Consider the following 288,358-nt stretch of genomic DNA (forward strand, 5'->3'; position numbering starts at 1 on the left):
AAATGTGGGAACAACAATAACAGGGAGAAGAGGTCGGATACAAAGCATCAGGAAAGAGCCTGGTGTGATGAGGCTTCCCAGCAGCAACACTGGAAGCCAAGGGACATGGGAGACATTCTGTTCAAAATTCTGGGAGAAAATTATTTCTAATCTTGAATTATATTCCCAGACATTATTAATTGAGTATGAGACACAATCAAGACATTTTGGATATAACTTTTTTTTTTTTTGAGATGGAGTCTCGCTTTGTCACCTGGTGGTGCAATCTCAGCTCACTGCAACCTCCACCTCCTGGGTTTGAGCAATTCTTGTGCCTTAGCCTTCCAAGTAGCTGGAATTACAGGAGTGTGTCACCATGCCTGGCTAATTTTTGTATTTTTAGTAGAGATGGGGTTTCACCATATTGGCCAGGCTGATCTTGAACTCCTGACCTCAAGTGATCTACCCGCCTCTGCCTCCCAAAGTCCTGGGATCACAGGCATGAGCCATTGCGGCTGGCCATGAAAAATATTTTTAAAAATTCATCTCCTGCAGTAGTTATTAGTGCTATTCAATAAGTATTTTTATTCTCTTTTTGGGAACTTCTTTTTCTTCTTTGACTTGGTTGGCCATATCAAATATAAGCAGAAATGATGTATAATACCTCCAGGTGGAAGCTTCACTGTGCTATTTCCTTCCATCCATCGCAGTGACCTGCAATGCTTCTGATGATGACTCTTCGAGTAGCTTAGATCCTGTAGTGAGGAGATGTGGAACATTGCTTCCAGCTGGTAATCCCTAGTGATCATGTCACAGAATGGAAATAAACCTTTAGTGTTAAAGTAGCTAAGATCTTGAGGTTGCGTGTTACTGAAGCATAAACCATTCCATCCTGATACACCTCCACATACTCTTTCAGGAGGCTCTTGATGGATAGTTCATCAAAATTAGAAAGTATAATAAAGCAGATGTGATCCAATAAACTTGGGATCCAGCTCCAGAGAGAGAAAAATGGTGAAGGTGTGAGTGATAAGAGTATAGTCGGTCTAGGGAGTCAGGAATGTTGGTTCCGAGTGGACCAGAGAATAGGGAGCTCTGGGAGGGAAACTCAAGGGGAAAATGGAACTGACAGATCACTTGACAGGTTGACAGTATATAAGTTTTGATTGAAAGATATTTTACAGAGCTGTTGGAGGTTGTGGGAAATCTTAAAACCATAAGTTTGAGAAAATGGTGGACAATTATTAACTCCAGGAAAAATAAACTATAAGAAAGGAAATGTAATCAGAGAACATTACTTAGCTCAATAATAAACATAGAATGATAGATTCTAATGTGCGTGTGCGGTTTTTTTTTTTTTTTTTTTTGATGGAGTCTCACTCTGTGGCCAGGCTGGACTGCAGTGGTGCGATCTTGGCTCACAGCAACCTCTGCCTCCCAGGTTCAAATGATTCTCCTCCCTCAGACTCCCAAGTAGCTGGGATTACAGGCGTGTGCCACCACACCTAGCTAATTTTTTGTGTTTTTAGTAGAGATGGGATTTCACCATGTTAGACAGGCTGGTCTTGAACTCCTGACCTCAGGTGGTCTGCTCGTCTTGGCCTCCCAAAGTGCTGGGATTACAGGTGCGAGCCACTGTGCCCAGCCCAGATTCTAAATACAGACTTAATTCAAAGTCATAACTTCATTACGATGGAAGGAGCAGAAAGGGATGTGGGTAAGACCTCCAATTTTTATGTCTGTGATAAGAAGTCAATAGATGATGTGTAAAGTTGTTAAACCAAGAGAAATCACTGGAGCTGTATTAGACAGTAGATGGACAGTATATGGTTAGTGGTGTTACTGTTATGGTTCTTTTCCCATTCACTAAGTGCAGGTCACAAGAAGGAATGCAGGGCCTCAAATAGGAAAAAGACAGGAAGGTCTTCTTCACACTCCTCCCTGAGTGTGTGGTTAGGTTGTGACGCACAGGGGTGTGACTTTTTGTGGTATTTCCCAAGCTGTAGGGGGTGGAAACCTATTCCATTTCAAAAACTTGAGATGTTCTTTGAACAGAATGAAATTCCTTAGGGGTTACATTTGTTGGGCAGAATTGAAACTGCGGGGTGAACTTAATGTCATTTAATAGTGCCCTGTTCTGACATTTGTGGGCCACAGGGATGTGTCAGTTAACCTAGATAGCAGAACAAAGGCTGTGACAGTGAAACTCTTATAAAGAATGCATGAAAAGGTTGTGCACAGTGGCTCATACCTATAATCCCAGAGCTTTAAGAGGCCAAGGCAAGCAGATCATTTGAGGTCAGGAGTTCAAGACCAGCCTTGCCAACATGGTGAAACCCTGTTTCTACCAAAAAAATTAAAAATTAGCTAGGAGTGGTGGTGTGTGCCTGTAGTCCCAGCTACTAGGGTGGCTGAAGCAGGAGAATTGCTTAAACCTGGGAGGTGGAGGTTGCAGTGAGCCAAGATCACGCCATTGCACTCTAGCTTGGGCAACCGAAAGAGACTCCATCTCAAAAAAAAAAAAAAGAAAGAAACATTGTAACTCCTACAGTGTCTAGCAAGTAACTTGAATGATTCCTGAAAGCAGATAATGCATTAGCCTTTCTCTGAGTTCATTTAGGCTTCTCTAACAAAATTTCTTAGACTGAGTAATTTATAAGCAACAGGAATTTATTGCTCACAGTTCTGGAGTCTAAAAAGTCCATGATCAATGTGCAAACAGATTCAGTGTCTTGTGAGGGTCCTGGTCTTCATAGATGACATCTGCTGTGTCCTCACATGATAGAAGGGGTAAACACACACACACACACACACACACACACACACACACACAGGCACGCACATGCAAACAAAAACAAAAACAAAAGACAAACAAAAACAAAAACAAAACAAAAAAATCCCAACTCCCTTGGACTTCTTTTATTCAGAGCATTAATCCCACTCATGAGGATAGAGCTCTCACCTTCTAAAGGCTGCACCTCTTAATATCATCACCTTGGGATTAGATTTCAACATATGAATTAGAGGGGATAAAACATTCAGATTATAGCAGCCTTGAGCCCATGTCTGGTTATCAGTAGCACATCCAAAGGAGAGCAGAAGGAAATTTTAGGTGTGCCAGAACAAGCAGAATTAGGATATGATAGGAAGGGGGCAGTTCTATTGGGTTCAGAACTGCTACCGCAAGTGGGAAGGGTTGGGAATAGGGTACCTTGGGTAGCCTGAGAGCTGTACTTCCCTATTGGGAGGTAAGTTGAGTGCTACCTGACTTGAAAGTCCTGGAGGACCTCTGGTTGGTTCAGGGGATGAAGCCCAGGTGCTCTGAGAAGCCTCCAGAACCAACTAGATTGGTAGATGGTCTGTGCCAGACCCAAGAATACGGTTCTCATTCCCAAGCCACAGAGAACTCCCAATCCAGCCTCTTTGCCTCCAGATAGCCCTTGCAGGGAGGGGCTGTGGGCTTCATGCACTGGCAAGGCAGGATGGGAAAAGATGAGGCAAATGACTGAGTAGGGGGAACAGAAAGCCCCCAGGGAGAAGCAGCAGCTCCCCTCCACCCCACTGTACTTTCATCTGTATCCATTTGTTTGTTTAGACCCTGCCTTGTTTCAAAGAAATCAAGATGGGTTATTCGTCTTCATTGACCAGTTTATAGCTCAGTTCCCACCCTCCTCCATCTAGCCCCAGCATTTCTCTGTAGGTTTTCTGTGTCTTGCAAGCGCCCACTTTTTGTCCCTGCTTGCTTTTTTTTGTTTGTTCGTTTAAAGACAGGGTCTCATCTTGTCACCTAGACTAGAGCTCAGTGGTGCGATGTTGGCTCACTGCAACCTCTGCCTCCTGGGCGCAAGTGATTCTCCCACCTCAACCTTCCAAGTAGTTGGGACTACAGTTGTGTGCCACCACACCTGCATGATTTTTGTATTTTATGTAGAGACAAGCTCTCAATGTGTTGTCCAGGCTGGTCTTGAATTCCTGAGCCCAAGTAATCAGCCCACCTTGGCCTCCTAAAGTGCTGGGGTTACAGGCGTGAACCACTGTGCGCGGCCCCTCTGCTTGATCTTTTGACTAGTTTGGATTCAGAAACTAAGAGGTGCTTTGTATTTTGCTGTTGAAGAATAAAGTAGAGGATGGGAGGCCTTCTCCAGCAGTTCTGCAGTGCAGGCAGTACTTTGGTTGGATGGCCAGATGGGACAGCCCAGATAATTCACACTCATTTAGCAGTCGTTTGCACCACTCAGTCGGAATCTAACATGTAGCTTCTTTGCCTCATTGCTTCCCAAGACCACAGAGGGGAGTCTTTGGTGAAAAGTGTTCTAGAAGCATGGAGCGTTCTGATTCATTTATTATCACTTATTTGGATATAATTCATGTTTTCCTCTTAATATGAAAAAGGCTGGAATGTGTAATGTTTGCCAAGGATCCACTGATTTTCTTTAAGGGGTTTTAATTATGCAATGGAAGGATCAGCCTTCTCTGTTCATTGCTTATTTTTCACCTGCAAATTTCTTATGGCAACAGCGAAAGTGATTGTCCACCCCATATATCTTTATGAAGTTGATCTCTCTCTTGTCATTCATGAGACCTTAGAAGTTCTGACTATTAAGCCAGATAAAGCCAGGGAGAGCTGCAGAATCCAAGCAAATGTATTTTGATGGATTCAAATGGATTCATAGATTGTAGGGAGTACATGAAGAGAATTCATAGTAGCATCAAGTACATAGGTAGTCAAATCCCATCAGATGTCTGCCATGCTGGTTTTGGGTTAGGTACACAATCATTAGACTTAAGAATGAGGTAATGTATAACTTGAATTCAAGCGACTTCATCATCTGTCAAATGATCTGAATTCAGGATCATCTCTCAAATGTACTTAAGGTTAATCTGTTAGTACTACTTTACTAATAAATGCATATTGCAAAAGAAATATTCCTTTATGTTCCTAATGTTAAGAAAGCTAGTTTGTTCATTTTATATGAGTTGAGTTAATTTGAGCCAGACAAGTGATGTCACAGTGAGTTAATGTGTCACCAAGATTGTTAGGAAAAATCAACTTCCTATGACAAACGTAGCTTAGAACTTCAAGTGAACAAACTCTGTTATGTACAAGAGACATCCTCTGTAATACATTTATATAAAGCAAACATATTAGTCTTAAGATTATAAGCCAAAATCTTTGGAACTACAAAAATAAAACTTTCAATATTACAGCAAAGATCATTGGCCTTTTCTAGCAAACTAGATGAGATTTCAACTCTGATGACAAGATACAGCCCGTGGGTAGAATTAGCTTACATGTTTTTGTTCACAGTTGTGTAAATATACACTTTTATTTTCCTTTTCTACCTAATGAGATTTAATGGCTACGTCAGGACTTATTTTTTCAGAGCACCTGTATCAACAATCTCTCATTTTTTTAGGGCTGTTCCTGAGCAGTTGCTAATAAGGTCTTGGAAACTCTGCTTTCCCCTACATTTTCTAACCAAAGCTAATTCAAGATTTTGTAGTTTGTAATCTGTTTCCACAATTCCATTGGAAGGCATGAACTTAGATTCCCATTGGTGTGGTAACTGCAGAAGATGGCTCTGTCACAGTTTTTCTTTTCTTTTCCTTCTTTTTTTCTTTTTTTTTTTTTAACGAGATAAGAGTCTTGCTTTGTTTCCAAGGCTGGAGTGCAGTGGCACGATCATAGCTCACGGCAGTCTCGAACTCCTGTGCTCAAAGGGTCCTTCCACCTCACCCTCCTGAGTAGCTGGGAGTACAGATCCATGCTACTGTGCCCAGCTAGTTTTTCTTTTTTGTTTTTTTGTTTTTGAGATAGGCTCTTACCATCTTGCCTAGGCTGGTCTCCAACTCTAGGGCTCAAGCAATCCTGTCCTCCCTCTTCAGCCTCCGAAAATGTTGGGATCGTAGGTGTGAGCCACGGTGCCTGGCCTTTCATAATTTCTGATCTCAAATCCTACCAAAACCTCTAGTCAATTTGCAAAATGGCCCAGCTGACAGAAACCTGAAAGTTTGCTTGAAATCCCTATAATTGATTAGAATTACTTGATTGTTTCCGTAGTAGGCACTGTGGCATTATGTGTCTTCCCCCGAAAAGAGATAAATTGAGGTCCTCATCACTAGCACTGCAGAATGTGACCTTATTTGGAAATAAAGTCTTTGCAGAGCAAGAAGTCAAGATGAAGTCATTAGAGTGGGCTCCAATCCAGTATGCGTGGTATCCTTATAAAAATGGGAAATTTGGACGCAGACATACACAGAAGGAAGTTGATGTGAAGATGCACATAGGGAGAAAGCCATGTGAAGACGGAGGCAGAGACTGAAGTGATGCAGCTGCAAGCCAAGGGAAGCTGAAGATTGTGGGCCACCACAGAGCCAGGGCAGGACAAGGAAGCATTCTACCCAGAGTCTCAAGGGAGCAGGGCTCTGCTAATACCTTGATTTAAGACTTCCAGCCTCTAGAACTCTCAGAGAATAAATTCCAGTTGTTTTAAGCCACCCAGGTGTGGCTCTTTGTTATGGCAATTCTGGTGAATATTTTAACCCTGGGGAGATTTAGAACTGAGAACAGAGATTATGAAGCATATGAAACCTCTAGTATGACTATTGTGTAAAATCAGGGAATAATTTGTGTGTATTAGCATTTGCCTTAGCCAGCATTCACCCTGGAAAGGAGAGCTGAGAGGAAGCTCAGGGGCAGGTAGCTTATCCAGTAAGGGATATAGAAAACAGGAATAAAAAAATAAAACTGGGTGCATAATTGACTTGGTCATTGCTACGGGCAACTGAGGCTCCATCCTTCTGGGCACTTCTGAGGAAACGTGGAATGAGCCTCAGAAAATTTGTCTGCCAGAAAAATGGAAGAGGAGAGCCTTTATCCTCTGGCTTTATTCCCTCACTGGATTTCCCCTACAGGGTGTCATATCCCGCACACTTCTGAGGTCTCTATCTTTCTCCCTCGCTCCCTCCTCTCTCTCTCTCTCTTTCCCCCACCTCCTCTCTCACTGCCTTGCTCCCTCCTCTCTCTCTCTCCCTCCCCACCCCCCTCTGTATGTATGAATGTAGAGCAGTTCCCAAGGAGCTCTTTGCCATGGCATCTGAGTGTCTGAGAATTACACAGGTACAAAGCAAAAGACTGAAGCTGAGAGGTGCTGTCAGGCCTCACCTTACCACAGGAGTGATTAAAGCAAAAGGTAGGTTGTGAGGGTGTGAGGGTTTGAGGTAGGACACAAGTGGTGTTGTATTAATTCATTTTCACGCTGCTGATAAAGACATACCCCAGACTGGGTAATTTACAAAAGAAAGAGGTTTAATTGCACTTACAGTTCCACATGGCTGGGGAAGCCTCACAAACATGACGGAAGGCAAGGAGGAGCAAGTCACATCTTATGTGGATGGCAGCAGGGAAAGAAAGGATGAGCTTGTGCAGGGAAATTCCTCTTTTTAAAACCATAAGATCTCATGAATCTTACTCACTATGATGAGAACAGCACGGGAGAGACTTGCCCCCATGATTCAATTACCTCCCACCGGTCCCTCCCACAACATGTGGGAATTTAAGATGAGATTTGGGTGGGGACACAGTCAAACCATATCAAGTGTCCAAAAATATTTGGAGAATTTGGCTAGAGTCCTAAGCAATCAATTTAAATTTTAAGCTGAAAACTGCAAGAGACTTAGTCTGTGAATAGCATTGGCACATTTACAAGAACTTCATCATTGTATTTATAAACTTGATCTAGTAGATTTGCAAGAATCACTTTAGTACTTGGGAAAGTTGGTTAGCTAGATGAATGAATTACTTTAAAAAGGGAATTTATTATGGGGGGTTTATACACACAGAAAAAATAGTCCAAGGATTTTAAGTTATAAAAATCTTCTTAAAATTATTGTAAAATTTGAAAGATTTATAAGTAGAATATTATTCTAAATTGAACTTAAAAACATAGGGAAAACTAAACCTCTGAATTTGTTTCTGTAATAATGAGAATATTAGCTTTAAATACCAAAGCAGATTCTGAAGATTATTTTTCATGCACAAAAAAGCCATCCCTAAAGACTAAAAAAAAATATGGTTGTATCTTTGAATAAAATTACCCTTTCCTACACTGTTCATATGAAAGTGGGTTCTTAAAAAGGGGGTCAAATACAATAGCCCCTCTCTTATTCAAGGCAGATATGTTCCAAGATGTTTCATGGGAGCCTGAAACTTTGAATGATACTGAACCCTATATATTCTATGTTTTTTCTATTCATACATATGGATGATTTAATATATTAGGCACTGTAAGAGATTAACAACTGTAACATAATAAAATAGAACAATTTATAATAATATACTATAATAAGAGTTTTTTAAAACTTATGAATTGTTTATTTCTGAAATTTTCTATTTACTCTTTTCAGACCATGGTTGATCCTGGGTAACTGAAACCACAAAAGGTGAAACTAAATAAGGGGAGACTATTAGGTAAGATATTCACTTAATTAGCAACTTAAATTTTGTATCAGTTAGAGTTCTTTGGTTTCAAACAAAGAAATCAATTTTGGCAAAGCAAAGAAAATTTACTAGAAGGATTCTAGTAAATTTCACAGATACTCAGTGAAAAGGATAAGAGTCAGTCTCTGAAATGGAGAGGAATCAAGTCTGCTCCAGGAGTATAAGCAAGGTATTTGGGCTCTGTATTAGGTAGGTTCAGTTGCAGGTATGAGAAGCTACTCTGGCTCTTGTCAGCAGAGAAGGATTTAATACAGGGAGTTGGGTGCTTACAAAATCCATTCAAAGGCTGCAGAGCAGGCTGTAGACCATTAGAAGACTGACCTGCTGAGGGTATGCTAACTCTGCCACTGCCAGAAAGACTGAGGTTGAGGAAACTGCTTTCCCATGAGCTGTCCTCCTTCTCCCACTACCCTCACCTCTTATGGTAACATGCAGTAGAGTCAGTCTTGTGAACTGGGGCCAGCCCAGCATCCTCAGCTGGAGCTTTGATTTTGTCCTGGTGCTTCTACTGCTGCACAACTGCCCCAATGCCCAGTCATATAAAACAACAGCCCCATTATGATGTAATAGATTCTGTGGGTCAGGAGTTCAGATAGTGTTTGGGTGGAAATGGGTTTCTCTGCTTCATGGTGTCTGGGAATACTTGAACAAAGAGGGCTGGAGTCATAGGCAACTTCTTTGCTTACAATTCTAGTGTGGGTCTGAAGGCTGGGCTTAGCTGGAGCTGTCAACCAGAGCATGTATGCATAGTCTCTCTGTGATGGTGTCTTAGGGTACTGAAACCTTTTACGTGGAGGCTCAGTTCTCCAAGTGCACAGGTTCCAGTCAACAAAGTGGAAACTGCCTGGTTTTTTTTTTTTTTTTTAATGACCCAGCCTTGAAAGTCACACAGCATCACTTCTGCTGTACTCTATTGGTCAAAGCAGTCACAAGCCCACTTAGTGGAGGGGACTTGGACACCATCTCTTCATGGGAGGGGTGTTAAGAATTTGCAGCCATGGTTTAAAACTACCATGGTTTTATTCTTCCAAGGTGTAACATTCCCAGGTTATAGTACCCTTGTCTCCATTAATCTCGACTGCCCCAGTAGCTACAAATCGAAACCCACCTATAACCATGTAGCTGGAGGTTCTTAGCTAGGGTGAGTGGCTTATTATGATATTGATCCTTTCAGCCCTTGGGACTGAGGGGATTGTGGGGTCCTGGGTCATCTGGATGATCTGGGCTGGTCCCATCTAGCCAGAGTGATCTCATCAGTCACTCTGATAGGTGATATGCATTTTATCATTTTCTTCATATATCTCAAGGTGAAAAAAGTTTGGGTGCACTGTGCTAGACCATTAGATTCTTGCAGGTAGGAACCTTATTTGCTTTTCTCCATTACTATATCCCTAGGGTTCCTGACACATAGCAGGATTCAACAAACTGAATGAATGAATGAATTTGTTCCAATATTCATAGGGTGGAAGCAGCCGTTGTGTCTCTGCCTGTCTTTGTCTGTTAGGGAAGGACCATCTACAGGAGTTACCAGGAATGTTCTAAAATAGTGGGCCACTCTCCCCACCCTAAGTCCTTGGTTCCAGGGAGCAAGTTTCCTTTGTCCCTTTATTCGAGGGTTCAGGGTTCTCATAGTTGCTTGGAGTTCCACTAGCCAATTGGTGCCTCCTTAGGCTCTGATCAGCTGAGAAAGCAGAAAAAAAGGGAGTTTGGAGGGGAAGAGAGACAAAGTCGAAGCACCGCAGCCGAAAAGGCTCTTCCTGCCTCCCCCCACCCTGCTGTAGGCTTCCCCCAAGCCTCTGAGCCAAGGCCTCCAACCCTGGGGTTGGGCTCTAAAGCCCAGCCCAGCCACGGACCAGCTATCTGGTTGTAGAGAGAGCACCGAAACTCCTGCCCTCAGAGTTCTCTTCTGGAGCCTGCCTCCCTCATAGGGCTATGTTGAGGTCACAGTGGTGCCTACTCTGCAGGCTCTGAAGTCCTCAACAGGAAAGAAGGTGCAGTTGTCTTTAGTTGCTCTATGGCTATATATTTATCTCTGTTTCCCCAGCTAGGCCCTGGGGGACAGTAGACCTTCACTCCATATTTGTTCATTGAGAAAATAACTGAACTGATTTTTTTTTATTGAGATGAAGTCTTGCTGTGTCGCCAGAGCAATCTCTGTTCACTGTAACCTCTGCTTCCCAGGTTCAAGCGATTCTCCTGTCTCAGCCTCCCAAGTAGCTGGGATTACAGGCATGTATCAGCATGCCCAGCTAATTTTTGTATTTTTAGTAGAGACGGGGTTTTACCATATTGGCCAGGATGGTCTTGATCTCTTGACCTTATGATCTGCCCACCTTGGCCTCCCAAAGTGCTGGGATTACAGGCATGAGCCACCGTGCCCGGCCTGAAGTGACTTTTTAATTGTCCTGGTTTTATAGGCCAGAAAACAAAGGCATAGGAATAGAGTGGTCTGACTTGAGCTCAGAGTGACGGGAACAGTTTCAGACTGACACTTAGTGAATTGCCAGCTGTCTTCTGGCCTCCAGACATCCTCATTTCTTTCTTTTTTTTTTTGAGACAGATTCTCGCTCTGTCGCCCAGACTGGAGTGCAGTGTTGCGATCTCAGCTCACTGCAAACTCTGCCTCCCAGGTTCAAGCAATTCTTCTGGTTCAGTCTCCCAACTAGCTGGGATTACAGGTGCATGCCACCACACCCGGCTATTTTTTGTATTTTTAATAGAGATGGGGTTTTACCACATTGGCCAGGCTGGTCTCGAACACCTGACCTCAAGTGATGTGCCTGCCTTGGCCTCTCAAAGTGCTGGGATTACAGGCGTGAGCCACCACGCCTGGCCCAGATGTCCTCATTTCTTATTGTCCATGTCAGCTGGAACAATGAGTCCCAAGGATCAGATTCCAACCATGGCTGGCACGGAATGCAATCTTTAGAAATTCAGCCTCCTCTTCTCCTAAACTCAATCTGTTCCTGCTCATACAGTTTCTTCCCTGATTCTGATGGAAGTTTGTCTTCATGGGCCAAGTCCACAAGTCAGGGTGTTGGAGGCAAGAGTGGATGTTTCTGAACTAATTGTGCAGGGAAGAGGTGAGCCCACACTGCTGGAGAGTGAGATGGCTAACACAGACTTCTCCCCGCAGGTGCATAACCCCAAGGGTTCGTTATCTCTCCCCATCCCAGCATCTCCAGTTGTCCCACTTGGTGGGTACATTCTTCATATGTCCATATATATACATATATATATATATATAAATATATATATATATATATATGTATATATATATATATTTTTTTCTTGGCTCCTAGAAGGGGATTGTCAGGAAGCTGGTGGGGAGTGTGCTGTTAGAGATGCTCATTAGGACAAATAACTCATGGGGGTAAGTAAGCAGAAACCAATTTGAGTAACATTCTAATTCATAGGAAAACAAGCCCCTAGGTAGCTTGTGGCTGATTAGGTAAGTGGCAAGCATGATGCCACTGTTCCGGACATAAGTCTCCACCTCTCTGGTGTCCCCACTCCCTCTCCCCTTCTCTTCTTTTCCTTTTTCATCCTCCTCCATTGCCTCCCTCCCTTCCCCTCCCCCACCCCCTGCCCCTTTACTCTCAGAGTAAGCTGCATTCCTTGCTTTCTCTCCATCACTCTTGGGGGCATCTTCTCTGGTTTCCAAGGCCACCTTTTGACAGGTGACAAGCATCTCACAGGGGAAAGAGTCTCTAGTGGTAGAACCTCCTTCCCCACCTTGTGGGTGGGTTTTTTTTTTTTTTTTTTTTTAATGTTTGGGGTCATTTTGCAGTCCTCAAGTCATATCCTGGAGAACCTACCTATTAGGCTGGCAGTTCAGAATTCAGCTGGGTAGACGATGTGGGGAGGTGGGAAATGATGAGATGAGGTTAGCTTGGTTCAGAAGCAAGTCTGGTCTGTGTTATGAGCCTGAGGGGACCGACCACTGCTCCTTCCAGCTTGGACCACATGGTCAGCAGACATGAGACAGGATGCTCCTCCCGCTGGCTCCTCTGGAGCCTGATCTCATTATCCTCTCCTCTGGCCTTTGCAGCAGCTGCTGGCTGCATTCTCTGCAACTCCTGCCTCTCTCCCTGCCTCCCCCAGCCTATTAGTCCTTATACTTCCTGGTAATTCTATCTCCAAGCATTTGATCCAATTTGGGGGTTCATGGCTTCTAAGAAGTGGCAGATGGAAGGCATCAGAATCCCCGCGAGTGATGAATTGGCTTGGAACTTTGCCTGTGTCAGACTGGCGATGCTCAAAGCATACTAGTAGCCATGGTGGGTAAGTTGCAGCCGGCCATCCAGGGGTATGTCAACTGTCGGGGGCCGGTGAGAACGGCACGTCTGCCGGGGTCTCTCGACCTGCAAGAGGGTCCCAATACCTGGAAGAGAGAGTGCGCGGAAGAAAAGAAAAGACAGGACAGCTGGAGTCTGGAGGGCTGGCCCTAAAACCAGCAACTTTATTGTACACTGAGTTAGTATATATATCTTTTCCTACCTCATTTTACAGGAACATTCTTTGGCCCACTTCATTTACATAAGCATTCTTAGTCCCATCTCAATTATCAGAACAGATGCCATTATCTTGATAAAGGGAAGAGAAAGCCATCCGGCTACAAGCTTAGGCAGCGGAAAACACACAATGGGTACAATCAAGTCGCATAATGGGTACAATCAAGTCACGGAGGTGGGTCTCATTATCAGGGTGAGGAAACCTATAGTTAAAATGTTAATGATCTATGCAAGTCATCAGAGAGGCGATAGACCCATTAACTTTGCAAATAGCAGTCACAGGAACAAGCATGGGACCCAACAATAGAGGGTAAACAAAGTCATAAAACTAGCCCAGAGCAGGTACTTCAAGAAACAATGCCTAGTAAAACCACACAGCCTTCACCTAGCCTTTTAGGTCAGTGGACCAGAAATAGGCTTCTGCAAACTCAAACTTCTATTAAATCTCTCTTTCACTGGTCTCGACTGCTTCCAGGGGGTGAGAAACATGTCCGGGCTCAAGCTCCATTATGGCGGGGACACCGAGTGGTCTCAACGCTGGAGCGATCCCCACAGTCAACCTTAACTCTCCTTTTTGAGTAATCCTGCACACTGTGTATGCGTTTAGGACTTTATAATGTGTTGCACTTCTAGACCTGCCATCCCAATGGATCAGCTCAATCATGAGATGCAGACGAGGCAGGGTTCCCACTTCCTGATGACATGCATGGACAGGCAAAGGCTCAGAGAGGTGAAGGACTGGCCCATGGTCAGAGACTAAGACCTGGATCTCACGTCTCTTGGACTAGTGATCTTGCTGCCACACACACGTACTCCAAACCTTTGTCTTAGTCCGTCTGGGCTGCTGTAACAGACTAGGTGGCTTGTAAACAACAGAAATTGATTTCTCACAGTTCAGACGCTGGAAAGTCCAAGATCGAGGCAGGTTTGCTGTCTGGTGAGGGTCTGCTTTCTAGCTCATAGACAGTGCCTTCTCAGTGTGTCCTCACATGGTAGAAGGGGCTAGGGGTCTCTCTGAGGCCTCTATGATGAAGGCACTAATCTCATGTATGAGGCCTCTGCCTCCATGATGTAGTCATCTTTTATAGACCTCACTTCCTAACACTATCACCTTGGGGGTTAGAAATTCACCATAAACAGGACATCAACATTCGGACCATAGCAGCCTTCCATGCCATGTGTCTGCTTCCCCAAAGGCCGCTCTCCAGGACAGTGAGTCCACTCTCCTTTCCTCAATCCCAACCAGGTGTCACTGTGGGCCTCCCATGCTGTGTCCCCCAACCTGAAGACCAAGCCCCTGCTTCCCTTCAGGCCACTGTGGATTTCAAGAGTGCTGGCCAGGGACCCTCTGGTTATCTGCTTTGCAGCCATACAGTCCCAGAGTCTCCAGTTCTGTGCTCACCTCCCCCTCAGCAGAGTAGAGGCCATTTTCTGACCTGTCCTGAGACTTGGCCCTCTCCCTGGCCCTCCCCTTGACACTAGTTCAGTGGGTATTTTCCAACATCCTTTTAGCTTCATGATGTATCCAAAAATAATACACCTCCTCCTGTGATTTCCAACCATGACCCTCTCTGCTCAGTGTGCTGGGGTTTGCATTTCAAAGCCCTAATTAAAATTGCTTAACTTCTCATAGTTTACACTCCCTGCTGTCCTCCCCAAGGCTGGTTCGGAACAACAGCAGCACCAAGGTAGTGGCTCGTGGTTCCTTTAACAGCTGGTTGTTTCTTCTGCTTGCCCCGCTTCCCCCATTCCCACACCCCAGAAGGGAGGAGCCAGGGGGATGGGTTACAAGATCAAGGAAGCTCTGGGCAGGTGACACACAGTCGGGCAGTGTGCTCCTGGTGGAAATCTAGAGTGACTTCTCTCTGAGCGGCTTTGTCCTGCGGTGTTTCTCAGTGGGATGTCATGATATGAGGAGTGACAGTGGCAGCCTGGACTTTGGTGCAGCTATCAGCCCTCAGGGCTGCAGTGAGAATCCTCTCCCTACCCTCTACCTTCCTGATGGGACACCTCATTCACCTTCTCTGGATTTCTGCAGTTAGTTTTAGCTTAGAAGAATAGAGTTTTACTTTGTGCATTGTTTCAGCCCCCAAAGTGAATGTATTTAGCCTTTGTCTTGGGTAGTTTACATGGGTGAATTTATAGATGATGTGAGAAACCTTTCTGCTGTGTAATACACGATTCTTACATTATTAGCAGGGCATCCCTGAACTGAAAGTACAGCTATTAACACCATGACCTCTGACAAGTGAGGGTTTGTTGCCAAGTCCCTGTCTGATTGTTATTAACCTATTATATTTTGGTTCCCAAACCTCTAGTGCTGCAAGTCATGTAAACAACCATTGAAAATGACATCAGACCTTCCAGGAAAGGTCAAAGGCTGCCCCACATTGGTGGGGTGCGTAGTAGCCATAGGGAAGGTGGACCATTTCTGTCTCCCAACTCTTTCTTGCCATCGCTCTCACTTTGATCCAAGTGAAGCAGGAGCGGCCTTGAGAAAGATTTTTCGGACACCGAACTAGAAAGGAAGGGGTTTTATTAATACGGCCCAGGAGCAAGGCTTTATGTGTTGTCCAAATGGCCAAGCTCCCCAAAGAGCAGCTCTGCCTTTATATAGGCTTACACTCTAGATATTACACGTGAAAGGAGGGATCTTAGGTTTACAGTTTTAGAAATTATAAGTGAAAGGGTCTTGGATTTACAGTTTTAGAAATTACCTATGAAAGGGTCTTGAGTTTACAGTTTTAGGAATTACATGTGAAAGGTTTCTGGTCTCCGGATGGAGGAGTGGGGTGGGGGTTTGATCTTATTTAAGTAAAAACAGAGTCTTCCAGAGAGATTTCCTCACACCACGCCTGCTATCTTATAGGAAGGTGATTTAGGAGGCGCCAGTCAGCCAGCCTTTTCTTCTATTGAAATGCAGTGTGAAGTCAAGGGGGAGGTGAACCTAGATGCCTGGGTCTCCTTCCTCACCAGGGGTGGGGCTCTGGAGGTTTCCAGCCTGGCCCTTGGCAGTGTGGCACCTCCTCAGGGTGACTTTAGGGCACTCGGGAACAGCCATTTAATAGTTACCTAATATGCACATTTCCTCAGATGGAAATCACTGCAGGGTCCTGGATTCCGATCTGTATCTGCATATGCAAACATCCCGTGGTAACCCTCCTTGGGCCTTCCTCTTGTTAGTAACCTGCTGCTGATTCTGATGGTGAAAGCCTGGCCCTCTTGGGCTAGTCAGCAGCACCTGATCACTGGCCAGTATTTACGGTGGTGCTGAGACCCATTTGACAGCAGATGGGCCCGAGCTGGCTAGAGAATTCACAGCTTGATTTAGATCTGTCAGCCCAGCCTACTCCCACATGCCCAGAGAGTCCATTCCTGGGATTCCAGGTCATGAATACTAATGGCAGGTCTGTCATCTTGCTGGTCTATGCAAATGAAATGCCTCCTCCAGGCTGGGCTGACCCAGGTGAGAGAATTAGCCATACAAAGACCCTGAGGTGATTGATTTTGGCCAGGGACTACCACAGAGAGGTGTGAAAAGAGAAGAGGAAAAAATTACACAAAGCAGCTTGGAGGTTTTCCCAGCAAGCAGCCAGAGGTGTTAACAGCAATCTGCTCAGATCTGCTCTGGCCATTGAGGCGGGATTTCTGCGTTGCCTTATTCTTGCATTGCCTTCTGAAGCAGAGCTGTGTGTTGGGGCTGGAGAACAGCAGGAGAGCTGCAGGATAATCACCCTCACAGCTAGGCTGGGGCTCATAAAACTTCAACAGCAGCTTCACAGAGCCTAATCCTATAACCCCAGCAGGCTCTCCCACCCTTCCTCTAGAGAAAAGCCACTGAGTGACCTCTTTCTTACTTGCACAGCAGGGACTCTGGCCTGAGCCCAAGGAGAGGGAGGCAGGTCTAGGTTTGCTTGGGGCCTGGTGGAGAAGGCCCTGCTAGGAGTCCATTTGCCCCAGGAGACCAAGCCCCTCCTCCCTTTGCTTAAGGGAAGCGAGCCTTCAAGCAAAAGGAGGAGGCAGGAAAAGGGAAAATCGCAGTATTTATAGAACTTAGAGCTTCGGCAGCCACAGGAAGGGGCTCTGAGTATGGCTTCTCTCTTATGCCCCTGCAGTCACAGCAGCTGCCATGAGAACATCAGGTCCCTGTGGCCTCCACTGCAAGAATGACCTCTCTGAGCCGGAGCTTAAAGGGGGACTTGGAGTGGCCAAGATGGCTTCTCTGCTACACAGGTAAGGTGTCCCTTGGTGACTTTAGAAATTATTGGAGAAGAAACTGGCTAGGGCTGAAAGTCTTGTAACATCAGGAGTTCAAACAAAAACTTTAGACAAATTAAATTTAGCAGAATTATAGGCTGAAAGCAGAGGGAAATAATTATTTGATTGGCTGCAGGCAGGTATTTGTCTTGTTTGGGTATGATCTGGTGGCAAGTCCCCCAGTTAGAGGTTAGTTGTCAGTTTCTGATTGATCACGCTTAAGTTTCATTTTGTTGTTGACATTAGCCTTTGTTTGTTTATGTAGGAACCACGGTGCCAGAGTCGTCTAAGCCTGATGGCCTCCCACTCCCAGTTAAATTTTTCTTAACATAGTCTAGAGAAGAGGCAAAGACATGCTGTCCACATTACTCTTGATACCAAGGCTAGCTTACCTCTCAGGTTATTTGGTCTGGGAAACCAAATGGCAATGTAGGTTTTTGTTTGTTTGTTTAATCATCCAGCCCAAAATGTCAAGCAACATAGTTTTTAAAAGGAGAAATTATCAACATGAATTTCACCTTCAAGGAAAGATCCGCTAACGGGCTTCTGGTTAGTGAATAGGCCAGCCCAGGGAGGTCACACCTGAAAGACTAAATGCTTGCAGTATTTGCACAAGTTATGAAGCCATGGACAGGTACAGATGACTCCTCCTTGTTCACCAGGCCTTGTTCTCACTCTCCTGCAAGTTTCTGCCCCAGAGCCGGGCTTACTCCTGGCTTTCAGGAGAAAGAGCTGGGCTTACTCCTGGCCCTCAAGAGAGGGATTTCAGATTCTCTGTCTAGGAAAAACAAAAACAACAAAAAACCTCAACGCATCCCAGAGGGCCTTTTCCCAACTCTCTCTGTGGAAATTCACTTCTTTATTCTTACTCCAGTTTAACTTCCAGCTCCTTTACCAAATGGTCAGTGGTTCTTCCACCTGCTTTTTAGTTTCTATTTCTTGAAAAGAGATTCCGTTGCAGACTCATGCTTTTCCTGTTCATCTCATCAAAACCAGCCTGATCTCTATCCCTTTCTCTGCAACCTGTTCCAAATCTAGCTGAGCTGATGAAGGAACTCAGGCTAGTGAAATGCGTTGTTTCTTCTGGGTAGCATGGTTGCACGTGATCTCAATGGTATGGCTGTGATAGGCTACAGGTTGGCATCCTGGAACAGACTGCAGGGGGAAAGAAGGTCTGGGGATCTTCTCTGCAGAGTTTTGATCACTACATTTGGGGAGACATCTGCCACTCTTATAAGAGATTTAGGCCTGGCTCTCTGACCAAGTCTCATTAGTTGTTTAAGGGATGAAGTTTGATTTCCACCATCCTCCCTATATGCAAATCTTCATAATTATGAGTTATCATGAGAGTGTTCTCTTTTCACCTAATTTTCCAAGCCAAAAGGCGAGTTTTATGAGAGTCAAAAGGCTTACCCCATCCCCCCAACATTAAATCAGTGAACATCTTGGCAGCAGCATCTTCCACTTTCAGAATTAAACTGAAATTTTCTCTGCATGCACAAGGCAGACTGATGTCATTGTGAAGTCTAATAAATCACAGCCTAGCGTCTTGGGACTCAAATGTAAAATGCAATGTCTGGCACCACTGGAGATAAAATAAATGACCTGTAATCTGGTAAGCAGGTCATCTTGAGTCTCCAGTCTGTCCTGGTGACTTTAGAGATTGATTCTGCTAAACTCAGATGAAGCAGAAGGACATACAGGTTCAGGGCTTGAAGTGAAATGAAAGCATTTGGGCCAAGAGATGAGGAAATAAAATGCTTTGCTCTGGGAGGTGGAGAAAAGAACCTTGACCTTGGCTTCCCAGGGGCTTAAGGGTAGTTCCTTATGAGACCCAATTCAGCCTCTTGCCCTCCGATTTCAAGAGATACTATTCTGTCTAATAAACATCACTTACGGCCAAGTGCTATGGCGCACACCTGTAATCCCAGCACTTTGGGAGGCTGAGAGGGGTGGATCATTTGAGGTCAGGAGTTTGAAACCAGCCTGGCCAACATAGTGAAACCCCGTCTGTACTAAAAATGCAAAAATTAGCCAGATGTGCTGGTGGGCATCTCTAATCTCAGCGACTCGGGAGGCTGAGGCAGGAGAATTGCTTGAACTTGGGAGGCGGAGGTTGCAGTGAGCAGAGATTGTATTATTGCAGTCCAGCCTGGGCAACAGAGCAAAACCTCATCTCAAAACAAAAAGCAAAAAACAAAACCACTTTTGTTGTTGTTTACGGCTATTTGAGTTTGCAAACAATCTTTATAACAAGAGGCCAACACTTTTATGATTGATTTGAAGGAGGCCTGACCCACAAAGGATACGTGGGGCCTGAAGCTCAACGAGGAGAGTCACTCCTTTAGTTCCAGAAGATAAAGACCCCACTGAGGTGAAATATTATGGTAAACGGATTATGGCTGTAGTCAGCTCATAGCATTCTAGAACTGTGCTGTCCAATAGCAGTCTAAGGGTGCCACGTGAGTGATTTAAAATTGGTGTATTAGCCTGCCACATTAAAAAGAGACAGGGGAAGTCAGTTTTCATATATTTTATTTAATATATAAAAAATATTATTATTTGAACATGTAATATAAAAAAATTACGAATGAGATTTTATTTTTGGGGGGTGTGCTAAGTCTTTGAAATTTGGTGTCTATTTTATACTTGCAGCTGAAGGGGATCAGAATATACTACCCTAAAATATGCCACTTTGGCATAAGGATTATTTTGAGCTGAAGACAGTTGAGGAATAGCAGATGCTAGGATGAAAAACGAATCCCTGCCCTCTCCCCCATTTGCCTAAAAGTAGACAGGGATACCTTTAGACTCTTATCAACTCAGAAATAGCAACAAGAGGACTCTGCATAAAAACCTTACTGACCAGGCATGGTGGCTCACACCTGTAATCCCAGCACTTTGGGAGGCCAAGGCAGGCAAATCCCCTGAGGTCAGGAGCCTGACCAACATGGAGAAACCCTGTCTCTACTAAAAATGCAAAATTAGCTGGGCGTGGTGGTGCATGACTGTAATCCCAGGTACTTGGGAGGCTGAGGCAGGAGAATCACTTGAACTTGGGAGGCAGAGATTGTGGTGAGCCAAGAATTGCACTCCAGCCTGGGGAACAAGAGTGAAACTTCATCTCAAAACAAAACAACAACAACAACAACAACAACAACAAACAACCTTACTAAACTAAATTTTTTTTTCTTTTTGAAATGGGATCTTGCTCCATCACCCAGGCTGGAGTGCAGTGGTTTGATCTTGGCTTACTGTAACCTCTGCCTCCTGGGCTCAAGCAATCCTATCTCAGCCTCCCAAGTAGCTGGTACTGCAGGTGTATGCCACCACACTTGGCTAATGTTTGTATTTTTAGTAGAGACAGGGTTTTGCTATGTTGCCCAGGCTGATCTCGGACTCCTGAACTCAAGTTATCCACCCACCTTGGCCTCTCAAAGTGCTGGAATTAAAGGCATGAGACACTGCACCCAGCCTTAGAATAACTTTTCTCTTCCGTTAGTTTCCCTGTTATATATTTACCTTCCCACAGCTTGCCACCCCTAAAGCCTAAATCCCTTTTCCTTTGTCTTCTTTTCTACAGTTTTATTGTTCTTTGTTAAAGTACTACATAAGCCTCAAGTTCTAACTACGCTTTTGAGTTAGTCATCACTGAGTTTTTTCTGAGTGTGTGCATGCTGGACATGTTAATAACTGTTTTTCTCTGGTTAATCTATCTTTCGTCAATTTAATTTCTAAGGCCCCAGCCAGAGAATCAAGAACAGTAGAGGAAAAGTGTTTTTCCTCCCTAAATAGCACATCTTAATTTGGATTAATCACATTTCAAGTGCTCAGTGGCCACATGTGAGCCACTGAAATGTGATTAGTCCAAATCGGACACACTGAAATCAACTTGCCCTACCCTTTTGAAATCCTGGTTGCTACAAGTTCCTGGATTGGACAGGAACTTCCAGCAACCAGGATTTCAAAAGGGTAGGGGAGTCGATTTCAACCTAGCGGGTAGAGAAAGGCTTCAGATTCTTCATCTCATGCAGTTATTCTAAGCCATGACTGCCCTGAAAGGGGATGGCTCGGGGAAGGAGCAGGAGACAGTGTGTGGTTTTGTGGGCCTCTGGGCTGAGCCTGCAACATATCCTCACGTTCTCCTCTTTTACCAGAGACGCTCCTCGTACCTCAGGCTGAGGGAGAAATAGGATTGAAAATCATGCAGAAATGGGGCTTGCAGATAGGAGTTTCTCTGTATAAATGTCTGTCTTCCCTGAGCAGATGCAAAGGTAGGAGGCACGGGCAGATATTAATTCCAGGAGGAGGACTTGAAAAATGGGGAATGGATCGTTCCTGAAAGGGGCTAAGTGTCCAGTAAATGTCTCAAAATATAGGCTGGATGGACGGCTAGAGAGATGGACGGCTAGAGAGATACAGGTTAAAAATGCAATAAATCAAGAAAGTTTCTTTGGGTGGCAGGAGGAGGTAAGAGGACCTGTGGCTGTATATAGTGTCTTCAGCAGCACAAATACTGATTTGAAAGCTTTGCTCCTCTGGCTCTAAAAAAAAGCCAGTTTTTTGGCAATAAGAGACATGATGCTGGGCAAAATATGCCCCTAAGAGCAGCCAGGTGGTCCCAGGCATGTAACAAATTTCACCAACTCTAGGTGTTAGAAAGCAGGATAAGTCTACATAGTCTACCAAGCTGCAAGGTTCTCAGACTGCAAAGGGGCAGCAATGAAGCGGAACATGATCTTGGAGGAACCAGGTGCCTTCAAATTCACTCTGTAATCACTGGGTTGCCTTCAGCTGTAAGCAAAGGAAAACTTGTGACTGAAGACGAATTGCCTAATCACAAGGATATTTATTGCTCTCTTAACGAAAGACTGAAAGTCGGCAGCTCTAGGGCTGATTCAGCAGCTTGATTTTGTCATTGTGGACTCTTTCCGTCCCTCTTTTACACTCCCTCAGTCTGTTGGGCCTTTGTTCCTTTGTCCTGTTGCCTCTCAATCTCAAGGGGGCTGCTGAGGTTCCAGCATTGCGTCCACATTTAAAAGCAAAAAGCAGAGGGAAAAGGTTTGCTTCTCATGTGGCCCTTTGAACTTGAGTATCGAGAAGCTTCTCAGGAAACATCCTTTATATCTTATTGAACTGGGTAACTGGCTGTGAGTTGCTCTCAGGAAGGCAAGGAAAGCAACTTTTTCAGCCTCTAGGGAAGGAGAGAAACAAGAGAAAAGAATATTGGAATTTTTGAATAGCCAATCCCAGTGAATGCACAAATCCTGAGTATCATGCTGTAGAAGGAAGAGCACTAGCTTATGAGCCAGGAGCCACCTGCTTGCTGTATGAACTTGGAGTTGTCACCTAGCCACTCTGGGCCTGCGACCTTCTTTCTAGGGTGAGTACTTGGATTCACTACATGGCCTCTTCCTGCTCAAACATCCCTGATTTTTTAAAAACTCCTTGAGGAATGAGCTGTCTGGTGGTAAGGTAATTAATGTAATGAGCTCCAGTTGGTAAAAACAGCTGTGGCCTGGCTCCTTCCCATGGTCAGGGGACATTTGTTGGCTGAATCAACTTTCCTATTCGTAAATTCTTATGGAAGTTTAATTACGCCAACAACCTTGTGTCTTTGGTCCTTAGATGTCTTTTCCCAATGAGACATCAGCTCAAGAAGGTGTTGAAAAGACCCTACATATGTGCTAAACCAAAGAGACTTCGCTTGTCATTGACCGATCTCTGCCGTGCCAAGGCAGGGTCAGCCTAATATGGTTTGGATGTTTGTCCGCTCCAAATCTCATGTTGAAATGTAATCCCCAGTGCTGGAGGTGGGGCTTGGTGGGAGCCTTTGGCTCACGGGGGCGGATCCCTCATGAATGGCTGAGCACCACCCCTTGGTGATGAGTGAGTCCATGCAAGATCTGGTTGCTTGAAAATGTGTGGCACCTCCCTCTCTCTCTTGCTCCCGCTCTTGCCATGTGAGATGTCTGCTTGCTTCCGCTTCGTTTTCTGCCATGATTGCAAGCTTCCTGAGGCCCTCCTCAGAAGCAGATGCTGGCACTTTTTACATAGCCTGCAGAACTGTGAGTCAATTAAACCTCTTTTTTTAATAAATTACCCAGCATCAGGTTGTTTTTTGAGACTGAGTTTCGCTCATCACCCAGGTTGGAGTGCAGTGGCACAGTCTCGGCTCACTGCAGCCTCTGCCTCCTGGTTTCAAGCAATTCTGCCTCAGCCTCCTGAGTAGGTGGGATTACAGGCACCAACCACCACATCCAGCTAATTTTTTTTTTTTTTTTAGTAGAGATGGGGTTTCACCATGTTGGCCAGGCTGGTCTCTAACTTTTGACCTTAGTATGCTGTAAGATAGATAACATTATTATCCCCATTTTACTGATGAGGGAACTGAGGCACAGAAAGGTTAAGTGACTTGCCCCAGGACTCACAGCTAGCAACTGGTAGAGCTGGTATTCTAGTCTAGCCTGTCTGATTTTATTGCCCTTGCTCCAAACTCCTATGTTTGCTGACCTTGAACAAATAACTCCTCTGTTTCTCAAGTTTGTCATTTGTAAAATGGGTATAATAACTTCTCTCTTCAGTTGTGGGAATGAAAATGGAATGGGACACATGAAGCCCTGGAACCCCTGGTCCGGGTTCTCCAGAGAAACAGAATCGATAGATTTATGTGTTTATGTATATGCATACAAATATATACACACATATATATACACACATCTTTTTAATTTAAATTTTAAGTCCCAGGGTACATGTGCAGGATGTGCAGGTTTGTTACGTAGGTAAACGTGTGCCCTGGTGGTTTGCTGCACCTATCAACTCATCACCTAGGTGTTAAGAGGAGCATGCGTTAGCCATTTATCCTAGTACCCTCCCTCCCCCCACGCAGCCCCCGACAGGCCCCAGTGTGTGTTGTTCCCCTCCTGTGTACATATGTTCTCATTGTTCAGTTCCCGCTTACAAGTGAGAACATGCCGTATACACACATATCTTAATTCCTTAAAATATACATCCTTAAAATATAATTCCTTAGAATATACTTCTCTCTCTCTCTCTGTGGATATATATTCCTAATAATCATACATAATTCCTTAGAATATATTTCTCTCTCTCTCTCTCTCTCTCTCTGTGGAGAGAAATATTTATACATAATTTCCCTCTGTGAAGAGAAATAATTATGGAGGCTGGCAAGTCTGAAGTCTTCGGTGTGTGCCAGCAGCTGGAGATCAAGGGAAGAGCCAATGGTGCTTGGAAGTTTAAGTCAGAAGGCTGTCTGCAGGCGGAGTCCCTTTGTGCTTGGGAGAGGTCATTTTTTGTTTTATTTAGGCCTTCTACTGATTAGGAAGGGCCCATTGATGTTAGATAGGGCAATCTGATTTATGTAAAGTCTCACTGATTTAAATATTAATTTCATCCAAAAACATCCTCACAAAAATATTCAGAATAATGTTTGCCTGTGCATGATGGCCCATAAAATCACACCCTCTAATCATACCCAGGGGGAGCCTGACCTTTTCCTTCCTTCCTACCCCCAGAGCCCCCAGGAACCTGCCTCCACATGTTTCTTGGAACCTTCCAAGGTCTGGAGGTGTGACATTTAGCCTGGCTGTTGACAACTTCATCTCTCTCTCTCTCTTTTTTTTTTTTGGAGACAGTCTCTCTCTGTCACCCAGGCTGGAGTGCAGCGTCATGATCTCGGCTCACTGTATCCTCCACCTCCTGGGTTCAAGCAATTCTCCTGCCTCAGCCTCCTAAGTGGCTGGGATTATAGCCATGGGCCACCAGGCCTGGCTAATTTTGCATTTTTAGTAGGTACAGAGTTTCACCATGTTGGCCAGGCTGGTCTCAAGTAATCTCCCCACTGGCCTCCCAAAGTGCTGGGATTACAGGCGTGAGCCACTGTGCCCAACCAACATCCTCATCTCTCTTTTTTTTTTAATTTTTTTACATAAGTATTTTTTGCTTATTCTTCCAAGTTTCTTCTAGCTTTGAACTTTTGGACTATAAAAATTGAAAAGACAGGACTTCAGTAGAGAGCACAGAACCCATACTTGCTCATTTAGAAACAATTCCACGTAGACATTTACATTGTTCATTTTGCTTCTCTCAGTTTTTATAACTATGCATTTGTCTGTCTTCTTTTTTCAAATTTTTTTTTAAGCAAAATACTTTTTATAAGTAACATTACATTTTAAAATATTGGAAACTGAGTTTCTGTGATTTGTATTTTGACTTAATGGAACAAGAAGAAAACAACATTCAACTAGGGAGGGTTATACTGATAATAAAGCTCTTAAAATTCGAAATGTCTTCCTCTCCCTTTGTACTTACCACAGGCTACACAATGTCCTGAGAGGATTCATTATGAGAAAAATGTCAATCACAGCTTTAATAACTTACTTTGGGAAAAAACTAATGAGAAAGCAAATTGGAAGGTGAGACTTCATCTTTGTTTTCAAATAAGTGGTCTTAATTTTTCTTCTTACAGAAAAAGGTTAAATCAGTTTATTATAAATATATCTAAACCATTAATTTTTGCAGCTTTCAGGTAAAGTCCAGCGCTTCATTTATACAAAGTCTATGAGAAGCTGTCAGTAGAAATCATCTAATCTTAAGTCATGACATCATCCATTCAAGTCCTTGGCACAATCCCTTGCCAGTTAGAGCACAGCATGCCTGGATATGCCACTGGTGATCTGTAATAGATGTTAGCTTCAAAAACTGGGAGATTTCTGCTACAGTCATGCATTCTTTAACATCTTGTTTATTAGCAAAAATCAGCAATCCAGCTTTTCATAGGTCCTCATGTGCTAACATTTTATAGAGTTCTTCTCTAGTTACAGAAATCCTCCCTCTGTCTGTACTGTCCACAGCAACTATTACAAACTCTGTTAGTATAAGTGTTCCAGGAAGAACCAAGAGATTCTTGGCCACCAATATCCCACATTAGGAAACATGTATTATTAATCACTATCTCTTCTATGTTACTTCCTATTGTAGGAGATGTGTGTACAACTTCACTCATAGAAAATTGGTAAAGGATGGTAGTTTTCCCTGCATTATCCAATCCAACAATGATAACTTTGTGCTCCTGGTGATTGAACAGTCTCCATATTCTGGTGAAGAGAATTCCCATTCTCGGGCAGCGGACCCCCTTCCAGACGCCTGGACCGCCTGGCCTCCACTGGCTCAGGCTGAGGGGGAGGAGGGAGACGCATTGGACCCTCCGCCTCTGCTGCTGCTCCCGCGCTGGCCGCGGGCCCGCTTCCAGGGAACCGGAGGGAGGCTGAAGCCCAGGCCGCCCTGCCGCGTGCAAGGCCCCGCCGCTACCGCCGCGGCACTCGCCTGGCTCGCGGACATCACTGTCGTGTTGTCTGTGACGAGCCTCGCGGGCCACCGTCCTCCCCCAGCTTCTCTCGGGCGGCAGCCCTTTTTAAAAGTTTTATAATTTTTAAATTATATAATATATATTTTATTGCACTTTAGGTTCTGGGTTATATGTGCCGAACATGCAGGATTGTTGCATAGGTACATACGTGCCAATGTGGTTTGCTGCCTCCATTTCCCCCTCGCCTATATGTGGCATTTCTCCCCGTGTTATCCCTCCCCAACCCCCTCCCCGCCGCTGTCCCTCCCCTATTCCCCTGCAACAGACCCCACTGTGTGATGCTCCCCTCCCTGTGTCCATGTGTTCTCATTGTTCAACACCCACCTATGAGGGAGAACGTGTGGTGTTTGATTTTCTGTTCTAGTGTCAGTTTGCTGAGAATGATGGTCTCCAGATTCATCCATGTCCCTACAAAGGACCATGAGCTCATCGTTTTTGATGGCTGCATAATATTCCATGATGTATATGGGCCACATTTTCCCTGTCCAGTCTATCATCTATGGGCATTTGGGTTGGTTCCAGGTCTTTGCTATTGTAAACAGTGCTGCAATGAACATTCATGTGCATGTGTCCTTATAGCAGAACGATTTATAATCCTTTGGATATATACCCAGTAATGGGATTGCTGGGTCAAATGGAATTTCTATTTCTAGGTCCTTGAGGAATCGCCACACAGTCTTCCACAATGGTTGAACTAATTTACACTCTCACCAACAGTGTAAAAGTGTTCCTATTTCTCCACATCCTTTCCAGCATCTGTTGTCTCCAGATTTTTTAATGATCACCATTCTAACTGGCGTGAGATGGTATCTCAATGTAGTTTTTATTTGCATTTCTCTAATGACCAGTGATGATGAGCATTTTTTCATATGTTTGTTGGCCTCATATATGTTTTCTTTTGAAAAGTGTCTGTTCATGCCTTCACCCACTTTTGAATGGGTTTGTTTTTCTTGTAAATCTGTTTTAGTTCTTTATAAATTCTGGATATCAGCCCTTTGTCAGATGGGTAAGCTGCAAAAATGTTTTCCCATTCTGTTGGTTGCCGGTTCACTCTAATGATTGTTTCTTCTGCTGTACAGAAGCTCTGGAGTTTAATTAGATCTTATTTGTCTATTTTGGTTTTTGTTGCCAGTGCTTTCGGTGTTTTAGTCATGAAGTCCTTGCCTATGCCTATGTCCTGGATGGTTTTGTCTAGGTTTTCTTCTAGGGTTTTTATGGTGTTAGGTCTTATGTTTAAGTCTTTAATCCATCTGGAGTTAATTTTAGTGTAAGGTGTCAGGAAAGGGTCCAATTTCTGCTTTCTGCACATGGCTAGCCAGTTTTCCCAACACCATTTATTAAACAGGGAATCCTTTCCCCATTGCTTGTTTTTGTCAGGTTTGTCAAAGATCAGATGGTTGTAGATGTGTGGTATTGCCTCTGAGGCCTCTGTTCTGTTCTCTTGGTCTATATCTCTGTTTTGGTACCATGCTGTTTTGATTACTATAGCCTTGTAGTATAGTTTGAAGTCAGGTGGTGTGAGGCCTCCAGCTTTGTTCTTTTTGCTTAGGATTGTCTTGCCTATGTGGGCTCACTTTTGGTTCCATATGAAGTTTAAGGTGGTTTTTTCCAGTTCTCTGAAGAGGATCATAGGTAGCTTGATGGGGATAGCATTGAATCTGACTTTGGGCAGTATGGGCATTTTCACAATATTGATTCTTCCTAACCATGAACATGGAATGTTTCTCCATCTGTTTGTGTCCTTATTTCATTGAGCAGTGGTTTGTAGTTCTCCTTGAAGAGGTCCTTTACATCCTTTGTTAATTGTATTACTAGGTATTTTATTCTCTTTGTAGCAATTGTGAATGGCAGTTCATTCTTGATTTGGTTCTCTTTAAGTCTGTTATTGGTGTATAGGAATGCTTGGGATTTCTGCACATTGATTTTGTATCCTGAGACTTTGCTGAAGTTGCTTATCAGTTTCAGGAGATTTTGGGCTGGGACGATGGGGTCTTCTAAATATACAATCATGTCATCTGCAAATAGAGACAGTTTGACTTCCTCCTTTCTTAATTGAATACCCTTTATTTCTTTTTCTTGCCTGATTTCTCTGGCTAGAACTTCCAGTACTATACTGAATAGGAGTGGTGAGAGAGGGCATCCTTGTCTAGTGCCAGATTTCAAAGGGAATGCTTCCAGTTTTTGCCCATTCAGTATGATATTGGCTGTTGGTTTGTCATAAATTGCTCTTCTTATTTTGTGATACATTTCATTGATATCTAGTTTATTGAGGGTTTTTAGCATAAAGAGCTGTTGAATTTTGTCAAAGGCCTTCTCTACATCTATTGAGATAATCATGTGGTTTTTGTCTTTGGTTCTGTTTATGTAGTGAATTACATACATAGACTTGTGTATGTTCAACCAGCTTTGCATCCCTGGGATGAAGCCTACTTGATCATGATGGATAAGCTTTTTGATGTGCTGTTGCAATCGGTTTGCCAGTATTTTATTGAAGATTTTTGCATCTATGTTCATCATGGATATTGGCCTGAAGTTCTCTTTTTTTGGTGAGGATTGGTATCAGGATGATGTTTGTCTCATAAAATGATTTGGGAAGGATTCCCTCTTTTTGGATTGTTTGAAATAGTTTCAGAAGGAGTGGTACCAGCTCCTCTTTGTATGTCTGGTAGAATTTGGCTGTGAACCCGTCTGGACCTGGGCTTTTTTGGTTGGTAGGCTCTTATTTGCTGCCTCAACTTCAGCCCTTGTTATTGGTCTATTTAGGGTTTTGCCTTCTTCCTGGTTTAGGCCTGGGAGGATGCAAGTGTCCAGCAATTTACCCATTTCTTCCAGGTTTACTGGTTTATGTGCATAGAGTGGTTTGTAGTAATCTCTGATGGTAGTTTGTATTTCTGTGGGATCAGTGGTGATATCCCCTTTATCGTTTTTTATTGCATCTATTTGATTCTTCTCTCTTTTCTTTTCTATTAATCTGGCTAGCCATCTATTTCATTGATATTTTCAAAAAACCAGCTCCTGGATTAATATTTTCAAGGGTTTTTTTGTGTCTCTTACCTCCTTCAGTTCTGCTTTGATCCTTGTCTTCTGCTAGATTTTGAGGGTTTTTTTTTTTTTTATTGCATTTTAGATTTTGGGATACATGTGAAGAACATGCAAGATTGTTGCATAGGTGCATACGTGGCAGTGTGATTTGCTGCCTTCCTCCCCTTCACCTATATGTGGCATTTCTCCCCATGCTATCTCTCCCCAACTCCCCACACCACGCTGTCCCTCCCGTATTTCCCTCCAACAGACCTCAGTGTGTAGTGCTCCCCTCCCTGTGTCCATGTGTTCTCATTGTTCAACACCCGCCTATGAGTGAGAACTTGTGTTGTTTGATTTTGTGTTCTTGTGTCAGTTTGCTGAGAATGATGGTTTCCAGGTTCATCCATGTCCCTACAAAGGACGTGAACTCATCGTTTTTGATGGCTGCATAATATTCCATGATGTATATGGGCCACATTTTCCCTGTCCAGTCTATCATCGATGGGCATTTGGGTTGGTTCCAGGTCTTTGCTATTGTAAACTGTGCTGCAATGAACATTTGTATGCATGTGTCCTTATAGTAGAATGATTTATAATCCTTTGGATATATACCCAGTAATAGGATTGCTGGGTGAAATGGAATTTCTATTTCTAGGTCCTTGAGGAATCGCCACACTGTCTTCCACAATGGTTGAACTAATTTACACTCCCACCGACAGTATAAAAGTGTTCCTATTTCTCCACATCCTCTCCAGCATCTGTTGTCTCCAGATTTTTTAACGATCGCCATTCTAACTGGCATGAGATGGTATCTCAATGTAGTTTTCATTTGCATTTCTCTAATGACCAGTGATGATGTGCATTTTTTCATATGTTTGTTGTCCTCATGTATGTCTTCTTTTGTAAAGTGTCTGTTCATATCCTTCGCCCACTTTTGAATGCGCTTGTTTGTTTTTTTTCTTGTCAATCTGTTTTAGTTCTTTATAAATTCTGGATATCAGCCCTTTGTCAGATGGGTAGACTGCAAAAAATTTTTTCCATTCTGTTGGTTGCCGATTCACTCTAATCACTGTTTCTTTTGTTGTGCAGAAGCTGTGGAGTTTGATTAGGTCCCGTTTGTCTATTTTGGCTTTTGTTGCCAATGCTGTTGGTGTTTTGGTCATGAAGTCCTTGCCTACGCCTATGTCCTGAATGGTTTTGCCTAGGTTTTCTTCCAGGGTTTTTATGGTGTTAGGTCTTATGTTTAAGTCTTTAATCCATCTGGAGTTAATTTTAGTGTAAGGTGTCAGGAAGGGGTCCAGTTTCTGCTTTCTGCACATGGCTAGCCAGTTTTCCCAACACCATTTATTAAACAGGGACTCCTTTCCCCGTCGCTTGTTTTTGTCAGGTTTGTCAAAGATCAGATGGTTGTAGGTGTGTGATGTTGCCTCTGAGGCCTCTGTTCTGTTCCATTGGTCTCTATCTCTGTTTTGGTACCAGTACCATGCTGTTTGGATTACTGTAGCCTTGTAGTATAGTTTGAAGTCTGGTAGTGTGATGCCTCCTGCTTTGTTTTTTTTTGCTTAGAATTGACTTGGCTATGCGGGCTCTCTTTTGGTTCCATATGAAGTTTAAGGTGTTTTTTTCCAGTTCTGTGAAGAAGGTCATTGGTAGCTTGATGGGGATAGTGTTGAATCTGTAAATTACTTTGGGCAGCATGGCCATTTTCACGATATTAATTCTTCCTAACCATGAACATGGAATGTTTCTCCATCTGTTTATGTCCTCTCTTATTTCATTGAGCAGTGGTTTGTAGTTCTCCTTGAAGAGGTCCTTTACATTCCTTGTTAGTTGTATTCCTAGGTATTTTATTCTCTTTGTAGCAATTGTGAATGGCAGTTTGTTCTTGATTTGGCTGTCTTTAAGTCTGTCATTGGTGTGTAGGAATGCTTGTGATTTTTGCACATTGATTTTGTATCCTGAGATTTTGCTGAAGTTGCTTATCAGTTTCAGGAGATTTTGGGCTGAGACGATGGGGTCTTCTAGATATACAATCATGTCGTCTGCAAATAGAGACAATTTGACTTCCTCCTTTCCTATTTGAATACCATTTATTTCTTTTTCTTGCCTGATTGCTCTGGCTAGAATTTCCAGTACTATACTGAATAGGAGTGGTGAGAGAGGGCATCCTTGTCTAGTGCCAGATTTCAAAGGGAATGCTTCTGGTTTTTGCCCATTCAGTATGATATTGGCTGTTGGTTTGTCGTAAATAGCTTTTATTATTTTGAGATACGTTCCGTCAATACCTAGTTTATTGAGGGTTTTTAGCATAAAGGGCTGTTGAATTTTGTCAAAGGCCTTCTCTGCATCGATTGAGATAATCATGTGGTTTTTGTCTTTGGTTCTGTTTATGTGGTGAATTACGTTTATAGACTTGCGTATGTTGAACCAGCCTTGCATCCCCGGGATGAAGCCTACTTGATCATGGTGGATAAGCTTTTTGATATGCTGTTGCAATCGGCTTGCCAGTATTTTATTGAAGATTTTTGCATCTATGTTCATCATGGATATTGGCCTGTAGTTTTCTTTTCTTGTTGAGTCTCTGCCGGGTTTTGAAATCAGGATGATGTTGGTCTCATAAAATGATTTGGGAAGGATTCCCTCTTTTTGGATTGTTTGGAATAGATTCAGAAGGAATGGCACCAGCTCCTCTTTGTATGTCTGGTAGAATTTGGCTGTGAACCCGTCTGGACCTGGGCTTTTTTTGGGTGGCAGGCTCTTAATTGCTGTCTCGAATTCAGCCCTTGTTATTGGTCTATTCAGGATTTCGACTTCTTCCTGGTTTAGGCTTGGGAGGAGGCACGTTTCCAGGAATTTATCCATTTCCTTCAGGTTTTCCAGTTTATTTGCATAGAGTTGTTTGTAATAATCTCTGATGGTGGTTTGAATTTCTGTGCAATCTGTGGTGATATCCCCTTTCTCGTTTTTTATTGCATCTATTTGGCTATTCTTTCTTTTCTTTTTTATTAATCTGGCTAGTGGTCTATTTTGTTGATGTTTTCAAAAAACCAGCTCCTGGATTTACTGATTTTTTGAAGGGTTTTTCGTGTCTCTATCTCCTTCAGTTCTGCTCTGATCTTAGTTATTTCTTGTCTTCTGCTAGATTTTGAGTTTTTTTGATCTTGCTCCTCTAGCTCTTTCAATTTTGACGATAGGGTGTCAATTTTAGATCTCTCCTTGCTTTTCATGTGGGCACTTATTGCTATATATTTTCCTCTGGAGACTGCTTTAAATATGTCCCAGAGATTCTGGTCTGTGGTGTCTTTGTTCTCGTTGGTTTCGAAGAACATCTTTATTTCTGCCTTCATTTCATTGTTTATCCAGTCAACATTCAAGAGAAAGTTCTTCAGTTTCCATGAAGCTGTGCAGTTCTGGGTTGGTTTCTGAATTCTGAGTTCTAACTTGGTTGCACTGTGGTCTGAAAGACTGTTTGTTATGGTTTCTGTTCTTTTGCATTTGCTGAGGAGTGATTTACTTCCAATTATGTGGTCAATTTTAGAGTAGGTGTGATGTGGTGCTGAGAAGAATGTATATTCTGTGGATTTGGGGTGGAGAGTTCTGTAAATGTCTATTAGGTTTGCTTGTTCCAGGTCTGAGTTCAAGTCCTGGATATCCTTGTTAATTTTCTGTCTCGTTGATCTAATATTGACAATGGGGTGTTGAAGTCTCCCACTATTATTGTGTGGGAGTCTAAGTCTCTTTGTAAGTCATTAAGAACTTGCCTTATGTATCTGGGTACTCCTGTATTGGGTGCATATATATTTAGGATCATTAGCTCTTCTTGTTGCATTGATCCTTTTACCATTATGTAATGTCCTTCTTTGTCTCTTTTGATCTTTGTTGCTTTAAAGTCTATTTTATCAGAGATGAGAATTGCCACTCCTGCTTTTTCTTTGCTCTCCATTTGCTTGGTAAATCTTCCTCCATCCCTTTATTTTGAGCCTTTGTGTATCCTTGCATGTGAGATGGGTTTCCTGGATAGAGCACACCGATGGGTTTTGGCTTTTTATCCAATTTGCCAGTCTGTGTCTTTTGATTGGGGCATTTAGTCCATTTACGTTTAGGGTTAATATTGTTATGTGTGAATTTGATCGTGCCATTTTGATGCTAGCTGGCTGTTTTGACCGTTAGTTGATGCGGATTCTTCATTGTGTTGATGCTCTTTACCATTTGGTATGTTTTTGGAGTGGCTGATACTGGTTGTTCTTTTCTATGTGTAGTGCCTCTTTCAGGAACTCTTGTTAAGCAGTCCTGGCGGTGATGAAATCTCTGAGTACTTGCTTGTTTGCAAAGGATTTTATTTTTCCTTCACTTATAAAGCTTAGTTTGGCTGGATATGAAATTCTGGGTTGACAGTTCTTTTCTTTAAGGATGTTGAATATTGGCCCCCAATCTCTTCTGGCTTGTAGGGTTTCTGCTGAGAGATCTGCTGTGATTCTGATGGGCTTCCCTTTGTGGGTAACCTGACCTTTCTCTCTGGCTGCCCTTAGCATTTTCTCCTTCATTTCAACCCTGGTGAATCTGAGGATTATGTGCCTTGGGGTTGCTCGTCTTGCAGAATATCTTTGTGCTGTTCTCTGTGTTTCCTGGACTTGAATATTGGCCTGCCTTGCGAGGTTGGGGAAGTTTTCCTGGATAATATCCTGAAGAGTATTTTCCAGCTTGGATTCATTCTCTTCATCACATTCAGGTACACCTATCAAATGTAGATTAGGTCTTTTCACATAGTCCCATGTTTCTTGTTGACTTCGTTCATTCCTTTTTACCCTGTTTTCTCTAATCTTGCCTTGTCATTTTATATCATTGAGTTGATCTTTGACCTCTATCCTTTCTTCTGCTTGGTCAGTTCGGCTGTTGAAACTTGTGCATAGTTCGCAAAATTCTCATGTTGTGTTTTTCAGCTCCATCAATTCACTTATATTCCTCTCTAAGTTGTCCATTCTCATTAGCATTTCATCAAATCTTTTTTCAAGGTTTTTAGTTTCTTTGCATTGGGTTAGAACATGTTCTTTTAGCTCATGGAAGTTTCTTATTACCCACCTTCTGAAGCCTGATTCTGTCATTTCATCACACTCATTCTCCATCCAGTCTTGTTCCCTTGCTGGTGAGGAGTTGTGATCCCTTGTAGGAGGGAAGGTGTTCTGGTTTCCGGTGTTTTCATCCTTTTTGCGCTGGTTTCTTCCCATCTTTGTGGTTTTATCCATCTGTCATCTTTGTGGTTGCTGACTTTTTGATTGGGTCTCTGAGTGGACGTCCTGTTTGTTGATGATGAAGTTATTTCTGTTTCTTAGTTTTCCTTCTAACAGTCTGGCCCCTCTGCTGTAGGACCGCTGAGGTCCACTCCAGGCCCTGCTTGCCTGGGGATCACCTGCAGCAGCTGCAGAACAGTAAAGGTTGCTGTCAGTTTCTTCTGCTATATCTGTCCCTGAAGGATACCCACCAGATGTCAGTCTGAGCTCTCCTTTATGAGGTGACTCTGGATATAGGGGGTTTAGGGAGCTGCTTGAGGAGACAGTCTGTCCTTTATCATAGCTCAAGTGCTGAGCTGTGAGCTCTTTGTTCATTCAGAGCTGCTGGGCAGGTACGTTTTAGTCTGCTGCAGCAGAACTCATAAACCCCTTTTTTTCCCCAGGTGTTCTGTCCTAGGGAGTTACGGCTTTATTTATGAGTTTCCGCTGTGCTGCTGCCTTTTTTTTTCTTTCAGGGCTGCACTGCCCGGCAAGGAGGCAGCCTAGTCACTGTCTGCCTGCAGAGGCTTCGCTGAGCTGCTGTGGGCTCCCCACAGCTGGCGTGTGAACTTCCCTGCAGTCCTGTTTATATGGGTGTAGTTAGAACTGCCTCGGCAATGGTGGCCCGCCTCTGTAATGATGGACTCTGTAATGGCGGGTTGCCTTGGCAGTGGCGGGTTGCCTTGGCAATGGCAGGCTGCCTCAGGAATCGCAGACTGCCTCCGTAGTGGTGGAGTGCCTCGGTAATGGCGGACACCCCTCCCCCACAGAGCTGGACCATCCTGGGTTCAGCTGTGCTTGCTGTGAAACTCTCAACCCAGAGCATTTCCAATTGCTGTTTTTTTGTTTTTGTTTTTGTTTTTGTGGGGGTGGGACCAGCCGGGCCTGATCACCTGGCTCCCTGCCTCAGAGTCTTTTGTTTTTTAGTTGAATAGTCAGCTGTCTCCCAGGTGTTCTGGTCGCCTGTTGAAAAGGCGCTGGGATCTGTATGATTTCCTGTGCGGCGACCCACTGCGCCAGCTGAAACAGCAGCTCTGAGATTCGTGGTGCTTTTTTGCCCGGGAATCTCCTGGCCTGGTCCCTGTTTCAGTCCTCCTTTTTTTTAAATCAGATGAATGAGCGACTCTGCCTTCCTGGAGCTTCCCGGAGCTCCCCTTGCTGGCTAAGAGGGGACCCTGTCCCATTTACTCTGCATCAGGAACTGCCGCGCCGGGGCGCCGGCAAAACAGCCGTGCCAGCCAAAACAGCCACGCTGGTGACCCGTGGGGCTCCTCCGCCTGGGAATCTCCTGGTCTGTGGGCAATAAAAATCCATCTGGAAATGCGGCATCCACTCACCCTCTGCACTTTCACTGGGAACTGCAATCCTGAGCTGCTCCTAACTGGCCATCTTGGATTTTCCTCTTGAGTTTTTTTTTTTTTATCTTGCTCCCCTAGCTCTTTCAATTTTGATGATAGTTTGTCAATTTTAGATATTTGCTTGCTTCTCATGTGGGCATTTGTTGCTATAAATTTCCCTCTAGATACTGCTTTAAATGGCTCCCAGAGATTCTGGTACATAATTATGTCTTCATTCTTGTTGGTTTCAAAGAACATCTTTATTTCTGCCTTCATTTCATTGTTTATCCAGTCAAAATTCAGGAGCCAGTTGTTCAGTTTCCATGAAGTTGTGCAATTCTGAGTTAGTTTCTTAATCCTGAGTTCTAATTTGATTGCACTGTGGTCTGAGAGACTGTTTGTTATGATGTCCATTTTTTTGCATTTGCTGAGGAGTGATTTACTTCAATTATGTGGTCAGTTTTAGAGTAGGTGTGATGTGGTGCTGAGAAAAATGTATATTCTGTGGATTTGGGGTGGAGAGTTCTGTAGATGTCTGTTAGGTTTGCTTGGTCCAGATCCGATTTCAAGTCCTGCATATTCTTGTTAATTTTCTGTCTTGTTGATCTGTCTAATATTGACAGTGGAGTGTTAAAGTCTCCCACTATTACTGTGTGGGAGTCTAAGTCTCTTTGTAGGTCATTAAAAATTTGCTTTATGTATCTGGGTGCTCCTGTATTGGGTGCATACATATTTAGGATCATTAGCTCTTCTTGTTGCATTGATCCTTTTACCATTATGTAATGCCCTTCTTTGTCTCTTTTGATCTTTGTTGGTTTAAAGTCTATTTTATCAGAGACTAGGATTGAAACTCCTGCTTTTTTTTTGGTGTCCATTTGCTTGGTAAATCTTCCTCCATCCCTTTATTTTGAGCCTGTGTGTATCCTTGCATGTGAGATGGGTTTCCTGGATACAGCAGTCCGATGGGTTTTGACTTTTTATCCAATTTGCCAGTCTGTGTCTTTTGATTGGGGCATTTAGCCCATTTACATTTAAGGTTAATATTGTTATGTGTGAATTTGATCCTGCCATTTTGATCCTAGCTGGTCGTTTTGCCTGTTAGTTGACGCAGTTTCTTCATTGTGTTGATGCTCTTTACCATTTGGTACATTTTTGCAGTGGCTGGTACTGGTTCCTTTCTATGTTTAGTGCTTCTTTCAGGAGCTCTTGTAAGGCAGGCCTGGTGGTGATGAAATCTCTCAGCAATTGCTTGTTCGTAAAGGTTTTTATTTCTCCTTTGTTTATGAAGCTTAGTTTGGCTGGATATGAAATTCTAGGTTGGAAGGTCTTTTCTTTAAGGATGTTGAATATTGGTTCCCACTCTGTTCTGGCTTGTAGGGTTTCTGCTTAGAGATTCACCGTCTGATAAGTTTCCCTTTGTGGGTAACCCAATCTTTCTCTCTAGCTGTCCTTAGCATTTTTTCCTTTGTTTCAACCCTGGTGAATCTGTCGATTATATGCCTTGGGGTTGCTCTTCCTGAGGAATATCTTTGTGATGTTCTCTGCATTTCCTGGACTTGAATATTGGCCTGCCTTGCTAGGTTGGGGAAGTTCTCCTGGATAATATCCTGAGGATTGTTTTCCAGCTTGGATTCATTCTCTCCATCACATTCAGGGGCACCTATCAAACGTAGATTAGGTCTTTTGACATAATCCCATATTTCTTGGAGGCTTTGTTCATTTCTTTTTACTCTTTTTTCTCTAATCTTGCCTTCTTGTTTTATTTCATTGGATTGATCTTCAATCTCTTATATCCTTTCTTCTGCTTGGTTGATTTAGCTGTTGAAACTTGTGTATGCTTTGCGAAGTTCTTGTGTTCTGTTTTTCAGCTCCATTAAGTCATTTATGTTCTCTAAGCTGTTTATTCTCATTAGCATTTCATCAAACCTTTTTTAAAAGTCTTAGTTTCTTTGCATTGGGTTAGAACATGTTCTTTTAGCTTAGGATGTTTGTTATTACCCACCTTCTGAAGCCCATTTCCGTCAATTCATCAGACTCATTCTCCATCCAGCCTTGTTCCCTTGCTGGTGAGGAGTTGTGATCCCTTGGAGGAGGAAAGGTGTTCTGGTTTCGGGTGTTTTAATCCTTTTTGTGCTGTTTTCTTCCCATCTTTGTGGATTTATCCACCTGTCATCTTTGTAGTTGTTGGCTTTCAGATTGGGTCTCTGAGTGGACATCCAGTTTGTTGATAATGAAGTTATTTCTTTCTGTTTCTTAGTTTTCCTTCTAACAGTCTTGCCCCTCTGCTGTAGGACTGCTGGAGGTCCACTCCAGGCCCTGCTTGCCTGGGGATCACCTGCAGCAGCTGCAGAACAGTAAGGGTTGCTGCAAGTTACTTCTTCTGTTATCTTTTTCCCAGAAGGATATCTGCCAGATGTCAGCCTGAGCTCTCCTTTCTGAGGTGTCTCTTTGGATATACATGAGTTGGTGAGCTGCTTGAGGAAACAGTCTGTCCCTTATAGGAGCTCAAGTGCTGAGCTCTGAGCTCCGTTGTTCTGTTTAGAGTTGCTGGGCAGGTATGTTTAAGTGTGCTGCAGTGGAACTCATAACTGCCTTTTTTCCCAGGTTCTCTGTCCTAGGAAGTTGGGGTTTTATTTATAAGTTTCTGATATGCTGGTGCCTTTTTTCAGATATGCCCTGCCCAGCAAGGAGGTAGCCTAGTCACAGTCTGCCAGCAGAAATATCGCAGAGCTGCCGTGGGCCCTGCCCAGTTACTGTGTGAACTTCCTTGTGGTTTTGTTTACAGAGTTATAGTTAGAACTGCCTCGGTAATGGTGATCTGCCTCAGTAGTGGTGGTCTGCCTCTGTGACGGTGGATGCCCTTCCCCCGACAGAGCTGGATCGTCCTGGGTCCAGCTGTGCTTGCTGTGAAACTCTCAATCCAGAGCATTTCCAATTGCTGGTCTTTGTGGGGGTGGGACCTGCTGAGCCAGACCACCTGGCTCCCTGTTTCAGCCCCCTTTTTTTCAGCTGAATGGTTGGTTCTGTCTCCTGGGTGTTCCAGGTGCCAGTTGAGACAGCCGCCCAGATTTGTGTGTTTTTGTGTGGAGACCTGCTGCACCGGCTGAAACAGCTGTGCTGGAAACTTGTAGTGCTTTTCAGCCTGGGAATCTCCTGGTCTGTGGGCAGTAATAACTTGTTTAGAAATGTGATCACTCACCCTCTGCATTGTTCTCGCTGGGAACTGCACTCCAGGCCTGTTCCTATTTGGCCATCTTGGATCCTACCTCCCATCCTCATCTCTTAACCATTCTTCTTGGTGCAGCCATTCCTCAGGCAGCTGCACAGCCACAGAGCTCCCTTGGCCTCAGAACTCCAAAGCCCTCAGTTCCATGTTACAGTTCAGCTCTGAGGTAGTTGGAGATGATTGCTTTTCACAGCAATCCATCATGCATGTAGCACTATGCCCCCATGGTAATAACCATGCTGACAGAATGAGTAGTGAGCCAGCTTGCACATTTGTTGACATATTCAGCTTTCATAAGCAGACCATGATTTCATAAGAAATGGAATCTCAGGTGTTCTGCTGTGTCTCAGCATGCATCCTTTTATTATTGATATGTTTTAATAATGCTACACATTCTTGAAAGTATGTAGGCATGTGAACCAAATCAGATCTCTATTATAAACAGCCGTGTTGCCCCAGTTTTGGTGTAATGCTCACATAAGATAAACTCACATGACTTCAGAATTGCAAAAAACACAAATGTATTCAAAGTCACTATGCAGTAAAGGGTTAATCTGGTGGGCCCTGCTTGTTCAAACCCTGCACATTTCAAAGACAGGACTGTGTTTAGGAAAACAGGTCCTTGACTGGCCTCTGGGAGATAACCTCTGAGACCTTGGAATAGATGGCCTGATAGCATTTTTTGTGTGCCTGAGTTTGGGCCATGCAGTGGCAGTGTGGGGGCCAGAGACGGAGCAGGTCACATGGGCACTACATGACTGTCTTTGACCATCCCCATAGAAACCCTGGACTCCAAGGCTCCAGTGACATTTTCTAGTTTGACAATACTACCCACATCGTTGCTGGGAGAATTAAGCACATCTTCTCAGTTCTGTTGGGAGAGGACACCTGGAAGCTTAGATGTGGCTTCTCCTGGACGATGCTCACATGGCTTTTCCCCTTGCTGATTCTAATCTCTTTTCACAGTAATGAATCTTTACCGTGAATATACCAGCTTTTCTGTCTTGTGAGTCCTTCTAGTAAATCATGAAGCCTAAGGGGGATCCTCAACACAGTCACTGGGCTGAGGGTTCTGAAGTGGGGAGCAGTGGTGGAGAGGCAACTTTTGGGAATGTCAACAGCTGGAAATCAATAATGACGGGCCGTGGAGGGCTCACCAAGTGGGGAATGTTGAAGGTCTCCTAGTTGCACCTCAGAGATCTTATATATTTGCCCTATTTTCCTGCTTGAATGATAAAATCCTCTAGGGGAGGGCCCTTCTCCTTTTTTAAATTTTTTTATTTTTTGAGACTGAATCTTGCTCTTATTGCCCAGGCTGGAGTGCAATGGTGCAATCTCAGCTCACCGCAACCTCCGCCTCCCAGATTCAAGGGAGGACTGTCCCAGGTCCAGCTGTGCTTGCTGCGAAAGCCTCAGCCTCCTGCCTCAGCCTCCTGAGTAGCTGGGACTGCAGGTGCCTGCCACCACTCCTGGCTAATTTTTTTTTTTTTTTTCGTATTTTCAGTAGAGACTGGGTTTCACCATGTTGGCCAGGCTGGTCTTGAACTCCTGACCTTGTGATCCTCCCACTTCGGCCTCCCAAAGTGCTGGGATTACAGGCGTGAGCCATCAGGCCCGGCCTCTCCTACTTCTTTATCCCCCATAGTGCCTAGTGCAGTGCCCTGCAATGCAGGTGGTACCTGCCCAGATCCCCTGCAGCAGGGAGTGTACCCATCGCCCAGCTGCTGTGGGTTGTGGCTGCTAAATGGCTCCCAGCTGCCTCTAGAGTTGCTCTTGGAGGAATGAGTTCTCTTCCCTTGCCCCACCCTCCCCAGCTGGCAGCCATGACTGGATGACATAGAGGCAAGGCACCAAAGGCCATCCTCTTTCCTCAAGGTGGCTCCACTCTATGGTACGGTTCAGGCTCCAGAACTCTTGATAAGACCAGGTTGGAGCTGGTCTCTAGACTGGACCACGTGCCTGCTGAGATCCCCCTGCTCTAGTAAGGGGAAATACAGGAACTGATACTCTGTTGGTCTCCTGTATCCTCTCCTTCCTAGAGCATTCCTGCAGTGAATCACTGGCCCCCGGATGCCCATCTCAGGCACTGATTTTAAGGAACCAACTCGACAATGATAGCCAAACTCTGATGGCCATCACAACCCCACAGCCATATTTTGGCCTTATCAATGGGGTGGAAAACTCACAGCATGGCTCACAGCATCCTTGTTTCTGAATTTCTCAGTCTTTTAAGGCTCTGTCTTAGTATTGAACCCTTGAATTACAGGAGAGAAGATGTAAACCATTTTTGTGTACCTGTGAGCAGTTCTGGGAGACAGGATGAAGCAATTGTTGAAGACACAGTCTTGCTCACAGCCACACACTTGCGTCATTCCTGTGCTCCCTGTTTCCTGCCACAGAGCCTATATGTTGGGGAGGTGCACTGAAGGCCAACGTGAACCCATTGCAAGGGCCTTGAGACTAGTCTCACTCCAATTTTTAGATGGCTCTTTTTGGTTTCTGTTGGAAACAGAGCCATTCACTACTAATGAAATGGAGTGTGGCTCAGAGTTTAGTAGACCTAAGGTAGCCTGGCGGGAGCACTGTGTCTTGGAGCCTTGAGCCATGGGGTCAGCCCCCTGGTGGGTTGGGCTTGATTATGGATTGGACTCAGCTCTGCCACATTGTCACTCTTAGGTGTGCCACTGGGCACTAACAGGCATCAAGGAATAGCAGTGTTCACATCCTGGTGAGTCAAGAATGTGCAGAGCAAGAGAGAACATCAGTGCAGGCTAAGCAACTTCAGTTCTGAGATCTCAGGTGTCAACAGCTAGAAGGGTTCTCAGTGGTCTCAGTGAAGTTCTTAATGTAATTGAGTGAGGTGAAACTTACATCTCAAGGACCAAAATGACCCTCGAGTCAGGCAAAAACACACAACTCTTTCACTTAAGCCCCAGCCTGTTAGCAGGCTCTGACACAAAGATCCCACTGGTTTGACACCAACACTTCTCAACCATGGCTGGAATTGCGGATCCCAAAATTAATTAGTGGGTCTATTGGGTAGGAAACTGATGGCACACTTGGGATGTGTGGGAGACTGAAAAGTCATGTGTCGCGGAAAGCCAGTTTTTATTCTTACAGGAAAGAAGGGAGGGCCAGGAAGAGTTGCGAAAACCCAAGCCAGAGTGTGTTGCCAGCACTAAGCAGCTGTTCTCTGCCTGGGTCCTGGACCTGCTTCCTGTTAAATCCCACTGTTGACACCTGTTGGTGCTGTCGGTGCTCTACCAATATCCATTTTGCCCTCACCTTTCTGTGTGTGCCAGCCCGGCTCCCACCTGTCAGCACCTGCGGCCTTTTCCTTTTTTTTTGAGACAGAGTCCCACTCTGTTGTCCAGGCTGGAGTGCAGTGGCACAATCTCGGCTCACTGCAACCCCCGCCTCCTAGGTTCAAGTGACTCTCCTGCCTTCCTCTGGAGTAGCTGGGATTACAGGTACATGCCACCATGCCTGGCTTTTTTTTTTTTGTATTTTTAGTAAAGACAGGGTTTTGCCATGTTGGCTAGGCTGGTCTCCACCTCCTGACCTCAGGTGATCCACCCGCCTTGGCCTCCCAAAGTGCTGGGATTACAAGCATGAGCCACTGCGCCCAGCCCTGTGGCCTTTTTCTAACCGCTGGAGCCCATTCTGCTGCAGTGCGGTACAGGCCAGAGGTGCTGGGGAGGTAGCATCCCAGGAGAGCAGTCCTCAACCCAGGCCTGGCTGCAGTGGGAAGTCTCGCAGGTACATGTTCCTTTCTGCCTCCTGGAGCTCCCCGCCAGGACACAGCTACAGGTCCCCACAGCGGGAACTTGCACTGTTTATTGCTTCCTTCTCTTTCCTGTCACCTCCCCACTGCCCTCTCAGTGTTTCGTCACCCACAGCCTTGAACTTGAATCCATATTTCAGAGTTTGCTGATGAAGGAAATCAAACTAAGCCAGTGCCCTGTTCTCCTTTCTTTTGTTTGCTTACGACACAGATCAGGCCCCCAGCTAGGCAGGTGCTGTCTGGAGAGGCAGAAAGCCATGACTAAGGGCATCCCTGGGGCTCCAGCACCCAGGCAAAGAGGTGAGCAGAGCATGGGTCCTATGAGGGGCTGGTTCCTGCTTTTGTGGTCTGTTCTTATCCTCAGGGCTGATTTTGTTCCCCAAGTCTCAATCCCAGCATCTGTATCCCAGTAAGGTTGAATGACACGAGTTTATTCTGGAAAGACTCTTTGGGCTCTAGTTCTTGCTCTGTCACTAACTGTGTGGCTTTGGGCAAATTACTTTGCTGCTCTGAGTTTCAGTTTACTCATCAGCAAAATGAGGGGGTTGGATTAGATGATCTGTAAATGCCCATCTACTGTCAATGTTTATATTTGCTGAATAATGAATGAAGGCAGGACTATTACCCAGGCAGGTACTCCTGGGCTTTCTCAGTGATTCAGTCTTAATGAAGACAGGGTGCTCTTCAACATACCCTTGCTACAGTTTGACTCAAAACCATGCAGTTGGGGAATCAGACATGTCCCCTCTCCATGTGGAGCTTGCTAGTTCAATCGAGGACCATAGCTTTCGAGTCGGGCTTCCCTTTTTGCCTGTTCTAACCATCACAGCAAAAAGCCTGGGTTCTAATCATGGTAGTAACCTCTGGCATAATGTCCTCTCAGCCTCAGCTCAAGTAGAACGGTTCCCACACTTTTAGAAACTGCTCACTAGCAAATGAAGACATTTCCCTAAAGAATGGAAAGTAAAAGAGGATGTAATGAGAAAATCATGTCATGAAAATATGATGTGAAAATAGGATGTGTAATAGGAAAACGTCATGGAAATGTGGCATTTCTGAATTGGAATGTCAGTGGCTAGAAAGACAAGGCAAGCTGTGTACTTATTCACAAGGACATGGAGACCACACAGCATCTTACTCAAGGGGTCAGCAAAGTTTTTCTGTAGAGGGCCAGGTAATAAATGTCTCAGGCTTTGTGGGCCATGAGGTTTCTGTTGCAACTGCTCATCTCTGTAGGATGGAGGCAGCCATAGCCCAGGGTCAAGATGAGGCTGTGGGCCAGTGAGGCACACCTGCCTTGGGCACAAAATTTAAGGGTGCCAAAAACCTCAGTAGCCAAGATAAATATTTGAATGGAATGTTTAAAAATTTATTGCAAAAAATACATGATATAAAATGTCACAATTTAAAGACAGAGGCCGGGAGTGGTGGCTCTCATGCCTGTAACCCCAGCACTTTGGGAGGCTGGGATCACTTGAGGTCAGGAGTTCAACACCATCCTGGCCAACATGGTAAAACCCCATCTCTACTAAAAATACAAAAATCAGTTGGGCATGGTGGCAGGTGCCTGTAAGGCCAGCTACTCGGGAGGCTGAGGCAGGAGAATCGCTTGAACCCGGGAGGCAGGTTGTAGTGAGCTGAGATTGTGCCATTGCACTCCAGCTTGGGAGACAGAGCAAGCAAGACTCCATCTCAAAAAATAAATATAAATACAGACAGGATCAGGAAGTATGTAAATGAATGAGTGCAGCTATGTTCTAGTACAACCACTTGGCCTGGGGGCCATAGTTTGCTGATCCCTATGTGAATCACCTGGGACCCTCCCAACAGAAGTTTACATCTTAGAATCAGAGGTGGCTGGACGAGGTTGTGCACTGTTTACTTTGGGGTGCCCTCTTTCCTTGTCTTTTGGTCCTCCTTCCTTTTTGGTGCTGTTTGCTGTTAGTGCTTCTCAGCGTCTTCTCTCCACACCCCATTTCCTACGTTCCAGCAGCCCAGGCCTCACATTAGGCTTCAAGTCTTCTCCAATATAACATTTCAACCAGGTCTCTGGCCTGGCTCGCGCCTCCCTTCACCTGCATCCACTCAGCGGGGAGATGGCCACTCTCCGCACTTTGGAAATAATCTGATAATTGGCTTAACAGGCCGCTCCTCTTGGCTCAGGTGCATTTCAGTAGTAGAAAGTTCTTTTAGCCAAAAGACCTGTGTTGTTCAAGAGTCAACTGTATTTGTTGAATTACGAATGAAGTTAAGACTAACAGTTTAATATTACAAAGGGGTCGACTTCAGATGGGTGGGATCTCAGGCATCTGTGAAGGGTAGCTCAGGTGGGTATTCTTAGGTGTTTGGTTCCCCTCAACCTCATGATGTTGGCACGATTTGTGACTAGAGGAGAGCACCAGCCCTGGTCAGACGGTTTAGAGTTAGCTCCAAGATGGAGTTTTGAAATCCACAGTATGGACCCCGGGCCTCACCAGATGATTCTGGAATTACCTCCTGATTACCAGTCTCTGTAGATTCTCCCCTTCCCAATCCTTCCCTCACCCCCAAACACAGTGGCCTTCATGGGCACAGAAAGAAGCCGGCTAGGCTCTTAGCACTCTCAAAGACAGGATCAGATAATACGTAAATGAATAAGACATAAGTAAATCTGTGTTCCAATAAAACTTTATTTGGCCTGTCCTGATCAAGTTTAATAATGTTTAATAGATTTTTTTAAAAACATGAGTAGTTGTAACAATTCCTCTGTAATAACAGTTATATATGAACTCCTGCTCAAGGCCAGCAGCTTGTTCCTTTACCAAAAAAGTAAAGCCGCCCTCTGAGGACAAAATGGCGCATGAGGAGTGGTGTATATTTTTCTTAAAGAAAAAAACCAAAACCCAAACACTTCCTATTTACATATTTTCCATTTAAAAATTGGTCAGTGTGATTAATTCTGTTTTTAAATATAAGTTTCTAATGTGTTGCAGGTTTCAATGTACAAATTATAGTTTGCTGATTAGATTTAAGGTGCTGTGATGGGAGGATGACTGCAGCCCAAGACCAAGACTGGGGGATCGTCTACCTACAGCCTGGCCGGACTTACTGTGAGTATCTTTGGGAGTGTTGGGGGAAGAGAAGGAGCTGAAGACCAGTGGCAGAAATGGCAGAGTGTTCCTGGGGACCACATAGGGGCTGTCAGTATTCCCACCCCACGCTTCTGCAGAGGGCCTGTGTCTACACACCACCCCATGCTCAGCGTGTGAGCACACGGGATTGCACACACCAGACTCACCTTAGCCTACACTATGAGGGGCGCTGCTGCTTTGAGTTCCTTCCTTTGTTGTGAAGTCTTCATGCTGGTGCCTGATCCCTGAGCGCCCTCACTGTTGACACCCTTCCTTTCATACCTTCCCACGTTTCTGGATTCCTTGCCCCCAAGGTCACATGCTCTCCAACACATTCCTGTAGGGTTTGCTCTTTGCAAACCTAAAGGTTAAATGGATGATCAAAATAAGGAAAGGTATTGATGAGGGATGGTGGGTCCCATGTGAAACCTTCTCTCCTAACACATTTGCTCTATGGCAGGACCTCACTGCTGTCCTCCAAATGAGCAGTTCGTGCAGAGAACATTAGGTCCCGAGGTAGGTCTGGAGAGGAGCTGTGGGTGGGTTGGGCGTGGGGTGGGGGTGCTGGCAGAGAGGTTGGAGGGATTCTTGGAATTGCTGCCTTCAATCTCACTGGGGGAGGACGCCCACTGGGGAATGAGGGCTGTGTCTTTGCGTCAGGAAAGTGCATAGGGAGTGCTGAGGGGGTGTACGCACAGGCCTGGGAGAAGGGCTGATTTTACCCACAGACCCCAGACTGTTCTGACCTGAAATGAAGATTTCAGACCATGCAGGGGTGAGGCAAATACAGGGGTGCGACAGATGAGAACATTTAAGTACTTGGGGAGCCAGAAAAAGTATGCTTGGTGACAAGGAGAGACAAACTGGTTCAGTTTCCAGTTGCAGAAAACAAGAAACACTGCTCTCAATGAAAGAACACTGAATGGTAATGGACAGGGAAGAAACAGCTCAGACCAAGGTTTCTAAGCAAAAAGCCAGAACCACCCCAGTAGAGGAAGACATTCTATAGTGGACATACTGTGGCCTGGGGGCCGGGAGAAGATTTAAAGCTTTCCTGACACTAAGCCTGTGATCTTAAGCAAGTATCTCTGCTTTTCTGTGCCTAATTGTCTTTCCTCAGCTGTCAATTGAGGCTAGTTGGGCCAGATGGTTTTTGGAGCTACCTCTGCAAGATTTCTCGGCATCCTGCCACCCAGGTGGGGCCCGCAGACTGCTGTCTAAGGCTGTTTCTTCCCTGTACACCACATGTGGTCTCCCCTTTGCTGGGAAAGTGATCAACCCCCAAGCCAGGCTCCTGTTCAAACCCGCTCCCAGAGGTTAAAGGCTAGTTATTAAGGCAGTTTAAGAAATGGACATTCCTCTGGCTCCTCGGATCCTTCACATGTTCTGCTAACCCCAAGGCAGCAGAGAGGGTTGGGAAGGGCGGCCTCCTCCCAACAGGCCCGGCTTTCTCTGGGGGCCTCCTGCTCTGCGGGGCCTGCAGCAGCCACTCCACCCTCACCATCTTTCTTTGGAGAAGGCCTCGGTCTGCACGAGGTCGCCAGGGTGCTCGGGGATGCATGCACCATTGAGGTCTCCCAGTTTATTGTCCGGCAGGTCCTCAGGCTTGGTGCAGAGCTTCAGGGCGCGGGAGATGAACACGTCCAGGTCGAACTGAGGGCTGGCGCCGCCGTCCACGGGGGCCGGGCAGCCAGGGGGCGAGGCAGACCCGCGGCACTCGGGGTCGTCGGCGGGTGGGCTGGCGTGCTCGGGTCCGCCCTGCGTGCTCTTGACCCACTGCGCGATCTCCAGGAAGAGGCTGGCCGGCTCGTCCTCGCGCGCCCCCGGGTCTGTCAGTCCTGTGGCCGTGGGGGGTGCGCCGGCCGCCTGCTTCCAGTGCGACAGGTCCAGGATGAGCTTGGGCTCCGAGTAGTGGTGCGGCTTGTTGTCGCGCCACAGCAGCTTGTCCAGGTAGGACGGAGACCCCACCTTGTAGTCGCAGGAGCGCCCGTAGTCAGCCTCGAAGGCGCGCTCCATGGACGAGTGCGACTGCTCCAGGAAGCGCTCGGAGCTGCTGTGCGAGTCCTTGCGCGGGTCCACCTGCACGTCCTCGGCCAGTGGCGCCGAACCCGCGCGCGGGTCGCGCTGCACCTCGCTGGTGTCCTGGCACCGGTCGGGCCGCCACTCCAGGTCCGACGACAGGCTTACAGGGTACCTGTGGGGATACAAGCAGAGTGGTGATGGGACGCCTGAGCTGGGTGGCTTCCTCCCGGAAGCTAAGCCCTCTAATCCCTGTTTGCCGCTCACACACCTGCCTTCTATTCCTTCCGATCCCCCCGCCCCTACCCCGACCCCTCAAGGTGGAAGGGTGATGAGACAGGTAATGGCGAGCCTTGAGGGCTTAGCTGGGGGCATGGATTGTTTGGCTGAACGCTGTGTTCTTTTGTACGCATTCAAAACCCTGCAGATACTTCCTGTGCACTCACTATGCACCAAACACTCACTGTTCTAGACATTACTGGACACAGCAGTGAACAAAACAATCTCCCTGTTCTCATGGAACTTTCCAGTGGATCCACCTATGTAATGCTCCTGAAAGGGTGATGGATGCACGAATCACCTGCGGATCTTGCTAAAATGCAGATTTGGATTCTGTAGATCTGAGATGGGACCTGAGAGTCTAACAAGCTCCCAGCTGCTCTGATGCTGCTAGGCCTTGGACCACATTTAGGAGCAAGGCCCCAGCAAGCACTTCTCAACCCTGGATCCCATTAGAACCACACAAGGGATACCATGCCTGCCTCACTGCTTCCCCACGCCAATTCTGATTGAGTATGTCTAGGGTGGGACCCTGCATCAGCATGTTCTTAAGACCTCCCAGGTGATTCTCAGGTACAGCCAGGGCTGAGAAGCCCTGCCCTGGTGGATCTGGTTGGGGACCCCACAGCACCTTGCATTGATGCAGGGCAGGTGGGGCCTACGGAAAGATTACAGACACCCTCCGGAGAAGTAGAAGATCTTTGGCATTCTCCCCCATGTCAACTGCCCAGAATCCGTGGAGAGTGAAGTCAGCTAGCCAAGAGCAAATGAAGGGCAGACAGGCAGACAGGCAGACCATCAGCTCTGGCCAAGCCCTCCCTTCCTTGTGCGGGTGCTCTATGGAGAACCCTGGGGTTATGGGGGCAGGCAGGGAACACAGGGGAGACATCAGCCTGCAGCCAGCTGCTCCCTGAGCAGACCCAACAGACAGACCAAGGACAGGGGGTTCAGCTGTGAGGGGCAGACCTGGCGGCTGCAGCCCACAAAGTGTGGCTGGAGAGGCATAGGAAGGCCTCAGCACCATCCACCTCCCGGTGATGCCACTAGGAGAGGAATCGCTCCTAGAGCTGAACCCGGCCTCTTCCCTTGAGTGGCTTTGGGCAGAAATTTCCAGGAGGAAGGGTGTGTGAAGACTCTGACTCTTGGCTGCTCTATTCCAAGTGCCAGACATACATTATCTGTAGTCTTCATAGCAACCCTGCGGACTTCGTGTTATCACCCCCACTTTACAGCTGGGAAACTAGCATTCCAAGAGGGTAAGTAGCCTGCCCGCAGCAGAAGCCTTTGTCATCCTCCTCCCTCGGGCCGATGTGATGGGAAAGGTCGGGAGCACAGGTGCACCAGGTTTAGGGGTGGTCAGAGTGGACGGGCAGCAACAAAGAAATCCTGTGACAGTTTTTCCTGGCATAACCCTATGCCACAGTCGCAGAAAGTCTAGGCTGACTCTCACTGAGCCAATGCTGTTTGCCCCCAGGCTCTCTGGAGGAAGAGGCTACAGAGACCATAGTCAAGGGCAGGCCTGCCATGGGGGGTGGCAGAAGACAGAGTCTTCATTAATCACTATTTGCTGGCAATGCTTAAAAACAATTGACAACAACAAGCCAGCAAGCCTGTCCAAAAATAGCAGCTTGCCCTGGCCCTCCCTCAGTGCCTCCTTAATCTGAAACCCGTCATCTGTCAAATGACTAAAAAGGAGAAATTGCTCATCTGTCACTTATGTAACTAGCTGTCACATTCCCACGGCAGTGGGACTCCCAGTTAGTTAGGCCCCCTCGGAGTCCTAGCTGTTGAGCCCTCGACTGCTGTTTCTAAACTGAGCAGCTACCAGCTCTCCCTCTCAGAATTACCAGATGGCGATGCCCAAATGTTTAGCTGCCTGATCTAAGAACGTCAGACAGGAAAAGATCTAAGAGATCATTACGTGGCTAGGCAGAAATTGTTTAAAAATACATCTTCTACCCAACGCTGATTCATTGGTAGTGGCTTCCAGGGACACTTGTTGAGGATTCTGTAGCCAAGCCCAGTTTAGCAGGAAATGGTCCCATAATTGCTCAGCAGTGTCTGACATGGATGCAGACTGTGGAGCGCTCCACCAGGCCGAGTATCAACTGCGCAAGACGATGCCAGTCTCTTAACCTTGGAGCTGTAGCTTCCTTGCATGTCAATGGGCAATAATAATGTAGCCCCTGTTAATGGCATTCTTTTTTCTTTTTTTGACAGGGTCTCATTCTGCAACCTCAAACTTCTGGGCTCAAGGGATTCCCCAGCCTTAACCTTTCTAGTGTCTGGGACTACAGCCATGTGCCACCATGCCTGGGTAATTAAAAAAAAAATTGTAGAGATGGGGTCTTGCTTTGTTTCCCAGGCTGGTCTGGAACTCCTGGCCTCAAGTGATCCTCCCACCTTGGCCTCCTCAAGTGCCGGGATTACAGGTATGAGCCACCGTACCTGGCCTTTAATGGCATTTTTTTTTTTTTTTTGAGATGGAGTCTCGCTCTGTCACCAGGCTGGAGTGCAGTGGCATGATCTCAGCTCACTGCAACCTCTGCTTCCTGGGTTCAAGTGATTCTCCTGCCTCAGCCTCCTGAGTAGCTGGAACTACAAGTATGCGCCATCATGCCTGGCTAATTTTTGTATTTTTAGTAGAGACAGGGTTTCACCATATTAACCAGGCTGGTCTTGAACTCCTGACCTGGTGATCTGCCTGCCTTGGCCTCCCAAAGTTCTGGGATTACGGGCATGAGCCACTGTGCCCGGACTTTAATGGCATTTTTAAAAAGTGCCAACATGTAACTGAGAAAGTATTTTGTAATGGTAATTTCTGCTTTTTTTTTTTTTTTTTTTTTTTGCCTTGCATTGTTGCAGTTTACTTTTCAAGGGCAGATTCCCAAACTGCTAGAAGTGAGCTCCTCCCATGGTGCTCACTAGGTCCTTGGGGAGCACTGTATTGAACCCTGTGTTCACTAGACTCACGGTGGTGAGGGAAGCTGGGGGTGTTGCACAAGGAAGGCCCCTGACCCACACATGCAGCCCACGCTGGTCATTTACTGGCAGTGTCGGGACAAGAGGAAGGTGAAGCTAAGTTGGAGAAGCCGTCCAGTGAGCTACGCAACTCGGAAGACAGAGGGAAAGGTCATGGAGGATTAGAGGCTACATAGAAACAGGAGGCTAGGGAAATGTGGGCTCTGGAACCCAGGGCGGCCAGTACCTGGAACTGCACCTGTCCCAGTTGGAGAGCTGGCTCTGGTTAGCGGCCATCAGCACGATGTCGTCAATCTCATCCTCAATGCGGAAAGGGTGTTGCGAGGTGGGCTCATCCTCGGGGCACGAGTATGGGCTCATATAAGGGTGCTGCAGCCCCATCTCAGCTGTTAGGCGATCCATGGGGTTAAAGGTCAGGATCTTCTCCAGAAAGTCGATGGCTGCAGGGAGCAAAGCCGGACATGAAGGTCATTTGTTGCCCTTGTCAAGCTCAGAAGGAGACTCCTCAGCATGGTGACATTCTGTGCTGGTGTCTGTGCTTCTGCATTTGTTAAAAGGTTTTTAGCCATTTTCTTTCTCAAGACCCTTGTCACAATCCAGTGACAAAGGCAAAGCAGATTCTGCCTTTTAAACAGACTCAGAGGGTTAAGTGACTTCCTCAAGGTCCAGCCTCAGTTTGGGTTTCTCCAGAGATAGAACCAGAGACAAGGCTTGGGGTTGTAGCTAGTTTATGTGGTGGGGGATCCCAGCAAGCACAGGTCGGGGAGTGAGAGGGAACCAGAACAAGGCACACGCATGACAGGTTATTCATGTGGGCCACACTCGGAGGTGGTTCCACGTGCAGGGCGGGGAAGCTGGAATATTTATACACCCACTCCCCTTTGTCATGGCTTAACGGCTGCTGGAGTGGGATGGAGGAGCCTGCTCCTGAGGAAGCCCTGAGGCTGGAGTGCCAGGTGCAACAGTAAAAAGCCTTAGTGAGAAAGATGAATGTGGAGGTCTAGGGGTGGGGGAGGGTCTCCACAGTCCAGAACTCCTGGGTCCGAATCCAGAGCTCTTCCTACCATATGCTGCCCCTGAAGTTGAACAGACAAAGGCAGGCAGCCTTCGTGGATGGATAGATACTACAGATACTGAATGACCAGGCTGAATTCCCCTGCTCTGCCAAGCATTAGTCCTTTCATGGCTGGATCAAGGGGAAGTTCTGGGCAGTGGGAACCTGGGGACGGGAAGGGATGCTCAGAAGCCTTGTGCAAGAGGCTATTTGCTAGCCAGCGTGAATGCATACCAAAATTCAGCAGAGAGCAGCTCTGCACACAGGCACTGGTGGCCCTTCCCTTGAGCAGCGGTGGCTGCCCTGGGAGCTCTGCTCTGGGTTATCTCAGGGCAAGGTCTAGCCTAGCAGTTTGGATTCCTTCTCAGCACTGGTGTCTCTGGAGGTCTGCTTAAATCATGACTTGGCTCCTCATGTTACAGCCCACGTGGAGCGGGTGAAATGGAGCTGAGCTCAAGGCCCAGGCTGCCCACCCCTCCAAGGGGCTCCCTAGTGGGCCTCCGCCTGCACCATTAACCTGCTCCTCACACCAGCCCTGGATCTCTTTGCAAAAAAATTCATCAATGATTCAGGAAATCCATGGGTTCAGAAGGTCACCGGCCTCCTAGGAGGACGCAGTGCTGCAGTGTAACCCTAGACCCCCAAATTAGTTAAGCAGCAGTAACTCTGATCACCCCGACAGTCTGATGCTCAGAAGTTGTTTCTGGGTCTGGAGTTGCAGACTTAAAAGAGGATCTGCCTCACAAATTCCTAGGACTGGAAGAAGTGGGTACTTTACTGCAGGGCCCAGCTTCAAGTCTGGCCAGGTCTTTCTCTCTTTGGGTCCCCCGCCACTTTTTTGGCCCCAGCCAAGACTTGACCTTTTGACAAGGAAATGAGAGAATTAAAGCTCTAAAGGTTGAGGCAGGCAGTATCATCTTTAAAAAAAGATGAGGGCCGGGCACGGTGGCTCACGCCTGTAATCCCAGCACTTTGGGAGGCCGAGGCGGGTGGATCACGAGGTCAACAGATCGAGACCATCCTGGTCAACATGGTGAAACCCCGTCTCTACTAAAAATACAAAAAATTAGCTGGGCATGGTGGCGCGTGCCTGTAATCCCAGCTACTCAGGAGGCTGAGGCAGGAGAATTACCTGAACCCAGGAGGCGGAGGTTGCGGTGAGCCGAGATCGCGCCATTGCACTCCAGCCTGGGTAACAAGAGCGAAACTCTGTCTCAAAAAAAAAGACGAGTACCACCACTGGGGTAGTGGCTCACATCTGTAATCCCAACGCTTTGGGAGGCCAAGTCAGGAGGATTGCTTGAGCCTAGGAGTTCGAGATCAGCCTGGGCTTGTCTCTCGCAAGACTAGTAGTGGCCCAGGTCAGCCAGTAATGGGTTGTCTCTACAAAAAAATTGAAAATTAGCCAGCCAAGGTGGCACATGCCTGTGGTCCCAGCTACTCGGGAGGCTGAGGTGGGAGGATCGCTTGAGCCCTTGAGGCTGAGGTTGTAGTGAGCCCTGCTTACAGCATTGTACTCCAGCCTGGGTGACAACTGAGATCCTGTCTCAGAAGAAAAAAGTCAAGTACCAACCCAGAGCTGCCCCACAGACTCCATCAAGAATGAAAACCTGCTCTTGCCTCTTCCTGACAGCTGGTCCTCCTGCAGGTCCCAGATACTTCTGGGAAGCTCAAACGCTAGGAAATTCTTCATTTGTTTTTTGAGGCAGGGTCTCATTCCTGCCGCCCAGACTAGAGGGCAGAGGCGTGAATATAGCTCACTGCAGCCTCAACTTCCCAGGTGCAGGTGATCCTCCTACCTCAACCTCCCTAGTAGCTGAGACCAGAGGCATGTGCCACCATACCCAACTAATTTTTTTTTGTATTTTTTGTGGAGACAGGGACTCCCTATGTTGCCCTGGCTGGCCTGAAACTCCTGGGCTCAAGAGATCCACCCACCTCTACCTCCCCAGAGTGCTATGATTACAGGTATTAGCCATCACACATAGCCTAGAAAATTCTTCCTTTTATCAAACTTAAATCTGCCCCCTTTAACTTCTACCCTGGGGCCTACCTCTGCCTTCGGTGGTTCCCCCAAATCAGCATGTCCTCTCTGTCCCATGATTTCCCCTCTCATGTTTCAAGGCAGCAGTCATGTCCCATGTGACACCCTTATCCTGGCACCCTGCTGGCCTGCCTTTCCCTGCCCCTCCTGCAGTGAGAGATGGCTGTGTGCCTGGGGCTGACGGAATGCAGGTGGAAGTACTGTGTGTACCCCACTTCCAGGCCTGACCCAGAAAAACCTCCTGCAAGAGTCTCTGCTCTCTCCTCCCCTGGCTTTGGCTGGAAGTGAATGGCCAAGGTGACCTTGACAGCCACCTGCTGAAGATGGTAGAGCTGATGGCCTGGGTTCCGGGCACAGCCACTCATCCTCCCCTGCCCGTCCATGCTCCCAACTCTGCCTAGATATGAGGTAAACAATGAATAGCTGGGTGCGGTGGCTCACGCCTGTAATCCCAGCACTTTGGGAGACTGAGGCGGGCGGATCATGAGATTGAGATTGAGACCATCCTGGCCAACATGGTGAAAGCCCATCTCTACTAAAAAATTAGCTGGGCATGGTGGCACATGCCTGTAGTCCCGGCTACTTGGGAGGCTGAGGCAGGAGAATTGCTTGAACCTGGGAGGCGGAGGTTGCAATGAGACGAGATAGTGCCACTGCACTCCAGCCTGGTGACAGAGCGACACTCTGTCTCAAAAAAACCAAAAACAAACAATGAATAAACTGTAAGTGGGTTAAGCCATGGAGATTTCAGCTACCACACAAGCTTCACCTGAACTCATCAGCCACCGCCCCTCGGAAACTCCTCCTCCCTAGGCTCAACTTCCCCAGATGTTTTTAAGGCATTTCTTAGATTATGAGGCTTCTGTACAATCTTGTTAACTTCCTCTGGCCCAGTGGATTCCAAACAGCTGCTCAGAGCCCCAGGGGTTCTGGAAGGGTTCTCAGGAGCATGTCTGGAAACTGAGAGGCGGCTGAACAGGACACTGAGCCCCTCAACCCTGCTTCATCTGGAGCCCATCTTTCACCTGTGCTGCACCTGAGTTTATGTCACCAGATTCATCACTTCTGGTCCATTTCTGTCCTGTAATAAATGGAGCTCAGAACTCAATGCCCCCAGTGTGGTCTTAGGGCCTGCCTCCCTTGTTCTGCACCTGTCACGAGATGGACATTTCAGCTGCTGGGTGATGCTGTCACCTAGACTGAGTCTCTTGAGCCTCTGGCCTCTTCCCAGCCCTGCCGGGCCTTGAGTATACAGCAGGGGGAGTGAGACTGAGGAGTTGAGGACCTTGCCTGAGGCCACACAGCTCATCACTGGTGGAATGGGGCCTGGGTGTTGCCCTCAGACTGAGGAAGCTCCTGTTCTTTGCACACGCCATACCTTCCAGGACAAAAATGTAAGGGAGGATGAAGGAGAGAGAGGGAGGAAGGTGAGCGAGGAAGTGAGAAGGAAGAGGAAGGAGAAACAAGGGTAGAACACTAATGACTGCCCCAAGGGTTGCCTAGTGGACTCCAGAGGCCCAGCATCCACAGATCGGAAGTAGTTGGGGCAAATGCCGACTGGCAGGGGAGCCTTGATTTTGATATCCAAGGACCATGCTTTGCCCTTTTGGAGGGAGACCTGCCTGCCCTCTACCCCGCAAGGTGGAGCCTACCAGCTCATCCTCCCAGGACACTTGGCCTGGCTGCCAGGTTCAGGTACCTTCGCTGTTCACTTCGGGGAGCAGCTTGCGCAGAGGCCTCTTCACTTCCCAGGTGCTGCTGACGAAGGAAGGCATCACCCTGAGCAGCTCGTCCTTGTCTTCCTCCCGGATCACAGGGATGGTCTCCAGGATGAGTTGCATCTGCTCCAGCTCATGGGCCCCTGGAGAGGCAACGCCAGATGGTAAGTGTGCTGCCCAAGAGGCTGTGGTGTGCAGTAGCCTGAAAGCGGTGCCAGGTGTTCTGGAAGGAACAACACAGGGCAGTGGGGCAGCACTGGGCTGGGGCCGGGGTTCTAGTCTTCACTTGCTACACAACTCTGGGCAGGTGGCTGCCATCTCTGGGGCTTGGCTTTGTGAAATGTAGAAAGAACGGGTTGTATCTGGTAATCTGCAAGGCCCCATATATGCCCCTAGCATTCTGTGTCTCAGACCACTTGGATATAAGTCAGCACTAAAGAATGGGAACAGCCTGGCCCAAGGCCTTCCAAGTGCAACTTCCCATAGGCCTCTCTGCATAATCTTTACTAGGATGGGGAAGGAAACAGTTTTAAGGCTAGGAATGAGCCATACCTTTTGGTTTCCAATTAAGAGGATTCCATGTAGGAAACTCTCAAGAGAAAAAACATCAGGTTTGGGATGTGTCTTGAGCACACGGGTTCTGTGCTCCTTGGGGGAAGGAAGACAGGCTATGCCAGGTTTGCAGGGGAACTTTGGTGGGACAGGATAGACCCAAGCATTCATTTATTCACTCCCTCATTCATTCCATAAATAGTTATTTATTGAGCACTGTCTCCATGCCAGGCCTCATGCTGGATGCTGGGAATGGATGAGGCATAGTTCTCATTCATAAGAAACTCAACTCATCTCCCACACCCAGGCAACCACTGGCCATTGTATGGCATTTCTGGCACGGACAGATGGGTGTCCTTGCTGTCCTTCTCCAACCTCCAGGCCGTTCTTCTGTTACTCCCATTTTCTCTTTTTTGATTGAGTTGCCTTTCCACTTAGCTCTACTAGGTTAAAACCTCAGCCATACCTCTCCCTCCTCCATCCAGCTGCACAGAGGGCCCTCCCCTTGCCATGAATTCCCATGAGATTCCAGTCTTCCAGATGTTGGTGGCCTAGGATGAGGGCTTTCCCACGTCCCTCTACGATTCCCTGTGTGGCACTAACACGTGAATACTGACAGAGGAAGTGCCTGCAACCTCAGGGTCTCTCCTGAAGAGGTCCTTTTGGCCTCTCCCCGCAGTGGACTCACTGGGTCAGTTCAGGGCTCTGGAAGCCCCTTGTGGGGTCCTCCCTCCAAATGTGTACTACACACCACTCACCCAGGGACCATGAGGTCAATGGGTGACCAAGCTGCAGACAGAGATGGTGGGACTTTGCTTCCAAGCCCCTGACCCCTCTCCTGTGTGACACACAAACCAGTAATACACAGCCTTGTGCTTGGAGTAGCTTCTTTAGCCACAGGGCGCAGTGGCAGAAAATGAGCCTCCCTCACTTGTCTGCTCTTGCCTGAGATCAAAGGTGTTATATGGGAGGCAGCCAGTGGGGCCTCCCTGGCAATCCATGGCCTGGGGCAGAAAGCAGGAGCTTTGGTGGCAGACAGTCCTGGAGGCAGACCTAGCTCTCCCCACATTCTCCCTAGCCACCCCTTGTGGAATGAGGATTATTTATACTTGGAATGAGTATTATAAGGAGTTGAGTGTGTTGGCAGATGCAGGCTCCTGGGGAAACACCTGTGTAGTAGATGTTTAATAATTATTGACGGCCGGGCACAGTGGCTCACGCCTATAATCCCAGCACTTTGGGAGGCCAAGGCGGGTGGATCACGAGGTCAAGGGATCGAGAACATCCTGGTTAACATGGTGAAACCCCATCTCTACTAAACATACAAACAATTAGCTGAGCATGGTGGGGTGCGCCTGTAGTCCCAGCTACTCGGGAGGCTGAGGCAGGAGAATTGCTTGAACCCAGGAGGCGGAGGTTGCGGTGAGCCGAGATCGTGCCATTGCACTCCAGCCTGGGTAACAAGAGCGAAACTCTGTCTCAAAAAAAAAATAATAATAATAATTATTGACTTCCTTTGCTTCTAGGAGCTGGGGAAGAGCAACTTTGAGAGAAGCTGATGAACTAAGTCCACGTTGGGGATTTATGTCCTAATCATCCCTGAGTGATTCTTTGTGACAGATGTCACTTGGGGGAGGCATCTTAACACTAAGTCTACTAAGCCACCACTGAAAATGGGAGAAGGTATGAAGCATGGTCAATGTCCCTTTCCTACTGAAAGAATGTCCTTTCCATGTCACACTAGCTGTTGCCTTCCCTGCCTCTCTTGCAACAAGCGGAGGCCATGTGACTCAAACAGGGACAGAGATCTCCTGGAAGGACTCTCGGGGAAGATGATCCTCCCTGGAAAGAGAGAAATGCAAGGAGAGCTGTCTGGCTACCCTGGCTGACCCCTCCCTACCTTTCTTCATTGGACACTTCCGTGTGCAAACCTGAAAGCTACTGCAACCATCTCGTGACCACAGACGGTGAGCCGGACAATGAGAAGTCAGTAGACTGTGGATTAAACAGTCTTGTCTGGGCTCTCCGTGAGTCACCTGCCTGCTGTGGCACGGAGAAGACCAGATCTCCTCCGTCTGGCCTGAAAGTTGTCAGCTTGATAGCAGGGCGAGTGGAGCAGAGCCCTGTGAGCTGAGGGTTCAAGGCCAGGAAAACAGGGGCAGCCAGGCACCCAGATCACGGTGGCAGGGCCAGAGATGTTGAGCCATCTAGGGTTTAGTGACTATGGCTAGAGCAGAAAGAGTCTTTGAGTCAGAATCCAGGGCGAGACCTCTCTCCCTCCTGTTCCTTTCTCTCCTTCCTCGAATTGGATAGAAAATATGGAATGGGGAGGTCTTTGCAATTTCACTTGGAAAAATAAGATAGCAGGATGGCTCACCCTGGGCACAGATAGGTTCACTGTGTATTGTTTTTTTTAACCCCTTGTGTCCCCCGCTGGACCATCAGACCTTAGGGAACAGAGACTATGTCTTACTCAGTCTTGCATCCCCAGCACGTGGTCAAGGATACACCCAAAGCACAAAATCCACTAGAGGGAAAGCTGTTAGGGGCTCCTGACAGTCCAGGGGGCACATGAAGACATTTGTACTCAGGGCCTAAATGCTTGGACACAAGCCCTGACTTCTGCTTCATCTGACTTTCCTGCCATTGTTTTTATTTTACCTTTTTTGTTGACTCTGTCTCAAAATAAAGACTTTCTTAGCTCTTCAGACATGGCTTTGTCTTAAAGCCCTGCCAGCATTCCCTTAGAAAGGTCACGCTCAGCCATCTCTTCTTCTCTGAGCTCAGTTCCCAACCCTGCATTACTTGAAACCAAGTAACTCGTTAAATAAGAGGTGGGATGTCCTGGGCCCCTTCTCAGGCTGGCATCTAGAACTCTGTGTCAGGATCCTAAGTTCCCTGGAGAGGACTTTGTCTGACTTTCCCCTGCTTCCTCACTGTCCCCTTGCCCCACAGCAGTGCCTCTCCCCATCCTTAGCACTATGTTCTGTGCACACAGCAGATGAGCAGCTGTCAGAGCGAGCGACTCTGATAGGTGAGTGAGCAGCTCTCTTTCACCTGTGGGCTTAGGCGGTCTGCAGTGCCCCTGAGCTAATTACTACACCAGCCGCCCATATGTAGTCACTCTACAGTGAGTAAGAACAACAGGCCAGCAACTGAGAATTGTCAGCCCCTCGTGGGGCTGCAGGGGATCTCACGTAGCCCGGCCACTTGCAGGCTCACATTGGTAGACAGGGAGAAAGTCAGGATTTCAGGGTGGAGAGTGCCCACTAAGGACATGCCTTTGCTCTCAGGGGATACCAGAAGGGCCACTGCTGTCTTATTTTTTGTGGGGCTCAGGGACTTTGGTGGGGGGAATCTTACTAGGTCTTGGGGTTCTGAAATGGGGCTGGGGTAACGCTATCCTATCCCCTCCGTCTCCCCTTCCTTCCCAACACCAGCAGGGCGGGGTAGCTCCAGGAGCCCAGGCCTGCCAATGCAGGCTGTGAATGCTGGCCATGCCGCCTGTGAGCTGATGCCCAGAGAGAAAACACACTCCCCCTGGGCCACACTGCAGTCATCAATCAAGCAAGGGGATGGGGTGGGGCCTTCCAGCTTTCACGTCCTTTTCCCTTCCCCGACACTCAGCTTCCCAGCGCCTGCCACTCTGATGCTGGCTTCAGATCTCGCCTCCCCTGAGCGACTCTGGGTGACGACATAAAGTCGGATATGGGGAGGACAGGCTGACAACAAGGGCAGCGAGTGTCCCAGGAACTGAGGAGGTGGGGCTGCTTGGCCAGGACAAGATATGAGTGAGCCACATCAGCCTCACAGCCGGAATGACGTGAGACCAACTGTGGGGAAGGAGGCTGTGACGTAGGTGCCGACAGCCTCAGCGTGGGGATGACGGAGATGAGATGAGGTGCTGGCATGGGAGGACAAGGTAGAGAAGAGGAGCGGCCATCAGGTGGGCCACAGAGGAGGGCCGCTTTGTTAACAGCAGGGAAGCAATGGTGAGCAAGGATGCAGAGGCTCTATCCCACTCTGTGTGGTGCATGGGAGAGAGGATGGCCTTCATTCCAAAGAGTTGAGGGGAGATGGTGTCCCACGAGGAGAAGCAGGGCGGGCCGAGGAGGCTGGGAGAGCTCTCCGCAGGGAGGCTGAGGCTGAGACAGCATGGTTGTGGGGAGGGGCAGAGCTGTGAGCACGGAGGAGAGAGGTCAGGCAGGAGGACCGGGTATGAGAAGGTCCAGAGGTCTTTTAGGGGTTTAGAATCCAGGCAGAGGACAGGTGGCAAGGGGGTGGGCCCTCAGGGCTCTGTCTGCCACGCTGCGGCCATAGCCTGTGGAGACTGGCCTCACTGCGGTCCTCTACCAGGGGTGGTCTGGAATATTTCTGGGCTTCCAGCCTCTGCAAAGTTAGCCTGGGTGGAGGGGGTGGATGAAAATTCTTTGGGTAAGTGACAGCGGCACTTAGGGCTGAGGGTGGAAACTTGGGAAGGGCTGAAGGACACAGTGTGGAGGAAGAAGAGCCCGTGTGGGGTGAGAAGCAACTGCGGGGGACTTGCCAGAGAGGGAGGAGGAAGCCGCCAGCCCGGGGAGCAGAGGGTTTCAAGAAGGAGGGGACGATTATCGCTGACTACTGCTACAGGATGAGGCTGAAATGGATTCCCCTGGATTAAGAACATGGCAGTTTGGGTGGGAACAGCGTCAGACAGATGAAGAGGGAGTGAGCCACACTGCACGGTGAGGAGAGAATGGAAGGGAGGGAGTGAAGAGAGCAAGTGCTCTTCCAAGCAAAGAGGGAGAGAGCGAGAATGAGTGTGAAGTGCAAAGGGAGTGCCAAACGGCATGACTCATGCCCTGGGGAGTTAGGAGAGACATCATGGAGGACAAGACCTAAGCTGGGTTTTGAAGGTTCAGCAGTTTTCTGAGCAGAGAAGAGGGTGTTTGTGCCAAGATGAATACAACATGATGATGGATTAGGAAAACAGTGGGTCACCTGGTGTGGCTGAAGGATGGAGCAGTGGCAGGGAGTGGGGAGGGAGGGGCTAAAAATGTAGGGTGGGTGTATTTTCAGCCATCAGGCTCAAGATGTTTGAGTAGAAGTATGTCTTAGTCTATTCAGGCTGCCGTAACAAAATACCACAGTCTAGCAAAATACCACAGCCTCGGTGGCATACAAACATTATTTCTCACAGTTCTAGAGGCTGGAAAATACAAGATTAAGGAGCTGGCAGATTCGTGTCTGGTGAGGGGCCCATTCCTCCATAGATGGTGCCGTCTCAGTGTCTCCTTACACAGTGGAAGGGGCAAACAAGCTCCCTCCGGCCTCTTTTACAAGGGCACTAATCCCATTTATGAGAGCTCCATCCTCATGACCTAATCACCTTCTAAAGGCTCCACCTCCTAATAGCCTCACCCTGGGGGTTAGGATTTCAACCTGTGAATGTTAGCGGAACACAAGCATTTAGGCCATAGCAAAGTAGTTACTTGATTGCAAAAACTCCTGTGCTCAAAGCCTATTATTTTTTTAGCCTCGCCAGTATTTTTGCCTGATAATATGACAAGGTGCCTCCCTATAGTGCCATAAAAGCCACAGAAGTAATGTCAGCAAAAGATGAGCATGTTTTGTGACTGCATGTCTTTTGCACTCAGTTCTCCTTTCTATGGATCAACGCCAGATGAGAAGGAAGGTGGCACAGTTAGTAACTCACCAGCAAAGAGCATTCTCCCTGTAAGCATCTCGGCCAGGATGCAGCCGGCGGCCCACATGTCGATGGCTTTGGTGTAGTTATTGGGGGAGAGGAGCAGTCGTGGGGAGCGATACCACTTCGTTACCAACCCTTCTGACAGATAACCCTGAAAGACAAAATTTCAGGCCCCACTGATCAGTCATTTCCAATACCCTCCACCCATGCCTCTTCCAGTTTCCCCTCCCACGAAGCAGGCCTCTTTCAGAATCCCTTTCATTCTTGCCCCTTTCCTGTTGATCTTGAAGGAGCATGAGTAAACAGAGGTCTGGTTAGAGGGCTGGACCTGGTTTGTGGGGTTCAAATCTTTTGATGAGAGAATTTTTTTTTTTTTTTTTTGAGATGGAGTTTCACTCTTGTTGCCCAGACTGGAGTGCAATGGCACAATCTCAGCTCACTGCAACCTCTGCCTCCCAGGTTCAAGCGATTCTCCTGCCTCAGCCTACTGATTACAGGCATGTGTCACCATGCCCGGTTAATTTTGTATTTTTAGTAGAGACAGGGTTCCTCCATGTTGGTCAGGCTGGTCTCAAACTCCTGACCTCAGACGATCTGCCCACCTCAGCCTCCCAAAATGCTGGAATTACAGGCGTGAGCCACCGCACCCAGCTGAGAATCTTATGAGATCCGAGGGTTCTCCTTTGTAGAAAGGAATCCCGGTTATCAACATTTTAGAAGAAATGATTTCCCACCCCCACTTAACTCTGCTTAACAAGTCTGTCCTCCTCTAATAAGAAGATGGATAAACAGGAGCCCTGCTCAAGTTCATTACTGCCAGCAACAGAGTAACCATGAGACACTGGCGTTCCCTTTATCCAGAGGCTGACTCTCAGAAAGGGCCATACGCTTGAATTCAAGCTGGTTGCTTTGACACTGAAGATTAGAATTAATGCTGCCACAAAGCCAGGCAGCAGGGTCCTGCTGAGAACAGACAAGGCCAGCTTCATAACGGATGCAGGGAAACGCTTTGCGGAAGTAGTCCTGAACAACAAGGTGGACACAGCTTTTGTTGGCCCATGAGATTCTGGGAGTTTTACCTGGTGTCGTTTTGGAGGAATAAATGTTCTAGCTGATTTTGCCCATGGCTCAGTGATTTGTGGTCTGAGATGGACTCCCTCCTTATACAGCGAGGACGTATACCCACATATGATTTAGGAACATATACTCGGGGAATTTAGAAATTGTTTTCTACATAATTCAGAAAGCTGGGCCAAGAGTGACATCTGGAAAATGTCCATTTGGATTCCCTAGAACAGTCTTTCTAAAGTAAGAAAAACCAGTATAGACCCACTGGGGGTTAAGACGAGACAGGACTGAGGGGATCCGATGGGAGATTCCAGGGATGGTCTCGCTGCAGTTTCCAGTTTCGCATCTGCAATTCCCTTTCTATGGATGTGGAAGTATCACAGTCTCAGGTTAAAGCAGATGAAAAGCTAAGAAGCTCAGGACCCATGAGCTTCTGACCTATTGATCTGAAATCCCTTCATTTGTTCAGCAAAGATTTATTAAATGTGTAAAACGTTTGCAAAGCCCTGAATTAGGACAGCAGTTTTCTCCCCTCTGTGGCACATATTTCCTCTGAGTAGAGCCTCAAACTGGTAGAAGGAAGGAGGAAAAGTGGAAGCCACCCTTCAGCTGGAAATCACTAGCGCATCCCATGCCCTGGCCTTGATACTCTCACCCAAATGAAATCCTTAGAATTTGGAGAATGTGCCCTCTTCCTCTGTCCTTTGTGCATTTGCCTATGTACATTCCATGAAGGACGTCATCATACTCACTGTGCTACCAGCTGACACACTCAGGTCAACTTCCTCTCAGAAGCTTTCTTGTTTTGTTGCTGTTTCTTTACTTCTCTGCATCCCCACCCCTCCAAGGACCACTAGACTGTGCACCTGTCCTGGGCAGCAGCTGTATCTTGTTCTGCAGCTACTGTGCATTCCCCAGCCCCATGCCTCCTGAGAAGTGTTCAATAAACACTGCTGAACTGCTGAATGAATGAATGAAAAAGGAACATCTCATATGCTCTGAACCGCCTCCAAAATTTAGGCACCTTCTGCAGGGAAGAAGAGTAGAACCTGGACCTCCTTGTAGTCAAGGGTATAAAAGAAGAGGATCAGTGGATGAGATCCGAGTGTTCGCCTTTGTAGAACGGAGTTAAGGACCAGGATCAGTGGATCCTCTTCTATACACTTGACTATACGGAGGTCCATGTTCCACTTTGCAAGGCGGGTGAGGAATTTACATAAGTTGACAGCCACTTATGCCTTGTCTTGTTCCAAAAAGGGATTGGCCAATGTAATTTTTATAGGAGTTTAATTGCTTTAAAAGTCAAGTTTATTGAGGTAGAATTTACACAGGGTAAAATTCACTAGTTCTATGAGTTTTGACAAACACAGAGTCATGCCACCACAATCACAATCAAGATACGTAATAATTCCATTATCTCAAACAATTCCCTCCTGCCCTCTTCTGGTCACCACTAGTCTCAGCCCCTAGCAACTGCTCCTTTCTGTCTCTCTAGTTTTACTTCTATGTAAATGGAAAGACAGTACATAGCCTTTTGAGTCAGAATTCCTTCACTTAGCACAATGCATCTGAGACTCATCCACCGAGTGTACTGTGTCTACAGTAGAGTGTTAGGAATTTAAGTTTGATTCTAAAAGTTACAGAAACAAGCCAAATACTGTCTGTAGAAGTTCATTTCTGGGTGGGTGGGTTCTAAAAGAATAGTCTGGTTTTATTTTCAGTCAGAGGGTGAGATGGTCAGGGAAAGACTAAAGGAAGAGTACCCAGTGGGAGGTAGCTTCAGGGAAGTTTTCTCTGATATGTAAATGCACAGTCTTTTATGAAACAGAATGGTCTGAAATTGACATCTGCCTCTCCTCAGAGTCTAGGGCTAAAGAAAAGTGGGCACAGGGGGCTTTTTTCCTGAAACACTTGCCCTGAAAGTGAAAGAAAGATGTTGATATGGGTAAGGCTGCTCTTGGGCCAGGATTACGGACCAAGTCATGACAGGAGCTAAGCAAGTTCCTCTCCAGCAATTCCTTATTTTTGTTTTCTTTTTTTTGGAGTCTTGCTCTATCGCCAGGCTGGAGTGCAGTGGTGCAATCTCGGCTCACTGCAACCTCCATCTCCTGGGTTCAAGCGAATTCTTCTGCCTCAGCCTCCCGAGTAGCTGGGACCACAGGCACGTGCCACTACGCCCAGCTAATTTTTTTGTACTTTTAGTAGAGACGAGGTTTCACCATGTTGGTCAGGATGGTCTTGATCTCTTGACCTCGTGATCTGCCCTCCTCTGCCTCCCAAAGTGCTGGGATTACAGGTGTGAGCCACTGTGCCCGGCCCTTTCTTATTTTTCAATGAAAAACAAGAACCTGCTGAATTTTTAACTGGTAGCTATAAATAAATCACCACTTCCTTCCCAGTTTGGTGTTCGAGAGGTTTGTTTTGCGGCCTTTCCTGCTTCACTTTGAGACAGGTTCTCGCATTCTGTCGCCCAGGCTGGCATGCAGTGGCGCAATAGTGGCTCACTACAACCTCTGCCTCCCAGGCCCAAGGGATCCTCCCATCTCAGCCTCCAAGGAGCTGGGACCCCAGGTGCACACCACCACATCCGGCTAATTTTTGTATGTTTTGTAGAGATGGGGTTTCGTCATGTTGCCCAAGCTAGTCTCAAACTCCTGAGCTCATGTGATCTGCCTGCCTTGGCCTTTTGAAGTGCTGAGATTACAGGCATGAACCACTGTGCTCGACCCTTAAAGGGGATTTGTTGATATGTTTCAGAAGTCACAGGGCTGAGAAGAATTTGGAAAGGTACAGCATCTTATGTCAAGCTGGTGCAAGAGAAGCTCCAGGAAGGGAGCTCCATTCCCAGATCTGGGGGCAGACACAGTGGACCAGCGTCTGGCTGTCAGCTGAGCTGAGCCCTGTGTGTCTGAATGGGAAAGGCTCTGGGGCCCACAACATGGTACTGGTGATCTGAATTTAAGAGAGTGAATGGGGTGAAATTCAGAATTTTCTACAAAAAAAAAAAAAAAAATCTTGCTTTTCTGTGTCGATAGCACTCACGCAAACATGGTGAACGTTCCTAAAACCTGCTGGACTTTCTGTAAGAATGTGGCAAACACCAACCCCACAAAGTGACACAGTACAAGAAGGGCAAGGATTCTCTGTATGCCCAGGGAAAGCGGCGTTAGGACAGGAAGCAGAGTGTACGGTCGGCAAACTAAGCCGATTTTCCGGAAAAAGGCTAAAACTACAAAGAAGATCGTGCTAAGGCTTGAGTACATTGAGCCCAATGGCAGATCTAAGAGAACGCTGGCTATTAAAAGATGCAAGCATTTTGAACTGGGAGGAGATAAGAAAAGACCAAGTGATCCAGTTCTAAGTGTCTTCTTTTATGAAGACAATAAAATCTTGAGTTTATGTTAAAAAAAATCTTTAAAGAATATCCAGAAGTGGAGACCCAATTTTATTAAAAGAGCTCATAAATCAGTAAGTATATTGGCTCAAAAAAAAATCCTCAAGTAGACTTCTGCCCAAGCCTGTGGGGTGAGGACAGTTTCAGCTCCATTTGGATGTAGAGAGATGCATTCCTCTGTGATCGGACCTAGTCTTCCCTGCCGGGGTAGGCCCATGCACAGGGTGGCCGAGGAGGGAGTGGGCCGAACAGCAGGCACACTCGGTGCACGGGTGGGCGCGTCTGCATGCGGCTGTTGCAGGCCAGCTGGGGCCGGCCTCTGGCGTGAGGCTTCTCTGACATCACTGCTCTGAAGCGCACACTCCCACAATTCTCTGTGACCACCGCTTGGAGCACAAGAAACAAGACTGGAGTGGCCTCTTCCTCATCATCTTTCCTCCTGCCACATGTTCCCACCGGGAGGCAGATGAACGTGGTTTCCTTTCTAGACTCTTTTAAGGGACATTGGGGCCTTCATCAGCTATTGTTCCCACCCACCCATTTTGCTGTCACTTTAGAGTCATGGACAGCCCATGGGAGGCTCTGGCTTTGAAAGCTTCAAAGGTGTTTGGGAAATAATCTAGCAGCAGCTGCCCTGTGAAGAGCGTAATTAGGGGCCCCTGACGGATCTAGAGAGAAGGTATAATTAAAGCTCTGAGCATTCTCTTTGCAGAGGGGGCAGGGAAGCTGCCCTTGGTCCCAGCTCCCTGCTGGGGAATTCAGAACAGCCTGATCAAAGTCGCTCCAGAAGGGTGGGCACTCTGAACTGCTCCGGCGAGCCCACGCTGGGTGGGCACCAGTTCTGATCTCCTGTGCCTGCCCTTGCTGTGCTCTCACTGCCTGGTCTCTTGTGTCTGGGAGCTAGAAGGTTGGGGAAGAAGGCTCAATCCAATAAACCTTCTACTACACCCTTTAATGATAATGTGCCCACTAATCCCTCATGGGCGTAATGAATGAATGAATGAATGAATGAATGAATGAATTTATTTATTTGTGACAGGGTCTCGCTCTGTTGCCCAGGCTGGAGTACAGTGGTGCCATCTCTGTTCTCTGCAACCTCTGCCTCCTGGGTTCAAGTGATCCTCCCACCTCAGCCTCCCAAGTAGCTGGGACTACAGGCGCATGCCACCATACCTAGCCAATTTTTGTATTCTTTGTAGAGATGAGGTTTTGCCATGTTGCCCAGGCTGGTTTCAAACTCCTGAGCTCAAGTGATCCTCCCACCTCAGTTTTCCAAAGTTCTGGGATTACAGTCATGAGCCACTGTGCCTGGCCTGGTATGGTGAATTTAGATGAGACAACATTCTCCAAGAATAAAACCCCAGTCAACTTTAGCTCTGGGGTGGGGGTGAAGACAGGGTGAGAAGGATTGCTTTTCCTTTCATGCTGAATCAATATTTAGGGCTGCCCCTGTTTCCAGGCTAGGATGATGAGAGTCTCTGACAGCATTTCACGTGGTTAGAGAGATGAAATGTTGAGATGAAATGTTAATATTAAAAAAAAAAATGCAAGGACCAGGAAGTAATCATGGCCAACATTTCTGTGGGACTTACCCTGTGCCCAGCATGGTGTTGGTATTTTACATGAATTTGATGCAGGCCCTACACAGAGTAGTAAAATGATGGCACCAAGGTGCTGTAACTGAGAAGTGGTCAGGAGTGTCTGACTTCCGCACCCATCACTTACACACTGCACGGCCTTCCCCCATCCCTAATGACATGCTTGTGAATTCACAAGTACTTCGAGAGAAGTGCCAGTGAATGTGCAGACCACTCAGAGCTGCCGACTTGGAGTCCTCCAATCCCCATCTTGAATGAGCTCCCCAGGGGAGGCGAATGCCCCCTCCTAGTGTGGAAGGAGTTTCAGTGTAGGTTGCATGAGGGCCATGTGTGTCTCCGCTTTTCTAATTAGCCCTGGGCAGGCCTGCGCCCTGTAGTGGGCCCCTTCCAAGTCTTACTAGTGGGTGGGCACTCATGGAGCAAGGTGGCTGCAGGCTCTGTGCTTCCCCTCCACCCCTGTCATGCTTTCCCCCATTCCCTGGGCTGTCTGGAGAGCAGGGCTCAGGATTAACGGGCTCAGGAAGGACCCTGGCACTGTACTTCCTTGGAAGAGGTGGAAATGCACAGAGCGCCCCGGTCTGATCCAGGAGAAACTAGTTCAAGCCAAAAAGAAACCAGGCTGCAGAGAGGAAAAACTTAGCTTAGGGGAAAAGTGAGGCTGTGGCCTGGAGACTGTGATTCTTTCAGGGGACTGGGTTCCCAGGAGGAGCAGTGGACATCAAAGGCCTGTCACATAAGAACCTGGTAGTTTTAGTCTGGAGCACGTGGAAGGGGCGGGCGTGAGAGCTGCCTGCAGACATTGAAAGGCTGTCATGTAGAAGAGGAGCTAACCTTGTTCTCTGAGCCTCTGGGGACAGCCGAGAGCCAATGTGTGAGACAGAAATCTATGCGACATGATAATACCAGCTAACATTTATTGAGCTCCTCAGACTGTTTTATCTGCTTTACATGGATTAACTCATTTCATCCTCCCAGCAATCCCATGGGGGTAGGGACTCTCATGATAGTCATTTTACAGGGAGGAAACTGAGGCACAGAGAAGGTAAGCAGCCTGTCCATACTCACACCGGCTATAAGTGGCACAGGTGGAATTCAACCCCAGGCTGTGCAGATGTAGCTCCTTTGATCTGAATAGAGGCTTCCACTGCCTCTCACATAAGAGAAACCGACCTCTAAGGCTGCCAGGGCTATCTGTGGGGGTTTGGGCTGTCTAGACAGGCAGAGGGTCCAAGCACAGAACAGACAGTCTTGAGGAGACATGTGCCAACACCATCTTCCTGGTGGAGGCCCTAAAGCATGGCTTCTCAAACTTTGGGGTGCTCTCAGATCCCTCAAGGACCTTGACTGGTTAAGTGCAGATTCCATTTCTCACAAGGCGATGATGATGCTGCAGTTCAGAGGACCACACTTGGACCAGCAAGTCCCTAGATGGTCTTTATGATGCTGGCCTGCTCTGGGAAATTATGATTTGCTTTACTTAAAGGCCAGGCAGATTTCTCAAACCGAGCAGCAGACTGACCTATAATAGGGGTTAATTCTTTGAGTTACAGACACTCATCAAAAGATCATTTAGAAGACCAACATCCTCCCAGAGGTCCTGCTAAAGCAGACATATACAGCCGCTCTTCTGCAGTCTTCTCCCTCTGAAGACATAATTCTTATTTGTGCCAATGTACATATGAAGCACAGGAGAAACGTTTTTAAAAAGGAATAATACCACAGCCAAATAGCAAACTCATTCCATTAAACTCATTTCCAGCAAAACATGCAGCAGGGACTCTCTCAAATGGAGGGAGGGAACACATCACAAAGCTTGGCTCACATCGCAATCGCTGGTAAATCATCTGGCACGTTCTGTTATGCAGCTAAAGTAAATATGGGTGAAGAAATTGTATGGCTAAATCAGCTGCACTGAATTTTCATGAACTTCTGAGATGCCCTAAACGCCGATCCCCTTTCAGGACTGTCCCTCCCCCACTCCACCCTCTGGGGATCCTGGCCAGATCCAGAAATTCATCATCTCTTCCCAGGTTTCCATGGAAATCAACCAAAAGCTCATATAAACTCCCACAGGCCTGCAGGCCCTTGTTGGACACTCCAGACCCCGTGCACACACTTCCTTTTACTTAAAAAAATCATAATAAAATTGCCGTAAAAAATGTAATTGTGATAAAATACACATACCATAAAATTCACCATTTTAACCGTTAAGCATACAGTTCAGTGGCATTAAGTACATTCGCAGTGCTGTTCAACCATCACCACCATCCACCACCAGAACTATTTTCTTTTCTTTTTTTTTGAGACAGAGTCTCACTTTGTTGCCGAGTCTGGAGTGCGGTGGCATGATCATGACTTACTGCAGTCTCGACCCCTTCGGGAAGCTAAAGCGATCTTTGTGCTTTAGCCCCCTGAAGTAGCTGGACTACAGGTGTGCGCCACCCTGTCTGGCTAATTTGTATTTTTTGTAGAGATGGAGTTTTGCCATTTTGCTGAGGCAGTTCTTGTATTGCTGAGCTCAAGTCATCCACCTGCCTCCTCGGCCTCTCAAAGTGCTGGGATTATAGGCAAGAGCCACTGCACCCGGCCAAGAACTCTTTTCATCTTGCAAAACTGAAAGTCTGTCCCCCTTAAACAATAACTTTACCCTTACCCCCTGCCTCTGGCAACCACCATGCTACTTTCTATCTGTATGAGTTTGACTGCTCTAGGGAACTCACAGAAGTAGAATCGTACAGGCTTTGTCCTTTTGCATCTGGCTTATTTCACTTAGCATAATGTACTTCTCCTTACTTTTAAATAGGAAAGTGGGAGCAACGGAGTTGGGCTTCTTTTTAAAAAGCACTTTGTTGAAATGTGGTTGTCTTCTAATTCAGCTAGAGCTCACCATCTGATAAAAGCTTTGGACATTATCCTCATGGCGTCCAAATCATGAACTCTGAATGCTATTACAGTTTAAAAACTTAATAACATGTTCTCTTTGTTCAGTGATGTACCAGGACTTGCAGCTCCATTACCACCATCCTCACCAGGACCAGTGGCTGGGCTGGGTTGAGAGGTGGGTGGAGGGATGATTTGGTTGGGCTGCTTCTGCCTCAGTTTCCCCATCTGCTTTTGCTGTTGGAGGGGCTACAAGTTCTCCTCTGTTGGGCATTAGCATCCTGGGTGCTGCATGACAACTGACAGCAGTCTTTAAGTGAGGAACCCTGCTAGGCCAAAGTGATTAATTTTTAATAGGCTGGTCTGTGTGCTTTCAGTAAGATGCATTAACTGTCAAGCCATAAAGACATCTGTCATGCTGGCTTTCAAGGGGAAATCTGGTGGCACTCTGGAGCAGTGGCTCTCAGACCTGCTACAGGCTGGACATACCTGGGGAACTTAAAAAAAATCCAGACATTCAGGCCACCTGCTGTGCCAGTCACTTCAGAGTCTCGTGGGGTGGGACCCAGGCATCAGTGAGTTTTTTTGCAACTCCCCAAGTGATTCCAAAGTGTAGCTGTATTTGAGAACCAGCATCCCCTGAGGTCTTGAGTTCGCCTGCTTTGGAAAGGTAAGTAGTATTTTTATGGTTCCTGGATGAGTACAGGTTTCTATTTCTACCTCCCCTCAGGATGAGATAAATCCTTGAGTAGCTACAGAGGTTTTCCCCAGATGGCTGAACCATAGGAAGTAAACATTTACTGAAAAATCACTGATCACAATAATAGCTGTCGTTTATTGAGAAATTACGATGAGCCAGGCACTGTGCCAAGTACTGCTTTATGAATAGTGCATTTAATTATCAAAATGACCCTGTGAAACAGGTAGAGAGAGGGAGCTAAATTGAGCAAGGTCAAATTAACGAATAATTGGCAGAGCTGAGATCCGATCCCAGCAGTGAGTAAAACAAAGTCCCTGTAATCATGGAGTGCACATTTTGGTAGGAAAGACAGCTGAACAAACAAATGTGTGATACGTCTAGTGGAGACAAGGACAAGGAATGGAAATAAGGCAGGCTAAGGAGGTAGAGAGTGATGGGGTGGGTGGTCCAGAAAGGGCTCTCGGATAAGGAGACATTTGAGCAGAGACCAGAGTGAGTCAAAGGTGAGCCATGTGGCCATGTGGTAGAAGACATCAGAGACGTCGATCTCCGAGCCCCAGGCCTCCCCTTTCTGTCCCCCACCTCTTCCCCTGAGGAGGGTAGAACCTTTCTCCTCCCTCCTAGCAAACTTTCCTCTCAGCTCACTTATACAGCCAGGTATATAACTGAGAGCACATTAGAGATGGGAGGGAATATCTGTTGATATCCACTCTGTACAAGGGATTTTGCCAGCAGTAGCTCAGCTCACCTCCTGAGAACGCTGCTGAAGGTAAGTGTTTCTTTTTCATTTTACATTTGCAGATATTATTTCAGGACTCTCCTGCTTGACTTAGCTGGCAAGGCTTTGTGATCATACAGCATCCTGGACCCCTTCATCTCTAACTTCATAACTTGATAGCAGGGGTAGCCGTGAGGGCTCCTGAAGGCAAGAGCCAGCTGTTTTCTGTCTGCAGAGCACCCCTGCACAGGTTAGGTGCCCACTTACAATCGGGTGAATGAATGGAGTACAAACTTTGAGCTAAAGGAATGATTGACATGCCATGAAATTCAGGAACTGACCACCAGTCAGGAGAAAATTAGTTCGAAGTTTAATTGCTGTGTAAAAATCTCAGGACAAAGGTAGTGTCTGTGTTCAAGTCGAGCTCCTGCCGGGTGGGGTATGGGTGCGGCTTTCTATTAAACATGCTCTTCATGCTACGGTGTGGAAGCCAGACCCCTTGGGCTGCTAATCTTGCCTGGGACCAACCTGAAGGTCCGACTCAGAGCTTTACTGCACCCCTCCACACCTCCACCCTCAAAAAGAAAATGTGAGTCCAAAAGCACTTTTGAAAATGGGTAATAATAATGACCACCTGCCAGGTGCTGACCATGAGCTCGGGGCGCTCCTCACCCTCTCTGTCTCCTTCCATTCGGTCATCATGATGCTCTCCCAGAATGGCTGCTGTCATTGTCCCTACTCCACAGAAGAGAATGCAGAGGCAGGGAGGGTAACGACACAGCATAGTCCAACAGCACAGAGTCCTCCATCAGCCCTCCAGGCCCCAAAGTCCCCCTCCAACTTCAGCCTCTTCACAGCTGCTCCCACTCCACAGGACTGAAACTCTTCCCAGTTTGACTTGCAGAGCACGCTCAGAACAAAAGGAACTTTTCAGAAGGCTCTGGAATATGACCCACAACTCTTGTGATGCAATCAGTAGAGTAAGAGAAATCAGAGAGAGATATACATCTTTTTTTTGGAGACAGGATCTCACTTTGAGTGGCTTGATCTCCTGGGTTCAAGCGATCCTCCTCCTGCCTCAGCCTCCCAAGTAGCTGGGACTACAGGCACATGCCACCAAGCCTGGCTAATTTTTGTACTTTTTGTAGAGACAGGGTTTCACCATGTTGGCCAGCTAGTCTCAAACTTCTGAGCTCAACTGTTGCACCCACCTCAGCCTCCCAAAGTGCTAGGATTACAGGCATGAGACACCGTGCCTGGCCTGTCTTGCTTTTTTCTATTGATGCAAGATGAGGGAGAACTTAGATGGGTCTGGAGAGCATGACAGATTTTGGAGTCTCTGGGTAGACTCATTATACAGATGGTGTGGGAGGGAATGAAATGGGCCTTAGAGAGCTTACCTGAAGTTTTAAAAGTCTCTCTGTCACAGGGTCTGCCTGGGAAGGGCAGGTCTGGGGAAGGAGGAGGCTCCTGCTGGCCCAGCCTAAATGTAGGCAGGAAGCAACTCCCTGCAGAACATGGGGGATGCCCATGCTCCTCCTGAACTTGACCACCTGCCTGTCCTGGTACAGAAGTCTCACCTACAGAGTCGCTGCTTTTAGTTAAGGTAGTGTTTCCTGAAATGAGTTCACATTCGGAAGGTGTTGATAGCTAGCAGGGGAGATAGGATGTGTGCCCAAACACTCTTCGGACAGGCTGGCAACAACCAATGAGGTTTATTTACAAAGTCTCAGAATCTTCTAGATGGGGATTTAGTGTGTGGCTCTTGTCAAACCTCTTTGACCCCTTCTCCACTTTTTTCTAGGTGCATCATGGGGACCAATCTTAGGACAGGCTGTGAGGAGTGCTGGGTAAGGTCAGCGTTAATGTCAACACATCAATTCAATACCTGGGAGAGGAAACATATTGACCTGCTAAGCCCACTGTCTTCCGTTAGCAAGACGAATGTTATGGCACCTGCTGAATGCTGTGTGAATGGAGGTGCACGGCCTCCCCCACTTATCCTGAGAGCCCCTGAGTGCTGGGACCTCTTAGTATGGCCGGTGCCTGCAGATGGAAGATGCTGAAGGCAGGTGGCTGCATGTTACAAAAACCATTAGAAATGCCAGCTACTTTCGTTCCACAGAGGCTGTGTCCCCTAGGGAAGCAGGGATGGATGTTTTGGCTAGGAAAGGGAGGCCGGGCAAGGTGGGGAGTGCGGGTTACTGGAGGAAGGAGGTGCCTGCTGGATGAGCAGCACTGAGGCCACTGCCCAGGCTGGCCAGGCAGGGAAGAAGCACACGCAGCGGCGATGGAAGAGGGGAGTGAGCATGGGGAGGGCAGGAAAAAGGCCCTGAGATCAACTCAAGAGGGGTCTCCAGAGTTGCTTCTATTAGGGTCCAAATCCAACTCTTGGCTCGGTAACCCTGTCTGACCCTGACCTTGGGAAGCGTCTTTTTGCCCTGGTGACCCAAGGTCTCACCTTGGTGACCCAGGCAGCCTGCCTGGATCATACTATTAATAGGGGACCACATCATTTCTGCAGAAACTCTTCTGGGAAAACCTGCAAGTTACAGGCAGGTACACCACTTTCGAAGTGCCCACATGCTGGGAGGCAGCTCCCAGGTCACCTGTTCCAGAGAATTACAGTCTCATTTCAGATGCTCTTTTAACAGGCCTTTACCAAGTGTTTCCCGTGGGTCCGGCCCTGTGTGTGGTACTCTGAATCAGGGGACTTGTCTTCAGGGAGCTTACACTCCAGCTCTGGGCAGTAAGCTGGTTCAACTGCAAAGACTATTACGAAACCAGGGCACAGTCAACACTGGGTGAGGGCAGGGGGATGGGGCAGTCACTATATGAAGAAGGAAACAGAAAAGCGGCCAGGTTGGATCTAGGTTTGGGGAGCCTCTTAAAAATACAAAATCATGAACACACAATTAGATATAAAAGTGAATATTTATGTTTAATCAGAAAAGTAACTGCAGCAAATTTAAAATTATAAAAAGCTGGTAAATACTACCAACAGCACGCAATTCATAAAAATAACATTTTTACTAATTAGCTGCTTGGCAAACTGCAGGGAGCAAATGTAAACATGCTGCATGATCTCTGATCTTCTCTTCTGTGACAATTTTGTAATATGATTCTTTTGTTTTTTAAGAGATAGGGTCTTGCTATGTTGCCCAGGCTAGATTCAAACTTCTGGGCTCAAGTGAACCTCTGACCTCAGCCTCTTGAGTAGCTGGGACTACAGGCATGCATGCACCACCATGCCCAGCTTGAAAGATAACTCCGTTTTTGAAAGATAGTTAAAAAGATAACTGTCTTTCTTCTAGTGTGGTTGATACTTTAGTATAGTTTTTTTTTTTTTTTTTAGGACAGAGTCTCTCTCCATCACCCAGGCTGGAGTGCAGTGGCATGATCTCGGCTCACTGCAACATCCACCTCCTGGGCTCCAGCAATCCTCCCACCTCAGCCTTTCCAGTAGCTGGGAAAACAGGGGTGTACCACCATGCCCAGCTATTTTTTTCTAGTTTTAGAAGAGATGGGGTTTCACTACGTTGCCCAGGCTGGTCTCAAACTCCTGAGCTTAAGCGATTCGATCCACCTGCCTCAGCCTCCCAAAGTGGATTACAGGCATGAGCCACCACGCCTGGCCTAGTATGGTTGATATTTATAAGTTCTTTTACATTATACATTTTCTGATTATTATCAAATTTGGGAATTATCCTATTTAGTGTTCTTTTGTACATGACCTATAAGATTTGGGGAGCATTTCCAATATTCTTACGTGGTGACTCAACTTCTATTCTCTTTGAATTAATGACATTCATTCAGTTGTTGATGATGTCCTAGTTGCAGTCACATGTTATGAGTTATGAGTGTAGGCGTTTGCGTGAGGACCCCGTGAGTTGATTCTGCGGGCATTAGCAGGATTTCTAGAAGTTATTCCTACACCACAATGCTGACGATAACCTAACTGCACATATGGATGTAACTGCAAACCATGTAAACAGAGCGTACTAAAACTAAATGCATCTCCAGTGCTACCTCCCCTAAGTCAGCCCCACCAAATGCCCAGCCAGGCAAGCGCTGCCCAGCAGGAGGGAAAGTCTGAGTGGCAACAGCCCATTTTCTAACAAATTGCTCTCTAAATAACTTGCTTTGTGAATATTATAAAAACATGTGACCATGTGAACACAAGGTTAGGGTCCCTCCCAGGGCCCTGGTCAGTGTTGTGCAAAAGAGACGCCTTGGGGTTAAGTTTCACGAACTCCATGGTAAATCTGGCCCTGACCAGAGTAAAACAGGCAAAAGAAGAGGATAATGGCCAAGGAGGATCGGGGTGGGGGTAGGGGTGTCTCGTTAGAATTTGAACTAGGAAAGCAGAAACATATTCTAGGAACCCTCTTTGAAGTAATCCATGATAGGGCCCATGTTCTCATAGGCGGAGGCAAATCATCTCAAGGGCCGGTCATCCTGGAGAGTTTGCAAAGAGGCCCCAGGTATTCTCTCGAGAAGGGAACGTGTGAGGGGCATGGCTGCAGGGGAAGCTAGCGTGGTTTTAAAAAGTGTTTCTTTCCTTCACACAAACAAGCTGGTGAGAATTTCAGCTGCCAGAAAAGGTTTGATTTCCTCCCCTTCCACCTTACTTTCTTAAATTCCTTTACCACAGGCCAAAACCCACAGTTGCAACTTTGAGTGGAATATCTAGAGAGGCAAATTCCCTTTCTCCCGCCCCCAACTCCCGCCTAGAGAATCTGCAGGGATTTTTCTCCTTCACACTCAGCAATGCATCCGAGAGGGTTCTGAAGAGCTGAGGAAGGAAGGAGAATGCAAATGTCCCAGACACTTGGAGGGAGGCAAGGCTCTGAGGAGGGGAAGAGGCACAGGTGGTGGGTGTGGGTTCTGAAGATAAAGTCTGCCTTCTTCACAGTTTTCCACAACCCTGCTTGGTGGGTCCTGCCCACCCTCAGCAGATGGGTCCACAGAAGAGTGCTGATGTTTGCGTCACTGTTAATCACACAGAGCTGCCAGTGAATTTGGTTTGCAAAACTGAAATACATGCAACAGCTGATCTGGCACCTGTAGCTAATTCCCTTTCACAGCTGTACAGATTTCCAGTGTATATATATGGAGAGTTTGTCAAGAGGGACTAGGTATTTTTTGTTGTTTCTGTTAGATTTACTTCTAATTGCCTGACATATCATAAAGCATTTGGCTGGTCTTTATTCTCAGTTCTGGAGGAAGCTTCTAAATCCTTGGAATTTCCTGAGTGATAGAAGTGTCTGTTACTCATGGTGGGCCCCTGAAACCATATCTGACTTGATGCTAATGAGGCAACTCATGGTTGGTCCCTAGATGGCTTCAGGATGGGGATGACTGTGATTAGAGGGCTGGAGCTTTGAGCCACATGATATCAGCCCAACTTCCAGGGGTGGAGAGGGGCTCGAGGTTGAGTTCAGTTAGGTGGCCAATGATTACATCATTGGCCTAGGTAATGAACCCAACTCCTACCCTCCCCAAAAAACTCTGGGCACTGAAGCTCAAGTGAGCTTCCCTCGTTGGTGATACATAGTCAAGTGCCAAGAAGGTGACATGTCCTGGGAACACAGAAACCTCACATTTGGGAGCTTCCCAGACCTCATCCTCTAGTTCTCTTCTTTTGGCTGGTCCTGACTTGAATCCTTCATAATAAAACTATAATCATAAATACAGGGCTTTCCTGAGTTCTGGGAATCAGTCAAGTGAATGATCAAATCCAAGGGAAGATGAGAATCTCCAAATTTGTAGCTATTGGGTCAGATGTGCAGGTGACCTAGGGACCCCTGGGCTTGTGGCAACTAACTGAGGTGAAAGCACCCTTGTGTGGGACTGCTGTTAACCTGCAAAGTTTGCCCTAACTCTGAGTCAGAACTTAATTGACAAATTGACAAATATTATTTGGTTGCTATTATAAATGGCATACTATTTATGTTTTCTGCTTTTAGCCAGTGTACAGAAATGAAATTGATTTTTGTATATTAATCTTGTATTCAGCAACATTGCTAAAGTGTTTATCTAAGTCATTAATTTGATTGGATTTTATTTAAACAATCAAATCATCTGTGAATAACAACAGCCTTATTTTATTTTGCTTGCTAGGACCACTAGTGCAATGATGCACTGAGAAATAGTGAACACCTTTATGTGTTCCTGGTTTAAAGAAAAAGCTTTTAACATTTCATCGTTAAACATGATACTACAGAAGGTTTTTGGTAGAAACCATTTTTTTTGGATGAAGGTAGTTCTTTTATTCCTAGTTATATCATTCACAGATACTGAATTTGCTAGAATGCTTTTTCTGTATCTATTGAGATGATCATGGGGTCTTTTTTTTCCCCTCCTTTGTTTCTGGTAAGTCAAAAGAATATATTTTTCTAATGTTTGTTATAGTAAACTCCAAGTTTCTCTTCAAAGAATCAGTATGTCAGTATGTTCAGCTCTCTTATAATTCTCTATTTTAAAGTTTAACTTCCTTGTAGTTCCAGTAAACAACCTTCTCCACTGGTTCTAATCAGTAGTTCACATCTGTTCCCCCAGCCCCTGGCTCCATCCTGACTCATCCCAGTCACCTGTTCCAGTCACCTGCTCCAGTCACCTTCTTTGACCTAGGTCTCCCCTGGCTACCTGCTCTGACCCGCCCGTAACTGTCTGTCTCGCCAAAACACCAACCCTGCCACTCCAGCTCAGACATCAGCTCTCCTTAAAATAGCCAATTGGGATTAGTCTAGCTTGTGCAGTCTAACCCTAGCCAATAGGGTAATGACACAGCAGTAGGGACGACCCTGGTCAGGCATAAGTGCCCCTTCCCCCCTTGTCCAAGCATGCGGCCACCATTGCTCCATCCATAGGCTGCACCCTTCTATAGAAGTAAACTGCCCTGCTGAGAGGATTTATCTTCGAGTGCTGTTTCCTTTGCGGTATTGAAATTTTACTTATAACATGTTAAACCAACTTTGCATTTCTAATATGAGTTCAATTTGGATATATTTTATATATTACTCAATTTTTATTTCTGAGATGGAGTCTTGCTCTCTTGCCCAGGCTGGAGTGCAGTGGCACGATCTCGGCTCACTGCAGCCTCCGCCTCTTGGGTTCAAGTGATTCTCCTGCCTCAGCCTCTCAGGTAGCTGGGATTAGAGATGCGTGCCACCACACCTAGCTAATTTTTGTATTTAGTAGAGATGAGGTTTTACCATGTTGGCTAGGCTGGTCTCCAACTCCTGGCCTCAGGCCATCTTCCCGCCTCAGCCTCCCAAAGTGCTGGGATTACAGCCATGAGCCACTGTGCCTGGCTATATTGCTGAATTTTGTTTGTTAATATTGTTTTGAGGGCTTTCGCAACTATGTTCTCATAAGTGAGACTGGCTTGCAATTTTCCTTTTTCATATTACACTTGTCTGGTTTTGGTACTAAGGTTATAATGTAGGAAAATAGAAGCTTTTAATCTATTTTCTATTATTTGTTATTGAAAAGTTTGGTTGGAGTTGGTAAAACTATTGGACATGAGGTTTCCTTTCGGAGAAGATTTAACTACTGATTCAATTTTAGTAGTGACTGCATTATTTAGGTGATCTATTTCTTTCTTAGTCAATTTGATGATATATGTTTCTAAGAATTTGTTTCATGTATTTAACAAAAAATACAAGGACATATTTATTTTATATACTTAGAAATGTTTGATAAATATGTATTTAACACATGAATATTTATGAGCATGGAGTTCATGGTATTCCCATAGTTTTGAGTCTCTGTTGTGTCTGTAGTTATGTTCCTTGATAATTTAGGGCTGTTTGAATGCCTTTGGTTCTAGAGACCCCCTGGCCACTCAGTGGAAGGCCTGATACTCTGAAGCTTGTTGAATTGTAGCCCAATTTGATTTTATTTGATATTGATCAAAGATTATAATAAATAGGAGTGTTTGGGGGCAGGGATGAGAAATGTAATCTAGTCCCTGATTAGGCTTCTTCATTTATTCCTTCAGTAGAATGAAAGCAGCTGGTAGGAGCACTTGGGCCAGTGAAACATCCCAGCTACTTGGGAACCCTTGAGCACCTCTATCTTCAGATGGCTGAGCACGGCTTTGTAATGGCAGGCCCAGGCTCAGGGGTGACTGATGTTATTCTGTTTCCTACCGTCCCCTCTGTGGCTCAAGTGACAGCTTATCCCCTGTCCCCTGCCCATTTAGACATTTTAGTGTATGGTTAGAAACCTCAGAGGCTGTAGACCTGCTCTTCTGTCTCCTTCTCCAAAAGAGACATTATAGGTCATTTCAGTCAAGTCTCTCATTTTGCTGTTGAGAAACTGATCATCCCCATCACCATCACCAATAACAGCAGTGATGACTAAAAGCTCTTACAATATGCCTGCAAAACACTGTGTTAACACTTTACATAAAAAATCTCAATGAATACGTTTATTGAATTATTAATATACCCTATATCTATTGAGCTTCTACTCTGCTCCACTACTCAGCTTCTACTCTACTTTTTTGGGTGCTGGGACAGAGCAGTGAACCAAGCAGAGAAGCTCCTATCCCGTGGCACCCAGATGCTACCCCGGTAGGTTTGGTGTTCTTATTCCTATTTTACAGATGAGTAAAGTCAGACTTGGGAAAGAGAAGGTGAGAGTAGCTAGTTATGTGTTAAAGCTGTGAATAAACCCAGGTTTTGTTTTGAACAGCTATGCTATTCTCTACATCAGCAATTCTCAGCCTTAAGCATGCATCAGAACCCCTTGGGGAGTTTGCTAAAACTCATTGCTGGCCCCACCCGCAGAGTTTCTGACTCAGCAAGTCTCAGGTGTGGCCAGACAATCTGCATATGTAATGAGTTCCCAGGTGATGCTGATGCTGCTGGTCTGGGTCCCACACTTTGAGAACTGCTGTCCTATGCCACAGAACCAAGTCTCTGCGCCTTCCCTCCTGCCTCTTTCAGGCCCCACTTTTTTCTTTCTCCAGGGGCTCAAGTGCTGTGTCTCTCCTCCAAATGTGTGCAAGGGACCCCATACTAGGAAGACTACCTATATGTCCCGGGACGTCTACCCCACTGCCATCAGCTGATGTTGGTATGTGCTGCCATCACCATCTGACTATGTGCATAATTGCCTTAATTAAATAGGTTCTCATGTGCAATCTGTGTAAACAAGTTACGCTGCTAGAAAGAGCTATTCCTGCACCTGATTTCTTAGGCTGTATTATGGGCAACACACATCAATCACAGCAGCTGAGGCTCTAGCTTTCAGCCAGAAGACCAAGGGGTTTTCTGGGTTTTCGCTTTCAGGGTGAGTGCTGTGCAGATCCTCTCAGACCTGCAGGTTCTGCTGCATTTTTTCATTTGCCTCTTTCCAAGGAAGCCCATACTACTTGCTCCCCAGGCAATTGTGTCTCAGGCATAGGAGCTGCTGCCCACCTTAAAATTGGGATGTCACTGGCTGTATCCCCAACAGTGCTCAGCTCAGGGGGTCCCTAGAGCAAAGCAGCTGTTTTGAGGGGTCCCTAGAGCAGAGCAGCTGTTTTGAGGCACTCAGGACTGAGGCAGTTACGGTCGCTCTGTCCTGTATGTAATTCAAGTAAAAGCAATACAAACCATGAAATAAGTGTAAGGGAGTCCAACAAAGGTCAAATGTTTTTCCCACAATGACTATTTGATTTTTTAAAAAAATAGTACATATCAAATTCTTTACAAATCCTTCTTGGATGTTCTGGCTCTGCTGGTGCCCTCTCAGGTGCTCCAGCACAGAATAAGTGTATATACAGTGCAGGGTAAATAGTTTCATTTGCTTTTTTTTTTTTTTAAATCAGGGGAGCAGCCTGGCTCTCATCTCACCCACTGCATCTTGGGGACTCCTCAGATGCTGTGCTGTAAACACAAACTCTGGAGCCGGGTTCAAATCCTGAGCCAACAACTTATTTGCTGGTGACTTAAAGCAAATTTCTTAACCTCTCTGATTCTCAGTTTCCTCATCTGCATAATGGAGCCAATATTTACTTCATAGGGTTGTTGTCAGGATGAAACAGAAAATGTAGGAGAAGCTCCTACACAACTCCAAATAGATGTGACTCTGCCTTCTCTTTAAGAATCTACCTTTTGATGGAGACTTGGATGGTCCCCTCTTGCTTATCATATTTTGTCCAAACCCTGCAGCCTCATTTCTCAGGTGCTCCCCCTGCCTCCCTCCCCATCCTATGCAGCCTTCTCACTTTCTGCTCCCCAGGCGCCCTCTCTACTGCACGCATGACGTCCACCACCTTCTCTCTTGCCACCACCCTCACCTGAAGTGCCTCCTCCTCCCTCCCTTCCTCTTTAAATCTTGACAACCCAGCAGGCTCACATCAAGTGCATCCTCAGAATGGACCTCTTACATAGGGGGAGAATAGGACTAGAAAAATAGGAAGGCAAAGGAAAGGGTTCCATACAAGACCCAGTCTGTATCACTTGCTTCACACAGGCTATACATGCCACTTTCTCTGATGTGCTAAGATTTCAGTCTATGTTTTGTTTGCTTGTTTGTTTTGAGATGGAGCCTTGCTCTGTCACCCAGACTACAGTGCAGTGGCATGATCTTGGTTTACGGCAATCTCTGCCTCCCATGTTCAAACGATTCTTCTGCCTCAGTCTCTTGGATAGCTGGGATTACAGACATGTGCCACCACACCCTGCTGATTTTTGTATTTTTAGTAGAGACGGGGTTTCATCATGTTGGCCAGGCTGGTCTCAAACTCCTGACCTCTAGTGATCTGCCCACCTCAGCCTCCCAAGTGCTGGGAATATAGGCGTGAGCCACTGGGCCCAGCCTGAGTCTGTTCTTGTCTTTCTGGTTGAATCACCAGCTTCTGATAGGCAGGGAGCAACAGTTATAATAACAAACAGTGCCAGTTATCAGACACTTACCATTTAGGCTTATTTAATGCTTAGAGTGGCCAGGTGAAGAAGTAATAATATAATTTCCCTCCTGCAATACCCAGCACAGACCTTTTGCAGTCAGTAAACATCTGTTGATGGTGACAATGGTGACTTCTTTGCTCTTTCCTCTGTTACTGGGGCTGGTGTGGATGTAGAGTAAGGGAGTGAGGAGAGCTGTGGGTTGGCAAAGAGACGAGCAGGACCCGATCTTCCTGGATGAATAAGTGGCCACCTCTATGGGGTCACCAAAGGCCTCTCTACTCAAACAACTTCCTGGGGGCCTGTCATGGGCCGGATATTCCCATATTAAGAATAAATTATTTGGGTTAATATTCTGGGTGTGACATCTGTCATTCATTAAGTATTAATTACTCACAGTTGGGAGATACAGCCATGAGCCCACCATAAATAGCTTAACATAGCAGGGCTCCAGTGAGAAGATACAAGATAAAATAAACATGCTTTTTAGTGGAGTTTATTTGGGAGTTTGCCATTCGTCTCTCAGCAGGACTTTGAGGGAACAGCACACCAGCCAGGGGACTTTTGAGGTGAGGGGGACATGTTTGGCCCATGGGACAGGGACTGTAAAGGGGAGTAATGGCCCTGGGTGGCCTGAGGAACCAAGTGCATGGAGGAGGGAGGATAGAGGCTGAGAGTCACCTGGGGCTGTCCTCAGAGAATCTGTGTCCAGCAAGATTGTGGCATCCTTGCGGGAGGTCGTTCTGATGGCCGAGTTTTTCAGAGAGCAGCAGTTTTACTGCAGTATGCACAAAGCCCTATGACTTTCTTTGGATTTTAGTCATTTTGTATAGAAATGTTCTCAGAATAGGACCTTTCTGATTTTCCCCATCCCAAATCTCTTTCAGATAAATGCTGAATGCTTCTCACTGAATCAGAGGCAGGAAGACACAGCCCTGTGCATGAGCCTCCTCTGAGTCCCGCAGCAGCTCCTGCAGCCCTCCTGTGGCCCCGGGACAGAACCAAGGAACGGGTTTGAAAATGTGTGTAGTGGAATATGCGTTGAGCCTCAAGTCAGAAGTCCTGGAGTCAGGCCCAGATCTACAACTCACTGGTTTTATAAGCCCAGGCAAGTCTCTTAACCATCTAGGCTTTAGTTTTTCTCTCTATAAAATCATACGCACCCTTCCTATACCATAGCGTTACGGCGGGAATCCAGTGGTAGTCAAACACGTGGAAACAAACCATGGAAAGCACATGCACGCTTGAAAGCACTACTCCACCCAGCGGCTACTGTCATTCACACAACTGGCTGCTCAACTTTGACTGGAATTTAATATCCTCCTACAGGGTCAAGATTCGAACACCGGTTCTGATTTGGGTCATCACACACTGCAGCACTCAGAAGTCAAAGGGCGGAAGAAACCCCTCTAAAGAGCCAGAGAGCTGTGATTCTTGTGAATTCTTAGTCTGCCTTTGTATTTTTTTTCTGTCTCCTTACTGGTCAGACTATCAGCTGTTACTTCCTTCTGCTCGAAGTGTGCCTGTTGAGTCCCTAGTTTGCTGCTTGTAGTCCGTTGTGGATTTGACAACCACAGGATGAAGTTTATTACAGTTGTGTATAAAGTGAGAGCACACAGGCACAGGTAAAACATATTCACTTCGTGTGTGGACTGTGCACTATCTTTTTTTTTTTTGAGATGGAGTCTCGCTCTGTTGCCCAGGCTGGAGTGCAGTGGCACTATTGTGGCTCACCACAACCTCCGCCTCCCAGGTGCAAGCAATTCTCCTGCCTCAGCCTCCTGAGTAGCCGGGACTATAGGCATGCACCACCATGCTACTTTTTGTATTTTTTAGTAGAGACAGCGTTTCACCATGCTGGCCAAGCTGCTTTCCAACTCCTGGTCTCAAGTGATCCACCCATCTCAGCCTCCCAAAGTGCTGGGATTACCGGCGTGAGCCACCGTGCCTAGCCTGGGCTGTCTATTTAACCCCTTAGGATCTTTTCAACTTCTGCCTTGCTTGTGGTTCAGATGGATGCCGCTGCAAAATGGAGGAGCTGCCGTCCTTACTCATGAGTTCAAAACCCGGACTCTACTGGGAAGCCAGCCACGATCCCTAACTCAGTTCTCTCCTGCCTGGGGACCCCATAAGAGGACACATCAAAGCTGGAGCTGATGGAAACAGGTATCGGTATTCCTAGTTCTCCAACCCCAGCTTCTAGTCCACTCTGGCCCTTTTGTTTTCTTTCCTCCCACAGGCCCCTGGCTCCGTCCCACCAAGTAATAAGGGCTGCAAACAGCTCGTGTCTATTGAGGGCCTCTCCCCGCCTGGCACTGTGCTAAGTACTTCACATTCTTTATCTCATTTAGTCCTTAGAACAACTCTACAAAATCAATGCTGTTTTTTCTTTTTACAAGTCAGAAAACTGAGCATAGAGAGGGCATAACCTGCCTGAGGCCACACAATTCTTAAGGAACAGGGTTGAGGAACAGGTTCTCTGCCTGCTGCTCTCCAGCATTATTTCCCCTGGGCTTTCAACAGTGAATCTGAGGTCCTGCTCAATCCTGAATGTCAAAAATTCTGTCCTACAAAGTGTGCAGTGACCTGCAGCAGAGATCTCCCATGCATCATTTGGTCCATGGAGAATAAGGGCCAGTTTCCTCCAGAGGGCGGGGAGAGGCCCTGCATGGAGCCTGAGGGTGAGACTGCCCAGGACCTAGGCTACAGGCTGACAGCAGTGAGGCAGTGTGACTTCTGGAGCAACAGCAGAAGGGTTGTTCAAAAAACACTGCCTCTGGCTGGACGCTGTGGCTCATGCCTGTAATCCCAGCACTTTGGGAGGCTGAGGCAGGCAGATCGCAAGGTCAGGAGATCGAGACTACCTCAGTCAATATGGTGAAACCCTGTCTCTACAAAAATACAAAAAATAAGCCAAGTGGCATGCGCCTGTAGTCCCAGCTACCTGGGAAGCTGAGGCAGGATAATCGCTTGAACCCAAGAGGCGGAGGTTACAGTGAGCCAAGATTGTACCACTGCACTCCAGTCTGGGAGATGGAGTGAGACTCTTGTCTCCAAAAAACACCAAATGAAGAAACAAAAAAACACTGCCTCCACCTGCTAGCTGATGACTGAAGATTCTTTTACCCGGAAAGGAATTCAACCTCCCCTTTCATAATAAAAAATAAAAGCTAAAATGTAGACATTCTAAGCTATGTGACCCTGAGTTACATTCATGCTAAAGTGTAAAGGCTGACACCAGCTCCCTTTTAAAGATCTATCGAAGAAGATGGCCGATTAGGAGCAGCTCAGGATTGCAGCTCCCAGTGAAAGCGCAGAGGGTGAGTGGATGCCGCATTTCCAGAAGGATTTTTATTGCCCACAGACCAGGAGATTCCCAGGTGGAGGAGCCCCACGGGTCACCAGCACGGCTGTTTTGGCTGGCGCTGCTGTTTTGGCCAGCACCCTGGCGCGGCAGTTCTCCGTACAAAATACACGGGTCTGGGCACTATTTTAGCTGGCGATTGGAGCTCAGGGTAGACAGAGTTGCCCATTCAACTGATAGAAAAGGGGACTGAAACAGGGAGCCAGACCAGGAGATTCCCAGGCAAAAAAGTGCCATGAATCTCAGCGTGGCTGTTTCAGCTGGTGCAGTGAGTCACTGCATGGGAAATCACACAGATCCTAGCACCTTTTCAACAGGTGACTGGAATACATGGGAGACAAAAAAAAAGGCTCTGAGGCAGGGAGCCAGGTGATCGGGCTCGGCTGGTCCTACCCCCACAAAAAAATAGCAATCGGAAACGCTCTGGGTTGAGAGTTTCACAGCAAGCACAGCTGAACCCAGGATGGTCCAGCTCTGTGGGGGAGGGGAGTCCGCCATTACCGAGGCACTCCACCACTACGGAGGCAGTCTGCCATTGCTGAGGCAGCCTGCCATTGCCAAGGCAGTCCACCATTACAGAGAGAGTCCGCCATTGCTGAGGCAGTTCTAACTACACCCGTATAAACAGGACTGCAGGGAAGTTTACATGGCAGCTGGGCGGACCCCACAGCAGCTCAGCAAAGCCTCTGCAGGCAGACAGTGACTAGGCTGCCTCCTTGCTGGGCAGGGCAACCCTGAAAAAAGCCAGCAGCACAACAGAAACTCATAAATAAAGCCCTAACTCCCCAGGACAGAGCACCTGGGAAAAAAAGGGGGATTTATGAGTTGAGCTGCAGCAGACTTAAACGTACCTGCCCAGCAACTCTGAATGAACAACGGAGCTCACAGGTCAGCACTTGAGCTCCTATAAAGGACAGACTGTCTCCTCAAGCAGCTCCCTGACCCCCCCTATATCCAAAGAGTCACCTCATAAAGGAGAGCTCAGACTGACATCTGGCGGGTATCCTTCAGGGACAAAGATAGCAGAAGAAACTGGCAGCAACCCTTATTGTTCTGCAGCTGCTGCAGGTGATCCCCAGGCAAGCAGGGCCTGGAGTGGACCTCAGTAGTCCTACAGCAGAGGGGCCTGACTTACAGAAGGAAAACTAAGAAACAGAAAGAAATAACTTCATCATCAACAAACTGGACATCCACTCAGAGACCCAATCTGAAAGTCAACAACTACAAAGATGGTGGATAAATACACAAAGATGAGAAGAAACCAGCGCAAAAAGGATGAAAACACCCGAAATCAGAACACCTCTCCTCCTAAAAGGGATCACAACTCCTCACCAGCAAGGGAACAAGACTGGATGGAGAATGAGTGTGATGAAATGATAGAATCAGGCTTCAGAAGGTGGGTAATAAGAAACTTCCAAGAGCTAAAAGAACATGTTCTAACCCAATGCAAAGAAACTAAGAACCTTAAAAAAAGATTTGACGAAACGCTAACGAGAATAAACAACTTAGAGAGGAATATAAGTGAATTGATGGAGCTGAAAAACACAACACAAGAACTTCGCGAAGCATACACAAGTTTCAACAGCCGAATTGATCGAGCAGAAGAAAGGATATCAGAGGTCGAAGATCAACTCAATGAAATAAAACGAGAAGGCAAGATTAGAGAAAAAAGGGTAAAAAGGAATGAACAAAGTCTCCAGGAAATACGGGACTATGTGAAAAGACCTAATCTACATTTGATAGGTGTACCTGAATGTGACAGAGAGAATGAATCCAAGCTGGAAAATACTCTTCAGGATATTATCCAGGAAAACTTCCACAACCTCACAAGGCAGGCCAATATTCAAGTCCAGGAAATACAGAGAACACCACAAAGATATTCCTCTAGAAGAGCAACCCCAAGGCACATAATCGTCAGATTCACCAGGGTTGAAATGAAGGAGAAAATGCTAAGGGCAGCCAGAGAGAAAAGTGAGGTTACCAACAAAGGGAAGCCCATCAGACTCACAGCAGATCTCTCAGCAGAAACCCTACCAGCCAGAAGAGAGTGGGGGCCAATATTCAACATCCTTAAAGAAAAGAACTTTCAACCCAGAATTTCACATCCAGCCAAACTAAGCTTCATAAGTGAAGGAAAAATAAAATCCTTTGCGAACAAGTAAGTACTCAGAGATTTCATCACTGCCAGGCCTGCTTTACAAGAGCTCCTGAAAGAGGCACTAAACGTAGAAAGGAACAACCAGTACCAGCTACTCCAAAAACATACCAAATGATAAAGAGCATCAACACAATGAAGAAACTGCATCAACTAATGGGCAAAACAGCCAGCTAGCATCAAAATGGCAGGATCAAATTCACACATAACAATATTAACCCTAAATGTAAATGGGCTAAATGCCCCAATCAAAAGACACAGACTGGCAAATTGGATAAAAAGCCAAAATCCATCGGTGTGCTGTATTCAGGAAACCCATCTCACATGCAAGGATACACAAAGGCTCAAAATAAGGAGTGGAGGAAGATTTACCAAGCAAATGGAGAGCAAAAAAGAGCAGGACTTGCAATTCTCTTCTCAGATAAAATATACTTTAAACCAGCAAAGACAAAAAGAGACAAAGGACGTTACATAATGGTAAAATGATCAATGGAACAAGAAGAGATAACGATCCTAAATATATACACACCCAATACAGGAGCACCTAGATACATAAAGCAAGTTCTTAATGACTTACAAGGAGACTTAGACTCCCACACAATAATAGTGGGAGATTTCAACACTCCATTGTCAATATTAGACAGATCAATGAGACAGAAAATTAACAAGGATATCCAGGACTTGAACTCAGACCTGGAACAAGCAAACCTAACAGACATTTACAGAAGTCTCCACCCCAAATCCACAGAATATACATTCTTCTCAGCACCACATCACACCTACTCTAAAATTGACCACATAATGGGAAGTAAATCACTCCTCAGCAAATGCAAAAGAACAGAAATCATAACAAACACTCTCTCAGACCACAGTGCAATCAAGTTAGAACTCAGAATTCAGAAACTAACTCAGAACCGCACAGCTTCATGGAAACTGAACAACTGGCTCTTGAATGCTGACTGGATAAACAATGAAATGAAGGCAGAAATAAAGATGTTCTTTGAAACCAACAAGAACGAAGACACAACATACCAGAATCTCTGGGACACATTTAAAGCAGTGTCTAGAGGAAAATATATAGCAATAAATGCCCACATGAGAAGCAAGCAAAGATCTAAAATTGATACCCTATCATCAAAATTGAAAGAGCTAGAGGAGCAAGACCAAAAAAACTCAAAACCTAGCAGAAGACAAGAAATAACTAAGATCAGAGCAGAACTGAAGGAGATAGAAACATAAAAAACCCTTCAAAAAATCAATAAATCCAGGAGCTGGTTTTTTGAAAAGATCAACAAAATAGACAGACCACTAGCCAGATTAATAAAAAAGAAAAGAGACAATAATCAAATGAGGCAATAAAAAACGATGAAGGGGATGTCACTACAGATTCCACAGAAATACAAACCATCATCAGATATTATTAGAAACAACTCTATGCACATAAACTAGTAAACCTGGAAGAAATGGATAAATTCCTGGACACTTGCATCCTCCCAAGCCTAAACCAGGAAGAAGCCGAAACCCTGAATAGACCAATAACAAGGGCTGAAGTTGAGGCAGCAGTTAAGAGCCTACCACCCAAAAAAAGCCCAGGTCCAGACGGGTTCACAGCCAAATTCTACCAGACATACAAAGAGGAGCTGGTGCCATTCCTTCTGAATCTATTCCAAACAATCCAAAAAGAGGGAATCCTTCCCAAATCATTTTATGAGACCAACATCATCCTGATTTCAAAACCCGGCAGAGACTCAACAAGAAAAGAAAACTTCAGGCCAATATCCAGGATGAACATAGATGCAAAAATCTTCAATAAAATACTGGCAAACCAATTGCAACAGCACATCAAAAAGCTTATCCACCATGATCAAGTAGGTTTCATCCCGGGGATGCAAGGCTGGTTCAACATACGCAAGTCTATAAACATAATTCACCATATAAGCAAAACCAAAGACAAAAACCTCATGATTATCTCAATTGATGCAGAGAAGGCCTCTGAGAAAATTCAACATCCCTTTATGCTAAAAACTCTCAATAAACTAGGTATTGATGGAACATATCTCAAAATCATAAAAGCTATTTATGACAAACCAACAGCAAATATACTGAATGGGCAAAAACTGGAAGCATTCCCTTTGAAATCTGGCACTAGACAAGGATGCCCTCTCTCACCACTGCTATTCAATATAGTATTGGAAGTTCTAGCCAGAATAATCAGGCAAGAAAAAAAAAATAAAGGATATTCAAATAGGAAAGGAGGAAGTCAAATTGTCTCTATTTGCAGACGATATGATTGTATGTCTAGAAGACCCCATCGTCTCAGCCCAAAATCTCCTGAAACTGATAAGCATTTTCAGCAAAGTCTCAGGATACAAAATTGCAAGCATTCCTATGAACAAATAACAGACTTAAAGAGAGCCACATCAAGAAAGAACTCCCATTCACAATTGCTACAAAGAGAATATAATACCTAGGAATACAAATAACAAAGGATGTAAAGGACCACTTCAAGGAGAACTACAAACCACTGCTCAAAGAAATAAGAGAGGACACAAACAGATGGAGAAACATTCCATGTTCATAGTTAGGAAGAATCAATATTGTGAAAATGGCCATAGTGCCCAAAGTAATTTACAGATTCAATGCTATCCCCATCAAGCTACCAATGAACTTCTTCACAGAACTGGAAAAAACCACCTTAAACTTCATATGGAACCAAAAGAGAGCCCGCATAGCCAAGTCAATTCTAAGCAAAAAAAACAAAGCAGGAGGCATCACACTACCAGACTTCAAACTATACTACAAGGCTACAGTAATCCAAACAGCATGGTACTGGTACCAAAACAGAGATAGAGACCAATGGAACAGAACAGAGGCCTCAGAGGCAACATCACACACCTACAACCATCTGATCTTTGACAAACCTGACAAAAACAAGCGACGGGGAAAGGAGTCCCTGTTTAATAAATGGTGTTGGGAAAACTGGCTAGCCATGTGCAGAAAGCAGAAACTGGACCCCTTCCTGACACCTTACACTAAAATTAACTCCACATGGATTAAAGACTTAAACATAAGACCTAACACCATAAAAACCCTGGAAGAAAACCTAGGCAAAACCATTCAGGACATAGGCGTAGGCAAGGACTTCATGACCAAAACACCAACAGCATTGGCAACAAAAGCCAAAATAGACAAACGGGACCTAATCAAACTCCACAGCTTCTGCACAACAAAAGAAACAGTGATTAGAGTGAATCGGCAACCAACAGAATGGAAAAAAATTTTCGCAGTCTACCCATCTGACAAAGGGCTGATATCCAGAATTTACAAAGAACTAAAACAGATGTACAAGAACAAAACAAACAAGCGCATTCAAAAGTGGGCGAAGGATATGAACAGACACTTTACAAAAGAAGACATACATGAGGACAACAAACATATGAAGAAATGCTCACCATCACTGGTCATTAGAGAAATGCAAATCAAAACTACATTGAGATACCATCTCACGCCAGTTAGAATGGCGATCGTTAAAAAATCTGGAGACAACAGATGCTGGAGAGGATGTGGAGAAATAGGAACACTTTTATACTGTCGGTGGGAGTGTAAATTAGTTCAACCATTGTGGAAGACAGTGTGGCGATTCCTCAAGGACCTAGAAATAGAAATACCATTTGACCCAGCAATCCCATTACTGGGTATATATCCAAAGGATTATAAATCGTTCTACTATAAGGACACATGCACACGAATGTTCACTGCAGCACAGTTTACAATAGCAAAGATCTGGAACCAACCCAAATGCCCATCGATGATAGACTGGACAGGGAAAATGTGGCACATATACACCATAGAATACTATGCAGCCATAAAAAACGATGAGTTCGTGTCCTTTGTAGGGACATGGATGAACCTGGAAACCATCATTCTCGCAAACTGACACAAGAACACAAAATCAAACATCGCATTTTCTCACTCACAGACGGGTATTGAACAATGAGAACACATGGCTACAGGTAGGGGAGCGTCACACACTGGGGTCTGTTGGGGGGAAACAGGGGAGAGACAGTGGGGGGTGAGGAGTTGGGGAGAGAGAGCATGGGAAGGAATGCCAGATATAGGTGATGAGGAGGAAGGCAGCAAATCACACTGCCATGTGTGTAACTATGCAACAATCTTGCACGTTCTTCACATGTACCCTAAAACCTAAAATGCAATTAAAAAAAAAGATCTATCGAAGAGTTTTGAAAGAAGGTGGGTATGTGGGGTGATGGGAAAGGAGATGAGGGTAACCAAAGTGTAGATCTGAGTGCTAAGGCAGGGAAGGGGTAGAGAGATGGGAGACCGGGAGATGACAAGAAAAAGACTCCACCATCTCTGCAGTTTTGGCTACAACCTGGTTGCAGATACTCTCATTCTCTTGACAAACTACTGGAGCTGCTCCCTTGACAAAGGTGCACTGGGCCAGAGCCTGCTGAAAATCTTTAGGCAAAACCTGAAAATGAGAAGCTACTTTACAAAGGAATTCTCCAGGCTAAATGTCTCTTTTCTGTATGCCCTGATTTGAGAATGGCTAGTTCTGGACAACTGCCTCAACTTGGATGTCACATGGGCATTGAAACGACCACAGGTGTATGTGTAGGAAGTGTATCGACACAGACTAGGCACAAAAAATATGCCCCAGGATTTGTTAAGTTGGATGGCAGGTCTTCATGATCTTTATGTTTTCTTATCAAACATCAAAACATGTCAATTTCAACTGCGCATGAATCGTTCCTTTGTTGCTCCAGTTAAGTCAGGCTTTAGTCCCTCCTCTTTGGTCCCTGCCTTCCCAGCATAGGCTTTGCCTTCCTGGCCAGTTCATTTCTGGAGTTTTCATTTTGCCATTTAGCAAGGCAGATTTGTATTTAGATTTGTACTTTTTGGCCAGGGGCAGTGGCTCACACCTGTAATCCCAGCACTCTGGGAGGCCAAGGGAGGATTGCCTGCGATCAAGAGATTTTGAGACCATCCTGGACAACACGGTGAAACCCCTGTCTCTACCTAAAAATACAAAATTTAGCCAGGCTTGGTGGCACATGCCTGTATTCCAAGCTACTTGGGAGGCTGAGGTGGGAGGATCGCTTGAGCCCAGGCGGCGGAGGTTGCAGTGAGCCACGATTGAGCTACTGCATTCCAACCTGGGTGACAAAGCAAGACCCTGTCTCAAAAAAAGAAAAAAAAAGAGTCGAATTTCAACCGAGCATGAATCTTTCCTTTGTGCCCCCAGTTAAGACAGACTCCTGTTCCTTCCTTCCCACCTTTTTGGTACCTGCCCTTCCCAGGACACACCATACCTTCCTGGCCAGTCCATTTCTCGAGGTTTCATTTTGCCATCTAGCAAGGCAGATTTGTATTTTTTAATTGCAAAAGTAGTACAGGTTCATTTAAAAATTGCCATAATTAAAGAAGTACACTTCAGAGTAAATGTCACTCCTCAATTCTCAAGATACTCCCCACCTCCATTCCCTAAGGGGAGTGACAAGGAGGTATCATTCCCATCTTTCCTTCCCCCTCTCCACCTACAAACACATAGACTTTCTTTTTCCAAATTGAAATGATTCTATTGTACTTTACTGGAACCTGCTTTTTCCCCTTCATCTATTACAGATGACTTCTCATAAGAGTGTTAAAAGAGCTTTTTAAATGGTTGCACAGGACAGAATCCCTTTGTCATTTAAGATCTGTTCAAAGCTCTTTACATTTTTGTCCTGAATATCTTGCTCTCCATATGAGTTTGGGTTCTCTAAAACATTTCAGCCAGTGCTAACTCATGGTGTCGAGCTATTAGTGGTCAGACGCTCTTCAGGGAAAGAAATTGGCATAGTTTGCATTTAAACTCACAGCTGGATCTGAAAGAGTAGGTTTTGGAGATTAGAAATATAAAAGCTCAACCTGAACGTATCACATTCAAATAAGGAGTGCAGCTACCATTTTCCTTTTCTACTATTTGTAAAGCAAAAGCCCTGGAGGGAACCAAGCCAGAGCTGCTGGCCAGCGAGGTCACTTCAGTGACCTGCTGAGGCAGGTAAAGGGAGTCCTGCCACCTGGCAGGACAGCCAGCCTGGGAGTGGCAAGCCTTCTGGCACTCTAGCTCAGGTGAGGGGGAGAGGCCAGCCCCTTCCCCAGACTCTTCCTGCCTGCCTGCCTGCCTGCACTGTCCAGATGGGCCCCTGGAGTCCTGATATGAGACCTCAAGGACTCCTTTCTAATAAGGATGACCAGATTCTAGGGCCACGGTATTAATTCCTAAGACAACATTTACAGTAAGAGGTTGCACTAGCTCAGTCTTCCTAAAGTGTTGTCATTATTATTAGATGTTACCTGGTGAATAGGCTTCATGTCAAATTTGGAGATATCTGAGTTATAGTTAAACTGGTTTTTTTAATTGCAGGACTTATCAGAGCCTTTATTAGCTTATGTACTTGAGTCTTCAAGAATAGCCCCTATTTTTAAACATTTTGTCAAGGTGGGGTCTCGCTATGTTGCCCAACCAAGGCTGGTCTTGAACTCCTGGGCTCAAGCGTTTCTCCTGTGTCAGCTCTCAAAGTGTTGGGATTACAGGCATGAGCTACTGTGCCTGGCTGGACAACATCATTTTTAACCTAGAGGCCCTTGAAGAAAAAGTCGGCAAATACGTGCAGTGTTGTTAACTTGAGGATTCTATGACTTTGTCCTCAGTGCTATTCTCTAAAACATCTACTCCCCCTGCCCTTCTCCTCGAAGTTGAAACACCAGCACACGGGAAGTCAGCATTCCAGGCAGCAAGATTTTTTTTTTTTTTTTTTTTTAATTTTTGAGACAGAGTTTCATTCTTGTTGCACAGGCTGGAGTGCAATGGCACAACCTCAGCTCACTGCAACCTCCATCTCCCAGGTTCAAGTGATTCTCCTGCCTCAGCCTCCCAAGTAGCTGGGGTTACAGGCATGCACCACCACATTCAGCTAATTTTTTGTATTTTTAGTAGAAACGGGTTTCACCATGTTGGCCAGGCTGGTCTCAAACTCCTGACTTTAAGTGATTCATCTGCCTCAGCCTCCCAAAGTGCTGGGATTACAGGCGTGAGCCACCGCACCCGGCCAGCAGCATAGCTTTATGGGAGCCTCTTTTGCTCTGAGTCCTAGAAGGGATATGCACGTACCTACCTACCTACCTACCTACCTACCTTCCTTCCTTCCTTCCTTCCTTCCCTCCTTCCTTCTTTCTTTCCTTCCCTCCTTCCTTCCTTCTCTCCCTCCCTCCTTCCTTCTTTCCTTCCTTCCATCCCTCCCTCCCTCCTTCCCTTTCCCTTCCCCTTCCCTCCTTTCCCTTCCTTCCTCCCTTCCTTCCTATAGGTTTTGGGGAACAGGTGGTGTTTGGTTACATGAGTAAGTTCTTTAGTGGTGATTTCTGAGATTTTGGTGCACCCATCACCTGAGCAGTACACACTGAACCCAATGTGTAGTCTTTTATCCCTCACCCCCCTCCCACCCTTTCCCTGGAGTCCCCAACGTCCACTGTATCGTTCTTATGCCTTTGCAGCCTCATAGCTTAGCTCCAACATATGAGTGAGAGCAAACAATGTTTGGTTTTCTGTTCCTGAGTTACTTCACTTAGAATAATCATCTCCAGTTCCATCCAGGTTGGGGTAGGCACTGTCTTTCACGAGCAGAATTTACCCACAGAGTCTCTGTCATCTTGGAATTCTGTGGGAAGCCTCTTGATTCTATTTGCCTTTCTTGAAGAGTCAGAAGCCAGGCAGGTACTTTCATGAGAGGTCAACTCATGTCATGTTCCCCAGTGGGACTTCCACATGCCTTTTCTGACCTCAGCTTTTTAGAGATAGGCTTACTGCTGTTTGGGGCCCTGGGGAGGGGTCTGGAGCCCAGACATTTCCAGTCTGAAGCAGCCTTCTCGGCCATCTGTGCCTGGAACACTCGCCTCCAGAATCCAGCACCTCCAAACTCCATCTTTCTTCAGGCGCACTGGCTCCTGCCTCCCTGGTCACCCCAGGCCAGCCTCGTCTCTTCAGAGAGCTTATGCAATCTCCATTTCCTTTCTGTAAGCCTTGCCACCCTGCCACGTCCTCCACCAGACTGTAGCCTCTCAAGGGCAGGGCACAGTCATTAGATGTCTATACCCCAGAGAAGTGCTAGTAACCAAGCTGGGGACGAGGGGGAGGTAGCTGCCAGTCATTGCCCATGATCACCTTTGAGCAGAATCCCTGACCCTGAGGGCAGGGAATGGGTTTAGTCACCTGTTCAGTACCCAGTCTCATGCCTGGTCAGTACTGACCTCACTAAAAGTTAAAGCAGGGCTTCCTCTTTTATTCCTAGCACCCAGGAGACAAGTGGAATGAGTCCCTGCCTCCAGTCCCTCCATTAAATCTCCCAATGGAGCAGCTGATGGCATTCTAGTGGCAACACAGGGCCCTCAAGACCACAAGCAAGCAGACACCCCGCCCAGAAGGATTTCTGCGGGGCTTTGCTGGTCCTGCTCGAGTGTTTATCCAGCAGGCTGCTCTTCCTGAGGAGCCAGGAGAGCTCACGGGATCCACTGCAGAGCCTCACTCAGAGTGGGCACTTCAGATCTGACTGCTGATTCAGCTGGAATGGAAGCATCCCGCAGGTGTGTACCAGGGAAACAGCAGAGCAGGCCCCTGGGAACTTGCTAGGTGGCACAGAGAGGTCAGGCTGGGCTTTAAAATTTCCACAAAAACTCACAAACTGAGTGAGCTACATGTGGATAACATAATTGTTTTCAACTGGGGGCAATTTGGGCCCCCAAGGATATTTGGCAATGTCTAGAGGTATTTTTAGTTGTCATAACTTGGCGGGTGGAGCTACTGGCTTCTAGTAAGCAGAGGCCAAGGATGCTTCCAAATATCCTACCCTTGGCCAGGCATGGTGGCTCACATCTGTAATCCCAACACTTTGGGAGGCCGAGGTGATAAGATCGCTTGAGCCCAGGAGTTCAAGGCCAGCCTAGGCTGCGTAGTCAGACCCTGTCTCTATAAAAATATGGAAAAAAAATTAGCCAGGCATGGTGGTGCATGCCTATAGTCCCAGGTACTCAGGAGGCTGAGGTGAGAGGATCACTAGAGCCCAGGAAGTCGAGGCTCCAGTGAGCTGTGATTGTGCCAACTGCACTCCAGGCTGAGTGACAGAGTGAGACCCTGTCTATAAATAAATAATAAATTAAAAATAATAAATATTCTACAGTGGACAGAACAGCACCACAACACAGAATTATCTGGCCCCAGATGTCAAGAGTGCTAAAATGCTGGGAATCTCTGGGATCACGGAGGGCTGACTGGAAGAGGAGGAGGAAGAAGGATTTAGTGACCTACAGAATTTGGGCTGGAGGTGCAGCTTGTCACATGCCACTAACCGTCCTGACTCTCCAATGGCTCCTCCAGCATTGGGATTAAAATCCAGCCTCTCTGAAGGCTTCTGCCTGCCTCCCTCTGGGTCTTTCTCTGCCTTGCTGTGGCCCTGCAGACACACCGGCCTTCTTGTGGTTCCTCTGACATGCCACCCTCTTGCCAGCCCAGGACTTGCTATTTCCCTGGTCCCTCTGCCCATGATACTCCCCTCTTCTCCTGCCCAGCAGCTCCCTTGCAGCCTTCAGATGGAGGCCTTCCCTGGGCACCCCTTTGAAGCTGGCACTGCCCTACGGGTATCCACCCATGGACTCTGAGATCCAGGAGGGTGAGGATCCAGGAGGGTGAATATTTTTGGTAGAGACGGAGTTTCACCATGTTGATCAGGCTGGTCTCGAACTCCTGACCTCAGGTGATCTGCCTGTCTTGGCCTCCCAAAGTGCTGGGATTACAGGCATTAGCCACCATGCCCGGCCTAAGCTCTTTGGAGAACTGTCTATTTAGATCCTTTGTTCATTTTTAATTAGATTTTTTAAATTATTGAATTATAAAAGTTTTTTAAATATTCCAAAGGTAAGTCCCTTATCCAGTGGATTCCATACCTAGCACAGTAAAACCAATGAAAGAAAGAACCATTTGTGAGTGTGTAGAAGAGAAAGCAGAGACTATTAAGAGCTGTTTTAAGAATGCAGGAAGAAGGGCTGGATGCGGTAGCTCATACCTGTAATCCCAGCACTTTGGGAAGCCGAGGCAGGTGGACTGCTTGAGCTCAGGAGTCCAAGACCAGCCTGGGCAACATGGCGAAACCCTATCTCCATAAAAAATACAAAAAATAGTGGGTGTAGTGGCATGTGCCTTTAGTCCCAGCTGCTTGGGAGGCTGAGGTGGGAGGATGGCTTGAGCCCAAGAGGTAGAGGTTACAGTGAGCTGAGATTGCACCATTGTACTCCAGCCTGGGTGACAGAGCTAGATCCTGTCTAAAAAAAATAAAACAAAACAAAACAAACAAACAAAAAAAACCCCAATGAATAAGGAATTCAGGAAGAAAAAGGTCATATTTTAAACCCAATTCATTTATCTAATCAATTGCTATCTGTTGCATACCCTTTAGGTGCTTATATTTTACTTATTTTATTTTTGGAGATGGAGTTTCACCCTGTCACCCAGGCTGGAGTGCAGTGGTGTGATCTCGGCTCACTGCAACCTTTCCCTCCCAGGTTCAAGTGATTCTCCTGCCTCAGCCTCCTGAGTTGCTGGGATTACAGGTGCCTGTCATCATGCCTGGCTAATTTTTGTATTTTTAGTAGAGACAGGATTTCACCATATTGCTCAGGTTGGTCTTGAACTCCTGACCTCAGGTGATCCACCCACGTGGGCCTCCCAAAGTGCTGGGATTACAGGTGTGAGCCACTGTACCTGGCCACTTATATTTTATTAAAAGGATTGTTGGAGGAGTAGATCAAGGAAATGCAGGGCATTTCAGCAAGGCATTCTACAAAATTCACACAAAAACCTGTCCATGGATGTTCACAGCAGCACTATTCATAATAGCCATAAAGTAGAAACAAACCGAATGTCTATCAATGGATGGATAAACAAACACAATCTGGTATATCCATACAATGGAATATTATTTGGCCATAAAGGAATGAAATATTGATACAGGCTGCAAGGTGGATGAACCTTAAAACCACTATGCCAAGTGAAAGAAGACATCCCCAGAGGGCAAATATGATTCCACTTATATGAGATGTCCAGATTAGAGCCATCTATAGATAAAGCAGATTAGTGCTTGCTTAGGGCTGCAGCTGGGGTTGATTCAGAGGTAAACAGGGCATGATTGTTAACAGGTATGATGTTTCCTTTTGGGATGATGAAAATGTTCTGGAATTGGTATGGCAAGAAGGAACAACTCTGGGAATATACTAAAAGACACTGAATTATACAATGTAGATGGGCAAAAGGTGTGTGAATTATATCTCAATAAAGCTGTTTTTATCTGTGTTTATATGTGTTTGTGAATTATATATCATTAAAGCTGTTACATATTTAGAGATGCATAATGTATAAAACACACACACAATCCTTGGCTGTCTCCATTGGCCTTTGTGGAAAACATGAGTGGCAGAGTATAAGGCAGAGAATTTGCCAGGGACCTCAGCTGCATTCGGTCTTGCCTCCTTGGTCTCACTGCTCAGAATCTGTGACCTCTGTCCAATCTCTGCTTTCTTCTCTTCCAATCAGTCAAAGTTGAGCTGAAGGAGGCAATACTCTACTTCTGGATGGCTGTGAGTACCATGTAGGTAAATAACTGACATGGATTTCAGGAAAGTCTCACTTCACATAGCAGATGTGTCCATTGGGCTCACGTTGGATTCAGGAAAATCTTGATCTGTTTAAAGGAAGCTACAGGAAGCCAACTGGCAAGATGAGTGTTGCAATGTGAGCAGTCATCCCTTAGCCATCCAGCAGGTATGAAGTTGTGTCGATTTGGTTTGCATAAATTGGGAGCCACATTTGAGAAGAAAATCCACCGTTCAGAAAGGAGGCACCGCTGTAAAGAATATCATGTGGACAAAGTTTCGGTGGTTTTTAGAAAGCAGGTTGGTGCTCTGGCTAAATAAGGGTTAAGCAGAAAAGACATTTTGTTTCAACTTCTGTTGCTGGAAATCTCTCCAAAGAGTTCCCAATCAATCTCCTGCCTTGGTACATAGCAGCCAGGGAACAGAATTTAATATTTGATGGCTGAGTGACTTCCTTAGCTTTCAGTCTTTCTGAATTTTAGTTCACTACGGTGCGAGGCTATAGGCAGAAGTGTGGAAAGCTGGAGTTACGTTTGGCAGCTTGGTCTGCAGAAGGTTCAGAAGAGAAACTATTTTAAAGTTAAAAACCAAAGAGCAACAAAACTCCTAACAAGACTTATTTTTGTTTTGCTGTTCTTTGGTTTACTCCAGAAAGCCAAATCCAGTCTCTACCATCACCTCAGGTGAGTTGCTTTTTGGAGCCCTTTCTGGGGGCTAGCTGATTTCTATGTCTTTACCTGGCTCTCGCATTGTGTGTCTGAGAACCATGGTCCTCTGGTCCCTTGATATTTTGCTCTTTGCGCATGCCATGATCCTATCAGAACTCCCTGTGAAGGCAGCAGATCAGTGCCACTGAGAAAACAGCATGCTCCAGAGAGCTGGGCGTGCCGAGTGTCAGTATCTGGTGCCACTCGAAAAGATGGCAGGCTTTACACTGGATTCTCTTCCCAAAGGTGTGAAGTAAACAGCACTGGCCTCCCTTGAGAAGGCGGAGGATGCAGGTCATTCTGGGGTGATGGCTGGCTTGATCTCACAGAGCTTCACGTGTGGAATTTGGGGTCTTGGTCTCCAGGCAGGCGGCAAGGGAAGATGCCGGGACAGGAGGCCTGCCTGGCTGCATAAGCAATCCCACGGCTGGCTTTATGCCATCCCAGTGCCTCACACACATGCACTGCACATTCATTTCTCTATGTGTTCTTATAGATTTCAGGGAAGTCTCACTTGTTACAGCAGACGTGTCCATTGGGCCGCCATTGGATGAAGGAAATTCTCCCTCTGCTTAAAGTGCACAGCTTAAAGGGAACTGCAGGCTCTTCCCCACGGCCATGTGTGGGATGCAGGCCATGTTCGCTCTCATTGGACAGTGAGTGAGGAAGCCAAGTCTCACTGGGCTGGGCAACTCGCTTGAGGTGGCGCAGGTAACACTTGGGAGGCAGGGCTGGAACCCAGGCCCCTGATGCCAGCCAACTGGTCTTTCTTCCACATTGCTTTAAGTTCTTAACACTGCTTCTGTGCCTTTAGAAGAAAGTTTCCAGGTGGGGAAATCCAAGGCACAGGCAGTAATGTTTGCTCTAGCAACAGGACACCCTTCTGTCTCTACTCCGACTTCCCTTCGTTCCTTAGCATCCTCCATCTGCACAACACAACCTGGCTTTCTCTGGCTCAGCAGGTCTCTGTGGTATCATCTGGTCTGTTCTCAGACAGGAGGGACCACAAGGGTCTGTTCTCAGACCTGACCCACTTCCTGCTGGTCAGGAGTGGGAGCATGGATAGTGATTGGACAGACCCCTAAAGGGGGTCGTCCAGAGAGAAGTGAGAAAATCTAACCACTGTTAGTCTATGGCTGGGCTCCAGCTTCGTGCTACCCTATGCCTAGCTCCATGTCACCCTACACCCAGCTGTGCTGCCAGTTCTCCTGCAGCTCTGGGAGGGAGGAAACTTCTCCTTTTGGGGCTGGAAGAGCTGTGAGTAAATTCCAGGACTGTTAAAAATAATCTGGTCTATATAAGTTTTCTGCTTAAATGTAAACTCCATGAAGGCAGGGACCTTGTCTAGAGTCTTGTACTTCAGCTTTGTATCTCCAACACCTAGACTATAGCTGGCACTCAAATATTTGTTAATTGGATAAATATCTTTATTTTAAAACAGCTTCATTGAGGTATAACTGAAATACAACAACTGCATATATTTAGTGTGCTATTTTGGTAAGTTTTGAGACACACACACACACCTGTGAAACCATCACCAATAAAAATAATGAACATATTAGGCCACGAGGCTCATGCTTGTAATCCCAGTACTTTGGGAAGCTGAGGCAGGCGGATCACTTGAGGTCAGGGGTTTGAGACCAGCCTGGCCAACATGGTGAGACCCCTGTTTTTTTAAAAAATACAAAAATTAGCTGGGCATGGTGGTGCTTGCCTGTAAGCCCAGCTACTTGGGAGGCTGAGGCAGGAGAGTCGCTTGAACCCAGGAGGTGGAGGAGGTTGCAGTGAGCTAAGATCGCGCCACTGCGCTCCAGCCTGGGCAATAAAGCAAGAGTATGTCTCAAAAGAAAAAAAAATGAACATATTCATCATCCTCAAAACATTCCGCATTCCTCTTTGTAATCCCTTGCTATCCCTAGGTGACCACTCACTTGTTTTCCATCACTGTAGATTAGTTTGCATTTTCTAGAATTTTACATAAATGGAACCACACAGAATTTACTTCATTTATTTCCGTCATCTTTCACTCAGCACAACTATCTTGAGATGCATCTGTACTGTTGTGAATGGTTTATTCCCTTTATTGCCGAGTGGTGACTCCATTGTATGGATAGACCAGTGTTTTCATTTGAATGTTGATGGACATTTGGGTAGCTTCTATGTTTTGGTTATGGAAAAGCTGTGATGAACATTTGTATACAAGTCTTTCTATGAACATATGCTTTCATTTCTTTTGGGTAAATACATAGAAGTGAAATGTCTGGATCATATGACAGATGTAAGTGTTACTTTTAAAGAAACTGCCAAATCATTTTCCAAAATGGTTAGAACATTGATTTTCAAATATTAAATGAAATTTTCATTTCTGAGATAAAACACTCTTGGTCAATATGTATTATCCTTTTTACATATTGTTGGCTTCAATTTGCTAAAATTAATCTGTTGCTTGCTTTTCTTATACAGGTTTTTCTCATGTTTTGCTATCACAATAAGGCTAGAATGAGTTGGGAAGTACTCTCTTTTCTTTAATTTTTGGGAGAGTTTTTAGAATTGATATTATTTCTTTCCTAAATAGTTGGTAGAATTCACCCATGAAGCCCTTTGGGCCTGGAGGGTATTTTTTTCTTTGTGGGAAGATTTTAAACTACATATACAATGTTTTTTGTAGATATAAGGATATTCAAATAATCTCTTACAATTTTTTAAAAATATAATTCACATCTCATAAAATTCACCATTTTAAAGTGTACCATTTAGTGGGTTTTGGTATATTCATAAGGTGATGCAATCATCACTACTATCTAATTCCAGAACGTTTTCATTGCCCTAACAAAAACCCCCATACGCCTTAGCAGTCATGCCCCATTTTCTCCCATTCCTTCGCCCTGAGCACCACTAATCTATTTTCTGTCTCTACGGGTTTGCCTATTCTGTACACTTCATATAAATGGAATCCTATAACATGTGGCCTTTGTGTGACTGCTTCTTTCACTTAGGATAATGGTTTCAAGGTTCACCCATTATAGCATGTATCAGCCTTTTATTCCTTTCTAAGGCCTGAATAGTCAAAACAATCTTGAAAAGAACAAAGTTGGAGGATTCACACTTCCTGATTTCAAAACTGACTACAAACTGCGGTAGTCAAGATAGTGTAGTACTGACATAAGAGGGATATATAGAGCAACAAAAAAATGGAGTCTAGAAATAACCCTTACATTTATAGTTAAGTGATATTTGCAAAGGTTCCAAGACAATTCAATGGGAAAAAAATCGTGTTTTCAAGAGATGGTGCTGGGATCATTATCCACATGCAAAAGAATGAAGCTGGACCCCACTATCTCATACCATGTATAAAAATCAGCTAAAAATGGATCAAAGACCTAAATGGAAGAGCTAAAACTATAAAACTGGGAGAAATCATAGGCATAAATCTTCACGACCTTGGATTAGGCAGTGGTTTCCTAGCTATGACACCATAAACAAATTAACAAAAGAAAAAGGAGATAAACTAGATATCACCAAAATGAAAAACTTTTGTGCTTCAAAGGACATCAGGGGAGTAAAAAAGGCAACCCCAAAGAACTTGAGTTGAAAATTTGAATTGAAATTTTTTTTTGCAAATTATCCATTTGATAAGGGACTTACCTTTGGAATATTTAAAAAACTTTTATAATTCAATAATTTAAAAAATCTAATTAAAAATGAACAAAGGATCTAAATAGACAGTTCTCCAAAGAGCTTAGGCCGGGCATGGTGGCTAATGCCTGTAATCCCAGAACTTTGGGAGGCCAAGGCAGGCAGATCACCTGAGGTCAGGAGTTCGAGACCAGCCTGACCAACATGGTGAAACTCCGTCTCTACCAAAAATACAAAAATTAGCTGGGCGTGGTGGCAGGCGCCTGTAATCCCAGCTACTCAGTAGGCTGAGGCAGGAGAATTGCTTGAACCTGGGAGGCAGAGGTTGCAGTGAGCCGAGATCGCACCACCGCATTCCAGTCTGGGTGACAAGAGTGAAAGTCCATTAAAAAAAAAAAAAAAAAAGAGAAAGCAAGTTTAAAAGCAAATATAAAAGCACTGTTCTACTGAAAGGAATACTCTGGATGCTGACCTTTTCCTAATCCACTGTGTGTGGGGCAAGGAGTGCTGGGTCCCTTCGCAGGAATCTACGTTGCCAATTAGCAGGTCTTGGGCCTCAGTGAGTCTCTATTGAGTAGAGATGGGAGGGGAGGACCGTGTGAGAGCACTGGGAGAGGCCAGCAGCAAGGACAACGGAAGGAGGGCAGGGAGAAGACTTTCCTGTCCTGGCCCCATATCTGCTCATGGTGGGGCCCAGGGAGGTCACAGAATGGCTGTGTTCTTTAAGCTTCTACCTGGGAAAAGCAGAAGCCAGCACCCCCATGTCATGACTCCTCCCCTCTTCTCATCATAGAGGATACCAGGAAAGTTCTCAAATTCTGGAACCAAGCCTGACTGCATCAGCTGCTGTTCCAGGTTCCCAGAGGCAGGTCTGGTCCCAGCTCTGTATCTCATTAGCAGGGGGGCCTTAGATGAGCTTTTGAACTCTAGAGGCTCCCTTGTCCTCATCTATCAAAGGAGGATAATAATTAAGCTAACTCGCTTCCCTCAGAGGGCTGGTAGGAGGCTCCAGAGTTATGGGTGGAAAAGAACTCCCCAGGGTGCATTATCGTGAGTGAGCACCTCTTCCAGCTACAGAAGCCATTGGCTGATCACTCCCTCCCCAGCTTCCGACCCAAATCATTTGCAAATTGTTTGGAGTCAGGCTTGGAAGGGCAGCTGGGGACAAGAAAATGTGGCTAAGACAAAAGACCTACACAGAAGCACACCCACGACTCAGTCCTGCTGGCCCTGGGCTCCACCGAGCTCGGCATGTGGGCTACTGTAAACCACCTTCACGCACTGTGATACCTCAGGCCTGTGAAACCAGGCCAGGCAGGCCGTTCAGTGCTCCCGGGCTTGCTCCTTAATGAGAAACTCAGACTCCAATTCTATAATAAAAGGCACAGGGATTGACAATGGGGAAAATTCAACCCCAAGAAGACCTCAGATGAGTCCTGCAGATCACAACGGTTTTATTAAGCTTACTGCTGAGTTTGCATGGTTCCTACAGATGGTAGTAGTTGTATGCAGAAGACATTGCAAAAAAAAAAAAGAAAAAATCTTCATGACCATACCCTGAAATCTCCCACACCCCAGAACACCTGCTGGCTGTGTCATATGAAAGTGAGAGGTGGGGCCGCCATGCCACAAAATGAAGAGCAAGAAATGGCTCCCCCTTTCCTGCTGCCTGTACCCAGAAAACAAGGGGATCCTGCCACGTGCGTGACGGACAGCAGGGGGCAAATGTGATACCCTGGAAGAGAAGGAAGCAAGAATAAGAGTGTGGGGGCAGCTGTGGGACCAAGGCCTGTTCATTTTATACATTTTTGGGAATTATTGAAGCGATGTATTCTTCCCAAAGTGACTATGCCAGGCCAGGCCTCTCAGTTGCTGCTCCGAGTGCCAGGACAGGGAAGTCGCTGGTGAACGCTTGAGTGAGTGAGCACCTCTGGAAAGCCAGGCCCTGCTCTCCAGTCTGTGCAGGGAGGAGGGGTAAACTTTTGCAGCAGACTTTCCCGACTTCCCACCTGAAAAGTTTACTGTGACAAAACCATGAGTGTTCATTTTATATATTTTGGGGAATTATTAAAAAAAGAAAAAAAAAAGCTATGCATTGTCCAACCATTGTAAGCATTTTGGAGTCTTTACTTCTAGTCCGGCGGTCCCCAACCTTTTTGGCACCAAGGACGAGTTTTGTGGAAAACCATTTATCCACAGACTGGGAAGAGGGGCGGGGGGATGGTTTTGGGATGAAATTGTTACACTCAGATCATCAGGCATTAGATTCTCACAAGGAGTGTGCATCCTAGTTTCCTTGCATGCACAGTTCACAACAGGGTTTGAGCTCCTATGGGACTCTAATGCCACCGCTGATCTGGCAGGAGGCAGACCTCAGGCGGTGATGCTCCCTCACCAGCTGCCCACCTCCTGCTGTGCGGCCTGGTTCCTAACAGGCCTACAGACAGTCCTGGTCCTCCACCCAGGGGCTGGGGATGCCTATCCCCTATTCAAGTCTATTTTTAAAAAATGTATAGTTATTTTCTCCTTGTTTTAAACTATTATGATCATACCATCTTCATAATTCTGTATCTTGCTTTTCAAACTTACCATTATTACACAGAATTCTTCTAGGTTACTGCAAACTCTTCAAAAACATCATAGAACATACTTGTATAACAATTCTATTTAGTGGATGAACCACAGTTTACCTAAGCACACCCTAGCCTCCAATACAAGTTTGTAAGTTTAGATTTTCATGCATTGGGTTTTCTTTAAGTAAAGTGGTGATGTTTGCCAACATCTGTGCTCTGTGTATCTGGGAATTAAAACTGTTACAGCTGGTCATGCAGCTTGAATGTCACTTTTTAACTTTAGGATGAGTTTCAAATTGTATTGAGATAGAATGAAAGGATACCAGTGTCCCTGAGTCTCAAAAGGCAATTACAAAACCTCTGAGGGTATCTTTGTGGACAATGAAAAAAATTGGGTCAGAAAAGTATCTAACTATGTAAATTGGTAACTGGTTTGATAGCTAACCCCAAAGAATGTCAGTGTCACCCTGGAGGGGCGTGTCTAGTGGCCAGGCCTTTGGTCTAATCTCTTTATGCATATTTTAACCAGTAATATGAGTGACGTCCTAGAAGACAGGCTTATAAGTTATGAAGCTATAAGGGATAAGATTATGTGGTAGAACAAAGATCCAGAAGGATCTCATCAGGTTACAAGATTTGCAGGAAGCCAAGAAGATGAAATCTACAAGGAATGAGAGTAAAGAAAGTCCTGTACTTGGGCTAAAAAAAATCAACCATATTCATGTAAAATAGAGAATATGGAGCTAACAGAAATTAGTGGTCTACAAGCTCAAAGAGCCAACAGCACAACCCGGCTACCGAAAGACCACAGGCTGCATGAACAGCGTGACGTGTACGGAGCAGCGATATCACATCCCCACTGATGCTGTGCTGGCTAAATCACATAGCACCTGTTCTGGAAGATACATTTTTAAGAAAGGGTCTGCCACGCCTATAATCCTAGCACTTTGGGAGGCTGAGGCAGGAGGATCATCTGGGGTCAGGAGTTCGAGACCAGCCTGGCCAACATGGTGAAACCCCATCTCTACTAAAAATACAAAAAAATTAGCCAGGCATGGTGGCAGGTGTCTGTAATCCCAGCTACTTGGGAGGCTCAGGCAGAAGAATCGCTTGAACCGTGGAGGCAGAAGTTGCAGTGAGCCGAGACTGTGCCATTGCACTGGATTCTGGGCTACAAGAGTGAATTCCGTCTCAAAAAAAAAAAAGAAAAAAGAAAGCAAGTCTGCCAAGAAGGAGCAGGTCAATGAAAGGGCAGGCAGGATAGCATGAGCTCTGGAAACGCAGTCACCTGAATGGCCATCAAAGCAGCTGAGCTCGGTGGCTGAGAGCATGGTCTCTGAGCTGCTGCTGGCTGTTCAGTCCAACTCTGCCACTGACTAGGTGGGTGACCCTATTCAAGCTGCTCTCTGTGCCTCAGTGTCTTCATCTAGAAAATGGGGACAACAATAGCACCTGTTACATTAGGTTGTTATGAAGATTTAGTAGGTTAACACCCATTAAGCACTTAGAAGAGTGCCTGAATATTATTGTGGAGGAGGGTTTCTGGCCTGTTGAGATACAGAGGGACATGGTAGATGACTTCAAATCCTTGAACGCTGCCCTGAGGAAGAGAAATTATGCTTGAGGACCATGCTTGATTCAATAGAAAGGCAGAGGCTTGGCTTGTTCATTAGTCAATTAGCATTTAATGAACATGTACAATGGGTCAGACACTATGCCAGGTGCAAAGAATATAGAGATGAAAGAGATACTTATGCTTTTCTAGGGGCCCTGCTGGGTCTGTCTGGGAAGAGGCATGTATACGGATCATCACAGTAATGTGGGGATAATGGCTTGTGCAGCAGCCAGAGGAAGGTGTGATTAACTCTCCCCTGGGGAGCCTGGTGAAGCTTCAAAGAGGTGGGACATTTGAGCAGGGTCTGCACAGGTATGTAGGAGTTTACGTGGGAGCAGAGGGAAGAGTGTGTGGGACCAGAGCTGTCAGTGGGTATGGTATTTTCCAGGGAATGTTGGCAAGTCAGTTACAACACAAGGGAGTGGCGTGGCAGCAGATGAAGCGAGGATAAGGGCTGGTCTCTCCCAGCTCACGGATGTGTGAGACTGAAATAGAAGGTAACCACAAAAGGCAGGATCATCACAGCAATGCGATACCCACCCCCCAGCCTTCTATTTCTATACTACTGTCTTCCTAACAGGCAACCGCAGCAAAGCTAAATAAAGAAACCACATTTCAGGAGAAAACAGAAAAGGATTTGATTCAATTTTCTAATTATCCTTCTTCAATATAAACCAAAGAATATCTGCCTACAGAAAGACAGTCGTCCTGTTCCTGAGACGTTTACAACTGGGGGTACCCAAGCAGAGAGACTGGAGCAATGACCGAAGGCAGGTCCTTTGCACCAGCGCGGAAAACACCCTCTGACAGGGAGTGAGTTTTCTTGCCAGCAAATCTCAGGTATAAAAGGAAAGAGGAGTTCATTATTCAATACTTATTCCCTGAGGCCCTCCCACTTCGTTCCATTTAGTAATATTCACTAATCAGCTGCAGCAAAAAAGACACATTACATACAGGGGAACAATCCATAAATGAAGACCAACTACTCTTTAGAAACGAGAGGGACAAGAAGTAAAGCAATGACATTTGAAGTACTGAAAAAAACAGTAAATTCAGTATTTTATACCCAGGAAAATAAACTTTAAAAATGAGAGTAAAAAATATACTTTCTAGGTAAACAAAGGATTTGTCACTGGCAAGCCTGCACTGCATGAAACACTAGCTCCGCTCCAGCGTCCCTAGCGGGCTGCAGACTTTCTGCCTGTTGAATTCTTTGGGAGCTTTGGCACTTGCCACAGGAGGTGGCAGCTCTAGTGGTGAGGGGACTACCAGGTGAGTGAGCAGGCTGGGCTTCCAAAAAGGGGGCCATTGATCCCTTTGAGCCATTGATTGATTGATTGATTGATTGATTGCAGAGTTTCACTCTTTTGCCTAGGCTGGAGAAAAGTGGCGCAATCTTGGCACACGGCAACTTCCACCTCCAAAGTAGCTGGGATTACAGGCGCCCACCACCACACTCAGCTAATTTTTGTATTTTTAGTAGTAGAGATGGGGTTTCGCCATGCTGGCCAGGCTGGTCTCAAACTCCTGACCTCAAGTGATCAACCTGCTTCGGCCTCCCAAAGTGTTGGGATTACAGGCGAGAGACACTGCGCCCGGCCCTTTGAGCCATGTAATCAACTGCTCACCCCTAGTGGACAGCCAGACCCACAGGCACATTGGAAAGGGGGAACTTGGATATGACGGAAGCGGCAAAACGTGGCTGATGTGCACTGAGATGTCTGGGCCAGTTGGTGAGTAACGAAATACCTACAAGCTGACTGGTAAATAGCCACTACTCCAAGCCCCTGACTCCTTTGCTCCTCTCCTTGATCCAGCAATAGAGGGTGAACTGGTGGCAAGCAGGGCGCTTCTAGGATCCTGCTTCAGGACCTTGGCTGGCTTCCTTTCTGACTAGTCATCTCCCGGGCCAGGCTTGTGCTTAAAGATTTATAATATTGCCCTGAGCTCAGTGGGGCGGCTATCCTGGAGTGAGGTCTAGGTGTGGTACTTTTCTGAGAGTGGGTAGAAGAGGACCCCAGAGGCCCAGGGACAGAGGGAAGAGCCTCTCCCTAGAGCCCTCTTCTGCCATGGGAAGGGGACAGGGAGGCACTGAACGCCAACACGATGAGCTTTCCAAGTCTGCCTGGGTGTCCAGGGACACCTGACTCTCAAGTACAGCCTCCGTTCTAATCCCCTTGGTCATATTTTTCCCTTTAAAAAAAGGATATTTCATAGCCTTTTAAATAAATCTTTTCAGCTCCACTGATTTGGAATAACATGCTTAGTGGCTTAAGAAGAAAGTGACCTTTCCTGCTAGCTGGGCCCTCAGAAAGTGCCCTTCCACAGGCTCATTTTCCCATGAAATTCAGCCTCTGTGGACGGCTGCGTTCTACTCTCAGCACCAGCCCTGTGGACCCCATTCCTACTCTGGGGTCCTGGGCAAGTCCTTCCCCACTCCCTGTACCCTGGGGGTCGCCGTCTGCACTATGGAGACCAGAATATAAGACACCAAAGGGGCATTCTCTTGATCACCAGTATAGACCCCATTTCAGCCACAGAATGAACATTTTTCCTCCTAGTTTCAGCTTCGAGACAATTTGTGCTTTAGGAGAGCTTTCTGTGTGTTTTCTCAGGTGGACAGGGGGAGGTTATCTCAGCCTAAGAGGGCATCAAAGGGAGGCAGAGTGGCCAGGAGAGGGAGGTATTAAGTTGATCAACATGATTTATTTTTTTCTTATTGAGTCAGGGTCTCTGTGGCCCAGGCTGAAGTGCAGTGGTACAATCATAGCCCACTGCAACCTTGAACTCCTGGGCTCAAGTGAACCTCCCATCTCAGCCTCCTGAATGGCTGGGACTATAGGTGTGTACCATTACACCTGGCTAATTTTTTCTTACTTGTTGTAGACATGGGGGTCTCACCACGTTGCCCAGGCTGGTCTCAAACTTCTTGCCTTATGCAGTCCTCCTGCCTTGGCCTCCCAAAGCTCCAGGACTACAGGCATGAGCCACCGCGTCTGGCCTCAGCATGATTAAACCCACGTAAACCCTGCTGACCAGAGCTCCCACTGCAAAGTCACTGGAAGCTGGCCGCATGTGTTCAACATCACGTCCCTCTTTTCCTCCTCAGATTGAACCGCAAGCTTTAACAAACTGCAGTAATTTGCTGAGCCCCCAATCAGACATTCCATCTTGCTGAACTGTGAAACCAGTGTTTTTGCTTTTAAGTAACATCTAGTGAAGTAGTTTACACCGGAATGAAAAGTCTGTGTTTTCTAAAATTATTGTTCATATCACCTAATTGTTAGAAACGAAACCTAAACAGAAACAGTAGTCCTATGGATTTAGGTCCCTGATGTGTGTAGCTTTCCAGTAAACTCCTGCCACAGGGGAGCAGGTAGTTTCCAAGGTCATGTGAGTGAGGCCTTCCAAAGGCATCCTGCTTAAAACAGTCCACATCACTCCCTGTCACAGTGCCTGAGGTTCCCACCCTTAGCAGCCCTTCTAGTTAAGGCACCTGCTTCAGACACACCTATGTTCTCTGGAGGTGTTCTTAGTCTCTTTCATTGTGCTGAAGTTTGAGAACCACAGCTCCAAGCATCAGCAAACATTTCAGGAGCATCAGCTTTCTGTCCTCAGATAAGCGATCCCATTTCTTTGGGTCAATCGTTCTTAAAAGTTCAGGAGCATCAGAATCCCTTGGAGGCTTGTGAAAACACAGATTGCTGGGCCTCACCCTCAGAGCTGCTATTTGAGTAGGTCCGAGATGAAACCTGGGAATCCGTATCTCTAGTAAATTCCTAGGTGAAGCTGATACTGCTGGTCTGGGACCTCACTTTGAGAATCACTATGCTAGTTGATTTTCTTGGTTTTTTTTTGGAGACAGTCTCACTCTGTTGCCAGACTGGAGTGCAGTGGCATGATCTTGGCTCACAGCAACCACCCCTCCCAGTAGCTGGGACTACAGGCACGTGCCACCACACCTGGCTAATTTTTCTATTTTTTAGTAGAGACCGGGTTTCACCATATTGTCCAGGCTGGAAACTGCTAACCTCAAGTGATTCACCCGCCTTGGCTTCCTAGAGCACTGGGATTACAGGCATGAGCCACCAAGCCCAGCCTGCTAATTTTTAAGGCATCCTAATAAGATATGGAGGTAACATGGAAGTATTCTGATTGTGAATGAGGAAAGAAGACAGAGGGCTATGAAGTAGAAAGGCTCAAAGGCAGACCAGCCCAGCAGGAAACAGACTTGCTCAAATGATCCATCAAAACACAAGGGCCTTTGCCCACATTCCGACGGGCCCCTCCTCTGCCTTTCTTTCTTAGGTATTTTCTGCTAACTGGCCCTTTGAAAGGCAGATACGCGTATGTGGCTTATGAAAGAATAGGCAATGAATGATTTTAGGTCAGTCTGTCAGAAGCAAATAGAATTGCTATAATTATCCCTTAGAGGGATAGCATGAGGAATGGATATGCTATAAATTCTGCCAGGGGATTAGAATTAAAGTAATTCGTATGACACCATACCCACCTAATTTTAGAAGTACTCCTGCAAGAACAATAGACCTGGTAATGGGGCTTCTATATGTGCCTTTGGCAGTCAGAGGTGTGAGCCATAAAGGGCTAACTTTACCGTACATGCCATGATGCACGCTGGTCACAGAAGGTTACTGGATCAGGAGCTTGACAGTTCTTGAATTCTGTAGTGAGATGAGCAGGTTTAGTGAGCCTGGGGTAAAATAAGTGCTATGAGTGAGGGTAGTGGGTGGTCCCCCCAGCAGCCCCAGCAAGGACTCTGTGGTAGGAGGAGAGGTGGCCCTTCCTGGAGGGACGCACTCCCACCGTGATTCAGGCTGCTGTCATGCTTTTCAGGACCTCTGCGCACTCCTGAGGTGGTTCCTGACATTTCTTAGGCTTCTCTCAGTGCTCAGTGAAGTCTTAATGACATTTTTTTTCTCTTTTGAGATCGTCTACTTCCTAATAGGATAAATTCAGAGGAAAGCACGCTCCAGTCCTTCAGCTGCCTCTTCTCAACACAAACAATGAAGAATTCATTAGCAGGCCTGCAGAGGAGGTGGTGGGAAGGGCTTGTCACAGGCCTACGAGCTGAGAAGCCACCCGAAGGTAGGATCGCATGACTCGCCCCAAGGCCACTGGGTCAGGAGTGGGGTCTGTATCTCAGTGAAGGGGAAATTGATGTCTGGTGTTTGCCTGGCATTGCTGTGGCATCTCTTTGGGCAAAATTTGGCTAGTGATTTAGCCCTGCATACATCTGAATGCATGTTGACAGCCACGCTTTTTCATTTGACTCTAACAGGAATCCTACGAAACAAGCATAAGTCAGCCATTGCCTGACTCCCAATTTGGCAGAAAAGACAATTGGGAAGTGAAGCTCTGAGAAACAGTAGACACGGAGTCTTGTGTGACCTTGAGTGAGGCTCCTCCCCTTTCAGCTCTGTCATCTGTGAAATGTCAGGGATGGACGACTTTTACAGATCTCTTATTCTAGGAATAAACTACATGAGCAAAAGAACTTGTCCAAGGTCGTGCAATCGGCGAGGTGAGCAAGAATAACACAGAGGACAGTGTTTTCCAGACTGTCCCTGTTGAAAGGGAACATCCTCCATTGCCACCCACTGCCATCTCCCCAAGTGTGGGCTGCAGGGGACTCTACCTGCCCCCTAGACCTTGCAAAGACCAAGACCTGGGGGGGAGGTGCAACAGGCAGGCACATACCCTGCATGCATCCTGACTGCAACTGGAGACCCCGATGCGGCCAGTTGCTCATTAGAGAAGAGAAGGCCATTTCCTCTGGCATTGCTTCACTAAACGAACCTAATGAGCACCTGCCTGGTGTCAGGCCCTGTGCTAGAAGAGGGGATGTGGAAGCAAATGAGACATGCTGTCCACCCATGAGAAAGATGAGGGGAGTGGGGACCAGGCTGCTGTGTACTGCTGGTGGGTGAATAAGAATTCATCCGTGTGCCAGGAGGGCGGTGCGCCCCCACTCTCTGGGGACAGATGCTCCTGTGTTCAGAACCCTTCCAGACTGCGCCCTGTGTATCTTTTCAAAACCTGCTGTTTATTTGTATCCTTTAAAATGTCCTTTATAATAAATGTAAGTGTGACCTTAACCTAACCCTAATCCTTACAGTAAATGTTAATAGGTTTTTCCCTGAGTCCTGTGAGCTCCTTTAGCATTAATTAAACCCAAAGAGGGGATCGTGGGAACCCCAACTTGAAGCCAGTCCATCAGAACTTCTTAAGGTGTGGACTTATTAATATGACAGGTGGGAAGGAGGGGCCGGTCTTGTGTCCCTCAACCTGTGGGATCTGACGCTATCTCCAGGTAAATAGTGTTGGAATTGAATTGGGGGACTCCCAGCTGATGTCTACTGCAAAACTGATTGCTAGCTTGCTGGTAGAGAGAAATCCCCCCATATTTTGAGGTCACAGAAGTCTTCTGTGTTTATTGTTTTGGTGTGAGAGCAGAGGAAAAATGGTCTGAGAGTTTTTCCAAACACGGTTCCAGTTGGATCACTAAGCCTATCACTGGCCCTGGGCTGTCTCAGCCAGGTCAAAGGAGCATTATTCTGTGACCCGCACAAAAGCACTCACTGCAGCCCAGGTGAGCATGGTCTTCTTCAGAGACCCGAGATCCATAAAACTTTAGAAGGGGCTACGTTTAGAGACGTTTGTGTGCAGACAGCATCCTCCAAGCACACTGGAGAGAGCAGATGCATGCAGCAAATGTGCACATCTGACCACAACCAACCTACTGTCTGGAAGAAGTATGTGCTCTTGTTTTTTGAGCATCAACCCTTCCAACCACACAGAATCAATGAACCCAATAGCTTCCTTTCTGCAATGTGCTGGTAGATGACTGTCCTTCCATCTGTTCAACACAAATCAATTGAGGGCCATGTCTTAGGCACAGTGATCAGACTCCATGGAGGGGAACCACGAAGGAGAGACAGCATTCGAGGGGCCAAGGGACTCTCAGCTTGGGAGAGTACAAAGAGACAGACGCAAATACCCCTAGGACAGAGCAGAGAGTGATCAGTGTTTGAAGATACCCATGAAGGGATGGGGAAAGTGCCATGGAATTCAGAGGAAGGAATGATTAATTTCAACCCAGAATCCGGAAAGACTTCCTGAAGGAGACGGTGCTCAGAAAGACCCTCTACCAGGAGAGGAAGAGGCCTCAGTCCCTGTGTCCTTTGGCCACAACAGCTGTGTAAGCTTGAGAAAGCCATTTCTGTTTTAAAATGAACCATTTGCCGTAAGTGCTTCGCGGCATTGTGGGGATTAAATGAGAACTGATTTAAATGCACATTGGATAAATAAAAGCACCAAATATAAAGCCTTTCATCATCAGAGGGGGTGGGTGGTGTCTGCCAAACACGGGGGTACAGGGATGATGTGAGCGCCTACTGGGCTCCTAACGGCCTCTAGTGATTTCTTTAACAGCCCACAGCGAGTTTTATTAAAGAGAACCCGATAAGAGCAAGTCAGAACATCGAAATTCCTCCACATTGGAAAAATGAAAGTCTCAACCAGGGAAGTGGCTTCCAGTCCCAAGTGACAGGATCACACTCAGCCCAGCCCTCAGGGTTGCTGGGGGATCGTGTGAGCCTCGGTCTCTCCAGCTCCCAGCATGGAGCTTGGGTTTGATGTTGGCTCAGCAAATACCCATTAAATGAATGGATGCAGTCTGGACTGCTTTGCAAGGAATTTTACATTCATGGACCATTTTGATTGTTAACCATAAGCCAGAGGAGCAGATAGGACAGTTATTATCCCTGTGAAAGATGGAGAAACGGACGCTCCCAGGGGGCAAGTGACCATCTGTGTCTAAGCTAGCACTGTCAGAAGGAACCCAGGCCCCTGACTCCTCCTAAAGGGTCTTTTGCTCACACCATGTTACCCCCAAAGAATTATTACAATAGCCAGTTTACACCACAATAAACCATCTTCTTGGACCTTACTAAAGGCCTACTATGTGCTGTCTTAAGCTCTTTCCTTGTAACAGATCACGTAATCAGGTCCTTTCATCATACGATACTCAAATATACTGGTTTATTCCAATTCAGAAGGTAGTTTTTGTGCATCCCAGATATAAGAGTCTTGTGGATATTCTAGGTCTTTTACCAAGTAAGAACCGATTTGGACTACAACCTTTGGTTTGATGGAGTCACTGCTCCTTAAAAGAAAGAGAAGGAAGAATCAGCTCAAGGTATTATAAAGAGATACAAGGGCATTGTTTCTCCCTGCCTCCCCCGGCCCCATCCCATGGACTTTCCTTCCTAGAGTTGGCTGTCAGTTTTGACAGATGGCTTGGCTGCAGGAGTGGGGCAAAGGGCAGGTTCATGCTTAAGGTCACTAAGTAATTTGTGGCACCAAGGAGCCAGAGCCAGCTAGGCTGATCTGGGGTCTGAAATCTGGGCTGGAGCCCAAGTTCCAGCCAGGGAGGGTAGGATGGGGAACCCTGCTCCCTGCCCCCTGTGATACCCTCCACTGCAGCTGTAGCAGGCAGACCAGTGCCCTTCTATGTAGCGTGCTGAGGGAGGGCAGAGGAATGGGGCTCAGGGAGACAGCCAAAGCACGTTCAAGGTCAGAGCCACCTTTCCCTTTCATGACCCACCCCAGCCCCTTGGATAATAGACTACTGTATACCTACTCCCAAGGAGATGTTTTATTCTAATAACATTTTTTGTAGCACCAAAGTTTGGGCAGGAGGTTGGAAGCCACACCCAGCCCCCAGCTCTGCTGCAGGGTACATGGTGACATGCTCATGCCGAGGGGCTCAGAGGCACCCCTACAGTGGCAGGGGAAGAAAGAGAATGTCAGAGGACTTTGAGCTTCTGAAGAAGGGAGGCAAGAGGAGGTCTGGGGCCTTGAGAACAACTCAGTGTGACATTTGTCTCCAGCAGTGTGGCCGGGTCAGCTCTGATCCCTGCAGTTGGTGGAGCATTTAGCACTCACCATGGGGGATCTCAATTGTACCATCCACCACCCGTGGCTTTCGCATCACACCGAGGGGCAAGAGCATCATGGGACCTGGGAGAACAGAGTCATTAGCTGGATCAGGTACAGTGAAAGATTAGCTCATCAGATCAACCATTTGTGCCTGCTGTCCACTGACTGAGAGAAGTAGATGCCGAGCGGGTCAGCTTGGATGGGATGAGGGAGGTGAGACCAACCAGAGCATGAGGCTCACAGGGTGGGAAGGCTCGGGGGGTGTCCTGAGCACACAGGAAGGACATGGGATGGTTAGGTGGACAGCAGGGATAAGAGGATACGAGAGGCAAATTCACCAACATAGTTTTCAAGCCACAGAATTTAGGGCTGGAAGAAATTTTGAAGATTGTCTAGTCCAGCTTCTACTGGCACAGCTTAGTGATCAAAGCCCATGGCAGAGCCAAGACCAAGAACCAGATCTCCCTCCACGCCTCCAACAACTTTTCAGGCTAGTGATCTGCCTAGCATCCTCCAGCCTCCCCTAATTACCAACCCCAGTCCCCTGACTACCGTGGAGCTAGGAATACCTTGGGAGTGCTGCAAGTATTCTTGGGGAGTCTATAGACCACCAGCATCCGTCATTCCAGCCAGACATACCTTGTGGGAGTAATGCTGATCCACGATCCTTGCCAACCCGAAATCCCCAATCTTGAGCACGAGGTCTTCTGTGCTGATGAAGATGTTGGCGGGCTTCAGGTCCCTGTGCAGCACGTTGGCGGAGTGGATGTACTTGAGCCCGCGGAGCAGCTGGTACATGAACAGCTTGGCATGCTCTTCCGCCAGCGTGCCCTGCTCCAGCAGGCGTGCCAGGTCAGTCTCCATGTACTCCTGGACGATGTAGGCCACGCTGAACTTGAACAGCTCACCCTGCAGGTCGGTGCCCTTGGGCCCGAGCACCTCATACACTTTGACGATGTTGTCGTGGTCCAGGCGCCGGATGATCTTGATCTCTCGGAGCGCGTGCTTCATGCTGCGGGCGTCGCTCAGGGCAATCTTCTTCACGGCGACCTTCCGGCAGGCCCGGCTGTCCACGGCCGACAACACCAGACCATTGACACCGAAGCCCAGGGGTCGGAAGTCAACAAAGCGCCCACCGAGGTCATACCCGTAGACACTGGCGATGCAGTCACCCTTCTCAGCCATTGTGGGGTCAGTGATCAGGGGCTGCCCAGGTAACACAGGGGCAGTCAGGAAAGGCCAAGTCTCGGCTAGTGGCCTCCCTTGCACACCTCATTCTGTCAAGTCCCACGGCTGAGGGATGCGTTTTCTCCTGGTGAGGTCACTGCCACCAGCTCTCTGGAGACAAGAATGACATACGGCCACACTCATTGAGCTGTGTTAGTTGGGGGCTCAGGCTATTGTTTTAACCTGCATCAGGAGGGCTGTCCACTAATTCCGGTGTTTCCTGAACCCTCCTTGAAGCTTAGAATGGCTCATATTTCTTTTAAATCTGGCATCTTGAAAAGAAACTCCAGTATCAATATCTATAGGAATGGCAAGTTTTCTACCATAGTGGACTACAAAGTAAAAATGCAGAATATCTTTCCTTTAAATACTTTGTTACAAGAGGCTCTTTCTGGCTGAAATGCAAGAGTTGTTTGCAGAGCTGAGCTCCTTTACTTAAGATGGTCCAAAGCTCAGCTGAGTCACAGCCTCTCTCTGTGTTCCGAGCAGTATGCAGGGATCCCATCAATGAATTTTGGAGGCATCCAGGGGCTTCTTTCTACCTCTTCCACTTCTACCAGCTCACCTTATATTCCAAAACCTGAGCCAATCTGGTAAGCGCTGGTGGAAAAAGCTGGAGAAACCCAAGCACCTTTCATGAGCTCTACACCAAGTTACACCTGAGGTTTCAAATGCAGGGGAGCTCAGCTGCCAGGCCAGGATCCTCTGGAGCCTTTGGATGTGGGCAGCATCCTCTTTCACCAGCTCACCCACGCCACTTCGCCGAAGACTGTATTCCACTGCACCCAGAGAGGCTGCAGGAATGTGGCATCTTTCAGATCAAGTCTCCTTCCCTGTCAAAGAAATAACGCTGGGTAAATTTCCACACTCTGGCTTCCAACACCTTCCCACTTGCGTCTTTTGTTAACCAGCCCAAGTGTTATTTGATCTGTCCAGCCAGCTGAAACACTGCTTGCTCAGGGGATTCCGGGCTTTGCACTGCCCAGCCACCCTCCTGCTGTGCGTTGCACTCCCCTGGAAGAGAGACAAGATGGATTGATTTGATAAGACCATCAGATGTCGTGCCTCTTATGTCAGTGCCAGCTCCCCCAAGGTTAACACATGCAAATTAGGGGGGAGAATTATCCCATCTGACCTTTGCAAAATTAATTTGTTTTATGGTCTCCAAACACACACCAGCGCTAGCTAGGAAGGGTGAGTATAGAAAGTAACGAGTTGCAGACAGAAAACAAAGGATGGATACTCTTGTTTTTGCACTTGGGTTTCTTTTCTTCCTTCTTTTACAAATGCCTTTGAACATTTATTTATTTATTTATTTTTGAGACAGAGTCTCACTCCATCACCAGGCGCCAGGCTGGAGTGCAGTGGCGCGACCTCGGCTCACTGCAACCTCCGCCTCCTGGGTTCAAGCAATTCTCCTGCCTCAGCCTCCCGAGTAGCTGGGACTACAGGCATGTGCCACCACGCCCAGCTAATTTTTTTGTATTTTTAGTAGAGACAGCTTTCACCATGTTGGCCAGGATGGTCTCGATCTCTTGACCTTGTGATCCCGCCTTTGAACATTTTAAGAGACTTTCACAGGGACTAAGATTTGATGACATTTGTATCTCTTGCTTTCCACATAAGTGGAAGAAGCTCATGTACCAAATATTACAAGCAAATCACATTGCACCCTCCCCATAATTAAAGGATTCTCTTTGACCAGAAACCAGGGTGCAGACTTCCTAGTGCTATACCAAGACAGGCATGGTGAGCTGTATTCTTTTTGACGATGGGGATCTCACTGTTCAAAGCAACGGGTCAAATCTAAACTCCACTGTCCCCGCCCTCTGGTGGCTGTTGATTCAAATTCCAGGTATAGGAGCTAAGTAGGGGGAAAAAACCCTGCAAAACCAGAAATGTAAATTCAGATCTTTGAAGTAAGGTAATATCATAGCTTCTAAGAGAATGGCAGGTTTTCTAAGTTCATAAAGACCACAGACACACAAATCTGGCCAGACTGCTGCTTTATTCTCATCATACCTCAGGGCCTCCTGTAGAGACACTTTCCTATCTGAACTCTGCACACCTCTGCAAACGATAAATGAAGCAAAAACAATAGGCAACTCAATGTTCTGGAATTAAGGGGGCAAATTAGGGGACACAGATGATCTGAAATAGTAAACAATCAGATCCCCTGTAAAGACTTCTAATGAAAGAAATTGCCAAGGGTCTAGAACACGGTAATTGCTTAGCAGATGTTACCTATTGTTGCTGTTTAGTTAAACATTCCCTTACATTTGAGTAAGATGTACTCAATATTCTGATAATTTGTCACATCTTTGGTAATTCTATTCTGCATGTTTTCACTGGGTCCAGGAACAAAACAACCACAGACTTACAGAAATTCAGATTTGGAAGCAATCTAAGCAAACAAGCCCCACGGTCCTTATCTGGAGGTGGTACTGCCCTCGCCTTATTTGACTGGGAGTCAGCACTGGTCCCTAATGGGCAGGGCTGGGTTTGCTAACCATTCTCCTGAGCATCCCCGCTTCCATGCCCAAATGCCAACAGCGCTTCCCCTGAGAAACATCGATTCTGATCCCAGTTCTCACTTTGCAGGTGAGGACACCAAGGCTTGGCGAGCACCAGCTTAGTGCTTTCAGCATAGAGAGGGTCAATATCCACCTGATGAATGGATAAATGAATACCATTCACTCTGCTTGAGGATGCCTAGCCACTAAGAGTGAACCAGATTCTATGGCCTGTGCTAGTGAAGTCTACCTGGATATCTAACTCAGGGGACTCAAAGAGCCACTGCAGCTCCCCCTTCTCTCCCTCCTTGAATCCTGCTGCCCAAGTCACATAATGGCATCTCCACTGAAGCTTCTCTGACTTTCTCTCCACAAGCCTGGTCTGGCTCCCAAGGGCACAGCAAAGAGAAGTAACTGCGTGTGTGTGTGTGTACTTATGAAGAGAACTGCTTAAGCCTTCTTCCCTTTCCAGCTCCTGCTGGGTTATAAACAGAGAGAGAAATGAGCACCTAAGCAGAGAGGGGATGACATCATAAGCAAGCTGAATGCAGGCTTTGCTTGAGATCAGCTGCAGTGCAGATAATCTGTGAATAATTAAGAGGTGCTTTATTTATTTTTCAAACTCTCCCTCTCACGCGTGGGAGGGCCGTCTCCCCTGTGTGTGGTTCTGCTTTTCAGTGGTTTTCCCAACATGCTGTCAGTTTTAGGGGGCAGGTACCATCTCAACGTGGCAAGCCTCGATTCCAGCCACTCCACCTTTCTTGTGGGTCACTACATATCCTCTTTCAATTCCTGCCTGGCTTCTCTGCTTGTGCCTTCCCAGTCCCTGAAATATTCTCCTGCTTCCCCGCCACCCTCATTTGTTGAAATCTTACCATTCAGAATCCAAAGTCTCACTTTTTTCCCTAAGGCGTCCATCCTGGTTCTCAATGCCATGTCTCCCTTTTCTTTTTTTTTTTTTTTGAGATGGAGTTTCGCTCTTATTACCCAGGCTGGAGTGCAATGGCGCGATCTCGGCTCACCGCAACCTCCGCCTCCTGGGTTCAGGCAATTCTCCTGCCTCAGCCTCCTGAGTAGCTGGGATTACAGGCGTGCGCCACCATGCCCAGCTAATTTTTTTTGGATTAGTAGAGACGGGGTTTCACCATGTTGACCAGGATGGTCTCGATCTCTTGACCTCGTGATCCACCCTCCTTGGCCTCCCAAAGTGCTGGGATTACAGGCTTGAGCCATATCTCCCTTTTCTAAAGTCCTGTGACATTTGTGTGTATGCTGTATATGGCATTTACCATATATTAGCCTGGGCTGTTATTTAACTTTTGATACATAGCCATCTTCCAACTAGACTGTAAGCTTCACAAGTAGCTTACAGGGAACAAAGCAGAGCATAGGAAATATCCACGGACTGGAAGGAGCTGAGTACCATTCATTGTGTCTACAAAGTGGTGATGCCCATGTTTCCTGGGGGGTCACTGTCCTTTGTGATACTTGCCATGCAACTTGTTCAAAGAGAGCATCTCACAATAAGCCCTAACCACTCAGACTAACTAATATTTCTGAACTTCCATCCTCTTAGTAACGTCTTCTGTGTAGATGCTGCCTCTTAGAATTTCCGTGCTCTAATCAGGCAGCCTCTCGTCTGACCATTTCTCTGTTCCCATTTGAGTTTATTATTATGCCTCTCTTCCGAAGCCTCTTCATTTTGTTTCTTTCCCCAATTCCTCTGTAATTTGTATTGTAAACCCTTTGCCTTCCTCCCTAGAGGACTGATCACAAGGCATCCACTATCTAAGACATCTCAGGTTAGTGGTGCATTTCTTGCATGATATGCTGAGAGGGGTGGGCCCATCAGCCCTGGGCAGGAGCAGACTGGCATCTGGATGTGTCCACCTGGGCGGGGGGTGGTTATGGCAGCTCTTGGTGTGATGCAGCTTCTCAGGGCAAAGCCCAAGCATTCTCAATTCAAAGGTGGTGGCTCAGAGCCGCTCCAAATCACAGGTGTGATTTCAAACCCAGGGAGGTGGCATTCACTGTCTGAGATGGAAAGGTCACCCATTCAGTTGTGCTTGAATGACACCCAGCAAGAGGAATGCAGGAACTCTTGCAAGGGCAGCCAAGGTGCCCATGATTCCATGGCTAGGCATCGTAATAAAACACAGGAGTAAAAATTTCTACCCTCAGGACTCTGAACAATGGAGTTTCAGCTCTTAACTGTTTTCTCACTGACCTGGGCAACAGCTTATTTGAGGCCAATTAATTGTTCTCTCACTCATCCAGCCTTTTAACAAGCGGAGGCAAACCAGAGATGAGACGGTGTGTGCCAACTGTCCCTTTCTGGGATTCCTGGGGCTCTGGTTTACAAATCGGCTTTGGAAAGTCTAAATTTAGACTCACCTCCCCGTCTGCTCAGATCCTCCCAAACCTCATGCTGTCGACTTTCCACAGGAACTAGCTCCCCAGCAAGGGGCTGACATTTCACAGACGCTGCTTTCTTCCCTCTCCTGAACACTCTGAAACTTGGAGGAAGCCCTTCCCCCGTGGAGCCGATGTTCCCAGCTGAGTAGGCTATGCACTGCACAATTCTAGGTATCACCATTCATATCATAGTCAGTCTGACTCCAAGGCTTGTGATCCTAGTGAGTCACTGTAGTCTATATGAATGAAGTTCTCTAGACCAGGGATTGGCAAACTTTGTCTATAAGGAGCCGGAAAATGAATATTTTCATGTTTGTAGGACATACAACCTCTGTTGAAACCACTCAACACAACTTAAATCTGCCTTTATAGCACAAAAGCAGCCAAAGACAATACCCAAACAAGTGAGCATGGCTGCATTTCAGTAAAACTTTATTTACAAAAATACGTGCTGGGCCAGATTAGGGCTGTGGGCTGCAGCTCGTGGACCTCTGCTCTAGACTCCACGGGAACATCCTCTAGTTCACTCACAAGCAGGCCCTGAAGTGTGTTGGGACCCGGGCCCGTTTCTGGCTCCTCCCGCACTGTACTGTCTCCTTCCTCTTGGACTCAGTCTTCCTGTTGCCCCTCATGCTGACACAATCTCAGGCCTGCCCTCCTAGGGAGCTACCCTCAAGGTGAGGCTTAGTTCAGTTCATCTGCAAATTTGATGCATTCAGAGCCCAGCTCTCAGCTTTCCAAATGCTACCTAATCTGGCCTAAAGGTCCCTTCTAGTTCTGCAATTCTATGGGTTGGCTGATGTGTCTCACCTCTCAACCCCACTTGCATTTTAACAGAAGCCTTCTGGAGAGATGGCAAAGGGGACATGATGAAGGTGGCGAAACTGCATGTACTGAGGGTTTATCGCAGGTCAAGGGCTTCACCTGATTATTTCCACTGGGTCTCACAACCACCCTGTGAGGTTGATATCATTCTCCATGGAGCTCCAAGAGGGAAGTGATTTGCCCAGAGTCATCCTCTGGCAGGTAAAGAATCTAGGATGTCAACTCAGGTGGGTCTGAGTCCAAAGCTCACGCTCTAATCACCATAATATCTCAGCCCCAGCGAGTGACTCTTACCACAAACCATCTAGGCTCGGTGTGAGTTTTCGGGCCCAGTGAGGGAAAAATGTGGGGTAGGCACACCTTGGGGTTTGGTCTCAAAGCAAGAGGCAGCCACCTTTTCAGCCTGTGTTCAACCCAGTATAAAGGCCACAGTAAGCCCATTCTATGAAAAGAGAAACTGAGAAATAGAACGTTGAAATAATATTAAAAGTAGAGTAAGAAAAATCTTGAGTTTAAGCAACTACGCCCCCACTTTCCATCAAGTTCTTGACCTCTAACTGTGAACCTCAGCCATGCTGGAACCCATGGCACTGGGACTGGTCATCCTTGGGATGAGCTGGCTGACTCGCAAGCATCCTGAGTAGCACGACTTGTAGCCAACACTGACGGTGGCCACCTACCCAGGAAACATTTCTGCTTCCTCCTTACGAACAAACCAGGTCTGGTTCAGCCATCAGGAGGCTGAGCCCAACCCAGGAATGACTCACAGTGGGTCTACACCAGGGTTTCTCAGCTTCAGCACCGTCAGCACTTGAGCCACGTAATCCTTAGCCGTGGGAGTGTCCTGTGCACGCCTGCGTGTTTAGCAGCATCCCTGGCCTTGGCCTCCTAAATGCCAGCCACACCCCCAAGTTGTGTCAACTGAAAGTGTCTCCAAACAAACACTGACAAACAAATCACCTGTTGCGGAGGCAGAAAATCACCTCTGGTTGAAGATCACTTGTCTAAATCAGCAGTTTTCAACAGGGTTGGTGTTGGCATTTGAGCGGGGTGCCTCTGACTCAAGATCAAGCTGTTGGCCAGGGCTGCAGTTATTTCAAGGCTCAAATGGGGGGAGATCTGCTTCCAGGCTCACTTAGGTGATTACACAATGACTCCGGGCTTGGCTTCCGCAGTTCTCCCCATGTTTTGTGGGACTGTGCCACACATGATTGCTGGAAGTTTAACAACTCTGGTCCCAACCCACTAAATGCCAATAGCGCTCCCTCGTCCCTGGATCAGACTCACATTTCCCAGAGTCCCAGGAGGCGATGTCATCTCCCAAACCCACCTCTGTTGAGAACCATGAATCTAAACCAACTGTGGTAATACAATTCCCTCTTGGCAGTGATTGCTTTAGGGGTGGTCATATGATCCTGTCCTGGACAAGCCTTAAGGGAAAGTCTGCCGAGGGGGGTCCTAAGGGACAAGGTTTCCTTCTTAAGCAAGAAGAAACCCTACTTCCTGTTTGCAGATGTGGTTGTAGAGGAAATGGTGTTGGTACTGCAGCAGGTGCCTTGAGGCCACGTGGGGAGGTGGCGGAGGAGCGTGGGACCTCGCTGGCATCGTTGAGGAGCTGAGCCACACCTGCAACTACCCACCTCCCGCTTTCTTGCCAAGAGAGACTGTGAAGCCCTACTGCTGTTGAAGACATTTTTGCTTTGGACTTTTACATTTTTTTTTTTTCACTTGAGGGGCTGAGATGATCTAACGACAGTAACTTGCCCTTTGGGAAGGAGGGAACTCCCCACCCAGCATCTGATGTTCCTTCTGTAAATATCTCCCTCAATTCTTTCCTCTAAACAGCCCACCTCAGAGAGATGAAGCGCTCCCTAGTCCCTGGGTGAGGCACATGGTTGGTCTAAACGCAAAGCAAAGAGATGTAGAACACATAGCTTCTGACCTCAAGAAGCTTATATTCATATCGGGGGAGTGGAATCACAGCAATCATTATGGAAGCAATGCAGGAACATTCAGGGACTGCGTGATTGCTACTGTAAGTGCAGCAGGAAGCGGGGTGAGTCTGATCAGAGAGGGTCCTGGAGGATGTGGAAGGCAGCTTCCCAGATGGCCCAGTGATCCTGGTTTTCAGGCCCTGTGCCATCCCCTCCCCTTAAGTGGGTGCTGGACTCACTGACTCATTTCTAAGGAATAGAATTTGGTAGCAGGAATGGGATGCCACTTTGGAGACCAGGTTATAAAGAGCCGGTAGCTTCCATCTCAGGTAATCACTCTCTCCTGTTTGCTCTTAGAGAAGCTGCTGCTCCTTCCTGAGGCAGCCCTGTTGGGAGACTCCTGGGAATTCTCAGAAATGGATCCGCTGGCCACTGCGTGAGTGAGCTTGGAGGCAGCCCTTCCCCGAGTTGAGCCCTGAGTGAACTACAGCCCTGCCAACAACTCGACTTACACCTCAGGAGACACCTCGAGTCAGAGGCACCCAACTAAGCTGTGCCCAGATTCCTGACTCTCAGGAGCTGCATGGTAATTAATGTTGTTTTTAAGCCAATAAATGTTGGGACATTTGTTATGCAGCAATAGCTAACTAATGGAGAGGAAGCGCCTGGAGATCTGCATTTCTTGACTTTCTAAAATGGAGAAGAAGCCTTGGAAAGTCCCCTTGGGTCTGGGGTCCTGGGTCTCACCTGGCATGGATCTCATTTGATTCCAGAGCCAGATAGAACTGTGGAGAGGAGGGGAACCTTATCTTTCTGTTTTCACTGATGTAACCCAGGATCCAGGGCAGCGTCTGGCACACAGAGAGGGATTCAATAAATAAATATCAGTGGACACAGCAATGGCTCCATGTTTGCAGTAAGATTTTGGTCATGACAAAGTACAACCCACATGGAAAGATAAATTTAAAAAGCATCCCTGAGGCCCAGAAAAGAAAGCTTTTTAAATCCCTTTAGAGTGAGCAGGGGCTGAAGGCAGGAGTTCAAGGGAGGAGGCCACACAGGCCCCAAAAGCACGATGACCAGAGGCATTTCCTCACCGAAGAAGGAACTGCTGTGTGGTCACTGATCTTTCCCATTGAGACTCAGCTGGGTCTCACTATCAGCGGCAGCAGGGGGACCCCCAGGAATCAGGAGAAACAACTTCCCCTGGCCTTCCTGCTTTTGAAACTAAGCGCTGCTCCCTCCACCCCGGAGGTGTGCAGGCTGCAGTGGTTCATATAAAGTGACCTGTGCATGCTCAGGAACTCGTTTTCCTTTGCAGAAACCCTGATGCATGGGCAGATGGCTGCTCCTAATGGTGCTGCCCATGATGCCAACCTCGGGCTGCATCCCCTATGCCAGGGCCTCTCTCATGCCCAGCACCACTCCCAGCCCAGGACCTGGGATGACCCTTCACACACACCAGCCAGCAGGACACCAACCGACCGGAGCCAAAGCCCAGCTTAGTCTCAAATAAACAGGTCTCAAGCAGAGGAGCCACTGACAGGCTCTGCTGCCCAGGACGGGCTCCAGGTGAGCCTTCTCCCCCTGGGATGCGTGAGCCTGGGGTGACTGCACACAACTTAACGTCCCTTGGAGGCAGTGATGCCACCCACCCTGGATTGTGTTTCCCTTACATGGTTTTTTAAAGAACACACCTGTGGGGACACTGCCGAGAAAGAAACAGGAGGGGACCCTGTTGTCTTCATCTCTCTGAGTGGGGTAGTTAGAGGAAAGAATTGAGGGAGAAATTTACAGAAGGAACATCAGATGCTGGATGGGGAGTTCCCTCCTCCCCAAAGAACAAACTCTAGGAGCATTTGGGCTTTGCTGTTTTTCCTTTTGAAAATTACGTAACCAGCCAGGGAGAACAAAGTCTTCCCATGCCTCTCAGTGATACTAAAATAGCACGGAGAGAAATTCCGGCTGCCTCATCGGAACTCCAGCTCCATATCAGCAAAGCTGGGGAAGGGGAGCATCTGGGTCCCTGTGTGGGAAGTCTGGGTGCTGGTGGCTACAGGCACAGTGCCAGCTGCAGAGTCCCCTGCCCAGGATGGAGGCTGAGAGTCCAGCTTCTGGTCCACAAGTGTACAAGGGAGCGTGTGCATGCACGTGTGTAAATCCTTCTGATTTTAAATGACTCCTACAACATTTAACATTTGCAGATTCAAGGAGAAACTTCTTGTTCTCGTTTTTAAGGAAGGAGATCTGAGCTAGCAGAAGATGGTGGCCTCTTTCAAAATCTAAATCAGTGCAATTATGACTTCAGTGGCTAAATAAGGTGAGGCCCTATTTGGGGCTGGCTTTGTTTGGGCTGTGCTCTGAAGGGAAGTGATCCCAGCCAGGTGTGAGCTTCTCGGAGGCAGAGCCTGCATCTTCAATTCTCCCACACTTGCCTCAGTACTTATTGAACAGTGCCTGCAGGCCGCTGTGCCTTCCCTGCATTGGGAGATACCGCTGTGAGCCCCCATTTAATAAGCCATCATGGGAATGCAAAAAGTCCCATGGCAGCTCAGTGTTCAGACCTGTGCTTTCTTGCCAAATTTTGGGGCCCATTCATGGGACCACTTACTTTCTACCTGCAGGGTTAGCCCATGGCAGGAATGCTCAAACATCCTTGGCTTGTAGCTACACGAGTCTGTATCATCTTGCTTTAGACCAGAAATGGCAAATGTGTGCTGTATATACTAGTATTACTCCATTGTATGCCTATGGCAGACATTGATAATCAGTCATGACTCTCTCCTGATGAGCCAGGAGAATCAAAAAGTCCTAAAACAGCCCTCCTGAGAGCCTCTGCCAAGCACCCAGAGCTGGCACTTGGGCGGAGCCTGTCTGCATTGGTGGCCTTGACTCTGACCTCATGCTCCCATTGCTAACCGGGCTCTTTCTTTGTCTGGCACCAAGCTCTGCCTTGTTCCCCTGGCACACAGTCCAACTCAGCTGGCATATATTGAGAGCCTCCTAGGTGCTAGGGATAGTCACACACATTCAACAATGTTTAAATTGAAGTTTCATTAGTTACACTGTGAGGTAGGTATAAATCTTCTTAGTAGATTAATCAACTCAGCACAGTGCGTGGTGCACAGTAGGTACCCTGCAGGTGCCCGTTCTCCTCCCCTTCCATTTTGCAGAGAGTTGAAATGACTTTCTCAAGGTCACACACTACAGGGCAGAGTCTGGGTTCTAATCCAGGCTTGGTTCCAACACCAGCGAACTCTGTCATCTCCCATGCGGCTTCCTGTTACGGAGCATTCTCGGGCATCCTTGAGTTCCTGCTTCCGTTTCTCCATTTTCCCCAGTTCCTCGGGGAAGGACTGACCTTGCTTCCTTAACTCATCTTGGTAACCGACAGCCTTCTCACTGTCTCCAGCCTCTGATCTCGTCTCCCTGAACTCTACTCACCAGCCATAAAAGACATCAGTTCAGCCCACAGATAATATCCTGTTTCCCTTGCCTCTGGGCCTTCACACTTGCTGTTCCTTTTGTCAGGAAAACCTGTTCTTTTTGTTAGAGAAACTGCCCCCCTTCCCTTCATCTGGTTCTTTTTTTTTTTTGAGACTAGGGTCTCGCTCTGTCACCCAGGCTGGTGTGCAGTGAGTCATAGCTCACTGCAGCCTCAAAGTCCTGGGCTTAGGAGATCCTCCTGCCTTAGTCTCCTGAGTAGTCAGGACTACAGGTACATGCCACCATGTCCAGCTAGGTTTTTCTTTTTTTAAACTTTTGTAGACATAGGGTTTTACCATGTTACCCAGGCTGGTCTAGAACTCCTGGGCTCAAGCAATCTTCCTGCCTCAACCTCCCAAAGTGCTGGGATTACAGGTGTAATCCACACCGAGCCACTAATTCTTATTCATCCTTTAGATCTAAGTTTAAATGTCCCTTCCTCCGGGAAGCCTTCCCTGATGTTTCCTTTCCCTTCCCAGACTAGCTTATCTGTTCAGGCTGTGTCCGCCTCTCAGCCCTTTTGTGTCACTTTTCTCTGTTTCAGTTTTAACTGCTGTGTATGGTGTTTGACTGGAAGTGCAGGGAGGACAGGGGCTTCATCGTGTGCACCCTCTCTGGTGTTTGACTGGAAGTGCAGGGAGGACAGGGGCTTCATCGTGTGCACCCTCTATTCTCAGCACCTAATTCCTAACCTATTGCATCAATAATAACATCTGAGCAGTGCAAATGCATTCTCAGAAGCTCCATACTCCAGACCGTCATTTACAAATTCAAATTTGTAATACTCACTTCTTTCTACCCCCTGAGGGATACCAACCAGACACGAGAATTTCACAAGTCTTATCTGATTTAAATCCTGGATTCAGTCCCTTTACATTTCATAGAGTTCTTGACTTCCTTCCACCCAGCCCAGCCTGCCTCTCACCCAGGCATGCTGGCTCCTTATCCAGCTGACGCATGTGTATGGCTACCTCCTACTATTCCCGAGGAGGCTAATCATTTGCAGGGGTTATGCTCAGAGGCAACAAGAAATCATTCCTAAAGCAGAAAAAAAAGCAATTCTTCTCCCAGAGATTGCACCTCCCTGTTTTCCAGTGACAGAAATCACATTTTGACAGCTCAGGTCAACAATCCCCAGACCATAAGGGGCTATCACAGTCCAGGAAAGCCAGGAGGCCTGGATTCTGGTCCTGCCGCTGCCTATGAGCACTGCAGCAAGGAGTCTCCTCTCTGTGAGGTAGGAATAACCACACTGCCCATTACTCATGGGAGAAGAACAAACGGGCTGGCAATACTGACATGCTTCCAAAAGTAAGTACAGTCATGACCACAACCCAGTTATCCCAAAATGAACAGCACCCATCGTGACATTAAGTGGGCCATAGGGGCTGGAAGCGTGAGTCCTTCTCATGCCTTGGGCGAGTCTCAGCATGCCTCCAGTACTGGGGTGGCCTTCACATAGAAGAGCTGAAACCACCGCACATGTGTTTTGAGTTTCTTTTCTGTGAGAGTTGGGAATGAAGACTGGGGGGATCAGGCTACATTATCCCTCTCTTTTCTTCCAGCACACACAGAGACATCCAGCCTGGGGTGTGGGGTACTGAGGAATGAATCTACAGTGAACTGCCACCCGGCTAACCAAGTCCATTACAGCGACACCATTCGCTCGGTTCTGACTTCCAGACTCTGCTGCACGTGTTCACTGCCCTCCCTTCAGCCCTCCTCTGTGAGTGCCTCCTTCATAGAAAGGTTATAAAACCCTGAGAGTCAGACCCACATGCCACAGAGATCACATGGCAGGGATGTGAGCGCTAGAGAGGGAACGTGTGGCTGTACACTTGTTTTTGCACTTTGCTCCCTGCTCTAGCCGGAGAGACACCAGGGAGCACTTTGGTGTCCCAGGAACAAAGAATCCCCTGCAGGCCTGTAACGCATTCCACATACCGACAAGCCTCATAACTGTGATAGTCAGGGCCCGTGGGAGGCCATCGGACCCCAGTGCACGCGGTGAGGGAGGGAAAGAAGTGGTCAGCCTCCAGGTGAAGAGCTCCCTGGAGGGAGAAGATGACAAGGCATGAAGCTCCACTGCCTGGGTGGGGAGTAGACAAGAAAGCAATGGAGCTCACGGAACCAGGGCGATGGGCAGTGGGGAACCCACTCTGAGCTCTCAGATAGGCGAGGCAAAGAACAGGAGCCTTGACGGGGACGTGGCTTCCCAAGCAGCACCTGCGTTCCTTGCTGGTTTGATTTCATGCTGAAAAAGGTGACCATCCAGCCTTCAGGCATTAGTCAGTTCATATAAATTAAGAGCAGGAACCCAGGCAAGTGAAGCGCAGAAAAGGGAAAGGACTCTTCCAAGGTCACTCCTGTTTTTGGAGCAGGCCCATTCCATTTTGGCATTTCTTGCGCTTCAGGCTGATCTTATGGGGCGTCCTCCCTCAGGTGAGGAAGGGGAACCTGACCCAGCCAGCAAAGGCTCATGCATGGCCAGGACTGGCCAACTGCAAAGGACCAGCTCCTCTTCCTCAAATAACTAAGTCAGAACTTTCTATGAGGAGACAAAGAGTCACATATGGTCCATATGGCAGCGGCTACCAGCATTCCAAACCAGAATCCTCTCCCTTCACTAGACCAGAGCTGGAGCCAGGCTGCCCTCAGGGAGTGATGGCAGGAGGGGACTGGGAATTAGCCCTGTTGTGCTGAGGATGTGCAGGGCTGGTGCCTAGTACAGCACCTGACCTCCACTGGGGCCCAGCCAGTGTTTGTTGGGTGGGGAGAGCATCAATTCATTCTAGCGTGAGATTGGAGAGCCAAGACCCCTTAAGGTCAGGTACAAAAGATACCTCTGTTTAGGTATAATCAAAACAGTGAATTAATCATGGGAATGTGGATGGTCTCATGCCCACATGCATCAGTGGGAAATAAAACACTCGGGATCCTGTGATACGATCCATGGGGTCCAGGCTAGGGGAGCAGAGCTGGTGGAGGAGCTAGGGAGAGGAAAAGAGAGAGAGAGAAAGGGAGGGGGTAGTGGAAGGGGGGCAATGGGTAGAAAGAGGTCAAGAGTGAGGAACACGGCAGGACCTTACTTCCAGCGCCAGAGGCAGCTGCCCACCTTCTTTCTGAGTTGCTTGGCTGTCATTAACACTCGGGACACACAGACAGATTATTCTCACTGCCCGGGAGCCTTGGATATACACATATGATACAGTCCTCAGTGCAGAAAATGCTGCAACCTTGACAACAGCAGCAGCACATTAGCTTGACAAATGCAATCCTGCTGGCAGCCAAGAACCCCACAGTTCTCCCAGGTACTGGGAGTCCCGGGCAGGAACCGGATTTAACCTGCACAGTGTAGTTACTTCACTGGGAACCCAGATCAGGGCTGGCACCCCAGCCAACGCACTTGGACGTTTGGCCTGATCCAAAGCGGGCTGGATGCTGACGCACTAAAGCATTCCTTTGCTTCTACACACTCCAGATAAATGAACCTCAGGGTTTTATGAGTTCTCAAGAACGAGCAGAAACCAGGCTCTGTCTTCCTGGGGTCCTTTTGTGCTGGGAACAAGAGGAAGTCAATGGGTTTGGGGAGGGGGCTGCCTGGGGAGGGTCTCAGCTGCCTTCCCAGCTTATGTATAGTCCTACATCCAAGCTACCCATTGGGAGGAAGAGTACTTGATAATATTGCCTTAAACCCAATGCCATGGGCCAGGAGCAACTTGGGGCTCAGAAAAGTACTTAAGGTGGTCAGCTTATACGCATCATGCACAGAGCTTCCTCAAGGAACACACCTGAAGAGGTAAAGGCTGGACGGGGAAGGAGGGGCTGGATCAGGTCAGCATAGGCAGGAGGAGCTGTCTCTCCCGTGCTGGTCACTTCCCACCTGGAGGAAGCCAGGTGAGGCTGCTGTCACCGAGCATGGCAGGAGGGGACAGAACCCTCACCTTTCCAGCACAAGCCTTCTGGGTGGGAAGCAGACTGCTTTTAGAACTAGGCTTTATTATACTGCCAATGACAAAATCATTTTCTTTTTTCAAGGAGTGATGTCAATTGTTTTTTGTTCTGAATTAGTTTCAACCACCTGAATTGCAAATTAGGATCCCGAGTGTGGGCAGACAGAGGGTCTGAGGACACCTCAAGAGGCCTAGCCTCAGAAAGCCTGAAGAGCAACCCAACGTGGGTCTCACACGGGACTGAGCCGGGGACTCCGAGGGGGTCAGATCACCGGGGCTGAGGTGGAGGACTGGCACTCAGGGCCTACCCCGTCCCTAGGTTTAGTTTTATATAAGGCGAGTGTTTCTCTGACATAAAACAAAAAGCAAAACAAATCACTGACTCTGAGAGTGATCCTTTTCGCCCTGTGGATTATTCTGTTCTTTCTTTGACATAAATGTAGAGAGGCGTGGAGTCGCAGCTTCAACTCTACCCTCACCCAGGCTCCAAGGAAATAAGGTTCCCTTTGCCTTCCTTTGAGTTGTCAGCAAAGGTGGCTGGGAGTAAGGCCTGGGACAGTCTTGCTGACCTTCCCCCATGAGGCCACCTCCCAGAGCAAGTGTGTGAGGGCTGTGAACAGGGTAAGGTCACAGTCAAGCAGGGAGGTGAAGCCTTGTCGGGGAGATACTACAGCCTGTCCTCTTCCATCCACAGGCCCAGGACATCTCTAAATACCTAGATTCTACATCATGCCACCTCTAGCTTTTGCCCCCTGCAGGAGCTGGGTGTGAGAGCCATTCACTTTTGCTTTCCTGCAGCAGAGAGCACTGCAGGCTGTGGCATCCCTCAATGAATGTGTTCAGGAGAAGCCCTGCAGTGCTCTCTCTGCCACCCTCCTGCATCCCCTGCAGTCCCTTCTCCTTGCCTCAGTGATTCTAAAAACATATCTGTTCATTTCATTCTGTGGAGGTTTATTGAAGAGCTCTCCATTGCCCCACAGTTCTTCACATGCAAACTCCTCACAGCCCCAGGCTGTCTCCCACACCACAGCCACACAGAACGGGGTGATCTTCCCTGACTCACCACATTCTCCACACATGTAGGGCCACCTGCTTGTGACCCTGTCCTCTCTGCTTGCTTGGAGCAACGCTGCTCATGCTGTGCTGAAATGTCACCCTCACGCCTTCACAGTTAACATCCTTCCAGTTCAGAGCACAACACACACGCCCAGAGTGCCTCTCTCTCTCTCTCTCTCTCTCTCTCTCTCTCTCTCTCTCTGGATCTTTCTTTCCACCACACTGGGAATCCGAAGAGCAAAAGTGTGCTTTCTAGATTTACCCTTATACCCCCAACCATGTGTGGTTCCTGGCATGTAGTAGATGCTCAATAAAAAGTTGATGAAAAAAAGATGATGCAGGGGTGGGAATGGGTCTAGGGGCTTGAAAGCAGCAAGTGTTTGGAAGAGGTGCTTGGGGGAAGTGAGTCATAAAGGTGCCCTTCCCTGGAAGGTGTGACTTGCTGGGGGAACCATGGGTCAGCTCTCTAGAATGACAGCAGGGGTCTAAGAGGACATGAGGGAACAGTGAAATGAATGGTGGAACACTGCAGACCAGGCGGGGCTTATAGAATACGATGGCGCAGCAGGCAGGAAATGTGGCAAAGGATGGAGGATGGGGAGGTCAGGGAGGAGCTGGGCGAAGTGTGGAAAGAGGAGTAAACTCAGTAGGGGTGTGAGAGTTCAGTGGAACCCAAAGAAGCTGGGAGCAGAGAAGGGACTGGGCTGAAGGTGGAATCCTGGTAACAGCACGCACTCTCTCAGGCATCCCACACAGGCAAGGCTTCAAACCACACAGGAGGACAACCAGCTTAAAACAAAGCCTGGACAGCAACTGCACGCCACTCCCTCGGGTGTTCGTTTCCTTTTCTTCTCCAGTCTTTCGGATCATCACAGGGACAAGCTCAAGATGCTGGATCCGGGTCGTTCACCCAAACCGAGTGCCAGTTACATCCTCAGGCTCGTTTCTCAGCCTCCCTCCCTCAGGAGCAGCCGCACCACACAACATTGTGTAGCTCACAGACCATCTTCAATAAATTCTCCTTATGAATCATTTTGCCTGATTCTTCCGGAAGCCTCAGCTGCCATAGACAGTTTTTTATTGTTTGGTAACCCCATGGGTAGCAATAAAATTGAGATGAAAACACATTTGCAGAGCAACTTTCACTGTCCAAAGCACTTGCATGTAGCATTACTGAATATTTAATACTTTCATGTAATATTTATCGAGCATCACCCTGTACCAGGCAGTGAGGATCCAGTCTTGGGCCCCATGGAACTTACAGTCTGGGGGTGGAGGGGCAGCTGTGATGCAAATAATGGCAAGAATTGCAGATGATTGCAACTGTGATAAGTGTATGATGGGAAAGTACAGGACGGAGGTAGCGAGGAGACGACGACTTTGGGGGAAACAGCAGCCTCCCTGAAGAAGTGACGTTTAAATTGAAGAGTGAGTAGAGGGTGACCAGGAGGTGGGCAAAGGTCCATACCATGACACTGAGAAGTCTGTTGCTAGGGGAACAGAGAGATGGCTAGAGGGATAGGTCCTGCGGGGCCACGGGAGGCCACAGGTAGAAAAACGAGGTTCAGGAGAGAAGTGGGACTGGAGGGGGCGACCCATGTGCTCCCCTCTGAGAAAGCTTGAGCACGGGGCATCATCATTATCTGTCCTGTGAGGACACAGATGCTTCCTGGTTGGGTTCGCTGGAGCCCTGGGGAAGAGATCATTGCAGGCCCTGCTGAAAGTCTTTGCAGTCCCATCTTGTCTATGCTCGGTGCCGCTCTGCTCCATTCCACGCTCCCAATGGGACCCCTCACTCGGGATGGCCAGCTCCAGGGTGCTTCCCGGGTACAGAGTACCCAGGGACAGAGTAGAATGAAGTCACTCTGACCACCACTTACAGCCAAGGGTAAGTGACCCTTGCAGTGCCTCATTTAAAAAAAATAAAGATGCCCATGCGAGTTGCTGGCACATGATATGGGAGAAGGCAAAGCCCCATGGAGGAAGAGCTTCAGTAACAGCTGTGGCTGGAGAGGGGAAGGGGAATCTCTGAGGGGAGGCGACTCCAGGGGCAGTACAGCTGAGAACCTCTGGCTTAAAAAAGACAACACTGGGCTCAAGTCTGACCTCTGCCACTTACAGACGCTGTGATGCTGAGCCTCAGTGTCCTCACCGGTTAGCTGGAATCGATGCCTTCCATTTTTATCCCACAGGGTTTTTGTAAGAGTTAAAAGCAACAGCTATGAAGTCAGTGTGAAAATTAAAAATATCACACAAAAGACGGCATTTTGGCCATCTATATCTATCATATAGCTATCATTTACCTTCTAAACCAGACAGTAATAACAGGAAGCAATGGGCTTCGTCTCATTTAACTTCAAAATGACACTCCTAGGAACATGCCATTATCACCTCCACCTTACACCTGGGGAAACTGAGGTATGTACAGGTTTAGAAACGCCCGAGCACACCCATCTGGAAGGTGAAGGAGCTGGGCCCCGAACCCCAGCCTTCCACCCTCTGATGCCATGTCCTCAGCCATCAGGCTCTGCTGCCTGAGGGAATTCAATGCCCAGGACACCTACTAAGAGCTGTCCTGACCATGGGCCGGTGTGCTGACAGACGCAGTTAAATTCCCATTAGTTTGCCATGGGCCCCTTGACAAGGGACCGCCCTTCTCCCGCTCTGCTTCCTTTTGAGGTAAGAACAGTAATCCCATAAGTGGGCTCGTTGTAGAAAAAAAAAATTAAAACAAGGTAACTGTGTCTCCCACTGCTGATGTGAAATGGCTGTGACGGTACATGGTGTTTAATAATCACGCGTGTTCATGCATTCATTCTCATATACCCATCTCTCCTTCAACCCAAACACAGCAAAATCATCTCTGCCAGCGTTGAGAGCTCATGGTGCTGTCATTTCTGAGGCCACTATGGATGGCACATTGGCATTCATCTCTCTTTAATCCCATTGCTGTATATGTTCAGTAGAAAGCTCCCTCGCCTCTGAGCCCTTCTTTTGCCATATCCTGCCTTCCACCAGTCCTCCCTGCCACTCTTTCCCAGCCACCCACTCCCTGGCCTGCAGGCCTCTCTTTCTACCTCTCTCCCTCACCTTCCCTCGAGATGGCACTCCCCTGAGAATCCCCATCCCATCCCTTATCCTCCACTGCAAGTTTGAGCAGTGTCCCCTCAGAACAGCCACCCTGGAGTTTCTAGAAGAGGATGGGGGTGGGAGTGGGTGGGATGATGGGGGAATAGCACATCTTATGCAAATGGTGAAAACAACGCCTATTGGCCTGATTCCAAGGTCGCTTGCTGTTCCTTTTCTTTCTCTGCGATGCCCTCTCTTCCTCCTTTTCAAACATGCATACTCTTCCTGTTAGCACCCACACTGAGGATTTGAGCTCAGCCATCTCTACTAAGATAACGAGTTCCCTTTCCCAGGGGATCCGTATGTTACGCTTTAGCTCTATGGAATGAAAATCTATGTCCTGGTTATAAATGTTAGGCATCACCTTGGCTATTTTGGCAATGGGGGAATGGCTTTTGGCACATTAAAAATGACATTGTAGAGGCTATTTCCTGGACTTGGAGAGAAAGAAAGAGGGAGGGTTAAGGAGCCCTTCGGAGCAGCGGGTAAAGGACAAGGTAAGGAGAGCGGTTCCCACCTTGGGAAGCACTGTGACTGTTTTCCCTGCTCTAGGAACTCCCGAGGCTTTTGCCTGCATGACTGAATAGGTTTGGGGTCCTCCAGATACCAATGGCAAGCGTGACTTTGTCCCAGCCAGCTAGTGGATCCTAGCCACTCAGTGGTTCCAATTTGGCGATTACCCTTCCACCCCCCCGACCGTCAGTCTTCCTGTCTCCTGCTCCCCTGTTTCCCTCAACCTCCCCAGGTGTTATTTACAGGGGGAGGCTGCTACCAAGGCAACCAAAGTGAACATTATTTTACCTATCATGTTCTGTTCCCCTCTTCCCTCTCCTGACCAAATGAAAAGTTATCTAATAAGCAAGGTCTCCTCTTCGGTGCAGAAATCTAAATCTTCTGGGAAGCAGCTGCAAAGAGAGGGGAAGGCAACTCAGATTTGTAGTAAGATGGGGACCCGTGGGCATTCATCTCCCTTTCCACGGAGAGGGCATTAAAGTTGATGTTAAGGTGGTCTTTTCATCAGTATAAACCCGTAATGATGAAGAGAACAGGACGGAACAGTCAGAGGACAAGGGAGGTTAAGACATCTCTGAAAGGCAAAGAATTCAGTTGTCTTGGCCCAGACTGCACAGTGAGGAGAGGGTAGTGGCCGGGGGCAGCCATGGAGGATGCCATCAGCCCCATGGACATCTAGAGAGGCCCTAGACTGAGGTCAATGAGAACCAAGGCCAGAAGGTGGGAGGGGCTGAAACTGTGGGATTACTTGAGGCTTGCATGAAACCACTGAAGCCCCCTTCCTCACCACCCAGACTTCTGTATGTAACTAAATACACAACATAATAGCAAATTATTTGATAGGAAGGCAAGTAGGTCTGAAGCATTTCATAATTACTCCTAAGGGCTTTTTTTCTTAAACAACAACAATAAACTGCCAAAAAACAAACAAACAAAAAAGACAGGTAATGTATATCATTTAGAGATATGGAAATAACCAGTAAAACAACTAAATAAACACTTGAAAGTTCAGGGTCAGGGATGGGACAGGGGACAGCAGCAGCTTTCCATTATAAGCTTCTTTTGAGCTTCTTAAAAAACACCATGGCTTGCTCTGATTAAAGTTAGAAAGTTACAAAGAACTAGGAATCACCCACTTACTGTCAACCTCATGGTCATCACGGCAACAGGGAAGGGTACTCCAAAGATGGGAGGCTGTCTCTGTCCAGTGGGACAAGATGCCGGGAGGGACTCCCCCTCAGTCTTGCAGGAGAGGAGAGAGGGCACCCTCTGACCACTGCCTGGAGGGCTGGCTTTGAAGAAGCTCCGCCTTTTGTCAGGGACTGTTGGCCTAGCTCATCCTCACCCTCACCTTATTCAAGTGCCTTGACACTGTAACTCCGTGATTTTCAAACTTAGTTACATATTAGAACCACCTGGGAAATTTAAAAACCTGATGCCTGAGCTGCACTATGACCAGTGAACTGGCATTTCTGGGCGTGGGATCTCCAGGTGATTCCAATGTGCAGTTAAGTTGAGGCGCATAGCCAAGATGAAGATGAGCTTACCATACTGGCTACTCTCCCAAATAACACACAGGCGAGAGGAGCTAATTTTTCCACTATTATAGACAGTCACAGAGAGCCCTGGTAGATGCACTCTGGGACGTGTGTGTGTGTGTGTGTGTGTGTGTGTGTGTGTGTGTGTGTGTTAAGACCAATGGAAGGGATGAAAGCAGCCACAATTCATATTCCTTTGGCAAGATCATCCATATCAATTTTGTAAGCAAGAGACTGGAACGAGAGCCAATTGATGTTAGGGTCTAAGCCCAAGCCTCCTCACAGGACAGCTGGCAAGACATCAACAAGAAGGTCCCAGACATGGTCCCTGAAAAACCACTCTGCCCATGTGGGCCATGACCTAAAGCAGCCGTGCTCAAACTTGAGTGTCAGAATCATCTGGAGGCTCATTAAAGCACAGATGGCTGGGCCCACCCCAAGGTTCCTGATTCAGTAGCGGTTAGGGGATGAACTTTCTAACAAGTTCTTAGGTGATACTCATGCTACTTGTCTCCAGACCAGACTCTGAAAAACCACTGACCCAGAAAGACTTGGAAGGAGGGAGGAAGGGTACATGGGTTCATAGTAGGTGTAGACACCCGCTTTCCCAAGTAAAAAAAAAAAATAAGGCAACCATCAAGAGGATGATGGACACAAGACCCTCCTAGTTTAACTCTGAAGGCTCAAGACCGACTGTGATTACCGACAACCCCTGCAGGCTGTTAACCACAAGGGGACTATCTGGGCTTTGAACACTGCATGTGGAACCTGATAGAATGTTCTTTGTTCAGATATGCCACAGGTCAGACCTCATGGCCCAGCATCACTGAACCCCTGCAAAAAATACAGGTAAACAAATGAGGAACGGTCATTCTATCCAGGGACACCAGTATCACCAAAAGTTTCAACTCATGCTTCCCTGTGTTTATATCATAGGGGAAAGTTGCTCCTGAAAACAACCACCTCACAGGCAGGATTACTTGAGTTTAGGCAATTTCTCAGAGTTTTTCTTCACTAACTATATTGGAGTGGTTGTTTCATAAAATAAGATAAAGGAAGAAAGGCAAAATGCACACACCAGCAGTTTTTCCAAACCAAATTTAAAGCATACTTAGTAATTTAATTTAGAATGATCAATTGAACCATCACCCAAAACCCATTTCCTAAAATCCCCTGGGGTGGAATTCTTCAGCTCTGGAGCCTGGGCTGGCCTTCCAAATCTTCAAGTCAATTTCCTCTTCCCAAATATACAATAATATGTTTCAACTGACAAGCAAACAGCAGCCAAAGTGTGGGGAAAACAATTTGCCCAAAATTATTAATTAGAATTCATTTAGGGGAATTTCATTAATTGGGATATTGCTTAGACTTCTTTTAAAGTGGTTATTATTGACTTATTTTAATTTCAATCCCCTGACTTTTACTAAAACCATTAATGATTATGAGTATATACCGTTATATTTGCAGGGCCACAGATATATTTTGTTTTACATGTAAAAATCTAATTTATATGGAATGTCAAGTCTAAAGAGCTTCTGGAAATAACGTTGCCACAGAAAGCTTTTGTAAAAAACAAAACCTTATAGGGAACCAAGTATATATAAAAACTGCTAACAGTTATTGAACACTCATAAAACAGATACAGAATTATGCATTTAGCATAAATTTGCTCTACTTTTAGTACAAGTTTTAACTATTTACTTATAAAGACAATGCAAACATTGAACCTGATCCTTATGTAATATTTATCTAGTTTATTTCTAAATGTTGTTTACTAGCATTTTATTGAGAAATCCTGATCCACAGAGATAAGTTACAGCAAATGGTATAATAACTTTGCTAAAACAGTTCATATTGATAATTTCAAGTTATTTTTAAGTTAAAAAAGAGATGGCAGAATAAACGGTAGATAGCTAAAAATCAAAGTAGCATATTGAGGGTTTCAGTATGTTGAAATTTGATAAATAACACATTTGAGTGTGTTATTTTGGTTACAATTTTTAAGAAGATAAAAGTAGATTTTTTTTAAAGTTTGAATCAAACATCTGTAGAGCAGAGTGTGTTATTTGGGTTATAATTTTTTAAAAGTTCAAATCAAATATCTATAAAACACCAAAGCACCTTTTAAACACAATTTAAAATCTACAAACCTATATGAACTTCCCTACAGATAAGAAAACTGAGACCCAAGAAAGATAGAGAGACTTGTCCAAATCCCATCAGGATTTAGTGACAGGCTAAGATTAGAACTAACTTCTGATAATCACCCAGCCCTCGTCTTATATTCTGTGTTTCAGAGAGAACGCTTTATGGGGATTTCTATGTGGAATGTGGCTCCTTCAGATCTTCAGTGAGCCAATGAGAAAACAAAGAATGGAGCCTGGCTTCATGGGTCACAAAGAAGACTTCTCACTCAACTTCCCTCTTTTTGTTCCAGGTGACAGCTGATATGGATCATCTGAAATTGACAAATAATCATCTTCGGCAACAGCAGATTTAAAAGACAACAAACACTGATTTGTGAATTTGCAAATAATCTTTGTTTGCTATAGGACATCAGTCTTTTCTTATTTTTCTAGGTACCTTCATGGAAGCCTGCTCCATCAGTCTCCTGTTCCTTCCTCTCCTTCCCTGACTAACTCAGGCACTAACACACCAGTGTATGGGTGTGTGTATGTATGAAAGCCAACAGAAGGGATGAAAGATGAAAATAGCCACAATCAGACAGGCGTGGTAGCTCATGCCTGTAATCCCAGCACTTTGGGAGGCTGAGGCAGGTGGATCACCTGAGGTCAGCAGTTTCACACCAGCCTGGCCAACATGGTGAAACTCTGTCTCTACTAAAAATACAAAAATTAGCCAGGCATGGTGGTGCACACCTGTAAACTCAGCTACTTGGGAAGTTAAAGCAGGAGAATCACCTGAACTCGGGAGGCAGAGGTCGCAGTAAGCTTAGACTGTGCCACTGTACTCCAGCTTGAGTGACAAGGGGAGACTCTGTTTCAAAAAAAAAGGAAATAGCCACAATTCCTGCTTCTTTGGTAAAGGCATCTATATCTATATCTATATATCTATATATCTATATATGTAAACAAGAAGAATGTCCTAGGGACTAGAGCTAATTAAGATCTGTGTATAAGTCCAAATTTATTTGGTGTGACCTCAAGGTGACAGAGCATGGCCCCTGAACAGCCACACCGCTGATATGGCCCCCAAGGGGGCAAAAAGCCTATTTATTGTATGCCTCTGATTGTCAATTTCCTTCCAAATGCCTCATTGTTGACAGGAAGGAACTCTTCTACTGCTAGTGTGGTTGTTTTTGCTGTGTGCCCTTTTGCTCCTGTCTGTCTATATAAAGATTACACTGGTCTATACCACAGTTCCCACGATGAAAATCTTGCTCTAATGTGCCTTTCTAGAATAAAGGGTTTGTGACATATTTCAACTGATTCCATTAAGAGAATAAAAGAATGTGAGGTGGCTATAAATATCAGATGCTAGTTGGGACCTCTGGTCCCAACAGAGATAATCATTAACAGAGTGAAGAGTGTATAAACAGCATAGACTGCCCAAGATAGACACCTGCCCCACTGTTCCAGGTTCCTGATGGGATGTTCTACCAGGTGAGCTAATCAAGGGAACAAACTCTTAATCAGCCCAATATCCAACAAGGAAGGACTAATTAAATTATGATCTATCACCTGATGGGAAAGAAAAGTTATGTTTGAAAAGGCCATTTAAAGACATCAGAAAACGTGCATGATGTGGCACTAAGTGATAAAAGGTTACTAAATGGTGCATAGTATAATCCCTTTTTTGTTTTAAAGTTGTATGGAAAAAAGACTAGAAGTATCATCTTTCAACATTTTGCTTATTATCTGTAAGTGGTAGATTACAGAATGTTTTTCCTCTGTAATTTTCTGCATTTTCTCCTAAATTTTCTACAATGACCATATATAATTTTGCAATATTTATATTGAACCATAAAAGTGGTTCAACACTAAGATTACAGCTTTTTCTCATTTACCCCCACCTCCCTTAACAAAATACCAAGCTCTCAGAGCCCACTCAGTGAACAAGCACACAAAAGGGTTTTCTCAGGATGCAAACTACATAGAGAAAAGGCAGATGACAGATTTCTGTCTCAGAACATCCCTAATTTGGCTCAGGTTTAAAGATTTCTGCTTTCTTGGTTCACTCCCATTTCCAGTCATCCAGCTTGGCATCAACCTTAGGGAATTACTTTAGTGTCTTCAAGGCTGCTCACTTCTACCCACAGGCCAAGGTTTAGCTGTGTTTTTCTCCACTCCCCAGGTTTCTGAAACAGCAAGGTCACTTTGAGCCTGGGTGCCAGCTGACTTAGGAGGCAGCTGCTGTCCCCCACCTGCCTGGTCACCTACATGACGTTCCCAGGTTGTGCCCATGGGAGCCCCTACAAGGCCTTCCTCCTCTGTGGAGGGCTGCAGATAAGCAGACCTGGCTCAGAACCCTGGCTCTCCTGTTTCCTAGCATAGCAGCTTGGGCAGTGGTTTAGTATTGCTGAGCCTCAGTTCCCTGTCTGAAGAACGAGATCATCAAATCCACTTCTCAGGGCAATATAGAGCCTGGAGATAATGTATACAAGGACACTGCTTAGGTGCCTGGCAGGGAGCAGCCACTCGGTCAACCACAGCTGCTAATAGGATTAGGATGCTGCTGCTGCTGCTACTGACTCTCAGTTCTTCCTTCCAGAACTTGATCTCTCTCTGAAAAGGCCCCCACATTTCTTTTCATGTTCATTTCACCATGCTAGAACAACTGCATCAATGCAACAGTGCTGACTTAGGTTTCAGCTCCCCTGGCTCCTCTTGGGTTGTTCGCCTCTAACCTGCTGTGACATTGGATAGGTGGTCTCCCAGAAGGGAAAGTGACACCCAGCAGTAAACACAGGAACTTTCAGGGTGCAGCGGCTCTTGGCAACTCCAGGATGCCTGTTGTTGTTTGTATTAAAAGTGCTGATGCCTCAGCTATTCAGCTGCAAGGGGAAGGAGGTGTTGCCTTACTCAGGCAGAAGGATAAATTCACTTTTGAAAGGCAAGCTCACGTCCTTGGATAAAATATGTCATGCTTGTTTGAAGGATTGTGATTTATCATAATATTTTTCTAAGACTTCAAGGACTCCAATGTTAATTCTAGGACTGTAAACCATGCCGTAAGCAATCTGAAATGAGGCAGAGATTTTTTCCACTCTAGAAATAGCTGCGAAATAGACAGGTTCCACCCAATGCTCACTCACATGTTGCCAACCTAGCATCCCATCTCATCATTAGCCAGGAATAGAGCAATAGATATGAAGTTAGAACCAGTGGAGAGAGGGGAAGGATCCAGGATTAACCAAGTCAGCCATTTTACATGCACAATGCCCCGAAGTTGCACAAACCCACTTATTACAGACTGACTTGTATCCTCCAAATTCATATGCTGAAGCCCTAACCCCCAGTAACTCAGAATGTGATTGTATTTGGAGATCGGCTCTTTGAAGAGGTTCTTAAGATAAAATGACATCATCGGGATAGGCCCTGATCTAATATGACAAATGAACTTATAAGAAGAGGAGGTTAGGATGTAGGCCACACACAGACTGAGAGGCAACCACGTGAGGATGCAGTGAGAAGTTGGGCGTGTGGACTCCAGGGAGAGAGTCCTCCAGTGAGAAGGTGGGCGTGTGTAAGCCAGGGAGAGAGGCCTCCAGTGAGAAGGTGGGTGTGTGTAAGCCAGGGAGAGAGGCTTCCAGGGAACCAATCCACCAACACTTTGATCTTGGACTTCCAGCCTCCAGAACTGTGAGAAAATCCGTGTCTGTTGGTTAACCCACCCAGACTGTGGTATGCTGTCACAGCAGCCCCAGCACACAAACACACGCCTGCTGCAGGCATTATTCCTATTTTACACGCGGGGAAACAGATGTGTAGAAGTAGCCTGGCTGGGGCCACGCCACAGACAAGCGGCAGAGTCAGGCCTCAAACCACATCTGTCTGACTCTAAGCCCGTCCCCTGATCTTTGCTCTAGCTGGTTAAGAGTGAGGGGTTCTGAGTCAGGGTTCTTAGGTTCAAATCCTGGCTCTGCCATTTCCTGGCTCAGTGGCTTTGGGCAGGTTGCTGAACCTCACTGTACCTGACTTTCAACATGTGTCAAATGGGGCCACAAAGATCTCTACTTTGTTTGCTTGTAGAGGGGATTAAAGAATTCAAAAATGAACTAATATATGTAAATTACTTACTGTTTGACCCATGCTATGCACCGAATAAATGTTAGCTAATATTATAACCATTATTACCATGTTTATTATCACTGTTATTACTGAGGAATCCTCAACAATACTAGTCGAAACTTCTCATTTGGCAAAGTCAGTAAAATTAGGCCCAGAGATGGGAGATGTCTTAGAAGGGCATGAAACCAGGTAATTGAGCTCCCGTCCAATGTTCTCACCAGTGCTCTGGGAGGACTCAGAGAAACTGATGTTTGGATGCAGGGTTTTGTTTCTAAGTGGTTTCAAGATCAGGGAACAGAAGCAAGCAGGAGGCTGTGACGGGAGTTGGGAGACTGATTCTGGGCCTTATGTTCTCATTGTGAGCAGATATGATCTCACATACTCTACCCAGCCACCCCCGAGATTACCGTGAGGCCACAAACACTTATACATAAAAGCATCCGAGTGACATAAGACACTATGATGTGGGCTCCAAAATGAATAAGAGCAACTCCTGAAGATCCTTGGGGGCCAGGAGGAATCAAGGATACATCAAGACCCTAAAAATTCAGCTTTAGGAAAGTTCTGGGGAGATTAAGAAACACTGAAAGTTTCCCACAGAAGAGCAAATGATGGATATGGATATTAATAGATCTTTAGGAGGTTGCTGAAAACAGGGCAAAGCAGACATGTCATGTCATGTGGAGTGTTTTATGTAATGGGGCTGTGAGGAGCCACTCCACGGGTCTCAAGCAGGAGAGGCAGCCCCTGCCTAAGAGAATAGGGGTCAGGAGGAGTCACTTGGTTACAGAGCAGCAAGACCAAAGAGGTTTGGAACTGTTTTGCAAAACATTCAGGCATTCAGTCCACAAACACTTACCAAGCACTTCCTAGCTGCCCTGCCCTTTGCTCAGAACTGGAGATAAAATGAACAGTCAGACATAGCCCCTGCCCTCTTGGGGCTTCAGTTAGATGGGACAGAGAGATATTGACCAAATAATCACAGAAACGGAAGTTGAGCTGCAAATGGAGGTAAGAATGTACAGGGAAGTGAGCCTGATACCGTGAGAGCACGTAATGAAGGGATTTGGGGCCAGGACCCGAGAAGGTGTCACTGACTTAGGGGTTCTTAAGCTGAGAACTGAAGGATTAGCAGAAATTAACTAGGCAAGGAGGGAGAGGGAGACAGTGCTTCAGACAGAAGGAAATGGGTATGCAAAGGCCCCAAGGCTGAAAGTAGCATGGAATGCAAAGAAGTATAAGAGCTAGAGTGGCTGGAGTGCAAAGAATAAGGCAGAGAGTGGAGTGAATTGAGTCTGAGAGAGCAGATTAGATTATGTGACCATGTGCACCAGGCCATTGAGGCCGAGTGGACCACGCCATGGACTACAGTGAATCAGGCCATGGGGCTTTGGGGGTCAGATCCCGGAGCCCTTGTGAACTGGACCATAGAATCTTGTGGACCAAACCATGGGACCTGGAGGACCAAGCCATAGGGACCTTATGAACTAGACCATCTGCACCTGTGGACCAGATCATGGGGGTCTGTAGACCAGACTGCAGGGCCTTGTGGAATAAACCATGAGGGTCTTACGGACCAGGCATGGGGGCATGTGGATCAGACTACCAGGGCCTAGTGAACCAGACCATGGAGTCCTGCAGATCACATTAAGGAGTTTGCTCTCCTAACAGCAACAGAAAGTCACTGAGGTTTTAATCAGTAGATCACAAGATCATATTTGCATTTTTTTAGGGATGATTCTGACTACAGTGTGGAGAATGGATTGGTTGGAGTGGGCTACAAAGATAGCCCAGCCTGGGAGCTTTTAAGGTAGTTGAGGGGATTGATGGTAGTATCTTGAATTTGGATACTTGGATAGTATTTGGATGGCACTGGTGGGTATAGAAATGAATGTATAGATACGAGAGAGATTCAGTATGTCAAATCACCAAGCACAGTGAAGGGCCAGAATGTTGGGGGATGTGGGGGGCATCAAAGCTAAATTCTAAATTTCTAGTTCACACTACTAGATATATGGGGATGCAAATGCTGAGAAGGGAAGCTTAGAAGAGAGACAGTCTCTGGGTTTGGTTTCAGAATCCTGTTGGTTGAAGTCATTTGACATCCACGAGGAGATACTGACAGGAGGCACTGACATTAACTGAAAACCCACTCTGTGCCAAGCACCATAAGAAGCCCTGGAGATACAGTGATTAGTAAGACAGATACCCTGCCCTCAAACAGCTCATGCTTAGCCTTGGCCACACTCTGAAATCACCTGGGGAGTTTGACAAATATGGATGCCAGGATCCCACCCCTGGAGAGTCTCAGTTGATTGGTCTGGAGAGCCAACTGGGCACAGGGATGTCTGAGAGCTCCCTGCTGACTCTAACGTGCAGTCAGGATTGCATGCCCCTGCTGTGGAGTGTGCAAGACCTGGTCTGGCTTGAGTCTAATTACACAGAAAGAGGAGATAGCAAAACGATCCATGATTGTAGGCCTTAAGAATTTAGAACAGAAATACTGAAGCACATTGGTATAATGGGAATAATATTATTTGGATATGAAACCAATATATTTTCATCCTTGGTAACTCCTGGTTCCTAGTTGTTCCCTGACTCCCTAATTAAAAACTGAGCTTGGCTGTTTGAAATCATAGAATTTCTTCCATGATCTACAGAAACACCTCTTACGCCTATGGGGAAATTTAAAAATGGATGACAGATGATCCCTACTCTAAAAGAGGTAATGCTCTAATAAAAGATATAAGTCAAATATGACAGAAGGCAGGATGTGATCCACACCAATGATCAAGGAACAAAATAAATATGCCAAAGGGATTTCAGAAAAGCAGGAGTCTACTCCTGTTCGGCTGCTGTTTCCCAGTCCCGACAGGGGAACACTCAGAGTTTTCACTCCTGGAACTGACCTCACCTTGTTCTTGAACCCAGTCTGAGAGCAGACTTTCCTCAATTTTCCTGAAAAGAAAAAAAAAAAAAAACAACCTGACAGCCATGCCGAAAAAACGTTGCACATGCCAGGCAAATAACACCTGAATTAACGCACCAGGTGCTGACATCCTGCCCCTTTCAGGAGCAGAGCCAAGAATTGCTCAGAACGCCCCCGCTCAGCTCTGCGCCAGTCCCGATGGGAAGGGAGGCACTGGTTTTCATTGAGCATATTTGGAAAAGAGAGAAATAGTGCACCTGGGAGTTATAAAAAGGTTTCTCTTTCTGGGAACCACAGGGAGCTGGAAAAAAACAAATTCTGAATTTCCACCTCCTACAAAACTACTGTTCTCTTGCACCCCCTCCCTGCTCCCCAAATCCAAACCTATTGCACAATGTTCCTGGAATTCTTCCTAAGGCCCCCATCTACTTATAAGCAAAAGCAACACACCACAATGGAAGCAGACGATGCTTCCTACCTTAGATGCAGAATTTGTCAGCGGACCGAAAATCCCATAGTCTCACAATTCTCCAGAAGTGACCACAGATAAAATCAAACCAACACATGGCAGCTCATCACTGACCCTATCAACCCTCAGGAGGAGACTACAGAGGAGTATCAGATGGAGTCCCCGCCCTCCAGGACTTTATAGTAAGATTTCAGGGGTTTAGGTTTTATCCCTTAGGCAATGCAAAGCCACTTAAGGCTTCTGAGCCTTAGATCAAAGTGTTTTAGGGAGATTAATCTGGCAGCAGCAAGCCCAAGTGGCTGGGATGGGAAGCCACTGAGCAAAGAGAGGTCTTCTGAGAAGAATCAAGCCCTGAGAGTCCACGGTGTTGTCAAATATGCTAGGGATTAATGCACTAGAACAGTCTCTGAGCCAGGACTTGTTATGACGTATACATCAACTGGGGTGAATGCTCACTGCTACAGGACGTGGGACCTCCTCAAACCCTTCTGCCACGACAGGCCAGAGCCCAGATGTTCTGACTGGGTCCAGTGAGGGTGGGATGGGTCCACAAGGGTGGATGGCCACAGCGGCTCACCCAGGCAGACTTGTTTCCAGGCAACCATTCCAGACAGACACATGTCACTCTTGCCTAAAGATTTCTAGCAAAAGGGATTTCCCAGTGCCCTCACAAAGTCTCTAGACTCTACAGGGAGACCTGGTGTCCTTTTCATCTCTCATGCCACAGACCAGCCGTTCTCAAGAGCTGCACTGATTCTTCCCTGCCACACAGAGACATCACGACTGGAGTAGTGTGACCTGGGCACACCCATTTCCTTATTGCTCTGGGAATCCAGACAGTAAATTACTCCACCAGTCCAAGAGACAGTAACAATAATAAAATAGCATTGTGCTAGGCACAGCGGTGTATATAAAAACATCAGGCCAGGCGTGGTGGCTCACACCTGTAATCCCAGCACTTTGGGAGGCTGAGGTGGGTGGATCACCTGAGGTCAGGAGTTTGAGATCAGCCTGGCCAACACAGTGAAACCCTGTCTCTACTAAACATACAAAAATTAACTGGGCTTGGTGGCGCATGCCTGTAATATCAGCTACTCAGGGGGCTGACGCAGGAGAATTTCTTGAACCTGGAAGACTGAGGTTGCAGTGAGCTGAGATCACACCACTGCACTCCAGCCTGGGCAACAGAGTAAGACTCTGTCTCAAAAAAAACAAAACAAAAAAAACCAGACTCAGTCTCTGTCCTTAAGGAATGATTAAATTCCAGAGGTGTATAGTATAACTCACAAAATTCCATAATGAGAGACAGAACATGAAAGAACATGAAAGAACGTAAGGTGGAGGGAAATACTACAGGCAGAGGGGATGCTGGATGACTCATTTGGAAGGGAAAGACTGGAAGAGTGTCTCGATAGACGTGACATTTGAGTTGGGCACTGGAATGACAGATTCTGACAAAACACCAAAGAGCTTTGCGAATCAAATTATTTGGAAATGAAACAGCAACAAGAAGAAAATTGGCTTCCCCTAACTGAAAAGAAGAAACACAGAGTTTATAATCCACAGAATGCCCACAGCAACTCCCAGTCATGTGAAGGTTGGAGAGAAACATGTGGCTTCTGCCAGCAAGGAGGAGGCCACCACCCTAGGGGACCTAACCCAAGGTCCCTGAAATGCCACCTTCTCCCCTCAACAGCATGAAATGCTTGGTAGGTTTGACATTCTGGGGCCCCACTGGAAGCCTCTAACCACAATAGGGCCCACACCCAGGAGACCAAGCCTGCAGCTCCCCCATTATGCCTTTCTCAAGGCCACCCACACGTGCCAACAGCAACGGACACCTAACACTTACATGGCACTTTCCAAGTTCACTTTGTGTTTTTATAAACATCTCTGATTCTCACGATCACCCTAAGGAGGGAGGTACTCTGAAGTCTTCTTGCTGATAAAGATTCTGTTGTATTATTTCCTACTGTGTTTAGTATCTGTCTGAAAACACATTTAATCAGACAACTTTCCACGTTTGGCTTCAGCACATCTCTCCAGGAAGGACACCCTGTGAGGCCAGCAGGCTTTTGCTCTAAGAGGACTGACCGTCCATCTGGGGCCACACCAGGAGAGTTAAAATAACAATTCAAGGGCATCAGAAGTCAGAGTCTGAGTATAAATACAATGGGAAGATGCTGGTACAAAATGAGTTTGCAAGACAGAGGAAGCACATGGGCCTGAACTGAGCAGAAAGCCACAAAGCCACAAAGTTCAGGAATGGTTTGAATGATGCCTGACACTTAGGAGATGCTAAGTTGACCCTCTTTATTCATGGTAGTAACATTCCAATAGGGTCAGATTCTTGCCAGCCTCTGGTGGCAACAATGGAGTGGTCTCATGGACATTGTTAGTGAATTTCCTCTTCCTTTTTCTGGATGTACCAGAATATTGTTGATTCATTAATACTGAACTCATGGCCAATCACATGTCTGATCCAAGCTTATCTAACACACACGTTTTCTCTGTGACACACATCACAGCCTCCCTGGGCTTAGGAACTAGACAGCACCTCAGAGCTATGCTTAGGGAGCCATTTCAGAACTGTAATAGCACCACCAACAAAAAGCACAAAAATGCAAAAAAAAAAAAAAAAAAAAAAAAAAAAAGTGGCATTAAATAGACTGCGAGGACACTTGTTTGCAGCATGAGAGCTGAAACCAGAAGGCAGAGTGTCACCCTGGCTGACCTCAGCTGGGAATGTGCATGTCGGGCAAGTCGGATTTTCCACCACTCTCTGCACATCAGTGAATCATGGTGGAAGGACTATACGTGCTGGTTTGGGGTTACAAATAAACATTAGCGAGTAGCAAAATTGGCAAATGAGGAATCTATGGGTAATGAAGATCTACTGTACTTTGGTCCAGAAAGGCTGAAACAGAGGCATTCAGTTAACTGTCTGTGGAACTGAACTGAAGTTGCAAAGACAGGTGAGGCTCCCAGCTGGGGAAAAACAAATGTGGAGGCTGATTCAGGGAGAGAGGTTGGTTCTGTGTACTGGAGGGATGGCAGCAGGACAGCCAGAAAGGCAGGCATGGTCAGACTGGGGAGGGCTGTGAATATTAGGATGAGGAGCTAACCCTAATATTGGTTTACCCAGCAGACCACTAAGCACCTGGCAGGTGCAGGCAGAGGAGTGCAGAATTTTAGTTAGAACCTTGAAGGATGTGTGAGAAGAGGATGACACTGTGGACAGAGGAGCTGGGTCAGGTCAGAATCTATATCCTGAGTACCCCTGGATGGCCAGAATGGCTATGGAAGGTTGGTCTAGAGAGAAGGAAACAGGCCAGGTGCAATGGCTTATGCATGTAATCCCAGCACTTTGGAAGGCAAAGGAGGGCAGATCATTTGATGTCAGGAGTTCAAGACCAGCCTGGTCAACATGGTAAAACCTGGTCTCTCTTAAAAATAAAAGAATTAGCCAGGCATGGTGGTGTGCATCTGTAATCCCAGCTACTTAGGAAGCTGAGGCAGGAGAATTGCTTGAACCCAGGAGGTAGAGGTTGCAGCGAGCAGAGCTTGTGCCGTGCACTCCAGCCTGGGCGACAGAGAGAGATTCTGTCTAAAAAATGAACAAACAAAAAAGAAGGGGAAACAACTTTGGGGCATGAAAACCCCAAGTCTCAGTGTCTATCCAAAAGACAGTGTCCCTAAGGGTTAGGGTCCCTAAGGGTTAGGCAGTTCCCTCCCCCGTCTCCCAGCACACAAGCTTCCTTCGGGTTCTTCATCACACATTCACCTGCTGCTCGCCTGTCTAAAGCTAATGTTCATTAAAGCCCTTAACATGCCCAGATACAGGCACATGCTTAATAACATGCTTGGTCCTACAACAGTGATGGGCATCATTATTATGAAGCCCAGGTCCAGACAAGACCGTCAGCTTTCCCTACTCACAACAGCCCTTGCTTGCTCACTGCTGGATCCCTAATGCCTTGGAGCAGAGCCTGGGCCTCTAGGTGATTTCTTAAATGTAAGTTAAATGATTTCCATCTCTGATCTTCCAGCTGAGTGACATCTGGTTAACACAGACCCTCTGAGCCCCAGGCTCAACTCCCTCCACCCTGCCCTTCTACTGGCTTCCAAGGTGGTCCAGCCTCAAAGATGGATAGCCCATGGAGTCACACAATGCCCACGATGCTCCAAAGGACCATGCGTTTAGCTGATGCTCTGCTGTCGCTGTCTTGAATTTCTTAATCATTTTTGAACAAGGAGCCTGCATTTTCATCTTGCACGTGTGCCCTGAGAATTATGTTCCTGGACCTGCCTCCAACTCCCCAATTTCCTCTCCCACAGAGTGTTTCACTGTCCGCCAAACTTGAGGACCAGAGACAAGTCTGTGCAAGTAGCAAGTGCTTTGCTGAAAACTTTCCATCCTAAATTAAAACATACATTTCTATTCTGGTTATGGAACCAACTAATACGTGTAACTTAATCACACTGTTGTTTGCTCAGTCTGGTTGCAAACCATGTAAACGCCGGCCTCCTGGGAGCTTTTTGCTACCGCTTGGGGAATTAACAACACACGTCAAGCTTGTTATGTGATTCTCTCAGGGTTCTCCTCCGGTTTCTGCTCTCAGAATTTCTAAGCCTGAATACACTGCAATTCCAGCCCTGAGCAGTGCCCTCCCTCATCTTAGTGAATGCGAGCACTTCCTCTTGAGAAAGGCCCCACAAAGCAGAAAGCACAAAGCCAAGCAATGAAACTCTAATCACATATCGCTTCGACCCTTCCGCATTAGGTATGCTTCAGCCCTGAAATCTCTTTCTATAATGTGCTTCCAGAAGGACAAAGAAAATAAATACTTTTCTCCCCAGTCTAATCTGGATATAAAATGAAATGGAAAATTGACAAATCACTAAATGTGCCTGGGTCTTAGTTTATCAATCAAACAAATGGGTTGAACAACTTACCTAAATGTAATATACCATGGCCAGAGAGAACAGTAGCTGAGAGAATTGTGATACGCAAATGCCTGGCACTGCTGAGAGATGGCAGCAGAGCGCACAGGAGGAATGTGGGTGGGAGCGGACAGGTCGGAGAGGTTATCAGGGGATCCTGGCTCTAGCCCTAGTTCTGCTCCTCACTGGCTCTTAAAATCGAGTTGATGTCACTTCACTCTCTGGGCCTTGCTTCCCTCCTCCGAAAAACACTGATATAAAAATATTTGGTGATAGTGAGTGATTAAATAAGAACATGGATCCAAAAAACACTTTGCGAAATCTTAACAGCATTATTCTAAAATATTAGATGCTACTTGGATAAGGTGCTGTGTGTGCTTAACGGGCCCCCAAAAGGCCAACATTTGATTTTAGCAAGTCCCATGGAAACTGCCAGAACCCCGTAAGGATTTCAAGGGAACCCAGGCCCCAGGGAGGCGAGATCAGATGGCAATGGAAAGAATTTCTACTCCCTGTGGCCTGCCAGCCCTTGGCCTCCTAAAGCGATCAGATGTTGGATTTGGAAACAGCCAACCCTATAGAATTCTTCACACTTCTAATTACTTCATGATTTGTACACATTTTGGCGGTTGCTTCAAGGCTGTTTTATTAATTCGCAGATTTTCACTATTTTTGCTTCTCCTTTTCTTGCCAATTAGCTGAACTAGCTGCAACTCAGCATCTAGGGGGGGCTACAATGGGAAGGGGCCTCCCGCCTCCCCAGCCCCCACTGCCCGGGAACCCTACCTCGGAGCTAGGGTCAAGAGTCTACACAGGGACTGATGGGTGGGGTGGCATGATGGGAGCTTATTCCCTGATGACAAAATCTGTTTCCTCTGCTTTGCAAGAACACCTTGAGTCACCTCTCCCAGTCTGTCTAACGCTTGACTGAGCCCTGTGGACTCACATGAGAATCTAAGACATTAGGGAGAATGCTGCTGTCGCCAGACTTGCCTCACAAACCCCATGAGAAAATTCGGAGAGGCCCCTATGCAGCCAGGCCTCAGATATGGCCTAATCAACACCATCCGAACTCACAGGCATGGGAGACCCTGCTTTCTGTGTCATACCCCAGGCGGGCAGTACCAGGCAAGGGATTTGTCTCAATTTCTGGGCCTCGCCTCCGCTCTCTCAAATGGGATCGTAACATAGGCTCTGCCCTCCTTGCCAGGTTACTGTGAGGAAGTGTGTTCAGTGCTGTAAGAGCTAAATGCAGGCAAGAGGCCCTTATAAGTGACGACTTTGGTTTGAAGACAACATAGTGGCAGGGTGTCCAGCTCTGTTTCAAGTCAGAAGGATCTCAAGGCTGGGTTTGGCCTGCAGTGGGAAACACAGCTGCAGCCTCTCCTTCCTCTGGAGCTCAGGCAACCCCTGAAGCTGGTGGTGGTCATCAGGAAGGAAGGTTCCAGATGGGAGTGTCTGTGGCCTCATGGAACCATTGCTATCCATTGCACCCTCTTCAGATGATTGCTGTCAGTTTCTTGCTTTCAGAACCTCCCCCCAAGGGAACTCCTTCATTCAGAATCTTTCCCACCTCCAATGAGGCCATGGGACAGACTCCCTGGTCCACCCTGAAGCCCAATGTGCAAGGACAGCAGATGCCATGAAGCCCAAGCCATCCCCCAAGGCTGGTCTAAGTCCGCCTCTCCCAGGAAGCCTCCTCTGACCATGTAGTCCACAGGATGTCCGGGCAGGAGCCGGCTGAGGAAAAACAGCAGGAGCTGAAATGGAGGCCACGTGGCCAAGATGAGTGGGTGGAGGGTGGGGTGGTAAGAGGGACAAAAATGCCAGGCTGGAATGGTGACACTCTCCCTTCCCTTCACAGCAACAAGGCCTAATGACAACACCCATTTGTCTTGCAGATTAACCAGAGATAGCCAGGAGGCTGCTTTTCCTGCGCTGCAAGCAGAGGGGCTCCCTTGACAGAGTACACTTGTGTAATAAATGATACCATGTGCCAATTAACATTTGCAAAGAGTCACTCTGGCACAGGGTTGGGGAACACACAAGAGCCCCCCGAACTTCTCGAGGATCTGGGCATGGGACCGAGCTGTGTTCATTCTGAGGATTTGGACAAAGTACATCTGCTGGAGACCCCTTGTAACTTCCTGGGAGACTGAAGGGCCTGGTCTCATTCCAGGTTTAACCTCAGGGAGGAGGGCAAAGATGGTAAGAAAGGGTGATGAAGAATGGGAGGGGAGAGGGACGAGAAAAAGAAAACGCAGGTTCCCAGAGGTGGACAGTGTGGGAACAAGTGGGCCACAGGTGACACCTTGATGACCCCTTGGGCCAAAGTTTACCACCCCCTCCAGCCATCCCAGAATCCTTTCCACCTCCAACAAGGCCAGGGGACAGACTCCTTGGTCCATGCTGAGGCTCAGTATGCAAGGACAGCAGAAGCCATGAAGGTCAAGCCATCCCACAAGGCTAGTTCAAGTCCACCTCTCCCAGGAAGCCTCCTCTGACCATCTGGTCCACAGCACTTCTTCCCTCTGCAGACCTCACATTCAAAGGTGGATTTGCCAGGTGAGAAGTTTAATTTTATGTCAACTTGGCTGACCATGGTGCCCAGATATTTGGTCAAACATTATTCTGGATGTTTCTGTGAGGATGTTTTTGGGTGAAATTTACATTTAAACTAGCGAACTCTGAGTAAAGCAGATGACCCTTCGTAATGTGGGTGGCCTTCTTCCAGTCAGTTGAAGGCCTTAACAGAACAAAAGAAGGACCTCCCCTGAGCAAGAAGGAATTCTGCCAGTGGATGGCCTTCAGGCTTCAACGTAACCTCAGCTTGTCCTGAGTCTCCAGCCTGCCACCCTGCAGATTTTGGACTTGTCAGTCTCCATAATCATATGAGCTGAGTCCTTAAAATAAATGTCATTATAAATATATGTGTGCGTACACATACTTTATTGATTTTATTTCTCTCGAGAACCCTGAATAATACACCAGGAAACTAACAAAGCTTAAGCCAAGAGTTCCTCACTAGCAAGAGCCCCTTCCAGAGACCTGGGAGGGGCTCTAGCTATTTTCTCTCTCTTCTTTCTGGGAGGGCCTCCCAATACTGCATAAGCTCCAGCCCTCACCAATCCTGGATCCAGCCTGGTTTTGATACGGGCATGTACTGCCCAAGTCTACTCTGCTATTCAGACCTTATACTTTGTTTTGCCCACAGAGCAAGTCTTCCCTCTCTAATTCACCTGGAAGCTCCGTGAAGGAAGGGGCTGTAGCTTCTACTCCTTGGCCTCCTCTGCCATCTGTGTCACAGCCCTTGAAGGTGCTAAGAGCCCAATACACATTTGCTCACAGAATGGGGGTTCATGACTCATGTGGGTCTTTGGAGGAAGGAAGCCAGAAAAGGGCTCTCAAAGAACGATGCTGAGGACCCAGGAAAGGAGAAAAACAAAGTGTAAGGATGAAGTGAGGAAGGAGAAAAGTCTTGCCATATTTCATGCCCAGCACCTTTGCTGTCTCTCAGCACCCTAAGATTCTGGTCATGGAGGCTCGGTCTCCTGGCGTGACGGAGGCCATCCATCCCTGATGCAACCTTGCATTTTCTAGGACCAGCTTTGGTTCCTCCTCAACTCGTTCTCTCCCCCACGCCTCCCCCTGTGCCCTGAGAAAGCTCAGCAAAGCACAAAGCTGGCTGAGTTTTCAGGTTGCCTGGGCCTCAGCTTCTCCGTGCCAGTGTCCTGGGGCAAGTGCCAGTCAGCCAGGATGTGTTTCATTTCCAGATAGTCCTCATCTTCCAGGTACCCCAGAGAGTGAATGGAATTCAGTGCCACAGGCTGAGGGACAAGACAGGCTCTCTTGGTTGGGCCCTATGTTTTGACAAAGCGTACAGCTGACTCAACACTCTTTAAGCTTGCTGCTGGGTGCTCTCAGGTGTCACTTTCTGAACACAACAAGTTCTCTAGACCCCAGGCAGCCAAAGCTTCCCAGGCAGCTGCACCAGGAAGGCATACCAGGCAGGGCCCTCCAGGAAGAGCACCTGTGTATCTTAGAAGAGGTCTGTCTTAAAACAGTATGTTTGCCAGTGACACCATCACCACCACGAAAGGATTCACCACTGGTACTATTTTTTAAAAAGTTACACTTTTAAAAAATTATAAATTCATCAGATAAACATCAGATAATAAAGAAAAGAAAAACAAAACAGAAAGAGTAACCTAACATCCAGGGAAAGCCTGGCCAACACTTTGGTAACACCCTTTTAGCCTTTTCTGCTTATAATAACATTTTTAAAAGAAAAATAGGACCCTACAGTACATATTATTTTGTAAGTTACATACTATTAAAAATAGTCAGTGAACGGGAAGACTGTGACATCACGGAACAGCTCCACAGCACCACCGTCTACAGCACTACACTGCTCATGTGTTGATTTCCTTTACTCTCTGGAACCTAAAATAAAATATTTGCAAATTATAACTTATTGTACAAATATCTAGGAATAAAACTGGGAAATCATAATTTGGCTGGTACTCTTGTATTCTGCTTCCCTCTGTGCGATGGGCCACACAAAGCCCGTATACTCATATATCCATTCATACTTTCACCAGATGCGGATTACATCCTACTCTGTCCCCAGCATCGTGTCAGCCATAAACTAGTAAGCACGTCCTTGCTCTGGTGGAATTTATACTGCAGAGAGAAGACAAATACCAAGATAAGAAAACAGAGATAAAATAAAATCAGCAGGAATAAATAGGGACAGGTGATGTGATTGCATATGTCAGGGGAGAAGATTATTTTGGCCAGAAGGTGTCTCTGAAAAAAAATCATGTGGCATGAGAAAGGTAAGAAGGGGCCATCCATGTAACCACTTGAGGAAGAGCAATCCAGGCAGCGAACACAGCGAGTGCAAAGGCCCTGGGGCAGAAGATACTTGGTGTATTCAGGAAAGAGACTAGTGGGGCTGAAGCCAGAAGGGCAGGGTTGGGGATTAGGCTGAAGAGGTGGGCAGAGCAGGACCCTGTATGTTAAAACGGCAAGACGTTTTGACTTTATCCCAAGTGCAATGGGAAACAGCGAAATGTTCCAAGCAGGGAAATGATATGGTCTGATTTGCGTGTTTACAAGTTCTCTCTGGCTGATTCCTGAAATGCAAAGAATGTATTGCAGTTCCCTACCATAATGGGAACAGGGAGATGAGTAAGGAGGCCACCTGAGGTGTCCAGCCAGGAGATGACGGTGGCTTAGACTTCAGTGTCAGGGATGGGGTCGGGGGTTCAGAGAGATGTGAGGTGCATTCTGGAAGTGGGACTAATGGGACGTGCTGACAGATTCACTGTGAAGACCGACTGGGTGTCGAAGGTCCCATTTACACAGAAAGGAAAGTGGGGACAGGCTGATCGGTGATGAATCCAAATGAATTTGTAGAAGAATCTACGCTGCTGCACAATGTTTATAATTCTTTAGACACCAGCCTCTCCTGGTTCCCAGGAGCTTGGTGCATCAAGCACCGAGACCCGACTGGGACCAGGTTTTAGTTCTGAATTAACCACTCCCTGCCTGAGACTTCAGGGAATTTACCTCACTCCATGGAGTTTCCCCCATCTCTGCCAAAACAGATAGATTAAATACTCCCTTCTGAACTCCTACAGCTCTCTTACAGCCTGATAAATGATACCCAGAGAGCTACTTCAGCTCCTGGAAGGGAGGTACACTATAAATTATTTTGTTTCCTTAGCTGTCTGCTGAATTAGCTAACAGTTGCATCCACATATGTACACAAGAGATAGTTCTCTAAGTGCTCTGTTCCTGAAAAATAAAAATCTTTCGGGGACAGTATGTGAAATGAGACTATTTGTCTGACTGTACCAGTCACTAATCTCTCCCCAGCAGTCACTAATCGGCTTGGGAGCACTGGCTTCCACTCTCATTACAGATGATGCTGTTATGCTAAAGTCTGAGACCCATACATTTAGCAGTTTGTGGTGGCTGCTATACAATCATTCACAAAATGGTTTTTCGCAGGCTGGTACATAATTATTCTTTAAACAAATGCTGCAGTTCCAAATCTATTCTGCCCGCATTCAAGTCACAAATCAGGTACCCTGTGCCATGACGGAGAGAGGTGTTCTCGGTCGATGTGTCAAAGTTTATTGAGTGCCTCTCTGAGGGTAGTACATGAGGCCCAAATCCCCCTTGAGAAATGAAGGCCTCTTTGCCCTGGCTGCTGGGAGTCTGCAGCAGACTCAGTGGCAGCCACCTCTAAGGACTGGCTTGGCTGAGTGAAGTCACCTGGCCAGGACTCACACCTTCTTCCCGGGGCAGCCCACAGCCAAGGCAGGAAAGTACAAAGGGCCTCCAACTTGGGGCAGCTCTGAAGGACCATTTGAGTCGCAGAAGTCCCACACATTAAGAGGAGGCTAACACTGTGCCTGAAGCCCAGCCACCCTTCAACCCTTCAACCCTGCTTCCCTCTTCCCCCTTTCCCAAGGCTTCACCCCAGAAGTACCCCCTGGAGAAAAAATACCCTTCAAGCTAATATTGGCGCAGACTCTGCTTCCCAGGGAACCCACCAGTACATATGATGCCCCCGGCAGGCCCCCGAGAAAGACATGGTTGAATATCCCCCGATACACCACCTCGGGGATTCATTCTCCCTCCTCTGCCTTTCTGGCCCACTTTTGATCTGTCCTCTCAATGGTTGGCCTACATCCTGCTTCACCTTATAATAAAGTCTACTGAGATCACAGTGACCTGTAAGGTCTGTTAATAGGCATCAAGATGTGCCCTGTCTACCCAGAAAGGCCGTACATACCCGGTGGCAGAGACTTAACGATGTCTTCTGTGCCTGGCACAGTGCCGTGCACAGGTGGTAAGTGTCATGGAGCGACAGTGACAGTGATGGGCAGCACATGGAATGATGGCATTTGCTGATGCTAAGTGCCAAATGCATGGTGAGGACAGAAAGCATCGCAGATACTTGGACATGAGACACCCTTGAGAAACTCCAGGGAAATCATAAGAAAAGCTTTTAGAACTCGAACTCTCTAGCAACAACGGAGGTTTCATTTCTGGAAAAAAATTTTGCTCCCCGTGGCATCTGCACTCTTAGTTACTCAGAGCTTCATTCTCTAACTTGTTGCCCCTCTTTCCTACCATCTGGGGTCCTGTCTGTGCTGATTATCAGCTCTGGAGAGAAAGAGTCAAATCTGGAATGTTTAGTGGCTCTGGCCAAGGGTCTGTTTGAAGAGTCAGCTAAAATGAATGGCTTCGGGGTGAATAGGGGCTCTCCGTGACTTTTCATTTCACCGAGTCATTCTGCTGCCCCAAACCTATAATAGCAGCCTCTGCCATTAGGATTGCGTCCCACTTTTTTCCCTTGTATTTAAGGCTTCCTGCTCACATAGATATTGCCCCGCTCTCACTCCCTGCAGCACTATGTATCTTTAGGGTACATTTCAGTGCTTAAGTACAGCTGCTATTTTTGTCCTTTCATTGTTTCCTGTTTAGGTCTCCTTTCTTCATGGGGATGAAGAGCCGCAGGCCAGACATCTTCTGTCTGTTGTCTGCTGTCTAGAAGGCAGTTTGGAGTCAGAAGATTTATAATTTGATACAAGCTATTAATCCTTTCTAAGCCTCAGTTTCCTCATCTGGAAAATGGGGATACTAGGACCTTCATAAGGCTGATGGGATTAAATGAGTGAATGTATATAAAACCCTGAGCACGGTGCCCAGTCATGTAGCAAATGCTCGATAAAATTGAGCACTGCTTTTCTTCTTTAACAGCATTCGAGGGCCCTGTTTCTTAGCCAGTCAAATAATAAAGAGGACACTTGGCCAAAAGAAGTAAAAATAAGATAAAATAATGATTAGGTTGATAGTTATCTAAATACAAGGATAACCTCTCGAAACATGGAAGGGAAAATAGATGGTTTGATGGAGCTCTGGGCCATGGGTGGATTTTTTTCTTTCTGCAAGTTTAATGTTTTTATAATGTTCTTTATGTGTACACACTCTCTCTCTCTCTATGTGTATATATTTTATATATATATATATATTTTTTTTTTTTTAATTTTTATAGAGATACTGTCTCACTATGTTGTCCAAGCTGGTCTTGAACTCCTGGCCTCAAGCAATCCTCCTGCCTCAGCCTCCCAAAATGTTAGGATTATAGGCACAAGTCACTGCACCTGGCCTGTGCTATAATTTTTTTTTAAATAAGACGATATGATGATCTTCATATTTAACTGTGTGGCAACACTCCCCTCCCTGGGTGAATATGAGCAGAAAGTAAACGTTGATGGGCTGGAGTGATCTCATGCATAGAGATGGTATCTCAGATCACAGCCACATGAAGATACACATTAACAGGCAGATTCTGTGTCAGAATTTCTAATGAAGAGAATGAAAAATGTGCATTTTATGAGATAAGTTCCTCATGTAATAATATGCTCCTGAAAGTTTGAGAGATTCTGGCCTCCTGGAAAGAACACTGGACTTGGAGATCCAAGTTCTAGTCAGCTCTGCTGCTGTCTTCACAAGTCAGGGGTCCTCTGGAGTCCCATTTTGCTCTCCTCCTATAACACTTTCAGCTCGATGGTCATTAAGGCCCCTTCTGAAGGGAGAAAGGATCAGTCACATTCCCCACTGGGAAGCCATGCCAGAGGAGAACACTTGGCCAGAAAGCCTGGATTCCTGAGGATAGCTAAATAATCTTTGGGACAAATAAATATTCAACAAGTGATCAGGCCTCAGCAAAAGTAAAGTGCATGCCTATTGTTGCCAACCCAAACAAAGAAGCTGTACAGCCTGCATTTCCTTGGGGGAGCCAATATCCTATTTCAGTTTCGTGGCTGGCAGCTCTGCAATGCAGTCCAGCGTCCCTGCTCGCGCCAGCCTCCTGTGGACCCGCGTGAGGCTGTGCCTCCTCTCTCACTAGCAGTGCAGAGAGAAAGGACTGCAGAGGGGAAAGGAGAGAAACATCAGTCGATTTGGCTTAGCTTTGGTAAAAGAATGAAATGGTTAAAAATAATGTCTAAAAGGAGGTTTAGCATTATGAGTAGGCTTCCATGGAGTATGAGTGTGCTCACTGCATTGAGAAAGTCTCACTGAAAAGACACAGGAAGAAAGAGGCAGTCATCAATGACATTGAAATTTGCTTGTCTCATTGGGTGAAGGTCCAGTTGGGTCCAGGCCCAGTGAGGTGGCTCACGTCTGTAATCCCAGCACTTTGGGAGGCTGAGGTGGGAGGACTGCTTGAGGCCAGGAGTTCGAGACCAGCCTGGGCAACATAATGAGATCCTGCCTTTATTTTAAAAAAATTAAAATTAAAAAATTAGTTAGGTGTGGTGGCACACACCTGTAGTCCTAGCTACTTGGGAGGCTGAGGTGGGAGGATCACTTGGGTCCAGGAGGTCAAGGTTACAGTGAGCTATGTGGTGCCACTACACTCCAGCCTGGGCAACAGTGGGAGACCTTATCTCAAAAACAAATGATTCTGGGTCCAGTTTAATTTAAACTGAGCTTTGATATACTGGGTAAACGTAATAATGACTCACAGAAAAACAAATCATGGCTGATTAATTTTTCCTGATGAAAAGTCTCCTAATTGCAGACTAGTCAGTATACAATATCAGGACTTCCTATATCTTTAGCTAGGAATCTGTGGTTGGCACATGGTAATCCAAGTTCATAGAAATTTGAGTCTTCACAAAAGATACTTCACATAGTTTTCTTTTTGGAGGGAGACAGCCTAATTAAAATGATATATTTGACCAATTCTCAGTTTACATTCACCTTCTTACACAAGTAACAGATAATGACTTTAACCAATCTGGGTCATAGAAAGATATTCTATAGAAGGCAGTTATCCAGGCCAGGCACCTGCATCTTGGAGGGGTTGAGTGTTTACCATACTGACTTTCAGAGAGTGTTCTGAGAGGCACGGTCTGTATTTTCTCTTTAGATTTGGGATGCTTTTACTTGTCCTGATCCATCCCTTCAAACACCTGCCCCACTCCATTATAATGATCACGCCTTTACCAATGAAGCCAACGGTTTCTCATTAGGCTGCTAGATGGTGCCTAATTGCATGTGGTCTCCAACATTTCTAAAGATAGAAATCAACATTACCTTCATGCATTTTAGAGGGAATGCAAAAACACACACATTCTCAAAGCCAAGGGAAAGGGAGTAAGGACAAATAAAAGATGCAGCATTTACCCATAATTTATCTGAAATATAGAAACAGTCACTGGAAAGGGCCTGAAGGTCTTGGTGAACCCCAGGTTTTATATATAAATTTTTATGGCGGAACTGTTTTTTTAAAAGCTTTGTTGATACAAAAATGGATAAAGAGCCATAGAACTTAGCCTGTATATATTCTTCCTCTTTTCTCCAACATTAGTCAAACAATTATTTGGGGGTATCAAGCAGAGCTTTACAAGCAAAATGGGGAGAAATAGAAAAACAGGAATGAACATAGGTATAGGGTGTGTCAACTAGTTGGGGTGAACTGACTTTAACAAGCATGCTTTCAACAATACTGGGGAAGCCCAGAGGTTGATGAGCAGGCAGGGGAGGGTCATCATGAGAGATCAGAGATGATGGGAGAGCTCAGGAGCTTAAGCCTGGAGATGGAGGGGCTTAGCTTCAAATATTTGCCAGGCAGCCTGGGGAAGGGGGCTAAACTTTATGTAGCCTTGATCCAGATGGTTAAAAAAAAGCTAAGTGTATACATACACATATGATAGATATACATTAGAAAATGGGTTTTGGGGCAAAAGAATAAATTTTCAAATAACTTGGAGCTCTTCTTCAAAAGAACAGATGACTCCTAATAAAGCAGTGAGTTCCCTATCATGGGATGTGTTCAAGAAGAAGAACTGATCATCTGTCAAGAACAACATGGAGAAGATTCTGGCTCTAGATAAACTCTGAGCATCACTTCAGCACTAAGGCTGAAGACTTTTATAAGCAAGAACAGTCACAGAGATAGAAAATGAGATTGAAGAGGGGTGGCTTAAGGTCTTGTTACAAGCATGAGTAAAGATGTAACAAGAATGTTCTAGAGAAGATTTTAAATCATGAGTGGGAGGTTCAGAAGCCTGTCACATTTCTCCCCTTTGATTCTTCGTATAACATCTGATAGGCTCACGAAGAGAGTTGTAATCAATGTTGTCCAGGTCTCAGCTCTGGTATCCTACAGGTCGGTACAACCACATCATCAGCTCTGCAGCTGAGATGGTAATGTGACCCTCTCCTGTGGGTGGAACAGACTGGAATTTGTCAAGGGTTTATCAAGCTGGAATGAACAAGGGTCTAAAATCAAAGTCTGGTTTAGTCCCTGGAAAGTCATGTTTGACAAAACAGAATACCATAGGGTTTTCCTTCTCATCCTTCTCTTTAACTATTTCAAGTGCTATAAACTTTGCACTTTATTTTACTGCCACATGCAGCATTAAAATGAAATAATATTCCTCCTTGATTTAAAAGATTGTTTTCTCTGTTAAGAAAAATGTTATTTCAATAATGCCTTTGAAATTATAGACCATGACGTCTTCTGTTCAAATTGTTTTACCCGCAATGGGCTGGCTCTACCATGCCTTATTTTGAGAAAATCTGCAAAAATCCAAGAGCAAAGGGGAAAATCCAGTAATAATTATTCCCTCATCAATGAGTCTTCCATCTTGCACAATAATTCAAAGAAACTCAAAGCCTTAGAGACAAAAGTTGGAGACTTAAAGTTGATGGCGGTGGTAATGGTAACAGTCATTGCCATTTATTCAACATGTCCTTTATGCTAGGATATGAGTTAAGCCCTGTGATGGTTAATATTTAATGTCAACGTCATTGGCTTGAAGGATGCAAAGTATTGTTCCTGGGTATGTCTGTGAGGATGTTGCCAGAGGAGATTAACATTTGAGTCAGTGGACTGGGAGAGGCAGACCCACCCTCAGTCTGGGTGGGCACCATCTAATCAGCTGCCAGCATAAAAGCAGACATGAAAAAAGCAGACTTGCTGAGTGATCTGGCCTTCATCTTTCTCCCATGCTGGATGCTTCCTGCCCTTGAACATCAGACTCCACGTTCTTCAGCTGTTGGATTCCTGGGCTTACACCAGTGATCTGCTAGGGGCTCTTGGGCCTTTGGCCACAGACCAAAGGTTGCACTGTTGGCTTCTCTAGTTTTGAGGTTTTGGGACTTGGACTGGCTTCCTGGCTCCTTAGCCTGTAGACGGCCTATTGTGGGACTTCACCTTGTGATCGTGTGAGTCAATACTCCCAGCAAACTCCCCCTCATGTATTTACCTCTCCTACTAGTTCTGTCGCTTTAGAGAACCCTGACTAATACAAGCCCTCTTAAATATATTATCTCATTTAAGCTCCAGGACAATCCTGAGAAGTAAATAACAATAACCATATTTTGTAGATAAGGAAATCCTATTCTAGAGGCTGAGTACTTCAGCCTGAGGTGCCACAGAAGCTAGGCACCAGAGCTGGGATTTAAATCCAGGCAAGCTGACTTGATGCCAAGTTGCTTCCACTATGTATCACACTGCCCAGGCATTTTCAACTTTCTTTATAGCAGTAGAAAGCCCACCTTGTTTTCCCCAAAGGGTTTATACAGTCTTAAGACATATAACCAATAAAAATGGAGTGTCTTTGGCTAATAAATACACAGGGAAGAAGTGTTCAAAGCCAGCCCCCGATACCTGAAGCAACACTGAGGCAACCTAGTTTGTAAACCAGAAAGTCTAGTCCAAATCCCTCCTTTTATGGAAAAAAAGAACTAAGGCCAAGAGCAGTACTGTAACTGACTCAGTCACGTTACTAGTTTGTGGCTGGTTGTAGATCTGAACACAGTTTTTCCCCAAAGTGTCAGGAAAGAGTTAGGAACCTTGGCTTCACCTTTCAGGTAGCCTCTGGTCTGCAATGTGCTTAAAACCATTCAAAGCTCTTTCTAATCTGTCTGTTGTTTTGGAAAAGCAGAACTGAACTTGGGCAACCTTGTATCCTTGAATCTAAATGATCATGATCCCTCCCAAATTCGTATTTTAAAAATACACTGTGGCAGAGATTACCAGTTGTCACCCAAATGGTGTTCTCCTCTTGTTCCACTGAAGCATGATTTTTAGTTGGACACTAAGACACCCATGGAAAACTCCATCTCTCAGCTGTTTATGACCAGCAGGATGTGTGTAGAATTGATGTGTGCACCTGCAGGATCAGATCTGGAAAAAAAGGGGCATGCCCTGCCTTTCATCCTTTTTTCCTTCCTTCTGGCTAAACTGCAGGCATGATGGGAGCCATTCTGAGTCATGCAGATGAGGGAAATATCTCAGGAAAAGAGAACAATAAGATAGAAGGAGCCTGGGTCCCTGAGGCTGTGAACTGCTGTGCCATGGTGGACTGCTTGTCCTGCACTGTTATATGAGAAGAAAGTAAATTTCTGGATTGTTTAAACAACTAATACTTGGGGCTGCAGCTTCCACCACAACTTAGACAGAAGAGGGGCATGTGTATTGAACCCCATTCATCAGGAAGCCCTGGATCTCTCACCTACACAATTATGAAAGAACCCATGGCCACCCCAGTCGCTCAGGACCCAGTCCTGGGCACCGACACAGCACGAGCGAGTGGCACCTGAACATCCACTTATGTGACTAATGTTCAGCCTCCAGGGAAACATTTCTCTGCATCTCTTGCCCTAGTCCTCAAAACAAAAGGCTACTGTGTACAAATGTTGTGAAAGATTGGGGATTGGGACATCGCCAGCATCAGGGACAGACTCCGAGTACAGGGAGAACCTGAGCAGTGCCAGCCCTTAAGTATTGACTCATCAAATCCTCCCTCAGAGACCAGCAATGCAACAGATTCCTGAATAACCAGAAGTATTGCTTCCCAGAAGGGAAGAATGCTTATTTTCTTGATTCTATTTATCTTCCAATTCTTGGTTCTACCAGTACCATTGAAGTAGTGTGATATCCACAAGAGTTACATTATGAAAGTTATGGAATAGTTTGCAATATTAAACAATTGGTAACCTTTAGATATATACACATCTAGATAGGTCTACAGGTAATATGTGCGACATGTGAAACTGATTCTAATTTTTAATTTTTGTGGGTATGTAGTAGGTGTATATATTTATGAGGTATATGGGATATTTTGATACAGGTGAAATTGATCCTTTACATTGGCAACTACATGGACTTGAAAGGCTAGAATTAAAAACAGTTTTATTTTATAAAAATAATGATTCAAATAAGTGTTTTAAAAATTAAGTAACAATTTCAATCTTATTTAAATGTAAATTTAAAATATGATATTATTCATGTGTTTTGATCTTAAATTTTAGATATTTTAAATATTGTTTAAAACTTTTTAAAAACATTAATTTAGAATGCTTTAATTTTGACTAGTTTCAATTTACATTTTGATGGTACTTTATTCAAATTTGACACACATTTTTTAGTCTTTTAGGTCCTTGCTGACAATTGAATACTAGTTATGTTAAAAAACATTAATTAAGGATTATTTTGAAATGAAGGCAAAAATATTTGTTATAGAATATATAATTTATGAATTATATATATATCTTATTTCATCCAAACATTGTCCATCAGCAGAATACTCAACAGGCATAATACTAAATTCCATTACCTTTAATATTTTGCCAACTTTCAATGATATCAAGACCATAGCTTTCCACATATATTGTCATTATAAAGGTATATTGTCAATATAGTTGAATAGAATATATTAAACAGTCGTTTATAACTTTTAATTATTTAGGCATGATATTTCATTCATCTTCTTGCTCTGAGCTCTACAAATGTTAGAAAAGAGGCTGATTTAGGGTCTCTCTTAGAGCAACCAAACTTATGTCCTAAACAATGCAGTGTCCTTGTTTACTTCTTAGATAAATCAGAGCCCACAACAGTATTAAAGTAAAATGCTAATTGAAATCATAAAAATAGTTCATTGGTTATTATTCTACATCCTGTGTATGGGGTATATAAGACTTATAGTCTCTGCAGAACTATGTGTCACACAAGGGTATTTCTGACACAATCAGTGTTTGCAGATAAGTGCAGTATTAGTTACCTATTGCTTCGTAACAAATCACTATAAATTTAGCAGCTTAAAACAACACATATGAATGATATCCCAGTTTCTGTGGGTAAGAAGTGTAGACATAATTTAGTTGGGTCCTCAGCTCAGGGGTCACAAGGCTTCAATCAAAGTGTCAAATGGGCTGCATTCTCATCTGGAGGCTTGACTGGGGAAGAATCCAAGCTCATTCCACCTGTTGGCAGAATTTATTTCCTGGCAGCTGTAGGATTTAGGGACCCCCTTCTTACTGGCTACTGGCTGGAGGATACTCAGGTCCTAGAGGCCACACACAGCTTCCTGCCACGTGGCTCTCTTCACAGGCCCTCCACACATGGCTGAATACTTTCTCAAAGCCAACAAGAAACACTCTCTTCAGTCTGCTAAGGCAGAGTTTTCCATAACATAACATGATCGCCCCGTGGTCAAATCTGCTTTAAAACTGCCCTGGTTCCACTCTCCAGTGGCATGAAACCAGGAGCCTGAGGGTCCTACCAGAGCTGGGAGAGTGGTCAGTGATGGCAGATCCCTCTCTTGGGACCCATGTAATATGCTTGAGTGCCTTGTATAGCTGCCATACCTGTGCCTACAGGGTAAGAGGCATGTGAATTCTTATTTATGTAAGGCAAAAAAAAAAAAAAAAAAAAAAAAGCTGAGATATTGAAGGAGCCAAGATCCCTAGGGCAATAAGCCAGCTAGCACATCTACCCTATTGTGATTTGAAAACCCAGCCTCTCAGGTAGGCAAGGCCTAATGTATGCCAGTCTGATTTGATTGAGTTCTTTTTGGTTAAAAAGATTGTGATGACAAAAATTAGAGGCAAAAAATACATAAACTCTCTATCCTTCCAGGCTTTACCCAAAACCGTTGGACTCCTTATATACTAACACTTCCACTTCCTGCTTTTTTAACTCACTACTTTGCCACCCTGCTACACAGGCCTCAGTAAACACAAGTTGCTCGATCATCAAAAACAAAACAAAACAAAACAAAACAAAACAAAACAACAAACATAACATGATCATGGGAGTGACATCCCATTACTTTTGCCATATTCTATTGGTTAGATGCACAGGATCTGCCATGATCAAGGGAGAGGATTATACAGGGAGGTTAGAAAGGGGTTACATTCATTGTGGGTCACTTTAGGATGTGCTTGCCACAATGTGTTTTCTAATGTCCTGTAAGGATGAAAAAGTCTTGAAAAAGTTCCCCACTACCTAGAGAAGTAAGTTGGGAGACATGATTTTCAGAAATTCATCCAGAGCCTTATACTTCTCTGGCTACAGGGTTCCACACCAGGAACTCTGCAGAAACTGGCATTGCTGTTTGCCAAAGATCTTTATAGCCTTTCTAGGTATCTAATCAAATCACTAAGGTGGTAACCTGTCACTCTCTGCTTTCTGTCTAGTTAGAAGGTTCTAGGTGTAGTACTCATGCCCTTAGAGAAGACATTTCACAATGTTTAAAGGTTGTAGGCCATGAATTCAGCAATAATTTCCTGCTAGCTCCCTGACTGCAAGGTGCTATAGGATATATACAGAAGATGACCCCAATCCTGTCTTCTTAGAGTTTGCATCCCTGTTGACAAGAAAAAACAAGAAAAATGTCCAAGATGCAATTCTGCTCTAATATCATCGCTTCTACACTGAGCCCTCCAGTCACAGACTCCTCCTCTAAGCATGCACATAAATATACAGCCTCTTGTTCTATGCCCTCACAAGTCCTGTTTGATTATCCACCTGAGATCTTTCTCTCCCACTATACTGGGATCTCCCTGAGGGTAGGGATGACATACTCATACCTATATGTCCAAGACCTAGAATCATCCCTGACACAAAGCTGTTGCTCATGGTAGGTTTAGACAAATGGATGTATGGATGGTTGGATAAAATATCATAGGACTGCAGGTGTAAAACCTTGTTCAGGCCCTAACACTTCTCTGAACTTATATCCAGTTTCTCTATTAGTAAAAATAAAATTGGGCAGGGCGCAGTGGCTCACGCCTGGAATCCCAGCACTTTGGGAGGCTGAGGCAGGTGGATCACGAGGTCAAGAGATCGAGACCATCCTGGTCAACATGGTGAAACCCCGTCTCTACTAAAAATACAAAAAATTAGCTGGGCATGGTGGTGCGTGCCTGTAATCCCAGCTACTCAGGAGGCTGAGGCAGGAGAATTGCCTGAACCCAGGAGGTGGAGGTTGCGGTGAGCCGAGATTGCGCCATTGCACTCCAGCCTGAGTAACAAGAGTGAAACTCTGTCTCAAAAAAAATAATAATAAATAAAATTGTACAATATTCAGCAAAAGATCCAGAAATAAATGAGTATTGTCTTCTAAAATCCATGTAATATCAAGTTCAAGATCAGAAAAAACTAATCTAATGGGAGGGTGAAGAGAGCTTACTAGGAGGAAGCCTAAAGAAATCTTCCAGGGTACTGGAAAGTCTATAACCTTATCTGGTCACATAGTGTAAACACGTGAAAAATCTGTCAAGCTATGCATTTCAGGTTCATGGGGTTTGCTTTATGTAACTCACACTTTGATCTTAAATAATGATGGAGTGTGCCTGAGGACTCTATGTAAAGAACATAGCCCCATTCCTGCATAAAGAGTCAGTATTCTGGTCAGGGAAAGCGATGTCAGCGGTGTGATCATCTCAAAGAATCCAGCATCAGAGTACTTCTCAGTCATTTAATCCCGTGTTCCTGCACCTTGCTGACGTGGGCAGGTGACTCCAGAGGAATGTTTTCATTTCCTCTGGGCCACTTTATCTTTCTCTGCAAACCCTGAAGATCAAATGCTATGTCATTAAATGACTCCCCGAAGCCTTCCTTGAGGCCAGGGAACAATGTCCCCACTGTCAGAGAGATGGGTGGCTCTCCCGTGGGGTCATATCTGCAAGGTTACATTCCGGCCCAGGCCTAGATAAGGAGCTCAGTGACACCTTCTAGCAAAAGGTCAGCTGTGCTCATTCACTGGGTGGAGGCCTGTGAAGATGCACCCAGGGCTGCTCCTAAGGTGATTTCTCTGTTGCAGATTTTCTGCAGCAGAGTACTTCTGCAGAAGAACTATGAACAAGTAACTTCTGAATGTTCCTTTGATATCTCCACCTTAATTTTTTAAAACGTGAGAAACTGCACATTATTGGACTCATGATGGGAAAAAGATGCCAAGGAAGGGCACGACACTGGAAGCCTCTAGAGATGACAGAATAAAATGGCTTTTTCCAAGCACACACACTTTTGGAGAAATGGTGTCTCCAAGTGAGTATATTGGAGGTTGGTAAGAAACAATTACTCCAAGTCATGTGATCACTCTCCCTTTCCTGAACTCAAACTCTACCTGAACCTACTCAGATCTGAGACATTTTATCATGTAAGCAAGAACCTGCTCTTTGCTTGTTGAGTTCATGTCACTCACATAAGAAGACTGTCAGTTCATTCACAGCCAGTCCATGCCTCAAGCATGTCCTTCTTCTCCACAGCTGGGCGCACCCTCTGTGGTCATTAAATAGTTGGTGATTTAAGTACATGTCCAAATCTGGTAGTTATATAGTTCAAGCATAGACTAGCAGCCCTCACCAGGAACTGTCCTTTGCACTAGACAAATATTGGGAGAAAACATATTAGGCCTCATGATCCTCACTGTCAAGTGGAGAGAGGGGAGGAGGAGAGGTGAACTTGATAAGTTGTATCTTTTTGCTGTGATCAAAGCCCAGGAGAGGGGGTAAATGGAGTATCATTTGCTCCCTGCACACCATCTGTCCAATCTCATCGCTTTATCAATAAAGAAATGGTGGCAGAAGAATGTGCACCATTTATGAAGCTCTTGTGTCTCAGCCCTCAACACCCCCTGCTAGTCTCTGTTCAGTTATACTGGGCAGGAAATCAGAAAATCTGCAAATCACAATGCTCCTTGACAGCTGGCTCTCTGTTAATTTCTGCCAACAGGGGGCACTAGAGGGAGGCTGCAAGGCAGGAGGAGGGCTGCTGCAGCTCACCCAGCCATGGCTCTTCACTTTGACATTTGACCTTGGTTTCCCATTTTCCCACACTCCCAGAACCTGCCTCACCATACCCCTCAGAGGTACCAGCAGCCTCTGGGCAGGGCCCAATTCTTCAAGGTCTGCCACTGGGAGGCCCTCCTCCAAGGACCTAAGATAGCTACACCAGCCAAGTGATGGTCCTTCCTCTGAAGGCTGAGCTGTAGTTCTAAGAGCCCACTTCTCCAAGCTTCTGTCCTCTTTCCCCTTGGCCTTGGGGGTGGTGGCTGCTTCCTGTGGTTATATCTCTATGTTACCTCAAGGTAGGCCTCCCATGCCTGTTTAACCAATTCCCTCCTTCAACTCTGCTAAAGTCAATGGTGTGGTTCTGGTCTTCTAACCATGGTCCTGGTTGGTACAGACAGGAAGTGATGAGCTCATAGGCAAGTTAATTCACCTCTTGAAAAATTCAATTTTTCTGCAAAAATGGGCATAATAACAGCACCCGTGTCATATGGTTGTGAGAAGGAATTATTGAAGCGATGTTGGTAAAGTCCTCCCTGTACTATTTGGCACATAGTATTTGGCAGAATGGGAACCAGGATCCCGGCTTCATGACCCAAGATCTTAATTTTTCTATCTGATATATCTACCATATCTATAGACCAAAATGACCAAAGAGAGTACAGCATAGCAAACAAGTGGGCTTTAGAGCCAAACTGTCTAGATTCAAATCCTCCCTCCACCATTTACTGTGTGACCAATGGCAAGTTACTTAACCTCTCTGTGCCTTGGTTTCCCCATTGGTAAAATGGTGGTAGTAGAACCTATCATAGGGACATTAACACTATCAAGCACTTAGAATAGTACCTAGCATGTAGCAGAATAGTACCTGACACCATCATCATCATCGAGAATCGACTGTGGCAAAGTAGAAGGAGTGCAGTTCTTGTCACAAACACCTGTGTTTAAATCTTGGTTCTGCTTCTCCTTGACTGTGCGTCCTGGCAAGTCACTTTACCTACACGAGCCTCAGTTTCCCCAGCCCAATAAGAAGACATATCTCACAGGCTGGAGGGGTAAACAATACATCATGCAAGATGAGCAGTATAACGTCTGGCAAGCAAGTGCTTGATAAAAGGCATCTGCTGCTGTGACTAATTTCATCAAATCTGATGGCCCCAAAACTTCTTTTCTGGATCATTGGTTCATGCACGAAGTGAGTTTAGAACAATGATACCTTGAATTATCATTGTAAACAAAGGAAGTGGATCTGTACCTTCGAAGTATCCCACACTGAGGGACGACACTCTTAGATGATATACAACAAGAGCTCTCAACTAGGAAGAGGCAAGCAGGAGCTCAGAATATTAACTCTGTGCTACTCACTGACTTGCTATCACACGGCCTGGTGCAGTTATAAATTATAATTGACAGCTTATCTACTTCCAAGAAGGATTTTCAGTGACCTACAATAACATGTTATACCTTTAAAACTTAACGTCAGAAACAGCTCTCTGAACCGACGGAGGTGAAGGAGGAGCAGGGGGAGAATGAGTGAAGATTATCTACCAAGATCCTCAGTCAAAACAGTTATATTTTCAAGTATCAAGTAACTCCTGGTTTCCAACAGGCAAGGTAAAAAGGGAAATGTAATTGCTTATGTAATGCTCATTTTTGATTTGGGAAAGGTATAATTTTATTGAAAAAAATTCCATGATACTAAATAGAAAAATTAATTAAATGAGACTTTAAGTAAGGAACATTGAATAGGATAATGGATAGTATCTTCAATGATAGCTCTTGAGAATTATAAGAACTCATTATGTGACTTCTTATTATAGGGTCCAATAGAGGAAGGCTGTTGCAATACAAGATTGGTAAATGGTCTTTAAACCCATCAGACAGTCATAGCTTGTTCAGGCCAGGAAGGGGCCTGTCAATTTCTTAAGACAGTTCCAGAATGTAAATTATTCTTTCCTTTCAAAGAAAGACATGAACATGACTGAGAATGGAGAGATGACAACTGGCCTTGGATGACTGATGGAAACACGTGGGTACATGATTAAGAACAGTTCTTAAGGATCTGCCAATCTCCACGTGGTCCTCTTACTGTGTGTCAGAACTGCCAACCCAATTCATCCCTCTGGGCGATTTCCTCTCACCTCCACTGCTCAGAGCAGCGCTTTTCTGGAAGCAAGACTCTTCATTCTTGCCCTGACAGGGCCACTGTGGATCATGTCAAAATGACACACGCAGCCAAAAACAGTGATCAAAGTAGCAAAGGGGCCACGAGATAAAATAAAAAAATCCACAGGCCTGGACCTGAGGCAAGATACGCAGAGCTGAAGAACTTCAGATTTCAAGTGAGATCTGGGCTCACATCCCACTTCCTCCACCACTTAACCATTTGTGAGAAAACAGGCAAGTTCATTCACCTCTTGAAAATTCCATTTTCTTTTTCTGCAAAAATGGGTATAATCACAGTACTCGTGTCATAAGGTTACGAGAAGGAATTACTGAAACGATGTTGGTGAAGTCCTCCCCATAGTATTTGGCACACAGTAAGTGTTTAGTGAATGTCAGCTGTAATGATGAGGACTAAGAGAATGGTGATGTGATGCTTTGCATACAGAGATGATACTGTATCATTCTGCAGAGAGAGGTTATGCTGCAGTAAGAAACAGCATCAAAATCGCACTGGCCTAACACTGCCAGGTTTACCTCTTAATCACGCTACCTGTGCAACATACATTGACAGCGACTTGGCTCATGTGGTCACCTGGGGAGGAACTGGTCCCAGCCTGACAGAGGCTTTGAACCTCCACATGTGCCTCCAGGATTACAGCAGTGGCAGTGAACTGGGCACCAGCTCTTAGAGCTTCTGTCCAAAAGTGTGACTTCTGCTCACAAGCATTGGAGAGCTCCCTGTTTTTCTACATGAAGTCTGACTTCCGCACAGCTATGCCTGCTCCATTGCAGAATAGTGGCAGCCAGGTAAGCTGGATGGAGGAGCGAGCTCAGGCACTCTGCTAGTGAACTCTGCTAGGGAACTCCTCTGCTAGGGAACTCCTCTGCTAGGGAAGGCCTGCCCCAGAAGGAAGTTGGGCCATGGGTCCGCCTCCCCTCTACCTCCTGCTTCTTCTTCCCTGGGAGAAATGACAGCCCAGCTGCCCCCTGAGAGACCCCAAATGAAAACAATCTCAGGCCTGAACTGAATATCTAAGGAGATGAGCAATCAAACTGCCTACTTAGAAGTGACCCTGGAAAAGCTTTTGAGGACAGACACACTGGCCAGAGGAGCAGATGTGTAAAGAGTTTCCCTTGCAAGGTGGAAGCAGCTCCCATTGCTGACTGGTTTTATTCTGGGCCCTAGAGCAGAGGACCCACCTCTGCAAGAAGTAATATAACCAATGTTTCCTCAAGGTCCCTTCCAAATGGATCCAACTCTTTGTCCCTGGCATCTCTCCCTTGGAGCAGTGTCAGCATACTCCTGGGAGCCCTCTGTTGGCTCTTTCTTCTGTACAAAGACAAAGGCTGAGCTGGTCCCAGAGAAAAGATGTTTTCCCAGTGCCCATCCAGTGGTTAAAAGCATGGCCCCAGGAGGCAGACAGATCTGGATTTCATTCAATTTGATCTCCTCTAGACTTAGCTGTGTGACTTTAGATAAGTCACTTAACATCTTTGAGCCTCAGTTTCCTCATCATGTAAAGCATCTGCCTTGTAGGGTTGATGGCATCTGCGTCAAAGCATTGATGTATGCACAGGGCCTGGTACATAGTGAGAGCTCAGTAGATGGCAGCGGCTATGGCAGTAATTCCAGGCTATAATTAACCATCCTCTTGCACCCTCTCCTCTTTAATGGAGAAACATATTCAATATTTGAAGGTTCTGTCTCTTGCACTATCGTTTGTTACAGACTCTCGAATCCCTTACCTATTGACGAATTTATGTGTCTCTGCACAAGACAAGTCAGAGTCCAGACTGGATCACATCCTAGTTACCAGTGGGGCAAAGCCCCCTGCTCCAGCCCATTGCACTCTTGAGACTGGCAGCTCTTAACGGCCAAGGGAAACTTGAGCACAGCAACACAGTGAAATACCCACGCCCTTTCCCTCATACTAAAATATATCAGCTCCAAACTTAGCAAAACCTAACAGTGGATAAGGTTTTCCAGGCCAAGACAAAAAGCAGAAGTTAAACATAGAAAAGGGGCTGCTTTATTTACAAGTATCAGTCTCTTTCTTAGATCGATTATTCTACACACTTATTTCTTACATGTATCTACAAAACTCTTTAGGATTTAGCAAGAGTCAGATTTGGGAGTTGTTTTTCTAACAGAGTAAGTGAGTTTATACCTTGTGGATTAGCGGGTATTTTGCAATTACTAACTGCTAATAACTAGCCATGGAAAGTGATGCCTCATTTATCTGGATGAACTGAGAACTGGGCATGTCATATAAACTGATTTAACAAATAAGAAGAAGATGATGGATCACTCTCAGCATCAAAACTTTAACACTCGCCACTTTGTTGGAAGTTCTAAAGCATATCACATACTTTCCTGCCCCATCAAACAAAGCATGCTATAAATCAGTTAATCAACTCTCAATAACTCAAGACTGCCACTATAAACATCAACCATTACACTAGGCTTTAAAACAATGACACTGTTTGAGAAGTACTGAGCTATGGGGCTATTTGTTCCTAGCTAAATAATCCCAAAATTTGAGGTTCTTTTGTCTGGTCTTTATACTTCTATGACTCTTTCTTCACTATCAGCAGTCACTCCTTGGTGCTTTGGGTATGCCTGCCTCAAATTCCTTCTGATTCGCTTTTTGTCTTCTGCGAAGTAAGGAAGCAAATCAAGCTCATTAGAACTATTTGTAAACCAAGAGCAAATAAGCTCCAAGTAAGGGACCCAAGTAAAGAAGTGAACCTTAGCGTACGGTCTTTGTGACATCTACCTTGGTTAACAGAAGCCTGTTACAATCTCCTGAATTTGTCAATTTCACACCAGGTAGGCAATAAGCCTACCTGTTAAGACAAAGCTTTGGTGATTTTTTTTTAAGAAGAAAGAAAGATAAAAGGAATAATGAATACTTAACAAGTGCTTATAAGATGCCAGGCAGTGTTCCAGACTTTGTATATACAAACTAGTTTGAATATACAGGGCCATGAGGAGATAGAGCTATTATTCCCATTCTGCAGATGTGGACTCTTGAGGCAGAGAGAGGAATGACCACATTGGGTTAGTGTGGAAAATCAGGTTCCAGAGAAATTAGAGTCACATTTGCTGATACAGGCATGGCTCCTGCAGGAACTACAATAATGTGTGTGTGTAGACGTAGGGGAGTTTAGGAGGATGAGGAGGGCAGGACACATGCAGGAAATTGGCTCTCTTTGTTGTGGTCACAGGGTGAGAGGAGATGTGGAGGTCCCTTAACCAAGTACCTTAGTGAGGGACTTCCCTTCCCAGGTGCGCCAGGGGCATGGTTTCAAAGGCAGGAGTTTCCCAGTCTCCACGCCTCCATACGGGAACCAGAGGGGTTTAAAATGTAAAGTTCTTTGTCTGGGTTTCCCCCACACAGGCTAGGTAGAGAAAGCAAGCCAGGAGAGGTTCCTTTGTCCCAAAAAACCCGCAGAAAGCTGTGGAAGGAGGGTGCTCCCTAACTCAGAGTCGTGGACCAAGCAGCCAATCTGGTATCAGAGTCAAAGATCAATCACTCCAGAGGCAGTTTGAAAGAACTCCTCTCATTGGACAAGAACATAAATGGGGCGGGAATAACTCAAGAGTTAAAACTCCGGCTGCTCCTTACCTATATGGATTCCTTCTCTGGGTCACCTCCCACAACAGCATGGGAGCTGTCTTTCTTTCCCTCTCTCTCTGTCTAAGAAATTGCTTTTCTGCAAAACTCTTTGGGTCCACAATATTTAATTGAACTGCAAACTCACCGTGCCTCTGGGGCCCCTTTCCCCATTCTTCAGCATTAGTGAGGCTAAGAACCTCTTTGGAATGAGGAGCTGAGTACGCTCCCCCGGTTACATTAGTGGCTTAGAGGTCCCTAATGTGGCCACTTTGACTCTGTGGGACAGAGAACACACCAGGGAGATGGAAGCTGGTGGAGCTGGCTGAATTCTGGGGTGGCTGATGACTCCTCACCCTGGTCAGCATCACCCTGAGAACAGAAATGACCAGGGAGGGGCCTGGGCCAGTGGTCATGGCCCATGGGGGATTGACTGTCTACTGACCGGCCACATCTGCTTGCCAGGTTCTTGTAGTAACTATGTGTAACCTCTGGATTAGCTGAGGGTGACACAGCCCCTCTCCACTACATCCTTACCAGGAGGTAACATACAATTTAAGCAGGTCTTGGATGAAATTTATTAGTAAGCCTGCACAATCACTTAAGCAGTTTTGTAGCTCAGGGAAGTTCCCATCTTGGTCCTCTGACACCTCAGCCTGCACTCAACATCTGAGAAAGCTGCAACATTCCAAGATTGGAGGGGACTCAGGCACCAGAAGTGTTTCTTCCATGAAACAGAGTCCCTGAGACCCTCGGGTAGTTGGCCTAGAGCACAGTAGTGAACCCAGGGAATGGGGCTGCTGATTCTTATATCTCCTTCATACAGGAGGCATGGCCTAGATAGTCTTTCTAACCAATCACTGATCTTGAACACTACTCCTCACACCAATGAAAATTCACCTCTCACATACCTTATGCTAATTTACAAGCATAAGGTATGTGAGATTTCGAACATATTTAGAATGCTGAATAACTACCTCTGGAATGTTGATTCCTAACTAGGATATTTCAAATGCTAAGCACTTACCCCTAGGGTGTAGACTGGAGTTCAGTTATGCCCAAACCACTGCTGCACTTTTTAATACGGAAATATTTTAAAGTAAAGAATCACACAGTCACCATCTGAGCTAGGCTCAGGGGCAGGGCTGGTCATTCTGATAGACAAAGATAGTCAGGGAAGATCTTCCAAGTAAGGGACCCCAAAAGCAAAGGCTTAAAAGCAACAAAGTCCAAATGGGTTCAGAGAATTGTAAATTCTACTAGGTGAGTTCCATAGGCTATTGAATAGACCTTGTTGGGAGGAGGCAAGGGGGAAGCAGAGGTGGAGAGCATTATAGCTAAATAAGTTAAACAGTTGTCTTTATACAGGGTTTATCGGGACCTATGATGTACTTACTAACATGCATGGTGACTCTCTGGGAAGATCTGTGGCACTTCTCAAATTATGTTGTCTATGGAATCATATTTCTACAGAATATCTTAAGGGACTATATTCTGAGAAATATAATTTAAGAAATGCACTATAAAATGTGTGAGAAAAAGCTGGATCATACAAGCTAGGAAATACTGGGCTGTTGACTGGAGAGAAAAAATAAATTTACTTACTGAGCTAAGTTTATGATATCAAAAGAATGGGTCCTTCCCACAGGATGGAGGGAACACAAGCATGAAGCGTCCACTAGACATGAGAAAAGAAAGCTATTCTCATAAAGCCCTTGCAATGAGCTACTGTGGCAGGCAAGAGGCATGACAAAGGAAGAAGACTAAGTGTATGGAACGTGTCCAGTGACCCACAACAAGCAAAAGATGGGAAATGGTGAGAAACAACCTTCCAGGGCTCAAATACCTATGGATTTACACGCAGAGTCTCAATAAGAAGTAAAATAGTCATAAATTAATACCATAAAGCAGCAAATAGGATGTCCAAGAAAGAGCCGGGTGAAGATCAAGGTTGACTGCAGTACTGGAGGGGTGCATCCTATTCAAAAGACACAGGTGGAGCTGACGGCACATCTGGGAAGACCCAGCTCAGTGGACAACCACCTGCAGGAGGACGCCCAAAAGAGAAAGAGGAAGAGAAGTGGTGCAGCCGTGGAAGGAGGGGTGGAAGAGATTGAGACAAAATAACTCTGGGTAGAGAAAGTTGCATGTGTTTCAGAGGAGGCTACAAGCTATACTCTTTCATGGTTTCCAGAAGCCAGGCAATTTTCACACTAGAACAAAACAGACCAATCAACTGTACCCTAACTTTTTTTTTTTTTTTTTTTGAGATAGAGTCTCGCTCTTGCCCAGGCTGGAGTGCAATGGTACAATCTCGGCTCACTGCAACCTCTGCCTCTCAGGCTCCAGTGATTTTCCCATCTCAGCCTCCCATGAAACTGAGACCACAGGAATGTGCCACCACACCCAGCTAATTTTTGTATTTTTAAAAATAAATACAGGGTCTCAAGATCTCTCTCTCTCTCTTTTTTTTTAAAAGAGACAGGGTCTCACTATATTCAAAACCAGAATGGTTGAGAACCCCTTGGCTCAAGTGATCTGCCCACTTTGGCTTCCCAAAGTGTTGGGTTTACAGGCATGAGCCAATGAACTAACCACTTTTTTATTTTATCTTCAAATCATGAATAATACTAAAGTTTAAAATAACATTTAATGTACAAGTTTATGAATAATAAATAAACAGGAATAAAAAACACACATTCTTAAAATATTTCTAGCTAGGATGAAATTCCTTTCCTAATCAAAGTGAACTAGTGATTTTTTTTCATTTTTTAAAAAACATCTTTCTAAGAGGTCCTTGGACACTAAAATCAATCAAATAAAGATACTCCTTGATAAACGTATATCATCAAGGATGTCTTTGACTGCAAGTAATAGGAAACTGAACTTAAAACAGAAAGTACATTTATTATAGTTTCATAAAACGGGAAGCCTCAGCTTAGCACAGGTCCATGGTTCCCTTGAGATTCTCCTGGTTTTGTGCCCTGACTGGAGGTGGGCAGCTCTGGCAGTTCTGATGGTCATGGCTATGCATGATAGTGTCTACAGGTAGAGAAGCCTATGCTGTATACCTCAACATTCCCTGTCATTTTGTCTTAAGATGGAGAAAAATTTCTCAGAAGCCCTCAGCAAGCTCCTTACATGGGCTGTTTGGGGCCATGTGCCCCTTCCTAGGCTAATCATGAGTGAGGAGGAAGAATGGCTTCAATCAATCAGACCTGCCCCTGAAGCTACGTGTGGGTCAGTTTCCCCTGAGATGCCTGGTTAGGGAGAGGGGAGAAGTTCCTGAATAAATTGGGATTCTGTTGGATAGAAGGAAAGGCACACATGAACGTTGGATAAACAACCAATAACTCTACAGATGCCAAAGGCTAGTCACTGGGAGACAAAGGTAGAAGTCACAGACTGCTCTCTCCAAATATTCAGTGCGGTTGGGCAAAGCATAGATGCACATACATATGGGAAAATGATTAGAATACACAAACCATATCAAATACAGTGGCTTCTACTGGGCAGAATTGAAGATAAATTCATCTGAAGCTAAACTCTGTTCTACTAGAAACCAAGTCATAAAGAGACTGGAGTTTTTTGAGAATGCAGATACTACCTAATTCTATATAATAATTGGCTTTGCACCCCTCAGAGTAAGATGCTCCATTTAGAGGTTGTAATATAACACATATATTAAAATCCAAGCTATTTTCACAAATACATTTCTCTATAAATGATTTAAATGCTCTTCAGGAAAGCAGAAAACACAAAGTAAAACATTTGTGGAAAATTAGCCAGGCTGAGGCTCCACAGATAAGCTCTTTTAAATACATTTATAGTATATAATTATAATGTGACTATTAAAAATAATAAAAGCAGGCTGGGCACGGTGGCTCCCACCTGTAAACCCAGCACTTTGGGAGGCCAAGGCAGGCGGATCGCTTGAGCCCAGGGGTTTGAGACCAGCCTGGGCAACATGGCAAAACCCCGTCTCTACCAAAAACACAAAAAATTAGCCGGGTGTGGTGGTGTATGCCTATAGTCCCAGCTACTCGAAGGCTGAGGCATGAGAATTGCTTGAACCCAAGAGGTGAAGGTTGCAAAGAGCTGAGATCGTGCCACTGTACTCCAACCTGGGTGACAGCAGGACTCTGTATCAATAATAATAAAAGTAAAAAATGAAATATGTTCGTAAACATAGATTTCATTGATTAAGCGCATACTGACACTTTTAGTATATAAATCTCAGCTTAGACGTGAGCTAAAAGGACTGATAGGTTTTTAAAAAAATCTGTTCTATTTACAGATCAGTGAAGTAAGAGTTAGTGAGAGTCTGTTATAATTTCTAATTAGGATTAATTAGCTAATATTCTCAAGTTACACAATGGGAATGACCTGTAGTGTGAAGTTCAGTGGTGCTGTATAGAGAGGCTGAATATTCTGTTCAAATCATATTAAACCAAATAATACACGCGACACACCCTGCTTCAGGGAGGTAAAACTTAAGGTGTGCCAGACTTAGTGACTCTTTTCCAAAGAACAAAGTACGGAAAGAGAAAAATAACTTCAGAGGAGAGAACCCTAGCAAACCAAGTGATCAAGGTTAACATCACCAGTCATGGGGATACCATATTATCTCCCGATACGACACTACAAGAAGGGCATTTCACCTCTGTGGTGTTCTTTCCCCCCCAAACCCACTAACCCCAATATAATTATCAGAAAAATAATCAGACAAACCTAGATTCAGGGTCAGTCTATGGGATATCTGACCAGTGCTCCTCAAGACTGCTAAAGTCATGAAAGAACAAGGGAAGACCAAGAAACTCAGAGCAGAGGAGCCATGACAAGTAAGTGAGATACCAAACTCTGGACTGAATCCTGGAATAGAAAGGAGATGTTAATGAAAAAGTTAGTGAAAGCCAAATAAACTGTGAAGTTTAGTTGTAAAGAAGGGACAGCCTAAGGCATGAATGATGAAGATAAAGGCAGATGGACATGTTTTAAACCAAAGCTATCCATAAACTGAGAACACAGAATCACAGTTTACTTACGACTCCTTCAAAAGACACAGTAATTTTTTTTTTTCTTAGAAGTTCATGAGAGGATTCTTTTTTCCTGGCCAGGCCATTGCTCATTGTAGAGAGAAAACTTCAGAATTAATTATTTAATGTGTGAAAAGGCAGGGGCTAAAACAGATCAAGAGAGACTGGTAAGAAGACCAGTAGTATTGGTCGTTAACGAAATGGGAGGACTGTTTGTCTGGGATTCTTCTCCTGTTAAGTGATGTGATCGAGTTAGAAATTCCTGGAGGGCAGCAGCTATTTCTTGCTTATTGTTATCACCTTCACAGTGTGTCGCATGCAGTAGGTAACTAATATTAAACCCAGTTGACTCCATTTAGAAGATCAAGTTTTAAAATCTAACATTTCATAGGAGGTTTTAGCTGGGAAGAAAGGGGTGTTCTGGTTGTGGTGGTTGGAGGGGCCGTGAAGGCCCAGGAAGCTTTTAAAACCCAAAAGGATGAACATATAAGGGTGAATTTTTAAACACAGAGGGACTAAAAAAGTTGTTTCATGGTCCCAAATCTCACTATTTGTTTTTCCCAAAAGCTCAGCTTCTTCAGCAGATAGAGATGCTTTAATAGGTGATGCTTCCTAATGCCATGCCACTTCTATATATTTTTAGAGCTCTAACTACTTAATATCTCATTTAACTTTCTCCATCATCTTGCGATAGAGAAACGGCATTAATCTCAATTTTCAAAGGAGTATTTTGCAGCCCAAAGAAGTATCTATACACAGCTGAACTATGATAGAGCCCCAGGGATAACCTAGGTATGGCTTTTCAAACAAGCACATATATTAGACATTTCCCTCCCATCAACACTGTGCTATGTCCTGGGGGTGCCTCCTGGTCCAACATGATCCATGTGTTCTTTCGGTACCACTTAAAGCAACACAAAGGTAGCACCAAAGCCAATTTGACACAGGCCATTCAGAAAGCAGATCATTGTAAAGGTTTAAGTAAGACTTGGAACCAATCCAAATGCCCATTGATAATAGACTGGACAAGAAAATGTGATACATGTACACCATGGAATACTATGCAGCCATAAAAAATGATGAGTTTGTGTCCTTTGTAGGGACATGGATGAATCTGGAAACCATCATTCTCAGTAAACTGATACCAGAACAGAAAATCAGACACCGCATGTTCTCACTCATAGGCAGGTGTTGAACAATGAGAACACATGGACACAGGGAGGGGAGCATCACACACTGGGGTCTGTTGCAGGGGGCCAAGGGAGGGATAGCAGCGGGGTGGAGAGGTTTGGGAGGGATAACATGGGGAGAAATGCCAGATATAGGTGATAGGGGGTTGGAGGCAACAAACCACATTGTCCTGTAAGTACCTATTCAACAATCCTGCATGATCTGCACATGTACCCCAGAACCTAAAGTACAGTAAAAATAGTAATAAAAATAAAAATAAAAAAAGTTGTGGTAAAATCACACACACACACACACACACACACAAAGACTTATAAATCATCATCTAGAACTTTCTAGTTAATTACATGCTGATGGCAGCTTTCTTTGGGATGTAAAACCAAAAATCTATGTTTTGATCTATCAAGACTCCTTAGGGCCATTAGTCTAGAAACAAGATGAGCAGGGCAGTCATGATTTTAGAGACAGGTGAACATCATCCAGGACTAACTGCTGGGAGTGGAGATTAGCTTTTAGTGTCTCTAGTTGGTAACACCTCTGGATCTGCCTCTGCAATAAGCTGTCTCCAGCCTATGCCACCCACTTCCAAGGGACCTTTCCTGTGAGTTTGTGACATGTGCAAAGTGCTTAGTAAAGGTTAGGAAAGAAAAATCCCAATCTGGTCCAGAAGACTTCTTTTCTCTCAGGATCAACATATACTTTTCATTGATGTGGATGGGAATTGACTGAAAGGGGGCATGAGAAAACTTTTAGGGGTAACAGAAACATTCTGTCTTACCTAGGGTACATATAACATGGTTATACGGGTAAATGCAATGGTCACAACACTTAAGATCTGATACCAAAATCTGTGCTTTTAAATTGAACACTTATAAGATCTGTGCAAGTTCTAACTATAGGTTAAATAATAATAATGACATCTGAAATTGAACATATTAAGATTTACTCTAAACAGTAATGAGTGCAGTAGTGCTGTTTACTCCCACAATTTGAACTTTCTACTTCTATTAAAGTAGCCCGAGACTGTGTCAAGTTTTGTTTGGTTTTGATTTTGTGTTTAACAGCTTCATCACACTCTTGTCATTTATAGAATCAGTGGCCAATCATAATTGCCAAGTTTCTCTTCCTTTTGGGCATGAATTGCTACCAAGCAGTGCTTCCCTTATCTGACGTTATACCACTGATGTTGATTTTGTTGGATACGTAGAATAGCATCATGCACCTTATGGCCAGTGGATGCTATTTAAGGAATTCTTTCCACTTAGGTGTGTGAAGAGAGACTGCAGAGAGGACCATGCTGGACCTGCTATGGGCCACTCATCTAATGCACCCAGCTGTTCCTTCATAAACAGGTTCTCCCACAAGAGAATTCTCATAAAGGATTCTTAAAGTGCTCTGGGTATGATGTTCCTTAAGGGAGTCATCTAGGCTCATGCTATTGTAAGAGGATTAACCAGAGACAGATCAAATCCCAGGTCAATTACAGTCAACACATCAAACAGAAGAAACAAACAAGGGGCCAGACATAATGGAGCATAGGCAGTAGAAGCCCAGATGTTGACATTGGAGCTGCCAGGACTTGAACTCCAGCTCCACCCGCACCACTTACTGGCCATATAACCTTGGACTAGTCATTCAACCTCACTGTACCTCAAGTCAACCCATAGAGAAAATGGGGATGACAATAGGACCTATCCATGGAGTTGTGAGAACTGAAGGGGTGAACATGTGTGAAGCCCTAGAAGAGCTCCCAGCACTGAGTACTATTTAATGGGAATCTGTTCTTACTATTTACAGCATTACTCCTTTTAGAAATCCCACCTTTGTTTATCTGAGTTTTATTCATTCTTCAAGGGCTGCATATAGACACTCATTTAGATAAACAAGGCAGGTATTTCAGAAAAGAGCCCTGCTTGGTAGCAATTCATGCCTAAAAAGAAGAGAGACTTGGCAGTTACCATTAGCCACAAATTAAATTAATGGAAAGAGTGTGATAAGGCTGCCAAAAAAGAAAAAAGAAGCTAACATAATATCGGTCCACATTAATAGAAGCAGAAAGTTCAAATCATGAGAATAAAAATCCACTGCGGTCACTGCTCATAGTGTCATAATATCTTCTATTTCAGTTGTTACCATTTATCTCTTAAGATGTAGGTAGAATTTTCTGAGATCTTAAGTGTTCATTTTAATGAGTTTTGAAGACTGTGCCTACCCACATGACCATCACTGCAATCAAGATATAGAATGTGTCTGTTACCCCAGAAAGTTTCCTCATGCCCTCTTCCAGTCAATTCCCACCCACCCTTGCCAAAGGCAATGACGGTTCTGATTTCTATCACTCTGTATTAGTTTTGTTTGTTCTTGAACTTCTTGTAAATAGAATCATTTGGAAGGTACTGTTTTTTTCTCCTGGATTTTCATTTGTTATTATGTTTTGGAGGTTATTTTGCATATCCTGGGATATTCTTCCTTTTTATTGCTGAGTATTATTCCAGTTTCCACAATCATACCACAGTGTGTTTATCTATTCCCCTTTGACGGGCCTTTGGGTTGACTCCAACTTGGGATTAGTATGAATAAGCTGCTATAAACATTCTCATATGAGTCATTTTATGGACACATGTTTTCATTTCTCTTGTGTATCTAAGAGTAAATTGGTTGGGTCACAGAGTATGTATGTTTAACTTTGTAAGAACTGCCAAACAGTTCTCTAAGATAATTGTATCACTTTATACTCCCACCAGCACTGTAGAAGCGTTCCAGCTATTCCATATCCTTGCCAACATCCGGCGCTGCCAGTCTTTCTGATTTTAGCTATTCTGGTGGTTGTGAATAGTATCCCATTGTGGTTTTACATTTACATTTCCCTTATGACAAAGGATGTGAAATCCCTGACTGGCCATTTGTAGATCAAATGTCTTTTCAAGTCTTTTCAAGTTTTTCACTGAGGGGTTCATCTTTTTATTACTGATTAGGAGTTCTTAAAATATTTCATTTTAAAGCCTGATTTTTACATATTACAAATATTTCCTCCTAGCCTACGGATTGCCTATTAATTTTCTTAAAACTATCTCTTCATGAAAAGACATATCTGGTTTTGATAAATTCTAATTTATCTTTTCTTTTATGATTAGTATTTTTTGTACCCTAAGCTCTGACTAATCAAAAATCTTAAGAATATTCTCCTTTGTTTTCTTCAAGTTTTTGTTTCACTTTTACATTAAGCTTATGATCTATCTCAAATTAGTTTTCATGATAGAGCTAGGTAGGATTAAGGATTGTTTTATTTGCAGATTAATATCCTTTTTTTTTCTAGCACCAGCTGATAAAAGGCCTTTCCTGTCGAATCAACTGTGTCTGTCAAAAATCAATTGACTGTAGATGTATGGGTCTGTTTCTAGACCCTCTTTTCTGTTTCAGTGATCTGTTTATATTTATGCCAGTATCATACAATCTTTATTACCGCAGCTGTGATGGTTATTATTAGGTGTCAACTTGATTGAAGGATGCCTAGATAGCTGGTAATGTATTGTTTCTGGGTGTGTTTGTGAGGGTGTTGCCAGAGGAGACTGACATTTGAGTCAGTGGACTGGGAGAGGAAGACGCACACTTAGTGTGGGTGGGCACCATCCAATCAGCTGCCAGCGTGGCTCGAACAAAGCAGGCAGAAGAAGGTGGGATAAGCTGGCTTGCTGACTCTTCCAGCGTTCATCTTTCTCTCGTGCTGGATGCTTCCTTCTGTTCCTCCTGCCCTTGGACATTAGACTCCAGGTTCCTTGGCATTTGGACTTTTGGAGTTACACTAGTGGTTTGTCAGGGGCTCTTGGGCCTTTGGCCACAGACTAAAGGCCGTCCTGTCAGCTTCACCGCTTTTGACTGGACTCAGACTGAGCCACTACTGACTTCTTTCTTCCCCACCGTGAAGAGAGTTTGTTGTGGAACTTCACCTTGTGATCACATGAGCCAGTTCTCCCTAATAAACTCCCTTTCATATATACATCTATCCTATTAATTCTGTCCTTCTGGAGAACCCTGACTCAGGTAGTGTGAGTCTGCTAACATTATTCTTTTTCAATGCTGTTTTGCTATTTTAGATCCTGTGCATTTTCATATAAATTTTAGGATCAGCTTGTCAATTTCTTCAAATTAGCCTGCCAGGGTTTTTACTGGAATTGCATGAATCTATAGATCCTTTTGGGGGAGTGGATATAGTTGTCATTGCTTTTCACAACAACAGTAATAATTCCCTTTTATGGAGCTCACACTATGAGTCCTGTCCTTTGCTTATTCTTCACAATGAGCCAGGGAGTTTAGGATTCATTTCATTTCGCAAATAGAGGACTCTCTGCTCAGAAAGACTGGGGGTTATCTGCTCAAGCATATACAGCTAGGAAGAAGGAAAGCTGGGACTCCAGCCCAAGTAGGGCTGACGATAAATCTCAGGTGCTTTTCACAGCCAGAGGAAGCACCTGGAGGACGGAAATCATGCCACATGAGAAACTGCTGGGAGAAAAGGATTGCTAGCCTGCAGAAGGAAAGATAATAGGAGGACATAATGATGTGTCTGACAATAATGGAAGAATCATGACAGGAAAGACTCTAGGGTAGAAATTGCAAGGGGCCAATTTTGACGACGCAAAATAAGAAAGGGGAAAAAATCTTAATCACTAGAGATGTCTTATCAGAGAGACAGCAAAGCTGGTAATTAAGTGCATAGTTTGGAGACTGGCTGCCTGTGTTCCAGTCCCATCTCTGTCGCTTACTAGCTGTGTGGCCTCAGGCAAGTCACTTAGCCTCTCTGTTTCTCAATTTTTTCATCTGTAAAATAGGGATAAAATTAGTGTTGGATGAATCACTTAGTGATTGTAAAGGACTCACACCAGTGCCCAGTACACAGTAGGTGCTATATTAGGGTTAACAGGTAAAGAGTTTAGAAACTGAATGGACAATCCTGTGAGACAGTAAGTCTCTGACTGTTCCAAAAATGTCTGAATTGTTCTCTATTCGGGCACCTACCTGCATTAGATGAAAAGTTGAACTACACTGTCCCTAAGGTTCCTTTTTCCAATTCTAAGATCCAATGATTCTAAGTCAACTTCTTTAAAAGTCATGAACAAAACAACAGACATGACAGTCTTTGCCCTTCCATCGGTCAATACATTCTTACTTTGGTCAATCAATAAATTCCCATATCGCTTGGCAACACAAGCCTCTAATTGGGTTAAGGAAATCTACATCAGTCTGTGCCTTTAATCACACAAGGTTGATAGAAGATAAGCCAGAAAGGAAGAAGACAGACACCAGGGGGATTGTAATTAATTGGTTCATGTGAGTCGGCAGCCTTCACAGGGCTGAGGGCCAGTCTTCGAGTCTCTTATTGAGATCTATTAAAGATCCTGGTGAGGGGGAATGGCTTTGCTCTAACAGAGAGAAAGTGAGTATTTTTGTGTCCTTATTCCCACATCGGTGACTGTTTCTCCTCCAGCCCCATTCTTTATCAATTTTTATTTGTCAAAAACTCCTTGTCCCTCAAGTACCGCCTGCCTCAAATAAGGAACCAATACCGTTTCCCAATAGAAGATTTGGCATGTCCTTGAACCCTCTTCTGGACATTTCTTTATCTGTAACCTCTGTAAGCCTCTAGAGTTTTCAATCCCATTTCTTACTCATGACAGGCAAGGTCTGCAAGCTTTCAAAACACTTCCATTCCTAAGTCCTTTGCCTTACTCTAATTGCCTTCTGCAGGTTTGGCTCCATTTGAAAATGAGCTCCTTAATTTACTTCCCAGGACTTTTTGGTCGTTCTGGCCATTAAAATAGCCCATGCCATGTACAAAGCTGCTTCATTTTTAACCACTGCAGCAGTCAGAGACCATACTAGTCCTCCTTCATATAGAGGAGTCAGCTCAGCACTTCATGGGGTGCTTATTGTGAACCCTACTGGCCCTAGAATCAAATTTCACAGCATGGTGGAGAAGCCCCTTGAAATCAGGAATGAGGACCCCTTAGAGGACCAGATATCAGAAGTACTTGGCCTTTAGCCATGTCCTTCCATTTACTAAATATGCGACCTTGAGCAATTCACTTAATCTTCCTGAGCCTCTTTCCTCCTCTGTCAGGGAAAGAATGGTGATAGCAAGACCTCTACTGCTTATCTGTGCCTTCCACTCCCAATGGATCAAGCAGGTGCCACAAACAGACACTGCAAAGAAAATACTTTGTAAACCATAAATGCACTAAACAAATAGAAGGCTTGTTTCATGAGGTTGCCCCTTGGCCACACTAGATGAATAAACCAGCAACAATGCATGTTTTAGAGTAAGCCAATTCTAAACCATCATCTCAGACAACATGCTGATCCTTCATCAATTTTACTGGTGCTAAAAAAAAAAAATCTTAAGTCAACATAGATACTGCACAATACAGCTGCCAGGAACATTGACAGGAGGCAAGATTGAGGGAAAAACATAAAACTGAAAGGTGTGAGGCCCAGGTCCCAGTTTCAGGGATATTCTCTTGTTGTGGATCTTAAGCCCATTGTTAAACTTCTGTTACATCTCCAGTTCCTGAGACTCTCCCATTTAATAGGGTTGCTGTGAGAGAAAATAAAAAGGTACTAGAAGAAATAATTTACTGTTCAAGATAGTATTAGTGATGATGATTTTACTGACTTATACATAAAGAACCAGAGACCCCTTTCCCCATTTGCTCAACTGAATCCAAAGCCTGAAGAAGTCAGGCCAATTATTGTGCCAATATGAATTTGAATAAGCATTATCACGAAGACCTTCATCATGTAAAATGTCCTGATTTCAACTTCTAGTGTCAAGAAGAATAGCTTCCTTAAAGGCACAAAACACACAGTTTGTGTGGCTATTTCCCAGCAGATATTATTGGCTTGTCAAGGAAGAGAACTCACCTTTCCTAAACGCCTGTGATATGCTGAGCTCTGTGCTTTGGGAGACCGTATGATTTACTAGCCAAGCAGAACATTTATGAGAGTGAAAAGGGACATAGTAATTATGTAAGGATGACAAGCTGCATTGAGACTGTCCCTGGCGAAGCAGAATGCATTGTCCCTCTGTGTCTGCACAGCTCCTCTCAGGGCTTTGATGAACTCCAAGGACAACAGAATTGCTAATGCACACTCAAATTTTTGCATATATATATTATTATTATTCCATTCCAGTGATATAGCTGTGTTTACATTTCAGCTCTAATTTTAGCATAGCAGTAAAGCTCATTAATTGCTATTGAGAAAGTTTCCTCATTAACTTGTATAAGGTGTTGTGAGCTGGACTGACAGGTCCACCTTCTGATCAGCTCTAAGTGCTTCCAGTGATGGAAGTGCTTCAACAGCTGAGCTCCTGCTGGATTTTTCTCTCTCCTACATGATGTTCAGGTTCAGGAGCGAATGAGCTCAAATCCTCCTCCAAGGAGAAAGTCACTATCGGAGTTGGGTAAAAACATATTTCCTAGGTAGTCACTCAACTGGCTAGAAATAGCACGTTTTTACACCATTAACTGAAATTCAAGTTAAAAATGTGTATCTGCATCTTCACTTCATGACCAAGACCATTATTAACTTACTAACAGAGGCTTTACTCCCAAGAACTGCTCCTTCCTCATCACAGCTAGTCAGCCTGCCCTGGGCATCAAGATAGGCCTATGATAGGCCGAAAGACAGAAGACAGGCGGTAAACACTGAAATAGAGGACCTGAGCCTGGCTTTGCCACTTCCCAATCAAGTTCTTAACATCCTAGACTTCAGTTTCCTTTTTGCAGGGAAGCAATCTTATGCAGTGTTATCTTATGGAGTTGCCATGAAAATTAAATATAACAAGGCATCTGAAACTTCTCTGGAAATGACAAAGAGCTACACAAATATATTGGCAATGCAAATTTGCAGGTGAGAGGACTAACTAAATGCACAGGACAATGGAAGCTCCAGCTGTGAATTTTCTGTTAATTGCAATTTGAACTCTTGTACCCAATTCTCTCAACGCAATTAAGAGCTAACAAAAGCATGCTCAGGAAGTAAGAATGTGGTTGGATGGATGGACTGAAACTGAAAGAGAACCATTTCTAGCTACAGGCAATTGGCGAAGTACTTGTTTGACCAGATTATTTAGATTTAAACCATAATTTGGCTTCAGAACTTTCTAGGTACAGTACAGTCATGCATTTAGAGTTAATATTTTTCTACCATCTAATGGGCTAATTTTTTGGTCATTTCTCCATTTTTTTCCTGTATCCATAAATGCCTGTATAAATTGAGTTCAGGTTAGATACATCAAATAATCTTTAGGACCAGGGCTATGATGAGCAGTCCCAGAAAGGAGCCCAGATGTGGACCTAGACTGTCAACAGCCAAGGACCTATGTATCAGAACTGTTTCTCCTTGGATTGAACTTGGATTCCTGAATTTTTAAAAATGCATCATGCACGCTTGATGGATTTAACAGGATTTTCTTTTACCTGTGGATGCTACATGCTAGTAAAAATGTTTGAGTTTCCCTTAGCAAGTGGACACATGAATGTTATTGTGGTAGACAGACTCCTAACATGGCTGCCAACAGTACTTCCCATTATTGTATGTCCATGTCCCCATTCACATCAAGAGGTGGAGTCTAATGGCCAGGCGCAGTGGCTCACATCTGTAATCCCAGCACTTTGGGAGGCTGAAGCAGGTGGATCTCTTGAGCTCAGGAGTTCAAGACCAGCCTGGGCAACAAGGTGAAACTACATCTGTACTGAAAATACAAAAAATTAGCTGGGTGTGGTGGTGTATGCCTGTAGTACCAGCTACTTGGGAGGCTGAGGTGAGAGAATCACCTGAGCCTGGGAAGTTGAGGCTCCAGTGAGCTGAGATAGCACCACTGCTCAGCTTGGACAAGCAGAGTGAGACCCTGTCTCAAAAAAAAACACAAAAAATCAAAACAAAAGCGGAGTCTATTTCTCCTTCCTGTGAATCTGTGCTGGTCTTGTAACTTGCTTTGACCAACAGAAGGTTCTAGAAATGATGCGCATTCTGGGGCTTTTGAGCCCAGGGTCTTAAGAAAACTAGTAATACCTCCTTCTGCCCTCTGAAGCTAGTCCCTATGAAAGATATCCAGCTACCCAGAGACCACCATGCTGTGAGGAAGCCCAAGCTAGACACAGATAGGTCAAAAGGGGAAGCACAGAGCTGTAAGACATGAGAGCAAAGACTTCTTAGTCCTTCTGCCCCAGCCCAGCCCAACCCAGCCAGCAGCTGAGAGCAGCCAAATGAGCAACCCCATTTGATACCACATGGAGCGGAAGAATCGCCCTGCCAAGCACTGTCCAAATTACAAAATTATAAGAAATAATAAATCATTGGTATTTTAAGACACCACGTTTTGGGGTGGTTTGTTAGATATCAATGCCTCTTCATTCTACCACGACAAAAGAAAGACACTGAGAAATACTGGCATAAACAACATCATCGAGGCCAGGTATGGTGGCTCATGCCTGTAATCCCAGCACTTTGTGAAGCTGAGGTGATTGGATCACTTGAGGTCAAGAGTTCAAGAACAGCCTGGCCAACATGGAAAAAACCTGTTGCTACTTAAAAAATACAAAAATTAGCTGGGCGTGGTGGTGGGCACCTGTAATCCCAGCTACTTGGGAGGCTGAGGCGGGAGAATCACCTGAACCTGGAAGGTAGAGGTTGCAGTGAGCCAAGATTGCACCACTGCACTTAAGCCTGGGCGACAGAGTGAGAGAAAAGAAAGAAAAGAGAGAAAGAGAGAGAGAGAGAAGAAAGAACATCATCAATCATCTAGACAGAGAATTCCAGAAATAAAGAAAGAGAGAGAGAAAGAAAAGAACATCATTGGTCATCTAGACAGAGAATTCCAAACCCTGCTGTGAAGTAATTAGCTAAAATCTCTTATCCAGCAGCAGTCTTAAAGTTAGTCTTTTATGTGCTCCTACTGAAGCACCTACCACACCTTCATGTAGGGGCTGCCCCTTGTGGGATGTCAGAAAAGCACTTCTGGTGGAGACCTAGGAGGCCTAGGCTCCAGCTCTGACTCTTGCCCTTTTGACTCACCCCAAACTTTGGACAAGACATTTAATTCCTGTCTTAATCCTTGTCTTACTCCATTTGGGCTGCTATAACAAAACACTTTAGGAAGCTTATAAACAACATCAATTTATTTCCCACCATTCTGGAGGCTGGGAGCTCTGAAATCAAGGCACTGACAAATTTGGTGTCTGGTGATGGTTCTCTTCCTTGCAGATGGCGCATTCTAGCTGTGTGTCCTTTCATGGTGGAAGGAGCAAACAAGCTACCTTAGGCCTTTTTTTATAAGAGCACTAATGCCATTCAAGACCTAATATCTCCCAAAGGCCCCATGTCTTAATTCTATCACACTGGGGATTAGGCTTCAACATACGAATTTGGAGGGGACACATTCAGACCACAGCAATCTCTTCTGTCTGCTTCTCATTTATATGAAAGAGATAATAACACTTACTGTACAGACTTCTTGTAGTAATCAAATAAGGTAAAGTATGTTAATGAGCTTTGAAAAATGTGAAATTGTTTTTTACCAGCTGTCATTTCATAATTTTATTTTCTCAGATCGCAACCTTAAAAAAAAATCATCCCTCAGTTCATGTTCTTTGCAGGAACATGGATAAAGCCGGAAACTGTCATTCTCAGCAAAGTAACATAGGAACAGAAAACCAACCAACATCACATGTTCTCACTCATAAGTAGGAGTTGAACAATGAGAACATATGGACACAGAGAGGGGAACATCACACACTGGGGCCTGTCAGGGGATGGGGGGCTAGGGGAGGGACAGCATTAGGAGAAATACCTAATGTAGATGATGGGTTGATGGGGTGCAGCAAACCGCCATGGCATGTGTATACACATGTACTCCAGAACTTAGTATAATTAAAAGAGAAAAAAGAAAAAAAAATCATCCCTCTAAAAAACCCTACAATTTGAAGGTGTTGCCACAAGATGGCAATGGTATATAAATCAGAGCCCCCAAAATCCTGAAAATAAAGATTAAATGAAAATTGAAGAATGTCTTTAATATTACCAAGCATATATGAAAGTACTTGCCTGGAGTGACTCTTTTTTTCCTACTGATCCAGGGCAAGACTTCAAAATGTTTCTAACACAGAACCAAACAACAGACAACAAACATTTATAAAGGAACAAAACAAAGACATGTCCTTCAGTTACGAAAGGCTGTGGGTATCATCAGCTCCCTGAAGAGGAGAGTCCAGAGTTAAGGCTACTGATATTTGTAGTTTGTGGTCAATATTCACACTTTATGTTGACTAGCATTTTGTGTGCAGGTCAGTCTCTTGGTTTCATGCTAGTCATTGCCATCCAATTCTTTTGTTATCCTTGTAAGCTCCTGAATTAAATGAACTCCTTCAGTGATTAATAAAGATAAACACAAGGAATAGATGCTTCCAATAGACAAGTACAGTCAAGATTCTTCTGTTATGGGCAGTAGAGAGAGCTAGTACTCAACTAAGGCTCGTTCCCAACTGAGTTCGTAACACATACGACAAGGACAAAGACTGCAAGGTGGCTGGCCAGAGTTGGGTACACAGTCTGTAGCCAGGGAACAATCCACAATTCATACATCGGGTAGAGTTCAGACACTCTCTCATATTTTCACTATCTTCAAATGAAGAGGCTGCATTGCTAAAGTTATAAAAAGAGGGTTTGTTGTTTGGGTTTTTTTTTTTAAGAAGGTGAGACATGGCCTAGAGGCTTAGTTCTGCAGTTCATCTAGCCTCATGTCCGGTCACTGTCAGGGGTACATGAAGTGGATGGGAGATTAGGATTTGCACTCTCTGATTTGATTCCTCTACCATAACACAAGAACATCCCATAGGTCTGTGTGATTCTTCTTTAACAGAGAAGAGACATAAAGAGCTTGGACAGACTCCCTGGCTGTAGTAAGCAGCAGCTAAGACACGCTGTAAAGTAGCAAACAGTATCTAGATGCTTAAGGACAATAAACTCGTTGGTTTTCATCCAGAAATCTCTCCCAGTTGAACTCCCTACAAGCCAAAGACAGTTTAAAGCCAGAAAACTGAGCTGCCAGTTCCGGACAGAGTCCACAACTAGAGTGAGAACTTCTATCCCCATCCTACCCTCCCTTTCTCTTGATTGGTTCCTTGTTTTTGTGTTTTCGGAGACAGAGTCCAATTTCAGTTCACCGCAATCTCCACCTCCTGGGTTCAAACAATTTTCATACCTCAGCCTCCCAAGTACCTGAGACTACAGGTGCATATCACCATGCTCCACTATTTTTTTGCATTTTCAGTCAAGATGGGGTTTCACCATGTTGCCCAGGCTGCCTGAGCTCAGGCAATCTACCCACCTTGGCCTCCCAAAATGCTAGGATTACAGGCGTGAGCCACCATGCCTGGCTGATGAGTTCCTTTTGAATGATGCCTTTTAACCAATTGAATAGTAGTTTTTCCAAAGACCACCCATGGACCAATAAGCATGCATTCTCTCATTCTAAGCCCATGAAACCCCTGAACTCAGCCTCACAGACAGAACCTGCTTTCAGTGTCCCCTCTTTCAGTTAAGAGCTTTCCTTCTGTTGCTCAATAAAATTCTTCTCTTCCTTCCTTACTCCCTGGTTTCCACATATCTTATTCCTCTTGGTCACAGGACAAGAACCCAGAACTCACTGAGCTGTGGACAGCAGGAATGAAAAGAGCTGTGACATGCTCCCACTCACCAGACTATGGTAGGAAGAGAGCTGTACTATGCTCCCACTTGCTGAGCTATGGGAGTAAAGAGCTGTGACTTTTCTTGGAGACTCAAATCTTGGGACTTTCTGAGCAGAGCTGTAACACCCATTGGGGCTCCATGATTGCTGGCATCTCTGAGTTTGAGGGTGCCACTGCGTTCCCCTCATCTATACACTGGTGCCCAACATGGAAGCTGCTCATGGCATGCCCAGTCCAGCCACGAGCTGAGCACAGAGCAGTGGCAGGCACGGGATCTGGGCCAGGGCACAAGCCAAGCACAACCTGCCAGGCCAGCAGGTGGAGTGAGCCCACTGGGCCAGAGTGAGGCCCCAGGCAGAGGCAGCAGAAGTTACAGAGATTTCTGGCTGGTGAAGCAGCACTGAAGGAATTCTGTAACAGAATGAGCCCTGCTAAAAAGGCTTCTAGGTGATGCTGCTGATGCTGCTCTATACAGTTTGAGAACCACCAGCCAGTCTACCCACCTGCCCAGTACAGGAATTCTTTGCACAACAACCATAACATCTCTGTGATATGGTCCCAGGCTGAGCCATTCTAACATCAGGAAGCTCATTAATTCACAAGTAGCTCAGCACTTTCTCAGGCCACTCTGGGTGACAAGGGTGGGGGTAGGCGGTAGAGTCAGGATTCAGCTTTGTCAGTAAGGGCACCTGCACCTGGGCATCCTGTTTCTACCGCAGAACAAGAGAGCTTGCCACTAGGAGCCACCGAGTGTCAAAGTCTGTAAGATCCTCATAATCAGCCAGCCCAGTGGTTCTCGTCTGAGGAGCTCCTATACCCAGACCTCACCTCAGACTGAGTGAATCAGAACTGCTAGAGTATTTTAAGTTCTGGGTTATTCCAACAAGCAGCCAGGGTACAGACCCACTGAATGGGTCCCTCTCCTTCAATTTACATATGAGAAATCTGAAGCCTAGAGGAAGGAAAGGGCTCTGAATCCTCCAGCAGATTAAGTCCACCTCTTCTTTAAGCTGCCCTATTCTTCATAATTCTAGAAATAGCAGAAGTCTCATCAATAGATAATGTTTTCAAAAGGACAATGGTAATTGTATGGTGCTTATTATTAAAGGTTTCATTTGCCTGTGAGCTCTGTGACAGCAAAATTTTACATGTAACTTTCCTATATCCCCAAACTCCTAGAACATGTCACGTATTCCAGTCAGTAACTCTTGTCAGACTAACCCTCCCCACATTCTACCCACAGGTGCATGGAGTTCCCCAGAGCAGCTCCGAAGCCACCCACATGGGAAAATAAGTTGCTGGCAGAGGACGAACTCAACTCTTCTGCTCACCTGCTTAATGTGTAGTCTAAAATATGTTCAAAAATTATTTGATACTCTCTTCACAAAGTTGAGCATAATTCCCCTTCCTTTGTATGTGGGCTAGACTCAGTGGCTCACTTCTAATGAAGGGAAAGAAAAGGGAAACGACCATGCCATTTCAGAGTTCAGGTTGTAAAGGTACTGTAACTGCTCGGCTGCTCTCTTGGATCACGTACGTGCCCTGGAGGGAGGCAGCTGCTGTGTGATAAGCCCCTGCGGAAAGACCTACAGAGAGGAACCAATGCCTCCAATCACATGAATGATCTTTGAAGCTGATCCTCCAGCCTAAGACAAGCTTCCAGACATCTGCAGCCCTCACCAACACCATGACTGCAGCCTCATGAGAGACCCTGAACTAGAACCATTCAGCTACGCAGCTTCCAAATGCCTAACACAAAGAATCTATAAGCAAATAAACCTTGGCCACTTTAAGCTTCTGAATCATGGGGTGGTTTGTTCAGCCACAGATAATGAATACATCTTGCTACCTCGCTTTTTAAGCAAACGCATGCGTGCATTGTAGGATGTTGAGTGTCCAGGATGAACAGGTAAACTCCTCCTCCTCCAGTGCTCACAGAGTGAGGATGAATACATTCATCAAGCAGTCCTACTGAGTAAACAGAAGGTGAAAGGCCCCCGGAGCAGTATTGATGGACACTGGAAAGGCAGATATGTTTGGATTTCCAAGGGAAATTCAGGCATCTCAGTCAATCATCCAGCTACTACCTGATGCCAGGCAGAGCAGGGAGCAAGGGAGGGGTATAAAAGAAGATCTGTAATAGATTTTAAGTTTCTGCCCTAAGGTTTACTAGTATCAGGGGAGACAAGACTCATACAATTGACATCATTAGAGAATATGGCAGTTTATATTCTAGTGCTGTTCCATGGGCAGGTCCAAAAGTAAACACCACGAAAGAGAGAGAGAAGGCAGAACACCCTTAAGTGACTCAAGGAACAGACTTGTAGGATGGTTCCCACAGGGCAAGCTTCATTCCGAGACGAATAGCAGGTGGAAGCAGAAAAAAGCAGCTTGGCCTTAGCCAGCCAAAGGTTGATGGAAGTCCCCTTGGGCATTTGGCCAAACATTTTTGGCAACCACCTAGTAAGAGCATGGGCGTGTTTTTAGCAAAATGTCTGGGACAGCTCTCAGGGAGGTATTCAGGCCATATGCCTTCCCCTGACCCGGGTGAACTTTGCCCTTGGTCACACCCATTACTCCCTGCGCTTACCTGCCCTTCTCACCCTTCTCACCCAAGGTGGCTGCTGGCTCCCAATCCAGTCCATTCCCACATCTACTGTGTTGGTTTTGAGCAGCAAAGCCACCTCCACAAAGGCAACCTATGAATCTTGATGCCCCTACTGCTGAGAACAGACTATGCTTGCCAACACTGGTCATCAATCCCTTTGGTGTGACCCCTGCCTTCTCCTCCTCCAGCCCACTCAGGGCTTCTGATGGAACCCCACAGCTTGAAGGAGGAAGGGGCATGACAGGGGAGGTGGAGCCTGCTGAGATCCCTGCTAGGCTCTCTGGGTGCTGATATGACCTGTTGAAATGGATTTCCTCAAGAGCTACTTGGAGATGTATCAACTACTGTGTGATGAAGAGCCCCGTGAGTTCAAGGAAACCACAAATCAAATTTTCATCACCAAATTGAAGTGAGAAGTACCACAAGTAAAATCCATCACTGTCACTTTCTTTTAAGATGGGCCAGGAATGGATGAGAACTCACTCCCCTCCCAAACACCTTTTGTACTTGTCCCTAGCCAGCAATTAGCCCATTGTCACCCTCTTCTCGATTTTCTTCATGCACACCTGATTTGCAACTGTGATGGGCATGGAGTGGGTCTCACCTATTTTGGACAGCCCTACTCTCTCTATAATGCCCAGCAATGGCACCATCCTGATACCTGGGAGACTTCCCTGGATAAGCCCCCAAATTGAAGGGGAATAGGCCTGGAAGGTGGGGAGATGTAGCTGCCAGCAGGTGGCTGGGCTATGACTCAGGGCTTGTAATCTGCTCTCAAGGTAGAAGCGTGACTCCCAGCTAGTACCAAAAAAGAAACATAACAGGCAGAGAACAGTTCCTCCCCAAACTCATCTAGGCTAAGGAGGTGGGACTGCCCCACTCCTTTCCACACGTACCTCTCATGTGGTTGCATTTTTGTAACTCACCTGCTTCAAAGTTGCCCCTGACATTCATTTAAACTTCATTTTCCTTGAAAAATAATATTCATGTAGGGGGAAGCACAGGAGTAGTTGCCTGGTGCCACTCTAAAAGCACACACAGAATTTAAAGTCCTGAGCAGAGGCCGAGACTGATGCAAGGACAAGATGATGCACAGGCCGTGCACCCTGTGGCCTCCTCACTTCCCATGGGAACTCATGTGACAGTCTCCTGTGTCTCCTGCACGCGCGTGTTCTCTCCAGACCATTTTCCAACTTGCAGGCAGCGAGCAAGCAAATCTGATCACCATCCTCTCCTGCTTACAGCCCTCAAAGACTTCCCTTGCCTTCGGATCAGCTCCGGCTACTGTGCTCCAGCAGATGTGATCAATTTATGACATCAATAGTAATATTAACCCCCAAATAAACACTATTTATTGTAGATACAACAAAATGGTTGTCTTGCTCTTTCTTCCTGTGTCTCATTTTTCTCTTTCTCCATGGTCCATTGTAATCTTGCCTTTCACATAAATTGCATAAATGCCTGCCTGTCCAGACGAAGCTCCCCATCTCCATCAAATTCTTTACTCCTGTCATGGATGGTTCCCCATGTCAGGCTTGCTCATGTTCTCTCTCACCTCTGGCCATGCTGCTCCTGGGATACTGCCCTACTTTCCTCTAGCAAACACCAGGTCATCTTCCAAGATTCCTCCCAGACATCATGTGCTCCCGGAAGCCTCCTCTGAGCCACGCTCCCTCCTGCCCATGTGTCCCCTGGAAGCCCCAGGTGCTTCCTCTGTAGAGCATTATGGAAGCAGTCCTTTTAGTAGTCCATACTCACCCCAAGACTGACCACTTCGTGTAGTAATGGCATCTTCCTCTTCCTTATAGCAGCAAAGCTTGCACAATACCTAGCATGCAGTAGGTGTTTCATAATTTAAAAAAATCAATCTATCAATCTTATACTTGGCTAATAGGTCATTCTGATTCCTGATCTTGTAACCACTAGGTAGATTTGCAGCAATCATATAATTTCCTTTTCTTTGACCAAACAGGCACCATCTGTCATCACCATATCCTTCCTCCTAGACCAGTGGTTCTTAAATGGTAGTCCCCAGACTAGCAGCACCAGCATCATTAGAAATGCATATTCCTGGACCCTATCCTATACCTACTGAATCAGAAACTCTGAGGGGTGCCCCAGCAATCTGTAGTTTAACAAGTGCTCCAGGTGATTCAGATGCACATTCAGGTTTGAAAACCACTGGCCTTCAAAGACCATTAGAAGCAGCTCAGATTCCACTCAATGAGCAGCTTCAGTGAACTCTCTGGTCACTTCCCCTCTTCCAGGATAGCTGAGCCTCTCCAGTTAAAAACTGTTGCATTCACCTGGGGGCCAGATGCAGCAATAAGGCCCCTCCCCTTACTCCTTGGACTAAACAAGAATCACCAAGGGAACAAAGAAAACCAGGCAACACATGCACTCTGTGCTCCAGGGAGCTCTCTCTCTGTTGAATCCTGGGCAGCAGGGAGGCTCTCAGCCAATGTTTGCTGAACTAGACAGAGTTCGCCTAAGGGTAAATCTATGGCTGGGGTACCTTGATGTTACAGAAGCCAGTTTTTGGTTATTTTTCTCCAAATAACAATGTTAGACACGTGAGGAATGACAGGCAGATGTGCCACTCCTATCACTGCAGGTACAAGGAACAGGGCAATTAGGAAGATCTTGGCTGTCAGTTTCAGCTCAAAGTTCCACTGGTAGCCACAATGAAGGCTGTGGTTGTGAGCTGAATTTGTTAAGTTTTGCTGCCTACTCTTCATCCAAATCACAGCATAACATATTCAGGCCTACGGAAATGTCCAAAGAACCAGAAGTGCACCGCTTTTTAGCACTAACATTTTTATAAATCCTTCTATTGTTTCATATGTTCTCATTTTTATTGAGCACCTACCTATGCACAAGGTAACCCTGGCATTGTTGCTGGTTAACCCAGGGAATGGCAATCTTGGCTGTATATCTGAATCACCTAAGCAGCTTCACAAAAAATCTGATTCCCAGACTAGACTCCAACCAATTAAACCCTAGTCTCTGGAGTGAGACCCAGACATCAGTATTTTTAAAATGCCCCAGATGATTCTAACATGTACCTAATTTGGGGTTTTAAATAAAACTGATGTACAGACCCCACGCCACATAAATCAGAATCTCTGGGGCTGGAGCCTGGGCACGAATGTATGACACATGCCTCACACACACATGCATGTGGTGTGTAGGTAATGTATGCAAACAGACACATACACTCTCCAGGAGATTCTGATGCAGCCAAAGTTGAGAACGGCAACATATACCATTAGTTCCCAAACTTGTCTGCACTTGAGGATCATCTTTTTAAAATTCCAAACATCATGCCAGACCCCAGAACCATTAGATCACAAGCTCTAAGGTGGTGGGCTGGGCACAGATATCAATATTTTTTAGGGTCCCCAGGTGATTCCAATGTGCAAACAAGTTTGGAAAGCAAAGCACGGGCTCCAAGCTCCAGGAGAGCAGGGTCTGTCTTGTAATTTTTACTGTAACTCTCCTACAGCACCTACTGAAATATTTGTTAAACTAGATTGAATTCGTAGAGACCTCCATTCTCATGAGGTCCTTTCCAACTATGCCTACTTGTGTTGGTGCCATCTGGGACCCTATGAATCAAGCAGGGCTTGGCATAAAAGGTATATGCCTCATACAAACTACACTATACAGCTTCATTGGTAAATCCTGTCCTAGGGACTTCCACAGACCTGACACATTGTTATTTCATTATGTAATTAAAAATGAAATCTATTATACCTTTCTATTTAACATTAGATGTTAGAATTTATTTTTTTTAACTTTTAGGTTCAGGGGCACATGTGCAGGTTATATTAATAAATTACGTGTCACAGGAGTTTGTGTGCAGATTATTTTGCAACTCACATAATGAGAATAGTATCTGATAGGTAGTTTTTGAATCCTCACCCTTTTGCCACCTTCCATCTTCAAGAAGGCCCCAATGTCTGTTGTTCCTTTGTGTCCATATGTACTTAATGTTCAGCCCCTACTTTTATGTGTGAATATGCAGTATTTGATTTTCTGTTCGTATTTTAGTTTTCTTAGGATATTGGCCTCCAGCTCCAACCACCTTGCTGCAAAGGACATGATCTCCTCGTTCTTTCTATGGCTGCATAGTATTCCACAGTGTACATGTGCCATGTTTTCTTTATCTAGTCCATTGTTGATGGGCATTTAGGTTGATCCCATTTCTTGCTATTGTGAATCATGCTGTGATGAACATACGCATGCATGTGTCTTTATGGTAGAATGATTTAAATTCCTTTGGGTTTATATCCAAAAAAAGGATTGCCGGGTCAAATGGTAATTCTGCTCTGAATTCTTTGAGAAATCACCCAACTGCCTCCCATAATGGCTGAACTAATTTAAATTCCCACCAGCAGTGCATGCATGATCATTCCCTTTTCTCCACAACCTCGCCAGCATCTGTTATTTTTTGACTTTTTAGTAATAGCCACTCTGACTGGTGTGAGATGGTATTTCACTGTGCTTTGGACTTGCATTTCCTAATGATTAGTGATGTTAGCATTTTATTCATATGCTTGTTTGCCACGTGTATGTCTTCTTTTGCAAAGTATCTGTTCATCTCCTCTGCAAACTTGTTAATGGGGCTGTTTTTTGCTTGCTGATTCATTTAAGTTCCCAATAGATTCTGGATATTTTTAACAGACCTTTGTCAGATGCATAGTTTACAAATATTTTCTCCCATTTTGTAGATTGTCTGTTTACCCTTGATAGTTTCTTTTGCTGTGCAGAGAGCTCTTTAGTTTAATTAGGTCCCATTTGTCAATTTTTGTTTTTGTTGCAATTGCTTTTGGCATCTTCCTCATGAAATCTTTGCCTTACACTTTGTGATAGTGTCTCCCTCTTTAGAATTCTTTTGCTGTTTCTCCTTTGGGTGGCTTCAGCAAAACAAACAAATAAACAAACTAAAAAACTGGGAATAGCATTTGAGCACTCACGTGCCCAGAAGTGAATTTAAGATCTGGGGTATTGTCTTAGTCCATTTGTGCTGCTAAGACAGAATACCTGAGATTGGGTCATTTATAAAGAACAGAAATTTATTTCTCCCAGTTCTGGAAGCCCAAGATGAAGGAACTGGCAGGTTCAGTGTCTATTGAGGGTCCAATCTCTTCTTCCAAGATGATAATTTGAACACTGCATCCTCCAGATATGGCAGAAGGCAGAAAGGCAAGAAAGGAACCAAACTTCCTCCATTAAGTCATTTTATGACAGCATTAATCTATTCATGAGGACAGAGCCCTCATGACCTAAACACCTCCCCGAAGGCTCCACCTCCCAACACTGTTGCATGAGGAATTAGGTTTCCACCCCATGAATATGTGGCCTCTGCTCCCTGATGAAGGAGTTCACTAACCATGTCAGAAACAACTCCTATTTTAAGAAGGCTGCAGGTAAGATAAAAATTACTATTAATCCCTCCTTTCACACTGATGCTGTGCACCTGGATTTACCCAACAAGTGAAGGTGATTTTCCTCTGTTGCAAATGCACCTGGTGTAGGTACTTATCTCAAGGATTCCTACTGTGAATTCCTTTGTGGAAATGCTGATGTTTAGGTAGCAAGTTTGCTTTAAAAGAAGGTAGAGCTGCAAAATCATTCATTAAAACTTGGAAAAATAAGCTCGGTACAGCCTTTTCTTTTTCAGTATCAAAACTCTTCACATTTGTAGTATTAATGTAGCATGACCTGATTTTTGCCAGCATTGACCATTCATCTAAAGCTTGATGGCCAATCTCTGTAATAACTGTTGCAGCAGCAGGATGGCTGGGCTAGAAGTGAGAACCGGACTCTGCATACCATGTCACCTCTAATTCCCTGTGGGATCTTCAGCAAGTTATTTGATCTTCAGGTTCTTCATTTATAAAACAAGAGAGTAAACAGTCTTGATGATTGTCTTCCAGCTCAAACAGCATGTGATTCCAATTCTCTTGTGAACAATGACACTAGTCTTGTAGAAATGGCTCCCTTTATTCCTTTTGTTTTCCTAGAAATGTATAATTATTTGGGAAAAAATACCTTAAATCCAATTCCATAAAAGACTAAGTAATGAATATATGTGCCATAATATACTAGACACAGGTTACAAAAAGAGAGACAGCCTACATTGCTGAAATCAACGAGGAAAACAATTACACATCTAATCATGATTCAAGACAGAATGAAATAGATGCAATGGCACAAAACCAGAGAGGAGGCAGCTTGGAGTATTTAAAAAAAGAACGTCCAGAATAAAGAACAAAGTTCTTTTTACCAGGGATAAAAAAACACCGATGTGGAATCAAATGCGGCTTCTAGTCCTGGACTACCAGGGAACCAGGTAGTAACTATATCATCTAAGATAAGCCACACATCTTCCCCGAGCTTCAGTTTTCCCCGCTGTAAAATGGAAATCATATAATCCTGGCTCGAAATACCAGACAGTGCCACTAGGAGGCTCAAAGAAGACATCGGTATGAGAAGACTTTAAAAAATGCTGCAGAATGTGTTCCACAAAACCATGGAGGATATATGTGACCTCTATTGACCATATGTTCCTATAGATTTTGGTCTGATGATAAATACAAAACAGAATTTCTAATGAGAAAGTAGTCTAGGGCAGTGGTCTCCAACCTTTTTGGCATCAGGAACCAGTTACAAGGAAGACAATTTTTCTGGTTACAGGGGTGGGTGTGGGAGATGGATACAACTCTCCATGATATAGAATCAGTGGGAGCCCTGCTTGTTTTCCTATAACTAGACAGTCCCAACTGGAGGTGATGGGAGACACTAACAGATTATCAGACATTAGATTCTTATAAGGAGTATACAACCTAGATCCCTGGCATGTACAGTTCACAATAGGGTTTGTGCTCCTATGAGAATTGAATGCCACCACTGATCTGACAGGAGGCAGACTCAGGCAGTAATGCAAGCAATGGAGAGCGGCTGTAAATAGAGATGAAGCTTTGCTCGCTTGCGCACTGCTCATCTCCTGCTGCGCAGCCCAGTTCCTAACATACCATAGACCTGGTACTAGTCCTGTGGCCGAGGGGTTGGGGACTCCTGGTCTAGAGGTTAAATTCACAACAGGATCTTGTAAACAGTGGCTGGCTTCTTTATTGTCCATCTTCTTAATTTTCTCCTTATTTACTTATTAAGTATGCTTACTTAAAACATTAAATAATAAAATATAAACTAACAAATCCCTTCCCTCACACCGATTCTCAATCACTTCCTGCTTTATTACTACTAACAATGTTTTGTGTGTTCTTCTAGGAAAAAAGCTTATGACTGCCCAATAATCATAACTGTGTACACTCCTGCATGTGTCCCCCATATCAACAGCTATACACCTGCTTTTCTAGGTATCCATTACTGGAAAGGAAAGATCTTATTTCAAATAATCTAAGTTTAAGGCAATATAGTTTTAGATTACTGAAATCTGACATTGCTTTTGGTGGTGATAATTAAATAATAATTCTATTGTTATTTCTTATCAATGACAGAGGTGGAAGAGAAAACTAGAAGGTTACTTAATATATTATGAAAGCCAAATTCTGAACTCAAATTGTAGAGCAAAACACTGTGTCGTCTGTTGGTTAATGAGGGGAGAAAATTAAGCAGGTAAAGGATGGATAGATTTTTGATTCTGGGGATCTGCTTCTGAATAAACTGGAAAGAAAAGCCAACAGAATTTTTTTTACTGCCTCTAATTCAGAAATGCATTTCAGGCTCACTTTCAAAGACTGCTCATAAGAAAGGAAGGGTTTCAGGATTAACAAATTCACTGAAAAACTTTTGAAAAATAAAAGCAGGCATAAAAATTTGGAAACAAGACTTTGAGCTTTTAGCTAAAGTACTTCAATTGAGAGCATTATCATTTTGGAATCATGCAGAGACCCAACAAACTTAACAACCTGAGTCTTTTTTTGTTTGTTCTTAGTCTCCATGCAGCTCAAGAAAATAGTAAAGTATAGAAAAGCGGACAGTTATTCAGGCCACAACATACCTAGAACTACTTACTAGATATATTCTCACTCACAGTGTAAGACCCTCTCTCCTACTCTGTATACCCTAATGTTCTTCTCTGTGTCACTTTGATGGCACATATTTCACTGGCTTTATTACACAGCAGATGGCTGGGTTGTTAAAGCCCTCTTCAAGTCCCACACTGCAGGTATTGAAACTTTATAATAATTCATAAGAAATTTTTCATTTTCTCACCTCTGATCTGGAAAGCTCAAAGCAGTCCACCATAGTTACACTATTGTTACATATTTCTCACCTCCTCTTCCTATGTGATTTATGATAATCATCTTCCGTAGTCTCCTCTTACAAATAAAATCATTTCAGATTTCTGAACCTCTCTGTTCCTTTTTTCTATTGAATGAGCTATAATACTTTACCATTCTGAGTTCTTTAAAAGTTCTGGACACTTGGTAAAAAGCCCACCGTATACTGAAGGTGATGTCTTGGTCTCTGATAAGTCGCGAAATTTGCTCAGCTAACTCTATCTGAACTCCCTGCGGCTTTCACATATGATATTGAAAAGGCAGCACATTATCTCTTATTAGCAGACAAATGGTCTCAAAATAACTGGAAAAAAAACTGAAATCCACATAAATTGAAAATTTGACAAAAGAAATACAGAAAATGGCCCTGATGGGTCTCAAATAACTATACTTCTTTAGAAAAATCACCTTAAGAGCCCAAGTTACTGATAAAAGAAATTTGGACTTGTACCTAAAGTGAATCATGCTGGAGGAATTAATTTCCTTCATCTCAGGCTGAAAGTTTTCAAATGTCATGGTTCAGAGAGTCTTATGGCTGGTAGGGCTTTCTGGCCATTCTGCCTCCAAAAATAATCATGGAAGGGTACATTTTCCAGCAGAACAGAAAATTTGCCTCTTCAAAATTAATTAAGTCATTTATCATTTCTTCCAAAGGATCAGTCACAATCTAGAATTACCTGGGAGAGGGGTTACAGATCTGTTCTTTTATGGACAGTTACTGATATCTAATGGGAAGATTTCTATTTCTAGCAATATGGTAGACCAATTTATCTATAGTCCTTCCTATGTGTGAAGTATTGTAAAATTAAAAATCAGCAGGGTAAATTATTGTGGAATACATAAAAGGCTCCATGGTATGGGGTGGTCTCCAGAAAGTTGGTGGGGATACCTCCCCACAAGACAGAGCCCTTTCCAGAGGGGCACATCCACACCTTCCTTCTCTTCACCCAATGACTCCACACCTGAAGGGTGGAGGAGGAGGCTGTGGTTTCCTGGGCAGATAGCAATCTCTGAGAGGATAGCTCAGCTCTTAAGGTTTCCAGGGGAAAAGGTAGTCAAAAATAAAAATAAAAGCCACCACCACCCTACTCCCACACCCCAAAAACCAATGGAGTTTCTGGTAAGGTGGATGATGAGGAGTTCCCACCACTCAGGCTCCCTTTGTCCAACCTTTTCAAACTCAGGAAATATACTTTCCTTTTTGTAAACTTCTCTGGCTTCTTGAAAGTTGGGGGAAGAGTTGGAGCAGGGTAAGAGGAAAATAGATGTGGCTGCTGATCCCAAGAACACGTGGCTGAGCATGTGGCTTCTAAAAGCCATAAACTATCATAATGCTCCAAGCCTTAGCATCAAGCAGAGTAATCTGGAAAGGCTATCTTGAGTCCTGAGCCTGGACCTGATGGTTCAGGCTCCACAAGGAATAGCCTGGGCCACGGAAGAGAAGCTCTGCCTTCTACATGAAAATGTTGGGGTCTAGTTTGAATGGAAGGAACCTTGCCCAGCTAAATACAGCCTACATTTTTTACTTCTTAACAGTTGCTGAATTAGAAAGCATCTTCCTCCCTCAACACTTCCCTGGGTCCTAAATTCCCATCTTTTGCAGGAGAGTATAGGTGAGAAAAAGAAGCAGGTTGGAGATATGGCTGCAGGTAGCACTCCTGTGATTGCCTTCTCAGTCAGGTCACTTGCCTTATTAGGAACGGCCTGAGAGATTAGTCTCATCTATGCAGGCAAATATATCTACACGTGGCTATGTCCAGTCAGTGGAAATTTAGCCATCCCAACTTCCTTTCCAGATGCAACCAGGGTGTTGTGTTGGGAGCAGATAGAGAAAGTTCTCTGGTCACAGTCAGGCAAAGACCAGCTGATCACTTGCGCCTCTCTCCTGTCAGTCTCTAAGATGGATCCGATTGGATCCCACCACCTGCCAGCCGTGATGAACTGGATGATTTGAGCCAAACTTCCCAGTGAACACAACAAAGAAACCTGGATGAGGTTAACAACAAACAAACAACAAAAAAAAATGTCCTAAAAGCACCAAAAAGCTAACAAGATAGTGAGGAATTTCAAATTTAAGACGTGAGAAAAGAAATAGATCTAGACACGTGGACCTCAGTACTAGGGGCCACTTTTACCTGGTTGGAGGGGTTTGTTGATCCAAAACAGTGAGCTATGAAGCTGAGCAGTGCATTGACGGCCTCATGGAATCAAGAGGCCAGGGCCTCCCTAAGGCCTGGTAAACCACTTTACACTTACAGTAGGACCCCAAAGAGCTCCAAGTGTCCAACCCACCTTATTTTGTTGTTGTTGTTCTGTTTTGTTTTGTTTTAGGCTTTGAGCAGCCTGAAGCCAAGGTTCTTAGTTTTTGTCTCTAGTGATAAGTGGAAAAGAGGGATGAGGAAGGGGCTTTACTGGCCCAACCAGAAACAGAAACTAGGAATCCACGACTGTATTCTCTCTCGGACACCCCCCGATATACCCTAGAAGTAAGAGAGAACAAAAAGTAAACTACTCTGGCTTCCTGTCATCTGGGTGATCCGGAAAATCTCAAACCCCAGAATCGACCCACTATTGCTGGTACCCCAGAAACCTTCAGAAGTTAATTAAAATTATCTCTTGGACTCTGGTCATCTTTATTATGACTATCCAAAGCCTCAAATTATCATATGTCCTGAAATGTTAAATATCACTAATTATATGAAGCACTGTTATTTTATATACCAATGAAAAAGAAAAAATGCTGTCAACTATAGTTATAATAATTCATGACATAAAACACATACTGACTTCAGAGACTAAAATATAAAAACACCGTCATCTTAAAATGACACATGCTGTTTGTAAGGCTGGTTGCCTCACCGGGAGCTCGGATGCACACCCCTCCCACTTTTTTCTTTTCCAAAAGTCTGGACATGCTCAGACATGCCCGGACAAGCTCGGACAAGCTCAGACAAGCTTGGACATGCTCGGGCATGTTCCCTCCTCCCCTTCTCGCACAGCCTGGCCTTCAAACAAAGGCTTGTAACCATACCCAATAGTAGTCCTGCTTTGCCCACACCCTGCTCTCCCAAACCAATCGAGCTATTTCACTCCCTATAAAACCCCATGTCTGAGAGGAGTCTGTGTGACTTCTCCGGCCCCTCCTGTCGGACCGCAGACCCTCACCCGGGAGCCTGAATAAACCCTTTGCATTGGATCTTCTTGTGCTGGCCTCAGTTTCTTCGTTTTAAATTCGGCGAGAACAAACCTTACACTGTTCATGCATATATTTTTTCAAGACAATATCCAGAACACATTTAAAGATAATAAGGCACACAAGGAGACATGAAAACATAAATATGAACCAGCAGGAGAACCAGAACAAACAAAAGATAGGAAAAAAAAGGATGCTTGGGTATTCCAGATAGAAAAATTACCAGATACAGAATGTAAAATACCTATGCTTACTATGCTCATGCAGCTAAATGCTCAACATAAAAATGACAATAAAGAGCCTAGAACCATATAAAGTAACATTGCAGATTTGAAAAATAACTAGAATTCTAGATTGGAAATTCAGTAATCAAAATTGAGACTGCAATAAACAAATGGATTTAACCACAGATTAGATACAGCTGAAGAGATATATTGTGACTTGAAAGACAGGTCAGAAGAAACTATTCAAAATGTATCTTGGAGAGATTTTTTTAAAAAGGATGGAAAACACAGGGGAGGATAAGACATATCCTTTCCTTATCTTCTGATAAGGAAATTTAAGACAGTAAAATTACCTTATAGCACAAAGTCTCCCAGAAATAGGCAGTAGAGTTCAAAGTTGCTAATATTCCTAAGCCTAACTCCCCCGAAGACCAAGTACACAATGGAGGCAGGACATGTTAGCAAAGATCCAGAGGTAGTTAGCAGTTATTAAAAGTGTATGTGACTGTGTTTATGTTATTTTACTTTTCTGTGCAACACTCTCCTCCTGTCTAAATGGAGAGAAGTGACAGAACCCACTTCAGAGAGTGCTGTAAGAATTAAGAATTAAGGCCTGTGACGCACTTAGCAAATGCTCAAGGTAATTTGGCATCCACTAAGAGGATAAAGCACTCTATCTCTCCATCTAAGCTTGCTTCAGGAACTAACAGGCAGCTCTACTACTATGAACAAAATGTTTAGCCTGAAAGATGGCACTGGAGGTGTTGGAATCATGGAACATGAGTTGGATGGAATTCTTTATAAAACAGCCATTATGCCTATGACATCAGAGGTTATTGTTTTTCCTTTTGACAAATGACTTTCTATATACAGGTCATTTTTTTATTAAAAAAAACCACTACCCTCAAATAGATAATTCACCAAAACAAAAACAACAACAACAAAATACAACACACAGACACACACACACAGACACACACACACACACACACACACACACACACACAGTCCTATAAAAAATCCTATAGAAAAATGTTTAGCTGTATTGGTAAACAAAATGTAAATGAAAGCAATAAAGACGCCTTTACTTTGCCACATAAGTAATTACAAAAAAATGTACTGTATGTTATCAATAGTGTGGTAAAATGTCATCATTGATAGCATGCTATCAATATAAGGTAAACTGGCACATCGTTTTGGTAAAGCCATTTAACACAACGCAAGCACATCCTTGCCTCAGTAATTTCACTCTCTGGGAATGTATACCAAGAAAACAATCCAAATTGTAGAAAAATCACAGACATAAAGTTGCTTGCGCAGTGATACAGCAAGGAGAAATTAGGACCAAACTTAAAAATTATGTTCACAACAATGAGAACACATGGACACAGGGAAGGGAACATCACACACTGGGTCCTGTCAGGTGGTGGGGGGCTAGGGGAGGGATAGCATTAGGGGAAATACCTAATATAGATGATGGGTTGATGGGTGCAGCAAACCACCACGGCACGTGTATACCTATGCAACAAACCTGCATGTTCTGCACATGTATCTCGGAACTTAAATAATAATAATAGTAATAATAATGGCATCCATAAAACTCTGACATTGTGGAAAAACAAAAAAATTATGTTCACAATGAGTTTATGTTCACAAAAATTATATTCACAATAACACATATATTGTTTATTCTAATAAAAAAGGCAAGAAAAATTAAAATTATATGTACAATATGGTCTCAATTGTTGAACTGAGTCTTAAAGTGAGCTAAGAAAACCACTCAAAGTAAACATAGCAAAATATGAATGGGGTTAAAGTATCACAGGTACAATTTGTTTATTCTTCTTGCTACCTTCCATAATGCATATACTATTACTTTCTTAAGTAGACAAATAAATGTTTTCATTCTAGTGATTTACTGTAAAGATGATATAAAAAAGCACTGAAGGAAGTTTTTATAAAATAATCTCATTTCATCAAACTGTCTCCCTTTTTCTGTGATTGTTTAAGTACTGCCTGTGTTTACACACTCCTTTAGCATAGATGTAATCAGTTTGAATTAATGAGTAGTTCTCTCAGGATCAGGTGCCCTGGAAATGAGACAAGTTATCAAACCCTATTCCTGCCTGGTCTCCCTATACCAACACACTCTGACAACCAGGAAGACAGAAGAAGAGTGTCCCAGCAGCACTGAGTGTCAAGGAGATGGGGTGAGCTCCTGGCTCCTAGCCCCGGCCTCCCAGCTGACCTCTGTGTGACCTTGAAAAGTCATCTAACCACTCTCAGCCTCAGTTTCTCCATTTGTACAGTGGGCAGGCAGGACTGCTCAGAAACTCCTAAAATCTCTTTCATGTCTAATTTCTGTGACTGTGTGCACATTTGACCCAAAATCTCCAAATAGGTCTCAACTCGAAAAAATTTTATACAAACCAAATTTGTTTAAATACAAATGAAAGACTAGCAATGGTTTAAAAGAAATCCCTCCTACAGCAAATCTTCATGTAGAATGTTTCTTATATTTTTGCTACATCTAGACATTGATATATTGCCAGATCAATCTTGTGCAGGGCCAGGCATGTATAGTTAACATTTATACACTAAAGCAACAATTAGAACACTGTCTTCCTCAGTGAAGCTAAGGTGATCTAAACTAAGAAAAAAGATTAATGAAAAGTCTGAATTATAGTTTCATTTTTAAAGCCTTATTATTTTAAATTCTTAAATTCATACAGTCATGCCTCACTTGATAGGGATCCATCTGAGAAATGCACCATTAGTCAATTTCCTGCTTATGCCCCAAAATGAGGGGCAAGTATTTCCTGCCTGGCCTGTTTTAAAGCAAGGACCTCTCATTCCAGGCTCAGGTATTCCAAAAGAGAAGTTTGAATCAATGTACTCCTATTATAAACTCTTCAAATACCATTAGAGTGACCTGGAAAAGAGTTTCATTCAGCTCCCGAGGCAATAACTTGGACACTGACCAGCCTCGTTTACAAGGTGCAGTAAGTTACCACTACCAACTAGTGGAATGCAGAGCCTCCTGCTAAACTGGAACGAACCCTGCCCCTCATTTCACCTATGATGCTGCTGATGTGGACCTGGGGTTGCTGAAGATATGGAAGTTCTTACTTTTGACGCCAGATGTTAACAGAAATATAGGTCACCCTGGATTGAACAATTCCGTTTTGATCCATGCTCTCAATTTAAGTCAACACTTGGAGAAGCTTCTCTTAGCTCCTCTCAGTCATAGGTAGGACTAGTTTCCCATTCTTGCAGACACAGCTGTTCAGTCATTCCTCAAAACCTTTCCCAAAGACAGCTTGCCCACGAAGCTAACAAAACTTAAATTCAGAGCCCATCACTTGTCCTCACAGGACCCCTTCTAAGGCCTGGGAGGGGCCCTAGCAGTGTGTTCCCCTCATCATTTAGTCTTTTCCTTAAAGAGGACTCATCGAATTACCTAAGCATCAAGCCCACCAGAACTGAATCCCCCCTGCCATTTTCCTACCCTATTGGTGGTTACCAGGCACTGCCCAAGCAGCAGGTTGGGATGATCTTGTGGGTAATGGTGGTTCTGCTACGCACAGTTCTGGTATATAAATCAGCCACACTAGAAGAAGAAGAATTTGAGGCTTTTTGCTTCAAGAGATGAACTTAATATAATAACCAGTTTAGGATATGAGGTCTGAAAAAAGGATATTTATTCTGACTTAAGAAATTATTTATATGAAAAGTTCTACCATGTTAATAAAGTTCCTCTTTATTGAAAAGAACTGAATTACATTAGATAAGGCCTCTCTTATATGGCACGATACATAATAACCAATAACCCTTAGAACAGTGGTTCTGAAGCAGCAGTGATTTTGTTTCCCAGGGGATACTTGGCAATGTCTGGAGACATTTTGGGTTGTCACAACTTGGGGAGTGGGCTGGTGCATGGTGCTCCTGGCATCTAGGGGGTGGAGGCCAGGGATGCTGTTAAGTGTCCTGTAATGCACAGGACAGCTCCCCTTAATAAAAAAATATCTGGCCCATGACATCAATAGTGCCCAGGTTGAGAATCGCTGCCTTAAAATAATGGGCACACGTAGGTAAAGAAGCAAGGATTCTCCCTGCAAACGACAAAGCTTTAAACTTTGGAGTGGAATGTATGAGGGCCAAGGTGACAGGTGGCTCACAGAGAGCCACTGTCTGACTTCAACCACTACACCGTCATAAAAAGCAATGGAGCCTCCAGACTTCCATGAATCATGGGACTGCAAGGACCCTTGCCAAGACTGGCTACATGAGGAGATGGTGGTTTCAGGAGCACCAGGAAAGGCACTTTGCCTCCCCAATTACCTCCAACACCCACTTGTCTGTGCCTCACATCCTCTCACAGTGAACATGGCCTTTCATTCCATAACGAGGCTTAAAGTGCAAAGACCCCTGGAAGAGAGAACACAGTGACCTACATTCATATTCAAGAGAAAGTGACTGATGACAGATTGGCTTTCCCCTGAGACCAGTTTTCATACAGTGAAAGGCTCTGAACAGCTGAAAATGATGAAGAGGAAGAGAGGCCAGCAGGCTCTGATGAGGCCAGGAAGAGGTGAAGAAATGGGCAACAGAGGTCACTGAAATAACTGTTACCTACTCCACTGACTCTTTCTGCCTGAGCCTGCAAGGAGGGAAGGATGCAGAGGAAAAAAAATGTCACATTCTTGGCCTGGAAGAAGATTACAGTCAAGTTCAGCTCAGGTGAAAAAACTCCAGGAATGCTTAAAAGAATGGCCGAGATGCAAGGCAGTGCTACCCCACAGCCAGAACAGGAGACGAAGGTCCTTGCCAGCTGTGGGATCATGCTGAACTTCAATTGGTTCTGGGTGACACCCCCCACCTGACACCTAGCATAATCCTTGACACACAGTAAAATGTTCCAGCGACGCTTGTGTTTTGAGTGAATGGAAACTATTCCAGAGGAAGATCTATCAGATGCCTAAAGTATTCTAAAGAGGGTTTGTTTTCCTTGACACCTGCGCCAACGCTGTTTCCCTCAATTTGGGAGGAAAGTCTTTGGTAGTTGTTTTTTCTCACCTGAATCCTATTTCATCTTGTGAAGCCCATTTGGTTTCTCTGTAAATTCCTCATGGTTTTTCCCTGTTTTCTTATAAGTACATTCATCTAGTACTTACCATATTTTCTATGTATCTTTCATAAACGGGCTTACTTCCAGAAAAGATTTGAGAGAGGCTTTCAAGTCCACAACAAAAATACTGTAATACAGTTTTTTAAATAAAGAATTTAAAAGGGAAATCTCAGAAATAATTTAGGAAGACAAAAATCATTGTACCAAGAAGCTGGGATAAAGCCTTTACCAGGAATTTCTGGAGGCCAAGGCAAAAAGATACAAGGCATGGAGAGAGTTCTCAGTGTCTGATAAGAGAAAAGCCACAGTTCCATGAGGCGAGAATACTTTTTTATGTTAAATTCCATGAGGAATTTGCTCCTGGCTTTTCATATATGCTGCCCAAGTTGTAATTTTACAGGTTTATCTCATGAACCAGAGTTCTTTAGGACAAAGACTGCGTCTTAGACTACATTTCCCTGATAAAAATAACACTGTAAATACTCAAATATTTGCTAATGAATATGATTTTCTTGCCAATCTGGATATTCCAGTGTATCTCAAGATCCTAATATTATCAGAGTAAGAGATTCATCAAATCTCTTGGCAGGAAAACCATTTGATTCCAGCCCTAGGTCCCCAGCCATGGGCAATGATGGGACGTAAACACTCTCACCCCAACACCACTGGTATCCATTTGAAGTGAGGGGCTGGAAGGTCCACTGGCCCGGTCTTCATGCTCCCTCTCTCTTCATTTGTTCCTTCCTTGTTTAGGTGAGTGTCTTTCTGTCTGTCTCCAGCACAGATTCTCTGTTCCTTCAAGCATTGGGGCTTTGCCTTATTGCCCTTTGATTCTCTGTGATAACTCCATGGTGCTTTACACAAAGAAACTGATTTTTCTAATCTAAGAAAAGGAAATTGGAAAGAGGTTCCAGAGCAAGGCTTTTTATTGTTCAGCCCTGCTTCTGTCTGAGAAACCCTCAAGCATAGGAGTGTACCCTCATATGTAGAAGACCAACCCTTCCTATACCATACAAGCGTTCCAAAAAGGTTAAAACGCAGGTCACTAAAGAAGTTGAAGACTCAAGGGTCAGAAGATCTTAAATTTTCCTCCTTTGTTTCTGTCTGTACCGCAAAAGTACACTGGGCAACGCTTCAGCAAAAAAAGCCTTTTGCATTTAGTAGGTGCTCAGTAAATATCTATTACAACAAGGTAATAAGACACAGCTACCTTGAACATAGTAGGTACTCAATAAATATCTGTTACATTGAGAACGTCATGACACTTCACCTTTGCACACAGTAGATGCTCAATACATATCTACAAATCAAAAAAAGTTTGTAGTATATCTGCTTTTCACATAGTAGGTGCTCAATAAGTATCTTTTACATTAAGGTTATTGCAACATAGTTGCCTTGCGCACAGTAACCTCCCAGTAAATGGCCATTGAATTGAACAATCGCGGACACTGCTCCTCAGAGAACCCAGGGAGAGGTGACATTAATCAATCCCCAGGCACAGATCCATGAATGGAAATGCACGTCTCGAGGTAGTGCTTTCCAGACTGCTGGAGAGGCGCGTGACAGTACGCGGCCACCGTGCTCTTTCGGGACGTTGTTGACCCACTGCTGGCTCCTGGTATCGATTGGCGATCGGAATCCATTCCCCACCCACGGGCTCGAAACAGCCGCCACCTCCAATGGTCACTTAGGGGCCGCACCTGGAACTCCCGCCACAGCCCCCTCCCGGGGCATCCGCCCACCCGGGCTTCACCTCCGATTCCAGAGAGTAGATGGCAGAACAAAAGCAAAGTCCGGGGCTTCCGTCTGCTTTCCTGATAGGGAGCAATCCGGGAGGAGGCTGGGGGAGCCGGCCCGGGACCCAGCTGGGATGTCAAACCCGAGCCGCTGCCCTCTCTGGCAGGCTGGGGCTCCGGATCGCCAAGCCGGGAAAGCGGCGGGGTCTCCCCACTCCCCCTCTCCCAGGGGCACCGACTGGCAGTGTGGGTGCCTTGGTCGGGTGGCGCGGGGCGAGGGCGCTGTATTAACCCTTGAACGCGGAGGGAAGAGGCTGGAGGGGAGGATAATCGGGGGCTGGGGCAGACCCCGCTACCGCGATCCGAATCTGAACTCGCAGTGTGAACCGCCCCTCGGCGACCCCTAGCGCTCGGGACTCTCCCCAGGGGTAGGGTCCCCTCGCGGAGCCCGGCCCCTACGTCCTCCTCCCCTAAACACACCGCGGGGAGCCCAGCGGCAGCCTCCCATCCCAACTGGGTCCAGGACAGCACCGGCGCGCGGTCCGCGGGCGAGGTCACCCAGGGCGGCCGGGCGGGTCCCGCGGGAGACCCCCGCCGCTGGGAAACTCGCTAGTTTGGCAGTGGCTTGGCCTGGGGGGCTTATTGTTAGGGTGAGGTGGGGCGACAGAAAGAGCAGGGAAGTCTCGTCTCTTCCCCGCTTCTCCAGAGCCCGCCGAACTCCAAGAGGCGCGGGCGGCGGGAGGAGAACGCCAGCGGAGGGGGAGCCACTTACCGAGCAGAACCCGAGAGCGCGGCGGCCCGGGTGCAAGCCGCCCTTTGTCTGCTGCCGCGGCGCTGGCGCCCTCTGCCAGGCCGGTCCCAGCCCCGGCGCGCGGCGACCTCTCGCCGGGCGCCCCGACAGCCCGGCTCGCGGCTCCCGCTCGCGCTTGGGCTCCAGCTCTGGCCCCAGCCACGGCCCCCGCCCGCGCCGCCGCCGCTGCCGCTGCGGCTCCGCCCCGAGCCGGGCCCCGCCCCCGCCCGCTGGGCCCCCACCTGCTGCGGCGGCGGCGCTGGGGAGCGCGGCCCTGGGCGCCTGGGGGCGGCCGCCTCCCGCGTGTCCCGCCTTGCCCTCTCGCAGCCTCCAGGCCGTTCGGCCGCGCGGTCCCGGGGCCTTCTCCAACCCGGCCCCGCGGAGACCAGCTCACCTGGGGAGCCGAGCCCCGTCCTGGGGCAGCCTGGCCTTCCCGGGCACACGCGGGAGAGCCCCAGTCACTCAAAGCCCGTCCTCACGCCTCCTGGGGGTGGGAGATCCTCGGGCTCCGTCCTGGAAGGAGGGGGCGCCGGGAAGGCGGGAAGCGGGGATCCGCTGAGCCTGGTCGCCGCCCCACCAGCCAGCCCCGCGCTGCTGCAGCCCCGGGGGCCCGGTGGGAGGTGGTGGCAGAAGGAGCCGGCGGGTACCGGTACCCTCCGCGCGGGAAGGGGCACCGGACTGAGGGTCGAGGTGGTGCGGAGCCCACGTGCGCCGGTCCCCCGCCGGCCTCGGATTCTGAGCGGAGCGCTGGGCTGTGAATCTGTGCTCATTGGCAGGACCGGAATAAAACTAACAAAAGGGAACCAACACTTTGGGAGCCAGAGGAAAGGGAGAAGAGAAGCCACCGACCCTAACACTGGTAATAACGGGTGCTTCCGTGGTGCCTTCAGCGAACCCAAAGTGGACACCTAGGAGGGGCGTCACTGAACGGGGGTGCGTCCCATTGGAATGGTCGAGGCGCTGCTTTTCTAGGCATAGAAAAGTCTGATAACCTAAATAAATATTGTATAATGAGGTCACTGGTGGCTTTAGCTGCCCATGAGCCCTCTCCTCTCCCAGAGTCTTCCGGGTGGGACCTGCATTTTGGCACGTTCATAGGGTCTACTGTGTACTGCGGTTATTCCCCCTTCGTCCCCAGAGCCTAATACAATTCCAGGCGCTAATAATTGTTGAAAGAATTCACTGCCAAATTTTGACGTGGGCAAAAACATAAAAATGAAGGATTGTGGGATCATATGGGAAAATGCACTAAGGGTTTGCATAGTGATGGTGGTATGAAGGGTAATGAGTGTTAGCTGTCGTGAGTACTTACATACAATCGCTGTGATTCCTATGTGTGCAGGTAGTAGGTTTGGGATTATATGCTAAGTTAGAGACCGCAGTTATCACGACCTTCATTAACCTCAGAGAGTGGCTGGGGATAAGGAGGGAGCGTGTAACAAGCAAGTGTGTGTACATCTGTGGCAAGACATTCCAATGTGTCTTCACCAAAGGGAACATTTTAACATTTTGCTTCCTTAATTTTCATTACAAGTAAGTATTATCAATTCAGCAAGTAGGCATAAATATGAAATGTTTTGTGTTGATTTATTCATTTTTATAACATCTCGTCTATGAAGGAAGAATAACAGTCCCCAAGGCTGCTCATTTAATCAAAAAAAAAAAAAAAAAAACAAAAAAAAAACCAGAAGGGCAAATGTCCTGCCACCTTAAGCCCACTAACTGCAGAATGAGGATCTGGGGAGTCCAAATGAAGAGACTGACCCCCGCCAACACCAGGAAAGCTCAGAGTCCCCCTCCTGCATGTTTTTTAATCTCTTTGTCTTAGGTCTGGAAACTGTTCTTGAGAGCAACGTGCTTGTCCACGTGAGATAATTTATCTCTTCCATTTGGCAACTGGGAAAATGTAATTTTCTCTGTGTGATGAGCATGAGTGAGTGGCTCATGCATTGTGAATGGCTATTCTCCAAATCGTGGGACAAGAGACTGTGAAATATGCATGTTTAATATCAGTGCCCATTACCGTACAATGGCAGGGGAATTAATAGGAAGCGAGTATCTGTCTAGGGCTCTCCACTGTCAGGTGGTCGTGTTCTCCTGTTCCCCTTGTTGCTATCAGGAAACAAGTTATTCCTTGTTTTTACTTCATAGGGAAGACTCAAAGAAACAGCTGGCTGAAGTCGGTGTCAGGCACTAGAAAATAACTGCACAGAATTCAGGAGTTGGGAAATTCACCAGGTCATTCTAAGACTTTTTTTCTGGGAGGAAAAACAAAATGAGCCAGCATTTCCTTACTGCCTGTGACTGGACACCAGAAGCTGAAACTCAGTTGCTAGGCCAGGGGTGCCCACATTTGCTGTGGCCCTGGGAATACGAGGGCAGGGGGTGCTGCATAGAGCAAACACGTGCCCTGTCTGCCTTGCTTAGGGTATTTAGGTATAATTTTCAAAACTATCGTGCTGGCTAAATTTGTCTCCCATGGCACCTGTTTTTGACTCGGACTTAGGTGGAGGAAGGAAGCAACTTAGATGATTAAACAGTTTCCCGACCCCACCCTTTCTGCTCCCAGGAGGAGTTGGCATCAGGGCCAGTGACTGCATGTGGCCTTTCTTCTGGGGTAAGCACTGGTCATATTTGAGGAACCCACTGGACTGTGGCTTCTAGACGAGGGGGTAACCTCAGCAGCCAGGTGCCCCTTTCCCTCTTGGGTTGTTTCTATCTTGGGAGAGGACTGACATTTTTTCTCCCTCTCTCTCTTTCTATTTATTTACCTCTTTCTTTCTCCTTCCATCGCTCCCTCTCTCTCCCTCTCTCTCCCTCTCCCTTTCCTTGTCTTCCTCTCTTTTCTCATAGGTCCAGCCTGTCCAGTATGAAGATGAGACAGACATGGGCTGTTCTCATAGAGTGGAACCTAGGGCCTAGGAATTTGAAATCACTCTTTATTCTTACTTTTGGAAACGCCTTTCCTCACCACAAGAGAGATGAAATCCAAGATGCAGGATCGACTTGATGGAAGGAAGTGATGAGGCGTTGAGTTGCTTGGTTCTAGCTACAGACTAGTGATTTCTCACTTGCATGCTTATGAGAATCACCTAGGAAAGCTATATGTCCATGGAGAAAAAGAAACAATAGGTAACTACAGTGGCCCGCTTACCAGCATCTGTCTCTGTGTCTCATATTCTGCCTTCCCTCATTGTCTTAACATGTTTGTGCTGCTATAACAGAATACCCAAGACTGGGTAATTTATAATGAACAGAAGTGTATTCCCTCAGTTCTGGAGGCTGAGAATGCAAGATCAAGGAAATGGCAGGTTTGGTCTCCGGTGAGAGTAAGGTCTCTGCTTCCAAGATGGCACTTCGTGGCTGCATCCTCTGGAGGGGAGGAATGCTGTGTCCTCACATGGGCAGAAGGCAGAAGGGCAAGAGGGCTGACTACTGCATGACGCCTCTTTTTGGCTGGGCACAGTGACTCACACCTGTAATCTTAGCACTTTGGGAGGCTAAAGCGGGCAGATTACCTGAGCTCAGCAGTTCGAGACCAGCCTGGGCAACATGGTAAAACCCTGTCTCTACTAAAATACAAAAATATTAGCCAGGCATGGTGGTGCGTGCCTGTAGTAGTCCCAGCTATTCAGGAGGCTGAGACAGGAGAATCGCTTGAGCCTGGGAGGCGGAGGTTGCAGTGAACTGAGATCGCGCCATGTACTCCAGCCTGGGTGACAGAGAGAGATTCTGTCTCAAAACAAACAAAGAAGCAACCGTCCACTTGTGTACAACATCTCACTCGTCTCACTTTTGTAAGGATATCTCTCTACAAATATGTCCCTCTCTGTTTGATCACCAGTTTTTCATCAATGCTGGACCCTAAGCAGTAACTTTCAAATATGGTCTAATGTCTCCCATCTTTAAAAAAAAAAACAAAAATACTTTTTTGACCCCATTCTCCTCCAGCTGCTGCCTCAACTCTCTTTCCCTCTTTACAACATCTTGTGGCAAAACAGAACTTGCCTCCTCTCCCTGTGTCTACTTCCTCTCCCCGCATCTTCTCTCTAATCCATTCCAATCATCACTCCATGCAAACTACTCTGGTCAAGGTCCTCACAGACCTCCATGTTTTTATATCTAATGATCAGTTGTCAGGCTTTATCTTACTTGACCTATCCAGCGTTTGACGTAGTCAATCACTCCTTTCTCTTGAAATACTTATTTTTTTTGTGTGGCTCCCAGGACGCTTCTGGATTTCCTCCAAACTTACCGGTCCTTCAAGGAAAAATGAATGCTAACTACTCAAAACAACACAGCAAACAGCACACAAAATGGAGCTGTACTGAAGCCACCAAATTCAGGAATACAACAGAGATGCTTGTTATCACCACTATTATCAACATTGTTTTAAAGACTAAAATAAAGCAGTAAGACATGAAAATAAAACAGTAGATACAAATATGGCAAAGGAAGAAACAAAGTCTTTTATTGTAAATGCTATAATTGCACAACTAAAAACCTTAAGACACTAGTTCTTTAAGAAGAACTATTAGAATTAATAGGAGAATGTGGTGGTGTAGCTAAAAATAGCAAAATAAATAAATAAACCCTAAAGCTGTTTTTTTAAAAAGAACAATAAAATATGTAAACTCCTTAGGAGCCTGGTTAAGGAAAAGAGAAAGAAAAAATAATATTATCAATAAAAAGGAATCAATATAAGCATAGATTCAGAAGATATTCTAAATATTATCAAAGAAAATGAAATGCAGTTTCCTGGTAAGACATTTAAAATAGTTGTTTTTATCTTTTCTTGGACATAGTCTGCTTTCATAGAGCTCATAGTCTAATAAGAGAGAGAGAGTTTAAATACATGCTTACGCAAATAAGTGATTTTCCTGAGTGAAAGGTCTAACAAGGAGACCTAATCTCATCTGGGGAATCAGAGAAGGTTTCATATGGGAGAAAAAATTAAGTTGGATGAAGAACAGAGGAAAAGTGCCTTAAGCAGAGGGAAGAGTATGGGGAACACTGAAGAAAAGGTTGGAAAGTTTGCAAGAGTGTCACAGACTACAGGGGTAGGACAGATGGTGGGGAGAGCAGGTGGAGAGAGAGGCAGGGCACAAGTCATGCAAAGGCTTGTAGCCATCACAAGGATTTTGACTTTTATCCTAAGTATCATGAGAAGCTCTTTCAACATTTTGAGCAGGGAAGCATTGAGTCCCTACTGTGTAACTTGCTTCCTCTGTAAGGTCTGCAAAGATTGTAACCATGCATCAAGGTAGCATTGTCCAGGATCCTTTGTAACTAGCATCACCAGTGCTACCAGCCACCAATACCCGCTTCTTCCTCTGTAGCCCCAAAATGTTCAATGTCTTGCAGGTTTGGGTAGAAATTCTGGCATGTCTTCAAAGCGAGTTAACCCAGGTGACCAGTATCTAGTGGTTTGGGGCAGATCTTGACTCTCACCTGATTCCCACAGGCAGTGCAGCCCTCAGCATGATTACTTCCCACAAGTTTCTTGATTGGCTTGGCCCATCCCAGCAGTTTCTTCTTTCAACCTGTGAAAAATAAGACCTCACCAGAGTTTTAAGTACACTTTCCTACCCTTGGTGCTTACCCAGTACTGTGTTTTTCAAACTACAGATCATAACCCATTATGGGCTGTGAAATCAAACAGGCAGTTTTTGCTGGTATTCTTGAAACGATAGAATAGAATACAATAGAAAATAGCAGAGTTTGTTGTAAATGATAGCATCACTTATGACATTTCAATTTCAGATATATATGTTTGTTTGTGTATGTACTATAGGTCACAACATTAAATGGTTTTTAAATTATGAGTCATGATCAGAAAGAGTTTGAGATTCAGTACCCTACTTCCTCCCTTCATCTGCTCTCTGTAGAAACTTGAACTTACTGAGATCTGACTCCTTTGTCATTTCTCCATGAGAGTCCAAAGAACGCAAAGATTCTTTTGTTCATATCTCCAAGTTGTTTTAATTCATCACCTGACCTGCTAAAATGTCCTGTTCCTCTCATACAAACAATCTCGTTATTAGAATACATTTTGAGTTTTCCCCCAATCCTATTGCTTGAGTTTTTCTTCATTACCAACAGTGGCTCATGCTTATAAAAGTAACCCATGGCTTGATGAATAGCCCATATCTACATGGACATAAAACTTACTGCCTGTGTCTTTTTGGTACCTAATTGAGCTAACCAGCCTCAGAGTGATCTATGAACTTCATCCTTCAATTGTCAAATCTTCATTAAGTGTACATTATCGTTTTAGATTCCCAAACAACCATCATGCCAAGCTAGCATGGTCCCTGACATCCAGGAGCCTAGAAGACAATTGATCTAATATTTGTCCTAGTCACTTAATTATCGGGTGCTTACTACATGCTTAGAACAGTGTTATATATTTACACCCTGATGGTTATAACCCACTGGACAGACTCAGAGTTTTAACTTTTAAACTTAGTCTATTTGTTCTCTTTCTGTTCTGCCTCCCCTCCATGTCCCTAAGTCAGCATGTTCACAGCCCCAGCTTTTCTCAGCATGGATGTGGGTTGCATAAATATGCAAAGCAGTCTTATACCATCTCCATCAGCACTCAGTAAATGTGGAGTTAGATCACTCTTGTCAACCCCTCAGTCTCCCAGTGCCAGATGAGAAATACACTGCTGTAACTGCAAAAGAGCAACACACGGTTTTGTTGTTGTTGTTCACATGAACTAAAAAACTTCAAGGGACATTTAAAAATGTGTTTCTAAGTGCTGAAATAATTTTTGCTTCAAAAATTGAAAAGAAATTGTTTTTGGCTCTATGAAGACCATCATCTTAAGATTACTGTATCGTCTGTATTCTGTGAGCCTTAGCACACATCCAGGCCAGACTCTGTCTATGCATCAGAAATTTTACTAGTAATGGCATTTCTTATGGTTAGTGTTGCTTGTGTAGTTTTCATAGGAAAACATTAAAAATTATTACCGTGTAGATTAAATACAAATGTGGTTTTTTAATACTTTTAATGTAAATAACACACAGACACCCACACAAGTCTTTAGTGAAGGCACAGTGAATTGCAGTTATTTCACCAGCACGTTCAGTCAACTATCAAAGATGAGAAGACACATTTTGCTCAACCAATTCAGGAATATAATAACCTAAAATCATTTAAGAAGTTCCATTTCTTTGGAAAAAGAATTTGCACAAACCTGAGTCCACATAAAAGCTATGTGGTGGCCAGGAAATGTGTGTACCCAGAAGGAAAGCAAGGATTGGTGAATTTATTAGGAGTGTATACTTGTATGTCAGTCAGTGTCATTTGTTTTTATAGAACACTTTATGTCAGCTTCTTGCTGATTATCAATTAATGGGATTGTCCTTCAATTCTAAGTGTGAATTACAGTTGACCTTTGAACAATGCAGGGGTTGAGGCACTGACCCCCACACAGTTGAAAATCCACATATAACTTTTGATTCCCCCAAAACTTAACTTCTGTTGACAAAAATATCCTAAGGTTTATAAAGTTGGAGAGGAGACTTTATGTCATATAAAGGCTTGCAGTCTGCAGGCTGGCCATCCTGACAGGCTGAGAAGTGTAGCCTCTAGCAGAGACTGAAAGCAGGCACTTTGAGGGAGGGGAAGACGGAATGGGGATTTAAGCTGAACAGGTTGGCCAAGCATACACATTCAACAGGTTATAGGAGGAGCTGTGAGTACTCGTGAAGGGGGGATACATGCATGTGTAGTAATCAAACATGCCTATTACACTCAGCCTATATTCACTTTTAGGTGGAGCCCTAACATTTAAATGCATTACAATTCGTCACTATACGTCAAAAGGTGAAGCAGAGGACACAAAGGCACTCAGTGCACAGCCTGTGTAAACCAGCCAGAACCAGCCTATGGTCAGTGGTCTTTTAGCAGGATGAAATTACTGAAATCAGTCTTGTATCCAATCAAAGCTGTAATTGTGGCTTGTGGAATGGTAGCGGGAGTGTCAGTCAGCATCTGGCAGTGAGCTGCAATTGTTTCAACATTGCCTGTCTTGAGGCTAGTGCTTGTTTAGCTGCTAGAGAAAGAGAAGAAACTTTGTGGAAGTACATAGTTTGTTTTTCAAGTGTAGAGTCCATGACTTAACGCTTGCTAGCATGGCCTTAGGTCTTGTTTATAATTCGGTATCTTACTGCCGCAAAGAGTCTATTGTGTCAGTGGTGTGATCTCTAGTTTAATACTACTAATAGCCTACTGTTGACTGGAAGCCTTACCAATAACATAAACAGTTGATTGACACATATGTTTTATTTTATATATATTATATACTATATCCTTAAATAAAGTAAACTAGAGAAAAAAATGTTCTTAAAAACATCATAAGGAATGCTTATACACTGTTGGTGGGAACGTAAATTAATACAATCATTATGGAGAACAGCTTGGAGGTTCCTCAAAAAACTAAAAATGGAGCTACCATACAAGCAGCAATCCAACAGGTGGGTACGTATCCCAAAGAAAGGAAATCAGTGTATCGTAGATATGCCTGCATTCCCACTGCAGCACTATTCACAGTAGCACAGGTTTACAAGCAACCTAAGTGTCTGTCGACAGAGGAATGGATAAAGAAAATGTGGTACATATACACAATGGAGTACTATTTCACCATTACGAAAATGAGATCCTGTCATTTGCAACAACATGGATAGAACTGGAGGTCACTATGTTAAGTGAAATAAGCCAGGCACAGAAAGACCAACATCGCATGTTCTCACTTATCTGTGGGAGCTAAAACTGTTGAATTCATGGAGATAGAGAGTAGGATAGTTATCAGAGGCTGGGAAGGGTAGTTGGGGCGGGGGCGCGAGAGGGAAGTGGGTATGGTTAATGGATACAAAAAATAGAATGAATAAGCTCTAGTGTTTGCTAGCACAACAGTGTGACTGTAGTAAAAAATAATTCAATTGTATATTCAAAAATAGCTAAAAGAGTATAAATGGATTGTTTGAGACACAAAGGATAAATGCTTGAGGTGATGGATACCGCATTTACCCCAATGTAATTATTACCCATTGCATGCCTGTATCAAAATAGCTCATGTACCCCATAAAAATATGCATATACTATGCACCCACAAAATTTTTTAAAAAAGAAAATCATAAGGAGGAAAAAATGTAGTCACTATCCATTAAGTGGAAGTGTATCTCTATAAAGATCCCCATCCTTGTCACCTTCACGTTGGGTAGGCTCAGGAGGAGAAGAAGAGGAGGGGTTGGTCTTGCTGTCTCTGGGGTGGCAGTAGAAGAAAATCCGTACGTAAGTAGACCCACACAGTTCAAACCCGTATTGTTCAGGGGCCCTCTGTACTTCAGCGTCATCTCCTAGGAGTGGCTGGCCTCAGGAATCATTTCACAGAATAACAATTCTCAGAAAGGTCCAGGGTCTAAAACAAGGTAACTGACTCCCATCTTTCTCCGTAATACAAGTTTGATTTCTTTATGCATTGTTAATACCTATTCCCCAGTTTGGTTTGTTTTCTGAAAGAAAATCTATTTATGATTATTATAATTATGCCTGATAAATACCATGTCAGTCAAAAAAAAAGGATTTGGTAGAAGAAAGAGAACTGTAAATGGCAATTTTCAATATTAAAAGGGATATGAAACTATAAAGCATTCATCTAAGTTTTGGTACATCACTCTCAGTTTAGAATTATCCCCAGTATTTTATTAAATAAGGACATCTGCTGTCCAACTCTGGCAAAGATAAAGAAAGCCTCTGCCTAATATTGGCAGATGTGGCTGATAGTAACAGACTTCCACTTCACTATGGAAATGGAAGCTTCCTTTGCCTAACTCTAAAGGAATCTGGTTAACAAACAAACGAAAAGTGTTCCAGTTAAAATGTGCACACAGTCTGTGATGGATAAAGTGGGTACCAACGCCACTTAGAAAATTCAGTTGAGAAGGGTCAGGACTTTGATGATGCTTTCTTGAGTCTTCAAGAGAAAAATAGGTTAAAAAAAAAATCCATGCAGTGATGGCTTAGGATGATAAGGGAACACTAGACTGAGAGTCCACTGCATCAGACTCCTCCTGTATATCACCTCAGATCTTCAAGGTGTCACCTTATTCTGGCTGGCCACCTCAGAGACTGTCCTTGCTCAGGTACCCCCAACATTTTCTCACCTCTTAGTCATGGTGTGCCCCTCTAACCTCCTGCTCTAGGCTCATCTGCTGCCCCTGAAGTGTGAGATGCTACAAGACCTGTCGGCACTCTCGCATATAATGAGAAGGTGACGTTTTGCTAATGGGTTCAGGAGCCAGCAGATACACTCTTCTCATTTTTTCCCCAGAGATAGATTGTCCTGAGATGCAACAGCTCTTATGGACACACAGAAGAGGGTCTGGCAAGATTAGGCAATCAATTGAGCTGGATGCCAAGTGCTGACTGGCTTAGTGTGCTTGTGTATTTTCTCTCCCTCCTTCCCTGCCCTGGTCCCCTGTCTCCTCACTGCTCTTTCCCTGGCACTGACTGCATTCCCTAATAAAGTAGTATCAGATAAGCATTTGTCTTAGGATCTGCTTTGGGGGATTCCAGGCCAAGACCTCAGGATAAACTCTGTCAGTGTCCTAAAGATTCCTAGAGACTGAAGACAGGTGTGGTGACTCATGCCTGTAATCCCAGAAATTTGGGAGGCTGAGATGGGATTGCTTGAGGCCAGGGATTCGAGGCCAGCCTGGGCAATGTAGTGAGACCCCATCTCTACAAAAACATTTTCAAAAAATCAGCTGGACATGGTGGTACATGCCTGTAGTCCTAGCTACTCAGGAGACTGAAATGGGAGGATCACTTGAGCCCAGGAGTTTGAGGCTGCAGTGGCCACAGTTGTGCCACTGCCCTCCAGCCTAAGCAACAGAGCAAGAACTGGACTCTAAATAGGAAGAAAAAAAAAAGATTCCCAAAGATGCACAACCCTTCTCCCACCCATCCCATGAGGAGGAGGACTGCAAGACAGAAATAAAAGTATCTTCTTTATGTAATGTCTTTCCATGTAATGTTCATTTAAAACAAAAAAAGTTCTGATATTAAAACACGTTTGAGAGCTCCTGGAGCAGGTGATATTGGGACAAGTTTGGAGAATTATCACAGAGAAGAAAGTGGGTTTCTGATGCCTGAGGAATCTCAAGAGTAATACCACAAGGGTGCTGGACCCTGAACTGGAGATTCAGGTTTTGAACTATTATCATGATGTGGGTAGGAAGGGAATCTGTATTTATAGTTGATATTCCTAGGAAGCAAGTCAAATAGGAAGACGGTTGAGGAAGGAATCTAAAATCATCAATTGCAGCAACTCTCATCAATGTGCCATTCTCCACACTCTACCATCCCCTTTTCCTACCAAAACAACATTGATTTGTTCAGGCTGAGTCTCGATCTCAGGAGGGTAACACCATCCCAGACTTCCAGAAGATGAATCGAGATTGGCTTACACCCTGATATGTGACCCAGTTCTTGCTGATGAAACACAGCAGGAAGCCTGCTGAAGAGAACATGCTTCCTGAATACAACGATTGCAAAGAGGGAGAGGTTGCCTCATTTTTTTCTTTCTTGAATGTGGATGTGATGCCTAGTGCTGCAGCAGCCACATTGTGATCTTGAGGCAACAAGCATGAGGGGAAGACCAAGAGAATCTTGGAGATGCTGGGCCTAGCATCAGTAAGCCAGCTTTGGCAGCTGTATGTCGTCTTCTTATGTGCAAGAAAAATAAGTCCTTGTTCACTTCAGTCACTGTTAGCTGGGTTTTCTGTTTCTGGCAGCTGAAATAGTTCCTGAACCTCAGCAGGTGTGGTGGAAAACCAGGAAGACAATTAAGAAAGAAAGGGATCCAGAAGTCAAAGAAATAGAGTTTTGAAGAAGAGTGGGTAGCTGACAGTACAAACGCTATGAGGGAGGCAAGTGTTACGAGACTGAAAAGCACGCATGGGATTTTTCAGAAGAGCCATTTCAGAGACACAGAGTGGGCAAAAGCCAGGCTCTAGTCGGCTCAGGAGAAAAGGGAGAAAGGCATGGTGACATCAAATACAGACATTTATTTCAAGAAGTTTTGACCAAGTATGGATCACACACAGTCAAATGTGTTACAGTGTTGATAAGTTTTGACCTAGATTTTTCACTTCTAGGTATCTATCCAAAGGAAATAATCAGAGATACTGACAAAGATTTAGGTACAAGGATGATAACTGCAGCTTTATTTATAATAGAGAAGTGCTGGCAACAGTGTAACTATCAAGCAACAGGGGAAATGTTAAATAAATTATGGTATGTCTTCATAGTGGAATATTGTTCCAGCCAATGTACATGATATTTTGAAAGAATTTTTAATGACATGAATATTTATAATGAATCCAAAAAAAAGAAGCAGGCTATAAATATGATTATAAAGTTGTTATGTATAATGCATATTATTTATATGCAAAGAGAAAGACAGGAAGTAAATGCATATAAATCTGAAAAGTTACAGAAGAACCTCATGATTTACATTTTCTGGTGTTAATAATCAATTAGCATTTATTATTTTTATAATCAAGAAATTTTGTTTCTAAAATATAATGAAATTTGCTATGAAGGAAAAGAAATGGAATAGTAGCTATGCAATTGACACTGGAAGGACAGATGCCTGAAAAAGTAGCAGGTGTTTTAAATTCCCCAAAATGAAGTCTATACAGCACATCATGTTTCCCTCCAATATCAAGCTGCTAAAAACCTTGGAAACAAATTTGATGGTTAGTCTCACAAGTATATCTTTCCCTTTTCTTTGTTTATTTGGTTTATTTCCTTTCTTGGGCCCCAGTTTCCTTCTCAAAAGATAAGAAGGAGAATGTTGAATAATTTAGTGCAGGGAGCTGTGTCAGAGCCCATCCCTGTAGCCCAAACCCCTATTGCCAAGAGACAGTGGTAAAAGACAGCAAATAACTCTTATGGCAAGATTCGGGTCAGAGACCTTTATGTGGATTGAAACCAATATTTAGCAGATGGACAATTAATCCCTTTCTACTCAGAAGACATTGCATGATATCACGCTGGGAAAGGCAAAGAGACTCTTATTCATGGTACCCAGGCAAAGGATCTTGTTATATCTGTGGCAGCATCACAAAACTTGGCCATGGAGAAGGCTGGTTTCTCAAGGGCAGACTGGCAGGAGGCAGTGCTGCAGATGAAGCCATCGCGAGGCTACCTATCCAACACACATGCAGTCCAAATTCCCTGCCCACCTGCCAACCCTCCTTTCACAGGCACAAGCTCTTGGCCTCAGCTCAGGTTATTTGAGTCTTATGAGGCCATCAAGGCTCATGACCAGTGACAAAACAGTCATTTCCTCTGGACAGGTTTTATTCTCTGCCTTTCCTTAAGAAGAAGTCAGGTACACAGTTGTTAGGCTGTCAGTCACTCTATGTTTAAATCTCATTCTGCTACAGGCATACATGGGGGAGGACTCAGCATGGGAGGGAGACAGTGCCCAAGCCTGGAGGTTCCTCCTCCTACTGTGACGGAACCTTCTGTATGTCCCCGGGTGAAGGTGAGGGTCAAATGAGATAATGAATATGGAAACACCTGGCTGTATGAATGTGTCATTGTTATCGAAGCAGGATATTGCCCTGACCCCTTTGCAGGACTCGTGACAAGGGTGCCTCATTTACTCAGCCTGGCGCTCTAAACTCCTCATGAGAGGATGCGGATGAGTGAAAAAGTGCAAGAACTGCAGTGAACGAGCGCTGGAACCAGCCAGCTGCTTTGGCACCAGCAGGAGTGAACTCTGTGCAGGCCCCACGGCAGCATCCAGGCGGTGGTGCCTGCGAATCCTGAAGCCCCAGAGGGCATGTCACAGCGCTCTTTTAGCTTTGCCGTCTGTGGATGGCTTAATTGTTAACAGCTCAGTGGGCTCTTTACCTTTTCATATGAGGTGGCTGCCCTCAGCCAGTGAGGGCAAAGGGCCAGCATGACAGCCTTTTGCATCCGCACTCATGGTTCCCAAGCTGTTGTCCGGCATCCAGGAAAAATGAGGTCGCATGAACCAATTGAGGATGGTAAATGCAGGGAATTTTATTGCCAATGAAAGTAACTCCCAACAGGAAAGGGAGTTGACAAGGGGATGGGGCAGGTAGGTAATCTACCCATGAGTACAGTTGTCTCTGGCTAGATTCTTCTCCAAAGTTACACCGTCAAGCTGTCCCTCTGAAATCAAGCCAGTTCTCTCCAATGTCCAGCCATAGTCCCAACTACCTGCTGAGTCTGGGGCTTTATAGCCACAGGATGGGGTAGGATGGTGCCATGGGTGGTTTAGGAAAATGTAACATTCAAGTGGGAAAACAAGGATATAAGTTCTCACTTTGGGCTGCAGTGTCAGGCTTTTCAGCTTGAAAGTGGTGTTTCACCAGGGACCTGCACTTTTCTGCCTAGAATTTCTCTTCCCCATGTCCCTATCATTCTGACTACTACTCTAGGCAGAAGCCCAAATCTAAGATGGATACTGGGTCTGTTTCACTTTTCTAGCCTCCAAGTCATTGAAGAAATCTTCATGCAAAGAATTATTCTTATGATGGTGATTGTTGCACAATGTTATGAATGTACTTAATATTGCTAAACTATACTTACAATGTATATCTTGCAACAATAAAAATGGAAAAAACCTTAAAATAATAATAATAAATAAATAATTGTATCAACATTCAAAAAAAATTAATTCTAGAACCTGCTTATTGCTTTCTTTTCTTTTCTTTTTTCTTTTTTTTTTTTACAAAGTAAAAGCGAGTTTATTAAGCAAGCAAAGGAATAAAGAATGGCCACTCCACAGGCAGAGCAGCTGCATGGACCACTCAGATGCTTATACTTATTGTTACTTCTTGATAACATGCTAAACGAGGAGTGGATTATTCATGAATTTTCCAGGAAAGGGGTGGTCAATTCCCAGAACTGAGGATTCTTTCCCTTTTTAGACCATGCAGGGTAACTTCCTGATTGATGTTGCCATGGCATTTGTAAACTGTCATGGAACTGGTAGGAGTGCCTTTTAGCATGCTAATGCATTATAATTAGCATATAATGAACAGTGAGGATGATCAGAGGTCACTCTCATCACCATCTTGGTTTTGGTGGCTTTTGGCCAGCTTCTTTGCTGCAAACTGTTTTATCAGTAAGGTCTTTATGATCTGTATCTTGTGCTGGCCTCCTATCTCATGCTGTGACTAAGAACACCTAACCTCCTAAGAATGCAGCCCAGGAGGTCTCAGCCTTATTTTACCCAGCCCCTATTCAAGATGGAGCCACTTTGGTTTAAATACCTCTGACGTTTCCCCTCTCCCTGTTACAAGGATTGCAGAGGGACAAAGATCCATCTTCTGTAACTTCTTCAGGCTGAATAGGGACGATGATATTCCTGCCTATTAGGGTCTCTTGTATTCAAGGTAGAGAGCAGCTTAGTCAGAAAGCATCTGTATGGTGAGGGGCATTCATAACTTTGAGTCCTAGCAAAAGGTGATATCTGGAAGATCAATAAGTATTCAGTTTAAGAAGACATTGAGTAAGCTTATCATGCATTCCTACACCAAGACTACAATAGCAAACATATTTCACAACAGTAGAGTAAAATAAGTAAGACTATCCCAAGTAAACTAAGTAAGAGCACTTTCCATGAACTGGGCAACTGTTAGAACCAAGCTGATATGGAGTTGCTAGCTAATTCCACGATGTGCCCAGAATTAGTATATTGATCTAGATTTTTACACTACCCATCCCTCTTGTTTCTTCTGAGCAATAGTCAGAGATCACTGATTGGTTCACAGGAATAAGCAGGGTCAGTCTAAATTGCAGAAAAAAACTCAAAAACAGCTGATAAGACTAGAATCTAAGAATAGGTGTACCATAGTTTTTGAAACATACTTTTTCTCTCTTCAGTCTTCCATTTTTAATAAAGACAAATCATGGCAAGACCAAATGGCCTGATTATTTATATAAAGTGCAGCAAGATGAATTATTTTTCACATAGGCTTTTAAAATTGGCTTTGATGGGACTCTGTTCCATAAGGAATCTCAGATAAGACTTTTTAAAAAGCTGAGCCCAGCTATGGGTTTGTACCCTCAAATACCTATGAGTTGAGGTCCCTGGATAACCTGGGGTTCCTGGGCCTATCAGAAAGTGATTTTCTTTACTTAGGGTACTGCTTTCAATTTATATCAGCAAATGGATTGTGCCAAGGTTCCTAAAACCCTGAAAAAAAATTTGTTTTTGAGACAAAAATATTTTGTTTTGAGACAGACTCTGTTGCCCAGGCTGGAGTGTAGTCGCATGATCTTGGCTCACTGTAACCTCCACCTCCCAGGTTCAAGCGATTCTCATGCCTCAGCCTCCTGAGCAAGTGGGATTATAGGCATGCACTACCATGCCCAGCTAATTTTTGTATTTTTAGTAAAGACAGCGTTTCACCATGTTGCCCAGGCTGCTCTTGAACTCCTGGCCTCAAGTGATCTGCCTGCCTCAGCCTCTCAAAGTGCTGGGATTATAGTCATGAGCCACCATGCCCAGCCACTCTGAAAATTTGACTGCTGAAAAATTTGGTCTAAAGGAAGAGTAAGTGGTGGTTTATGTATATAGGAAAGAGAAAAGACAAATGGGAAGTTCAAAGGGAGTCTTTCTTGACATGGTTATCTGTTGAAATGGCTACTTAAATTGTATGAACCTTTAGGGTAGGAGCAGCAGACCTCATGTGAGAAGGGCAGGTGTGCCTGGGGAACAAGGCTGCCCCACTTGGCAGCGTGATATTCAGCTCCCCTGAGAGGAGAAGCCAGGGAGAGTGAGCCTGGACCCTGGAACACGCTGCTGAGAGCTGGTGGGCTTTCCAGAGTGTCCGGTGAGACAGCAGTCCTTGAGCCCCGATTACCAAAAGGGTGATAGGTTAGTGGGTTAGTGAGAAGGAACAAATGGGCCCAGATGCTGGTTAAACATGAATGAATTGAGCATATTCCAAGGCCTCATGGGTGAGAAAACGGGGATAAGAGCCCTGCTTGGAGTTAAAACTAATGTGCAAAGCAATGACCTTCTGTGTTCACTACAATGGTTACCTAGGCCGGAGAAGAGCAAGAGTTAAAGTTGCTCGTTCATTGAACACGTGTTTACTGGACACTTGCTATGTACATAGTAAATTCTAGACACAGAGCTGAAAATAATTCAACAAACTGTCATCTGTAGGTTTTGCCCTGAAGTTACTTTCAAGCCAGTAGGGAGAGAAGTTAAATCATTTGACACCGCCGAATGATGTCACAGGTAGGAGACAAGTGACAGGTGAAGGTCCCAACAAAGTGCTAGGGTCAAAAGCAGGAGAGATGATTTGGAAACTAGAGGGTCAGGGAAGCTTTCATGAAGGAGTTGCAAGCTGACCTCGATCTTGAAGGATGCACATATGTTGAACAGTCAGCAGAGAGGGACAATCCAGATTTGGGGAGGGAGTGTGGAGCAGCATGAGCGGAGACCAGGAGGCCAGAACGGATGTGATGAATGTGGTATGTGCTGGCAGCAAAGGGATAGCCTTCCTCTAGGAAAGGCTTTGTGTAGGGGGATGATGGAAATCAAGTTTACAGAAAAACTTAGGTCTTGATTGCAACCTGGAAAGGGGTTTGCAGTACCTCTGAGGCTAAGCCTGTGTGCTCATATAGGGGAGGGGGAGACACTGTGTCTGTCTTTGGGCCACTGTGTCAACTCTGCAAACCACAGGTAGACAGCAGCCTGAGGCAGTCCCAGAGCATCAGGTGTGTGTTGTGTAGCTGTAGACAGTGGGAACCGCGGGCAGGAACCTGAGAAAGGGGACTTACAAGGCAAGGGACTCAAAGACACCTAAACAGTCAGTGCTTTCTGTGAGGGGGTTGGGTGAGGGGCATTTGAAATAAGAGATCTGAGGAAATTTCTTTATAGCCTCTACATCTGCAAGTTCAGCATATTAAAAACATAATTGCAAGCTGAAAGTAAGTGATGGCAATATCTTTGTCCTTTTCCCCCGGAAGTCCTCCTCCGTCGCTTCTTATAGTTAGGAAATGGCATACTCAGTGTGGAGAGATGTTGATTTAAGTGTCACCAATTCTTTTTTTTTCTGTCACTCAGGCTGGAGTGCAGTGATGTGATCATGGTTCACTGCAGCCTCTACCTCCTAGGCCCAAGTGATCCTCTCACCTTAACCTCCCAAGGAGCTGGGGACTACAGGCACACACCACCATGCCCGGCTAATTTTTTGTCATTTTTGTAGTGACAAGGTATCACCATGTTTCCCAGGCTGGGCATCATACTCTCAATTTTTTGGAGAGGGTTTAATACACTTGTGTTTGATGCAGGTCTTCAATCCTCTGTTCACCCCTTAATCTGTCCACCTCTAGGCAACACTAGGGGTGTTTATTATTCTCCTGGGCTAAAAGGAGATTTCAAGCTGGTTCTAGTGAGTCCCACACAAGTGTAGGCATGAGTGCAGTAGGGAGGCTCCTTCCCTTTGACTCCGCACCTCCATCTTGGCACCTGGTTAAAAAGGGGTGTGGGGTGGGTGATGGTATGAGCTAAGTCAAATCAGGCCTCTGCAATCTCAGGGCTCAGATGGGCAGAGAGCATTCCCACTGGCTGGTCAGAGGGGCCATGCTGGCTGTGGAAGGGAGGACTTCCTGGATGGCAACTGGGAAGACAGACACTTCTGGCCTAGGCAGTAATAGGTCCCTTCAAAAGGACATCCATTGTTCTGTAGTTGTGAGCCCGGTTTCCAAGTAACTCCTTAGCGGTTGATGCCAAGACCCCATTTCTCACCTATTGATGGGAGAGATAGCCAAATGTTTGACAAGTCCTTATCAGGAAGGCTGTGGGAAAAGGTACTCCCATATTGCTGAGGGAGAGCAAAGTAGTACAACTATGTGAAAGAAAATGTAATGATGTCTTCCAAAATTACATATGCATGTATGTTTTGCCCCAGTAATTCCACTTCTGGGAATTTATCTAAAGTTAATCCTGCACACATATGACATAATGTTTATCAAAGGGGCTCCTTGTAGCCTAGTTTGTGATAGCAAAAGATTAGAAATGACCCATGTCCATTCAAAATGCACTGGGTAAATAATGGATACATCCGCCCAGTGGAGAAGAATATAACTTTTCAAAAAAAGTAATGAGGGGAAGTTTTCTGTACTGATATGGAAGTATTTCCAAGATGTGTTAATTAGAGATCTAGGAGCAGAACAGGGTAGGGTTTCTCCATTTCCAAGAATGACTTTATAGAAATTTATATCTGGAAAGGTAACTCTCCATTTTAGAAGCAGAGACACAACTAAAAGAAGAAGCATTTTTCAATAAACACACATGACAGTGTAGACAGAGAATCCAAAGCCATCTTCAAAGCCTTCAAGACATAGTAAAAGTTACTTTTATAGAATACGAGACCAATATAGAAACTCAGTTGTATTTCTATGTAGTAATAACAAGCAATTGGAGAATAAAATGTCTCAATACTATCCTTTACAATACCATCGAAAAGCACAAAAGACTTAGGAAATAGCTTAACAAAAAATGTGCATGACCTTTACACTAAAGGTAAGGCAATTTCACTCCTAGATGTATGCCCTATAAATATCTAACACTAAAAACTTTAATATACTGATAAATAGAGAGATATACCACGACTGTTGATCAGAAGACTTGATATTGTTAAGATGTCAATTCTCACCAAAATGATCTGCAGATTGATACAATCCCAACCAAAATTCATTAGATATTTTTGTAGGAATTGAAATGTTGGTCATAAAGTTTATATGGAAATGCAAAGGACCTATAACAATCAAAACAATTCTGAAAAAAAAAAAAAGAACAAAGTTGGAGGATTTATACTACCATCTTTCAAGACTTCTTATAAAACTTTAGTAATCCACATAATGTGATATTGGCATAAGGAAAAAAAACAGATCAATGTAACAGAAGAGAGAGTCTAAATACAGACCCATATATAAAGAGTCAGTTGATTTTTTTTTCTTTTTTTGAGACAGGTTCTCTTGTCTGTCACCCAGGCTGGAAGGTAGTGGCACGATCTTGGCTCACTACAATTTCTGCCTCCTGGGTTCAAGCAATTCTCATGCCTCAGTCTCCTGAGTAGCAGGAATTACAGACATGCAGCACCACACCTGGCTAATTTTTGTATTTCTTGTAGAGACAGGGTTTTGCCACGTTGGCCAGGCTGTTCTCAAATTCCTGGCTTCATGTGATCCACCCACCTTGGACTCCCAAAATGTTGGGATTACAGGTGTGAGCTACCTTGCCCAGCCTGATTTTTGACAAAGGTTCCAAGGTAATTCAATTGCAGGGAATAAAGTGTTTTTAATAGTTGGTGCTAGAATCACTTAATATTTGTATTTAAAAATTAATCTTGATTCATACCTTATATCATATACAAACATTAATATGAGAGGGATTGTAAAAGCTAAAACTTTAAAGTTTCTAGAAAAAAAGGAGACTACCTTCTTCATCTTAGGTTAAGCAAAAAGTTTTTAAGACACAAAAAACACTAACCATAAGGAGGTAAATTGGACCTCAGCAAAATCAAATATTTCTGCTCATCTGATTGCTTAATTAAGAAATAAGTATTCAAACCGCAGACTGAGATAAGATATTTGTCATTTATGCCTGAAAAAGACTTGTCTAGAGAGTAGAGAACTCTCATAACTCATTAATAAAAAGACAATCTAATGAAAAATGAACAGAAGACTTGATGAGAAACTTGATAAAAGTAGTATATGAATAAGCATATGAAAAGATGCTCAACATCATTTGTCATTAGGAAAATGCAAGTTAAAACCAAAATGAGGCCGGGCACGATGGCTCATGCCTGTAATTCCAGCACTTTGGGAGGCTGAGGCAGGTGGATCACTTGAGGTCAGGAGTTTGAGATCAGCCTGACCAACATGGTGAAACCCTGTCTCTACTAAAAATATAAAAATTACCTGGGTGTAGTGGCAGACACCTGTAATCTCAGCTACATGGGAGGCTGAGGTGTGAGAATCACTTGAACCCAGGAGGCGGAGGTTGCAGTGAGCGGAGATTGTGCCATTGCACTCTAGCTTGGGCGACAGAAAAAGACTCTGTCTCAAAACAAAACAAAACAAAAAAAAAACAAAATGAAATAGCATTACATACCCACTAGAATTGCAAAAACTAAAAAGCTGGATGATATCAAGTGTTAGCAAGGACACGTAGCAGTTGGGATTCTCACATTATGGTAGTGGGGGTAGAATATGATACAAGCACTTTGGGAAAATATTTAGTATTTTCTTAAAGAGTTAAACATTCTCCTACCCTATGAGTCAGCAATTTCACTCCTAGATATTTGCCCAAGAGAAATAAAAACATATGTCCACAAAAAGGGGTGTAGGAGAATATTCATAGCAGTGTTATTCATAATAGACAAAAACTGGAAATAATCCAACTGTTCACCATCAAGTGAATACACATATTGTGGTATATTCAAACCATGGAAAACAACTCAACAGAAATACTACAATGAAACAGCATTAAGAAATTGTAGAAACTTATGCCGAGCAAAGCAATCCAGGCACAAAAGTGTACATACAGTGTTTCCATTTATATGAAGTCCTACAAGAGGCAAAACCAAAGTATTAGGATAGAAATAAGACCAATGGTTCTTTGTCTGGGCTGAGAGTGTGAAGGATTAACTGGGAAAGGAGAGGAGGAAACTTACTTGAGTAATGGAAATGTTGCATATCTTGATTGAGGAGGTGATTACACAGGTGTACCAACTCATCAAATGGCACATTTTAAAAACTATGTATTTTTAAATATAACATACACCTCAATTTAGAAAATGTATAGGCAGATTTGAGACCAATCAAACTTTTAGAAATGAAATATAGTCATTGAAAATAAGAACACAATGGGCCTATTCATCAGTGATTGGATGTGGCTGCAGAGAGCTTCAGTGAGGTGACATCACTGGGTGCCTGCACCTGTCTCAGAGGGCTGCCCTTGCTGCTGCTACCTGCCCAGCCCCATGGACTCCATTCATCCAGAGCTCCAAGCTTATCTGCAGGGATGATGCCTTTACAGGAGCTATTGCTGAATGGACACAGCCAGAGCCAGCAGTTGTACTTCGCTAACCCCTGATTCTGGAGCTAAATGGAAGCCTTGCTAAATTCAAGCCAAAGGGAGATACTGAATCCCAAATGGAGTGCACTCTGATGTGTGAGAACCAAAGTACCATGTCATGTATCCCAGCATACCACAGAGATGTGGGGAGCAAGAAGATTTCTCTGCATTTTATCCATATAAGCCTTCTTCTCTAAGACTGAGTTATAAATTTATGGGTCTTGAGAGGAAAAATCTGATGAACTTCCTGAACAACTCAGAATCACCCTTCCCCTTTGATAGCTGAGGCACTGTTACTGAACCAGCATGTGACCTGGCTTCATCCTTGGGAGTTCTTTCCCAGTTAACATGTCTCTTTCTATTTCTCATGCAAATTTTGAGAAAGATCTTGAAGGAATCCACTTCAGAAAGGTATGAAGACATAATCTCTGACCTAAAGGAACATACCTTTAATACTAGCTTCTCACTGTTCATGGCTGCAGTATGTGATTATTTTCAAGGAGTTGGAGAATTTCTCAAAATGAGTAAGCTGATTCTGAGTTGGTTTTCCACTATCTAGCCCAGCACTGTCCAATACAACTTTCTCCAGTGATAGCTGTGTTATTCAGTCCAGTAGCCATTAGACACAATTGTAAGGCCTGTTGCCTTGTCGGGAGCCAAATGGACACACCCATCCCTCTCCGTGCCTGATAACGATGTCATCATTCCGAACACATTACTCAGCATCTGGCCTCTCCATGCAGGCTCCCCACATCCACCTTTGCATTACGCACTCGACCCCGCCAAAATTTGAAAATCCTGACAAAGACTTGCCCAACGGCAGCTCGCCATGGACGTCCTCAGCCAGCCCACCTACGAATAGCCCCGCCTGGCTACCAATAGCGGCTCACCCCATTGGCACCCTGTCTCCCCATAACCAATGAGACTGTCTTTTCTTTGTTTCCCTGATAACCAATCAACTACCTCAACTCCCTATAAAACCCCACGCCCTGAGAAGCCCAGCGCAACTTCTCTGGCCCCCTTCCCAGACCATAGAACCTTGCCCAGGAGCTGAATAAATTGGATTTTCATTTTCTTATGCTGGCCTCAGTTTCCTCATTTCAACTCGGCAATATACCTTACAACAAGTACCATTTGAACACTTGAAATGTGGCTAGTGTGACTGAGAAACTGAATTTTAAATTTTACTCCATTTTAACTGATCTAAATTTCCATTTAAAATGCCACATGTGGCTAGTAGCTCTCATATTGGACAGCACAGGTCTAGTCCTTACAAATCCTAAAGAAGTGCTTACAAATCCTAATGTCAATCACATTACAGCAACCTCTGTCTACCTCCCCTGCATTAATTCTGGGACCATTTAAGGCAAATGGCATCTCATGAGCAAAATTAAACCTCTCTTGTGGGCACAGATGTGGTTCTTTTGTTTCCTAAATAGTGCCTAAATATGTGGCATGGAGTTAGCCATATAATGTTTAACAATTGTTATTTAGTAAAGTAGATAATGTGAGGAAAAAATGAGGGGAAATACTGATAAAGTCGGATCTTTCTGTCTTCACCTTCTTCACTCCATTCATTATGTCTGTTTTCAGTGGATCTACCCATCTCTGTCTCCTAGTCTCACCACATGCGCATTGCCAGACCTTGACCAAGCTAACGACAATATCTAGCTTCTCTGACTCTGTCACCAACCATCACAAATTCTGCCAGCACTCAAAGCCTGTAATTCTTTTAGGCACAGACACACTGTAAGATGACTGTGAAAATGGTGGAGTAGAGAACTCCAAGAGATGATCTCTTTACAAAAACAGTGAATAACCTGGCAAAAGCTATCAGAATCTATCTTTTTTTGAGACAGGGTCTCACTCTGTCACCCAGGCTGGAGTGCAGTGGCATGATCATAGCTCACTGCAAGCTCAACTTCCTGGGCTCAAGCAATTCACCCACCTCAGCCTCCTAAGTAGCTGGGACCACCAGTGCATGCCACTACTCCCAGCTAATTTTTTTGTAATTTTTATAGAGACAAAGTTTTGCCATGTTTCCCAGGCTTATCTCAAACTCCTGAGCACAAGCAATTTGCCTGTCTCGGTCTCCCAAAGTGCTGGGATTACAGGCATAAGCTTCTGCATTCAGCCTTTAAAAACTGTCAGCATCAATTTTATTGGAACTCTGGAAACTAGTCAAAGGTTTACAAAAATCAGATTCATGTTTAATCAAGAAAAAGAATCTTGGTAGAAAAGCTTTGTGTCATTTTAACTTAACCTTCCCCCATCCCTGAATCAGCAGCAGTCTTAAAGATGGTGGCCTGCATTCTCAGTGTGGGTTCCTGGTACCAGATAAAATAGAGTGTACTTTGTTCTCAAAGAATTGTGGGTGCTTGGTGTGAACTGTCTCGTGGGTCCTTGAAGAACTAGTGGAAAGGTCTTTCTTTTTCTTAATTCAGACGTTTCAAAGAACAGAGAGGCAGCTACCTGGGGGAGCATTTATCAGAAACAATTAAAGGCAAATGTGTTCACCACTGCTGCCAGGACAAGGGATAACAATTGGGGCAAATAATAGACATACATACCAAAAAGCTTGGGAGGAAAGGGTAGGGAGTGAGAATAGGGCTGTGAAAAGTTACCACATATTACTGAGAATCTAGAGGCCATGCATATGCCCAGGGCGGTGCGTATGCTTAGGAGAAACCTGAAAGGCTCTAAGCTTTCACCTCCGGCCAAACTTCAGGCTCTGTACAAGCAGGAAGTAAAGACTAAAACAAAGTTGTTCAGCAGAGTGTTGAAGATATGCCCCAACATGCGCGCATGTACACACACACACACACACACACACACACACACACACCCAAGGGAGAGAGAGGGAAACACACAGCCTATCCACAAAGGCTGGGAGATTTTCCCTGGTTTTGGCTGCAGGCATTTCATGAAGTCTCTGTCAAACCACTGATTATTAAGCTAAACAGAGAGACTTCAGTGGCCACACATGACAAAGAACACAAATCTTACAAAATTAGTTCAGAAAAGTCACTAAACAAAGAGAAACCACCAGCATTAACATCGACAACAAACTCTAAAGAGGGAGGAAAATCTGATTTCCAGAGTTGCCACATTATAACATTCAAAAAAAGTCTCGTTTTCAACAAAAAATTATGAAGCGTGCAAAAACAAACAAACAATAAAACCCCACAACAAAGTATGACCCACACATAGTAAAAAAAGATAGAAACTGTGCCCAAGGAAGCCCGGATATTGGACTTATCAGACAAAGTCAACTACTTTAAATATGCTCAAAGAGGCAAAGTAACCATGCATATAGAATTAAAGGGCATTATGAGAACAATGTCTCACCAAATAGAGAGTATCAGTAAAGAAGAAACCAAAATAGAGTCCAACGTTGAAAAGTACAATAATTGAAATAAAAAGATTTACTAGATGTGTTCAACAGCAGTTGTGAGTTGACAAAAGAAAGAATCAGTGAACTTGAAGATAGATGTTGCTCAGTAATATTGCTCAGTTTGAGCAGCAAGAGAAGAAAGAAGGAAGATGAACAAAGACTAAGAGACCTGTGGGAAACCATCAAGTGTTCCAATGAATGTATAATGGGAGGTGCAGAAAAAGAGAATAAAAAGGAGGTGAAAGAATATTTAAAGAAATTGGTGCAGTGGCTCACGCCTGTAATCTCAGCACTTTGGAAAGTCAAAGCAAGGGGATGACTTGAGGTCAGGAGTTTGAGACCAGCCTGACCAACATGATGAAATCCCATCTCTACTAAAAATGCAAAAATTAGCTGGTTGGGGTGGTGCACACCTGTACTCCCAGCTACTCAGGAAGCTGAGGTATGAGAATTGCTTGAACCCGGGAGGTAGAGATTTCAGTGAGCTGAGATTGCACCACTGTACTCCAGGCTAGGCAAAGAAAAAAAAAAAAACCACAGAGAGAGAGAAATAATGGTTATAAAGCCCCATATGTGATGAAAGACATAGATCCATACATTCAAGAAGCTAAGCAAACCCCAATAAATAAAGAGAATCACACTGAGATTTATCAAATTGTTGAAAGACAAAGAAAAAAAGGGAATCCTGAAAGTAGTAAGAGAAAAGCAACTTGACACATACAAGGAATCTTCAATACGATTAACAACTGATTTCTCATCAGACTCTATATGGGCCAAAAGACAGTAGGATAATATTCAAAGTGCTGAGAGGGAAAAAAAAAAACCTGTCAGCAAAGAAGTCTAAGTCCAGCAAAAATAAATAAATAAATAAATAAAGCATAGCTAAATAGATTTTTAAGCAGGAATATGGGGTTTTACTTTGATACAGTTTAATGAAATTATTTTGCAACTTTTCCCAGTAAATCATCTTTTGCCTTTAGACACACACCTCAGTAATTCCAGGTCTGCCAGAGTGATTATATAGCTGGTCTAAAATTGCAGGCCTATTTCTGGATGAAATTTGCCATGGTCCTGATGGTAGGTTTAGACTGTTACATGAATTACATGGTTGTTTCCAATGTCCCTCAAATGCAACATCTCCAAAACACAACCCTGATTTTTTTCCACCTTACCCCCTCCACCATCGTTACGACAGCAAGGGGCACTTCTGCACGCCACTGTGAACCATATCCAATTAATCTACATGTCTGGGTGTTTGACTTCCTAAGCGGCTTTCAAATCCTTTAAATTCTCTTCATCACCTTAGTTCAATATGCTATCATCTTTATCTGAACTACTATAATGGACTGGCCTGACTACCTCCTTGCTCATCTTAATCCTTCTCAATTTTCCATATTCTATCTACTTGTATTTTTAAAATGCAAATCTAATTACTTTGCTCCCCTGTTTAAAGCCTTTAATTGACTTCACATTGCACTTAAAATAAAATCTTCAAGGGTTGAACTGGTCCAGGAGATGGAGACTGTGTGGGCCTGGCTCCTGCCCATCTCTCCAGCCACCCCACCTGACTCATTTCACTCCAGTCATGGAAGAGTCCGTCTGTTCTCCCCACCCTAGGACAGTCATATACATGCTCATCTTTTTCTGGAACATTTTGCCTCCTCCTCTGCACTTACCCAAACCCACTCATTTTCAGAGCTCAGATGAAAAGTTACTTCCTAAAGGAAGTCTTCCTGACCCTTCCAGGCTCAGTTAAGTTCCTCTATGTGGGCCTCCTAAGCACCAAGGGCTCCTTGTTTATACATATTACTGTTATAATTTTAAATTTATGTGATTAATTACTCAATATCTGACTCCCACTAAAATCTGAGACCCATAAAGGCAGGTACAGTCTTGTTCAATGGGGTGGCCCCAGTGTCAATGACAGTGCTGTGAATATAGCAGAAGGCTGATACATATTTGTGGATATTGATATTATAAAATGCAATTGGGTCTCAGAGGTATCACCTTAGCAATCAGTTGGCACCTTAGTAAAAATGAGTTTGCATGCTGACAGAGAAAGAATGCAGTCCAGGTGTGCTGCTAGCTCCAGGCTCCTTATCGTTGAAACAGGATCACAGAAGAATGTACATGTGAGCAGTCTTTCACTCCTCCTTTGAATGTCATATTACAACACACACAGCATTCCCAGGACAGTGGAATTTAGGGAGTAGATTATCCATTCTGTTCAATTTGAACTCCCAAACTGTTTAATAAATGCAGGGTCTTTTCTCTGGACTCTCAGGGGCTCCAAATGGTCACCCCCTTGCAGAGGCAGAGAAATGTCAGGTCCTGGACTCTTTAGCAGTAGGGAGGGGTGACAGAGAGAGGGGAGAGGTAACAGACCTTCATCATGGTCTAACCTCAGGGAGAGAGATGGATAAACAGATCTTTCATCCTGCCAATGTTAATCCCCTGCTAACTTATTTCCTTGACATTACAATGCTAAAGAGAATGTCTGTTTCCTTCTACTCCAACTCTAGCTTTATTACCAAGGTCTCACTGTTATTTTAGCTTCAGTGTGTGCCAAGCAGGACCCTCAAAGGTGGGATAGAAACTCCTACAGAGACAAGGCACTCAGAAGGAATGGTACCACTCCTAACACAGGCGGGGGAAGGAGGCTAAAGGCAATCTTTTCCCTCTCACAGGTTATCTGAGAGTACATAATTTTGTATTTCTTGCAGAAAACAAGTATCAGTGAGGGGTACTGCAGAATTATTGCCACAAGGTGTTTGAAGCTAAAAATAATGAGCTGGGAATGATGTTAAGTAAATAGACTCCCTAACTCCTTCCTGGTGTGCTCCCATTTTCTCCATCAAGGAGAACAATCAGACTGCAAAGGCAGAGCAAACTTGTGTGAGGCTAGGCCGCCAGGATGATAGAAGAGTGTGTCTGAAGGTGATGAGCTGGTCCCAGTGCCTCGAGCCTCTAGCCTGAATAATCAGGCCATATCCTGGGGAAATGAGCAGATTCATGAACAAGACGAATCAGTCCAGATTGTCACTTCTGAAAATCTTGGAGAAGAGGACAAGTGTCTGAAGAATAGAAACAGCCTGAGTTTCATGTTAACTCCGTTTAATAAGGTCATGGTTTGTAGACACTGAGTATAAAGGAAGAAGTGGTCACAGACCCTGCATGGAAACCCTACCCCCATTTCCTTCCTTAGTAGAGTTTTTTGAGCTGGGAAATAGGATTTCAGTAGGAGGTACAACTGAGTTTCTTCAAAGTATTGGACACTATGAACACATAAGAGCATTTGTGCAAAAGAACTTGATTAATGGAGCCATCACCATCTGGAGATGGAGTTCTAGCGGGATTCCTCTGGGCTCTGGCTTTAACCTGCTCTGGTCCCAAACTGTCACCACTAAATTTAGCTGTCATTACATCTAGCCCATACATCTCAACATTTCCCAAAGGGTGAAATTTAGTAAAGTTAAGCAGTGATAAATATAAGGTCATGTACTTTGGTCTGAAAAATCAGCTGCACATCTAAAGTGCAAAAAAGATGTGGTTTAGCAAGAGTGGCACTTCAAACCTCTTAAGACTTAATAATTATTTGCCTCATTCTGAAAGAGTCCACATAGGAAGGGCTACCGTTGGATGATGTCAGTGCTATAGGACCTCTGCTCCCACTTTTATATGAGTCTGTTAATTTTATTATCAGACATCCAGGGCTCCGTGACTAGGTCACCATTACATACAAACTATTTCCCTAAAGACCTTTAAAGAAAGTTGATTTCCTTTCTCAAAGACAGGGTAGGAGTATCTCTATCTTATGCATTTGTCATCCAATGGCTAGATCAAAGTTAAACAGCCAAGAATACGTGAAAGGGATACGTGGAGAGAAATCATGTCTAAAGAAGCATTCTGACGTTTGTAGCATTCCTGAGTTTAAAAGCACTTTTCACTCATCTCATTTGATCCTCTTCTGCACAAGCCTGTGAGATAACCCAGACGGATGTCCACTTAATGGAATGGAAATCAAATAACCTGAGAGATGCAAAGGTTGCCCAGAAACCAACTTGCAGCTTCAAGTTCAGGTATCTACTCATGAAACCGTCCTGCATATATGTGTGCATACAATACAGGTTAAAATCAAGTAATCTTATGGAAAAGAGTTCCCTGTGTGTTTGTATTCAACAACTATTAACTAATTAATATTTAACAACTGTTAACTATTTTTCTGGAAGCAGAGTCTTGCTCTGTTGCCCAGACTGGAGTGCACTGGTGCAATCCTGGCTCACTGAAACCTCTGCCTCCTAGGTTCAAGTGATTCTGCTGCCTCAGCCTCCCAAGCAGCTGGGACTACAGGCGAGCGCTACCATGTCTGGCTAATTTTTTGTGTTTTTAGTAGAGACGGGGTCTCACTATGTTGCCTAGGCTAGTCTAGAGCTCCAGAGCTCAGGCAATCCACTACCTCGGCCCTCCCAAAATGCTGGGATTACAGGCTTGAGCCACCGTGCCTGATAATTATTTAAAAGAGCATATTACATAATCACTGCTCCCACAGAGGGGGTGGGGCAAGAAGTAGAAGTAGAAATAGACATGATTTCCACCTCGAAAGCCCTCACATAAGGCAGGAGCTCAGATAACAGTGCAGAGTCACAAGCTGAGGGCGTAAACTGAAGGAGGACAGAATGTGCCGGGGCAAGATGGGATTGGGGCTGGATGAAAATGTAGACTCTGACTATCTGCTCTGGTTGGTTCTTTTCTCTCTCTCTCTTTTAAAATTGCTTTAGGTTCTAGGGTACATGTGTAGTTCATGCAGGATTGTTGCCTAGGTACACACATGGCAATGTAGTTTGCTGCCTCCATCCCCCCATCACCCACATCTGATAGTTCTCACCATGTTATCCCTCCCCAATCTCCCCACCCCCCCACTGTCCCTCCCTTGGTCTCCCCCAACAGACTCCAGTGTGTGATGCTCCCCTCCCTCTGTCCATGTGTTCTTATTGTTCAACACCCACCTATGAGTGAGAACATGTGGTGTTTGATTTTCTGTTCTTGTATCACTTTGCTGAGAATGATGGTTTCCAAATTCATCCATGTCCCTACAAAGGACACAAACTCAACATTTTTTATGGCTGCATAGTATTCCATGGTGTATATGAGCCACATTTTCCTTGTCCAGTCTAATGTCGATGGGCATTTGGGTTGGTTCCAGGTCTTTGCTATTGTAAACAGTGCCGATATAAACATCCATGTGCCTGTGTCTTTGTAATAGAATGATTTATAATCCTTTGGGTATATACCCAGTAGTGAGATTGCTGGGTCAAATGGAATTTCTATTTCTAGGTCCTTGAGGAATCACCACACTGTCTTCCACAATGGTTGAACTAGTTTACACTCCCACCAACAGTGTAAAAGTGTTCCTGTTTTTCCACATCCTTTCCAGCATCTGTTGTCTCAAGATTTTTTAATGATTGCCATTCTAACTGGCGTGAGGTGGTATCTCAATGTGGTTTTGATTTGCATTTCTCTAATAATCAGCGATGATGAGCATTTATTGGCCTCATATATGTCTTCTTTTGAAAAGTGTCTGTTCATATCCTTCGCCCACTTATGGATGGGCTTTTTTGTTTTTTTCTGGTAAATCTGTGTTAGTTCTTTGTAGATTCTGGATATTAGCCCTTTGTCAGATGGGTAGATTGCAAAAATTTTTTCTCATTCTGTTGGTTGCCGGTTTGCTCTAATGATTGTCTCTTTTTCTGTACAGAGCTCTGGAGTTTAATTAGGTCCCATTTGTCTATTTTGGCTTTTGTTGCCAATGCTTTTGGTGTTTTAGTCATGAAGTCTTTGCCTATGCCTATGCCCTGAATGGTTTAGCCTAGGTTTTCTTCTAGGGTTTTATGGTGTTAGGGCTTATGTTTAAGTCTTTTATCCATCTGGAGTTAATTTTAGTGTAAGGTGTCAGGAAGGGGTCCAGTTTCTGCTTTCTGCACATGGCTAGCCAATTTTCCCAACACCATTTATTAAACAGGGACTCCTTTCCCCATTGCTTGTTTTTGTCCGGTTTGTCAAAGATCAGATGGTTGTAGATGTGTGGCATTGCCTCCAGGGCCTCTGTTCTGATCCATTGGTCTATATCTCTGTTTTGGTACCAGTACCATGCTGTTTTGATTACTGTAGCCTTGTAGTATAGTTTGAAATCAGGTAGCGTGATGACTCCGGCTTTGTTCTTTTTGCTTAGGATTGTCTTGGCTATGCCAGCTCTCTTTTGGTTCCATGTGAAGTTTAAGGTTGTTTTTTCCAGTTCTGTGAGAAGGTTATTGGTAGTTTGATGGGGATAGCATTGAATCTGTAAATTACTTTGGGCAGTATGACCATTTTTGCGATATTGATTCTTCTTAAACATGAGCATGGAATGTTTCTCCATATGTTTGTGTCCTCTCTTATTTCCTTGAGCAGTGGTTTGCAGTTCTCCTTGAAGAGGTCCTTCACATCCTTTGTTAGTTGTGTTCCTAGGTATTCTATTCTCTTTGTAGCAATTGTGAATTGGAGTTTGCTCACAATTTGGCTCTCTGTTATTCTGTTATTGGTGTATAGGAATGCTTGTGATTTCTGCATACTGATTTTGTGTCCTGAGACTTTGCTGAAGTTGCTTATCAGTTTAAGGAGATTTTGGGCTGAGATGATAGGGTCTTCTAAATATACAGTCTTGTCATCTGCATATAGAGACAATTTGACTTCCTCCTTTCCTAATTGAATACCCTTTATTTCTTTTTCTTGCCTAATTGCTCTGGCTCAAACTTCCAATACTATATTGAATAGGAGTGGTGAGAGAGGGCATCCTTGTCTAGTGCCAGATTTCAAAGGGAATGCTTCCAGTTTTTACCCATTCAGTATGATACAGTCTGTAGGTTTGTTGTAAACAGCTTTTATTGTTTTGAGATATGTTCCTTCGATACCTAGTTTATTGAGAGTTTTTAGAATAAAGGGTTGCTGAATTTTGTCGAAGGCCTTCTCTGCATCTATGGAGATAATCATGTGGTTTTTGTCTTTGGTTCTGTTTACGTGGTGAATTACGTTTATAGACTTGTGTATGCTGAACCAGCCTTGTATCCCCGGGATGAAGCCTACTTGATCACAATGGATAAGCTTTTTGATGTTCTGTTGCAATTGGTTTGCCAGTATTTTATTGAAGATTTTTGCATCTGTGTTCATCATGGATATTGGCCTGGAATTTTCTTTTTTTGTTGAGTCTCTGCCAGGTTTTGGTATCAGGATGATGTTGGGCTCATAAAATGATTTGAGAAGGATTCCCTCTTTTTGGATTGTTTGGAATAGTTTCAGAAGGAATGTTACCAGCTCCTCTTTGTACATCTGGTAGAATTCAGCTGTGAACCTGTCTGGACCTGGACTTTTTTTGGTTGGTAGGCTATTAATTGCTGCCTTGACTTCACCCCTTGTTATTGGTCTATTCAAGGTTTCAACTTCTTCCTGGTTTAGGTTTGGGAGGGTGCAAGCGTCCAGGAATTTATCCATTTCTTCCAGGTTTACTGGTTTATGTGCATAGAGTTGTTTGTAGTAATCTCTGATTGTAGTTTTTATTTCTGTGGAATCAGTGGTGATATCTCCTTTATCATTTTTTATTGCATCTATTTGATTCTTCTCCCTTTTCTTTTTTATTAATCTGGCTAGCAGTCTGTCTATTTTATTGATGTTTTCAAAAAATCAGCTCCCGGATTTATTGATTTTTTTGAAGGGTTTTTTGTGTCTCTATCTCCTTCAGTTCTGCTCTGATCTTAGTTATTTCTTGTCTTCTGCTAGCTTTTGAGTTTTTTGACCTTGCTCCTCTAGCTCTTTCTATTTTGATAATAGGGTGTTGATTTTAGATCTTTCTTCACTTCTCATGTGGGTATTTATTGCTATATATTTTCCTTTAGACACTGCTTTAAATGTGTCCCAGATATTCTGGTACGTTGTGTCTTCATTCTCGTTGGTTTCAGAAAACATCTTTATTTCTGCCTTCATTTCATTGTTTATCCAGTCGACATTCAGGAGCCAGGTTTTCAGTTTCCATGAAGCTGTGTGGTTCTGAGTTAGTTTCTTAATTCTGAGTTCTAATCTGATTACCCTGTGGTCTGAGAGACTGTTTGTTATGATTTATGTTCTTTTGCATTTGCTGAGGAATCATTTACTTCCTATTATGTGGTTAATTTTAGAGTAGGTTCAATGTGGTGCTGAGAAGAATGTATATTCTGTGGATTTGGGGTGGAGAGTTCTGTAGATGTCTATTAGGTCTGCTTGGTCTAGATCTGAGTTCAAGTCCTGTATATCCTTGTTAATTTTCTGTCTTGTTGATCTAATATTGACAGTGGAGTGTTAAAGTCTCCCACTATTATTGTGTGGGAGTCTCCTGTAGGTCGTTAAGAACTTGTTTTATGTACCTGGGTGCTCCTGTTTTGAGTGCATATATATTTAGGATCATTAGCTCTTCTTGATGCATTGATCCTTTTACCATTATGTAATGCCCTTCTTTGTCTCTTTTGATCTCTGTTGGTTTAAAGTCTATTTTATCAGAGACTAGGATTGCAACTCCTGCTTTTTTTTGCTCTCCATTTGCTTGATAAATCTTCCTCCATCCCTTTATTTTGAGCCTATGTGTGTTCTTGCACGTGAAATGGGTTTCCTGAATACAGCACATTGATGGGTCTTGACTTTTTATCCAATTTGCCAGTCTGTGTCTTTTCATTGGGGCATTTAGTCCATTTACGTTTAAGGTTAATATTTTTATGTGTGAATTTGATCCTGCCATTTTTATGCTAGCTGGATGTTTTGCCCGTTAGTCGATGCTTTTTTTTTTTTTTCATTGTGTGGATGGTCTTTACCATTTGGTACATTTTTGGAGTGGCTGGTACTGGTTTTCCTTTCCTTATTTAGTGCTTCTTTCAACAGCTCTTGTAAGGCAGGCCTGGTGGTGTCAAAATGTCTCAGCTATTGCTTGTCCATAAAGGATTTTCTTTCTCCTTTGCTTATGAAGCTTAGTTTGGCTGGATATGAAGTTCTAGGTTGAAAGTTATTTTCTTTAAGGATGTTGAATATTGGCCCCCACTCTCTTCTGGCTTACAGGGTTTCTGCTGAAAGATCTGCTGTGAGTCTGATGGGCTTCCCTTTGTGGGTAACCTGACATTTCTCTCTGGCTGCACTTAGCATTTTTTCCTTCATTTCAACCTTGGTGAATCTGATGATTATGTGCCTTGGGGTTGCTCTGCCTGAGGAATATCTTTGTGGTGTTCTCTGTATTTCCTGGACTTGAATGGTAGCCTGGCTTGCTAGGTTGAGGAAGTTCTCCTGGATAATATCCTGAAGAGTGTTTTCCAGCTTGGATTCATTCTCTCTGTCACATTCAGGTACACCTATCAAATGTAGATTAGGTTTTTTCGCATAATCCCATATTTCTTGTAGGCTTTGTTCATTTCTTTTCACTCTTTCTTCTCTGTTCTTGCCTTCTTGCTTTATTTCATTGAGTTGATCTTCAATCTCTGATATCCTTTCTTCTGCTTGGTCAATTCAGCTATTGAAACTTGTGTATGTTTCATGAAGTTCTAGTGCTGTGTTTTTCAGCTCCCTCAAGTTGTTTATATTCTTCTTTAAGCTGTTTACTCTAGTTAACATCTCATCTAACCTTTTTTCTAGGTTCTTGCTTCTTTGCATTGGGTTAGCACATGTTCTTTTAGCTCAGAGAAATTTGTTATTAACCACCTTCTGAAGCCTGTTTCTGTCAATTCATCAGATTCATTCTCCATCCATCTTTGATCCCTAGCTGATGAGGAGTTGTGATCCTTTGGAGGAGTAGAGGCATTCTGGTTTTTGGTGTTTTCATCCTTCTTGAGCTGGTTTCTTCCCATCTTAGTGGCTTTATCTACCTGTGGTCTTTGTAGTTGGTGACTTTCGGATGGGGTCTCTGAGTGGACGTCCTTTTTGTTGATGATGAAGTTATTTCTTTCTGTTTCTTAGTTTTCCTTCTAACAAGCCCCTCTGCTGCAGGACTGCTGGAGGTCCACTCCAGACCCTGCTTGCCTGGGGATCACCCTGCAGAATAGTAAGGGTTGTTGCTGGTTTCTTCTTCTCTTATCTTCGCCCCAGAAGGGTACCTGCCAGATGTCGGCCAGAGCTCTCCTTTATGAGGTGTCTCTTTGGGTATATGGGGGTTGGGGAGCTGCTTGAGGAGACAGTCTGTCCCTTATAGGAGCTCAAGTGCTGTGCTAGGAGCTCCATTGTTCTGTGCAGAGATGCTGGGCAGGTACTTTTAAGTCTGCTGCAGCGGAACTCATAACTGCCTCTTTTCCCAGGTGCTCTGTCCTAGGAATGTTGGCTTTATTTATAAGTTCCTGTCATGCTGCTGCCTTTTTTCATAGATGCCCTGCCCAGCACAGAGTAGTCTAGTCACAGTCTGCCAGCAGAGGTGTTGCTGAGCTGCCACAGGCTCTGCCCAGCTGCTGTGTGAACTGCCTCGGTAGTGGTGGACAGCCTCAGTAGTAGTGGTTGCCCTTCCCCCCACTGAGCTGGACTGTCCTGGGTCCAGCTGTGCTTGCTGCAAAACTCTCAATCCAGAGCATTTCACATTGCTTGTTTTGTGGGGTTGGTACCCGCCGAGCCAGATCGCCTGGCTCCCTGTCTCTGCCCCCTCCCTTTCAGTTGAACGGGTGGTGAAAACTTGTTTGGAAATGTGGTGGGCACTCATCCTCTGTGTTGTTCTTGCTGGGAACTGCACTCCAGAGCTGTTCCTATTCAGCCATCTTGGATTCTCCTCAGCTCTGGTTGATTCTTTACAAGTTTGGAGGGAGGTGCCTGAGATTTTGTTTTTGTGTTGTTGTTTTCAATGAAACCTTAATACTGGTATTTCAAACACCTGTGACAAGCAATGGAAGATGTCTCTTTGGTTTCAAGAACATTTTCTTGAGTGCTCCTCAACTCCAAATGCCTAAGTAGCCCTACCCCCCACCCCAATGTCTGATTGGTCTTCCTGGCTGACCTGAGGCTAGCCCTGCTGGACCTTCTGGCTCTGCTTTTGAGTTAGTTTGGGGTTTGAATCCATTGAACTCTTCTTCCCCTCAGCACCATCTTGGTTCGTGACCTTTTTTCCTGTCCCTGACCAAGCTGAATTCTGATCTTTCTGAAGGGCATTAATGTGCTAACTTTGCAAAATGAAACTTTCAACTTGTTCTCGTTACTGATTTTTTTTTCTTTTTCTTGACTATGCAAGGGGTGTGGTTATTTCTGTGCTCCTAAATGAGAATTTCCATGGTTTTGTAGGAGTGGAAAGGTCCTCACCCATCATAAAGGACATGTTAACAGAAGAAGAGCATGATACATTTGTTTAATCAAGGTTTTACGTGACATAGAAGCCTTCAGAAATAAAGACCCAGAGATCTGTTTTTATGCTTAGGTTTGATGAAGAATGGACAGTGGTGTAGAAATGTGATTGGACAAAAGGTCAAGTGATCGAACGCTAACAGTGGAAGGCAGAAACCCAGCAAGGCCTGTCCATTCAGATTCTTCCTGTCTTCTTTTTATAACATTCCTTCCTCCTGGAGGTGGCACAAGGACCCCTCTGGAATGAGGATTCTCAAGAAAGAAGGAGGAGAATGACCTTTGTAGGTTTGATGGCTTGCTTTGGGAGAGAAGAATTCTAGTTTCTATGATCCATTTTGGGAAGGAGGAATTCTGATTTCTATGACTCACTTCAGGGGAGAAAAAGAGGCGAGAAACAGGGGCCTTGCTTCCGAGGCTACTGTTTTACATCAGTGGTTCTCAAAGTGTGGTCCCCAGGCCAGCAGTGTCATTTTCATCTGGGAACATGTTAGAAATGCATATTCTCAGGCCCCATCCCAGACCTACTGAATCAGAAATTCTGGGGTTGGAGCCCAGAAATTGTCTTAACAAGTATTCCGGGTGATCCTGATGCATGCTCAAGTGTGAGACCCAGCATCGTAGAGAACGAACATGGAGGCTGGGTGCAGTGGCTCACACCTGTAATCCCAGCACAGGCTGGGGAGGGTGGATCACTTGAGGTCAGCAATCGAGACCAGCCTGGTCAACATGGTGAAACCTTGTCTTACTAAAAATATAAAAATTGGCCAGGTGTGGTGGCAGGAGCCTGTAATCCCAGCTACTGGGGAGGCCAAAGCATGAGAATCACTTGAACCCAGGAGGCAGAGGTTGTAGTGAGCCATGATCTCACCACTATACTCTGGCCTGTGCAACAGAGTGAGACTCTGTCTCAAAAAACAAACAAACAAAAAAAAAACCAAACACACAAAAAACTGGAAAGTGAAGCAGAATAACATTTCTTCCTTTGCCCAATTTCCTGCTCCCCCTTCAAAAGCCAGGCCACAGGCTGCCTCTCCTTGTGGCTTGTCCTGCCTGCTTCCTCTGGCCTCATCCACCTGCACCACTCAGTGGACACTGTCTGCTCTGTGACGCCTTTTCTCCCTTATCTAGAGGTTTATCTTGGCTCTTATGACCAAAGCTACCAGGCCAGGTACTGATACTTGTATGAAAACCTGATGTCCACCTCTGCACCAGAACATGCAGCAGGAGGACGCATCTCTCTCACACACACACACACACACACACACACACACACACACACGCAAGCTCTTTTTTCCTGGGATGTCATCTGGTCATTTGTGCATGCTGGGCTTTCCCTTAACCAGGGATGTACCATCTGCCCCTTCGTTACACTCCTGTCCTACTGCATAATTTACTGGGAGTCCTTGCTCTGCTTATCCTCTGAGTTGTCCTCCTTTCCTACACCAGGAACAGGCTTGTCATTCTCCTGCCTGTCACAGCCTTGACAGAGCCTGCTGGATGCCTCTTCTCATGTACTACCTGAGCACTCCAACCGCACTCCCCAACCATGTGCTCCAGCCACTTCTCCAGTGACATCCCATTCTTACCTAGCTCATCATGTGTTCATGTTCCATTCTACCTTCTGTCTCTGCCAGAATTCAGGCATCCACATATCCCATTCTCTAATGTGAAACTCTCCTTTTCTGTTGGTTCATAACCTCCTGCCTGCACTTCTTTGACAAAAGGTCCTCTTTGATGGATTTCACTGGACTCTCCTGCTCCAATCACACTACCACGCTGTTGATAATGTGTATATGTGATCAGCTATGGTTAGTCTGTCTAATCTTCCTTGGTAATCCCTATCAAATCAAACAGTCATCTTTAGACCTTGGGCACTACAAAAAATGATGCTGCCTGATTTACTTGTAGAAATTATCCATTTTGGGCAGAACACTATTGTAAGTGCTTTGCATATAAAGTTTAATGTTACATAAAACATTAAGCTAATAAATTTTACCAGTATAGAATTTTATGGGGTGCCACTTGCCTGTTTTATGTATTTCAGGCACAGAATTTTGACTATAACAGGGTTTCCCAAGTCTAGATAGCTCCCCATAACCTTCTTGACTGGTTTCTTTATCTTGAGGTTTGACATCAAAAAGACTGAGCTCATACTCTGCAAAGATCATATGTTTATGGAAAGATAAGTTGACATATAGATTTTGATACGGCTACATACAGAACAACTACAAAGAGAACCATGAGTTCTAATACCACCCCCAGCTCTTTCTCACAAGGAGCTGTTACTAAGCCTTGGTTAGTGTAGTCAAGACAATGTTATGTTGGGTGCAGTCTGGAGGTCTTCTGCCATGTCGCACATTTTGTGCGTCTCACTCTACTGCAACATTGAGACTCCTGTTCCGTGCTTTAGACTGAGCCCTCAGTAGTATTTTCCACCAAAATACGTGAGCAAGCTTGCCTTTATCTAGTGGTTTCTACACTCAGAATCTAAGCTAATTAAGGTATCTAAGCTCAGCCTTTATCTAGTGGTTTCTACAAAGTCTGTTCCCATCAATACCTTCTGCTGGCTGCCTGCTCTGGCAGTAAACCAGTGTGCCTTGTGGGTTGTCTAATAGGGCCGATTTGTGTCTCTGTGTTCTTTGCTGGTGGTTTCCTCTCTGCAGGGCCAGCAGTTTTCTGCAGGGGGTGGCAAAGGGATGAGTGTTTCAAATCTCTCTTGGGGAGAGAATAATTTCCTGGGTTGGAGAGGGATCACTGATGCACCATTACTCAGTTCCTTCACACTTTCTAGGAAACATCATTAAATATCCTCCGGGGTAGCAACAGGGCAGTATTATTTAGTTACTATTTGCGTAATAAGACTTGTGTTGAATTCCTCACACAGCCGTATTTCTGACTCTATTCTTTAGAGGTAGAATCCAAGACTAAAGGTGTTACGTGATTTGTTCAAGATGACCCAGCTCTTCTGAGGCAGAACTCTGCCCAACTGATACCCCTTCTACTTGGACAACCTTTTCCTGGGCCTCATGAACCTCAGTGTTCTTTCTGCTTCCATGGTATTCTCAGGGCTGACTTACTCATTAGGAGAGCCAAGGTAGCATAAAGGTTAAGTGTACTTGGGTGGAACCAAGCTACATAGGTTCATATCCAGGCTCTAATATTTACTAGCAGTGTGACCCAGCAATGTGACCTTGTCTTCTCTGTGCTTTGGTTCCTGCACTTGTAAAATGATGGCAATAGTAATATCTATCTTTTTTTTTTTTTTGAGACAGGATCTCGCTGTTGCCCAAGCTGGAACGCAGTGGTGTGATCACTGCTCTCTGTAGCCTCCACCTCCTGGGCTCAAGCAATCCTCCTACTTCAGCCTCCTGAATAGCTGGGACTACAGGCTCATTACACCACACCCGACTAATTTTTTCCTTTTTCTTTTTTTCTTTCTGTAGACACAGAGTCTCACTATGTTGCCCAGGCTTGTCTCAAACTCCAGGATTCAAGCTATCCTCCCACCTTGGCCTCCTGAAGTGCTGGAATTTCAGGAGTGAGCCACTATGCCCAGCCCCTATCTGTCTTGGTAGTAATTCCTACCTACTTGCAGGGCTATGAAATGTAAATAGGTAAAGCTTAGAACAGTGCCTACACATAGCAAACACATTCACACATATATGGGTATATGTCTAATTATATTTGCTATTATTTTTATTCATAATTTCTCCTCCTTGCCTTCATGCCCTCAGTGCCCTGTCTTCTGTTCTAGGCTGTTCCATTTCCTCCTTCTGGTGCTCTCTCATTCACCTGCTCTGTCCATTGTACCTTCTGCCCAATTACTCTTGGAAGGACCTGATTTTGATCATCTTCATTAATTGTGAACTCAGGAATCAACTCCCTTCTCTTGACTATTTTTGCTTCATCAGATACTCTCTGCTACACGAGAGGAGGCTGATCTGGGCCGTAGATGGAAGGGAGGGGGAGACAGAGACCTTGATTCTGGTCTGGGCTCTGCCACTTAGAGCTGCTGGGTCTTCATAAGATATTTACCACCTGAGCCTCTTTCCTCATTCTAAAGATTGTTATAATTATCCTTCTATCTAACTTACAAGGCAGTTGTGAGGATCAAATGAACCAAAATTGGTTTCTGTTGCTTGCAGCAAACACCCTTGACTGGTGGAGTCCCTACCTCCTGAGGGTGAAGTCACAAGAGGCTGGAGGACCAGGCCTGGAAGAGGGACAGCAGGAACAGCCAGTTGTCATAAAGCAAGGAAGGTCTGCTTGCTGCTGCTCTGATGAAAAGTTTGTCCTTGTATCTAGGAAATTATTCATGCAAGATCTACAGTTCCAGGAGAAGGTATCCTACTGGCTGTCCTTAGGACACTGAGCTTAGCCTCTGACTATACCAGGGCTGGGGAGGGTGAAGATTGGGCTCCTGCGTGGGATGCTGGTTCCAAGACACCATACAGAAGGGGTAGAGGCATGACCCTCCCACAGCTGTTGAGGGAGCCATCTGGAAGATCGAAATATGATAAATGCCCACTGGAGAGAGCAAGCCACCATTCTTCAAGGTGATTTATGTTTTAAAGACTGTATTGTTGAGGTTCCAAATGAATGAAAGAGAGGGCTTGGCAGTAGAAATCTTCAAAGAGCCCCCAAATCATGCCTTGTACCCAGCTGCCTGCTGGCCCACCAATAAAGCCATCGCAACCTCACAAGCCACAGCCAGGTCCTTTCAATCCTTTGGTGGCTGTCCCTGAGGTCCAGGCGGTCAGCCCTTAGGTGCCCCCTCTGAGTCACATCTGATGGGTCACTCATCCTCTCTGTTCTATGCCAGTTCACTCTTGCAGACTGGTTTGACCAACAATTAATAGTGGCCTTCTGAACTGTGTGACTCAGTCCAACCCTTCCCCAAGAATGTGTCTGCCTGTCTCCATGGAGGCTCTGAGACATGGCGGTGAGAGGGGTCTGGGTGGCAAACTTCTCTTCCATCCCACTGTTTTATTTTAATCCTGCAAGCCAATGCTGCTTCTCATCATGGCCTCAGGTATTTGGGATATATCACAATTCTTTATTCCTGGCCCATACTGGGCTCCCAGCCTTTCTGCAGAGACTCATAAGCATGTTATTTGAGAGGTAGCGAGGAAACCAGAACCCAGTATTAAACTGCAAGGATACCACACCGGCATCTTTGAAGGAGTTAACTCTAATTTTTGCTCCCTGAATTCCCAGCTGAGATTTGAAGTCTGCTTTTATTGCACTTGCCTCACAGGTGAGGTGCCCCTCCGAGTTTCCTGGGAGGGCTGCTGGGCTGTGAAGTTACATTTAGGGAACTATGACCCTTTGCTTTTAGCTCCTGGCTTCATGGGGCCAGTGACTGCCTTCAGGCAAGCTGGAAATAGTTCCCGGGGCTCCATAAGCACCGAGCAGGGCGAACCCTCTCTGCCTCAGCTGCTGGCTGTGGGGAATGTTTTTCTCCTTTGCTCTTTATTTACTGCCATGGGTATTTTCCAATTAGGCTCTGTCCATGGAATTGCACCATGGCCACCCGAGTCTCAGAAAAGACTGCTCTTTCTATGGGAATGTCCCCACATGTTGGAGATGTAATTTGACGTTAGCTCATTTTCCCCCCAGTGCTTTTAGACATGAGCTATGCCATTTGGTGGGAGAGCAAATAATTACTACATATGTGCATTGCTACATGAAAGTGTGAGGCGAGATGCAGTCACTTGACAGGACTCCCTGGCCTTGGAGCTCAGGGCTGCCGAGGGGCCAGTGGAAGGAGGACAAGGACGAAAAGGGTAGATCTGAAAACTTCAGTTGGGTGGTTTCTTTCAGAAGCCAAGAGAGGTGTAACAATCTGGTCATTGTTTAGCGAGCAGTAAGGGAAGTGGCAATGGCTGAGAGGAGGAGGGCCGGGGCGGGAAGGAGGGGCTGAGGGTGGGAAATTGCACTGAGGCCTCCAGCTCTGACGGTAGAAATAGGGCGCTGAGTTCCCACAAAAGTGATTGAACAAAGGCCTCGGAATTTCTCATATTGGCCTTAATAACCTCAACAAAATCTTTCATTCAGCTGCAATTAGCCACGTAATTAGATAGCTAAGTTTAGGGGAAAGAAAGGTATGAAATAGTCACAGAACATTCTGACTATGGTGCTTTTTCAGATTGTTCACATGGTTCCCCGTGCCTGAAACTAATCATTGTTCCTATTCCCTCTTTCCTTTCCCAACTAAACTTACCTCATACCTTTAATTCATTGCTGTTGTCCAATCTTATTGATCTCAGCTCAACAAACATATTTAGGCTGGTTTTGCCCCTAAAAAAATGTCTCTAATAACATACAGCACAGAATATGATTTTCTTTTCTTTATTTTGTTTTTTTTTGTTGTTGTTGTTGTTGTTAAAGAGTCTCTCTCTCTGTCGCCCAGGCTGGAGTGCAGTGATCTGATCTCAGCTCACTATAACCTCCACCTCCCAGGTTCAAGCAATTCTCATGCCTCAGCCTCCTCAGTAGCTATGATTACAGACTCACACCACCATGCCTGGCTAATTTTTTTGTATTTTTAGTAAAGATGGTGTTTCACCATGTTGGCCAGGCTGGTCCTGAACTCCTGACCTCAGGTGATCTACCTGCCTCAGCCTCCTAAAGTGCTGGGATTACAGGCATGAGCTACTGCGTCCAGTCCAGAATACGATTTTCTATAACTGAGACACCATGTTCCCAAACACAACACTTTTTTTTCTGGTTTAATCAGGGAACTCTCGTCAAATAGGCATGGCTGCATCTGCTAAACCAGTGGTTCTCCAGTGTGGTTCCTGGACCAGCAACAACAGCATTACCTGGGAACTTGTGAGAAATGGAAATTGTAGGTCCCTGCCCCAGACTTCCAGCATCAGAAACTCTGGAGGTGGGACATAGCAATGCACATTTTAACAAGTGATAACTTCCAGGTGAGTCTGATGCACACTGGAGTCTGAGATCCCCCGTTCTAAAAGATCTTCCAAGAATCTTCTGTTGCTTTATGTTGTTTTGGCATCAAAGAAAGCCCCCAGTGTACCGCTGCAGCCTAAGAGAGGTGTGGAAGGGAAACTGACTGCACACAAGATCTCTCAGAATTTCATTCTTAAAAGATTTACAAGTTGAGCATTTTTAATGTCAGGAAGAAAGGCATATCCCGAGTGGTGTGTTAAAAGGGGTCCTGGGAACCATCCTCTCTGAGCTGTGGTCTCAACTTGGTCACCAAGCAACCATGGAACGTTAGCAGGTAGCAGCTTTGCTCTGCTTACCAGTTTTCTCATCTGTAAAATTCAGAAAATTGGAATGGATGATCTTTTCTTATTCTAACAATCTTTGACCTGTCTCTTTTTGAATATAGGTTGCCGGTTTTAGCAATTAAAAATATGCCCACATTTTTAAAAAGTATGACCAAATTTCAATTTTCAAACTGACTGTCAGATAAACAATGAATAATTTTTAGTGTGTTTATGCATATATATGTACAAGTAATATATATGGACATGGGATATACTTATGCAAAAAAAATTATTCATTGTTGGCCAGACATGGTGGCTTACATCTGTAATCCCAGCACTTTGGGTGGCCAAGGTAGGAGGATCACTTCAGCCCAGGAGTTCAAGATAAGCCTGGGCAAAATAGGGAGACCCTGTCTCTACAAAAAATTTAAAAACTTGCTGGGTGAGGTATGTGCCTATAGTATCCACTATTTGGGAGGTTAAACTGGGAGGATTGCTTGAGCCCGGGTGGTCCAGGCTGCAGTGAGCAGTGATCACGCCACTGCACTCCAGACTGGACAACAGAGTGAGAGTCTATCTCAAAAAGATTTAAAAAAAAGTTATTCATTGTTTACTGATATTCAGATGTTACCGGGTGTCTTGTACATGTATTTGTTAAATGGGGCATCTCTATTTGAATGCCAATTTTAATCAGAAATTGTGTCAATAGAAAAGGCCTGATCCAAATCTCTCCTAGAACTCAAAGGGCCCTGCAGCTTCAGGGAGGTGCTCCAGAAGGAGCCCCAGATGGGACAGGTGGGGGTGGAGGGGGGTGATCAGAGATGCAGGGTTCTGCTTCTGACCTAACCTTGGATAAGTCATGCCCTCTCACTAGGACTCAGTTTTATTATCTGTGCAATGAGGGCGATTGGACTAAATTATCTCCAAAGTCCTTCCCAGCTGCAAACGTCTGGGAATTATGTTTGGCTTTTTCACCAGTCTTTGGATCTGTGAAAGGCATTTCACTGTCTTTTTTCTATTGTTTTACTTGTTGGAAAAATGGATTAGTCATGTGAAAGTTAGAAAAATAAATATTATTGAGCTATGAGCTGAACTCCTTGAAAATGGCGCTGACATCAGAAAATGGCTTTTGTAGAGCGAGAGCTCCTAACTTTGATATGTAGTGCCTGCCTTTGAAAGCCTCATCATTTAATTATCATAATTTAATACTTAATATCCACATTTTAAATGGAATGAATAATGCCATATTGACCATTCTTATAACCAGAGCTTTCCATAGGTACCTGATTATTTCCTAAGATAGAGTTCCTGAAAATGGGGGTGTAGGGTCAAAGGTGAAAATCTCTGGGGGAACCTCTCCTCTTCTCTCTCCACCCTTCCCCTGTACTCCTTTTATCTTCTCCAAGGGGGATCTGCACTGTCATATCCTAGATCACCAAGGGGCCTTGTTTTCCAGGTCAGCATACTGTGGCTGGGGTGAGTTACTACAAAGTCCCATCTCCCTCTCTTTCTTTCTCCGGAGCTGCTCTCTCCACCTGCACCTGGGCTCAGGGCTACTGCTCATCATAGGTCTAGAGCCTACGGGGTCCCTATTCTGGCTCCTCTCTTCAATAGAGACAGCTATCATTCCCCTTTGGTTCAGGATTAGTGGTCCCTCATGAAGCAGCTTATATCCTACATGGGTTCAAGGCTACATAGGCCCAATTATTTTCCTGAAAAGGAGCATTCAATGTGATCCAGCACAGGTCCTGGAGTTCTAATCTCAGCTTTGGAGTCGAAGCCTCTCCTAATAGCAAGGAGTTGTTTTTCCTCGCCTTGCTTCCTTTGTGCATTTCTCCTCTGTGGGTGACACATGGAGAGGAAGGTGTTCTGGACTAAAACACCATTTGTCTACATCTGGGTCTCATAGCTAAATGCACAATCATACTCTCCAACAAAAGAGATTTAAGGTTACTTATAATTATTTTGCCTGGTTTTATAATCAGCATTTATTATTTTATAAAAAGAAAAAGTTATTCCTTTTAAAAAGCCCTATAATTACTCCCAACTGTTCATTTTCCCCAACTCTGCGCTTTTAGAGGAATCAGCACGCAAGCCATTGCTCCCTGACTGACTTGCTTTGTGTATCAGATCAGGTCTACGATTAATAATGGATGGTATTTAGACAATAAAGATTTTCAAATGTGTAAATTGGTTGTACTTGGTCTGGTTAGGAATGGAATGAAAAGGAGAAAAGCCTGAGTAGAGAACTCATTTAAGAAAAAAACAAGGAACAGAGAGTAGGGCTGTCTTCTCGGGGAGTGTGTGTAACTTTCATGCGATAACTTTTAGATGCTCAGGAAGAAGAGACTGGGAAATGAAAGTCAAACCAAGAACCACGATGGTGGCCCCCCACCGTCCCTCCTCCCCCTCCCCCCCCCACAGAACCATTCATTCAAAATCATTACGTGCCTTGGGAGGTGGGTAAAGCACTTGCTCTGAAATTAATTTACATTTTTACTGTGTCACTCCAGTGATTTTCTCTGCCCCCCTGTAAAATTCTCTGCCCTAGTTACCCAAATCTGATCAACATTTGCATGATTGAGCCCTGGAGGCTCTTCAGCCTTGCTCCCCGGAACAGGAAGAAAATTCAGCAGAGGGATGACAGCAGACAAAGGCAACTGCAGCCTTGAACCAGTAGGATGCTGGGAGACACTATTCTGGAAAGTGCTTCTCCTACTCAAGTGCTACAGTCCTGAGGCTATTTCATTGAGATTGGCCCACTCTAATGATTAGATTCTTGGCTTACAAAGGAAGTACTTTTTGAACTGTCAAAAGCCTCAGGGTAGTAACTGCTGAAGTAAGTTTGGCTGAGTTCTCTGTGCTGAGTTTGTTCATAGGAGAGAAATTGGTAGCTTGTTGGATTGTTGGCTTGCTTAAATGCTTGAAGGAAAATAAACTACTAGGAAGGTTTAAAGGGGTTCTAAATTTTGTGTTAGTTTAGACTGTTGCCAGATCACCCACTGAGAAATAAAGAACAGTCAGGGTTGAGTATTTCTTTTCTCTGGTGCATTGCTGAATCAAATAGTCCTTAACAAAGGAAGTACATTTTTATATTGTTGAACTATTATCAGCCCAATTATTAATGCTTATTTGCATAATTCTGTGTTCTGAATAAGATCATCAATATTAGTCTTCTCAACAGTCCTATGAGGTGAGCAGTGCAGATTTGTTGTCCGGTTTTGCAGATAAGGAAATTGAGGGATCAAGTTCAAGTCAAGTGGTAAAGCTGAGACCAAAGGCTAGGCCCTCAGACTCCCAGAACAGGGTCCTCCTGGATTCCTGGGGATGACCGAAATCCAGCACACACTCACCTTCCTTGATGTCAGGGGTAATAGTTAGAAGCACTGTACTTGGATAACATTTGTTTTAAACTAACCTTACACAAGCAGTAAGTCATTATGAAAATGAGTCCAAGAAGTTCAGCTAAAATGCTGATGGAGATCACTTTTATAGGAAGATAGGCTGAAATGAGTATAATGATTTAGGCTCAATGGGAACAGATTGAAGGGGATAAATGAAGGAAACTTGGCTTTTATTTCAACATTAGAAACCAGATGTAGGCTGGGCACAGTGGCTCAAACCTGTAATCCCAGCACTTTTGGAGACTGATGTGGGAGGATCACTGAAGCCAGGAGTTCAAGATGAGCCTGGGCAATGAAGTGAGGCCCCGTCTCTACAGATAAAAAATCAAAAAATTATACTGGTTGTGGTGGCACATGTCTGTAGTGCCAGCTACTTTGGAGGCTGAAGCAGAACGATCACGTGAGCCTAGGAGTACAAGGCTGCAGTGAGCCATGATCATGCCACTCCACTCCAGCTTGGGCAAAAGAGTAAGACCCTGTCTAAAAAGAAAGAGGAAAAGAGAGGAGAGGAGAGGGGAGGGGAGGGTGGGAGGGAGGAGAGGAGGGGAAGGGGGAGGGGGAAGGGGAGAGGAGCGGGGAGAGGAAAGGGAGGGAAGGGGAGGGGAGGAAAGGGAAAGGAAAGGAAGAGAAACCAGCACTTTGCTGGTCAAAGAGAAACATGGCCTCTTTGAAGGTTGAGGGATGTTTTAGCACAAGCTAAATAACAGGGTCATGAGATTCATTATCAGCTGAGGTAGCCCTGCCTTTTAAGAGCTGGAGAAGATTTTGCTCCAACACTCCACAGCTGGTAGAAAGTCTAAGCTCTTTGCCCATTTTTGCGAATTCCCAGAGTCTTATGTCCTCATGGTCACCTCTGGATCTAATTCATTTCTTTTGATGAATTACTTGAGTTTATGAACTTCGTATTCTTCCGCACTGGATCCACCCACCCTGATAGAGAATGTAGTGTATTTCTTGGATTTTCTTCACCACACTGCTACCAAGATAGCAATAAAACATAAATAAAAATTTGATCATAAAGGCCTGTGTAAGTCCATTTTCACACTGCTCTAAAGAACTTCCTGAGACTGGGTAATTTATAAAGGAAAGAGGTTTAATTGACCCACAGTTCCTCATAACTGGAGAAGCCTCAGGAAATTTACAATTGTGGCGGAAGGGGAAGTAGACACCCTCTCTGCAAGGCAGCGAGAGAGAGAGAGCATGTGAAGGGGGAACTGTTGAACACTTATTAAACGATCAGATCTCGTGAGAACTCACTATCACGAGAACAGCATGGAGGAAACTGATTACAGGAAGTTCCTCCCTCCTGTAATCTCTCCACATGTGGGAATCAATTCAAGATGAGATTTGGGTAGGGACAAAGAGCCAAAGCATGTCAAGACCTTTGTTTGTATAGTAATTTTCAGGAAAACGAAAATTATTTATATTGCAGAAACACAATGTTAAATTGCACAGTAGACCTCCCTCTTCGAAAAGGTCATTTTGGCCACTGTGCCAGTAGACGTTTCATTGGCCAGATTCCCTACATATATGATGTCCCAGCCTGTGTCAACTAACTAGATCCATCTCTCTCCTTCAGTCTCTTTTCCTTTCCCTTCCCCTGCCCCCATCAGATTGTCCCCAGGAATTTAAAATCCTTCTTGTTATTTATGGAGACCTGCACTGCAACTCTCTTCTGCCCATGCTCCTTCACCCAGCATCAGACCCAAATCAAAAGCCTTTATTGTGCTCAGATGAAAAATAGGGCTCATTACTATATCAGCATGGAAGACTGGCATGGAAGACCCTAGCCCCTTTGACTGTCACAGCGTCCATACTCCTTGAAGGCAGTTATGATTTTTAAAAGCATTTTCTTTCTTTCTTACAATATTATATTTTCTTTCTTACAATCTCAATATATCAAGGCATTCCAGAAGGTTTTAGACTCATGAATTTGGTAGTTAATGATTACTGTGGGCATCCCTAACGTGGTCAGGTTCATATAAGGCTCCAGGCATGGCCTGTTGACAGTATTTCCAGGAACTGCTTCAGGGCTCAGTGGACTGCAGAGTTATCTCCACAGGGATTCTCTATTCTTATCTTGTTACAGGACCTACACCTGAGAGGAAGGGGTAACTGTGTGGTGGGGGTGGAGAATATAGGGAATTTTATTTTCTTGAGGAAAAGGGTTCTCAATATGCAATGAACTCTCCTAACCTATTAGGGACTAATCAGAAGTTAATTAGGGTAATTATACAGTGAGAGAGTCTGTGTGAAATAAGCCCAAAAGAGGGAAAAAAATTGGACATCATATCCATTTATCACACGAGATACTTCACTTTTTATCTTATAAAGGTAATTTGAAAATCCTAGCATTTAATTTTCTTTATAGCTGAGTTCTGAAAGTGTGAAAATATTAATGAGAAAAAAGAAGTTATTTAATCAGGAAATGCCCCAAATACATTGTCATCTAGAAATATTAAACCAAAAAATTTAAGCTGCTAGTTTGAGAATTTTATTTTTTAAAGTTTCTTAGTCATAGTCCAGGAACTGTCATCTAGAAATATTCAACCAAAAACCTTAAGCTGCTAGCTTGAGAACTGTATTTTTTAAAGTTTCTTATTCATAGTCCAGGAACTTATTTATATGCAATATTTGAGACATTGAGTAAATATTTTAAGGTGAAAGTCAGAAACTTTACTTGAGCCAGTCTGTCTCCTCAGTTAAGGTCTACACTAACAAAATCATGTCACGATGATCAACTTCAATGTCTTCTATTAACTTTGTCAGTAAAAATTAGAAGAATATTTTTCTGTGCTGTTACTATGATTGTAGTTAACGTGTTGAGTGCCATGTAGCTGCCATGTTAGATGCTTTACATGTATAGGCTATCTTTTTTATTTTTAAGTTTATTATGAAAAATTTCAAATACACATGGCAGCCGAGTGCCCCCATCCCCTGTACAAAAACATCAGCCTCCCATTATTCTTTTTTATGCATTCCTTGCAACATGTTTAATGAATTATTTTAAAGTAGATCTCAAACATCGTATTTCATCTATACTTTCGTCTATAAATATGATGTCTATCTCTAAGAGATAAGAACTTAAAAAAAAACTTAACCCTGAAACTATGTCACAACCAACAACATTTACAATAATTCCTCAACATCATCTAAAAGTCCATGTTCAAGTATTCCTGACTGTTGAAAAAAATGTCTTTCATGGTTGGTATGTTCAACTCAGGACCCAAATAAGGTCTGTACATTGCATTTTGCTATCATGTCTCTTTTAATTCACAGTAGTTCCTTCTTCTTGTGTATTCCACTTTTTTTTTTTTTTAGTAAACTGGGTAATTTATTGTGCAATTTAGAATTTCTCACATGAAGGTCTTGACTGATTGCATCTTTGTGGTATTGCTGACCATGTGCCACTACCTCCTATATTTCTTGGGTGGATCTAAAACTTGATTGGAATTGGACTCAATTCCAATTTTTAGGCTGTTTTGGGGAGAGGCAAGAATGCTTCCTGGGAGGAGGTCTGTGTTTCCTATCACATCATACCCGGAGTGCACTTAAGTGACTGGATGTCCCATTTAGCGATGCTGAGGTTATCAGTGGGTTCAGGTGAAGCTGAATTCTCATCCATTCTGGGGTTCCCATTTTGCTTTTCACCCGAATGATTTTAGCAACCACTAATGAGTGGTGCCTATATCTACTATTTTCTTAAGGTTGAAAAGTTTGATTTTTCTAATTCCGTTTTTCCTGCAATGATTAGCTATGATTCATTTATAAAGGAAAATATTCCTCATAAACTCTTTGCATTCCCAGAAAATTAGCATAAATCTTGAAAAACAGAATAAATGTTTGATTCTCTTCATATTTATCCATTCTTAGTATAATGAGTTGGTACCTGAGCAATCTCCAAAGATGAGCAATGATGCTTTTACTTTTTATTATTATAAACCTGTGGAATTGCACAGGTTTTATGTGTTTGAAACCATTGCATTTATTTTTCTTTTTGATCTCCAAATGCCCCACCTTTGACCAGTGAGAGCCCTTTGAAATTGGCTCCTGTGGCCAGGCTCGATAGCTCATGCCTGTAATCCCAGCACTTTGGGAAGCTGAGGCAGGTGGATCACAAGGTCAGGAGTTCAAGACCAGCCTGGCCAACATGGTGAAACCCTGTCTCGACTAAAAAAATGCAAAAATTAGCCAGGCGTGGTGGTACATACCTGTAATCCCAGCTACCTGGGAGGCTGAGGTAGAGAACTGCTTGAACCTGGGAGGTGGAGGTTGCAGTGAGTCAAAATCATGCCACTGCACTCCAGCCTGGGCAACAGAGCGAGACTGTCTCAAAAAACAAACAAAAAAGAAATTGACTCCTATGTCATTTTGACATGACCCAAGAAGTCTCATAGACACTATATATTTCCAAAATTCTGAATGTTAAACACATTTTTGTAAATTTTAGGATTATAGCATCATAGAGTTGAAAAAGTCTTAAGGACTGTTTAGTCTCCTACACAGATAAAAAGTCTTTTCTCTGTTATCCTTGTCTTAAGGTCGTGGAGCCTGTGAAAATAATGGATACTCCCCAGTTTGTGAGGCAGGCCCTGCCATCTATGGGATATTCCAGTTATCAAGGAAGGACATTCAGTCTGCTTCTGACTCCCACCAGAAAGGATGTAATTATTTTATTTTGTGGATGCTGTAATCTAATAATATAGGTGGAAATAACATTAAGTTTTGGGGAAATCAGGTTACATGGTGGGACCAAACCAAGCTTTCATTTAACTAAAACCCCCTTTTCAAAATGAGTGTATACGGTGAAATAGTTCAAACAGTAGAGTAGAATGTAAAATGAATATCAGGTTTCTACCTCGACCACCAGGTCTACTTTCCAGAAGTTATCATTTGCTTGTTATTTTTTATCTTTCCAGAAGGTTTCTGTATATATAAGCATATATAGTATTTTTTATCAAACTGGATCACACTCTACTTTTTTATTGCACTTTTTATTTTTTACTTAATAACTTAGATATCTTTTCATACTAGGACATATAGATCTACCCTAATGTTCCCAATGGCTGCAAAGGTATTCTATCTGTGATGATGTTTCTTAATCGACTTAACTAAAATCTTATTGATTAACTTATATACATCTTTGTTCAGTTTTGTTAGTACATCCTTAGGATAAATTCCTGGAAGTCTGATTACCTACTAAAAGTTCATGTGTTTTAGATTGATAGGTATTACCAAATTATCTCTCAAAAAGGTTACAAAAATGTGTCTTTACACCATGCTTACTTCACACTGGTGCTAACACTGGAAACTACAAAACCTTTTAATGTTTCCAATCTGTAGGTGAACATGACATCTCACTTTATTTTGCATTTTTATCTTGAAATAAAGATGACAATTTGTATTTCTTTTTCTGTAAATTCTATATTCAAATTTTTCAAGTAGTTTTTTGTTTGTTTTACCTATTGACTTTTAATCCTGTTTGTATTTTAAGAAAATAAATTATTTGCTTTCTATACGCACTGCAATTGTTTATTCTCAGGTTTGCAACAGTATTTTAACTTCAGGATTTTTTTTTTTTTTGAAAAGGTGAAGTTTGAAGTCTTACATCATAATAGAGGAGGAATTTCTATTCCAAGATTATATATAAACAATCATCCATATTTTATCCTATCAATTTTGGTAATTTCATTGTATACACTTTAATCTTGGACCCATCTAAAAATATACTTGAAGTGGGGATCTAATTTTAAAACATAATTGATTAAGTAATTCAACATATAACTCCAGTGATATGAAATGATACCTTATTTTCATGAAATAAAGACATTTCCAGACTTAGAAAGTTTACAACCCACAGACCCTCTCTGAAAGAATTACCAAAGAATATTCTCCATCAAGAAGGAAAATGAACCCAGAACACAGTGAAGGGATGGAAGAAGTAATGATACACAAACAAAAAGTAAAACATATAATAGCCATTGCTTATGAAATATTATTTTAAAAAAAATTAGGTCTAAAACTCTGGATAGTAATATGAATGAATGTGCCAAGGTTTCAGGAGCAGTGGAAAATAAAAGCATATTAATGCTTTTGTCACATATTTTCATTCAGAAAATATGTAGTGATTAATTTCAGAGTTTTTGAGAGTATAAGCTTAAGTAGGCACATGACAGCTTTAAAGATAATTATGCTTACTACAGTGGCTAAAATTTAGAAGTCTGACAATACCAAGAGTTGACAATGAGGTGGAAGAGCAAGAATGCTCTGATACTCCAGCCTGGATGACAGAGCAAGACCCCGTCACTAAAAAATAGATTTAAAAAAAAAAAATAATTCTCAGACATTTATTGGCAGAAGTATATATTATTATGACCACTTTGAAAACCAGTTTGGATGTGATCTGCTAAAGGTGACGATTCTCATATCCCATGACTGAGCACTTTTACTCCTAGATGTGTGTGTGTGTGTGTATGTATACACTTATACTCCTAGATGTATGTATACACTTATACTCCTAGATGTATGTGTGTGTGTGTGTGTGTGGTATACACACCACACACACACACACAATTTAGGAGTAAAAGTGCTCAGTGGAGAGATATATATCTCCAAGAGAAACCTGAATACCCATGCATCAAGACACATATACGAGAAGGTTCATAGTAGCAATGTTCTTCATATTCAAAAATTAGAAACAGCTGGTTACAGTGGCTCACTTCAGTAATCCCCGAACTTTTAGGATTGCTTGAATCCAGGAGTTCAAGTCCAGCCTGGACAACATGGTGAGACGCCATCTCTACAAAAAATTTTTTTTAAAAAATTAGCTGAGCATGGTGGCATGTGCCTGTAGTCCTAGTTACTTGTGAGGCTGAGGAGGGAGGATTGCTTGAGCCTGGGAAGTGGAAGTTGCAGTGAGCTGAGATCGTGCCACTGCACTCCAGCCCAGGTAACAGAGCAAGACTCTGTGGCAAAAAAAAAAAAAACACCAGAACAACAACAACAACAACTAGAAACAACCAAAGTAACGACCAACAAAAAACACATTGCATTATGTTTAAACAGAAAAGTGCTAAATGGCAATAAAGATGAACTAAGGCAACATTCCTGCAGCCTGGATGAATCTTAAACCATGCTGCAAAGTGCTAGAAATTGATTACTATAAAAATGTGGATGGCGGCTGCCTCTGGGGAGAGGAAAGAGGTTGTGATTGGGAAGGTATAAGACACCTGTGAAATGTAACACATTATTATAAAGCAAATGCTCTGACACCACAGTCCAGACCCACAAGCAGAACATTGCCAGTGCCCTGGAAGCCCCTACATATTTCTTCCTAACCAAAAGAGCCTCGAGAAATATTTCCAAATATATCAGTAATTTCCCAAAATAGGAATGAGTTAAACTCATTTATTAAAATATTTATCAATTGAGGGAGACTCAATGTCTTCATAACACTGAGTCTTCCTGTGTATGAACTAGCTCTATTTTTCCTTTAATCAAGTCCTTATGATTTCTAGTAGAACTCTAAAGTTTTCTTCCTTCTCCCATGCCATTCCCATGGGGTTCCTCATCTTGTAATTCATTTCTGTTTGTTTGGTATGTTGTTTTTCCAAAAGCCTAAGGAGAGTAGTTGCCATTTATTCTTGGTGAACATTAAGCTTTTGGTTTTCATCCGTGACTCCTGTGTGTGCTGCTTCTCTCATATCTCTATCTGCACACAAATCTCTGATATTAAATGGTGGCTCAGACAGAACCAAAAGCAGAGAGCTCTGCAGCATGCTGGGAAGATCCCCTTCTAGACAAACACATGACCTATTCATCAGCAGTATTTAAGAATAGTTGTATAAACACCTGAAACTTTAACCACATTATTTAGGATCTGTTTTTTTTCTTCATCTTGTCTTCAAGAATATCATAAAAACAATTTTTGAATTGTATATATATATACATAATTTTTATATATAAATATATATTTATATTAAAATATATTTTTTCAATCATTTTTGGGAGACAGGTGGTGTTTGGTTATATGGTTATTTGGTGGTGATTTCTGAGATTTTGGTGCATCCAAGCAGTGTACACTGTATGCTGTGTAGTCTTTTATCCCTCACCTGCCTCCCACCCTTTTCCTCAAGTCCCCAGAGTCCATTATATCATTCTCATGCCTTTGCGTCCTCATAGCTTAGCTCCCACGTATGAGTAAAAATATACGATGTTTGGTTTTTTCATTCCTCAGTTACTTTACTTAGAATAATGGCCTCCACCTCCGTCCAGGTTGGTGCGAATGCCATTATCTCATTCGTTTTTATGGCTGAGTAGTATTCATGGAAACAATTTAAAGTGCCTTTCTAAAATCCAAATGAAGTACATTCCCTTGATTTCACTGTTATGTAAACCCAGGGGGTAAGAAAGATCTGGAAGTACCTTGACTTGACTTACTGTTAAAGAATCCTAGGCCAGGCACAGTGGCTCACACCTGTAATGCCAGCACTTTGGGAGGCCAGGGTGGGAGGATCACTTGAGGCCAGGAGTTTGAGACCAGCCTGGGCAACATGGTAAAAACCTCATCTCTACCAAAAAACAAAACAAACAAACAAACAAAAATCTAAAAGTTAGATGGGCATGGTGGAGTATGTCTGTAGTCCCAGCTACTCAGGGAGGCTGAGGTGGGAGGATTGCTTGAGCCTGGGAAGTTGAGGCTATAGTGAGCTGTGATTGCATCACTGCACTGCAGTCTAGGCTACAGTGTGAGACCCTGTCTCAAAATAATAATAATAATAATAATTTGTACTGGCTTCCTATAGCCACTGTTTTCTAAGTACCTGTGAACCATCCCTTAAATAATCCTGGGATCAGCATAAAGCTTACCCACCTATATTTTCCAGAACTGACTCTCTATGACAGATTGGATTATTGTTACTAACACTCTTACTCCTCGTATTAGGATAATATGTCCCTGACTTTTGTAGTGTCTGCTGTGGCCTGACAATCTTAATTGCCAGGGAGATAACTCAGCTGGGAAGTAGGACCTCTTAATTCCTCCCTATCTTGAGCTTCAGGGACTAAAGCACTGTTTATTCCACTTGCTCCAATTTTATTTTCTATCTCCTTGATAAAAGCGGTGAGAAAAGGGAAGGTATATCTGATTCCCGTCATTGGTCATAGTACGTTAGCCACCTCAAGCAATGGAATCTTATTCTCTCACTGACTGATAGAAGGAAGTTCAAGATGCTTCCTACTTTTGCAGCTTTTCTTATTCCTCCCAGTTTCAGCAGCCCACCACTGCCACTTGTTTCCATAAGCAAGAGAGACTATTTTAAAAGTCCAAGTTGCTAATTTCAGTCTGTTTTTGACATGAACTAAGACATGTGCGTATGTGTGTGTATGTGAAAACACTCACTTTCTGAGAATCCTTAATTCACATCCTTAGATAGACTTGGCTTCAGGATAATTTTTAGATTGTAAACGTGGGCTCACTAATGTGGCGGCGGACGGGAGAGTCCTTACTCCAGAGCACAGGTCGGATTTGCACACTCCTCTGGGTGTTCATTTGTGTGTTGATCACTAATGGGGAAGGAGGTGAACCAAGCATTTTAAAATGACCCTTCCACAAGAACAACTTGTTCTTTAAATTCAGAAGCCAAGAAACTTTCAATAGAATCGGTTTAGAGGGACCGGGTGGTTATTTTTCGTTTTTTGGGTTGGTTTTTTTTTTTGTAAATTCAAGTGGAGCAATTCTTATTCAGTCAGAACCAAAATCCTGTCTAACTTTATTTGCATCACACTTGCTGGCACAAATTTCCCGGTGATGAAAATAAAAGAGCCTGTGTAAAAGTCTGGGAATAAAAACAACACATAAGAAAAAGGAAACAGGAGCATGAAGGGAAATAAGAAGGAGAAACAGGTCAAGAGAGGACAAATGGGGGAGGCGGGAAAAAGGGGGTGGGAGCGAATATCTAGAGCCAGAGAATATTTGCATTGAACGTTGCCTAAAAGAACGAATTTAACTTAACAACCCTTACAGTAATGCTTTGGACACTGAGGCACAGAAAGCCTCACTTGCCCAGCAGCACCCAGTTAATAACAAAGCCTATAGTCATAGTCTCCCCACCTCTGTCCATTCTTTTTACCTTCCACTCTTAGGCAGGCTCATACATTAATTTGTTTAATATGCAATTTAAAAATGTTATTTTTTTTAAACTTTTATTTTAGGTCTGGAGGTACATGTGAAGGTGTGTTATGTAGGCAAACTTGTGTCCCAGGAGTTTGTTGTACAGATTATTTCATCACCCAGGTACAAAGCCCAGTAACCCAATAGTGATCCTTTCTCATCCTCTCCCTCCTCCCACCCTCCACCCTCAAGTAGGCCCCAGTGTCTGCTATTCCCTTCTTTGTGTTCGTAATTTCTCATCAATTTGCTCCCATTTATAAGTGAGAACATGCAGTATTTGGTTTTCTGTTCCCGTGTTAGTTTGCTAAGGATAATGGCCTCCAGCTCCATCCATGCTCCCCCAAAAGACACAATCTCGTTTTTTTTTATGTCTGCATAGTATTCCATGGCATACATGTACCACATTTTCCTTATCCAATCTGTCATAACATGCAATTTTTAATCTGGTTGATTCATTGTGAGAATAGAAACAACTGCCTCCAAGAAAAGTACAACAGATAGGTTTGGATGTATTTGAAAGACTAAGAAAAAAACCAGCATATATTTTCAGTCAAGCATCTGACACAGTTACTTGTCCAAACATAGATATTTGTACCTGAAAACTGAACATTAAGGTTTCTTCCGGAGTCTAGCACAGAAACTCCTTAAGGGCAGATTCCAAAGCTCCTTTCGTTGCTCTGGAAACTGGTTATTGTCCTTAGCCATCATGCCGTGATCCATCTCATCCTTCCCGCAGGATGGGATTTACAGAAGGGACAGGAGTAAAGCTGGGAGAGGCTTCCATTCTGATCTTCTAATCTTGCACTAAGGTACATGTGGGTCAACATCACACACACACAGTCATAAAACACAGGATGCTCAAGGAATTTAGTCTTCTTCACTCATAACTACCTGTTGTAGCTATAATAATGTGGCCACAGGAAAAAAATGCCGTTCTAATTCATTAAAAAAATTTAGTTCTGTTCTTGCCCTGAAGAAAAAGTCCATTTCCCAGAACTACCGTGAAAGGATTTTAAAGTATCTCTGACACGCAGTGATATGTATTTGGAATCTAACAAACTGGTGGGACAGTGCTTCCCAAACCTCTGGGTACCAGCCAATGTGCTTGCAGGGAATGGCCAGTCTGTGGGAGGGACTAGAGGAAAGGAACTTGGGGGGTTGTTTTGACAAAGGAAAGCAAGAGGCTTGGGGCACATGTATTGTTGTTGAAGGGCCCGAGAGCCAGACAGGGCCAGGGTAGGTCTGAGCTGGGGATTTCCACCTAGAACACAGTGTGGTTCTAGCAGTGCATGCACCAAGATAACGATGAAATACTGAGAGCCTCACTGGCCTCAGAAGGGCTTCGCAGCTTTGGGGGCCCAGGAAACAGCAGCCTAGGCAGGGAGAATCATCGCTTTTGGAGAGCAGCCCAGCGGCAGCTGCAGTGGGGAGACACTGCCCTCAAGTGGTTTGTGGGCTGGGGACCTCAATGGTCCGGAACTCACCAGAGACATACCAGGATTAAGTGGGGGACACTGAATGTCCTGCCGTCAATGCTATCAAATAGGTGGCAGCTGTAAGCCCGCACATTCATATGTTAATGTTAGCATGATGTGTCCATGTGATCAGGAGGCCTGGGAAGAGGCCATCCTCTCCTTCCTCCTCCCATACCTGTGCTCCACCTTCCTCCAAAATCCCTGGATTCCAGCTTCACAGATCAAGAGCATTTGCTCACAGCAGTCCTATGTCCTGACCATTGCTCAAGTGTGTATTACACAGATGCAGGAAGTCATTCATCTGCAGTCATTGTAGAGTGGTACCATTATTGTGAATATTTTGTGACAAGTGGCTGTGAAGTGACTTTAGGTTCAGGGTTTGCCCCAATTCTTCTTATTGGGTAATGGAGGGACTTCCCCAGGGTTCCCTTAGGGCAGGCCTCTGTTCCAGGTATGGTGGCATCCCAGGAGATATCCACATGGAAGGCCTCAGACCCATCACCAGAACTGAAGTCAAAATGGAAGAAGTGTTAGACTTTCTGACATTGTTCCTGAGTGATTTGAGTTGGGGGAAATATGAGGGAAAAAATGAGTGGATTCTTAGTGATTGGCCTTCAAATCATGAGATGGTCTATAAACAAACTTTCTCTCTCCAGGCACTGGTTCTGAACTCAGGTCTAAGGACAGAAACTGTTTTCTATTCCCCTCTGTTTGTGCAATCTCAACATAATGCCCATCACCAAGGTGTTTGTTGAGCTGAATTTTGTTGAATTCCTCTTGCAATAAGGTCTATCAATAAATACCTCAATAGCAGACAAATTAGGAGCTTTGCTACCACCAAATAGAAGTGACCCCATGGTGTAATGCAGACGGTTCGAGACTTTCCTCTGTGTCATAACTTGAGTGAGGTTGGAGGACTGAGTGGGAGAGAGGAACATGACAGGAAGAAAAGTTAACATTTATTTTTTTGTTTTGTTTTGCTTTTGATACAGAGTCTCACTCTGTCACCCAGGCTGGAATGCGGTGGCACAGTCTCGGCTCGCTGCAACCTCCACCTCCTGGGTTCAAGCAATTCTTGTGCCTCAGTCTCCCATGTAGCTGGGATTATAGGCATGTCGCCCAGCTAATTTTTGTATTTTTAGTACAGATGGGGTTTCACCATATTGCCCAGGCTGATCTTGAACTCCTGACCTCAGGTGATCCTCCCGCCTCAGTCTCCTGAAGTACTGGGATTACAGACAGGAGCCACCATGCCTGGCCAAAACGTTAATATTTGTTGAGCACACCTACTGCGTACTGAATGCTCTGCTGTCATTATCTCTATTGAGGGTTTGGGGTAGGGCTTGGGAGCTTCATTCTATCCTCCCACCTTCCTCCCTTAGGGTTATACAAAGGGAATTTACTCACAAGGGACAATAACCAAATGGGAAACAAAGGAACACTTTAGACATGGTAGCCCCACTCTACCCTAGTATTTAGGTTGGTACAAAAGTAAGCGCAGCTTTTGCAAATAAAAGTAACTGCAATAACTGCAATTATTTCTGCACCAACCTAATTCAGACTCTGAGTTGAAGAACTGAACTTAGGCAGAGGCCTTTTGGTTCTTCCTCACTTGAATCTAAGATAGTCAGTTCCCCAGAAAAGATCCAACCTGATTTACCAGAGACTATATGAGGTAGGATCCTTTCTAGGCTTCTCACATCACAGAAATAGGAAATAAAAAGAAGTATCTGGCCCCCTCAAAGAAGCAAGGCCCTCCTTCTGAACCAGCTACCTTGTATTATTTATCTACTGCTATGTAACAAATTATCTCAATACTTGGTGGTTTTAAAACAATATTTTTATCTCACAGTTTCTGCAAGTCAGAAATCTGGGCATGCCTTGACTGGACTGTGTTATACCTCTGCAATCAGTCTGTCAGTCAAGGCTCACTATGGAAGGATCCCCTTCCAAGCTCATTTATATAGTTGTTGACAGGATTCAACTCCTTGTGAGCTGTTGGACTGAGAGCTTCAGTCTCTTATTGGCCTCTTGGCCAAAGGCTGCCCTCAGTTCGTTACACATGGGCCTCTGACACATGGTGATGCATAACAAGACAGCTTGCTTTATAAGAATAAGTAAGTGGGAAGAGCCAAGCAGAGTATGTGCAAATGAGATGGAACTCAGTCTTTTGAAACCTAATCTCAAAAGTGATGTCTCCTTATACCTTTGTCATATTCTATTCATTGAAATAGAAACATCATTCTGAAAATTTGAAAATGTGTGGAACAATAACACAGTCCTAAATAACTGTTGGGAAAAGAAGAAATAAACAGGGAAATCCAAAAATACTTTAAGATTAATGAAATAAAAATACAACATAACAAAACTGATGGAATGCAGCTAAAGTGGTGCTTACTGGGAAATGTATAGCTATAAATGACTATATTAAAAAGAAGAAAGATCTCAAATCAATCTAAACTCCACCTGAAGACACTGAAGAAAGATCTAAAGCAAGGAGAAAATGGAAAATAATAAAGATTAGACTGAAAATTAATGAAACAAGGAAGAGAAAAACAATACATAAAAATCAATACCAAAAGCAGGCTCTTTGAAAAGATCAATAAAATTAACAAACCTTTAGCTAGACTGACCAAAAATAAAAATGTAGATTATTGCATGCAAAAACCTAGATAACCTGGATGAAATGAACAAATTCCTAGAAAGACATAAACTAATAAAACTGACTCAAGAAGAAATAGACACTCTGAACAAACCTATAAAACCTGTAACAAGGGAAGAGAATGAATTAGTAATAAAAAGTCAGATTACTCAAAAAGAAAAGCAGGAACAGAAAGTGTCACTGCAGAATTCTACCAAATGTGTAATTGATACCAATTCGTCACAAACTCTAATTCAAAAAATAGAAGAGGGAACACTTCCTAATTCATTCCATGAGATTAGAATATGAGATGGTTCATTCCCCAGAAACTGACCAGAAATTTCCCTTATACCAAATAAGACAAATGCATCAAAGAAAGACTGCAGATCCATATCTCTTATGAATATATATGCAAAAATGTCAACAAAATACTAACAAACCAAATCTGGCAATATGCAAAAATGATGATACACCATAACCAAGTACGATTTATCCCAGGAGTGCAAGGGTGGTTCAACACAAGAAAACCAATCAATATAATACACTGCATTAGTAGAATGAAAGGAAAAAAAAATCACATGATCATCTCAATTATGCAGAGAAAGCATCTGACAAAATCTAACATTATTTCATGATAAAAACATTAAACAAACTGGGAATAGAAAGGAATTTCCTTAATTTGGTAAAGGGCATGTATGGAAAACCCATAGCTAACATCAGTCTTAATAGTGAAAGACTGAATGCTTTTCCCTTAAGATCTGTAACAAGACAAGATGCCCATTCTCACCCCATTTATTCAACATTGTATTGGAGGTTCTAGCCAGGACAATTAGGCAAGAAAAATAAGATAAAAGCCATCCATTTTGGACAGGAAGAAATAAAACTATCTCTATTAACAAATGACATAATACTGAATATAGAAAATTCTAGACTCTAGTAAAAACTATCAAAACTAATAAACGAGTTCAGCAAGACTGCAGAATACAAGATCAAAATAAGACTGTATTTCTATATACTTGTAATGAACAAATTAAAAATAAAATTATGAAATTAATTCTATTACAATAGCATCAAAAATAAAATATTTAGAAATAAACTTAACAAAAGAAGAATAAAACTTACACTCGGAAAACTACAAAATGCTGTTGAAAGAAATTAAAGGAAAATCTTAATAAAATTTTAAAATCCCATGTTCATAGATTGGAAACCTTGATATTGCTAAGATGGCAATACTCTCTAAATTGATCTACAGATTCAGTGTAATCCCTATCAGAATCCTAGCTGATTTCTTTCTAGAAATTGATAAGCTGATTCTAAAATTCATATGGAATTGCAAGGAATCCAGAAAAGCCAAAACAACCTTAAAAAAGAGAACAAAGTATAAGGACCCACACTTGCAGGATTTTGAAAGTTACTCTGAAGTAACAGTAACCGAGAGAGTATGTTATTGGCATAAGGATAGATATATAGCTCAATGGAACAGAATTGAGAGTCCAGAAATAAACATATGTGTTTATGGTCCTTTGATTTTCAAAAAGGGTGCCAAGGCTGTTCAATGGGGAAAAGATTGTCTTTTCCATGCAGGCACTGGAACAACTAGATAATAACAGGGAAGATAATTAATTTGGACTCTTACTGCATAACATATACAAATAATTAACTCAAAACTAATCAAGATCAAAAATGTCAAAATGAAAACTATAAAATTATTAGAATAAAACACAGAGATAAATCTTCATGACCATGGACTTGGCAATGGAGTCTTAGATCTGACACCAAACACATGAACAATGAAAAAAAAAAAGAATTGGATTTTATCAAAACTGACAACTTTTGTGCATTGAAAGACACTATCAAGAGAGTAAAAAGACAGCTTACAGAATGGAAGAAAATATTTACATATCATATATCCGATAAGGGACTTGTATCCAGAATACATAGAACTCTTATGACTCAACAATAAGAGGACAAATAATCCAATTTAAAAATAGGTAAAAATCTTGAGTAGAAATTTCTCCAAAGAAGATATACAAATGGCTATTAAGTACATGCAAAGATGCTCAACATCCATAAAAACCACAAGGAGATACTACTTCACCCTAATATTGCTAATTTAATTTAAAAAACAGAAAATAACTTGTTGGTGAGGATGTGGAGAATTCAAGACCTTCCTACACTGCTGGAGGAAATGTAAAATGTTGCAACCACTTGGTAAACAGTCTGAAAGTTCCTCAAATGATTGAGCATAGAGTTACCATACAACCCAGCAATTCCACTCCAAGGTATGGATGCAAGAGAAATGAAAACATGCCTATACAAAAACTTGTACATGAAGGTTTGTAGCAGCATTATTCACAATAGCCAAAAGGTGAAAACACCTCGAATGTTCATAACTGATGAATGGATAAACTAAATGTGATATATTTATAAAATGGAATATTATTCAGTCATAAAAAGGAATGAAATACTGTTACATGCCACAAGATGGATGAACCTTGAAACCATTATGCTAAGTGAAAGAAACCAGTCACAAAAGACCGCATACTATGTGATTCCATTTATATAAAATGTCTAAAATAGGTGAATATTTACAGACAGAAAGTAAATTAGTGGTTGCTTAGGCATAGGGGAATAAGGAGTTGATAAATAAAGAGTATGCAATTTCCTTTTCAGATAATGAAAATGTTCAGATATTGATCTTGGTGATGCTTTCATATTTCTTTGAGTATATTTTATTTAATATTGAATTTTATTGAATAAAACCATTGAATTATACACTTTGAATGAATCATATGTGGATTATATCTCAATAAAGCCGCTTTAAAAAAAAAGCAAAAGAAGCAAGTCTCCAGGTCCAGCCCACACTTAAGGGGGTGAGATTATGTGTAGGCATGAGTATAAAGAGAGGAGATCACTGGAGGCCATCTTAGAATTCTGCCTACTACATGCATGAAAAAGAAGACGTAGAAGTGAATCTGCCTCTCATGGGTGCAGAAGACCAGAAGAATTATCATGCAAGGCACCATATGTTGTGTCTTTATCCACTAATAAAATGTGGCCCAGTTATATCTTGGGCCCTAATCGATCAAAGGCCCTGATAAGAATAAGCAACTTTGCCTTCAATGGAGGGGTTAGCTAAGAAGCCGTAAATAGTTGAGGGGATATGAGGAGGGCCAGAGTTGTGAGTAGTATTGGACCATCCTTGATCATCTCCTTTGAATTTCTATACATGATAAAGTAGGCATTATTATGCTCATATAATATACAGAAATTAAATAATTTACCCATGGTCACAAAACTTAGAAGTGGAAGTATCAACATTCGAACATAAGTCTTTCTGATTTCAAAGAACATTTTCGTTCTTATATATCAGTGCTAAGCAACCCTCTTTTTTCTCTTGGTTTGAGAGCTAATTTAGGAAAGATTAACATGCTTACTATATTTTTCCACCAAGCAAACTAAAAATGGCTTTTTTGAATCTCAATGGGGAGGGGGGAAATGTGTAGTCATACAATTTATATTACCTACTTTGCTGAATAGAAGAATGCCAATAAGAAAATTGGCTCTGTTTTTAGCTACTAAAATAGTAATATCTGTGTGCATTTAAGAAGTATAACAGACAACAATATTTTAATCTTTTATATTTGCATTTAGACTGTTACCTTAGAGCTCACTAAATGTGTTTATATGTATCACCTTGTTTATTTCTCAGAACATACCTTATGAGATGGTTATCATTACCAGCCAATTTTGAGGAGGAAAAACTGAAATCTGAGAGGTGAAATAATTTGCCCAAGGTTACTCAAGTTTAACCAAAGCTGAGGTAAAATTGGTTCATTTGATTCAATTCAATATTTACTAAATATATTAGTCAGGATGGCTGTGGCTGCAAGTAAAAGAATACTACAATAACATTTACCTACACAATAGATACACATAATCACCTTGCATTCTAAGAAATCTAGTGAGAGGTAGCTGAAGCTGAGTGCAGTGGCTTCACGGTGTCATCAAAAGCCTAGATAGAAAGATCCTATCTTTCTGATCTGCCATGAGGATGTTGGATTTTGGTCTTTGAGCTTTTAGCCTCATAGTTGAAAGGTGTTGCTCAGCTTCAAATATAGCTTCACTTCAATGTCCCAAGCAAGAAAAAGGGAGAAAGCGTGGTAACATACAACAACCCTCTTCTCTTATTATGAAGAAAACATTCCCAGAAACCCCTCTTTAATCTCAGTGAGTCACAAGTTCATCTCTTGCTAGATGAAGGCTGGGAAAGTATCTGGAAAGAGGTATGGGATTACTATATCTGTTTTAGACCAATCATAAGTCATCCTGTGGAGCTGGAGGAAGTCAACCTCCCTGAGATCAAAGGGTTTTCATTATGCTTTTGCGTAAACCAAGGTTCTGTTATTGAAGGAAGGTGGGTGGAAGGTCAGTTGGGTTGACAGCCATGTTCACCTGGCTGTGCTATCCCTGGGGAGAAGGGATGAGCAACACATGGCTCCACATGACTCAAAGCAAGCGTTCCTCTCCTGTGGTTGTAGCCCCACCCTTAACTCCCAGTTGGGTAGGAAAGAACAAGACAAATAGAACAACATTGTGCAGCCCCACCACTGACCACTGTCAGTTTCCAAAAAGGGCTGGCACTAAGTTCCTCTGGCCACTCTGAACTGGGCTAGACGTCAGTGGTTATCCTTCTGCTAGGGTGTAGGCTCCCCTGACACATCCAATTTTCCTCTTCTTTAGCATATTGTGCACTGAACTGTCAAAAAAAGACTTTTA

General features: G+C 44.6%; 1 protein-coding gene, 1 long non-coding RNA gene and 1 pseudogene across 4 annotated transcripts; 1 reads left to right on the plus strand and 2 right to left on the minus strand.

Moving 5' to 3' along the window:
• Window positions 1–7,104: 7,104 nt before the first annotated feature.
• On the plus strand, window positions 7,105–17,220 carry LOC105725282 (uncharacterized). The gene is made up of 3 exons (XR_001109255.3): window positions 7,105–7,172; window positions 8,386–8,449; window positions 17,109–17,220. It is a non-coding gene; the product is annotated as an uncharacterized LOC105725282 (long non-coding RNA).
• Window positions 17,221–25,851: 8,631 nt separating this feature from the next.
• On the minus strand, window positions 25,852–26,386 carry LOC105725283 (ADP-ribosylation factor-like protein 5A; annotated as a pseudogene).
• Window positions 26,387–45,925: 19,539 nt separating this feature from the next.
• MAPK4 (mitogen-activated protein kinase 4) lies at window positions 45,926–222,196 on the minus strand. Of its 3 annotated transcripts, none has more exons than XM_064379155.1 (6): window positions 222,133–222,196; window positions 119,336–120,756; window positions 62,730–62,874; window positions 56,464–56,625; window positions 51,893–52,106; window positions 47,710–48,580 (listed from the first exon to the last, which is right to left on the minus strand). In XM_064379155.1, the coding sequence occupies exons 2-6, from the start codon at window positions 119,879–119,881 to the stop codon at window positions 47,884–47,886; spliced, it is 1,764 nt and encodes a 587-aa protein (XP_064235225.1). In that variant the 5' UTR covers window positions 119,882–120,756; window positions 222,133–222,196; the 3' UTR covers window positions 47,710–47,883. The 3 variants fall into 3 exon arrangements, with proteins under 3 accessions (XP_012296310.1, XP_064235225.1, XP_012296311.1); XM_012440888.2 differs by lacking the exon at window positions 222,133–222,196 and adding an exon at window positions 221,721–221,757; XM_012440887.2 differs by lacking the exon at window positions 222,133–222,196 and having other exon boundaries at window positions 45,926–48,580; window positions 119,336–120,892.
• Window positions 222,197–288,358: the final 66,162 nt, after the last annotated feature.

The sequence above is a fragment of the Aotus nancymaae genome, unplaced genomic scaffold, assembly GCF_030222135.1.
Source record: "Aotus nancymaae isolate 86718 unplaced genomic scaffold, 86718_ANA_hifiasm-v0.15.2.pri h1tg000020l, whole genome shotgun sequence".
NCBI classification, from domain to species: Eukaryota; Metazoa; Chordata; class Mammalia; order Primates; family Aotidae; genus Aotus; species Aotus nancymaae.

Coding starts and splice junctions, on each gene's coding strand:
- MAPK4 (XM_012440887.2), bottom strand. CDS start 119,881: ATGGCTGAGAAGGGTGACTGCATCGCCAGTGTCTACGGGTATGACCTC. Junction 62,875..119,335: donor ATCAGCATTACTCCCACAAG/GTATGTCTGGCT, acceptor TTTGTCTTTCAG/GGTTATCTGTCAGAAGGGTT. Junction 56,626..62,729: donor AGGGAGAATGCTCTTTGCTG/GTGAGTTACTAA, acceptor TTGCCTCTCCAG/GGGCCCATGAGCTGGAGCAG.